The sequence below is a fragment of the Streptopelia decaocto genome, assembly GCF_964273445.1.
Source record: "Streptopelia decaocto genome assembly, chromosome: 7".
NCBI classification, from domain to species: Eukaryota; Metazoa; Chordata; class Aves; order Columbiformes; family Columbidae; genus Streptopelia; species Streptopelia decaocto.
This window is the reverse complement of record NC_138661.1, coordinates 54678671-54967028: the sequence shown is the minus strand read 5'-3', so window position 1 is coordinate 54967028 and position 288358 is coordinate 54678671. Positions and strand designations below refer to the sequence as shown.

At 38.5% G+C, this 288358-nt stretch overlaps 3 protein-coding genes across 15 annotated transcripts in view; 1 reads left to right on the top strand and 2 right to left on the bottom strand.

Moving 5' to 3' along the window:
* The window catches only part of SOX6 (SRY-box transcription factor 6), a 375354-nt gene extending 331858 nt beyond the window's left edge, over positions 1-43496 (bottom strand). For 5 of the 12 annotated variants that reach the window (XM_082059008.1, XM_082059006.1, XM_082059021.1 and 2 more), the window contains exons 1-2: positions 41886-42222; positions 5209-5317 (exon numbers count right to left, since the gene is read on the bottom strand). The gene's annotated coding sequence lies outside the window, so the exon portion shown is untranslated. Of the gene's footprint in view, positions 1-5208; positions 5318-37721; positions 37740-38203; positions 38266-39975; positions 40157-41302; positions 41322-41885; positions 42223-43116 lie in introns of those variants that run through there. The other 7 variants (XM_082059016.1, XM_082059015.1, XM_082059018.1 and 4 more) reach the window with 7 other exon arrangements.
* Positions 43497-82138: 38642 nt separating this feature from the next.
* LOC309443040 (small acidic protein) lies at positions 82139-88632 on the top strand. Of its 2 annotated transcripts, none has more exons than XM_082059550.1 (5): positions 82139-82251; positions 82540-82620; positions 83993-84053; positions 85792-85901; positions 87045-88632. In XM_082059550.1, the coding sequence occupies exons 1-5, from the start codon at positions 82192-82194 to the stop codon at positions 87252-87254; spliced, it is 522 nt and encodes a 173-aa protein (XP_081915676.1). In that variant the 5' UTR covers positions 82139-82191; the 3' UTR covers positions 87255-88632. The 2 variants fall into 2 exon arrangements, with proteins under 2 accessions (XP_081915676.1, XP_081915675.1); XM_082059549.1 differs by having other exon boundaries at positions 85792-85904.
* Positions 88633-99882: 11250 nt separating this feature from the next.
* Positions 99883-256934, bottom strand: PLEKHA7 (pleckstrin homology domain containing A7; the record flags this gene model as incomplete). The annotated part of the gene is made up of 27 exons (XM_082059344.1): positions 99883-100103; positions 103082-103224; positions 104289-104422; positions 106874-107026; positions 110206-110406; positions 110806-110885; positions 111720-111837; positions 112827-113015; positions 113439-113677; positions 114763-114871; positions 117993-118094; positions 119930-120079; positions 121391-121471; positions 121625-121693; positions 126520-126573; positions 128851-128937; positions 130941-131460; positions 136506-136991; positions 139015-139133; positions 146778-146878; positions 147926-147998; positions 149759-149863; positions 156483-156594; positions 164786-164869; positions 256391-256448; positions 256620-256696; positions 256852-256934. 27 exons carry the CDS (start codon positions 256932-256934, stop codon positions 100006-100008), a joined length of 3825 nt encoding a protein of 1274 aa, XP_081915470.1. The 3' UTR covers positions 99883-100005.
* Positions 256935-288358: the final 31424 nt, after the last annotated feature.

The following is a 288358-nucleotide window of genomic DNA, read 5'->3' as shown; positions in this document are numbered from 1 at the left end:
CTAGCATTGCTCAACATCTCTGAGCCTCAGGCTACCCACACCTGCCCTCAGCATGATCCTGACACGCAGCAATGAAAAGCTGATGGCTAGAAGGGTGGCTACTAAGCACTTGGTATATGATATTTCAAAAAAGTAAATGGAATATTGATTAAAAAAAAACAAATAAAACAAACAAAAAAAAAACCACACTCAGAAAGTTGGCATTAACCTGGACAGCAAACGTAAAAATTTCACCAAATTAACTCATCAGCCTGACATATCTCATTACAAGATCTTATCACTGGTTTAACTAAACAAAAGAAAAATATACAAGGAATAACATATTTCTTTAAGAAGTACTTCAAATATGATTCTGTCTTGTGCTAAATGAAGTGGCTATTGCTGTGGAATTTTAGGGTGGTGTTTTCTCAGTTTTCTTTTTAACAGACACCAGAGTGAACATTACAGCAACGTCCATCAGAAATCATTAGAGCACAAGCTATAACTACTCCTTGCCAACTATAAAGTATGCAGGCTGTTTTCTTTTTTGTTGTGTTTGTTTGTTTGTTTGTTGGGGGAGTTTTTATTTGGTTTTTTTGGGTTTTGTTTTGTAAAATTTTCTGGTTCCTCTATTTTACTTTAACTAGACATACTTTGTTTCTTCAAGCTAGAAACTCCTCTTTTTCCAGGTCACCCTTCCCTCTTTTTATGGCATATGGACCTGGTGGAATGCAGTGCAAAGTAATCAAGTATATGTAAAATTATAAGAAAACTTTCTGGGAAATCAAGGAAAAAGAAAATGTTTGAAATTTTAGCAAATGCCACTCTCAAGAACTAAAATAATATTCATAGATGACCTTCCCTACTTAACAAAGTTTTTAATCTTTATGCTTCCCTTCTTTAAAAAAACTGTAAAGTGTTATCATTCAAATAATAATGTTTATAATTTCAGTTATTTTTATTGCTGGCTACTCCTTGCTTATGAATAACTTAATCCACTTTCTTTCCAACTAATGGCATTAGGGTGATACTGCACGTCACAGCTGTCCAAGATCCCAGTGTTCTCAGTGCTGTGCAAATTGCCATAACGAGTCTTAAAAGTGTGCAGTTCTAAGAGGATAAGCATTTTGAAGATATCAGCAGACACACTATTCAGTGTGAATAAATATGATCCCTCAAAGAAATATATCAAACCCTAGGATCCACCCTGAACTCACAGAAAGGCACAGCTATTTTTAGAATACAAGGTTAAAACCACTCTGTACTTGTGTTGTAGAACAACAATGACTTTAAGGGGTCTAGGATTAGATCTTTATTCTGTCACCCCAAAGATCTAATGAATCTCATAGAAATTCTCAGGACTTTGCTGAATTATCAATACCCGAGAAGTCAGACACTACTATTTTTAATCACCACAAGAATATATTGTGCATCTACATAATGTTTCCAGATGAAATTTTAAGGTACAAGAAAATAAATATTTTAAAATACTACAGAGTATTATGGAGTAGATCCCCTGTAAAGAGTGCTAACATAAAGTTTGCAGAACTTTCAAACCATAATTTGAGGATCTAGGAGGGAGATCAAGCAACAAAATTTTCTAATCCTGACACCCTGTACTGGGTTTTTTTTGTGCAATTAGCAACACCTTAATAGCAAGTCACTTCCTTGAAAATCAGAGAATAAGATTCTAGTCAACAAGATCATAGTCAGCAGAATCCCTGTCTAGACCATGTAAAAATAGTACTAAAATATTTAAAAAGTTATAAAAATAAAAAAAATACATTACTCTTAGAAGTCAGATGAATCCTCTCTGTAAGCATGCCGACTCTGATTTTACAATGAACTAATCACAACTTGCTTAAGTGCATGTACAAAAATTAGAAGAGATAATTATGTAAAAAATGTACAAAGTGGCTCAATGCCAACAAGAGAGTCTCCCATCGGCCATATATGATACCTCTCCCTACCTGGAGAAGCAGCTGTGTTCTACAGCAAGTCCCAACAATCTTTAAAACCTGGCTTCTGGAGACACAAGAAGAGGGTCTAAAAACATAACATTTTAGGCTCTTCTGTTTTTATTCACTGTTACATAGCAATATAAGAAGCAGGATTCTTTCATTTTATAAAACTCAAGCTTCACAGCAGTTCACAGTTCCATGACTCCAATCCTACACAAGCCAAAGTGAAGACCAGACTTGGCCTCATTATCTCAAGTATGCCTCATCCAAGGTGCATTTCAACAAGCTGACCCGACAATCACACTACAGTCAATGGTGAAACTTTCAATGATTTCAATGACAATAACAACTAGAGTTACAGACAAAGGTGATGCTGTTCTCAGGTAAAAAATGGAGGCAAATACTAACATCACTAGGTTCTCTAACATCACCAGGATTTAGCAAATGTATCATACAAATGCAAGAAAAAAATACAAAGAACACTTCATTCACATATATACAAAGTCCTCTATTATTACGGCACACAAATTGCTGTGTTACTAGGGCTGGCTGGAAGGTATTAAAATTAAAAGTCAAATTTTAACATTGGAATATCAATGCTTCAAATTTGTATGGACTTATCAAATCAAGGAACATTGCCTGAGTTATAAAACATGTTGTGTGACCTGTTACTTAGTTTTTTAGTTTCTCTACTCTCTGAAAGTTGCTTGTCCAAATTCTTCCAATGGGAAAATCTTCTAAGAGAACAGATCACTCTTGAGCTGTCTCAGACTACGTATGGAAAATAAATATCATTGTTATACACTTGAACCCAAAACGCAGGATATGTTCATATCATAGGAGAATTACACATTAACAATACACTGTGAAAACTGAGCATGCTGGGGGGAAAATAAATAAATAAATAATAAAAAAAATCAAGCTACTTGAACAAAACCAGTATTGTTCATAATATAGTTTTTCCACTTTGGAAACATAATTTGGCATCTTCTCTATTAGGCCCAAGTATTTTGAGCTTCAGATACTCCTACAGAGAAGCTAACTAAGTTTTATTCAGCTACACGCAAAGAAATACATGGTTCTTTCTTTTCTATGTCTGAAAATAACTTGTCCACTCTGATAAAAGTATGCTGCTAGAGACACTGGTAATTAAGCCTTCAGAGTTTGCCATCCATTAAAACTTGGTGATCCCACCCAAAGCGCTTCATCATCAGAACCATCTGGTGTTCTTTCTGCACAATTACCAAAATACAGAACATATTTTGACTTGGCACTTGCATTTGGTAGACACTTTAGTCATTTTATAAGCAACAAGACAGCATCTTGCCAAAGCACGGCCTCAAAAGGAAACTTAAACATACCAGAATCTGACTTCTATCCTAGGAAGTCCTACCAGAACAGAAAGAAAGAACATCTTCACCTTTAGCTAATGTACTCACCTTCACATACAAGATACCTCTTACTAGGTTTGTTACTCTGTGTTTCCTCTGTATGCTGATGATTCGGAGCATTATCTAACAGATTACGGGTAAAGTGAATTGCCTCTAGTTTGGGACTGTTTATTTTATGATGCCTGGCTCTGAAATCAAACTAATGACCCACCAGAAATTAAACTCTTGGAAGTAAGAGGAACCCAAGACATTTCACTGTAGTAGAAGAACAATGTCAAGAATATTTCACATCAGACTCTCCCACCATATTTTTTTCAGTGCCTGCACATACAGTAATTATATGAGCACAGTTCTAAATGGAGGAGAGTCTGAAAAACAAAGGGAGAAGACAAGAATATGAACTACTCTTGAATGATACTAGGCTTCTTTTTGGTTCTTAGTTTTCAAGTTCCAGATAAAATAAAACATGATGTGAACAATGGACATACTTCCCACAGGATTAATAAGTCTCGCTTGCAGATTGCCTTTAATTCACTTATTTCTATCATTTCTGACAGTAAAATTTGTGGCAAAAGGTGGAAACTTCTGTGCAGTAACGATGTTATTCTCAGCTTTCTCAAGACAGTACGGATAGCACGAAAAAATCAGGGAGCTCAACTGAAGTGATAATTCTCAAACGTAGACATTTCCTTTACTTTGGGAAATGCTAAGGATAGGTTTACATTTAATGTCTCTCACCTACAACCATCCCATATTCAAGGACACTTTTTTTTTTAATAGCACAGCATAGAAAATATATCCCAAGTGACAACCACAAGCTTCACAACAAACAAATACGCTGCTGCACTCTGTATGGCATGGAAAGCTTTAAACTACCACAATAGTATATAAACCAGAAAACAGACATTTTCAAATCAAAATGATCCTACCAGGACATGAATTTGCACCCATCAAAATTTTCACAGATATTAATTGGACTGACACAGTGAAAGAATAACAAATTAGCTAACTATAGACATGGAGAACTGAACAAAATTTTACCAAAAAAAAATATTAGGAAAGACCTATAAGAAATTTGGATGGAAATTAAAGAAGTTATTATTACAAGTAACTTGCAACATTTTGGAAAAAAAAAAAGAAGTCTAATGAATTTATAATAATAAGATGCAAATAAGAGAGGGATAAAATATGTAATGACACAAAAACATATCTGCACAATAGTAAAAGGGAGTGGAACTAATGAAAGTGGGAAATTAGAAACAGTTAATTTAGTGAAGAGATCTACGAGTGCATATGGCAATCTGAGGAATCACAAACATGTTAATCCTTATTAGACAAGCCGTCAGACAGATTAAATGTAACATATGAGCAAGTAAATAAACATTTGACTACATAGAGTGTCATTCTCATTGGGTGACACTCCAAGGAGTGTATATCTCATAAGTTGGCAAAAACAAACCGCACATTACACCCTTGTTTTTATACAAAATCTCAGAGCAGGCTTCCTAACATCAGAGATTTAAAAAACAAACATAGTTTATTTACTTCCTGTAGTTTCTTTTTCCTTTAATTTTAGCATGGCTAACAACATTGTAGCAAGTAGCAAATTGTTATCAAGTCATATCCTCATCTTTTTTGAACAACAGCATGACTTTCTTAAGTTTCTACCAACAAGTTAAATGAACAAGAGCATTTACTTTCAGGAAGGGTAATCAGATTACTGTCACCTTACAAAAGCATTATGGGGTTTCCCGGTTATTTCAACTACTATCATCACAGAGCCATGTAACAACCACAATGTGAGGATAATACACCATCCCCAAAAGGAACAATCAAATCAAAATGCATTAAATTATGAGAGAAATCATTCAACTTACACCTTAGAATCTTGAGCAAGTGCTATAACATCAGAAAAACTTTCACAGGGAAAGATGTTGGTGCTTTCAGGCCAGTGGGATTAATATTTTGGTTTAAGTTTCACAGCATCTAGAAAAGGGCAAACACAATGGAGCAGATTCACTAACGTGTTACTTCATATTAATTCATGTTAACTTCACTGAAGCAGTGAAGTCTCATTTGCTATGAGACAAAGTAATTAGGTCTTACATCTACATTAAAAAAGAAGTATCTTAACATCCCCATCTCACTTTACAAAAACAAAAAACAAGAAAACAGAAAACAAACGTATATGATAGGTCGTTGCTTTACCTTTTCTAATAAAACTAGCAGTTTACTGTTTATAAAAAGTGATACATTCTGGCATATTTTTGATGCAAATTCTGTACAAGCAATGACATGACCTAGCAGCAGATCCAAATGCCTTGAGCACATTAAGACCGAGTTGCCAGCTCTGAAAAGCAAACAGTTTTTGCAAATCGTAGGAGCTAGTCACGAGCCCAGTGCATTGTTCTTTCTATAATTGTGCTCTAATGAAAGTGAGAAGAAGCTGGTGGATATAAACAGAGCAAGACATTGTCTGGCCTTATTGTTACCTCCCCAAATGAGAAGATGACCCAGCAGAGATTCACCAAGTCCTCCCCATGCATAAATATATGCATTTCTATATGTTTTGGCCTTCACAACTGTGAATCAGAAACCAGGATCAGCCCAGAAATAACTGTACTCTGCTTTTCACAGAAACATAATTTTCTTCTTATGCTTTGCTATAGTTATATATCTTGTAATGTTATTCTTGTCACATTCTAAAAATCTGCATCACTTTTTTGCTTCAGGATGAATTCTGCTTTCAGCTGCAGAGTAGGAGTCCCCACAGAAGCCCCGGTGGTTGCACACTGGTGTATCAGGAACAACAGAACTCACACTTCAAGTTAATTATATCCTATGTATTATAACGTACTTTTCTAGTAGTATAATACACAGTTTATGTTCTGATTTAAGAATTAAAAACTAATCATACGTAAAATTAGTCCATTCAAGAAATAACTGCCAAATAAGTTGGAATTAGAGCTGTATATGAACCATTCGATGATTGCACTCGCATCAGTGAACTGGAAAAGCTCAATAAGCCAGCAAGGCTTACGTACAGAAGCTGACACTCCAAAAGTGTCCACAATCCCCTCTTCTTAAAACAATTAAAACAATCCTGCCAGTTAATGGCAAGGAACAGCAAAGGAGCAAAGAATAAAAAGGAAGGAAATTATAAGAGTATAGCCCAGAAGGATAATTTTTTTCAGGGTCTGGTCAAAAATTTCTCCATTCTGTTTAATTCTGAATGTATCTGAAGTTCTTCCTTGTCTAATAATTAATTATATAAAATCATATGAGATAAGATAACATCTTTTCCAAACCTCAAGTAAAAAAAAAAGCTGAAGTCTGCCAATAACAAAACATGTTTATTCTATTCTGTGTTTCTCAACTTCCGGTGCACTTGTTGGGAAGCACTTCTGCCACTGTTTGGCTGCAAAACATCTGTATTGAACTAAATATGCTGGTTTTCACTGAACTCAGTCTAAATATTTTCCTGGAATTTAGAACTGCAAGTCAGTCACATGATAAACTAATCTAGAATATCATCAATTGATCCAGATATGATCAGATTACAGCCAGCCATACTAGTCTTAGCAAATTATTGTGTTGCTCATGCTCTGGCATCAGCAGTCTTTATTTCTCTAGGTACTTGGCTGCCAGCTAGACTGAAATTTTCATCAATTCTTTTGATGAACGGAAGATATAAAAGCTAAGCTATGTCATCTATGACAGACCAACAGCTTTTGGGGGTATCATTTTAGTGAACAGACTATATAACTTCAAATTCTAAAACATGTTTATATACATATATTTACTTTCACACCTAGCCAGATACACACAAAACACTCCTGAATTGAGAGATATTCCAGAAAAATTAGAACATGATTGTTTGTCTTTCTTCAACTTTTAAAAACCTATGGTAATCTATAAGTTCAGTCTCTTTTTTTCTCCCATTTTTTTTTCTCCCCCCTTTTTATGAACAGATATCCTGCCACACTAATATATATTTGGCCAGACTACTGCATTCAAAACTGCACTTTGACTTTTGGGTGCTTTTTTTAATACAGAACAAACATGACCAGAAGAAAATGACTGTGAAAAGGCAGAAGACAATGCAGAGAAGCAGGGACACAGGGAATCCTGAATACGCAAGAGAAAGAGATAGCCAAGTCTTTCAAGGAGAAGAAAGCTGAAATAAGAATGTACGCAGCTGTACCAAACTGCAGCACGTATTTAAAAGTATGTAAAGTAAATCCACTCTTAAAGTAGCCACTCATTTTGCAAGACTCCACCTTGAGATGACCTTGAATTTCCTAAAGATGTTGCTGAAAACTGGTTCTACAGAGTCTCAAGTTTAACCCTAAAAACAAAAGCACGCACAACTACTGTTGCATTGGAAGTGTTGACATGTCATACCTTATGAGCTGTTGGAAATATACAGAACAAAATCCTTGAGCTTGCAAGCTAGCTAATAAGGAACAATCAACCAATTGTAAATTAATTAAATAATGCAATTTTAACATAGCTTTAAAGAGAGAAAAATCTAACCTATTATAAAGAGAGAAAGAAGTCTATCTGGCATTAAAGAAAACAGCTGGGTTATGTAAGAGGCCTAAGAAATAGCAACAGTAGCATATTTGGCCTGTTTCAGGCCCTTAGCAAAGGTTTTCACCCTCTTAAAAAAAGGAATAGAAATGCACAAATTGAGGCAGACATAGAATATATGAAATGTATCTTTTCACACATGCACATATATCGAATACAATATCTAAATATCTGATTAATTGTGAAGGAAACAGGATAGGATATTTAACAAATCAGACAAACTGACATCTTATTGAAAGACTGCATTCTTACTGGAAATCTGGACTAGCCAGATGCTGCCGCATAAACGGATTAGCTGTTTGTGTCTGCTACCCCATTTGAGGTAGTCTGGAGGAGTAGCAGGGTTTGTAGGGCCACAGACCTGACTAGAGGCCATCACTGAGGACCTATAGCTTCGGTAGCTAGCAAAGCCATACAGCTTCTATACGGGCTGCAAGAAACAGTTGAGACATACCCCAGTACATCCTCTGATTCTGTTCCTGCCATGAATGCCATGGAAATTCATTTGCACAGTTCCTGGCAAGCCTACTCCTATTTGCAAAGCAAATCCGTACCAGCGCTGCTGCTAGGGAGAGCGAGAATATGTGCGGGTGAATAATTTGCCTCTCCATCCTTAAATGCGCTCAATTAGCCTTGCACAAGTGATGTACCTGAATGAACTACTCACCAAAACCGAGTGGCCTAAACAGCGAGCTAATAGCCTCAGCTGTATGCAAAAGTGGATGACAAGTACCTACACATGTGGAAAATGCGTCAGAACTCTAAACTAAACTTTTCACAAGGTATCCCTGATTTTGTCTAGTCTTAACCTACATCTGTACCACAACGGTCTTTTAATGTATAATTTGTTAAAGACTTCTGGAATGCCTTTATTTAACACAGCACATTGTGAGTACTCAAATAACCAGAAAAAAAGTGTTTTCACAGTAAAAGAATAGTAATATATGGCCAGGTGACGGCTCAAATCAAAACACTGATCCTTATTCTTTCAGTGCCGACAACATGAAAGATTAAATTGCTGATAGCACTCAAATACAGTACTGTTTTATTTTCATTCTTAAAGTATGTAGGATTTCTCCACCATAAAAATTGCAAATAGAACACATGTGAATTATGAAGGTCCTTCCTTTTTAAACAAATTTAGAAAATGTAATCATCCTTCACAGGTGAGATATTCTGTTTATTCTATGGAGAATCATTTCAGTCTAAATTAAACTCTTCAAATGGTTTTGATGATTACTGCAATAAGGACACAACAGGGAAAAGATCTGGGAAGAGAAAAACGTGTTAGATGAATGGCTGATGGAAATATTTATAGTATATGAAAACTACTGTGTTGTTTTTTTTTTTTTTTAACCAAATATCATTATTATTTTTCCAAAGCATAAAAAATAATGCTGCTTATCTGTCCTAAGTGAAAATGCCAACCCATACTCTCTTTTTTAATTATCTTCAGCATGGACTGAGTACTTCAAAAATAAATAAAATATATAGGTCTTTTCAGCATTCAAAAAAAAACCACTAGTGGTACAAAGACACCTTCTAGATACCAGACTGTTAGAAAACCCTCCACATTCACCATTTAAAAATGAAGCCTTTTTGGGTGTCTTGACCTTGAATAACCAGAAAGCAGAGTGAAAATGGCTTGTCTGTTAAAAATTTAAGACATAAAACCTGCCACAGATTGCTTAGAATCTAAGCAACTGAGAATCTAAATTAGATTTTGATAAGACAAGTACTAACAAAAAGCAGAGAGGTTAAAAGCACAATATGAACCTCTGGCATTTTCTGTTTTCTTTCTGATCCTAACCTCAAGCCTCACAGACAGAAAGAACATAACCAAAAATGCTCATCGAAAATTTGTGGAAAGGATGGTTTCATATGTTGCCTTCTTCCAAGCTGTCTTGAAATTCATACTTATTTAACAGCGTGATTAAGAACACTACAGCCAGCAGTCATGGAAAATTTTAATATAAAGTCACGGAACTAAACTTTACTGGAAAACAGGTGCAAGATATCCTACTACAGATTTTGGTTTCTTGTAGTATGACATGCCTGCCAGTTCATAACTTAAATTATCTTAACACTAAATACTTTTTAAGAGAAATCTCAACAGAATAACCAGGAATACAGAAATCCAGGTGACTTTAAAACAGGTGTGTGAGGCACTCTACAAGTTCTCTCTTCAACCTATAACTTCCTCATCCCAGCACTAGCATTTTTTATTTCCAAGGAATATTCAGAGATCCCTTGCATACTGCTTAAGGTAAACTATAGTTAAACTCTGTTTATCAAGTGTCTTCTGTAAGAATCATTTGTCTTTCTTAATGACATTTGCTTTCCATAGCGATGTAACCCTGGAGGCTTTCTTGTACATACCAAGCAGTCAACAAATGTGCTGAAGAAGAGGGAGAAGACCAAGACAGGCTCATTTCACCTCCCTGGATGATGTTCCCGTGGAGACTTTCTACAAAAGATAATGCAGTTCCAGGCTGCACCATTTAGCCTCCTCTGCAATGAAGAAGTCTGACTAAAACCAAAATGTTCCTGCTAGTGTAGTGAAATGGGCACACTGACATATATCAAACCCAGACATTCAGGGTTTCCACATGGCAATGCTCAGTCTGCTACGAGTCCCAAGAACTTTGCCGGGTTTACGGATAAAATTTGAGGTTTACTGTTCAGTGCGGTCCCTGTCCTCTTCATTACAGTATGACAATGGGGAATACAAGCTATGAGCCAGCTGGCAGACTCAAAGCAGAAGAGCTGCACTGCATCTTAGGGTTAGACCCTTGAGACAATAGAAGGAACTGAGGATAAGGACCTGGGACATTGCTCTTGCTAATGGGTCAGTTTGTAGTATGGAGCTTCTGGAAGATGAGGCATCCAATCTACATAAGGGTCATAGGTCTAAAGTTACCATTGTACATAACTAGGCAATAAGAAGCTTATTATGTGCCTGATTGAGTACCTCCTAATTAAGGGTCTGTTCCAAAGCCTGTTTAAGTCAATAGGAACCTTTCTATTGACTTCAAAGGGGCTTTTGATCAAGCCCTGCCTACTTAGTAGGATACCTCTCTCCCCATGTCATAACTTTGCAGTTGTCATCAGGAGGCACTCAAGCTGACAGTCTTATGGCTTAGCCGCAAAGGTGCTGGTGAGAGGACACTTTCATTTAAGGACATTTGACCGCGTTTTGTAACTCCAGCCAAGTGCTGATCTTCAGTACTTGGGACATCTACTTGGTCAGAAGAGAAAAAATTCATTGATGTGACTTGAGAGAAAGGGTAGTTAGTACTGAGAAATTTCTTGTGTTAACTGGCTCTAATTTTTGTTGATGCTTGTACAACAACATAGACTATTGGCACAGAATACAGAATGTTCACACATATTTTTCAATCCAAACAAGAGAAATGGAGGAATGACAAAGTTTTCTCTAATACACATAATACATTATTTATATACTTCCCTGACCATTAGGCAGTATGCCATAATAATCATTTATGCAGTTACATATTTCTGCATACATATTAATTCTGAAAATGCATACTGTGTGGCCACACTGTAACTTGTCACTGACAGACATTGTGGAAATGCCCCTTATTTCATGGATCATTGATCCAATGTGTAAATCCTTCTTAGCTTGCAAGCCATTGACCAGATAAACCATAAGGGCTCCGAAGGGAAAGAGCCTTTCTGGTCTGTCGAGCAAATTCAGCAGTAGCACATGTACTTCAAATCCATGTGCAAAAACCTCTTTGAAATTAGGGTCCTGATCCTGCAAATCCTTATGCCCATAACCTATAAGTCATCCCAATACAAGTCTAACGCGTTTGTCAGGCACCTCTAGAAAAACAACATTGCACTATTCATATTAAATGTTTGTTTCCAGAATCAAGACCTAAACACAATTGGAAGAATGTCTAGAAATATTTCAGCCTTTTAAGATTTTCCACTCACAATAAATAAATAGCATGTACTATATGAAACAGAAAAGAAATTGTATTTTTTTAAATAAATAACTGGGGAAACTTGCATCTATATATACTGATTTTTTTAATTTGTGTACTCTTCTAACTCTCAAAACAGCTAATTTGAGTTTCCCACCACCTTTGATGCTTTTAAAAACCAAAGATTTAAAGCCAGTTCTGCAAATTTACAGCTATGATTCAGCAGCTGCAGGTCTTTTAAAATTTATCTCCTAGTAATACAGACAATGCTTTTACAATAATATTTTTACTTTTAAGCATTTTGTTAAATAACCTATATTTTCCTTAATTTCAGATCCGAGGCAAATACAAATTCAAACTACAGAAACACAAATGTTATTTTCTGTGGTGCTGGCATACTGTTATTTTCCAGATCACCCTAACATGAGGTAACTATTATCGATTGTGAAAGCACAACAGGTGGGTCACATGAAAGGTCACATTAGTTCTGTTCACAGGGCCAAACAGAAGGTTTTCATTATCCTTAATAAAAACAGAAGCAAGTAATAAAATATATCATTGGAATAACATATCTCTCCATTCATATGCAATAACCTCATACATTAGATCCTACCATTTCAAAATACTGCTGTTGGCTCCAGCACCATGATTATTTTTGCGGTTGCTACTTATAAAAATAATACTATAAATCATCGTTTGACTTGCAAATTTCCACACTGTTCTTTTGAACTGCTTTTCGAAATGTTTTTCTGGACAAACCTCCTCAAAGCATGAGTTCACTTAGAAATATTAAGCACTTTAAATGGTCAATAAGGCGGCAAAGATTTTTAGTAATTCCTGTCATTAGTGTAATAGCAAATCATGGTACCTAGAAGTAGTTATGCACCTTGTTCAAATCCTGATTGTAAATTAAAGTAGAGTCATAACTCAGACATGGTGTAAAAAAGTCAAACCATATTAGATCCTTTCCCAACAGTCTTCAGGACAAACTGGTTGACGAGCTCCATTCTGCCTGCAACTCACAGGTATGTGCACATACACACACGAGTGCTCCCATCAGTGCACCAGTATGGACAACAAAGGTTTATAGTTTAAAGTCAACATGACATATTCTTGCAACTACTGAAAGCATATTTATTTTTGCCACTTAGCTTTCTCACGTCTATCATCCATCTTAAATACATTTCAATACAAATTTTAAAAGGCCTGTATTTAAAAGAACATCAGTCTCTTTTAACAGTTATTTCAGACAAGATGGTTAATATTTTCTTTTTCTTTCCAGAGAAATACATTTTAAATTTACATTTTACTTGTATTTTTTTTCTAAATGATGCATAAATATTTCTAGGCTGAATGATAATCAGTAAATTGGCTTTTTTCCCCAGCTGTTTTTTAACTAGACCATTCTCCAATGCCTTCTTTTGCTGCTGTGCATCCCCATCTCAGGATGGACATACTTGAATATCACGTAGAACCGAAAGCAAAAAGTAGAAAATAAATTTGCATTTTCTTAAAACACAATTTCCCAAAATAACATGGGCTATAGACATCAGTGGCAAAGTCCAGTGCCTTCTCATTGATATAGCAGCAAAGAGAAGGCCTGATCTTGAAAGCAGTAACTTGTTATCAGAAAGCAACATGTTTTGTTGAAAGCAGCAAGTGTATGGAACAATGTACAGCTATCTGCAAATGCAAAATACACTGGCTAGAATTACTTTTGAGTTCAGTTCCAAAAAGAACGAGCTGCTTATCAGTCTGTCACTTAACTGTGCAAAGCTCATCTTGGGGCATGTTGTGTCTGCAGAGTGCGCTGTGTTCTGGGGGCCTCGCTCCCCGCAGCCCCCGTTCCCCCAGGTTTTTGGACGGCACATCTTTCCGGAGCCGCACCTATTGCCATTTTGGACAGACTAGTTTGTCATGTGATTCTTTAAGAGGTTTAAAAATCTTTCTCACAATTTGAAAATACTAAGCTGCGACTTCACACTTTTTCACACCTTACTCCTCCCCCTTCACAGCTTGATGTGCTAATGTTAAAAATCCTAGAACATAAATCAGTAAGTATATTTCTATGTTGGGTGAGGGAAGGGTGAGCAGGATCTCAAGTGTTTTAGGTCAGGAAAAATGTCCCCTCATTTACAGTCTATCTGATACAGACACACACTGTGTGGTATTCTCCAGTTTACAGGGTATGCCAAAATCTTTATCTATAAAGTTCTAAAGTAAAAGTAGTGGCAGGTAAATAATTCAGATATGAAAAAAATGCATCTTGAAAGCATAGTTTGACCAAACAGAATGTGTTTCATTCTCTTTCTGCTTAAGCTAAAAATGCCAAGGAGTTATTGAAATTACTCCTCTCGATTTAGATAACCAAATTTGTATTTCACTTTTTGCTTACATTTGTGTGTGCACTGTATTGAAAACAGTCTTCAAAAAGAAATATAATTTTTTTTAAAATCCTCTAATTTTCTCTGTGAACTTTAGAATAAATTAGTACTCTTTGACAAATTATCTCAAACCACAGTCATAAGGTGGTAAAAAGGTTTTTTGCGTCCCATATCCCAGGGAAGGGTAAAGCTAAATGAACATAATCTAAAACATGGTATGTACCTGACATTTTGTAAAGAAAGCCTAGTGTAAAAAATAAAAATAAAAATATTAGAGGAAAATTTTCAATGTCAATAACGTGATTTATATGATTTACAAAAGGTCAGCCATTTCTGGACAATCTTTTGAAAGATTTACAATATTTACAATTCAGCTATTTCTACATCTTTGGTATTAGCACACTAATTGAATATTTAGTTTCTTCAGTGCTCATATCAAAGCACTATCTACATTACAATTAAAATAGGGGACCTACATACAAATGGCTTATAATCAGATACAATACCATCGGCACTTTTGACTGTTCCTCAGCAAATCCATGAGTAATCAGAGTTGTTGTAAGTGTAGGGTGAATTAAAGATAATGCTATGATAAACCTGGCACCTATGGTAGCTCTTCCTGAAACATAACTGGTAAAGCAGCTGAAACAGGAGCACCTAAAGCAAGACTCCAAAATTCCTATTGTAGCCACCAAGATAAAGATGGCTTGATTTTGAGAGGTGTTTGGCAAACATCTCTTCCTCTCTGATTCTAAAGGCAAGCACCTTTCAGAAGCCAACTACATCCACTTTGAAGGCTCATCATGAATCAGAACTTTCATAAAATTATAGAATAGTTTGGGTTAGAAGCGACCTTCAAGAGTCATGTAGTCCAAGCTCTCTGCAATGAGCAGGGACACCTTCAACTAGAGCAGGTTGCTCAGAGCCCTGTCCAGCCTGGCCTGGAACATTTCCAGGGATAGGGCATCTACCATACCTCTGGGAAATGTGTTCCAGTGTTTACCACCCTCATTGTAAAAATTTCTTCTTCATATCCAGCCTGAATCTCCTCTCTTTTTACCCCATGTCCTATCGCTACAGGCCCTGCTAAAATAAAAATCTGTCCCCATCTTTCTTATAGGTCCCTTTTAAGTACTGAAAGGCCACAATAAGTTCTCCCCAGAGCTTTCTCTTCTCCAGGCTGAACAACCTCAACTCTCTCAGCCTGTTCTCATAGCAGAGCTGTTCCAGCCCTCTGATCATTTTCGTGTCCCTCCCCTGGCCCCTCTCCAACAGGTCCGTGTCTTTCCTGCACTGAGGGCTCCAGAGCTGGATGCAGGACTCCAGGTGGGGTCTGACCAGAGCGGAGTAGAGGGGCAGAATCACCTCCCTTGACCTGTTGGCCAAGTTCCTTTTGATGCAGCCCAAGATACAGCTGGCCTTCAGAGCTGCAAGGGCACATTGCTGCCTCATGTCTGGTCTTTCATCCATCAGTACCCCCAAGTCCTTCTCCTCAGGGCTGCTCTCAATCCCTTCATCCCCCAGCCTGTATCGATACCAGGGGTTGCTTCGACTCAGGTGCAGGACCTTGCATTTGGCCTTGTTGCATTTGCAGTATGTGACTGAATTTTCACCCGAGACCTTCGCTGATCAATACATATCATGGCAGACTCATTTCTGCCACTCATCCCAATGTCCATATTTTCAATCAGGAGTTTACACATCCCTGTACTTAGCATGTTTCTGATCTGATGCTAATTGTTTTTCTTGGCTCAGCTTTGAAATAAGCTGCTGTCTAACAACAAACCTAGCATTTCCTGCAGTATCACACACACGCACAAGTTTAACGTATATGTACTATGCACCCCTTTCTAAGGAGAAAGACCAACTCCCTCCAAAAATACATGAAAACAGATGTCAGACACCTGTTACATTCAGTCCTTTTGTAATTTATAAGATACACACTGAAGTGCTTCTGTATTATTCCAATTTGTCTGTCCCACTTCACAGTGAGAGCTACAGGTACAAATAGATGGTTTCACAAATAAACGTTATTTTTCACCTAACAAAAGAACTGGCAGTTTGGACTAAAATTTCCAAAAGGTCATGAAAATCTGGAAGAAAGCCAATGCATTCTGCATTCAAAATTGCAAAGCCCATCTCACAAATGCATCCTCCTCCATCTCACTTGTGTTGTTCTTAGTTCTCAACCACATTTCTTCAATAGTAACAAAAGCATATGCTAGCACAACAACTTTGGCTGGCTGGAAGAGCCATCTATGAACAATGAGACCAAATCAGAGGCTTAGCCTTTGGATTTTACTTGTATCATTAATCTGTAGTGTCTATAGCCTTAATAGCATTCATATAGTATTAATTAATTCCACTAATTCAGGTAGCATACCCATTGACTTGAGAAAATTCCAGACTTGGGTCAGTGTAAGAAATTATTTCACATCCTGTGGATGATGAAAAAAAGGAAGCAAAAACCTTTGTACCTACCGAATTGAGCTGTTGTGATCTCAAATCAGTTGTTCTGCACGTACGGATATAATGACAGGAAAAAAAGTAATTATAATTAGGTGTCTATTTTGATTTTTCTCTTCATAGTATCCGTACTGAATGTCATTTGATTTTAACAAACTGTAAAGTCATTTCAGGCAGGCACTGTATATCCTTGCAGTTACTGGTCTACCCGAAGCCTAGTTTATTTCAACAAAATTTTCATATGCAAGCATTTAAACATTTTTAAGGTTTAAAAAAAAAAAAAAAAAAAAAAAACCACTTAAACAGCATGGTGATAATGCAGAAAGGTAAAACAAAAAAATCACTGATCTGACCAATGCATTAAACAACTATTTTTGAGGGATGGAAACAGGAAAATCTCTCTCAAAAAAAGAGGGAAAAAAAGAAAAAACAGAAATCAGTGAGACTCAGCTCAATTAACGGGCAGATTTTGTAACTGGAACTATACTACAGTTGAGTCATGAGCCCAAAAAAAAGTCTTATTTGGTACTCCGTAATGTGCCTAAGGGTCTGTAACATATAAGGAGGACATTCATGAGGATCGAGTCCTTCATTTCCAACAGATGTCTTTATTGAAATCAAATTTCTGCTACTAATATGCCCAGTTTGCTACTCATACTTTCCCAGAAATTTTCACTAACATCGGCTTCATTGGTAGCAATAAAAATACTCTCACACTCTATAACTACCAATAAACTGATAAATCCATATCAGAGAATATTCACACCACATCACTTCAGATATCTAGTGTAAATGGCTAAATTAGATGCTAGGGCTTTCCATACATTCCCAGAATCATAAAAGCAATGCGAATAGGAGACCCTCTCTCTCTACTCACTGCATAAAAGAGCCTGGAGTTAGATAAATTGTGCATATTACACAGAGAACATTTTCATTTGTAAGACAATTAAGCTTCTCTAGGAAAAATAAAATTATCTCAGGTAAAATAAATTGAATATTTCTATAAAAGAAAATCCAGAACATAAGCACAGAGCTCAGGACATGTCTAAGAATTGCACTTTGACACAATTTAGCGTTGGAAGTTTCAGTAAGTTTTAAATGCAGATTCTCATCTTAGGATGTTCAGATTATTACTGAAGATTCATCAGTAAGATTCACTTAGGTAGAGGAAATTAATTCAATACTGATGAAACAGATTGTGATAATAAATCCATCAACCTAAGGACTATTTTCCCAGAGAGAGCAGTAAAAGTCCAAGTACTTCACGGAACGCCCAAAAATTTACTAAAGATTATAATAAAAAGATATTTCAGAACTGCAGTGATAATGAAGAAACACTTATACGAATAGTCGTGGAATATTTTAGTAACTTCCATTTGTTACAGTAGCAAAAATGGAAAGAAAAAAAAAAATTGCTTCTTTAACAATAATTTTGCGATAGTATCCAAATAGTAACAAAGTAGTATTCCGTCTTATCGGAAATAAAAACTACTTTCAATTTCATATGCACACAAAATGCTCTTATTTGTAATCTGTACCAGGCTTTCTGCCAGTTATGTCAAGAAGTCAGCCTGAAACTTTCTGAGCTAGTAGCTCCAAAGCCGGTACTGGAGCTTCTTCAGTTGTCCAAATCACATTCAACACTTCTGTATCTCTGCATCCTTCACAAGATGACAAAACTATACCACAGTAACATGGGTTATCTGTAACTAATCCTTCTTTATGTAGATCTGAAAATGAAGATGACAGCATTACCTTCATATCAAGACCAATCATCAATGCCACCAGTTCATAAGTAGACGCTGTTCATACAAAACTGTTTCAGAAACACAGAAGTTGCAAGGTTCATTTAAAAAAAATGCTAATATGGCAAGATGTAAACTTATTTCCTATTTCCCTGCTCTGTTTGCTGAAGTTAAAGAATTGGCTTCTGCTTGGTTCTGTACACTATTGTCATCCATTCTTAAAATACATAATGTCAGATGATTTCCTAATCCATGAGAGACTTCCAGACCAGCAATGCTGTGTCTTAGAGTGCTGAAGTTGCATTTATTGAAAAGTAAAGGATTTCCAGCCTAGTTTTGCCTTCCACCCCACCTTCAGTCTGATATCACCTTCCTTTGTTTTTCCAGATCAACCAAAACACTTCTTAAATGCTGTGCCTCATTTTCTTTTACAAGCAGTTTCCAAGAGGCACTGGCATCGAATGAGCTGTGAAACTACACTGAAGAAAGACTTGGACCAAAAAATCTTAGCAACTGGATGTTCATTGTCTGTTGACCTCACAGCAAGTAAGTTTCTACCTTACGTTTCCTGAATGACCAAATCTACTTAGATTAGAAACACTGAGCAGAAAAGTACAATCATCCTTTTTAAGTTTGCATCCTATAATGGTCTCTTTACCAAAGACAGATTATCTGAACGACGTGTTTCCTTCTGCATTTGCCTGGCCTAATCTAACAAAGAAAACAAAGCTGGCGTAGTAAGTCTTTTCTCTCTCCCTGACCAAATGCTGCTTATCCCAGTCCAAGAGGAAAAGCAGTTAGACTAACCCTAACCTACTTTTCTCTACTACTTTTGCACATGGGCACCAATTAAAATAGTGAATCCATGAGTTAAATAGGAGGTCTCTCATTCAACATTAATGACAACCCCCCACCACACATTGCCTAAAAGTTAAAATGCATCTGTTTAAAAAAAAAAAAAATTACTTTTCATTACCAGCAAGCATGTTAATTGTGGTAAAATGAACAATACTAAAATTGTTTGAAAATGGAATTAAATTTAATGACATTCACAAACAAACCTCTTTTAGAAAGTAACAACAGTTTTTTGAACATTAAAGAGAAGCTCATTATATCAAGACAACTCCAATGTAAAAGGCAACCCGACTTCAATCACGGCATATCTGCATGTTAATGAACTTGCTGTGTGCAGCAGGGACTGAACAGAGTAAGTAATGTGAAGACTGTCTTAAAGCATACAGTACACTTGAAAAAAAAAACACGCCACCTTTAATCAATGAAACACCTTTTCATTCGTGCCTTAATAGCAACTGAAATGATTTCAAATGTAACACAAAGGGAAGATGATACTTAGTAAAGGTTTCTTTAAGACATAACATTTCTTGCACATTCTTTCAGCATTCACATGCTGTCAGCATCACTGTGGCAAAGACTTTCAAGTTTCAGCAGACAGATACCGCCTAGTACAAAGTCTTTGTCATAATAATTTCATTGCAGCCCCCTGATCAAACATCTAGACAAATCTGAGACTGAAAAGTGAGAGCTAACCAGTGACCTTTGATTAGAACCACAAGCACCAGGTTTAATAAAATGCCTCATTCATTGCCTTCCACTGCCAACAAGGAAGGTGTGTTTGAGCCTGAAAAATGTAGTCAATATACCATTTACACCCATATAATGATTCCTATTATTCATGGTTAGAATTTGTGACTGCAGCAAGTGAAACATAGACATCTTAAAATAGCTAAATGAAAACACACTGACAACATTCTACCTTTAAAATATATTCAGGAGCCTGCCTCTGCCTTTCTGTTGCCTGCTGCTGGCTTTCATGTCTTGCTGATCGTATTGTAATAGGGCTGGCCTTTTTCCCCAAAAAAACCTTCATTTACACAATGTTTGGTTTGTTACTGTTTCTTAAAATCTATGACTGTTGGCAAAGTCCAGTTTTAAGGGCCTTTAAATTTATACTTCATTTAAGTAACAGTGCCCCATTCAAACATACATTTCTAAAGCTGCCTTTTTGTATATTATACATGAATATTTATGTATTGAGTTTTGAAAATTCAACTGGAGCTAAATATCCTATCGAACTTTGAAGGAAGGTTGTAAAAAGACTTTGCAAACTTGAGCAGTTGTTCGACACACATTTTTGCTTTAAAATATCCAAGTTGCTGGTCTCTATCACAGAGGTTCAAGGAAATACAATTAAAATCCATTTCACATATTTGTGCTTTAGCATATCAGGCAAGAGGACAGAAACGGGGTCTTATCACATTTATTTCCCACTTGAAAAGCGAAAGTCTTAAGCAGGGTAATAAATATTCAAATGACTTTGCACCACTGAGCTACCATATCAAGCTAATGATCTGTAGTCTGGAGCTCTATAAAAAGAAAGCTTACTGCCTGCCGTCACCTAGAGGTGTTGCTGTAAACACTGTGGGGGGATATTCTCTTCTCAGTGTGTGTGCGCGTAACTACACTTAATGTTGTTTTCAAGACAGAATATATTGCTGAGTCGTAAAACAGAAAGACAGGATGAAACAAACGCAGAAAAATGCAAGGCCAAAATGAATTAAAAGAAAGTTTCTGGAGATTTAACTTACTTCTTCAGTGTGCTATGAAGGAGTGTGTTTGCATTTCAGGCCTCACTTGCACAGCCACAAGTAAGAGAGATACAGATGTTCAGTCACACATATGGTGGGAGCTCATGGCTGGTTAACTAAGAGCAAGATGGGTGAACTCGGCAGCCTGCCGGAGCCTGTTGTAATCTTGAAGTCACTGCAAGAAAACTACTGATGCTCTGAAGTGGTACGGGCCACTGCGTAAGAGAGCAGTCCCTTTCAGGCAGGAAGAAAGCAGGAATAAATAGCATGTTTGTCATGAACAGTCTGCATCCTCACTAGAGCATGGATCAAGCAGACATATGCTCCATCAAAAGCCATGGAGAAAAGGCAGCTCCAAGTACAGAAAGAACTATTTCTAACTGCGTATGTAATAGTATAAAAAGTCTTATATTTATTACAAAATATTGCATTAAAAAAAGAGAGATGGCCTGCAATTTAAGCATAGGCCTGGAAAGGAGCCATATCTTCCAAGTTCGAATTCTGGCTAGGACCCAAACCATCTTGAAACCTTCCTGCTTCAGTTTCCCAACTGGAAAAGTGAGAATAAACATACTTGCCTACAGTATTTCTCTCTCAAGAGTGAAGGACTAATTAAACACAGCATACTAGTATCTCTTCTAAATAGAAGCTTCAATGTCTTTTATCATCTCTAAACAAACATAAAAGACAAATAGCAATTGTGCATCTTCTCCCTTACATACATTTATTTTCTAACCTGCAAGAGAGCTTAGACATGGTTAGGTAGGTGATTTAGAGAAAAAGAGAGACATAGAGTCAAAAGTAAAGCTCCTCCAAGGTCCACATTTACTTTCTTCTGAGCCTCAATCTTACAAAAGCACTAACCTTCTTCTAAACCAGGAGGAACATGCCTGTCATCAGAAATCCTCAGGTATCTCTCATCAAAGCCAGCATGGCTGTAAATGACAAGTAACCTGGAACTAGATAGCAAGGGAGGGTGAAAAAATTTGTCTCTCTCCCACACAGTAACATAAGCCAAGCTTTTTTCTATCTCTGCTTTTTGTTCTTATAGATTGCACAGCAAGCCCTGCTGGCCCAAAGATGGCCGGTCGTGCCTTATTGTGTAACGTATATAGCAAGTAGTACCTTGCCAGTTCTTTGGGCTTTAAATCAGTTGGAAGAGGCCAAGTTACATTTGGTTATAAAAACAATATATTATCAGATACTGACTTCTGATCTATCACAACTCCTTCAGGGCTGAACGACTCAAGTTTACTCAGAAGCCATTCAAAGACCTGAATCAGCCACAGTTTCTCCCATACCAGGATACAGCTAAAGTTCCCATTCAGCCTCAGTTTTGGAAAACTGTGTACACGGGATTTCACAACTTCCTTCCAGGACCTGCCTACAGTATCTCCAGTGTCTCTGACATCTCCAAAAATGGGAAGTGGCTGTTCTCCATGGACTTTTCATTTCTGGCAAACAGCTCTGAAACAGAACAGAAAGGAGTCCAGACTCTGAACACAAGTGAGAATGTTCAATAAGAATGAGAAGCTAAGATAGCTGAGACTTCTGTAGAATCTAAATAACCATTTTGACCAAAAAAAAATTAAAAAAAAAAAATACTCTTGTTGTGTTTCATTTGAAGGAGAAGAATATCTCTCCATTATGACATTAATTGTAATTCTTAAGGTTTGCTCATCTTCCAAAGGATACTCCTGAGCTGTCCAAGCACACAAGCCTAGCTTATGCACAAAATACATGCAAATACTTTGCAAGTAGAGATTCAGGTTCACAGTATTTTATTTTGTTTATCCAACACCTGAATGAAAATACAGGGTGTTTCAAAAAGATGGACCCAATTTCCAAGCAGTATATTTCCCATATGAGTCCATCTTCTTGAAACACCCTGTATAACAGAGGTTTAACATCCTGATTCATTATGTATTTACCAACGCAAAACTGAATGGCTGAGAGAATAAACTTTACCATCTTCTACTGATGCATTCCTGATTGTCTCTTCTTGCATGTTTAGGTATAAACACAAAGACAACTTCTCAGAAGTGTTATAAGTATAGTGGAGTCTAACCAAAAGCCTGGAAAATCTAGAGCTATCTGTCTGAAGCTGCCAAGGAATACTGTCTATGCCTGTACACACCACACTCCTAATGACTTGGTAGTTCTCATTTTCATTCTACAAGAGGAAAAGGTAGCAACAGACTATCAGAAGGTTAGATTTCCTAGTTTTTGTTATATAGGATCTGTGCATCCATGGATTTTAAACATATTTTAGATTTATAACATAATTAGTCTTTGTTTCCTCTAGATAACTAAAAAATTGCTTAATGTACATTCACGTGCTATGCATTTTTTCAACTTTTTGCTTGCAGACAACTAAATATAATTTCTGCTGTAATACAATATATATTATAATAATACTAGTACTCGTTTCTCTCCTGGAATTGCCTGGCCTTTACATGAACACTGCCAACAAAATTCAGCAAACCACACTGCTAAGCATTAGTCCTAAGTTAAGTGGTAACATGATCTATTTAGTGGCACACTTATCAAGTCAGTTCTACTGCTGTTTATTTGAATAGAAATTGAAATATTAGCTGTTCAACAAACTCCAGGCATTCTATGAAGGAAATTGAGAGGACTCTAGACCTTCCTAAAATGAGAGAATTTTTGACAAGTTCTCCCTAAACAGTTTCTTATTCTGAAGCACAGTAACATCTCTAATAGTAAAAACAAACTAACAAACTAACAAAGCCGCAAAAAGAAAAAATGTAACCAGGATAGACACAGTGCAGATAAACTGCTAAGCATCATTACTTGAATGTGACAGTCTCCAGGATTACAGGCTAAATGAAAGGATCCTCTGTCCAAAATAGCAAAATAGTCTAATGGATTCCTGACAGTACCCATTGTTGCCTAAATACTGTTTAAAAACACAGTTTTACATTATACCTTTTAAATCAGGAAAGAAAGGAAAAGAAAACTACCTACAATGTCACACTCTTGAGGGCAGTAGAACTATTGATCAATAAATACTTTAGATACCATTACTAACCTGATTTTGTCATGTATCATTGTAATCACTTAAAAAATTCTCTGCAAGAGCCAGGTCCACTAGTCACATTTTTCATTCTTTATATATTCTTTAAATGTTGTGATTTGAGATTATAGAGCTAGAGGATAATTTTGTATTCCACTGTTGCCACCTGTCAGTGAGTTTTTCCTAAGGGTAGTGCCACTATTCCCAGAGCTTCACACATCAGTGTAAAGGGCTGAGTTTTCATTCTGAACTAGCTGCCTCTGAGTGTTCAGCCATAAAGATTTTGATTTGCTGATAGGTGTGTTGCAACGCAAGAAAACCAAAGGAGAAGTCAAGCAATGTTATCTAAATAAACTAAAATGCTTGTGCATGATCAAAGCTACCATACAGCTCGTTTGGGTCAATTAGCATAGCATAAAAAGCATATTCTACTGCAATATAAACTTCAGAATTGACCCTGCAAGCTTTTAGTGAACAGAACAGCCCCAAAATAACCAAATGATCTGTTTATCTGAGCAAGGACCTCAGAATCATACCTCTTATTCCTGGCTATGCTTTAAAAAAAAAAAAAAAAAAACCCACTACAAAGAAAGAGGTACATTCTTTATGTAATTTTTCTCATGCCTGAAAGTATTAAGTATCTAGCACAAATTATGCTGGTGTCTTATTTATGACTAAACAGCATTGTTCAACTTCTTAGTTTTTTGGGGTTTTTTACTAGAAAAGTATTACTCTATTGTAGACATTTTTAATAGATGATTCACTTGCTTGATACTAAATGGAACAAATGCCTTAGTAACATAATCAAAAATATGCAGACATGTGTTTCCAAAATTAATTTTGATATTTCCTGTCACTGAACTTGCCTCATCAGAGCATAATAGTAATTTTATAGTTGCAGCAATGCTGATTTCACCACATAGGAATCTACAGGAACATTTCAAGTTGCGCATGTTCAAGATTTTTTTTTTTGTCCTGAACAGCTACACAGCCAGTTAGTTTCAAATTCCTACCATCTCCCCTTTAAGACGGGCGGAAACTGGATTCAGAATTTCCAAAGAGCGATAGTTGAACTTGCGATCTATACACAGTTACAGTTTGTCTCTTACAAAAAGATCCAAGTCTCAGAAATCACTATTAGGCTTTTGCTTGCCATTTAGATTTCTTTCTTACTATTTAAAATGTGTATCTTGATCCTTTTAAATAGTTAGGCAATCAGTAAAGAAAGAATTTGGGCTATTACAATTGTTGTTCAAGGATTAATTTCTACAAGCACTGCAGGGGCCATACTGAATACTTGTTTTATAAAAAGTCCTCTTCCTCCTGTTCCACACAACATTTTTCAGAAAATAAGCAGTTGCACAAAAATGTTAACATATGGCAGTATTTTTGGAACTGTTGTAGAAATTAAAGGCAATAAAAATTGCCCTGGACAAGAAAGGATAAATAGGCCAAACCAAATAATTATTCTCGCAGCTTTCTTTAACCACTAACTCCATTTTATATGCAGTTTCCGATCTCTCATATTAAATCTGATCATATATATTTAATTCCATTCTTAAAAATTTCAGTAGACAACTTCAGTGCTAACCTACAACTGCCCTGTCAGAAAATCTTTGATGTCACAGCATAATAGCTCCTGAAAGAACAGCACTAATACTTAATGTAACATGAAACCAGGGCCCTGCAGTGGGGCTGTCTGCTGTCAGGAACAAACAGTTTCACTGCTGTTCCCCAGAAGTGACAAGATTGAGAACTAACAGGGCAGCACCTCCTCAGTGCTGCAGGAGACCTGTGCACCAGAGTCACTCGCAAATCCCATTTCATCATTTTAAATATATCACCATTATTAAAAAAATAAAATAAAATAAATTAAAAAAAAAAAAGCCCAGCATTGCAGCCACAGTTCAACTGAGATGTTCTCTTCATCTGTTGTAAATACAACCCTTCTGATGTGAAGATGAATTATTCCTATGCTGCAAATTATAAAACAGGAATCTGTGTTTATGTGGAATTTCTTTACATTTCATGCTTGTACATAAAGATACTTGTGTTGCCTGATGTATCCTAAATTCTTTTCCAGAATTTTTTATTCTGGTTGCTATGACCTTTGGAGCTCCTCTGTTTCTAGCTGAAATTTTAAGATTAAAAGCATTGCTAGATGGCCTTCAGCAGAAAACATAAGATACCTTTCTCTGTTGCTAACACAGGTGATTACAGGCCCGCCTGTAAACCTATTATCAGATTTAAACTAATGAAAACCACCACGTCTGACAGAAAGCATCGGAAAGATCAGATTCTAAAACCCTACGTGGCCTCTGTTCTGGATTGTACCGAACGTCAGTTGCTCGGTGCCTCTTTCAATGGAATCAGAGGCTCTCACATGAGGCATTTTATAAGATACTCACAGAATCAGGCCCCACATGTCTTCACTTTGCGCTCCGTATTTTTACTTCTTTCAAAACATTTTTAAGATTTGCATGTAACACTGCTTTAGGTCAAAATATATTATCATACATGTGAGTAGCAAGCTCCCATGGAAATGAGCTCCATTGCTGGATTTATTTTCTCTCTTGGAAAGCTGACTAGTCTATTTTATAAACTCGCAATAGCTATATTTTTAAAGTTTATAAAACCTGGCCTCTGGCTAACTTGTAAACATAGGATATATTATCCTTTTGTTTGTAAAGCTTAATCCTACAACTGTCAAGCTGAATAAATCTTTAGAATAATAGTAAAAATACAAAAACATATCCAGTTGTCATTAACAGAAAACTGAACTCAGATTGAGATAAAAATGTCAGTGGCAGAATTTTTGATATGTTTGGTAGTATACACAGAACTGGGAACTTTTTTATAATTCAAATGTCTCAAAAGCATCCTTGTGCTATCTAATTTTAAAATTCACTAAGTGATAAATGGTTTTTACAAGTATTAATATCTATGCATCACCATCCTCCTTCAATGAATCATCAGTAGCTGGAAAAAAAAAAAAAAAAAAGAAGAAAAAAAAAAAGTGGTTTAATCATGTAGGACCTTACTGACAATTGGAAATTAGATTCTTCTTGTGGATTCAGAGCATATGTCCATATGCCAGTATTAAAAGTATCTGCTTGTATATTTGGAATTCTTAGCATTTGTTCCCAGAACATACTCAAATACGATAACTGTGGTACAAACACTGAGTTAGAAACATTCTTTGCACCTTGTAGTCTAAGTAGATTACACAAGAGGAAAGAAGGGTACCCTGAGTAAAGTAACATGTTTGTAATCACGGTCTGTGGCAGCATCAAAAAAAACAGATAATCCGAAGTTCTCCTACCTCCCTGTTCAGTACCCTAAGCACTGGCACCCACCGCTCCCTGAGCTACACCAGAGCCGTACATTGTTCCTCCTCTTACAAATGCAACTGGAAATACTTGAGAAGCCACTGCTCTCCCTGCTAGAACTTACTGTCCCTCCACCTAGACATTACATGGTTTGAGCTGTGGTTTCAACTAACTCCCTTTGCCACACAGCGACACTACATTTCAAGCATTCACACAGGCATTTACTGCACCTCAGCTGAGAGGCAGGAAAGAGGAGCTAAACGTATTATTTCTTCTGTCCCTCCAGCTAGACGTGCAACAACATGCCTGTCTACACTCTAATCTAGGCTATATATACACTTTACCTCAGCTATTTTAAAGATGAAGCATAAAAAGAAAGACAAACAGTCAAGATTTAAGCTAGCACTTAGCTATACCCCTATTCCATCTTGTTGGGAGCAAGCAAAAACTCTTACAGAGACAACGAAATTCTCTTTCCTCACTGGTTTGAAAAGACCAGGTTTGTTCCTGCTGAGGAAAAACTTCATCCGTTAACTTTGTCTGAGGCACCAAGGATTTTCCTGAGTTTCTTTGTTTTTTTTTAAATTCAGTTTGTTCAGTTGATCCTTTATGATGCTTGGTCTTGAATTTATGGAGAATAAAGGACAAATATGTAGGTAAAAATTTAAAATATAATTGGGAATAATCATACAATAACAGAAGAATATTCTCTAGCTTCTGTAATTCTGACACCACTGAGGTAGTGCCAAGATTATGCTTTGTATTATAGCAGAACAGGTGAGAAGCGGAAGAAAACAATTAGAACCATTACCTTACGTGGCCAAGATATTTTGAGTGAAGACCAAATTTGAGTGAAGACAGAAGTGCATAAAGATCTCAGTTCAGATAGAGCTCACTGCTAATTATTGCCTGAAGAACACTCTTTTAGAATCAGAAAAAAAGCTGGTAGAAAGTAGAGAGAATTTGGAAACAGAAAAGGTCATTATAAACAAATACAATTTATCTTTAGAACTTGATATACATTTGTAGACAGGCATTATTAATTTCTGCAGGTAAAGAACAGAGTTCTAAACAAGGGAAGAAATAAAATCTGGGTTAAATGATGGTCTCTTGATCAAAATTCTTAGTACTTTCACATTAAACACAAGTTGATTATAAAGAACATATTTATGTAGCATCAGTAATTCCATAAAATTCCCTCTAGAGGTTACGCATAACCTTCTAGACAAAACAAGCCCCAGAAGTTTTTAATCTTGACCATGCTGTGGGGTGACCGTTAAACAAAGGAGCAGGTCAGTGAGGAAATTCATAAGCCAAAAAAATATATAAACCACCACTAGCAAATAAGGATTCAGTCCTCCAAAGTGCTAAGCACGTTGGCTCCAATCCAACAAAGTGCTTAACTACATGCTGAATTTTAAGCACATACATAGTCTCATTCCCACTGAAATTATTCACAGGCTTTAAAGCTCGGCATGTGCTTATATTGCCTATTGAACTAGTACCAGAGCACCTGGTATCTTCCAGGACTTGAACCCTGAGAGTTATCAGCTGGACCTGAAAGAGCTCAAACAAATGAATTTTCTACCTGCCTTGGCCAATGACTCTGAACTTCATTGTAAAGATGTGAACCATCCAGACAAGTAGAAGAATGAGGACTTAGCAGCCATTCCTGTGGTCTATTGCATCTTCTTTTGGTTTTGGTGTCCACAAAAAAAAAAAATCCCCTTAGGCGTAAAAAAACGACCAAAGCCCATCGGCTCCTCTTACTGAGAAAAAACATGTGCTGCTGAGTTCAGTTGTAAGAATCATCATTGCCTGAATTATTGGGAGTAAATGCCAACTATCCAATTCATCATTGATATTTATTTTAATATAAAAATTGTGATAAGAGGCAAACTGCTCTTCACACATCTGATCGTATGCATCATGGCTCCAACACCAGCGAACAGGCAGGCTGTGGCTCTCACTGACTTCTGGCAAATAAGAGCCTCTTACCCAGCGATTGCCTATACCACAGCTCTGGAATTCACCACTGAAGCCCAAGCATGACCTATGAAAACCGGTGTGACACCAAGCGTGCTTTCAGACAAGCAAAACGGCAGAAGAGCAGAATGCAAATAAATTAATTTCTCACATCAAACAAGTAATGGCTAATGTTAAACAGCCTTTTATCTGTGTGCAAAAGGGGCTGGTTGTTTTATGTTCTGCCTTCTTTTCTTTTTCAGGGCCCTATTCATTGCAAAAAGAGATGATATACCAAATATTTTTAAACACAAGTAAAGGCATTTTGTTATAATCCAAAATTTAAAAGCCTAATAAGATACTGACACATTCATCAAGTGAGAATTTGCACAGAAAAACTTAAAGGGAATAGGAAGAACCAGATATACCTTCACGTCTGAAACAAGATTCAAAACAAATCGTGAAAGACTATTTTGTGTAGTGGCTGCTGTGCCTCATTTGGACAACTATATTACACCGTGGCATAGAAATTAAATAGTGAACATGCATAACCAGTAATGAAGTGACCCTAAAATTATCAGACAGTGGACTGCCACAATCTAGCAGCTTTAACTAGACAGAACACTGTTATGGAGAGCCCTGATCTGCAGCTTTGACTGAAAAAAACTGACATGCACCAGGGCATATTTTTACATGCTCAAGAATTCTAATCAAGCCACAGCAACGGATAATCCTACTAACCTTGGACACCCTTGGGAGAGACGTTGAGAATATATGGATCCTTCCCTGGAAGTTTCAGTGGCTCAACGCCTTTTATGATAAAGCTTCATATTTATTGTATTTTTGGACTGCCTCCCTATTTGTTATTTCTATAACACAACTACCAGGCCAGCCTTTATCTGTTATATAAACAGGGTGCAGTGGGCCCAGCTCAGACTAACATGCACAACTGCAGGACATGGTCTAGGTTCTTCTAAAACAAACACCTATCACGGGAACTCCAAAAAACCTCTCACTAAAAGTACAAGAACTGCACAACTTTCCAGAAAGCTGAGAACACAGGAAAACTATTTTTCCCTTTTATATAACACAATATTCCCCGTTCTATACATCCCAGTTATCAACAGCTGTTCAGTCTTTACTCCCACTCTAAGCTCAATTAATATCTCATTTGATTGAGAATGACAGAAATGCTGATTTTGATATCTCATCCTCAGTTCCTTGCAAAGTGGAAGAGTATAGATGAAGGAGGACAATAACATCATTAAATATGCCTTGAAAGTCTGCGTCCACTAATGCTGTTCTGTCCCCACACATCCTGTTTTTTTTCAGTCTCTTTGCTTCTCACCCTATCCCCTTTCTTCTTTTTTTCCCCTCTTGTTTCTGCTCATTCAAGTGTTCTCCCTCCCTTGCCATCCACAGAAACAGACTCCTTCAGGTTCTAAAGCATCTATTTCATTCCTGTTTTGCTCTTAGTGATGAAGGTTTGAGACTAGCTAACAAGATCAAAAAGCTACCCCTATTCCACTCACAAATACTTTAAAGACATAAAACACAATTTCATTCCACATTCAGACCACAAATTGGTGTGCAAGTGTATTGGTATTACTAATTTATACTTATCATTCAGAATCTGTAAACCTTTCAACAACATTTGCTATCAATCACTTGCCAGAAGGATCAGCAAAACACAAAAATGTTTAAGATTCATGCTAAATATTCATGAGCTGTTGATAGATATAATATTTATGTACACATACAAGACTTGCTGAAAAATACAAAAATGACCGAACTCAAACCTTCCCCAGAAGCCTACATTTTCTTAGCAGTACAGATAACTTGTGTCCTAGAGTATCTGTTGTGGACATGGTGAGGAGTAACAGAAAAGGAATATGGAGTTGTCTCAAATACAGTAAGCACTAAAGAGGACTTCTTTGGCCACTATATGTTATCTTCTTAAAAAGACAGCATTACACCATCTATATATAGAAGTCTTAATAATTTAAATGCATCAAGCTATTACCAAATACTCTCTGACTACAAACAGTCTCTATACCATTTCAGTTACTATTGAGTTCAAGACATTCACTTTTCCCTCCCATTTTTGTCCTTTCATATCCCTTCCCCTCATCTTCCTCTCCCTTTGTTTTTTCATCCCTTCTTTTCTCCCACACATTTTCAAGAAAGTCCAATTCAGCAGTGTGGCATCAGCAGAGACCAGTGACAGCTGCTGTTCCAGCTACAACAGTGAGTGGATTTTAAAAAATCAAGGGACAGCTTTAAAGTTTGGGAGAGCTGTTTAAATTGAATATGTAATAACGCTACTGAGGATTTGGACTTCGGCTACACTCAATAGGGGTGCTTCATTACCTACTTGTGGGAATGCCACTTGTCTGTGATGAGGTCACAGCCTCCTGGTGATAAATTCCATATCTGCTGTTTAGCCCGGTCAGCTGAAAACAAACCAGCAGATACCATGCTGATTTGCATCTAGTTACTGTTGATACTAAAGAGACAATATGGGAAAGACAGGAAGTATCATGTGGGAGCCACGCTTAAACAGCACGAGGGAAAATGAGCGTTCACCTTCTCTATCTAATCATCCCATGTTGAATTACCGAAACAGAAAGACTTCCACAAGAGGAACACAGTAATCAAAAACTATTTGGGGCTGGATTTGTCTGTTACTGGTTCGTTTGTTATCCTAAGCATTTTTGTGCCATTTTGACTGGGGGGAAAAAAAAATTTAAAAATCCATCAGAAGTTGAATCAGTAACAGCTTATGCCTTTAAGTTTACACTTCAGTAAGAAATCACTCTTACATACAATTCAGCAAAACAATTTCCTCCTGTTCCTTTTGCTTTTGGTCATGTTATACAATATATTCACATCGTGAAAAACTGAATTCAACCTGTCCAAGGGAGGACTTCATAAACTAGAAACTCCAGCTAATCCTCAGTAATTACTCTTTGGGTCCCTCAACTACCTTCCCTCCTATCCACATTTTCTTTTTCCCTGAAAAGAATGTATATAAACACTCACAGCATTCAAAGCCTTTCACTTTTACACCATCATCTTGACTTTGTGTCTGTAATTTGATCTCATTCCACCACGGAGTGTTGTGCAATGGTGTTTTCAAATCAACTGTTAGTGGATACACGCATTCACCCCATCAAACACATGGCAGTATATCTGCACTACAATGCACACCAGTGTATCTCCACTGCCACCACTAGCAGAGTTTTTGTTACATTGTTAAAATCAGTGTTACAGACTTAATCATTATTGTTTAGAGGCAATAGTGGAGATTAAAATAATAAGGAGAGTTTTCACTGACTGAGGGAAAAAAAGGAATCACAAGGAAAGTCTGTTTCCATGAGCAAGGAAAGAAAACTTTTTTGGCTTTCACCAAAGGCTCACTTAACTTCTTGAATACTCAGCAGACATGGTCCCTTGAAGCCTAGGCTGAGCATTGTGGGTGAGCAGAGACACACCTGAACTGACTCCACCACACCTATATGAGTTCATACAAAGAGGCAGCGAAGGGTGAAAAGTTGGAGGGGTTGTTGCACCTAGTGGGGACTGCCTGAAAATTGTCATCCCTCAGGGGCATCATGCATGTGGTGCAGAAGACTGAAGGCATGACAACGCTTAAGCGAACATATCCCTAACCTATGTAAGTCATTCTTGAAGAACAAAGGGAGCCTGTGAATTATTTACCTGTAGCAAAAATATAGATTTGAAGCAGGAAGGCTAACTGCATTTGCTCTCCAAGTCCAAAGTAGCCAGATGCCAAAATGGCCAATATTAGCACATTCTTCCACCTGAAGACAGCAAAGTGATTGCCCACTCAGTACTTTAAAACTAGGCAGATCTTCTAGCATAGGAACATTCTTTTTTTTTTTCCTCTGGCAGGTATGCTAACAGATCTGTAACTTGGGGTATTCTAGGAGTGATCAAAATACATAAATAACACCACTAAGAAAAGTACAAAAGATATGCTGTACTACAGCTCAGCAGAAATGAGAATAAGTTTTATCTTTCTCCTTTGCCTAGAACATTAGGTGGCAATAGCTTGCTTTCTTGATCTCTTCTGTTTCACATTTTTCCACATCACTACGCTTGTCTAAACTTACTCCTCACAGCCGATGTAGCCGCCATCCCACCCCAACACCAGTTAACTACTTTCTAGCTCATGAAATCAAGATGCAAAACTGATCATATCTAACTTGTTTTGAAACAAATGAAAATATTCTGTTGTTACTTTCAAAGAGAAATACCATGGGTACCATTATTTCTACGTGGAACAAACAGGTAGTATAATGGCAACTAAAGCCTATAGAAGGCAACCAGAAAACATGAAAGGGTTTTCCTGTAATTCATCTTTGACCTTTTGGGCAAGCAATGAGAGCAGATATAGATGGCAGAATGTAAGAACGCATGCGTGTAAACCCAAAGTGAATACAAAATCTCAACTGTAGGCACTACCATACGAAAAACACTACTAAAAATATGTTGAATCATGCCTACTTACGTACATTAAAAAAATCAGGGTGCACATCTATGTACACTTACACTAAAGTTTGAATAAAGTACATTCTTACTGTAGTGGCCTACATGAATCCCTCAGCAGAAGAAAAATGTGAAAGGGTCTGCAGGAAGATAATTTGCCCTCAGCAGACCAGGTGTGACCGAAAGAAAAACAAAACCAAAACAAAACAAGCAAATGAAAAAAGGAAAATGCACAGCCACAGCCTCCACAGTTAAAACAAGTCAGCAGTCAGAATCCCCACATGCTGCATATACTGTACCAGAAGACCCACTAAAAGATTAGGTATGGAAAGCCAGTTGTTCCAATATATAGTTTACATGAAATGAATTCCTGTTAATATCATCCTAAAGACATAAGCAACATCATGTAGATGAAACTGATTCCACCCTAAGTAAAACCAAGTTATATTCTACAGTGAATCCAATACAAACAGGGCCTTCAGATGCAACGTCCCTTCCAGCACAGTCACAGAAAGGTCTTTCCATGGAATCCAGAAGGAACTGCATCATGTCCTAAGGAATGCACTTGTGGTTATTGTAAAATGGCACCCTTCCACTTAAGTAAACGGAGTTATACTGGCTTATGCCAGTTGAAAATCTGTCAAATATCAAACTATATAAAAATATTCCTCTAAAATTGGTCAGCATTCAAATACCGTATCTATTAAATCCTTTAAAATGTTAATTCTAATAATAATAAGCCGGTCAAGCACATGGCACCCCTCTTATCCAGAAAACTCCCAAAACGTGATTCATTATCTAGTTCCGCCTATTACTTCAATAGCTGCATTTGGTACTTCTGAGGTAAAACGCTGCAAGTGTCCTTAGCATGCTGCTCTGCCACACGGAGGAAAGGAAGTGAGGATTAACTAAGCCAGTTAAAACTGTAAGGAGAATGTAGATGGGCAACTACATCCTATCTTAGCTGGAATTAGGCCATGACATTGAGGTTAACCCCCCTACTTGTGCAAAAATACCATGGCTTTTTACTAACCACAAATGGTCAGGAACTCAGTTTAACAAGCCCATCCACAACAATAATACAGATGTAAAAAGCACACAGAACAATCTCTGAAAGCGTGGTATTCTAGCTCAAAGTGCTCACGTATGCATACATCAATTGTAATCCAAAACTAGACAAAATGAAGAGAGATTGCAAGATTGATGTTATATAATACTTTCACAGTACAACCACCTGTTTAAAGATGAAAACTTCCTAAAAGCTTCCCCTCAATAGTTTTGGAGCGTTAATGGGTAGAGCCTCCGTAGAACAGGATCTATGAGTAATGAGGAAAGTTGCAGCACTCATTGCCTCCTCCACACTGGGACACTGACCAACACAGTTTATGAAGTAAACAATTCAACAGCAGCTCTTCCAGAGCAGCTCCTCACCAGGGTGACACACTCAGGAATTAAAGTCACATTTATTCCAGAAAAGAGTATCCAGATAGGGAGCACCCCGCAGTATTTTATGTCAATTTTCCCACATCAGCAAGTCCTTGGAGTAATGTATTAATTTCCCTTATGTTGTATAACAGTTAGTTGGAATTAGTAAATACATATTGTTTCATTAAAAATATTATGTTCCAGCACATGCATTTAATTTGCCATAAAGTATGGTATGTAAGAAATCACACCATCTTCAATAAATCTAAAAAGATATTAGCATTTTTGTTTCTAATAAAAGATATTTCAAGCAAGTAGTAAAATTTCAGTGGTATATGGAAGGGGTCTTAGAGAAACACACAAAAAAATACGACTATAAACAAGCCATCATTCTGGTAAGAGGAAATACAAACAACCAGAGTAAAAATAGTTGATGCACAAAAGCCATAATGAGGGGGTTGCTCAAAAAATAACTTCTACTTTGAATGGTTTGGATGAAATACAAATTATCCACAGAAAAGTGTGGACTGGCATAAATGTTTGTACAAAATTATAAGTATATTTCTAGAAGTATGCAAGAGACAACCGCCTGCATGCTGCACAAGGTCCCAACAACGCTCTGCGTAAGTACTAGTGCACAGAGTCCAAACCACTGCATTTTAATTACTATGCAGCCTCAGATATATTGCCTTTGATATGGAAATGTTCTTGTTCTCTCATCTTCACATACGGTCTCATGCACAGAAATCTTTATCTGATTCATAAAAAATAAACTAGAATCCAATCTCAACACCTGACCTCAGTGCTTAGAAGTTTTTTACTAAGCATGGTGTCACTATAAAAAGAATGGGTAATATTGGTGTAAAGTTAGATATTTGGAGCAATGATATGAAGGATTTGCAGTTAGGAATCAAATCAATACCGCATCTCTGAGGTTTTAGACTTTCCCGTTGCCTTATGTCAGTCTAGCAGTGACTGGAGAAACAATGGACTGTACACCTTTCTGTCTAGCTCAAGAAGAAAGAAAAAAATATTTAAATGACATCCTGTCTTACCACCGATAGAAAAGATGCAACTTAGCCACTTGCTGTATGAAACAAGTTCTGAAATCTAATAAATCACTAACATCAAACTTTCCAGGTTTAAAAAAAAAAAATTATATAATATTTTTGTGCATATTTTAAAGGTATGCACTACAAAGTTCACATTTTAAGAAGTAAATGTTTCCCAAGCTTTATCAAACAGGTAAAATAAACATAAAGAATACTTAAAATATAAACCCAGTACTTTTCTGTATCCTACAGTAATATGCTGCCTGTAAGAAGGGTCAAAAATTTTACTTTGACAAATTCTACCAGTTACTCAGAAAAAAAATTAAACATTCAGACAAATTTAGATAATTCTCCTGGCTCTATAGAATGACATTCTATTTTTATAAAGAATATGATCTGTGTAACCTCTCTATAGAAGATAATGACCCATCTGTAAATCATTTTGTTGCAGGTTATCTGGTTTTTATCACTTCTAGTACCTGTCTGTGCCTGATATGATACCCTTAAACACATTAACTTGATGGAATGTTTTGCCTGACTTCAAAAAAAACACCGATTGATAGATATTTATTCTCCACTAAAAATAAATGACTCTGATTAACCTAGTTTACCAATGTATCTAATTTTATATTACTCTTTCCAATTCACAAGACTCAAGAAATATTTGATTAAACTGATTTCCAAGCAATGATTTTCAAACTTGGGATACTGTTCTCTCTCTTTTTAATTTAAGGAGACAAACCAGTAAACATAAAACTGATAGGAGTATTTTAAAATATACAAGAGGAGGAAAGAAATGTCTATGTACTGATTCTTGTTTCTTTAAGAGAAAATCCATTTTTCAGGTTCCTGTTGTACTAATTGAAAGAGAATTATTTAAAACTTCACTGAATAGTTGAATATACGATGGGTATGTGTAGCAGTTTCACCAGTGCCAAAGAACTCTAGACTTTCCGAAAGACAGTAAACTAAAAAATTGGCAAGAAATCTCTTACAATGATGTCACAAATATTTGTTGTTGCCACAGAATAATGTTTTAAAAGAACACCTACTTCTGTGCTGAAAAGGCTTTGGGAACATGTAATTATCCAGTTTTATCACTGTAGAAATCGGCTGCTTTCCAGCAAATATGTCTATCACATCTCTTCCTTCTGCACAGAGCTGCATCTAAGTGCATATACACGTATTTCATATAGACATCACACCGGCCCAGTACACAACCTTACTAATGACAGGATTTTAACACGTGTTGTTTTCACAATATGTCATGGCCTGTAATGATACATCAATAAAATTAAAAAAAAAAAAAAAATCTGCATAGCTCACATAAAATAAAAGGAAATTCCGTTTCTGTGGTTTGATATCAAGTCCCCTAAAGTGCCCATTCTTGCTGTTCTACCTAAGGAAAAAATAGAAAACGGTGTAAATAAAAATTGCACAAAAACACACTGAAGGAGACTAGTAGAAATAGGCTTACTAAGGCACAAACTTGAAACGTGCACCTTTGTGTTTTGCTGCTGCTTGAAGAATAAGCTATATGTGAGCTACCGAATGCATCATAAAGCAGTACTTCTCTCGCAGGTTCTGACATCATGCAGAAATGTTTCAAAGCTCTGTCTCTGTGATTTACTATATTAACTGAAATGTTGTAAAAATATGTCGCTATATCACTTCAGTTGACATAGCTTATATATACACAAACACCCCTATTTACATAACTTATAAAACGTTAGTCATTACACACAACCTCTGCCAAAACAGCCCGCTGATCTTTTAAGTCACACTATGGAAAAAGAAATATACATCACCTCATTGTGTGGGGTATAAAGAAAAGAGCATCACGGCTTCTCTTTCCTAAGTAATTTTTGTTCTGTGAAATAAATAAATAATTAAATAAACAAAAGCCTTTTAAGTGTGATCTATGCACTTTTAAGTGAGAAATCAAATCAAACCAAGTGTAAAACATTAATGGATATGCTTCCTGAAGTGATATCTCCCAAGGTGATTTCAGTGTTTAGCAGATATAAGGTCATGACTAAAGAAACTTTCTAACATCCACTGAGAAAAAATATATTTGTTTTTTCTATCATCATGCAAAGCTCTGGCCCTTATTACCACAAGATATTCCAAGGCCTCTAAGAACTGCAGACATATATGGATACTTTCAACTAAAAATATGATCAAAGATGCAAAAAACATGTCCAAAGTGATTTTTTTTCCCCCATAGAGCAAAAGACTTTCAGCTGGAAGTGACCACTAACAATTGTTGGCCATATATATGAAAACCCACTGGCCAGGGAACAAGCACTGGCAGTTCCCACTTGTGAACAAAACCAAACTGACAAGTGAAGGCAACTAACTTCGGATGTCAGTTATTATCTTCTACAAATCAGGCACTAGTGGCCTTACGAAGGAAACTGATGGGCTCCACTTTGTTTCTCTTCTCGGTTTCACCAGTGTGTAAACTGGTGGAGGAAGGAAAAAATGAAGCAGAGTTACCTAAGTTGAGCTGAGAATCAGTTGTAAGTGCAGGGACAGCTAGCCATCTGTCTCTCTTCCTTTACCCTGTGTGTTATACACATGACACTAGTCTGCACCCTGCGATCTAGCAGAGAAGGGCACTAAGTGAGCTATGAAGCAACCCAGCTAAGTCTCCCAGCAGTACTGAAACAGCGTTCTGAACTGCAAGAAAGGGAGAGAAAATAATGCATTTAGCAGAGGGTGCGAGATTGCAGACCAAAGGGCCTCTTACATTCTCATCGCTGAATGAATTAAAGTTCTAGTGGAAGAGGACGGAGAAATCAGAATGAGCGAAACAAAAAGTGTGACAGGAGAAACGGAGCCAGCAGCCGTAAATCCGGGGACAAGGCGGGCAGCCGCCAACAGCCAGAGCCTGCGGCCCGGCGGCCCTGGGAGGCGCGGGGTCCCCCGGCGGCGGCCGCTCCTTCCCCGCGGGGCTCCGGCTGCCCCCGCCCGCCACGGGGGCGGGAGCCCTTCCACAAGCCGGCGGGGAGGGAGCTGGCGCGGGCGGAGGGGGCCGGGGCGCTGCGCCGGCCAGCCCGGGGGCAACCGGTCACTCGCTTCGGCCCCACGGCGCGGCCAGGGGGGCGCGGGGGCCGAAGCCGCCGCCGGGCCCCCACCCGCCTACCCCTCCCCCGGCCGCGGGAGTCCGGCGGCGGCCTGGGGAGCGGCGCTCGGAGCGATGCCCGGGGCTCACCTTCCCCTCCCCCCGGAGAAGTGCGCTTCAAAATGGTTTTGCAGGCGAGGTTGGCCTGGCTGCGCTTGGTGCATTGATTCCAAGTGCAGTGCCTGGGTTGGTTTCCGTATATTCTTTGGCTTTTAATAGCTAGCTGAGGGAAAAAAGAAAGCATTATTGTTTTCTTTCTTTCCTTCTCTCATTGCCTATTCTAAATTTGACTCCAAAGTTTAAGCAGTTGAATTGGCTAATTCTGAATACAGTCTATTGAGAGACCAGACACAGCAGTATATCCCTGTATAGCAATAGATACAATGTGCTGAATTGGCAGTCTAATTATAAATGTGGCATTTGGACCTCCTTTCAGACCCAGTGCCACCTTACCTTATGAGGGAACTTCAACTACAGCAACTGTTCAAAACAAAATGCCATTACAGGATCAGCTTCACCCAACACTGGAATCAGCCAGGGGATTGTTTTACAAACAGCCTTTCTCACTTAACACAAGAATGTATTATAAGGAAAAGTTATGGACAGTGCAGAGTCTGAAGAAAACGCGTATGTAGTTTCTGCCAGGTGTCGAGCTACTTCAAACTGCAGCATACTCCAAATGACCTCATTATTTTCTTTTAAATGTACTCACTATAAATAGATTATTTCTTAGTTTTACTAGAATGAGCTGCTAGGTACGCTTGCTGTTTATATTCTGAGTGTAGCATGCATGTAATGTTGTGAGCACAGAAACACGCAAAATATCCTGGCTCAAAACAAAAACCTGCAATAAGATCTTGCCAAAGAATCATGGTGTGCTGAAAAGAAAGTTTTTTAAAGCTTCTTTTCCAGGGAAATATCTGTATATGATTGCAGACTACATGCACATATCTCACATTCATTCTTATTATTTACTTTATGGTATAATGGCTTAATTAAATGAGTGGGCACAAGCACGTCAATAAAACAAGTCAAGTCAAGTCGAAGTCTCAAAACAGGTTTCAAAATTACTCCATTACACGAAAACAGAAAGGGAAATTCGTTAATTTTTGGACCTCAAACCCCATTTAGGGACTGGATAAAACTGTTCTTCTGCCCTCACCATCAGCACTGAAAATGGAAATACCAGAAATGTGTAGATGAAGGTAAAAGAAAACAGTATGAACAAAGTACTGCTCGTGTGCCGAAGGCTATTTAAATTAGCTTAATAAACATATACCTTATCTACAAACAGCAGGCAAAGATATATTACTTTATCACGGAAAGTTTCACCGTCTATGTTTTTGGGAAACACCCCTAGGACAGAGCTAATCTGTCGTCCCCAGGCTCCCACCAGGCTGACTTTCTCTCCAGTCCCCCCCAGCCCCCCGCCACTCAGACACAACAGTAATTGATTTTCACGTTGCCACTTTCACTCCTTCCCCTCCTTAAAAAAATAATTATATATATATATATATGTGTGTGTGTATATATATATATATATATGTACACGATCCCCCCCGGTGAAACGGTCCGCAGAAAGCAAAGACAGCAATCAAATCGATATGATCAGTGGCTCTGATTGACCTCAAGGCCCTGCTCTGCTGAAGCCCGCAGCCCCTGCTGCAAGGCGGGTTAACTGCTCCGCGCTGCTCAGCGCCACTCGGAAAGGCAGCTGGGAAGCTCTCTCGGCAGAGGAGCAACTCTGGCAGCTCAATTATTAATGCACGCGTGGAAGTACCTGCTCACATCACGCCTATACGTTCTCTCTCACGTATCTACACACAGCCACGCTCACGCAGGGGCGACCCCCGCCGCCGGTACACGCGTGTACGCATCACACGAGCGGGCTCGGCGGCAGAGCCGGTGCCCGCTCCTCCCCGGAGCAGGGCAAACCGCAGAGGCACCCTCATTAGCTCCCACTGATGATTCCTTTCAGGATCATGAATGGAACAATTGTCAAAAACTGCGGGAAAAAAAAACAAGCCCCAAGACTATTATATACAGACACAGCTTGTGTGCGCGCATGTGACATTTGCAGACAACCCAGATTTGTTCATAAACTCTTCAGCATTATCCGAGATAAAACATTAAATTGCTTATACGGTTAAAGAGTCTTCTTATCCCCAATCAAAAAACAATCAGCTTCGAAGGTAGTGAAAGCCAGGAAAAGAACAAGCTCTCCACCAGACACACCTTGCCTCACTCGTACCCTACAGCACCGTCTGTAAACAGCTGCGATAGCTTGTTGCAGCTGCCACTATTTTATTTTAAAATAATAACAATAATAACAATAGTAAGCGAAATACTTCCTGAAAACTTACTTCGCATTTAGTTTAGGCACTATTCTTTTTTTCAGCTCGCAAAGGAAGCCGTTTTGTCCAGGTTAGGTATTGTCTACTTATGGATCAGCCTCTGGCTAAGGGTTTATTTTAATTTATGGCTTATGCATTCTTTTAAGGTCGATTTGCATGACCTCCGGCAAAGAGCTAAGGCAGCAAGAAATCCCAAGTCGAACGTTGCCACAAAGCGGCACACATCTCCCCTTGCCCGGGTGCAAACAGAGCTCTCTGATGATGGACTGCTTTCTTCCCCCCTCCTTGTGTATCACAAATTAGGGTGCGATATCCATTTTAAAGTTTTCGGTATAACTTTATCCAAACCCTCTGCCCGGAGAGATAAGGCGCCGCCGCAGAACTCAAATCCCTGAGGCAGCGCCCCCGTGCGGCCACAGCCAGCACGGCCACCGGCAGCCTTGTGCCGCGCTCCGGGGCCAGTGCTCGCCTGTGGCGAACTCCAGAGCAGTTGCCCACCTCAAACTTAACGGGCAACTGAAAAGCACCACAAAAGTCCCTTCGCCTGTCTCCATCCCGTGTCTCGTGGGGTCACCCGTGAAGACAAACCCACGCGAGCACTTCGGAGTAATGACAGCAGCGCGCTGCTCTCAAAGATTTATTTCGGATTTTATTTTTCCTCTCTCCCTCTCTCTTTCTCCCTCTCGTGTTAGCTCCTTACGTACAATATCTTCCCAGCACCATGTGTTCGCCTGCCGTGGGTGATCTTAAAATACAACGCTGATCTGTCACTACATTTTTAAATAAACTCTACTCGGGAAGGATGAGAAAGTGTTGTGATTGCAAGGTACTGGGGTCCCTTAACGTCTCGGAAACCTCGGGATTCAAACAGCCCCGGAAACTCGCACGGGCACGAGACTATAACTACTTTTCCCTAAAGAAAAAAAAACAAAACAACACAACAACAACACCCTCGTGGTACAAAAGTAAATAATCGTGCAAGGGGAGGCGGGGGGAAGGGCTGAATTCAGCAATGTTAAAAGCTAAACAACAGATCTACCTCCGGACGCTGCTGCTTCACTCAATTGCAACTAACAACCCATTAAAGACAGCGCAGAGGGAACCGGATTCTCTCCTGCAAAGCGACATAAAGCCAGCGAAAACCCATTAAACCACCACCACCACCACCAAGCCACGCAGCACTACACACCACAGCAAACAACAGGTATACAACACAATAGGGCTTTTTTTTCCTGGTTACCTCCTCGGGATCCAGTGTGGCACAAAGCACTGGGAGAGCCTCCTTTTTTTTTTTTTTTGCAACGCGCTTCGGTAATTTTCATTAAAAAAAAAAAAAAAAAGAAAATTAAAAAAAAAAAGAAAAAAAGGGGGGGGAGGAGGAGGTGAAAGAGGAGAGAGAAAGAGGAATAAATGAGTGGTAATTCAGTAAAATAAAATAAAATAAATGAACTAGAGTCTGCTGGTGTTTCTCCGGGCCATGGATGTGCAGGATCCCGATCGTTAGAAGTTTGCGGATGGGTTGCCTGGAGATTTGGTTACAATCAGGTTCATTATTATTATTTTTTTTTCCTCCTGAAACAAGTGAAGGCGATGGTTACTGCTGTCAATCTTGGCAATCAATGTGAGCGGCCATGTCGTAAGTATTCAAAGCATTTCCCGTCGTGCAACATCAGAAAGTGAGTGGCCAGGGCATTGATCTGAGGAAGGCAAAAGGAGGCAGGGCTCCCCCGCCCAGACAGCACAGGCAAGATGAGACAACACAGAGAGAGAGAGGGGAAGAGAGAGAGAGGGAGACTGAGAGCGAGCGAGAGGGGAAAGCAACAACTACGGAGAAAGTGAGCACAAAACAGAAAGTGAAATCACCCTGGGCTGCCAGCCGCATCCCCGCGCAGCTATCACCACTCACATTGCTATTAGACACATGAAACCCTAAACCTCTCTCCTCTAATGACCACTGATTGCCCGGAGTGGTGAGGAAAGGTACTAGAAAGTTACCGGGGAGGGGGTGCGAGGGCGGGGAGGGAGGGGCGGGCGGGGGCCGGAAAAGGAGGAGGGGGAGAGGGGGGGTCCCGGGAGAGCCAGTTCGCCGGGCCGGGGCTGTGTGGGGGGAGCGGCGTGTTACACGCCGGCCCTCCCCCGCTCGGTACGGCGCTTCCCGAGGAGTGCGTGGGGAGACACACACCAAAAAAGTCCTACCGGGCTCCTGCTCACAAATTAAAAAAAAAAAAAAGAGGTGGTAAAGCAAGAGACACGATCTGCAGGGCACGGGAAGGACTGGTGGGGAAGCGTGGACGAGCACTCAGCAAGCGCTTACTGACAGTTGATAAATGGGGCTCTGAGGAGCCCGATCCCACAGCCCCGTCTGGGTAAAAAACAGATGAAAAGTAAAGTATAAATTACAGAAGAGATGGGAGTCCAGCTACAGGGACGCGGGGGAGAGGAAGGCGAGAGGAGGAAGCAGAAAGCACTCAAAGTCCACAAACTATTTAGTGATGCGTTCCACAGAAAGGTAAAACGTGAGTACAGTTAAAAGGGAAAGACAGGTATGACCGGAGAAGAAAAACTCAATTAGGACGGACTCGAGCTGAAGCTGGGATTCTCGTGGCGACGACGAGAGCTTTTAGCAGCAGCAATATATAAATATATCTCTCTCTGACTACCAAAAGGCAACAGATAACTTGAATATCAGCTTGAATACCAATTTAGGAACTCAGGCTCCCTTGAAAGTGCTAATTGAGAAGGGGGGGGGGGATCTGGGAGAAAGAAGAGAAAACTTTAAGGAGCTGAGGAGAAAATCAACCAGTGGCACAGAGTACTGCAAAACCAAGCAAGTCTCTCTGCTGTATTTTTACATTCCAAAGGTAAACATAAAAGAGTCTTTCAAACTGTCAGGGGCCCGCAGATCAGGTGGGCAAACAGCGCTGCAAAGCTAACGTCTCCCTCTTTTGATATTATTCACACCTAGGCTAAACTGTTGTTAAGATGGGAGTGCGGAAAGCAACCTCAAGCCCACAAAATGAGAGAGAGAGAGAAGTTGTTGATTCATCTCTGTATTTTTGGCACCTTCTCCCCATTTTCCAGAAGGCGCCTGGAACAGTTAGTAACAGAGAAACTTTTTAATTTTAAAATAGCTTCATAACTTGTAGAGGCCAAAAAGACGAGGAGAAAGCCTGATTTCGCTTTCCTCCTCTCTCAAGTAGGAATTTGCGGAATAAGTTAGACCCAGAAGCATACTCAGCCCCACTGCGAATGAACCTCGCTTCATAAGGATGTGATGAAAATCGAGCATTAACGTGATGGCACAGGACTGATCTTATCTGGCTCTATTTCATTTTGTTAACAGGCTGTAAAACTCAACACGCTACTGGAATCGCGCACATTGCATCCTCTACCTTGCTATCCGAGGTCCTATCGTCCCTCTCGAGTCGAGCCCAGGGAAAATGAGTTTTAAGTCAGAACCTTTTGGAATAGCGGACCTATTATAGACAGTATTTTTGGCAATTCCACTACAATAAAAAAAGCAATCAGTCCTGTTCGGCAAGCAGCAAACACCTTGAAACAGAACTTTAGAATTATCTAACAAAGCTTTATCATCAAATTAGCTGTCTGAGGGCACAGCTGCTAATTTCCATGCATTATCTCAATTTTAATAAAAGACTTAAAAAATGAAATTCGGAAACGAGGTAAATTGTAAATACTGAGTTTGTATTCACCTGCGTTCAGTTCATTCACAGTGTTCACCTTGCTGCAGTTATCTGGGCTATGGATTTAGCAACAGGAAATAGCTGCCTTTCCAGATATTGCTATGTTCTTTTTAATCTTTAATTTCAAAAATTCCCGTGATTGGTCACTAGTACTTGCCTTGCAATAGATTTAAACCTGCTGCAAGTAAAGGAAACACCTTGACTTTTCGCATAACTAGTAGATTTGGCGCGCAAAATTTAAAAAAAAAAAAAAAAAAAAAAAACCACTCCGTAAGAAAAGAGATATAATCACAATACAAGGACGAACCATCCTGCCCGAGTTTGCAGCCTCATCAATTTGTTACTGGAAGGTGTTTTTTTTTTTCTTTCAAGAAACAAGCAGGGAAGAAAAAAAAAACCCAAGACCTCCACTCTTCAAATATAGCGTCCTCCTTATTCAATACGAGGGACAAGAGATAATGAAGGCATCAGATCAATCTAACCGCCCACCTAGCCCCAAATCGGGAGAGCATCTCGCTGCACTCCCGAAGATCCTGTGCAGAGAGGGACACTTGGCTGGGGCAGGACGCGCAGGGATGCGGCCGCGTTCCCAGCCAGAGCGCAAGCCCCGCTTTGCAGCTTGTTGCTTCCCCTGTGTGATCAGTGAAGTTACAGATGGAAAACGCAGTGCCAGAGCTACAACTTCTCCGCGGCAGAGAGGACTCCTTGGGCATTGTATGCAAATGTGCGTGTGTGCGCGCTGCACAGGAACAATTGTGGTTCCCGCTTTGTTTGCATAAGTGAACACCCGCCGTGTAGATACGTATACACATGCCGAGAAACAAGAAAACGCTTTTACTTTTAGCGTTACCATACGTTTAGGGATCGCGTTTGAAATTACTTCCCTTGCTTTTGCTTCATGAAGGCTAAAAGCAGCCGGAGCAGCCGGCGCAGGCAGATGTTGAGGAGGGATGCTGAACTGCTGCGGGTCCTTGCACAGGGAAGGGATCGGAGGCGCTCAGTTCAAGTCGGGGCACTTACCTGTTCACAGCTGTCACTGCATTTTGCGGCGGCTCTCATTAAATAAGTTGAAGTAAAGCGATATTCAACAAGGGAAGCAACCTGTCTGTTAAGTTTTACATGCCGCATGTTTAAGATGATGAGCAAACCTACAACTCCTGCAGAGTTGGTGGAACAGTCTCGGAAGTTTTCATTCGAAGGGCAAGAAATTCCACCTGAAAAGTCATTCACCCAATACTAAACTCCCCTCTTTCCCCAACTAATGCCGGGCAATTAACAGGCATAATTATAAATTCCCTCTACTGACACTCTCCGACAATTAAGACTTTTTATAGGCTTGTTAAAGATGCTCAGATAAACTTTTGCAAAATAATCAACAGCATCTGAGAGAAAGCTAAAGGAAAAGAAGTTAAAGCCTGATCATCCAACTATGAGAAAGTTTTGTTAAGAGTGGATAGAAGCGTATTACTGCATGTTTCTTCATAAGCAAACCTATCAGCTGATATGAGTTCGCCTAGAACAAGAACCTCTGGCGATCTCCTCAAAATTTAGAGAATGCTTGCATTTTATAACGCTCAAAGCTAAAGATTTGACTGGAAACCCAAACTCTGAATTCCTTATAGCGTCATCTGCCAACACAATGTATTGTCCTGGCGGAAAGAGGATCAAGCAGATTTTAATTTCATTTGAAACTGTGCATCATCTTGATAGGGAAGCAAAAAGCCGCAGCAACAATCTCCCCACTCCACCCCCTACCCCCCCCACCCCCCCGTTCCAAAAGAAAAAAAAGGGGGGGGGGGGACACACGACTGAAAAAAACACATAAACTTTTACAAAGAAAATAAAAGCAAGTTTGACATGAAAACCCCTTCCTGTCTCGGAAAGTTCATTTTAAAGGTCCCCTCTGTAAATCTAAAGTGCAAACACCAGGCTAAGGTAGTGAGTGGCTGGAATTTGCATGCTGATAAGAGAAGGCTGTTGTACTTACAGTGACAGAGGGCAGGCTGCGGAAGAAAAGCTGTTTGTGTTAGCCTGAGAGTCACCCAGGGCTGCAATGAGAGGAGAAGAGAGGAGTGGGAGTGCCAAGCTGGATACACCTTCACCGCATCTCATCACATCTGCCAGCCTCTCTCTCCCTCTCTCTTTCATTTCCACATTCCCTTTGTTCCTGAAAAAAAAAAAAAAAATCTACACGTCACATCAGTCCCCAGATGCAGTCTACACCAAAGAAAAAAAAATGAATAATTCAATCAAACTGTGCATAGTCTCTAAGGCAATAAATCTATTGCACTTAAAGAAACGAAGGGTAATTACCGCTATAGAATTAGAATAAGGCCAGAGTGCGCAGGGATCCCAGGGTCTGTAAACTCCACGGTCAAATAAAGTTTCATTTATTTAATCCTTTGACAACCCCAATGTAAACTCAAGGGGAGGATCGGAACTTACTCCGGTTGGGTTTGAGAATGCTTGAAGTGAATGTTATAAAAGGAGAGCGCCCGTGATCTGTAACAAACACAATGCAAGGAAGTAGAAGTGTTTCACCGCATCACCTCCAGGGTCCGTTCCCCCCTCCCTAATGAAGAGCAGACCACACTCCCACTTCCACCGGCTTCTGCTGCTCTCTGCAAGTGCATCGGGAATCGCTGGCAGCCGGCAGCCGCCTTACCTGCTCCTGGTTGCCAAGAAAGCCTGAGAAAAAACTCAGGGTAGCCGGCAATTTTGTTCCACGCTCTGGCGGAAAAAAGCCATGGGGGATTTGCACCGGCACGGATTGACTCGAAACGCTGCCCCTGACTTGTGGACGTGTGCTGGGCTCAGTTTGGAGACTGCCTGCGGGGGCGGGGGTAGCACGCCGGGGAGCCGATCCCGGCTGAGCAGCGCTGCTGGAGCCCCGCGACAGAGCGGCCGAGGTAGAATGGAGGAGGGCCACGCTTTGCCCTCTCCTACATCTAACGTTGCTCTCTCGGCTCGGAGGTAAGATGACTCTATATTGTGTTTATTCTCTCCGGGTAACTCGGGTCCCAGGGGCACGCTTCTGTATTAAGGAGGGCGGCGGCTCAGGGCTGTGTCTCGGATCGTTATACTCAAATCAAGCGGGAGTTTAACGTCGGCATCTGCTGCTTTACACTTTCAATTACATTCTTTGTAAACTTCTCCTGGGGGGCTGGGGGAGGAGAGAGACAAGGGGGGGAAGGAAACAACCCCAGGTGAGGCCGTGCTGTTCAGATGTCACAGACTCTCGCTCTAATTGAGCCGGGCTTTGTGCCGGCCGGGAAGATTAAAACACCTTCCACTGACGCGGAGCATCGCGCAACTCCTGTATTTGAACCACTTTCATAGACAGTTTTGATTTATCCAAAACATTAACGGAACTGTTATTCTAATAAAGGTAAACTAGAAAACACACTTGCCTCTCCGCTCACTTGGGCTTTGTTTATGTGCTTAAAACGCCACCGTGAGGCGAGTGCAAATAAAGCAGCGAAAGCAACCTCCTGCCAAGGAGCTCTCGGATTAGCACTTTGCAAAGCAAAACAAACAGCGTTAGAAGCAGCGCGAAAGTCATCGCAGAACCGGCGGGCGCGGGGCCGGTGGCTCCGCCGCGGGAGCGCCTCCCGGCAGCCTGCCCGCCCGGGGCAGCATATGCACGCTCGCTTTCGCCCGCTATCCCGAGCGAGAGGCGGAAGGGTAGAATTTAGGGAGACGGGGATACACAAAGAGAAAACCCAACAGTGTTTTCCCTAACCATCTGCCCGGAGTCCCTCTTCTTTCTCTGCCTTCCCGCCCCCGCCGGTCCCGCTCCCTGCGAAGCGCCCGGCCGCCCCACTCGAAGGCAGAGTCCCCTCGGAGCATACGCCGGGGAGTATCCTGGTCCTCTGCCCATATTCCTTCTATCTCCTTCTCCTGGCCAGTTACACTGACCAGGCTTTCCTGGAGGATTTTGCTTCTGCAGTCTTTTAGGTGATTTCAAGTCAAGAGGCTGGGTTTATAGTTTATAATCTACATTCGATTTTTTTTTGTTTGTTGTAATGGAAAAAAAGAAAAAAAGCCTAGGCTGTTATGATCCATGAACCCTGCGGTGACACTACTAAAAGTTGTGGGTAACACTCAGCATAGTGAGTTTCTTGGGCATGCTCCGGGCACAAGAAAACTATAGGAATGGATCAGCTTTAGGAGACAGATCCTGTTTTATAGGGGCACAATGCATCACAATACATTGCAGGGCCTAGCCCTACTCCCACAAAAAGCCTTAAACCAGGAAGGGGTTCTCTCCTGGGATGCCAGCAGCTGGTGGGATTGATGCTCTCCCCAAGCCACGAAAAAGCACTCATCACTCCGGTGCATCCTGGCAAAGCACTAACTGCACCGCTGAAGTTGAAGTCACCAAACTCTCGACTACAAGCTGCACTGGCAGAGTAAGCTCTGCAAATGAATCATGAGAAAAGGCAATTACATTCAGTTTTGATTAGAAATCACATTAAGATTGAATACCTGACACTTGGCAGGTATAGAGTAAAAAAAGAAAAGCAGTAGTATGACTGTGGAAGGTGCAAACATTTCCACTGAAATGCATTCTGCTCCTCCTACTCTGGGTATTTCACCTAACAGCTGGATTTGCGTACTTGTCATCTTAATTATTTTTCTACTCCCATCTCTGTATAATTGACTGACCATAAAACACCATTAACATATTAAAAAGCAGTTCAAGATGAGCAATGATTTAAAATGTACTTTTTCAGAAGGAACCCAAAGCCACACAAGAGATGCTTACAGCCATCACCACAGACATACGAAGGCATCTCCTCCTGCAACATACACCTGTGTGGCCGCACATATTATATCGATACTCCCAGCTTCAGCTGGGAATAGCTGAGCACATCGTGTGAATGAGGAAGGATGGAAAAATACACTGGCTTATCTATATCTGCACGCACATTTGAGGAGCTAGGAGGGGACACATGCTAGAAGGGCCCCTTGCAGCCCGCAGCAGTACTATTTTATATTACAGCCCAGAGTAAATCATAGGTCAGTGATATAAACGTGAAGGTTGCTGCTTATTTTTCCCTAGAATCTCAGTCACAGAAAAACCTTTGCTAAACATGATTACTGCAAACCCCTATGAACAATTGTAAGGGTTTATCAGCACACCACAGTGATTTTCTTTTTTCACTGGCAATGTCCCATTTTGACAGCACCTGCTGGAATTCAACAGAGCATGTACAGACCTTATATTATAACACTGTATTTATTCCATCAGTTTATTTTTGTTTCATACCCCTCTTAAAAAAACAAAATCCCGACAAAAAAGCACAATTTTTAAAGTTCCCGACTCAACTATCGTGCTACAAACAAGACACTATGTTAAAAAAAAAAAAAAAATAGAATCTAAAAAAACCCTGAAGGCTAGAATAAACATACAGACCTGAGGACTGGCCCACATTGCAAATAAATGCATTGCCACAAAGCCACATATATGTGCCACATGAACAGAAATAAAAGGAATCCTCAAGATTGTCCAATGATTTTGTATTTTATATTATTACAGCTGTGCACTTATGAACTGCCTTTGGTTTAAGATGTTCCTGTGGATTTGTGATAATATGGCCTAATCTTATAGGCTCGTGTCATTGTCAATTGTTTCACTCAGAAGCTCAAGTCCCATGCATGTACAGTGCATGCTTCTTATTAAGAGGATCAAAACGATGATGCTGGAAAGGATAAGCCATTTAGAAAATGTCAAGACAAAAGCTGCAAATGTCTACAAAGAAATTTTGGGGTACAGTGTTGTTTTGGACTGTCCCATTTTGCCCGGAGCTTATAAATATCACGGCATATTGAAGGGGTAGTATGGCTGTCTCCTCCCTTTGATCACCTCTTGGAACACTTTACATTTTCTAACCAAAATATGCAGTAGTAACTTCTTGCAACAAAGTTGACTAAGAAGCAAATCACTGTATAAATCTTTCAAAGCATGTTTAAATATAGCTTACTAAACTGGGAACATTGGGTAGAAACTGCTGAAAGCATTCAGACTGTTAAAAACTAATAGCGACACAATCTCAACGTACTTGAACATTCAATTATATGAAACCTTTTTCCACCATAATATCAAATTTAAGACTGAAGTAAAGTAAATGTGATTTGACTGCTTTGGAATCTTCCTAAGACAAATGACTGAAAGATCACGTTGTTTTATTTCCTATTTGAATCAATGACCAATAAGTCTTATACACAAGAATCATGTATTTTGAATATAAACCACACTTTTAAAATACGTGCAAGTTAGACAGTATAAAATAACTATGTTTTGAGAGCAAAACACACTATTTTTTAAGTCATTGCAATTTATATAATTGTGAAGTAACTTGAATAAGGCATCTTACAGTGGTCCTAGAATTTTTACTCAAGTAAAACACTCATTGATTCCAATGTGAGTGTTGCCTGAGTAATAGAGTTCCCTGTCAAACTGTTAAGATCAGCTAACTTCTAAAAGCCTGCAGATTGATGGAATAGTGTGATTATGCGAAAGGTATGTATTTAATATGGAAAAAAAAATCAGGTTACTAGGCAAAGCTTTTTAGCATTTACAATAAAATAAGGCAGTAATATAAGTATGTGTTTTAAGGGGGTTTATAATTCTGTGCGTGGTCAGGCAGACATGCTTGTGACTTTATTTGTGTAAGTTATGTCAGTGAATCAGTACTCTCATGTCACAAGCATTTGAGGTTTAGCATCTAGGACAATAGAAACAGGAATAAATTGGCTTTAAATATTCCACTAACAAAACCAGACTATTTGCAAATCAATTGCAGTGGATTACATTGTAAGAGTTATTTTGGAATGTTGTTGTTAACAGTTTGTGAGTGGTGATATACATTTTCTTTGTTTTGATTGAATAAGCTCTTCAACATTATGTAGCAGAGTTAGATTTTTAAAATGTTCTCATAAAAATTAGAAATCCCTTACAAAAAGTCAACTTCAAACAAACGAAAAACATTAACATAAACCTTTTTCTTATTTTGAAAATTAAGTCTTGAAAGCTTAATTCTAATGAGAATATTAAGTAAATAAATGTTAACTCTACTCAGTGGTATTAGCATAGTTGAAATTGTAGTTTATAAATTTTTGAGAGCATCAGCATCATGATATGGTTGTCATAGAAACTGCAACAATATGTAATTTCAATTAATTTTACATGCAGTGATGCTGAGGTCCATATAACAATTCTTTTAATAAGTTCTAGAAGTAAATATTCAAAAGCAGGAATAAAAATATGAATAGGCAACAGTACCCTTCAATTGTTATTTAACTAACAAAAGAGGGAGAAATCTAAATTATTTTAAAACTGTAACTGAGCTGGATAAACTAGACTTTGACTTCCAAAACACTGAAATTAAAAGACGAAAGCTACAGAAACATTCAAACTCTAACTCAAAAAAGTATCTTTTCCCATTGAAGCAAATTTGGCAAAATCTGGGGAAAAAAAAATCCTGTTAAAGAAATATAAAACATAAAATACTTTCAAATCATGAATGTTTCTTTTGTGTGTGCAAGAAGCAAAAGTCAAATGTTACAAATCCAGGACCATAATACAAGACTAAAGAAAAGCTTTAAAGGTAGGAAATGTAACATGAATAGATTTATTTTTCCTGTATAATGCAGCTACTGTGTGTTATGAATGCTACCTTAAGTAAATCATTGCCAGACACACTCAACTGACATTAATGACTTGATTATTAGAACAGAAAAGCTAACCAAAATAACGGCAGTGTTTTGTAGTTTGTTTTTTTTTTTTTTTAAAGTAATAATTATATTGTAACAGCATAAAATGTATTTACTTATTTTTGCTGTTATAGGACAGTATGAACATATACTCTTGGTTTCTTATTGCATGTGTATGATACAATAACTAGTCTGATAGTTTACACATGAAAGAAAATACTCAGAAGATCCTAACGATTTTAAAAAATGTGGATTTTCAACACATTTGACACCATAATCAATAATTGCATAGTATATTTTGTTTACATTTCCTGAGTGGCCACAAAGACTAGAAGATGCAAGACCTTTCAAACTGAGACCTGAAACACGCTGTTTGTAAGTAAATAAAAACTATCAATATTAAAACCAAACAAAAAAAAGGGAAAAATAAAAATAAACCTCACAGCCTAGAGAAGCTATCTGCAGTGAGAAAGGAAAAGCATCTAGTGCTATCCTTTCTGATAGGATTAAGGAATGCTACAAAAGAAGCATTTAAATCTCTAGTTTTCCCTGACAATTAACAATGAAAAGCAGATGTTTACAAAGCTATTTTACATGCTCGTTTATAAGATGCTAAAAGATGGTTTGTGGATGGTAAGAAGGAAGAGCTGGATAACTGCTTGTCTGGTGTATATTTAAAAGCATTTTCATTGGCTCAGTTATTGTTAATAATGAAAGAAACACTTTGTGCTGCATGGCTGTGACTATAGAAAACTGCCGTCATAAAGTCCTCAACAAACTCTTAAGATGCAATTTACAAAGATAATAATAACACAGAATTATTTCACTTCTCTGAATGCTACACATTTGCATACCAGGACTGTGTACAATATACTCATAATGCACATTCATAACAACAAGGACTTCTTAACATTGCAACAGCACAAGATTTGTGCATTAAAAATCTACAGTTCCAAGTTTTCCTTTTCGGTGGGAAACCATTTGTTAGTACAAACCAGATGCTCTGCATCTACACAGGGTAAGCCCACATTCAGTTCTACACCTTTATTGAATGGGATCATAGCAAGAAAATTATGAAATACCGCAAGGTAGCAACAATAGTAATAAATTCCCTCTCATGTAGAAACACAGCAAATTAACTTTTCACACAAATTTGAGAAATCTGGTCTACAACTGTGAGTCAGGAGATGTGGGTTCTATTCCTGGCTGTGGTACAAACCTACAGAGTGTTTTTGAACAAGTCACTCACACCAAGTCACTTGAGTTTAAAAAAAAAAATCAATCAAAGAATGCATGCATCAAGCTCAATTTAGACAGATCCATATCTGCTTCTATGGGATGCGTGCAAATGTAGGCATACGTCTCTGAAAAGCTGGGGCCTACCCTTTTTGGACTTTTCATCTTCTTGTTCTATTTCTCTACATGGAGAGAGATTGTTGGGAGACTTAATTCATAAAAGACTCCTCACATATCAATTATATTTATGCATAACAAGATTACCATTAGAAGTCCCAGCCCTGCAAAGACTCATATGCACGTTTCACTTCACACATTTGTAGTAGTCCAATTTACTCTAATAGAATTATTCACTCTGTATAATTCTAGGCATATAAACTTCTGCAGTATCAGGAACTAAGTTAATGGAATAGATAATGTGTTAAAATACTCATACAAGTTAGTAATGAGGTTCAGGATTCACATTCTTAAGGTCCCAAGTCATATTCAATAAAATTATTTTTAAAATACTGCTATTATAACATTCTGGTACAAGTAAGAAGATGCATACCCAACTTGACATTAAAAAAAAGTTGCTGTCTTATCATAACTACATTTTTAAAACAAATAAAAACCTCTTTGTGAAATGCAAAATAATTCTAAAAACTTCAGTTCTAGTCATAAAAGAAAGTCATAAATCTCCTGTGTGTTGCCACCATCCAAGCTGCTTTTGGTTTTTACCTCAGACACTGTATAAATTCTAATTTCTGTTAATGCTTACGCTACTCCTGCTATTCAGTTGTGAACAAATATATTACACTGAAGTATAAAAATATTAAATTCATATTAGTTAGACAGGTTTCATGTCTTCAAAGGGCTCTTCCACAACTCTGACTTCTCATCCACAGACTATTCTCTTGGAGTAAAATTACACTACATAATGATATGCAAAGTAGGTCAAGTTTCCAACTTGCAGCTATGGCCATACTCAACTTCACCCGAATGGATACTGTTCACATGGTTAAAACTAAACACGCATATAAATGTTTATAGAATTGGGGCTGAAAGTAGCAAACAGTCTTCCTGATTTGGATGGATTTTTACCATAACACAAACTATTTACACAGAAATCTAACAGCAAGGCATAATTGAAAATATTTTGTATACCTTTCAAAAAACACCATGGCAAAAATACCTTCCGAGCAGCTGCTGCTGGTAAAGCAGATAGGGACAAAAGAAGGAAAGAACTTCCCTCTCAGTTTGTCACAGCCTGCACTGGTATTGCAGTGCTGCCAAGTACCAAACCAGCTGACACAATGCAGCTCACAACTGCCTGGTTTTTCTAGTACCACGTTCCTCAGCCCACACACAAAAAGGTATCCTGCCTTCGCCTTCCCTTCTTCCCACAGAAATTATACTCCTGGCTGGGTCCTCGAATGCTGGCCTGCAACAACCACGGAGGAGGTGACACAATTTACTTCTGTCTCAGTATTGTGCCGTTATTTTAATTTGATGACATTTTAATAATATGGAATGGTTAGCTTTCTCAGACTACCATCTGAAATGTCTGTGACTAAGGTTTCTGTTCTGTGGGTTTTTCTTTTTTTTTTTTTTTTTATTTATTTTTTTCTTCTTTTCTGTTTTGAACACATTTTTCAATTCGCTTCCTAATTTATGCAATAGCAAGGGATGCCCAAGGTGAACATTATAAGTTTTTGTCTTTTTTAAAATTAGCTTAGGAAATGTTCACAGTGTCCAGGAAAGGAGCCCATGCTCACGGAAGTTGGAATTAAAAAGAAAAATAGGCGGAGTAAAAGGAGAGCACTTCAGAATAAATATGGTCACACACTCCCCAAGTCCCCAACTCTTATGGTCAGCAAGTAATTATTTCTTTAGTATGGTAATTTTCCACTTAAGCACTGAAACCTAAACCTATATTGTAAGGCAGTACTCAAGCAGTCATAGCTTCTGCCTTTGCTTTTTCCTGTCCTTTATAGAACTCAGAGCTGCAAAGAAAATTTGCCATGTTACAGTTTTTAACGTACAGAAGTGGGGGAGTTCATTGTGGAATTAGCAATGTATTAGATTTGAATGCACGCATCTACTGTAGCTACACATGATGGACCTTTTATAAAATATTCTCCGTAATCATTGTGTTCAGCACAGGTAGCGACTCCTAGAAAACAAAACAAAATGCTTTGACATAATTTCTAAGGTTTTGGATCAAAGGAGGTGAAAAAAGGATTTGTTGAGGCCTATTTGATTAGAGACCGAGGTAAGAAAAGGCTAAAATCTGTGCTTTAAATATAGTACACCATACCGGATCCTTTTTCAACTCTAAAAAACCCGATCCTCTCCTATACAGTATTTGGCACACTTGTTTTCTAAGAGTGCGATCCAAACTTTTCAAAGCCCTTCCATGAGGAACTTGTTTCTTTTTGCTAAAAAAAATTAATGTAAGATACAAATCCTTTGATTTACAGAGAAGCTTTATTTTGTGGAGAATATTAAGGGATTTTACTGTTTATATTTTCACATTAATATACATTATTTATCTCCACAGGGTGGCAAAAAAGAGAAAATTGCAAAGACTTACTGGGTGGCAGGAAGTGGGATTCACTATAATCAACAGCAGCAGGGGACTCTTTGAGGTTGTGTTGCAAGATATATTCAAGATTTTAGCAGAAAGAAAATAATTGCATTTAATATTGTGCTGGTGGGAAATAACATATGTTCAATCTTTTGCAGCTTTTATACTTACATTCAGATATAGACTCTTGCCCTTTAGATGCAGAGGTACTACTCCTTAAGATCTGGATACTTTTTTTTCTTCTAAAGTAGACTTCTGCAGAAAATATCCTATTACTAGCCAGCTAGAGCTTTATGCTACTCATAAATGTTACTTCAAAAATTTACTAAGGTTTCATGAACATACTCACTGGACAAAATAAACAGCTCTATGTTCAATAAGTAAGCTATTGCCAAAACATAATTAAGCTTCCAGCGTTATTTTATTTTAGATTTTTTAAATGAAAAACTCAAAAATTATATTCTCCCTCAGATGTTTGCTTAAAATTTCATTCTGGGTCAAATCAGTACAGTTCTTATAAATTCAGAACTTCTTTCAAATGGATGTAGTTCTGTCTGTGTAAAGAGTAACTAGTAAGTTGATGAAATAATTGAAGTTAGTTAATACAAAAGAGAAAGCTGCCAGTCACATAAAGATTTGCCACAGTTAAAGGGGATGAAAATCTGTGCATATGATAAACTGATGTTGAGGCTCAATCATAGATCTCATAAGTTCAGGAAATTAAACGTAACTAACTGGTTAGTCTGAGCTATTATAATTGTGTAGAATTGCTTTATAATCAGATACATACATACAGAAAGGTATCACCACAGCAAGTTTCAATATTGCCCTGTTCTGCCCATGAATATCTGAAGTAGAAGAGACAAAGTGGCCACTGGAGGAGTCTGTCCCTTTCTCCAGACTTAAAAAGGACCTCTAGAAACAATTAATTTAAGCTAGATACCTATATTTTAATGACTAAAGCAAGTGAGATGAATTCTATCTTGCACAACTATTGCAACCCTTGTCTAGTCTTTTGTCATTCTGCTGCTTTGTGTTACTTCAGAATGGGAATCTTGGTGCAGACCATCTTCTGCAGAAAATGGTAAAGGAACAGTGATTATTTACACTATATGCAGATCTGCATATTCCTCCCCTATTAGTTTAGCTGCACACTTCAGGGAAGCAAATGAAATTATTTTTCAATGAAAATCTGCTAAAGCCCTACTTTTAATAATCCCATTGTTTTCTTAATTTTCTGTGTAAGTACAAATGGTAATACATTTATATATACAAAAGCACATAATAAAATTCTGCAATACAAAAGACGCCAGATCTGGGTTTTGTATTGACATAGACTTACAAGTGCCTGCAAAAAGACATAAACTGGGAGTTGTGTGTTGGAGGAGGCGGTAGAGGAAAACCATCTTCCATTCAGTAACATCTCTCTTAAAAGTCATATTGAGTCTAAACATACTGGTTTCATTTGTAAAATGTAATACATGTACTTCACAAGCTGAAATTTCATGGTTACTTTACATGGCTTAATGGCTGGCATCACAGAATTTATTTTTTTTACTCTATCCTCACTTCCAGCAGTAACACTAAGTTACAAAGGTGAGTGAATGGGTGCTGGTATGGAGATCATGCCAACTTAGAGAGAGAGACTGGAACCGTACCCTGCAGGTGGGATCGTACAGCAATGAATGCTCAGGTTGACAGAGCTTTGCCTCCCATCCTTCCTTCCTTTCTCTAACAACTAAGCATTTCTATTCTTTCCCTTGCATCAGCAATAACACCCACAGAAGTGTGCAGGAGCCAACTTGTCTGGAAGCTAACCCCACAAAAGTAGAAAAAATAAGAACAACCAAACAAAAAAACTTTTCAGCCAGATCTACTCCAATGAGCAATTCACAGAATGATCAGAAAAGAGCTAGTGCCAGCACAGCGCAGAAGGTGGAAACACAGAGCCAGAGGCAACAGAGGAAAGGACAAGGCAGCCCAAACTTATATCAACTCCAGCTGTGATGGACCCAGAGCCGGAGCCAGCCTGACCGCTTCCAAGCTTTCTCTAAAACCTCTGAACTTTCTTTGAAAACACTATGATAGAATAAGTAAGTATATAGAGTTGAAATTACCAAAATGCCAAAGAAATAAAATCAGGACACTTACTCATACACTGAATGAGACAAGACACATCAAAAAACCCCATGGTCTTAAAGCTACCTAGCATAGTTTTCTGTAGAAGATACCAGGCAAGGACAAATCATTCCTGCCTGGAGTACTGGAGCTATATAGACCACACTTTTGAGTAAATTTCTACTTTCTAAGCATTCATTGTGTAGTTTTTGGCTGGCAGGAAGACATTAGCAGTGGCTTCAGAAAGCATTGCTCATAGTTTACAGGACTCCATATCATCATCATCATAAAACACATTATTCTAAATACTATTTCTTGCAATGCAGTCATCATGGAGATGGGAATGTAAGGTAGAGACAGCTCAAAAAGGATTGGAAAAGGCTGAAACAAAAAAAAATTGGAGCTAGCTTTTGGAAAATTAATAGTGCAGAAGGCTGGACTTCTTTTCTCTATGCAAATATCTAAATTCTGCCATCCCACATCCACAAAAACATGATTTTTTTTGTTACTTGAGAATATGTATATTTTAAGAACAAACAGATTTACCCTAGCTACTATGTAGACATGATTAAGTGCTGGAAAAATGAATTTAAAAGAAAGGAGAAAAAAATCTTTATTCAAGTAAAAATAAAATAAAACCCAAAAAGATTTCTAATATTAGAGTCACACTGTAGATAAAAGAAACAAAGTCTAATATGTTGACTACAGTAGCAATATTAAGAATAAAATATTAAGAAAAAAATCTCTGTAAAAGAGCTTAAAGCTTTGGAATTGGCAGACAAATCTGAAGGGAAGTTATAAATGATTGGCATCTTAATTCCTGAAAGAGAGTAGGCTATTTGTAAGTAACTTTGATTAGATCAGTAAGCCAGCTACATGGAGACTGACTCAGACCACTGAGATCTTTTATTAGTTTATGTATGCAAAATACATAAATAAATAGATATTAGTTGGTAGGTTTAGATTTCCTAGCCATACCCTGTATGGGAGGGAGGATAAAAAACTGTCACTGATTTAAGGGAAAAAAATCTAAGAAAATATTAGAAAGTTTGATATTGACCACCTGACTTGCAAAGAAGGCCCAGAATGAAGGATTCTAAGAGACAACAAAGTGACATATGGACTGTGAAACCTCTGTTCCCACAAATACACATTGACTAGCAGACAGGTCTTTGAATCTAGCTCAGATAAACCAGTATTTACAGATAGTTTTGTGCTCCCACTGTTGTATTATCTTCCTGTACTGAATTACAAATATTTTAGGGTCCTCTGCTGATAACTTAGGAAATCGGTATAAATTATATGAGGACACGAAAAGATTTCCAAAAGTTAAGTGGGATGGACAAGGTATGCCAAAGGTTAACAGAAGCATTTGAACACATGATGGGATAAAAATGCCTGTTTCTGGAAGACAGCAGTGGAGACCAGCATGGAAAGAGTGTGAACAATACTTCAAGGGCAAAATGCTGGAAAGCAGCTATCAAAGGAATTTAAAGGACAGAAAAGGGATCAGAAGTAAATCACATGCTAAGGTATAGTTTCTGTCTTCTTGAGCAAGCAGTAGGTGTCCTGGAAAGGGAAAGATATCTGGCAACAGGAAGAACAGGATGGCAGCTCTCAGACTGGAAAAAGGAAACATGGGCTTTGACGATACAACCGTGAAAGAACCTGTAAATCCCATGTCTTTCTGGTCTACATAATTTATATGGATTTTGTAGCAGTCCCCAAAACTGAGTTCTCATTAGTCAAGTAGATCAAGTCAATTGAATTCAAACTGTGTGTAGAAGTACAGCTCAAGGATTCAACTACACTTAGTGTCTTCACTTAATTATTCAACATCTGAATGTATTTACTTAGGGAATTTGTCACAGAGACACAACAGTCTTTAAAACAAACAAACCAACAAACAAAACCAACAGCATCAACAAAACAAGCACAGTTTCATCTTAACAGCAGAAAGACAGTAAAACTCATGAAAAAAAAAAACATAAGGACCACAGAATGTCTACATTATTTTAACCTAGAAACTACAACTATTGTCTAAGGCAGTCATCACAGAGTGGAGTGCACAGATTTTAAGTCATAGTCTTTTTAATCAGTATGTGTTGGTCTACAACTGTGTACCTTTGAGTGAAGCCTGAAACTGCTGTCTGCTTCAGAGCAGAAGATTCAGGCAATGTTTTGCAATTACTGTATACTGTATATCAGAGGATTGTTCAATCCAACATGCTACCTCACAGTCCTACCATCACAATAAATTATGATATGCTTACAGAAAACATTAACACAGTTATGAAGTAACAACCTTTACTTACTAGATCACATATAGTATTTCAAAACAACAAAATTTTTTTTTACCTAAAATTTAAAAGATTGCTACTGGGGGGGGAGATCACTGGTCTCCTTTTGTAATGAGTTCATGATACCAAATGTCTTCTTCAATGGATGTTGGTCACTGGGAGAATTTGTGGGCAACTAGTGATCTTTTAAAATCTGCTGGATTGTCGCTCACTTCCTGTAACACCCTAATAAATATGTCCTTTCCTGATATTAGAAGTTTTGGTGCCAAAAAAGGGCAATTAATAAAAAAAAATCACAGTGAATTTAAGGTTTGCAAATGCATATCAGTGCAGCAAGTATAAATTGCGATATGAAAACTGTAAAGAAGATAATCAGCATGCCAAGACACTAGAAATAAAGGTTGGTTTTTTTTAATATATACAAAAAAAAAACCCAACCAACCAAACAAACTCCCTTCCCTCAGATGGAAGTCACGTTCTACCCAAAATCTTAGCTCTCTCTTGTGGAAAGATATATAAAAGGTTACATCCCTAGATGACAAAGAGAAACCCAAACAAATTCCTCCATCCTCATTTGTCACCAGGATTACAAATCAACTAATTACAATGCAAAATAATGAAGTAGGTTGCTTATAGGCAATGTGTAAACTTAAAACTGTTCTGCACTGAAGGTTCATTTTTTTCATGCATGCTGCCCTGTACTAGGCATAAAATCCTTTTCCTGCACAACCACTAGAAGTACTTTTGAGTATACACATACTCTGCTCATTTCTCAGGAATTATAAATGTGAACATTGGAAGTTGATGATTCTTAATTTAAATATACATAGCTACAGACTGTCTTTTGGTGTCTTACAATTTTAAAGTAATTTAAAAAATACAGTAGTTGCCTATTTACATGTTGAAAAGTTGTACTTTAAAATGGAAACATTTATGGTTCCAATCTGCTACTAATAACATACAAAAATAACAGATATACAGAATTCCAGAAGGCACTGTACTTTATAATATTAGCCTTTACCAAGAAAAACATTTTCAAGTAATTTTTCTGAACAGAAGTTTACGAACTAAAGTTGGAAAGGTGGTCTATAAATCGAGTAAACAATTTCACTATCCATTACTTTCTCCCTTGCTTCCAAGTATCTATTGCACACAGAGACTTCACTAAAGGGAATTGCAAAAAAAGTTATACAATACCTATCTTTCATGTCGCAGCTTTAATTTACAATATATTATCACACTCTTCCAAATCAGTGATCAGTAGCTTTAAGCTTAAAATTGTTTATCTTTTTTCACCAACAAAAAATATAAAGTACTTTAAAAATGGTTCTTTTAATAATGTTGTGAATATTAGTTTCATTAACAACAAAGTGAAATTAATTATATTGCTGTCCAAGAGCAACAAAGTTACAAACAACAAAACTGCCATCAAAAATAAAAAATAGCCTTTGCCTGTGTGTTAATCTCATTATGTGTCTAAAAGATTTTGTTATTCTCTATTCAATTGCTCAACAGTTCAACATTCAGAATACATTTTTATGGTCCCAACACAGTAAATTTAGTCACTTGAACTGTGTTATAAAATCATTGAAGACTAGAAACCACATCCCACAACTGCATCCTATTCTACCAGGCACTACTCATACAGACAGAAGATATACAGTAAAAGGCAGATTCTGTCCTAAATAGTCTGAAGTTTAACAGACAAGAGAAACAGAGGGTGCAAGGAAAGAATGTAATGCCTAAACAAAAGTATGGGATGTGGAATAAAGAGACAGTAAGAAAATGGCTCATGGTCACAAAGACAGACCATGGTAGAGATAGAAATTACACCAGATCTCACATTGTCCTCTAACACAAAATAATTCCTGTCTGCATACATATGGCTTTGCTTGCCTTTATGCAGGTTTTGGGCCTTATTAAAACCACAGTGAGATAAACAAGATATTTAGGACCTTTACTCACTTCTTCATCCTAAATTCTCATCATTAATGGGCTAAGCTGGAAGTCTCAAGCATCACCTGTCAAGACGACCACACGAACTTGTCTCTTACTTGACATCTTAAAATGGGATCACATAATTATGACATGGGAAATTAACTGCTAGCATTAATCCTATGTTCTCATTGCATTCCTAATTCTTAGTTCACACATTCACCTAACAAGAAATACATAGCATACAATATACATAATGCCACTGCATTGTAATATTAGTATTAAAGCATACACACATTTGCATTCTTAACCAGTTATATACATGTATGTATATATGTATATCCATATGCACAGAGACACAGGAAGACAAATACATATATAGTATATAGACACATAGATACATATGCTTCCTGCAGAAATCAAAATATTTTGAAAGAAGGAAAAAATACCTTGCTTGACCACAGTTACTATCTGTTAGTGAGCTGTTAATTCAGGCTTTTCTTAGGAAAAGGCACGGTCATGAGTTTTACTATGGATGTTTTTTTAAAGCAAAAACTTTGTTCAGCAGTTTTCCAGTAACACAAACCAAGAATTTTCCTTCTACCACAATAATAGATATATATTTTTAAGTGTCTTAACATTTATAATTTCAAAAAGAATACCTGCATAAGTAAAAATAATTAACAGTACTCTAACACTAATGAGTGAAATTAGTAGTACCTGTTAAAAAGAGTTAACAGGCTCCAGCAGAGCAAAAAAAACAAGCTGGGTTCTTCATGGTTTTCTGCCACACCTCTTCCTATGTCGGACTGTGCAATGCTCTCTTTCATTTTCTGTTTCTCTAATCCTAATCCTTGCCTCCGTGACAGAAGCAACTAGTTTTGTGGCAGTCAAAGCAAAACTGATCAGTAGTACAGATGTATTCTCAGAGAAGGTCAAAACACTCATGGAAATAAAGAAATCAAACGCCACTCCAAGATCCAGCACTGTGCTTTAACACAACTTCAGATAAAGCTTCCCTCCTCACATCCGTGTTGTAATCTTTGACCAACATCTCTGTTCTGCTTCAAATGTGCACAGGTATCAGCATTACAGTCATCAAATTGCTACTAAGGCCAGGTATTCACAAACTGATAGCTGAAAATCATGGTAATACTGTTTAGCAGACTTGCTAAAGAAGATAAGCTATGTATTTGGTTGAGCTCTATATAGTACTAGAGCCACTGAAGCCCTGAAGGAATTCTGCAGCACTGTACCTACTTTCTCTGACAGGTAAATTCAGAAAAATCTTTCAACCAAAGGTAAGATTTTATTTTAGATATAACCTATCCTTATTCTTCTGCTGTATTTCTGCAGGTATATTTGCCCACTATTGTAATTTATCTATCACCAAATTATATGTGTTGTTCCCTGTTTTCTCAAGCAGAGATTTTGTTGTTGTCGTTGTTGTTGTTGCTGTTGCCTAAGGGCACCATCCAGAATAATAAACAGTCCCAAATAAGTTCCCTTTACACAGCCTTGGAGAAGCTAAAAATTTACCTGCTAAAGCCTGATCACAAGTGAAATGTGCTTGAACTTTGTCAGTCCTTAAACCAGAAAGCTTTCATTTATCCTGACATAAACATGATCAAATCTATGTTTAATTTTTTTTTTTTTTAAAGTCCCATCACTGTAAAACAGAATTAAGTGTCCTGTTTCTTGGTAGTGCTCAAGGAGAGCACTCTGAATGTTGATTTAAAAACAGAAAGCATGTATATAAAATAAAATGCACAGATTTGTCAAACACAAGGAATATTATAACAGCAGATCCGGTGTTGTTCCTTTTTTACTTTCCTGATTTGGATTAACTAGATTGGTGCCACTGATAAGTGTCTTTGCTACTGCATTTGACATGAAAACTAATAGAAGACTATCTTTAGGAATATTACTAATGTAAGCATCCTTCTAGAAGTATATTACACAGGCTTTTTTCAATATGCAAAACATTTTTCTTCTAAATATCAAGTAGATAATAGACATTCGTTATCTAAATTCCCTTTTAAAAGTCCAGGTCCCCCACAATTCAGGCCACCAATAGTGAACAGAGAGTTTAAACTGTTAAAATAATTGACAGGACACTGCAGACTCCAAAAGGCTTTCTTGAATGGATGTCTCCTAAATCAAATATTATAGCTTTTCCCTGAGTTTATAACATGTGAGATACAGTCCAATGGCTTGTTCATTACAGTCTTTTTCTATGCCTTCTGGTTTTTGGTTGGTTGGTTGGTTTTGTTTGGGTTTTGTTTGCTTGGCTGGTTTGGGTTTTTTGTCTTTAGTACATATTTGGATCTATTCCCTTTCTTAAATGTCAGAATATAAGGTAAGAGCTTATCCAATAAATACTTTTCCAAATGTCCTAAAAAATGCTACATAGCTCGCAAAACACTTAACTAAATGGCTACTGCATTGAAGTGTTCAGCATCTTTAACACTCTTCACAGCAAAACAAATTTGCTTAAACAGTTTAAAATGCAGAGATCAGCCTATATTGGTACATCTCAAACACAACTACTTAAGCAGCATGCTTAAGGTTTTCAGACTCACTAAGAATAGATTACTGAAAGATATCATCTTTTTGGAAGAGTGGCATTGCCCATCAGGAAATATTTTTCAACTCCCAACACATAAAGCAGCTGTATTGCATCTTTAAAAGTAATTGCATGCACGTTTAAAAAACAATAAAACAAATCTTGTAATATCCCATCAAGTGCTGCCAGTACACCATATCCAGTGCACCTACAGAGAAACAAGAGATACAGAACGAAGACTTGATTTACCCCATGCACGAAGAATGTCTGTAGCATAGCTGCAAGGAAAGCTCTGACCTCTTGAGTCCTTTTGCCTTAACCACTCGACCAACATAAACACCCCCCTGCTCCTTAATAATTATTTCCCAATAAATAAACATAGCATACTTGCAAAACTGTAGCACAGATAGACTGAAACAACTCTTCAGCTGCTTATACTTACAGATATAAACAGTACGCAGTTCATAATCCACCTGGAGTTTTCAGGAGGTTTTGATGTCAATGCTCTTCAAACACATTCTCTAAAAAGTTGAGTCTATAATCCCTCAATATGTGTCAGATAAAGGATTTATTATTGATTTGAGGTCAGGATTTCAGCATAGTGTAACTCATGCAAACTTAAGGCTTTTTATGTTGTTTTTTTCCTTTGTCTGGCTACTCCCTTTTCACTTTTAAACATGCAATCTGTGATCCATGAGTCTTAGGAAAAGATCCAAAACTGTTTTCCTTGTATTTTAGTACATCCAGATAAAACCATGCTAGAAGGTTATCATTGATGCCTTGTTTGCTCATGCTATACACACAATCTATTATATGTAATCCCTGGATGTTCTGAAGAATCATTGCTAAAATTAAAGAAACTTTGTTTAAACTTAAAGTTTCAGTGAGTGAAAGACATCTGCTAATAGAAGAAAAGCTTAGAAATACTGCAAGAATCTGCACTTCCTTACTGTTACTACTTTTGCAAACTAGCTACAACAAAATCATGCTAGATAACCTCAACAAATTGGTTCAGGTGCCTAAGATTAACATTCACAGTGCTTTCCTGGGGCATATCTTGCCCTCCTTAACACATACAGAGTCACATCATTAACTCATTAAGTTTATTTAAAAATTGTTCTCCCTATTTGTGTGATAGGCTGCAACAGTCTGTTTTGTAAACTAAGCAAGTTTATTCTTGGTCTGTGTTCACGCAATGCTTAAGATTCATCTGTATACAAAAGTTACACTTAATTACACTGATTTAATTTAAACATCTCAAGCCCTGTACTGTGATGAGATCATAAGGTTGTTCTCTACATGTGAAGTTCCTCTTGTTAGGGAAGATGGGCATGGCCCTTCTAAAATGTTACAGTTGCATCCACACCCAGGTTACACCTGCACAACTATTTCAATAAAACATAATGCGTAGCCAAAGTACTTATACTGCTCTAGAACCCATGTTTAGAACAGAACCCACATCTGAAAGAGCTGATGGTCCTTAGAAACTTTGGTAAGACGTTCCATTAGGAATTACAATAATCTTATTTTTGATGTGTACTATTTTAGAGCTGATGGAAAGTTCCAGATATAACAATCAGACTCTACCAAAAGAGAAAATGGCATGAGTACTGGCAGAACCAGCTTCCTGAGTTTCCGTGGCATTCCAATAGCTGAGAAGATGTTTCAATTTTCATAGCAAACAATCACTAACTTTGGATGCTTTTAAACAGAATTCAGGATGTATTTGTATTTGTTGCCTAGAAAACTGGAAGACTGGAGATGCAAGGTCACCTGAGCCAACAAATCCTAGTAAACATTTGAAATTTCAGAAACTGTTGAAAATGTCCCAGAATTTCTTTCAATTTAGGAAGAGATTTTTTAGCATTTTGCAAAATATAATGGGTCTTTGCTACGTGGTAGCACTGGCAGTGAACTATAAAACCAATGTAAAACATTAATAATTTGAGATTTTCTTAATGAAAATATCTAATAAGAAATTTTAATCATTGATGACATTGCTATTTTTATAATTGAGCAGGAATCTCCATTCTAGGGCACAAAGAACAGAGGAAAGATAAAATTTAGGTATTAGAAAGCCCTAGAATATGTAGTTTCATTAATGGAATTTCAACAGATAAAAATGGTTTCAATGAACAAATTGCTCTGTAAGCAATGGAAACATTCACAGTGTGGCTACCAGTTGATTTGTGCTGTGTCACGCTCATGAGTCCAACCACAATAATTGCCATTTGCTGCATGTATGTTCCGTGGCCTCTCCCTTCATTTTCTCCTGACCACGGGTAACTCCACGAGCTCTGGTTCCCTTTGGGTTTCACAGGGAATGCAGCTGGGTGTTCGGCTGGGAGCTGGGCAAGACTCAGCACATGATTCATACAGAAACGAAGACAAGTTGCCTGGTCGGCTGTAGATACTGCTGCATTCACTCTGCAGTTGTAGCTGCACACAGGAACACTTTGGATCACCCTCTCTATCTATCTCTATCACCAGTTTCTTGGAAGCTCGTGAAAACTTGAAAATGTTCAGACCCTGCCCTACCGCCAAATTCTATTGAAAACAGCCAACATTTTCTGGGATACAGACTGGCAGAGACATGGCAGGTGTGTCACTATCAGAAATGAGATTGAAATACACTTGATAATGAACTTTTTTTCTTTTTTTTTTTTTTTTCCCCTGGAGGTAAGTGGTTGTCCTTTTCTGCTCCCAGATTCCTAAACTTTGTCCCTCTATTGTCTAATACAAGAGGTCTCACATTGCACAGTCACAATAGATGATAGCTGAATGCTGTATCCACAGACTTGTTAAATTCCACCATCATCAATATTTCTAAGTAATCCTCTACTTCAATAGCATAAAAACATTGTTAACTACATGAATATAAAGACAGAAACATTTTAAATGCTATCAGACTATAAAAGCAGTTTGTTATAGACTCTTGGAATACTGGGCAACAGGTTATGGAATATCCTATATGAGTTTTCTATTTTGGATAAATAACATTGTTTGCATATGGAAATTTTCAGGTATATTATTTCCTCACAAAATGCCTGTAGATTCAGAGAGACAAAAACACATCAAAGTGTAAAAGGTATATATGCAAATACAGAGTGCATGCAAAAGATTGTGTACTGTTATTCATGTATTATATACAGAGTATATATGCATATTCATGTATGACTTGAATACCTTATGAAATTCAGTGTAAGATAATGAAAATACAAATAGACTTACAGATGAGCATTTAGGCTTCTCACTCTAATTTCTGCTATCTACTGTAAAGCAAAAATAGTCTGAAATGGCCAAACCTGTCTTCAACACATATATACCTTTTTAAACTAAATATGTGAACGTTACACATGGTCTAAAAACTTTCATGTTATAAATCACTTCGGAAATAACGATGGATTTATAACTCCCTCTCAACAGTGCAGACAAGTGCTGCTCTAATCCAAACCACTGGGATCAGGCAGTTTGCTCGATACACCCTCACTCAGGCTCATTGTGATCCACATAAGCACCAGTTCTGAAAGTTATTAGCAAGGCATAAAGTATTTGAAACTGTAGGATATTTACTATTGTTCACATTTAAAATCTCCTTTTGAATATTTTGTAACTTTCTGAAGTTTTATTAAGGAACATTTATTGGTTATTAAACCATTCCCCAACCTGTTGCTCTACAGAACAACGCTGAATGCTCTTAAAGGCTTGGGTGGCCTAACAGAGTCTGTGGCTGTTCTCGGACTTCACTCACTAGATATATTTACCTTACTTCTACCATTTCATATGGAATTATTTGTCGGTTTCAGTGCCATTCCTTCCTGTGAGCCAGCACTTAAATTTTATTTAATTTTTATCTTTCAGATCCATTTTGCCTCTTCAAGGGATAAAGAAATTGAGGAACTAACTCCAAGTGTAACTTCATATGACTTACATCTCTTCATGAGAATCCTCTAGATTAGCAGGCACATTTTGAAAAGCACAATGATAGTTTCCTTTGTATAGTTGTCTCTCTTCAGATCTCACAAATAATCACCAAGAAAATTCTTAACTAATATGGAATTTCTGCTTAGATGGTCACAAATTAACCAGAGAAGGGTGTGTGTTAGTTTAAACAAATTACTCACATTTTCCATTTTTGGTCTATGGCATAAGAAATTAGATAGTTAATTTTAAATGCAAAACTTTGTACAGCGTGCAAATCATGTCTGTATGTCAAAGTAAAATAACAAACCTAATGAGGAATGTTAAAAAAGCAAGACCCATTAGTTTAAAGATACATGGAATCAGCCAAAGATGACAAACATGCATAAAATTCAAAACATGATGGAAAAGGGAACAGGCACTGAACCACATAAATCAGTGTTTTGAATTCTATTTCTCTGTGGGTATAATTGTACCTTAGTTTCTTATAATGATTTATTGAGGTAAATAGTCTGTATGGTTTAACAGCTACAGCTTCAAAGTGTCAGGCACAGACTCTCCTTTATTCATGAGGCAGCTGAGTATTGGGATGTGAATTAGCTTCTGTATTCTGGGACTTGGCAAAGTTTGTTTTTAAGGTCCTTATAAAGGATTCATGTTGATGCAGCTATTCAAATGTGAAAAACACTGTGCTGCAATGGATGAAATAGAAAAGCTTTACAGTAATTCTGGAGGTTAAAAAAGTAAAAACACTGAAATAAACCATTCAGAATTACCTTCAGCAAAAGAAAGGAATGGCATAGAGTTAATTCTAATACATGATATCATTTTGAGGAACATGAAAAAACTAATTTCTTGATGAAGTACAAAAGTGTGATGGGATTCCAGAATTTACTTTTAAGTTAAAATAAAGTGTGAAAAAGAAATGGTAGAAGTTTAAGCTGTGATATTCACATTTTGGGTTGATTGCCAAACCACACGTTCTATTGCTCTCAGACCAGGATAAACCAACCATTAACTAATCAAAAGAATCATCATCCATGAAAGATATGATGGCATTTTAACAGTTCTTAATCTATTAATAAGAAATAATAATTTGCAAAATATATTCCCTCTTCTGTTTATATTCATAGAGCCATTCTTAGCAGAAATTATATGTAGGCTCCCATGGAGTAGAAACCCTATGAAAGCCATGAAAATGCACTAAGCTTCCTTATGTACTGTGCCAAGATATTCAGCAGGAACTTTGGTCGTTGCCAAGAAACACGTGTGCCTCAGATACAGAAGCTCTGCATGTACCGGTATTTCAACATTCCTGGAGAGAAATGTGACCCCTTGATGCATACACTGGTTTGCTGGCATGCTTGCATTCCTCCCCATCTGTCAGAGTGGCATTCTGCCTTCCTACAAGGTGGGATGCCAGTTTTGGAGCACAGGTGCCAACCAAATATAGGTTCAGACTAGTACTCTGCAAAATGTGGCAAATGACATTTCACCTGCAAGATCATTCTACCTCTGACTCATGCCAAATTAGGATTGCATGCTTCATTAGCAAAGGGGGTCATCAGCTGAAAATCATAGGCAGCACCAGAAATACTGGTTTTCCGTATAAAATCTCCTAGCTGAGAGTTTTCAGCACTAAGGTTTAATTTACAATACACCAAATTTTCCTAACATTGCAGACATACAGCCCTTGTGAGAAAGCTGCGACAGACCATGGACAGAGATCTGTTGAATTCATCCTCCTAGACTAATATCTCACAAATTCCAAGATTCTTAAACAGGGCAAATAAATAAACAGTGGGGGAAGGCATAAGTAAAGATTTGTGTTACCTATAAGGGGTTTGCTAACACAAAGAAAACCACCTTTACTATGACTGTCAAAAAAAACAAACCAAAACCACTTGTGCTCATATTATTCTAAAATTCTTAAATTACAATTTAAAATGTTATTCTTAAAATTGACACATGATATAAAAAATTCTTAGCTTTTAGTGTAAGAATTTATGTACATGTGGAAGCCCACTAGTCATGAACAATCATTATACAAAAACCATCCAACATACAATGAAAACACGGGATAATATTAAATGGTGTTTCAATATCCTCGGAATAAAATATATTTTGAACTCTTTCATTAATGAATGTACTCCACAGTAAATTAATCTAACAAGAAAAGTTAAATATTCAGTTGATCAATAAACAGAATAACTGCAAAGTAATGTTGGTTTTCTTTCTGAAGGACCATAGCCTACTTTATTTATAAATGTACAAAACAAAAATGAAGCATCACTAGTCTAAAAGTTATCTGCTTTCAGGAAACAATTCACTATCCCTTCTCTGGTAATTTACAGTGATTTCTGTAGTTTATTTATGCCAGGATGCACCTGATATGTCATCAGCTTTAGCTGATTTTACTAAACTTACTGCCCCAAAATGAGGGTGATATTATGCATAATTCTGCATTATTTAGGCTATTCAGAAGGCATGCTACTGCTATTCCCAAATGACAAACTCAAAGCTGTTCATTCTTACTAGCACAAAATTATAACTCAAAATGTTGAATTCTATAATTATAATTCAATACATTAAGATGCAGAGTCCTGCATCTGAGATGGAATAACCCCATGCAATAGTACAGGCCGGGGGCCAGTTGGCTAGAAAGCATATTTGAAGAAAAAAAGTAGAGGTCCCTGGGGACAACAAGCTGATCATGAGCCAGCAGAGTGCCCTGGCAGCAAAGGCGGCCAACAGCGTCCTGGGCTGTTTCAACAGGAGCATTGCCGGCAGATTGAGGGACCTGATAATGTCCCTCTTTCTGGGACTTGTGAGACTGCATCAGGAGCAATGTCTCCAGCTCTGGTCTTCCCAGTACAAGACAGCTACTGAAACAGTGGAGCAAGTTGATCAGACTCACCAAGACAACTCAGAGGCTGCAGCATTGATATACAAGAAGTTGAGAGAGCTGAGTTTGCACAGCCTGGAGAACAGCAGGTGAAGGTGAGAGCTTATTGCTGCCTCCAACTGCCTATGAAGAGGGAGCAGGGAAGATGGAACAAGGCTCCTCGCAGTGCTGCGCAGTGACATGACAAGAGGCGATGGACACAAGCTGAAATATGGGAAATTCCAATTCAATATAAAGAAAAAAAATCACCTTGATGGTAGTAAAACACTGGGCCAGGTTGCCAAAAATCTATGTGGCATCACCATCCTTGAAGATACTCCAGCTTGACTGGAGGTGGCTCTGTGCAACGTGGTGTAACTGGACTTGCATAGAGCAAGAAGTAGGGATAGATGATCCCTGGTGGTCCTTGCCAATCTACGTAATATACATGGCATGATTTTGTATGATACACATACTAGTTTTAACAGTGCCATATACAGGAACATTTATGACTATCACACTCCAGGCACTCACTAAACTATTTATCGACAGCATACAGCCTTACATTTGCTTTTCTCAGCTTTTCATTCAAGCAAAGGCTTCAGCCTTTTGTACAGAACTTACTTCCAGTAAATTAACAGCATTATACATGGTATTTATTCTATGCCTTCCCACTTTGGATCCCAAATGCTTTAGAAATGATGCATTACTTAAAACAGAAAAAGGCACCTGTTATGCACCCAGAAAAAGAAGGAAGGTGGAGTAAAGTCAGTAGAAAGGCATATTTGCCTTCCTGGCACACTCTGCCGGTATGTCACAGCCACTGTCCTAATGTGAAGGACACTGTCCTGCCACTAGGCAGGATACCACAATTCCATGACAGTCTCAGACCTATCATAAATATCATGATATTAAGAGGACATAATCTTTCATGCCTAGGTTAATTTATTTAAAATTTATTATCTCAGACTATTAAAAATATCCTGATGCTTGGGCTGCAAATTTCTAAGCTTAAAGTCAAAATGTAAATCAATTACTGCCGTACTGCACCTGCAACTTAATGTCATTTATTACAAGAGGATGAATACCAAAATGGTAAAGTCAACTTCAGTATCAACAGAGTGCACAGTAGGTTCTTGGCAAAGTTGCCGGATAGTTTAGAGTTTGTTAATACAGTGTGTAGCTTGAAAAGATCACTACATTAATTTTAAAGACCTGATATAAGACACAAGATGTTGGTGGTGAACAGGTAAAAGAGTGTAATGAATTTCCATTTTATTTTTGCATTTATTGCAGTCTCTCAAAGCCAACAGGCTGTGACTGATGCACAATTAATAATTCATGAGCCTAGTACATGGACAAAGCAAATACGCATTTCTATGTGCTTTTGCACAGTAAAGATCTTCCAGTAGCTAAAATGAGCAAAAATCAGCATTGCCAAGGAGACATGCTGCCTGCGTTTTAAGTAACACAACTCACCAGAACACATACAAACTGGCTGCAGGTGGATCTGATTAGTCTCCCTATAGGCTCCTGTAAATAAGAGGGGTAATGAATTATCACACATTTGGAACACATACTATCAGGACACAAAGCAATGACAATGTTTTTGCAGGAGGAAAAATCTTTCTGATGTGGTGGCAGCAGACAGTATTGTGATACAGCTCTATCTTGGAGATATAGATATTGTCAGAAAAGACAAATCTTCAGCAGTCTTTAAAGTGTATTTGGACAGTGGGTGCATATGAAAATTCTGAGTGCTCCACTGATGATGAAAGTTAAGCAGAAACATTTATTTTCAAAAAGGGCTCTGACTTGGGAGCTATGCAGGTATATCAGAGTTTTAACATGCCCGTTTCTTTCACATCTTTAAAATCTCTTTCACAGCATTTTGAAGCAAGTGAAAACCAGCAGTATATAGATAGCTGGTGTTATTTGTTATTCCTTCCCACTGACCACTTCCATAAATGTTACCTGAAGTCCCTAGAGAGGAGCAACTACTACAATCGTATAGGGCTAGGAAGGAGAACACACAGAGCCACTCTTTTTCGCATATCAATTACATTTCCTTCTAATTTCTCTTTGGCCATACAGTAAAAGACTCAATGGTGTGAGGAACAGGAAAACTTATATTAAGAGACAAATTCTGTATGCAAACAGTTTTCAACTGACTTCAGAGACTTTGGCTTTCACAGCACCACATGACTCAAAAAAAAGGACAATGTTAATTCCATTCAACCTTTTTCAGTAAAGTGTTAGTCACCGAAATATTCTAATGAGTGGTTTGTCCACACCATTTTCAAATTATCTGATAAATTAAATTCCCTAAGGGATGCAGATAGAAATGTTAGATTCCCTTTTCCTTAAAGTGTTCTGCTTTGCTACAGATGGATGAAACAGAAGATATACCAAAGGAAAGAACTACTGAGTTTTTGTTCTAAACAAACACAATTCATTTTGATAATACTGAAGATGTAGTCTCATCTTTCAGACTCACAGTAGAATAATTGAATTTGGCAGATACTTTCTGTGAAATGTCTTGTCTTTATTGGTGCTTTTAGGTGTTAGCAAGCACAAAAGAAAAGAAGGAAAATAAGTGAGATATATAAAGCTATATCTTCGTTGCAATAAAAATGATTTTTACTCAGGTACAATATTCTAGCACTGTACCATGTACTGTGGTAAATGAAGAGGCCTAGTCAGTCTAACACAATGTAAAATCTTAGAGGAAGCAAAGCGCTATATTTCCTTATTTTGACGTAGCTGGTTCACATCAGCTCCAAATAAGTGATATATGGTTGGCCTTGACTGGCTACACTGGTAGAAAAACTACCTGGGTCCTGTCTCCACCAGGACAGTACCTAGAGAAAGGTGTCCTAACATACTTTTTATGATGTTAAAAAAATGGGGATTTAAAAAAAATCTTTGTATTGAGGACAAAGCCTAATACATGCAACAGTACTGGAAGTCTGCACAGTGCTAGGTTCAGGGACATCATTACTCCTTTCTTTGTTTCCTTCATTCATTAAACTGGGGCAACAATTCTTTTCTCTGTGGTACTGAATAATGGCCTGTTCTGCTAGCCCAGAAATAAAAGTAACTGAGGATAGTCTTTGTTTTGATGTGCTGCCTGTCTTGTTTACGATAGAAACTATTTTGTTTTTAGAAAGGAAGTGTTCTAAGAAAAGCTTTTATAACAGGTTCAGAAATATAAAAGCCATTTCAGGGTGAGGACATCTCTATCCTTTATTTTGTTAGTCCTTGAAAGGGCTTTTTAAATGTTAACAGCTATGACTGCCTTCCCTCAACTGATGCTCCTTTCTCAGCAATCCTTCTGTCGACATCTCTTTGTTTGCTCTTAGCTTGTCTCTCCTTCTTCCCAACCCCTTAAAATAAAACTTAGCAAGAACTTGGAATTGAACTTTCGACAGGCATTGGGCCACTAACACACACTGAATAAGTATGTTGCATAAGTCAGATTAAAATTAAAAATTTTCCCCACCACCAGTGATACACAGAGTATTTTCCACTCTCCTCTATGGCAACCTCTATATATTGTAGTGACAACTACTAAGGAAAGACGATCAGAAAACAGGAAGCATTCTCAGCTTTAAATATGCTGAAATAGATGAAACAGTTTTGAAATGCTAGGGTAATGTCCTGTATCCATTTAAAAAAGAATAAAGCTTTCTGCCTAAATCAAATTTAATTTAAACTGTGCACTTAAAGTAGCTATATGTGTTCATACATACTTTTTATTATTATTTCAAGCTAAAAGAAATCAGTAATTTCCTTGTTAAGCTTTCCTACAGGCAGATATTGGCAGCATTCCTTCTCTCACAGTGATAGCTATTTTGAGTATCAAAAGTTCATTAGTAACAATTAAAAATTCTACAGCACTTGAGACGAGGTTGATCCTATTTTATATGCGAATGTCAGCATATTATAAATTACAGTAGCCCAATTACACTATAGCTAATATTTAGCACTTATACATTGCTTTCAACACACACTGTGCAACCCTTAATTAATTCCTAATGCTGGCATGCAGATATATTATCCTAATTTCACAGATAAAACAGAAAGGTGAGATAATTTGCCAAAGGTTACTTAGTCTTGGGTGGAGCCAGGACTATAACTGGGGAAGATTCATTTCTGAATCTATGGCTTCCAAGCCAGAGCTGTCCAATATCTTGGTCACCATGTAATAATTACTGCAGCATAGTTGGTCACCACACGGCAAAGATATCCTTAGCACATTACACAATGAAAACATTATTTTGTCTGTCAGACCTAGTTCTACCTCTACCCAGAGAGCTAAAAAAAAAAAAATTGAAGATTCTACAGAAGGTTCTTCAAACATGAAACTGCTTCTGTGAGATCAGGTTAAGCCTCAGCTTTCCCATATCTAATTTTTCTAAGCTGTTGTCTGCTTGAATGTTTCTATAATACAGATTGCTGAGGTTCAAAACTTGGAAATGAGACTGGGCTGGAAAATCTTCATTAAGGTAGTTTTTCTGGTGAAATACAGTAAACCTGGTGTTCACCTAGTCTCCACCTCCAAAGATGGTTGCCACCCACAGACTGGAGCCCACTACAGAAACAGTAATATATCGAAAAGTCTAAGACAGAGTATAATTGTACATGACAGTGAACAATTTTGTTACTTTTTTCATCATTTCACCTTATCTCACCATATTGTATCTCTCTGTTCATTTCCAACAAGAAAGCTCAACATTCCTACCTCTTGTGCTCTAGCTATACTGATAGTCATTTAATTGCGGTCTGACTTCTGCATCATAGCCAGTTTCTGCTTCATGAAAAAATCTCACCTCCTGTGAATTGAATGTTAATTTCCGGACTGTCTCTTCAGAGAGACTATGTCAAAGAAGTGTGAAAAACTCACACAAATATTGCCCAGGATCCCTCCCTACTCTTTTGTTTACACTCTAAAACAGTCTCACAGATTGAAGAAAACAAGTTTCTTCTTAGAAACCCAGTGTCTTGTTCTCCTGCAAATCATTATATTTCTCAGTTGTTCAAAAGAATACAGCAAATATAACATTGAACCCTAGTGTGACAGGATTTTCAGAACTCCTTTATTATCATTTACCAGTGTTACTGGAATTATATAAAGCTTATGAGTTGCACATCCTCTGAATTGTCTATACTATCTCCATGAAGATAAGTGAAACATAATCAGTCTGCTACTGAGAGAATCCATATTTTTGTTAGCAGTCAGATCATTCAATTTTTAAGTTACCCTATAGTAGACGAATGCCACTGAATGCCAGAGATGTATTTGTTTATTAAAGTACCTCTCTTCTGCAAAACCAGAGCATTTTTATCCCAAGTGAGCAATAAACTAAGGAAAAAAAAATTGTAACAGCCTCTCACTAAAATATAACCAGTACATCATTACTCAAAATGTAAACAAAAACAAAATTACCAAACCATTAGTCAGTCATATAAACATTAGTACATTTCAGTTGTCCTGAAAAAGACTTGAATTTAACAGTAAGCCACAACTAAGTCCCAATTACAATAGCTGATTTAGAGTTCAACACTCTCATTTTCTTGCACTTCTTTTTTTCCAACTGCAAACTTTCTCACTTTGTCCCATAATGAAATCGTAGTCATGAAGCTAAAATTTCACACTTGTTTTTATTAAGGAACAGGTCTTTAGGCATAGTAGTACAGAAACTGTAACAGAAGTTTAACTTAAAAATGGAAAAGGTACAATTTCACTGGTATTAGATGACCACAATTCCTATTAAGTTAACAGACTAAAAATGCTGGTAGATACTACTCCAGAAACATGAGATATTAATTTAGAAAGTGATATTATTTTAACATGTTTTGCATTTTTCTCCTCTTCTGTTAGAAATAATATTTTAAATACCGAAATTTAAATTAATCCACCATTCCAGTCATTTTATATATTTAAACACATTAAAATGAGGTTAAAGTTGTAAATATACTATTCTCTCATATTAATGCTCCCTTCTGCTCTTTATCATTGTAAAAAAATAACTACAGAAGTCATAGAAACCAGGTGCAACAGGTGTGCCTTTCTATTTGATTTTGCGCACTCAAGCAGTGCAATATACGTGAGCATGAATTTAAAAATCACTGCCCTAGTGCTGTTTTCTATAAATAATCAATGAAATTAACTATATTCTACATATATCTTTACCTCTAGAATCTACCTACCCAGGAGTGGAAGGGCTATATGAGCACACCTCTACATTATTAGATCTGCTGAAGTTTTGCACTCCACCTTCCAGAAGATTTTCTGATCAACTCTTCTATCACTATGTTTCAGTCCTACAAAAGAACGATGAGTAATCTCTGAATAAGAAGGCTCAGGGAAAATGTTTAAAAGTAGCAAAATGACTGAAGAGCTTAATTGCCATACACACAAAAAACATTATAATGACGCAGTTTTAGCTCTGTAGGGAGAAAATTCATAAAGACAAACTTAGGTAGGAGCAGTTCATCCCCCCAGCACAAAGATTCCTCTCAAAGGCTTTTCAGAGCAGAAGCCCAACAGGAAATTTTTATTCACCACAGGGAAAGCACAGGAAAACTACATTCAGAAAACTGAAGGTGGACACTGCAGGATCTTCCCAAAACTGTTTGAAATGTGGACCCAGCTCTGACCAGAAGTCAGATCACCTCATCTGAAAGCGAGTTAATGGAACCAGACTCATTACCATTGGCCACCCCAAGCTGCTTCAGCGTAAGGACAAGTCACTTGCAAGGAACTGGACACCCTTCCTTTATGAGATGTGTTGTACATCAGCATCTTTAGACTGTGTGTGTTATAGGAGCTGTGTGCTATGTTTTCAATGTTAAGTTTGCCCCTAATCGCTCTTTGCAGAGTGCGGCCCTCTACCTTGTCCTTCCGTCCCTCTAACCTTCCAAATCCAGACATTACCTTGATGGAACACAGAGCTAGACAGGTAGGTGAATAGACATATTGGCTCAAATTCAAAATGTTTACCTGTTATAGTGACAGGAACAATAAAAACGAGAATAAAAATTTGTGATTAGAAGAAAATAAGCCAACAAACCACTAAAGCAGCTTAGATCACTGCAAGTTAAAAGAAAGTTCCGATTCAAGCCAACTATTGAGAAGAACTGAAGACCTGGGGCATATTCTGACGACGTATACGGTATGTGCAAAGCACACAAGATTGAGGAAACAAGTACACGTAGTTTATGGGTACTGCTAGAGATGAAAAGTCCATGGCTAAAATAACTGCATTTATGCACACGTACATGAGCGTGCAGACTGACAACCACTCAAAAAAGATGTGATTAAGACACTGCTGTGGTTTAACACCAGCTGTCAACTAGGAGGAACCATGCAGCCGCTTGTTCCCTCCTCCCACAAGTGGGATGGCAGAGAAAATCAAAAGCGGAAAAAAAAATGTAGGTTGAGATAAGAACAGTTTAATAGGACAGCAAAGGAGAAGAAAGTAACAACAACAACAATAATAATTATAATAATAGAATAGTAATAGAATACATAAAACAAGTGATGCACAATGCAATTGCTCACTGCCCATGACACCAAGAGCCCATCCGTTCACAAAGAGTCATAGCTGCTCCCAGCCAGCTCTAGTTTATATACTGAGCACGATGTCATTTGGTAAGGAATACCCCTTTGGCCAGCTCAGGTCAGCTGTCCCGGCTTTGCTCCCTCACAGCTTCTTGTGCCCCTGGCAGAGCATGGGAAGCTAAAAAGTCCTTGGCTACCTGGCAACAACCAAAACATCAGTGTATTACCAAAAATCTTCTCACATTAAATCCAAAGCACATCACTACACCAGCTACTAGAAAGAAAATTAGCTCTATCCCAGCCAAATCCAGGACAGACACTAACTTAGCTGTTTGACTAAACAAGAAAACTGTGATTATTTGTTTAAAATCAGTTGTTAGGGAGGTATCAGTAAGACTACATATGATTACATGTGCTCATACCAGTTTTATCTTGAGTAGTTTACCTCATTTTAATTTAAAAAAAAATCCCTAAGCACCAACTTTAACCTTAACTAGCCAAGTTTAAGCAACCATATGAATTGGCACACACCATTTGCACATTTCAGCATATGCACCTTAACCTCCCGGTATTGGTTGGACTGCTACAACTTTGTGATGGGGATAAAGTCACTATGTAATTGAGGAATTAAAAGAGAAGGGCTTTTCTTAACATTAAGGTGAGAAGACCTAAAGATGTGACTGTGCATCTTCCCATCCAATAAATCTAAGCAAAACCTCTAGATTAACACTCAGTGGCATCCCATTCAAATTAAGCTAACTCTGAAGCAGACATACGTGAGAAAAATGCTAACTTCGGCGTAATTAATTTTGTATACGGCATGTATGTGGAGGGGATGGGACCGCAGGAACAACAGTAATGGCAAATAGCCGGAGGAACTGAAGGCTTCACAGGAAACACCCGTAGCTCCACACCCAGGATTCCACACAGGTCACAACCTGCCATTCCCCACACGAGGTGGCAGTACCGGTCGGCGGGAGAGGAACCCCCGCGTTCCTGAGGTGCGGCGCTAAGGAGGGGTCTCGGGTCGGGCTGGAGCCGGCACAACACAGAAGGCAGCCGGTGGCTGGAGGGAACCCAGAGCAGCGGGAAAGGCGCCTCAAGCCCGCCCGTCCCTCCAGCGCCGGGACACGAGGGAAGCGGCGGGAACCGCGCGCGGTGTCCTCGCGACTGCGGCCGCTACCTGAGGCGCGCGGGGCTCGGGAGGCGCTGCCGCCGCCTGCAGGCGACCGTTACCCAGCCTGAGGCGCCGGCCAGCGGCGGCTCGCACGCCTGACTGCGGCCAGAGCTCGCCTGCCCTCAGCGGGGATTACCTCCGAGCCAGCCGCCACCCGGCCGCGCTCGCACGACGACACAAGCGCGGCCCCGGGGCCAGGAGCCCCTTAGTCCCCGTCCCCCAGCAGCATTTCGCGCCTGACGCCACAGCGAGGCGAAGCCCCGGTGACCGGCGGCGACGCCTCCACAGCCCCCGACACGACACCGAGCCAAGCCGCAGCGACCCAGCGCTGCGCGCGAGCGACACCACCTCCCAACCAACGGCTGCGCCCGCGCGCCACTGCCGCGCCCCGCCTCCTTCCAGGGGCCGTGCGCCCCTGCCAATCAGCGAGCAGAGCCGGCCCCGCCGCGGAGGCTTGTGGGACGGGTAGTCCGCGCCTGCTCGCGCCGCGCCACCAAGGGCTGGGCGGGAACTACTAGTCCCGGCGTGCCCCGCGGCAGAGCCCGCGCGGTGACCGCCGCGGGCGGGGCGGGGCTCGGGCAGGAAGGCGGCACAGCGGCTCGGTCACTGCGCCGCGGCGATGAGCTCGGGCCGGGATTCCCAGGGCCACCACGGCCTCAAGCGAGCGGCCTCTCCCGATGTAAATGGGCGCGGGGCCTGGGGCTGCCGCGCGGCGGGAGGGGGGCAGGATGTGGCCGGGCGGGAGGCCGCGGTCAGGCCTCGGTGCGGCGGCCGAGTCCCGCGCGGGACACAGGCAAGGCCGCGGCCTTCTCGGCCTTCTCGGCCGCCCCCTTTCTGGCGCTGTCGGCCGCCCGGGGGGCGGAGGCGCCGCGGGGGCTGCGGCGGGGGATGAGGGGCTGCGGCGGGGGATGAGGGGCTGCTCGGGGCCCGCCCCCCGGGCTGGCGCAGTCAGCGTGTGCTCCCGCAGGGCTCCAGCAGCTGGGAGTCGGCGGACCTGGGCAACGAGGAACGGAAGCAGAAGTTCCTGCGGCTGATGGGCGCTGGGAAGGTGAGGCCGCCCCGTCCCCCCACCACCCCCGCGGGGACACGGGGACCCGGGCGGGAGGAGCGTCCCCCCGCACTGCCCGCGGCGGCGACGCGGGGTTTGCTGTCGCGGTGAAACGGAACCTCCCAGAAGGAGGTTTGCTGCAGGCCGCGGCGCTCGCCCAGGAAAAAGGCGCCATGCAAAGGCCGTTTCGCTTTGGGACTCTCCTTTAAGGAGGATTCGGTTTTCACGGCTGCAGTTGTGTCAGCAGCGGTAACACGAAACATCCGTCTGAAATTGTCAGGTCTCTGCTCTGCAGCTGCCTCCCATCCCACACCTTTACGCTTTCAGACGAAATAATATTATTGTAGACACTTCTGAGAGAGTCTTTGTTACAAACTAACAAACCTTTGCACTAAGTCTGTAAAAGTCTAATTGGAAAAAAAAAAAAATTTAAATGGTAGCTGATAGACTAAATCAGCAAAAGAATAAACATAATTAAATAATCTAGGAAATATTTTTAAAGAGAAGAATGCTCTAAACCAATATTTATACTATGCTTTGTGTAAAAAATGCTGCAGAATTAGTAAAATGTAATTGTGCTTTTTCCATGTACAAAATGTTTTAATATTGCAATTCTACTTACCTTCAAGAAAAATAATTTCACTTGTACTAGCTTGTTTGGTTGAATACAGTATTTTTGTAAGCAAAAATATTTTAGTGTGTTAAAGAGGTTAAAGTTCATGCTCCCTGGTGGATAGAAATACAATACCCTATTAAAACATCCCACTATCACTGACCTTAATGTCTACTTGGATACTTAATGCTGCTTTCCATGTAATGCCAGTCCTTGCCTATAGGAAGATATTTACTAATGAGCAACTACTGAACCAATATATTAATGAGCACTGTGAAGGTCTTACCCGATCCTATGACCAGTCTAAAAGTGGGATCATCATAAGATGCGCAGACTGAACTGTTGTGTAGTGGCAGAGAGAGAGACCCAAAGGGTAAATTGTCAGAAACTAAATTCACACTTGTCCAGCACTGTATTGTTCTCCTGCCTGATGATTACCGTTCCTCCTTGTTTAGTTGACATGCTTGCATGGCTTGTCTTCATCTTTGGAGTGGCAAGAATCAGACTGAAACAGAAACAGCTTTGGGATGTGGAAGAGCAAAGAGTACCTAGTTGTTGGGGTTTCTTTTTCAGAAAATTCAACGACACAAAGGTGAAACAAGTTCATCAACAGACAGCAGTTGTTAGCTAGTAAGAGTTACGGTTTCATGGTTGGTTGGTGAGGTTTGACAGCAAACCTTTTCCATTTGCGATTTCCAGAATGTTGGCAGAGCTGTCAGTGGACCCTAAAGCTCCAAAACAAACTACCTTTTCTTTTAGAAAGAACATACTGGCCGCCTTGTTATCGGAGACCACAGATCAACCTCCCACTTCAGGACAGGTCAGTTGATCCAAGAGCTGATACAAAGTTGGAAATCAAACACTTATTTAGGAAGATCCCAGTATTTTGAGCTTTGTAGATGTTGCAGAGAGGGATTTTAGGTTTCATGGCTGAAGTTGAAGACAGGTCAGGCTGCAGAGTTGCAGAAGTTCCTAATTTCTCATGTTAGATTACTGACAGTAATGACAGTTTCTCTGACTGTACTTGCATTCTGAAGTCCAAGTTCAACAAAGTACTTGACGGTTAGTTACATTTGTGTACAACTGTCCTGGGAATCAGAGCCTGTGAGTCCTCAGTTTTATTTTGCTATCAAAATAAGAAAGTAAAATTGTATTGCTATTGGTACCTAGCAGTATTACATTTTTTACTTGCTGCAAGGTATGGATATCCAAACATCTAAATCATTGTGTATGGAATAGAACAGGGTTGATTACTCCCCTCAACCAGTTGGTTAGCTATGAAATAGAAAGATCTTTGCCTTAAAGCAATGAGGCAGAAGGTGAAAAGATCTGCAGGGTCATCTTGGCAATCAGCAATAATTTGATGTTGTGTAACATATATGACCATGGTAACTTCTTATCAGGCTTGCTCAGGTAGTAAGTCACAGTACATCGAAACCAAGCTGGGCTTGACCGCCTGAGAGGAGCTTTGATAAAGGTGTCTAGAATAGCCACTGTCAGAGTTCCAGAAAACTCTGTTCCCTGGTACGCTCCACTAGTAATTTTTCAGTTGACAAAAAAAATTATCTGTGGACCCAAACACCAAAAGAAGCCTGAGAATTGGGTCCAGGTTCTGCTGTTAGTTTGCTACACCTGAATGTCCTAGAAGGGAGGTGATGCTTCCCCTAAGAGGTCATAAAGAATTAGTACTGCTTTGTTACTAGCAAGAAGTTAAGATGCTGGTTTTTAACAAAAAATCAAAACAGCTGTTTTCTTAACACTTGCTTGTCCAACATACAGTTTTTGTCCTTTTATAATAACATACAGCTCTAACTTCCAAATGAGGAAACATGAGTTTGCAATACAAGCTTTTAATTTTACAGAAACACAAATTAAAAACTAGAGCGTTGTAGGCTTACTGAGAATTAGATTCCTATCTCTCACAAGAACAGAGAATTCTTAACTATTTTAGACCATAGTTTTCCCCAGTAAAAATGACTCTTCATTTACCTATTCAAACAAGTAAGTAAAGGGCCTGTAGAAGCAGCGCTTGAAAATTAGTTTTTCTGCTAATTCCTAAAGATAGAAAAATGTAGAGCTGTAATAACCTCTCTGCTATGAAATAGTTTCAGATACAGCTCTGCAAACAAGAGTGGTAGTGTTGCCCCAGCTTCTGTTGATATATGTTAATTATGGTTTAATCATAGTAATCACGTGTTATGGAGTGAAGGTCAGAAACTTTCTCCTTGCTGTGACATGTTGCAGTATTGGCAGGAGGCACAGAGAAATCAAACCGTTTACATTTACCTTGTTTAGTAGAACGTACACCACGCATGGTACAACTCTGAATGCTTCACGTCTTAGGATCTTGCTGTCCCACCTTTGTATCAAAGCAGCTTTTCTTGCAAACTTGATATAATTGCTTATAAATCTGATGGTTTGTATGCAATAATCCAGTAGTTTAAGATGGCTAAACTTTTTCTCATATATAGTGATAAACTTTGAAAATGCGACTTCATGTAATTTGATGTCTTTGTTAATTTGAATGAACCATAACCAAAGTACACTGGACAATGCAGGGGAAGAAGACAAGAAAATGAATGAAGAGCTGGAGTCTCAGTACCAACAAAGCATGGACAGCACCATGTCTGGACGAAACCGGCGCCATTGTGGACTTGGTTTCAGTGAGGTAGTAAGTTGTTTATTTCCATAATGATTTGGCTTTCTCGTCACTAGGACAAGATGATACACAAATGCTGGCAAAATTCTGCAGTTTGGGTTAAAGGACAAACTTCACTGCAGGCACTTGACTGCTATTTTGTACACCATGGTGGCCACTTAAGTGTCTGGAAGCAAGTGGTGCTTCTCATTGTTCTGAAAAGTGATATGACATGCCTAATGCTCCCTAGTAGTCAAGACAGATATTTTTAATCAGGGTGTTGCCAAGGAGTACATGAGGTGGCAGAATAACCACCTGCATTGTTGCTGGCTTCTTGTTGCAATGAGGCACATACCTCTCTATGATCCTGAAAAGCGAATGGCTGTAGAGAGGTCAGCCAAGGGAAATTTGCCGTACAGAGTCCTCCAGAGAGCTCACACATAACTGGTCTTGTACAAGGAACTGCATAGGAATGAGCAGGAAGATAAGTGTGACAAAACCCAACAGAATTAGGTTATTAGGAATATGTTTTCATCTACCAATGGAAAGGTGCAATACTACATCTTCTGCTAACTCTTAGCACCAATTACTGCATAAAAACATAGCTGGTGTTCCCAGAGTGAGTAAACCAACCTGTGTGTGCAGTGCTGGGAATTCTTACTCTTACAGACATGGAGGTTTTGCTTTTTAGTAAAATTCCATTTTGGGATTGTTCTTGTTAGCAGTATCGTTGGATTACTTCAGCAGTCCTCATGCTGCAGTGTGCTAAACTTACTTTCAAAGATTAGTCATGAGTATGAATTCATTATGTTTCACTCAGTGACAAAGTGTCATGATTGATATACTGTGTACACCAAGGTAAGGAATTACTAAACTGATGTGACCTGAAACTTTTCAAGCTCATATAAGTGTCTTTAGGATTTCTGCTGTAACTAGATAAGAATGTTGCTGAGGAAGCCATGGATGTCACGGTTGGTATGGTGAACCACTTCAGTGGAGTTGCTTTCTGTCGAATTGTATCGTAGAGACCTGTGTCTAGCAACATAGCCCATTTGAGTATTAAAATGAAAGGAGCAAACATTCTCACTGGGAAATTTTCAAAGCTGCATTAAAAACCTGCAGTGGAGTTGCCAGGAAATAACGGTTTATCTGTCTCATAATCTGAACTTGTAGTTTCAGGACAGTGAAGAACACGAAGAGGCAGCGGGACACTCCTCTGAGGAGAGTTCAGAGGACTCTGAAAGTGGCTCTGAGTCAGAGCAAGAGGAGTCTGCAGAGGAGCTACAAGCTGCTGAAAAACATGATGAAGCTGACGTTCCAGAAAACAAAAAAGAAGCAAAAAGCAACTATAAAATGATGTTTGTTAAAGCCAGTGGTTCATAACTGCAGATGTAACAGCTTTGTATTTAAAGTACAGTAAGCCTTATTGTTACAGTGCAAAGTGGAGGACTGCTACAGCACAAATCTTTGTATTATGATTTTAAAAAGACCCTGTTAGATGACAACAAGTAGTATTTGCTTTCAGTTGCCATGGATAACATTTTTATGGGCACAGTGATATTACTGGTTTTTGTAAAGTGTATAAAATACAGGATGGAGAAATAAATTCTTTTTGTTCCTGCCCAATCTGTAGAATGTTATCTAAACTATCCCTTTCCTTATTCCATGCCAGATTAGGAAACTTCATGTTTGTGTTTTCTTTAGTTAGTGCCCCAGTCTTGAATTTTTAACTATTAAGATTACATGTGAGTTGCTGGATGTTGCATTAGTTGTAAAGTACCGATATCAGCACTATTCTGTGATGTACTAGAGCTTTAAACAATGATTTTGTCTATAGATGCTAGTGTTGACAGGGCTGAGAGGAGAAATCACTCACTTTTGTGACTGTTAACCACTGTATCCATCTGAAGTCCTACAGCAGTTGAATGGGAGAAGATGTTTTAGAAACACATAATACAAGAGAAGGCTCTGTTTGCTGCTTTGGCTTTATGAGGGGGATAAGCTGTAGTTCTTCATACCTTTAACAGCAGAAAAGAGTGATTTTTTTGAATTATTGACTCTTGGTTGTAGCACTGAACTATTATTAAAAAGAATGCCTCCTGAAGAAACCAGATTACTTTAAAAGAGAAAATATACTTTGATAATGAAAAGGATATACAAATCATTTAGCTTTTTTAAATATAGAATCCAGAGCTAAGTATGTAAGCCCTTCTTCCTTTTCTCCCTGTACCTGCACTTGGAGCTCTCCGTGAACTCTCACAAAAAGTTTGTACCACTCGAGTAAAGTTGATGCGCTTAAAGAGTCAGGAGTTGCAATAACTCCTTCAAGCAAGAATTCTACACATGCATTCCTCTGCAAACTTATAGTTTATTGGATTTGAGTAATTAATAAAATATCAGAACATTTTAGACTTTGTTTCTTCTCAGTACATCAGACAGATGAGCTGCCTCTCCTTGCTGGGAGAGCAGAACATCTGATCTGTACCTCTGGTACAGCCTCACGCTGCCACAACAGTGTTTCAAGAAACGCTCCAGATGCTTGTGGAGAATGTTCCATTTCTGTATACGATTTATGACATGCAGACAACATTTGCAAGCCGGTTGGCTTACATGAAAGCAGTAGTATGTACGATCATTGTATAGGTTTATTGAACGTAAACATTGCAGCATCAGTTATTGGGGGAGGACTTGGAATAAGTTACATTATGGAAAAATAAAAGTAATATGATTGTAAATAAAAGCTGAGTGAAGATTTTTTTAAGCTGTTTTACTATACTTGCATTTAGTACAAGAAAACTCATTCTGTTTTAAGAACAATTTTACAACAGCTACTAATGGTCAGTGATTTGTACTTTATTTGTACGGATTTTTTTTGTTTTCCCATACCACAAGGTTCTAAATACACAGACAAAGATTACAGTTGATTGTACATGGTGAAGAAAGAAAACCTCACACCATGACTTAGGAAAGCTGCTCTATCTCTAGGGAGAGCTTGACGCCCTCCCCAGATAGCTGATTAACTTTCCTAATGGTTACCAGAGGGTTTTTTTTAATCTATTTAGACACTCAAGCTACACTAAAACAAGCATTTCACTGTTAAATTCTTCTAGATGTGGCTGCTGGTTGTTTATTGCCTCAAGTGCAATTACAAAATTAAGGTGTACATGCACAATGCTCTATATACACTCACCTCTGCCTTCCCTGTCCAGTGCTGACCCTCTCGCTGCTCTCACCACTTTCCTGGGCAGTTGCTCAGCACCAAACGGGGACTCGCTTTCAGCAGGTGATGGGATCCGCTGCTGTGGAAGCCCCCGGGCGGGCAGAGCCCTGCTGCTTTCCCACTCCCCTCAAAGGGCACAGTAGAACCTCACCTGAGAGCTTTTCTTCATGCTGCAACCAACCTGGAGACCCAGGGAAGGCAGGTCCAGCTGGCAGGTCCTGCGGGGTCTCTGCCGACACAACAGGCTGCCTCAACAAACACGCCCGGCATCCTCTGCCACTCCGCTCTACCCCAAACTGATTACAGCCTCCTGCCTCGGAAAACAGATTTGGCTGTCAGTTCCAAAGAGAAATAACCAAACTATCCTGGTAGCAGAAAATAATCTTACCAGAAAACAATCAAAACAACTTGGATTGCTCAAAGTACAACATGTAATATTGTGAACAGCTGATGAGGTTTGGTGCAGGTAATTTCTGATTCTGACCTAACACTCATCTGCTCAAAACAGGAAGTTTTACACAACCATGTCTGTTTCTGTGTAACATTTATAAACATATTACCTACTTGCAGATTTATCTACAAAGCAGCCTGTCCAGGAAGCTTCTCCGTGTATACTGAGAAAGGCTGATTTAGTTCAGTGTAAGTTCTACAGCAAAGGTTTTAATTCAGGAGTCAGTTTTAACAACATTTGGTGTAACAGCATCAGCAATAGTGGCATGGATAGTAGCAGAACGGTTTCAGCTCTCATTGGAGGCACAGAACACAGAGTCACAGAATGGTTTGTGTTGGAAGAGACCTTAAAGATCATCTAGTTCCAACCCCTGCCATGGGCAGGGACACCTTCCTCTAGACCAGGCTGCTCAAAGCCCCATCCAGCCTGGCCATGAACACTTCCACAGATGGGGCATCCACAGCTTCCCTGGGCAGCCTGTTCCAGTGTCTCACCACCCTCATGGTGAAGAAAAATATGAAAAACACTTTGAAAAAAAGAAATGTAGAAAAACAAACATGAGAAGGAAAGGTTGGTGTCTTGGCTCACTCTAGCCAGATCTTTGCTTTTTCAGACTGGTATGGAAGGAGCTCCCTGAGATGACAGCAGAACACATAAGGAGACACTGAATCATAAGGAGGGCAAACAAGATTTGGCCACTGAAATTCCTCAGCTCAAATCAGCATTTGACTTTGGGAGACTGAAAACATTGAACAGGCCAAAAGCCCCGGTGTGCCTGTTCCCCTGCCATTTGCCCTGGAACAGGGAACCCCTCCAGATGAGTCCCATCACAGCCCCACTGCCCACAGGGTCCTGCAGTCACAAAAGAGGATGCTTCTCATCCAGGTTAACAGGGATTGTCAACATCGTACAGGAATTCTTCCAGGCCAAGGAATCCAGATCTATAAGTTGCCCTGTAACTTTGTGCAACTGCTTTACAGTTTACTCTCCTTTCTTCCTGAAGAGGAGGCTGACAACTTGATTCCTGAAAGCACAATTTATAGGCCAGCTTCAAAGCTATAGGTCCTTCTAAGGCTCCGGTTGGGGAATTCACATCAAAGAAGACGTGCACATGTTGTTCTGATGCCAGAGAGGACGGTTGGTAGAAATCTCTGTGGATTTACTACAGTCCCCAGAACAGGGATTAAATTATGCACTGAAGCTGCCTCTGTAAACTGCAGGAGACAAAGAGAATAAGTGGCAGAGCAATATCTCATAATCAAAGCCTGGCACAGTTACTTGCATCAGTCTCCTGGAAGCTGTCGGGGGATTAAGAGAAGGGACATGTGTCAAGGTACTGTCACCGAAGGGACAAAGCAGAAGTCGGTTTTGTTTGCTTTTAAAACTGCCACCTCAACTGCACCTTTCCTGAGCAAAATATCCAAGTAGTACAGAGGTGTACGGCATCACAATGCGTAGATGAAAGCTACTTTAGTTTTTGCACAGCATTAAAGAAATGAAATGCTTAGTGATTTAATCTAATTTGATTTGGTTTCGATGTGTAGGTGCAGAATGAGATCACACTGGCAGTTTGTGCTTTTATCTATCCAAATTGAGTACTGTTTATGGTGTCCATAGCTCGGGATGATCGAGTTGAGAAAACAAAAAATAGAAATTAACATACATCAGAAGAGGGTTTTGTATCATCGATCAAGTAATATGGGGGGGAGGGGGGGCCTCATATTAAAAAAACTTCCTTGCTTTCAACTTTTTTTACAACTACCCACCTTGACCTGCAGAGAAATTCTCTCAAACCGTTACCATGTTCTTAATACAAATATATCAAGCTATGTTGAAGGCTGCAGAAAGGTTTGATAATCTGAACTGGCTCCTTTTCACCCTCATATTTATTGCTAAAGCTTTAAAACAAATGCAGGTGAAGCTTTTGATTGGTTGCAGGCAAGTGTCCTTCTTCCCATTACACCCACTCAAGTCTAGTGATTGTGATCTGTTTGTAAGGATGTAGTAACAGAACACCTCTCTCCAAAACATTTGTTTGTTTGGTCAAAAAGACTTATTCTTAACGTAAGAAATTTATACTAGACACAAAAAAGATAACACGTTTCCTCAGTAGACAACTGATGAAGCCACTACCCAGATCCTAAATAAAATCTGCATATCAAATCATTTGCCAGGTCACTTTTCAGTTGGATTCGGGGAAGACAACTGTAGAGTCCTCAGGCACGGGGCAGGCTGGGAGGAAGGCAGGCTGTGAGGAAGGCTGAGGAAGGCTGTGAGGAGGGCTGTGAGGAAGGCAGGGGACACAGCTGCACTCACGAGATGTCGCGCTCTCTTCCCCCGGAGCGTCTCATCCAGGCTGGGACTTGGGAAGCGAGCAGAGCAGCCAGTTCCAGCACTTGTCTCAGCAGCGGTCGCTCAGCTTCGCCGATTCTGTGCCTTAGCGCCGAGTGAACAGAGAACGGGATCAACATGTGCGCGTGTGTCCGCATTCACACCCCCAACACATACACACAGACACTCGACAGCCGTGTTGGGCAGAAGACGAAATCCTGTTCCACACTGGGAGAACGTGTGCTCAAAGGCGCAGTGTGCAAGAAGCAGAGCAGAGACACAGAAGAAGTGTCTAACGTGAACTAAGCCGTCAGAAAAGCCAACAAAACAGACAATACAAGAGACAAATAGAATTAGCAGTGACTTCTCTGATGTCAGTCTCCTCCCCCAGAGCGGTACAACTAATTTTAACCAGAAGTCACCAGCCACTTGTTTCTTTAGGGTTACATCTTGCATAAGCCATCAGCCAGGGTTTCAAAAAACCTCCCGTGTCTCAAGAGAGGAATCAGATAAACCATGTTAAGGCTTCTCTCAGTTCTGGCTCTAGAGATAAAATCAAGGCAGCCCAAACCCCCAGACAACGTCATAGAACTGAGGCTGCAGCAGCCACACACCACAAAATCATAGAGTGGGTAGGGTTGGAAGGGACCTCCAGAGATCATCTGGTCCAACCCACCTGCTAAAGTAGGTTCACCTGGAGCAGATCATACAGAAATATGTTCAGGTGGGTTTTGAGTGTCCCCAGAGCAGGAGACTCCACAAGCTCTCTGGGCAGCCTGTTCCAGGGCTCTGGCATCCTCGAAGTAAAGTTGTTTTTCCTCCTATTCAGAAGGAACCTCCTGTGCTTCAGTCTGTGCCCACTGCCCCTCATCCTGTCACTGGGCACCACTGAAAGGAGTCTGGTCCCATCCTCTTGACACGCACCCTCAAGCACAGCACTGCAGTGCAAGCAGCACTCAGCTCATCCTGAGCGGGCTCTGTGAGCGGGAGGACCAACCTTCTCCAGCCCTGGCTCTGGGACAAGCTGATTCTACAGGCAAAGGGAGAGTTTCACTCACACCAGCCATCTGTAACTGCAGTTTGGCTGAAAACACAGTGCATCAGAGGGCAATAGAAAAGACAACGGTCCTGTTAGCAGAACACTAAATCATCAGTGATTCTCTCCTTCACCCACTGCAACCAACACTACTCTCTTCTTTTTTTGTACTCACATTCTCACCTGCCAGCTATTCCTTATTCTTACCTCCTCCTTTACAATTTAGGCTGAGTTCCTTTGTTAAAGCATTTTGCGTCCATTCAAGTCCATGTATTCCAGCTCCTTCAATCTTTACTCTCGCTTCTGACCACTGAGCTGTTCTCCACTCTCACCTGCAGCCTCTTACTTATTTTTGTTTACAGATGCATCCCTGCCATTATTTCCTACAAACTCACCTTCATGTTTTTAACCTCTTCCTTCCTGTAGCGCTTTCTTATGCTGTAGCGCCTGGTAAAAGGCTTTTAGCTGGCAACAAGAAAACAGCATTGTCCTTTAAGCTTAGATCTTGTAACACTATTTTCATCATTAACTGCTCCAAAGAGGTGCCTAATTCTGTTTGCATTTTCTTTGGAGACTTTTATAGTGTCTGTAAGGCAACCAGGAGCACTGACAAGTAAATATCAAGAAAACAGCACACAAATGCAATACCTTCTGGTTTTATTTACTTTTATAATTAGCGCTCCAAGTTATTCTGCCATCTCCCAGTAATTTCACGGTAGGCTTTATAATTTTACCTTCTTCTTAGGTTTACCTGTAGTTTAACATTCAAAGTACAGTTGTTGCACAGAATACCTCAACAGGCTTGTATTAAAAATGCTCTTTAAAATTCCAAAGCTTTGAACTAAAGAAATATCTCCAGAAGTTTTCATGGAAAGTTCATCTCGGTTGGTTCAATTCAGCTACAGTTAGATGCACCTTTTCAAATAATGGAAAAAAAAATGTAAAAGGGTCAGACCCAATCAATACCGTTGTTCAAACAGAATTTCAGGCACTGTGATGTGTGTATTTTTTGTGCTCTTTCTTTGTACTGCTCCACTATGAAGAAAGGTTGCTCTTGCTAGTAGAGCAATAAAAGTCTTAGCCTTTTGAATACAGCCAACTAACCAATGAGAATGTTTACTAGGTGAGGAAAATACAGCATTTTTTCATGTTTTTCTTGTGCATGGCTTTGTTCTTTTTATAACTGTGCCATACATAGGCACACACGCGGCACAAGCCAACACTTTAAAACACCCAAAGACGGACTTAAATCAGAGGAGTAACATCAGATCATGCCTTCTATATTTTCTAAGTTTTGACACTAAGTAAATCTGGTCTTTCCTTCATAAAACATCCACGAGTTAATTGCTAAGACACATGGGAAATATGCGGTTTTACAGAGGGGAACTGACACTGATATAAAATACACACACATACATTTGAAGATCCGGAAATCAGATGAGCGAGTGGTGCAGGTGGAAAAACAGTGGTGTGAACAATAGAACACGTGGGGAGTGCTCTGCTTTCCCAAAACACCACCCCCCGCTCCAAAGGGGTCCCTGAGGTTGCCTCACTGGACCTGGGGCAATACAACAGCAGCACACAAGTTCAGTAGCATCTTTCTGTAGCTTTTAGTTCCACACAAGAGCAACTTTCCAGAACAGAATCTCTTAACGCAGTCACTTTATGAAAAGCCCTTCTAGCCAGGGTTTGTTTCCGATTGTTGCACAGCAGTCTGGATGCCTCCAACTACTGCTGCTGTCCAGCCCTTCAACATAGTGCCACGAGGACGGAGCCAGGCTCTTCTCGGTGGCAAACAATGATAGGACAAGGGGTAATGGGATCAAGCTGGAACACAAGAGGTTCCACTTAAATTTGAGAAGAAGCTTCTTCTCAGTGAGGGTGACAGACACTGGAACAGGCTGCCCAGGGGGGTTGTGGAGTCTCCTTCTCTGGAGACATTCAAAACCCACCTGGACATGTTCCTGTGCGACCACACCCAGGCGTTCCTGCTCCAGCAGGGGGATTGGACTGGATGATCTTTTGAGGTCCCTTCCAATCCCAAACATACCGTGATACTGTGATAAACAGCTTTATATCCACATACAAAGACAAGCAAACGCTCTATAGCTCTACAGGATTTCCTAGCAGCCCGGCAATACATACAAACTCAACATAACAGTAGTGAAAAATGGGAGGGTGTTATGCAAGTTCAAGAAGGTGAACACAGTGCTACTTAGGAGTATCAGGCTGTGCTTTTATAAATGCAGCTGTGCATTAAAATTTTAATAACTTTAGTTGAAGAAACTGAAACCAAATGTCTAAGGGAGGGCAGTCTGAATAATTTTTGCTTGGTATAACATTACAAAACACTAATTAGAAAACAGCGCCTTCAAAAGAAGAACTGATACTGCTTTTCTAATGAGTTTCTGTTTCTTTAATTATAATTAATCCCAAATGCTTAAGCTGCTTAATAAGCAGAGAGCAAAAAAGAAAAAGCCCTTTTCTGACCAAAATTATATTGATCTAAAGTAGACATTTTATTGCTAGTCTTAATATTAGAGAGCAGTATGTAACACCTACAAAACAGGATTTTTATTAAAAGAAATGGAACTGCAAAAGGAAATCGACACAAACCAGACACTATATGCATATGCAAATTAGCCCTAATTATTTAAAAACTACATCTATTCCTGAAAAAAACCCACCAACATGGTCACCGGAGAACAGCATTTCACATATTCAATAAAAAGTCTAGGAAGGAAAAAAAAATGTTGATAGTTTTTTTCCCAAATACAGGTTTAACTATGGACACCGACCAAAATCTTCAGATTAGATTTGTTAAGCACATTGATTGTGTAGCTATTTAGGGTAAACTCCTTCTCTTTCGTGCAAGCTTGAATGAGCAGATTCTGTGTGTGTGATCAGAGGAAAGAGAACTGACAGCCGCATGAGCCGCAGAGCCCAAGGGCCCAGCCCCTTCCCGCCCTGCCCGGGGCGGCAGCGGAGGCCGCGGGTCCCAGGGCTGGGCCCTTCGCCCGCCAGTTTCGGCCACAACCTCTCCCCTCCTTTGTAACAAAGCCTCTGGAGAAAGAGCGCAGCTTCACTGACCCACAAAACCTGCGGTCAAAGGCTCCTTTGTGCGCTGAGAAACAGGACGAGCACGTCACGAGCAGCTCAGCTCCCAATTTCCCCCGCGTGCATCGGGAGGTCGAGCACTCCCATTCTCAAATACCCGCTCTCGAGTTCGCAGAGTCAACGCTAACCACAGAAATATTTCTAACTGCTTCTTTACATTTTGTGCTAGCGATTAAGTTTCAAAAGAATCAAGCGTTTCCAGCGGTCTCCATCACGCTGGTGTCACCTGAGGGAACGTTCTGGTGTCGGTCACGGCTGGTTCACTGCTACTGAAACCTGCTACACCCCATGCCCGCCGACCCGCACCTGGCACCCCGCTCACCGCCAGCGCACGGCTCACTGTGCGGTGCCTCCGGGGTCCGCTTCTTTCTGTTCAAATTACTTTTGATACTTAATTTCACCAGAAACTAAAGGGCTAAGAATATGTCAGACAAACACACGTATCCACGAGATAGACAGGACACTATTGTAGACATCGTGTTTAGGGGAGAACCATGAAAAATCCTCCCGTTAAAGAATAAAGAATAAATCAAATGCTAAGGAACATTTCTAAAAGAAAAATAGGCAGGCTTGGCGTAGGGGGAACCTGATCCAAATCCCAGCGAAACAAGCGCAAAACTGGGGAACTTCAATGGGATTTGAACCAAAGATCAAAATGTGATCACAGTACAAACGACTCTGGATTTTCAACCATATGGACACTGATAAGAGAACAGACAAGACAGAAGCTATAGGAGGCAGTTATGTTAATATTTTAATAGATACCATTTTCCAAACTGTTACATTGTATTTAAATTAATGTTTTCTTGCAAAATATTCATTTATGCTTTCAAAACTTTTTATAAAGGCAAAAATAAATCATTATTTTGGCAAAGGTTTTGAAGTTGATACTGGCAGTATTGAGGTAAAATAGATTGCATTAGCTAAATACATACTTTTAGGAATATTTCTGAGTATAGTGTTAATATATGATTTGTTTTAAAGTCTGAAACTTGAAGTTCAATCAATTTCAAGGGTTTTGTAGCTATTACTTGAATACAACAAATAAACAAGTTACTGTTGTCACAAAATACTGCAGAAGTAGTTCTCAGTAATCTCTCATCCAGAGCTGAACTCAACTAATAATTACATAATATTGGGAAATTATTTCATGTCTTGCATTCAATGTGTATACATTTTTTTTCAAGTAAAGTAGTTGCAGCAATTCATTTAATCTCATTTTCTCCTATGTCACTACTTCGCCCTTTGCCCTATAAGTAAAACACTGAACTTCAAAGTTTGGCAAAGTTAAGTTCCATGTGAACATACACAGGGAATTATCAGGTGCCACATTACATTAGTTTTACTGTTTCCAGGATAAATACTAGTCAATGCATCATAACATAATGTTTATTAAAAAAAAAAATCAAAAGAAGACGACATATTTACTAGTAAAATGACACATGCTATTATATTTTATTGCTTAGTTCACGTATTTTCATTAAAAGTTTTCTTCTTCCGCATCTCAACTTTCAAAAAATAGGATTTGTTAGCTGGTTGTTACTGAGGGGCAGCACTACTGTCAAGAGCAACCTAACATACTGTGTATTGATACCAGCACATTAATCATGTGGAACCAAAAAAGGAAACGGGAGTTAAAACTGGCTTTCCTTATGGCTTTTGTGGAAAATTTCAGCTAAACAGTGGTTACTGATATTTAGAAATTCAAGCTAGTAGTTCCTTGAAATGTATTATTTAACAGGCAAAAGGGTGGGTTATTAACTATACAAAAATACTCAATCCAAAACACCCTTTTGGCAAACCTCTCACTTGTGATAGCTCTACCCATACCCTAGGAATGTTCTTCTAGTTTTGTTCAAATTTACATTTTTTCATGAAACTTTACATTGTGCATCTGAGCCTGAGGGGGAAGTAACAGCATCTTTTAACATCTGTGCAAGTCGTTTCTCTTAAAATGAATTCAGCCCTTGATTGAAAAAAAAAAATTAAAATATAATGTTCTAAAAATACATTGTCAGTATTTTACAGAGTTTATTAAAAGTGCCATTTATTCGTATAAAAAGTCTGAACTAAACTGAAGTCAAAATAAAATTATCTGCAATTCTCTTCATTTTCATAGAAAATCCCCCTATTATTCTCTGAATGTATTTCCAGAAGAACATGTCATCAGCCGGCCAGCACCTTCACAGACAGCTGCTAACGAATTATCCTCCTCTTCCACGCGGCATCTCTAGGTGGGATTCGCTTTGAGTCTTATGTCAGTGTTCGCTTACTGCTTTGGCTAGCGTGAAGTAAAATAAAACATGGTTAAACATTAAAGTGAGTACACTACTGTCCAGCAGTAAGCACTTTCTGGAAACAGTTTTTTATTCAAGCCTTCTGCAGTTTGGCAGAATGAACGATTCATATAGACACATTAAATGAACAATTGTCTCATGATGCCACTGAGCTCATGCTCAAACTGCCTGTTGCTGGTTATTGCAATTATTTTCTTGATAATCTTCCTGAAGAAAGTGTAGGTTTATTTTTATATATATGCAGTTACATATATATACACATACATACATATATGTATAATTATATGGACATGTGATAGATACATGTTTTTAAGTCAATCTGGAATGGCAGAATGGCTGGGGTAGGACGGCACCTCTGAGGGTCATCTGGTCCAAGCCCCCTGCTCAAGTCAGCTACCCTGGGACATTATGGTTATTTTTCAGGGTTCTTGAGGCCACACCAGGGTATGTTACTCGTATGCAAAGCCCTCATGTGACAGTGACAATCAACCAGTATATCCATGGATATAATGGTAGAGCCAAGTGTATTCAGACACAGCAAAGATGGTGGAATCTCATTCTCAGAAAGATAAACTGAACCTGGAAAACCAAACAGCTGTTTCCATCAAGCTCTGTAGGGGCTCCTAACGTCTACACCCCTTTCTTCATGTAAATCTGCCATCTTTCACAGGCCTTATAGAAGGCGAGTCACTGCCCATTTGGGTCTTTCTGGTATGTGCGCTTTTTTTCCCCCCCCCACAGGTATTTGACTCAGATTAGTGACAATGAAAACAAAGGTATCACAAGATTAACACTATTTGAGGTATGTAAGGTATTCACCCAAATCAACCCTCTTTCCTACTTCATCTGCGTTTTACATGTTTGTCCAATATCAGGCAATAAAATCAGGCCAAAGGAAATAAGAAAGGTGAGAATGATTTCAAGGGGAACTATGGAAGCATAGGGAGTGTCTTCGCTAGGGACAAGTTTTCCTGTTTCAAACAGAGAAAACTCTGACAATGATCCTGGGAAGAGATGATACACATTTCTTTATAAGGCCAATGAAACTATGATAATTTTAATACTTGCAGTGGCAAAATAACTTAGACACAAAAATAAAGTCTTCTATTAACACAATTCAATGAGAAACATCAAAGGCGAGAAAAAGTGAAACATGATATTGTAGAATTAATTAGTTATAAAGGGCCAAATTTTCAGCTCACCTCAATTAAGACTCGGCTGATGGTTCATGTGTAAGATACCAGCCTGTAAACGAACCCCCTGCTTATACAACTTTGTTGGCACTTTGGATTCTCTTGCACAGCAACTGCGTATGTTGTGCGCAAACAAAACCGCCTCGCACCCCTATGGCAGCCACCGCAGTGCCAGCACTGGCCAAACCGCTGCTGAAAATCTGGCCCCATGCTAATGACAGCAGAGGTGACTCTTCCCTTCACCACAGTAAGATTACAGAAGCATCTTATCCGTAGAGCGCCAGCAGTTATCTGAAGACTTTTAGCCCACATGTTAGCTCATTAGAAGCAATATTTGCAAGAATAAAAGGTTTCTGAAAAAAACAGATGCATGCGTTCATCTGGATCTAGTTTAGGTTTAGTAAAAATGCTAAAATTCAGCAAGCCACAGCGAAGGTACAATGGCAAATCAGACATGCCGAGAGCAGTTAGTTCTTACTTTTAAGGTGTTTAAACAAATGTGTAGTGAAATCCATTGCTTAAGGGGGAGTGAGGTGGCTGTGGTACAGAAGGTGAGGGTGCTTTAGGTGGATAAGTCAACTGCTGAGCTAGAAGGGATCACATACAGGAATTAGGCTGCACAATCAAACACTCATTTTACAACAGAGCCACCTTCATTTTCTAACACATGAATAGGAAACCCAATTAGTAACGCAATGAGGTGTTACACTATTTTAGTTACGTGGAACACAATTTAAACAACTACATTTCTACCTGCTGGGTTTTTCTATTAGTTGCATAAATTACACTAATAAACATTCCTGTTTTGATGACAATATGGACAGTTGATCTCAAGATGAATTTTCGTTGGAACATTTTAAGGTACACACCACTGATACACCTTAATCCAGCCCTGCTTTTAAAACGGCAGTTCTGAAATAGAACCTATATTTACTAATATGATTTCAAGATATCACTGAGCTTTATACAGGTTTTCAACATTTCTTGTTATATGCCAATGAGCAGAAACAAAAATAATATATAGAAAAATCAACCCCCAAAATTACATATGCATGTAACAATTTGCTTAGTACGGTGCATGATTTAGTAAATACATTTTCAGACCTCACCTTGAAACTTCAGGATAAAGAATGCAACAATGAAAACTATTCTTGTTTATAAACCAGAGTAATGGTATTAGAAGACAATAATCATAAAACTAAAGAGATTAAAACTCAGTCTTAAATCCTGCTTTTACCTTTTGGAGGGCCAAAGGTAGAACTATTTCTAAACACGCAATTTAAGAAATGACTTCTTGATACTCCTACACTCGATTTTAATCTTTCAGATTCTTGGCATGATTCCAATTTCGAAGGCTGATATCTTACTAGGAATAGAGAAATTCTAAAATGCTATTTTACAAGGATTAGATAACTGCATAATTTATTTTAAAATACATTTATATTATCATAGCATCTTAACTGCTTCCCTCCCTCCCCCGCCCCAATGGGAAAACTTAAGCTTCAGTCTTTTTCATAAGCAAATTTTTTAAAAAATTCTAGTAATTTAGTTTTGAATTTGCAGATATGGTCTGCAACAAGGAACAAACGACAAATCATACTTTAAAAGTTAAACTAGAAAAATAAAAATGTTGAAGAATCTGTGAAATTATAATAAATGAGAATGCACAATCAGCTGTGCAAAGCATCAAATTATTTTCTTTTTAATCACTTTAGATCATCAGAAAATGGGCCATAACTAAGAAACCTGCATCTTTTCTATGGTTTGTATATTTTCTATCAAAACCAAATTAGGTTGGCTTTTTTTTCAGAATTCCTTGAAAGGTGTTTTGTTTTTAAAGGAGTACGTAATAATTGAAATCAAGGCAAGACACGTTACAAGAAGTATTTGAGATACAAACGTTGCAAAGGAAACTGCATGGACATAAAGGTTTGGACTTCCTTAAAGAATCAAGTCCTTGGCTACTATTTGAGGTTTTTTCAAGTGTCTGAGAGAAAAGAGTTAACTACCATACCCCACAAAGAAAATTAAATTAAAAAATCATCTTGCAACTGACTGCAAGTTTTTTAAGCAGCATTTAAACACTTCAGTGCCGATACACATTTTAATTCCCTCTTTGGGGAGAACTAAAGAATTAGGAAGCCACGTGAAGGCTGTGTAGCATGGCAGGCACTCTGCTCTCCTTGTACTGACAAGATGGAATCATTTCAAGTATGGGTTGCATTCACCTTGGTTAATCTTAGCTTCGGTGCCACCTTTTCCCAGAAGAATCCAGAACTCACGTGGCAAAACACTGTGTTGGTTCCTACCTCCTGAAACACCGAGTCCCTCTCCGTAACCAAAGCGTGTGAGTCCCTGTGACAAGGACCTGACTACCAGAAGTGGGACCAGACTGTCTGCAGAGAAGCCGTTTGGATGCACAGATGCCTGAAGGTCCAAAAGGTTATTCCTGAAATGCTTCCAAGATTTTCCAATTCTAGGTGCTTTTTTGTTTGTCAATCATTTTATTCCTTCGGTCAATCATTTTATCCCTTCCAGTCAGTTAAATTACCCACAGAACCACTCCAAAGTCTCAAGATTCAGATCTTGAAAATGTATTCCATCCCCTTAAAATCACATTCCCCTCAGGTTTAGCTGCCACTGCCTCTGTGAGTATCCAGCCACATTCAATCAACAGTCTGTTACTATAGATGCATGTTACGCATCTGGATATTGGAATAATCTGTCTTTAATGGGAAGGACTTAAGGGCTTCTGTGGCAAGTGCCATCAACTTCAGATGAGAAATGTGCATATTTTTTCTCCATCGTAGTTGAAGTTTTCATTATTTCCATTCTCCACTGGAACAGTGAACTGCGCCAGTTATAAATGGCCAGTCAATCCTCACTAGAATAGCTGCTACATGTATTACTGTGTGATACAAATCTCTTGACATTTCAACTATAAAGCAATCAAGAGTGAAATTATCACTTTTAGTAACATTTTGCAAAAGATCTATTAATTTCCAGGCATCAAGCAGAATTTGTGCACGGCTGTCTTGCTCTGACCTCTGATCTTGGTCACCAGATGGAAACATGCCAATACCCATTTCACAATGTCCTTTCAGCCTGTTGTCATACAGCTCAAGCTGCAAATCATCACACTCTCATCTCAATCACTGGATCAGGGAATCTTCTGCTTAAAAAAAATTAAAAATCCCTTTGTCTTGATTTTTTTTGAAGTCATAGATCAATCAACTTCTTAAAAATTAATATAGAAATACCTCATTTAATATAATGACACGTAACTAATTGAAAATGTTATTTTTTTACTACTACTAGTAAGAGTAAGTTTCCAAGCTCTGAACTTCCTGATCCTACTATTTTGTCCCCTTCACCTTGTCCATGGGAGGCCAAATACTCAACGCAAATCTTTAGTTTCTCTAAATTTGTTATCTATACACACTTTTTGCTATTTTGCATATGAATGACTAAAACCCTCTCTTATACCAGGAGTTCAGCACCAACCCCCCCCAATTTTAGAGGCTGGTAAGAACTAGCTGTTATTTTGTAAATAACTAAGTATTACCTGCTACCTCCTTGCTCCTCTGAGAGGCTTCAGAAGCCAAAGCGTATGATATGGTAATGATGCGCTCCTGCTCTTGCAGCTGTGAATCTAAATCAACCGAGTTGTGTTTGTCCTGGGCAACAGTAGGCTGGAGATTGTGCATACTAGTGGGAAAGCGCAAAACAACATTAACATTTGCAAACATAAAGAAGAATCCACCATGCAGATGAGAACAAGCCTGAATTCACACAACAGTTTTCAGATCTCGTCTATCAGCCTCTATATTTTATCAATGATCTTTTAAAGAGAGCTAGATATAGTATGTAAATGACTATAGCATACAAAGACAAATGATGCACACATTACACATTCAGTCACAACATCTGCATAGCTTTAAGTACATCTGAAAGTCCTTTGTTGTAAATATCCTGTTTACGTGAAGGCACTATCAAATACGGGAGCATGGGCACACTGGCAAGGCAGTTCAATGTAACCTGGTTTCAGCATTAGCAAGACAGCTGTTGTAAATATGTTGTAAATATGCAGCTGTTGTAAATATGTTTCCCAGGTGAGTCTGAAACAAGCGGTCTTCAGAGGGCCCACACAACCCATTAGTTACTGGGGGTCTCTGAAAGGTCAGTGAGTCTCCAAGAGGATGGAGAGAATTCACTTCTCACTGGGCTGGAAGACCTTCCATGCCCAGAGGAAAAGGCATATAACCTGCTCGTCCTCAGGCATGGCCTCTTTAATTGTCTTCCAAAGAGACAGAAGATACTTGAGGTACTCAAATGCTTGAAACCGAATGTTTCAGGTGACTCTACATTACCTGTAACTAGCCAAAAGTGTTCTCTCAGCATGCCAGCTCTCTGGAGACAACAGAAATTTGTTCTCACTCTGACTTTTCTTCTGGCTTTGGCCAGACCTTCCTCCTCACTCTTATCTACAAATTGCTTGGTAAGGACTCACTACTATTTTACGATGCTCTGAACAAGAAAATGGACATACACAAAATCAGTCATTATCTCTTCTCCCTGGTTTTAGAAAGGAGCTTTAAGTATACTACATAAATTCTGTGTGCATTTTCTAAAAGCCACAAAGTACACTTAGATAATTCAACAGGAATCAGACTGTTGTATGAGGTTAGTTCCCAGTGTTTAACACCAGCCCCTATACATGATTTGGAAAATACAAAACAAAACCAAGCCCACAAGAACCAACCAAACCTGACCTTGATTTAGTAAGAATATTCTTTATCTTCTCTGCTTTACGCTGCCTTGCTGCCAGTTCTTCTGTAGAAAGAGGCTCTTCTGGCTCCAGTTCAACATAGCGTTCTGGAATTGCAACCTTCTCAGGTTTTGACAACTGTGGAAAGCAAGCATCAAGTTTTTAATAACAACGACTTCAAAAAAAATGAGATACATTCTCCTCAATAGGAGAACACAGAGGAAAGAATAAAGCATGGGTTTTCATAGTCAATACATGTACCTGATGCTAAACACTCCCTCTGGATATGAGCTGATGCCCTTTTAACAGTGTCTTTCCCCTCTGATTCATTTTACTTTAGAAGAGAGATCGAACAAATATTAAAGCGGATTACAAAAGAAATCAGAATCAACAGGGAACCTTTCTTCAGCTCAGGCTTAGAGCCCAAAGTCAGACACTGCCCAAAGCTGTTACAGTAGAAAAAAGCAACCACTACAAGACTGACTGGAAAATGTGAGATTTTAATGCCATGATATTTATGTCATGCCAGCAAGAACTTCCAACAACTGAAAGGAAATACCACCTGAAGTTTTAACCTAGAGCACCATTCCTTTGAGAATGCATAATCTTCTGTGAGCAGCAGAGAAAAAAACAAACCAAACCAACAACAAACCCACAGAAAACAAAACCAAACAAAACCCCAGCAGTTTGTAATAAACTCAAGAAATTCTTAACTATAAAATCTGAAATCATAGGTGTTCAAAAGTTATCAAGGGAACTGACCCAAAATACCCTAACATTGTGCAATTGTAACAATATGTTGCATATACATAATTCTGTAGATTGAAAATTTTAATATGATTGCACAAAAGCAAGCAATATATTTTTGTTAGATCAGTTTCTCTGTGGGAAATTTTTTCTCCACAGAGGAGATCTACATCACCCAATAAAAATTCAGTTTATAAATGGACTTTAAAAACCAATGCTGCTTATACAGAACAGGCTGCTTTTGAAAAGCACAAACAAAGGATGTGTGAATAAATACAAATAAGTTAAGGGTAACTGTTTTTTCTTCTCCTCTTTATATTTTTGTTAAAACACTCAAGAGGCAATGAGTTTTCAAAACTCAGAGTTTTAAATAAAAATAATCCTAAATTTTTCACCAATGAACTTAGTCCACACTAATTCACAGGCAATCATAAGCCCAAAGCATACAATACGGTCACTGGCACTCAGAACCACATTCAAATCACAACCTCAAATTTTTATAGTTCTCAGTAAACCCAAGGCCAATGCTTCCTGAAAAACCTTCATTTTCCACTATACTACTTTACCTTCAAATCCAACTCCACTCTATAGCTCTGCAGCTATATACATATATATATATTTTTTTTTTTTAAATATATATCTCCATACTACAACTAATTTAGATCACCTCATCCTGTCACTTCCAGAGTAACAAACTCAGTTGTCGGGTGAACAGCAGATTTATTTGCCTTAAAGATACAAGTGAGTACATCATCTTATGAGGCACAGAAGTATCTCAGCTACAGAAGTGCTTGCCAGGTGAAAAAGATGGGTATCTGAAACAGAAAAGGCCAACCTGGGTAACCTGAGAAAGAAGCTTTACATTCAGAGCTTCAGACACTCTGAAGCAGGACAGAAATGCCTCTAAGCAAGAATGTTTCCTGCCCTAGGACTGGGGTACTGGTCTGGAGATATGAAGTGATTGGCGTAGCCCTGGAGGCCTTCTGGAAAAAAAAATTAATAGCAGAGTGCAACAAGGAAAGGCAATACAATGAAAATATTTTCTGTTTCTGAAGTTTACAAGAGCACTGCGTTTTCTGTAGAAAATATACAAAGATTAATTGAAAGATACATTCATTCACAAAGATCAACAGATTCAACGTCACATAAAACAATACCAGCTTTCAGAAGAGTAGAGGTGCTTACTAGTTTAATTATCACTAATAATTTTACTGATTTTCCATCCACCATGGCATTTTACACAATGCACAGTTCCACTTGCTACATTCTTTCCTTTCCACCAGATGGCTCAATCACATTTCAAACAAATTTACTCAGTTAGTAGAGCTGAAAAAAAGATTTAGGGCCCAAAACACCAACTGAGTAATTTGAAAAGCTGACAGGAAAGTGTTTTCTGCTCTGACCAGGATAAAGCAGTGCTCCCTCTTCTCTACTAGGGTTTGCCAGTCAAAATGAAGAGTAGGGTAGCTCTGGGGAACTAACTTCTGCTTCACTGCTGTTTCTTATTTTCAAATACACTTGATGTTGTCTTCTCATCTTTTTTTTTTTCCAATTTATATTACATTGCCTCACTTAATCACTTTTTCCTCTATAAAGTCTGAGATGTATATTTCAAACAGTAAAGCCAGCTCTTCCATTTCTTCTCTAAACACTAAACACTAAAACACAATACAAACATGAAACATAAAGAAATTCTAAGTTCCAGGCCATAAATTTACAGTATCCGAAAGAATCATTTTGGCTCAAACTTCCAGCTAACTTTTGAAAGAAAAGAATTCACTACCTAAAACTTAAAAAGGTTATTATTTTGAGGCACAGGAGACAAAAAATGATGAGTGTTACCTCTCTGCTGATATCAAAATCATAGTCTTGAGGCTCCAGGTCTGTCTCTGTCACTGCTACCGCCTGAACTTTTAACCATTCATTTTCATTCTTGTCTTCTCCACGAATTGCTCTCTCAAGTAACTGCAAATCAAATTCTTGCTCCCGTTTCCACTGGTAATAGATACAAAACAATTACCAGAATTCAACCATACAAATTAATAATGAATAATGTACATTACTACTGCTGCAAATGCTATCTTGCTGACAGAATCTACAGAGCAAACCCCTTTACTGACAAGAAAAAATAAAATGCAACTGTATTTCTTGGACATACGGTTGGGAGATTTGATCACTATCTGTGCTGTAGGGATTCTGGAGTATTATTTAATTTTGCAGGAAATGTTCAGGAGTATTACATTCTAACAAATCATCACAATTTCACATATCCTGATTAACATGGAACTAGCTACACACAAACATCTTTGGAAGCACAGATGCTAATACAGGTGAATCTATGTGCTGGCAGACTAGTCCCAGGCGATCTAATGGGGCAGGACTGTCTGATTTTGAATGACTACACAAAAAGGATATTTCTATTGCAGGTTGAGAATTGCAATTTGAATATTTTACGTATCTTTCTAGAGTAATGCCTAGTTATTAAAGATGATAATATTTTACGTACTAGCATTAACTTGTGTTGAATTAAAAATATAATAATTTAGTAACTTGTAAGCTCTTCTGACTCTAGCAAAAGCAGTATATAGCCACCTGCAAAGATAAAAAGCTTTTCACATTCTGTCTTTAAAAGGTAAATATTTAGCAACAGCAAATGCAGAACATATTTAAATTAAGCAGCATAATTTTAGAGTTCTCCAATCATTTCATAGTAGCTCCTTGGCAACTACATACAACACAGCTGCATAAAAACGTGTGCTTAAGAACACTAGCAACGCTTTTTTGTTCAAAAAATTAAGGTCAGTTGCAGCATAATTCCATCCAGCAAATCTCAGAAACTTGACTATACAGAGTTGAAACACAATATTAAAAGTAGTGGGAAAGAATCATTTCAGCTGTACAAGACCCTCAAGATCATCAAGTCCAACCATAAGCTGACTCTAGCACTAAACCATGTCTCTAAGAACCTCGTCTATATGCCTTTTAAACAGAAGGGAAAAAAAGAAAAACACCAACAAAAAAATTCTCCTCAAGCATTTGAGGGTATCAACAGGGGAACATGCCCAAAATATCTCTAGCATTTCTGTTACAGATACTTGGATTGTTTTGGTTGAAGTTTGAACTCCATATGAAGTCCTTAGACTTCATTATGCAACTTGCATTAATGAATCTAATTGAAACCTATTCATGCACAAGCTCTCAGTATTCACTCAGAAGACAGATATCTTCCACATATATTTTAAAAAGTTAAAAGGGAATTATATTTCAAAATTTAAGATGTTTCTTTACAGAATTCAAAAGAGAAAAAAATGTTTTCTCATACAAGTACTCCAAACTCATCCTTCTACTCATATTCAAACCAGGCCTGATTGACATAGTATATTTTAAATACATAGAATCATTTCCAAGTTATTATGTACTGGTAAGAAAAACATCAAACCATTCTTACGAAGCAGTATTTTTATTGGCTTTGATGTTGCAACTTTTACATGAAAAAGGCATCGTATATAACAAGTGAATTCATGTCCTGTGATCAGTACTTAAAATGTCATACTACATTTGAGAGCTGACCGACTAAAAATTAGAGTTACACAAACAATATATGTTTAAAGCAAATGTTACACACTGAGCAGCACTTCAATTATACATTTAACTGTTTGCCATTTTGGCTGCTAAATAATTGTAATGCTGTAATTAATTGTGCTATCAAACATGCCTTTTGTGTATTGAAGCCCTATAGGTACAAGAGATGACTTCTACAAAACATTCCTAGGGCTGAAAGATTCTATTTTAACTCTTTACAGCAAGAAGAAGACCAAGATGGCACCCAGATTTCTAGACAAAATGTCTGCCGCCAATGTTAATAAGAAGTGTTATGAAAATGTTTAAATTCAACTTGTGTATGCTATGTGAGTCAGGAAACATAAGCAGCTCAGATTTAGTTCTTCTAATTAAAATATGAAAATAACAGCGATGCTATAGTTCTACGCTTCCCAAATATTATGCACTATCTCGAATAGATTTGTGATTGCAAAACAGAAGACAAAATAGATGAATGTCTCCAAGTAGTGCACTCGTATTCACTGAGAAAGTAAATGCAAATAACTGGCTGTAAATTAGTGCTACTAAACAGTGGGAATGAAAGGCTGAATATTATAGGGTTTTTTTAATGCTAGCAATTGACACACATGTACTAAATGCAATTAAGCCTGGTAAAAATTGAGTAGTCCAGTTAGAAATTTTAAAATAACTACAAAATTCTGCAAATTAAAGACAAGCAAACAAAAAAAAGAGGCATTAGGGGTATGATGAGTGACGAATCTAAAAGCAAGAGATCTTGTGCAATGAATTAGGTAAAACAAAGTGATCGTTCTAAAGCTCTAGTGGACCAAATAAAAAAATAAATTAAAAGACCACAGCATAAGTGCAATTACAGTACAATCTTGGTTTAGCACCAAGTGAGCGACTGGGTAACTTCACCAATTAGAATTGCTTTGGTTAGTATCCAAAACGTATCATTACAAACTTATAATCTGTACAGCATTTAATCTCAGAACGCAACAAAAGTCCTTTTCTTCAGCAGCTTGAATTTGAGCCTTATTAGAATATTCTACATTTTGAGCTTTAAAGAAGAATTTGTAGCAATTAAAACATGCTAGCTCTTACATAAATATCTAATCAGCATGATTAGATTTTAAAACTGATTATCTATTTATCATCTCTTTAAAAAAACATCACCTTGGTCTGGTATTACCACGACTATATTGCAGTCTAATTTTTGAATTAAAAAGAAAAACACCCATGCTGAGTAAGAACATTCTAAAAGGCCCATTCCATTATGAAGCAGTTTTAAAACTGTACAAGCTCCTTACACTTTTTAAATACAACTCTAATACAAATGACCACCTCTCTGAAATCACTCCAATATACTCACATCTCCACTCAGCACACTAACCGCCGACCAACTTACCTGCCAAACCTGCTACATATACGTAACTACTAGTAAAAAAAGATCATCTGTTGCTCATACTCTCTGAACTCATTTTATACTGTATAACACTTATTTAATTAGACTAGAAGCATCACACACACTCAAGTGAAAGTGCTTGCTAGGAAAAAAAAAAAAAATCCAAAGGTATTTTTAGTATAGTCCTTTTAAGGCATATCTAACATACTGAGCCTATGTCTGCAGAAATGGGCCTGATGAAAGACCGAGATGAAACAGACTGCCTTTCTCCTTGGCTAAGAGTTCTCTGGCGTTCACGAACTAATGCTTTCTGATGTCGCTTCATTCTTTCTAGTTGTTCCTCCGCACTCATCTTGCCTCTTTGGTGGTCTCCAGAGTATAAACGTTCCAAGGCACTCTTTGGTCTCTCCTGTAGAAGTCACAAGGCACAGAAAACATACGTTGTAATTAATACTTTATAAGAAGTATACAAAAAATTAACTGTTTCGCCTACCTTATCACTAAATTAACATGACTTTGTTCTATTATTTTCCATGATTTTGCATACTTCAACTCTTTATTTTCTATTAGTACTGCTGATTTTTGGTACAAGACCTTGTTTTATAAATCAATTTCAAATGCAGTAAGTTGCCTGTCTGCTTCCTGATTCATTTAAGTGAGTGAAAAATCGCAGATTTTATTGGATCACAGGCGCTGGGTCCTCTGACATGCTACCACAATCCCACTTCCTGCTATGCAAAATATATTCTGGGCTTCAATATTTTGAACGGTTGAGACATTTGCCTTCTGATGTTCATTTAAAACTTACCTTGGACCTATCCCTTCGAAGTGTTGCATATGATGCAATGGTAGAAGATTGATGCAATCTGGAAGTTGATCCAGATAAACCTTTACAAGGAAGAAGAGAATGCTTTAAAACCAAATGACAGAATAAAATGAAGACAAGTGTCAGATATTTTCTTAAATTATGACGCTTTTCCTGTGATATTCTGGATGCTTTTTCAGCTCATGTTTCATATTTTGCAGTTCAGAAGATCAGGAGGGGCGTGAAATCTCATTTCAGCCAAAAGTAATGTGTTTCAGGTCACTATTGATCAAAATTCAGAAGTATCTACAATAATTTAGAAGGTTATATTAAATGAGCTATGGGGTGAACTCAGAAGTACAACAGTAGGTAGGCTGTACAAGTATAATCTATGAAGAAAAATCAAACCTTAACATTCCCAGTTAGAAAGGAAAGAAAAAAACAAGAGAAATGCTAAGAAATTAAATGCTCTTCCCCAAGTATCTTCTCTATCGTCATTTGTGAAACAGTTCCAGGACTGAAGTACAGCAGGGATGGAGTGTCAAGGGGCACTGTATTCTTATTATTTATTGCTTTTATTTCAATAGCAATATGTTTAAAAAGAATAGTTAAATTTGTAAAAGATCACACAGAAATCATGAGGAAAAATAACTCTAAATAATAGGAGACATTCTAACAGCTCATTTCATGTTTTGCTATGGGTTTTTTTTAAGCATTATATATTAGGTTGCTTTGCAAAAGGCTGGTTGTCTGAAACAGTACCATTAAAATGCACAAAATATCTAGACTTTCACAGCATTGTGTAGTTAATCTAAAAGAATTAAAATAATAATAATCTGATAATAAAGACCATGTCCAGAAAATCCTAGGAGAGAAAAGCTCCTGCGCAGACCATACTGATAAAAATCCTGGCTTACCACGGGTAGGTAATGTCTGGTATCCACTGTCAGAGCTTATTAAACCGTTGGAAGGTTGGCTGAGGTCACCGCCTATTGTTGCTAGTTCTGGTTCACTCATGTATGAACGCAGTTCCACCTATATGGAAAAACACTCATCAGCTCAAACAAAGTCACAGACAGCAAGTCGTCTTAAAATAAATCCTAAAACTTTGTTTCTGGATAACTAAATCTGTCCACACCATTATTATAAGTCATAAATCTCTCTCTGCCACTACCACCTCTCTGCCACGAGCTCTCTCTCTTTATTACAAGACCTAGAAGTTCAAGTGGGGCAGCTGACACACCTAAGGGACAGGATGCCATTCAGAGGGACCCGGACAAGCTCAGGAAGTGTGCCCATGTGAACCTCATGAGGTTCAACAAGGCCAAGTGCAAGGTCCTGCACCTGGGTCAGGGCAACCCTTGGTATGAAGACAGGTTGGCCAATGAAAGGATGCGGAGAAGGACTTGGGGGCACTGGTGGATGAAAGATTGGAGGGAGGTGATTCTGCCCAGCTGCTCTGCTCTGGTGACACCCCACCTGAGTCCTGCATTCAGCTCTGGAGCCCTCAGTACAGGAAAGACATGGACCTGTTGGAGAGGGTCCAGAAGAGGGACATGAAAATAATCAGAGGGATGGAACAGTTCTATGAGGCCAGGCTGAGAGAGTTGGCATTGTTCAGCCTGGAGAACAGAAGGCCCTTAGGAGACATTATTTTGGCCTTGCAGTACTTAAAAAGAGCCTATAAGAAAAATGGGGATGGATAGGCCAAGGGGTAATGCTTTTAAATTAAAGGAGGGGAGATTCAGGCTGGACATGAGGAAGAAATTTTTTACAATGAAGGTGGTGAAACACCGGCAGTTTGCCCAGAGCGGTGGTAGATTCCCCAGCCCTGGAGACATTCAAGGCCAGGCTGGTCAGGGCTCTGAACAACCTGCTCTAGTTGAAGATGTACCTGCTCATTGCAGGGGAAGGTCCCTTCCAACCCAAACTATTCTGTGATTCTAATCTATATTTTTACAGACAGTATCTTTTATTATAAATTCACATTTAAAGTGCAGGTGTATAGATGTATGAGTGCTCACCCTATAATCTCCATTTACATACTGTCCAAGTTCTCGATCTCTTTTTCTTTCATCTGACTGACGCTTCAGGCCACGCACTGATGTGTGTCTGATGACAGTGGCTTCTCTTGGGAGAGGTGGGACAGCTGGTGGCTGATCATCAGGACTGTACAAGTGAGGGAGAGGAGGTCTGGGCGGTGCTTCGTCTTCCTGGTAACAGGAAAGTACAGCTATTTGGAAAACAGCCTAAGAATAGTTTGACATAACGTAATGAACTTTCAGTCAGTTTATGTGAGTTATTTGTGACTTCTTCAGCATGCTCTCCTCTGTCCACACCAGGAGCTTGAGGCTTAAAAACCAAACGAGACCCAGGAAAGCAAGCAACTAATCAACCACAAAGCATCACCAAGGAAGGCTCTGCACTGGTATGTTCTGAAACAGCATAAGGCTACTGTACATAAAGCTCCAGGTTATGCATATATATTCCCCTGTAAGTGCTATTGCTCAGTTTCGATACAGTGTTTCCCTGTTGTGCCCCTACACTGTGTGCACTTTGTAACTGTGAAACTTTCACCATTTCTGCCAGAAGTAAAGGTAAACATCGTGAATGAATCTCTCAGAAGCAGTACTTACAACCTTTGGGTTTAGCTTAATTGGTGACTGAAGAGGTGGCTCAATTTTCTTCAGCTGCTGTGCTTGGTGCTGTGCTCTGGCCTGGAAATAAGGCTGTGGATACAGCCGAACCTCCAGCGAGGATTTAACCGGGCTGGGTGGAGGGCTTTGCGGAACTGAAAGCTTGCTCTCCGTAGTTGTGAGGGAAGCTGGTAAGGAAGGCACTGAGGACTGAGAAAATGAAGGCACTATTTTTCTCTCTAGGGGAGAAATATGCAAATGTGTTAGGTGTTGTTTCTTATCAATAATATTCATAAGAATAGCAATTCACATCTTTAGACTTCATAAAACAGCCCTAATACTCTGCACATTGCTTTGAACACAAACGGGTGGTTTTCTTGGGCATAAAAATGTTTGATTGTTACATTATAGCAGGGGTGGAAAACATTTTCTTGATGAGGATCAAGCAAGCCTTTTAGGCCAAAAATAAAAACACACATTTTAATACCATCCAGTAAAATTCCTCAGAGAGGCCAGTGGGAGGGAAGGAAGGAACAGCTCAAGGATCATATGAAATCAGTTCACAGGCTGTATCTGGCTCCGTGCCACAGATTCCTTAAGAGGCCTATAGATCTAGAAAAGGCTGAGTACTCACAGCCATACCTTAAATAAAATAAGATTTCACCACCTCAGAACTATTTTATCTCTGTATGTAAAAGGTAAGCAAAGATACTTTAAATATAAAGTGAATTTACAGGAGGCGTTAACAGTCTCTTGCTATCCCAATGCCTTAGGTCTTTTTCTTTGAAACATAATAAAGCAACTGAACTGCAGACCACACACACTTTCCCTTCCTCTTTTCCATAGCTCATGCGGTTGCTCTGCCCACCAAACACCTGCCTCAAAGGGAGCGGGGAAGGCAACTGCAGCAAGGGCAGCTGGGCGGCATCCCAGTTAAAAACAAACAACAAAGCAGAGAATACCATAGGAAGAGTTCCTGGACAGAATGCAGAATAGATGCTATGTTGGCATGAATCTGGCACATGACAGAAACCCTTTCTGCAACTCACAGAACTTAGCCCATTATTATTGTTCCCTTTTTTTATGGCTTGTTACATTTTGGTGCCATCAGTATGTGAAAACAAACAACAACAAAAAAACCTTTCTGCCATCTCAACCAAAGAAACATCAAGTTAATGTGCTCAATCAGAGATTTCTGATGCCACCCATAGCAGAATGAACTGGATTTTCTGCAGTAGAACAAACTTCTAGACTATTTGCATAGACGCAAGGATTCACCTGCATTTGTATATTTTTTTTCATGTATTAATTAGGTTCTCTTTACCTGGATTCTTGATAGAGTCTACTATGGTTTTGTAGTTGGCTTTATTTGCACTCAGTCCAGCTGTAACATCTTCAATTCTCCACAAGTCTTTTTGTATTTGTGTTTTCTCCTGATGTTTGCAGTAAAAGAAAAAGAAAAATCAATTACATCTAGTTTTTAATTTATTATGGGCTTATCCCTTTGATATCAAAACCTAATCAATGTTTCAGAACTTACATGAAAACTTCGGAGTCTACAAAGGAAGACTGGGGAGACACATCTACATTTTTCTTTACAATATTATTCAGGGGACAAAAAACAGTTTAATGTTCTTCATATAATGAGCTTGCAGAACCTTTTCAACTGAACTTTGTTCTTAAATCCTATACTTACACATTTAAGACTGCTAAGGCAGCCTTACGAAACTCATCTGAGTGTATTTAGGGGGGATGCCCAATATTGAAAAAAAGAAAAAAGAAATAGTAGTCTCCCTGAATACTGCTGTGAATTTCCTAATAGCTTTTAATGGATGAAATATAAACCCAAAGCTAACTCAGAAGGGCTGACAAATTTAATTCCTTCTTATATTTGGGTTGTCAGGCCTACAGGACATGATGTATTATAGGTTGAAACAATATATTGTTGCTGTTCCAGGACGCAGTCTCATCTTGTATTCTGTTTGCTTTAGCAAGGCACTCCAAGGAGGAGAGAGAGCGCGGCTTTGGCTACAGTCTGGACTCGGGCTTTGATAGTATCTTGCAGCCAGAGGCCTTGGCTACTGAAGCACCACCTCAGTCAGATGTTCACCGCAATTGTCATAAATAGCCATTCTCATCTGCTTAATCAAAGCCTGGTAATTCTGCCTTCAAAAATGGTTATTAAGAAAAAACTTAATATTGTTTTCCTCTTGGAAGAAGAAAGCAGAAGGCAGTGAAACATCTTAGTTAAGAATTGCTTACAAACCGCTCAAGAAGCCTAGATATCCATCACCTGCCATGAGCTGCAAGATAACCACTAATTAATCCTATAAGCTTGAAAGAGAAAAACTTCAGCAAAAGCTCTTCTACCTCACAGAGCTAAGGAAGGCATATAAATTGCTTTCCACTTTCTGTCTTAGATCAGAAAATATGTTCAGCCAGGTTATAGATCAGCAAACAGGGTGCCAAGAACACAAACATTGAAATGATGGAGAACGTTATTTGCCTGTAGTAAACTCACTCAATAGATGGGACATATCTTGAAAGACTGTCAGGATACAAACTATAAATTTGCATGTCTCATTTCATTTTTCTGAGATTCATCATACTACAAGGAACCAAATGATGGATTTACAATAATCAAGCCTCAGAACTGGCTAAAAGAAAAAAAAAAAAAAAAGCACCAAAAATCCTGCTTCTGAAACCACTCAGAAAATGTTCGATCCGTAATGTACAAAAGCTGTGAGATCTTTTAATATTATTTCTTCCCATTAGTTTAATATTACTGTGAAGAGAATACTTTAGATCCAAAATGGACTAGATCGAAAATATAAGCAGACGCATTTATTTTTAAATTATGAAAGCCAAGATTGCTGTTTATGAAAGGGTATAAATATACTTTATGGGCAAGCATGAAAAGGTAACTTGGAGAGATAAATCAATTTCCTAACTTCCTTCACACAGAAACATAAATTTGAATGATTTATAAAACCAGAGCAGAAACACTTACCAAGTAAAAAGTTATCACTGACAAAACATCACATCTCAGTTAATTTCAGCATGCCCAGATCCCCTCAACTCTTAAGCAAAAGACAATGAGGCTACACTCTTAAAAGCAAGATTTACTCTGACCAAGCTGCTTGAAACATTTGGGTTTTAACCTCTTAATTAATGCTACATAGAAACAACATCAGCTGTTTCCTACAGCAACTTGAGCCTGCAAATTTACTGAATTTTTAATAATATTCCATGAAGACTCCATTTTTTTAAATACCGCGTGTATTAATTTAGTGCTCTTGGAAAATACTAGATAAACAATCTCGAGCCTACATACTCCTGGGAAGAGATCAAAAAGATGAACTATTATGGTTACTTCAAGTGATACTTGTTTGAAGGAATATATAATAGTTTTAAGAACACACAGTACTTCCTGGAAAAAATCAGCTCCCCTTTATATCTCCAAAATAGGTATGCAGAACCATTTTTTAAAATCTCAGCCAAAGACAAATGTACGTATGGATACATATATACATTTATATATGTAAGTATACGCACACAAAACACATAACATGTATGTTTGTGCGTGCGCATGTGTTTTTTTTTTATAATTATGCATGTATGTGACATGAGATGACAATAAAACCGAGTTAACGTTTTATCTGTGCAAACCGCATTCGCTTCTATATGTATTGCTAAATCACATGCCACACATCCAGTATGCTCAATGCACAAATGGAAATTGTTTCCTGAAGTACTTTCACAAAGTATATTTTGTTTAAACCTGTAATTTCCCTTTGTTAACCAAAATAACTTCATATAGGGATGATTTTATTCTAAAACACCCCTGGGACTTTTTGAAGAAATGTATTCTACAGTTGAGCTCAACTACACATACACACACACAAATATCTGGACTGCATTCCTTGCTTTAAGAATAAAATCACCAGTCTTAAGCAGGTACGTAGAAATAATCAGGTATGCGACAACCAGTTCAGCAAACAGAATAACTTGGCTTGTAACAAAGCTTCTTTGTAAGATTCGAAACTGAATAACTGATTTAAAACCGAGATGCCTTTCAATTACTGATGGCTGTTAAACACTTATTCCATTTCACAAAACAATCTGCAGGGATAAATCTTCCATAAATAGAAGAACATGACAAAGAACAGGTAATGACAATAACGAGACAGTGACTGATGTTCTTGAAAATGGATAAAGAAGCCAACAATGTCAGATCAAATAAATGGGAGACTAAGAAGTCCTGCATAGTCTTATAAATTAAATACGTTATCAATGTCAAGATGTCAGCACGTAATAAAAACATAATAAAATAATGACAAATTTGCATAGACAACTTATGAGAAACTATTACATGCTACAGGATAGCTAGTTGCTGCACAGCCACGCTGTTACCATGTCTGAACTCTGCAAACTAAGCTACAAGACAGCTGGATAGAGTGCAAAAGTTGTGGAGAATTTCTACTTTGAGATGATAGCTTTCAGGTTTACATAAAACCATCTCATAAGTAAACCAGCGTCAGGAAATGGACTCACCTGAGATACCAATGAACTATTCATCTGTTCCTGTAAGGCTTTTTTCAGCTGGTTCACATCCTTTTCTAATTTCAGATATTCATTCCAAGCATTTTCCATTTCCTGTTAACAGAGGGAATACTCTAATAAAGTGTTACAATAAACTTTGAATCACTCTATCCATTCTCTAATTAAGCACAAAAGTGTTTTTAAGATGGTGGTATTCCACTATAAAAATAAGCAAAAAAATCCATTTTGGAGTCTACATTTTTGCTTAGAGTTGATGATAAACTTCAAAATGCTTTATAGCTTGCAATATCAAGTCAAGAATCCCTAATTAAAGAATTCTGGCCATCTTCCTCACACAAAACCATTTCTTAGGCATAAAACTGGCATTTCATAGAATCTGAATGATGACTAATATGCTATGAAGGAATCGAGTCTATTCCATTTCCTTTTACCTTACTCCTCCATTTAAAACAAGTTTATAATTAAAATCCAAATAGTCACCTAAACCAGAACTCATGTTTTGAAACACAAAGCACGATGTTCTTTAAAAGTTCTACTGATCGTGTTATAATGTCATTAGAAGTGAAAAAAATAAGCAGAGACCTGGAAAATAACACTGTCCCATCACCCTTTCTTTACTTAGATTATCTCCAGCATCCATGACACCACCGTCTGCCTTCTGACCAAGAAGTGAGAAAAATCAAATATCTGGAACATTTTTATGTAAAGAATGATGAAGCAGGCTTTTCCTCTGAAGTCTACAAAAGAGATCACTTGGGAGTTGAAGGGAAGAAATAACGAAGGTCTACAAAACCAAAAATGGCATGGAGAGCGGTAATGACTGACTGCTCCCAATCCTTTCTTATACAAGAGCAAGGGTCTACCACATGAAACATGTGCAAGTCAGGCTCAAAACAAATACAAGGAATAGTTGTCCACACAGTGGGGAAAGATCTATGTCATAACTTGCCAAATTATGTTTAGGATGCAAAAGGTTCACAAGATTTAATAGAAGACTGTACAGGTTCTTGGAAATGAGATCTACTGAGGATTACTAAATAGACAAATAGAAAATGTCAACCTCAGGAATTCCCTGAGCAGAAAATAATTAGAAGCTGGATTGGTTATGACAGGACACACTGCCCACCTCTGCTGTCTTCACTCTTCCCTAAGCATCTGCTTATGCCCACTGCTGAAGCCAGAACCCTGGGCCAGGAGCCTCAGACTGGACCAGTACAACCATTCCTACAATCGCCTGCTATTTATGCTATTTATGAATGTAATCTGTGAAAGTCATACATTTTCTACAGGCACAAAATACAGCATGTATGTATATTTAAATAATACTGGCATTTTAACAACCACATCCTACTACAGGAAAGGTGTTCGTGCAGTTCTAGGAACAAAATTATGAAGAGCTGCTCACATATTCATCAAAAGGCAGGAATAATATAGTAAGTACACAACACCCAGGTTCAATATACTCTTTCATGGTCGATTCCTAGAAATATTTTTATTATTAAGAATGCAACATTAAATTGCATTTTAATTTTATTAAGTCATAATATCAACAGTAAATATTTACCAAAATATCAACAGTGTTTCTCAATTCCTTTTCCCCTGGAAAAATATCATTAAATCACATTAATATTTTCAAAGAATTAGCTGAAAGATTTGCAATGTAAGCCCCACGTATAAATGAAAAAGGTATAAAAAAATTTTCTAAGCTTTTTTTCTGGAGTGGGGGGGCATGGAGGGGTGAAGGGATGGGAAGTGGGCAATGAAAAGGAAAGTTGGAGAGACTAAGTTTTGTTGTTCTGGTTTAGTATCCTGTACTTTAACCAAATCAGTTCAGAACAGGACTTAACTCCCCTATCCAACTAATTATACAGTTTTACTCTAACTGGAATTCTAATTACGGTTTTCTTGAAACAACCAAAACCACATACCGTTGAAACTTTGGATATTTCAGCCCGAATATGTATGAGATCCTCTTGCAAAAGTCTCTGCTGGTAAGAAATTTTTTCTGCATGTTGCGGTTGGTCTTTGTACTGTTCCATCTGCCTGTGTAAAACCTCCAAAACAGACTCCAGCTGATCCTAACAAAGAAGATGGTGGTAAGCTTGCAACATTTACATGGAATTTTATGGATCTACATGTGGGAAAACAGAAGTTGTTTTCCACCTCCCCACCTCGGCACTTCCTATAAGCCACTAGAGGTTCAAATCGGCCTCCTGTTGTGGAGACTAAGATGTAAACGAAAAAGTGCAAGAGCCTTAATTAACTATTATAATCAAAATTAACTGATATTTTCTATTAAATCTTTCCATTCAGTAGCCAGAACTGTGGAAAATGCAAATGAATGAGAGGGAAATTCTTCTATTTACAGTCTGTACAAAACTCTAAATTAGAGCTTCAGAAAAATTCCTACTAAGCCGTATAGAATTGTGACAGCCCTACCGCAGCACAGCATTAGCTGTTTATTCAAGGATAGGTTCTTATTCACTAATATAGTTGAATTAGCCATGCAAGGGGTTAAAATATTGCCCAAAACACTAAGTAGGCCTGATTCATTCAGTCAGGAATACACAACGCAATCATTTTTGCACAGTAGCTCTGAAGGATCCACCTGGACAGCACTTTCATTTTAGAACAGATGTTTTTCTGAACCACCTTGATTTATTGACAGCCGTGCCTTGTAGGCAGTGAAGCCGATAATAGGCAAGGAAAGACAAGGGAAGGGAAACCATTTTGTTATCGTTTACTATTTTAATTCTGAATTGAATGGGCACAGACAAAAGGAGGTAGGTTCCAACTACAAACTTATCACAGAAGATATTCCAGCATTTCAGTCAGAACCCTCAGAAATAAGTTCACAGTACTATATATAAACCAGCACGGGTTTCTGAAATTACTATAGAAATACTCCCTCCCTTCTCTTGCTCCTCCTTCTAAAAACAAACAAACACACACACACACAAACAAAAACCCACCACACCACACAGGTTACAGTGAGAGCTCAATATGCTAGCACACTGCTATATATGCAAACAAAGTTTGTGTAGGTGGGAAGAACCGCAAATGGAACATGACTCTGCCTGCCACCACATACATATTAAGACACAAAGTAAGACTACACAGAAAAGTGCACGTACCCCAATTTATAATAAATGCCAGAAAATTAAGTGCATGTGCTTTTCAAATATTCATTTTCAAAATAATGTTTTCTGAAAGTGGGTATGTAGTCCTAAGACAAAAAACCTTTTCTTTACCTAAGTTTACACACATGTCCAAAGAAAACTATGATACGAGCAGCATCCAGTAATTAGATTTTTTGTTTGTAGTTCCATATTTTATGATTACATTAAAGTTGTTATTTTATTTTATAAACTCCTCCTTAATTTGCTTACTTTATTTTCCTTAAGGGCTCTTATTTTGTCCTCCAAGTCCTGTAGAATTCTATCCTGCTCACAGAATATGCTTAGCTTGACCTGAAAATGAAATAATATAAAGATATAATGTTAAATTTTTAAAGCCAAGCAGAAAGAGCACAATACCACAAAGAGCATAATGCGAACATGTAACAGTACAATATAAATAGGCAAACCAAGGCATGAGGTTCTGAAGTGGTATTTGATACTCACATCAATATCACTTTCTGCAATCTTGACAGGTTTTGTACTTCGTTCTTTTAACGTGTCACGCCCTGTCACCTAAGAGGAATAGGTTTCAAAGATCTGAGAAATTTGTTGCAAACTAAAACCTAATTAAGCTTCAGCAATGAAAAGTTTTGTTAAACACTCATGGTTATTAACAAAGATGAATACAATTTTGGACCTAAGTCTTCAAATATGGCTTTAGTTTTTAAAAAATGTTAGCAAAAAGGACTACTAGTTATATTAGGCTATTTAATAACTTACAGTAGCTTGAAGTTCTGTACAAAACAGCATAATCGCACTTGTCTCTGGTCACAAAGGTTCTGTTCTTGCAAAACCTAATAGTTTTAACAGCTCAGTTTCAATAGCTTTCTTAAAGCCAAAGGATTTGAATGGTTTCTTTAAATGGGCAGTGGTAAGAATAACAGCATTAATTAATGACTGAAAATATTATGTTTTGGCAACTATTCTTTCTACAAAGGATAGTCTCTTCCATAGTATAGCGTGAATTTTATTAGACTGCTATAGAAGTGCTATAGTGGAATTAAATGTAATTAATCTATTTTGACATATTTGTAACATCCCAAATCTCTCATTCCATAAATCACTGGTTTCATATTCAATTTCTGGTGAGAAGATTTTCTTCTCACATAACAGTTTTTAAATCAGTACAGAAACTATATTTTATTGTACTTCCAACCCTCACAGCAATCTTAACATGAAGGCATATCTATCTCTGTTGAATCGTTTATTATTTCCACAGTCTACATGGGACCCTTTTTGTGAATAAATGAAGTTAGGAAAACGGCAATATAATTCAGCTCATTAATCACCTAGTTTTTAAATTCCTTAAAATCTAAAGACTTCATATTACTACATTAGAACACTTTTAAAAATTCCTTAAAGGAAATACTATCTTAATAAACAAACACCTGGTGTTTAGAAGTATAGTACCCATGTACAATATATTTTATTCATATACAGGCAAGAGTTTATGAAGAAAAATTCACCTAAATATTGCCTTTAATAGTGTAAGAACAGAAGTTTTAATGTAAGAGCAGAAGTTGTTGGCTTTTTTTTGGGGGGTAGAAGGGGTAGTTTGCTTTTTTACTGGCACTGACTGGCAATCTCCAGACTTGAAGCTACTTAGTTTACTTATTAACCTAATAGGCACCTACAGGATCACGCTAGCTTTCTGAAAGTAATTACATTTTACTGTAAGTGTAAATAAATTTGTGATACAACCTTAGTTTTTCATTTAACATACTACATGTAGATAGCTAACTTCATATCATATTTTCTAATAACAAAGCAGGATTAAGACAGAAGAGTACGGTCATCATTTATGTTTACTGTCTTCTCCAATGGCAGATTCCATTCAAAGACTTATCATGAGCTTTCATGTGGTAAAATGCTACTTCCCCACCATCAAAATCAAAAGCATTTACTGCTTCCCAAAACTTATATTTTTTTATATTTTCAACAGTAATGTATTTTATATTAAAAAATGCTTTATTTCAAAACTATTAATGGAACTGTTAAAATACTAAATCATATGTATAACTAATTAAATATAAGCATAAATACTAGCATGTTAAAGTAACAATTCTGCATATTTAATTACCTGCCTAAGAGAGTGCAAAAGCCTTTTTCAAAGCAATGGAACTAACATAACAGCCAGAGTCTACCGATTTGGGGAATAGTTTAAATCATGTAACCAGAACCGTAAAGAATTTGTTAACTATGAAGCAGTGAACATGAGAACACAATGAAGATTTAGCATGCTTTCACATTGTGAAAATTACACATAGGAGTCACTACTTGATACAATCATTTTCAAAACATGATAAAATGAAATCACACTGAGGTCAGCCATAATATTGCATACAAATAGAAAAAAAAAAAAAGGAAAGGAAAAACAAAATCTTACAGAAAGCTTTACTGTTTACTATAAGACACCTGTAGAAGCCAGAACATGTAAACATTGACTGCTGTTTTCAAAAGCAATGGGATGAGCACATTTCAGCTGCAAGCAGTCTTACATGTATACTGGATAGTAACCCTTGTGCTGAGTTCTTCAGCACTTTGTATATCATGTTGATCAGAGGTCCATTATTTTCTATCTGTTTCAAACAAAAGTTTAGCAATAGCTTGTTACAGATGTCAAAACTAAAAAACCCAAGCCTTACAACCCAAGACTCCGTAAGCAGCAGTCATCACATGCTCTTATGTCACACCAATCCTTGATGTTTATAGTCTATACAATCTGTCAGTACCGAAGCTACAACCAGACATCTGTTTTATTACATTGTGGGTAGACTGTTCATCCAACCGTAAGACTTTTTTACTTTTGCAAAACACACATACACATACAAACACACAACACAAAAGATTTGCTCAGACTTGCCCAACTGCAGTTTCAAGAGTGCTGGGAATTACAGTAAGATATTTTCTGTTATCTAATACGTAGTAATGCTTGCACCAAAGCTCTGTATTGATAATTTCAGCAACCTAGTTAAAACCTCAGTGAAAAAAGTTATAATCTAAAGGCAATAGTGCTGAAGGAAACACAATACATGATATTCGGCAAGTTCAAAATTATCAATAATTGTTCCTCATACTTTTTATTTTTTTAAATAGACTACTATAAAAGGATAAGAGCAAGAGGGGACAAAACAGGAGTACTGACAAATTACTAAACACTGTGTAACCAGTGACTGATCAGTTTCAATACTATGGCACACATTAGGCAGTTAATTGCTTGATCCCTATTCCATGTTGAAAAGTGATATTTCAAAACCTCTAGGAAGAGATATCTTCAGATATAATGGATTTAGTGAAAAAAGCTTAACTCCAGTTCTAAAATCTTCAGTCCTATTTGAAATCGGTTAATCTGAGCTGCCCTAACTCAAAGTCCAATGAAGTCAAAAGAGAGACTTGAATTAAAAGGCTTTCTGTCTAAGCCTCCAGTGTATTAAATGCAAGCTACTACATATATGAACAGTGAATTGCTCATATTCCACCATTACCAAATTAATATGTAATTTGCTTAGTTTCTTTCAGCACTCTACTCATACTGCAAAACAAGGCATCTCCTCAAGAATTTATATTTAGTGGCAAATACAAACTTAACCAATACAAAGACACCTCCTCAAGTTTCACATGGTCTCCTCCAATCTCTCGGCTACCTGACCTGAATTTTTACATTTCCAGACCGCTACTGAAAGAAAGTTATTAAGAAATGCTGATTTTGAAAAATCAGACCTTTCTTATAGAAACACACTTGACATTTTGACTGCCAAGATTTTTAAAAGGGAACAAACGCTAACATTAAGTTTCTTTTCACCGCAAGATCAGGAGCCCCCATGCATTTCTCTTTCTGGCTGCTTTCCCCAGGTGCTACCCAGGCTGCAGGAGGCACAAGAGCAGCTCCTGGGACAATAAACAGCCTTCATGTCCTGCACCACAACAAATCAATCCGGATGGAATCCATTAAAAAGTTGCAACCCACCCTAATGATTTTGCTAAGCACATCTCATTTTCAGAGGCTTAAACTGTGGCCGCTTTTAACTGTAAGAATGGCTTTGTTTTAGAATGGACAAAACGGTGTTTTTGTTACTAATTTCTCAGACTGTAGGACCTTTTAAATTGAAATTTGTCACAAAATTCAGCTGACTGCTTAGGATGCAGTTACATTTGCGAAAGCCATGAACAAACGAAGAACAAGGCTTAAAGTGAAATGTGTCCAAGCAACTTTAAATTCATATATTAATTATTACAACCATTTACATATTTGATCATCTAGATTATGTATACCACATGCATTGTGTGATAAATATTCTGGTTTTAAATATATATTATACTACACATATGCGTAATATGTATTACTAACATTTTCCATTGATATATTTGGTTATATATTCAGCCATTAAAACAGCAGATAAAACTGAAATATGCACACTAATAAGTTCAGTCAGCTCATTAATTGCACATATGCAAAGCCCCATGGCAAACAATAGGGTAACAAGGTGTCAGGTTTCACTCCACCTTGATTTTCAGAAACATCATATGATTTATATATGGTGAGACATCCTACACACCATGTAAAGTGGTAGACTGCTTTACTAAGCAAAATTATTATACGTTTTTCTTTTGTTTTGGTTGGTTGGTTTTTGTTGCTGTTCTTTTTTTCCCTCAAAACCTGATATTAATGAGTCTAGATTTACTTTCGAATTGCCAGCTATCAGATGTATCAGATACAGAAGTAATTTAGATGCTTTGTTGCTCAATTTTGGCTGCTTTTTTTTTAAAAAGGAAGTATCATGTAACACTTGGGCAGATTCTGTCTACAAATGGATGCATGAATTGGTGCATTTGAAATCTCTTAGCTTTAATAATAGGAAAACAACAACAGGTGATAATTAGCCATCACATTTTCACAAGAGAGCAAGACATCAATATGGCATATTATAAAAACAAGGAAAGATGTCAGCTCAAGAAGATTTAAAGGCAAAAAGTTGGATTAAAAGAACACCTTAACTTAGAGGAGTTGACTTCATATTGGTTCTAATGCTACAGGAGTCAAACATTTTGAATCAAGTTTTTATACGATTTCACTAAACACACATAATATCATCCATCTGCAGTACCAGTAACACAAGTTCTTCCTACCAACTGAAGCAACTACATTTTCTGAGTTTGCAATTTAATTGTATAGTCACTACTATAAAAACACTCACTATTCTAAGCACAATAGTGATGGCAAAAGACACAGTTCCCATTTCTGACCAGAAGGTGATTTGAAACCTGCAGGTACAAAGATGATACACAAAAGACTATTGGGGTAAAAAAAAAAATTGACGCAGACTCCTATAGAATCTTACCTTTAGATCCAAATACTCCAAATCCTTTTTCAACTGAATATAAGTGTCATCCGCCTTCATGTAAGTACATAGGGAAAAAAGAATGCAATGTATTTGAATGTTTGAAACAAGCTTAGAATACTTTAATTGGTTATACACAAGAAAAGGGATGAAAGAGGAAACAAAATAACAGAATAGGAAGTACACAAAAAGCACACTTGCTCCACCAGCATATTGCTATTTACAGCTGCACAATGGGCAAAATATTTCCTAATAATATTATTACCTCATGCCCTCCCTCCAAAGATATAGATTTGATTTTTTCACCTCTAATGAGACACATAACTACCCAAAATAATAGATTTTCAAAGGTTATTTTTTCAAGAACACTTTCTGCTGACTATCTCCTCACTGAAGCAGTCATGGTGGTGTTCTCCAGCACAACAGGTCTCTTTAGGAGAAGAGGCTTGTACCTAACTGAATGTCAATTGTAACTAGAAGCCATTATATAATAAATCATCATAATACTTTCAATTACATTTCATACACATTTTAAGATATGAATTCCTTTATCCAGGGCAAGTATGAAATAAGTTTTGTGAACAAAATACTGAAAAATATCTCACTTATATGATTAGAGAATTCATTTTGACTTTTAAGTAAGAGCATTCGACTTGATCCTTAATTTTCATTGGCTCACCTGTAATTGCTGTAAGCTTAATTTTAAAGTTATGTTAATCTAGCAACATCATCATTACAGTTGCTTCAATAAAAGCATGCACACAAGTCATAACAAAGTTATTCATCTGCTTTTCAAAAGAGGTATGCAATACACAACAAAAGAAAGCTCAACTGTTGCAAAAGTTATCAGCCAATATGCCCTCAAATTCCTAGAACTTTATTGCTATTTTGACAGGATTTTATATACTGCCTACAGTAAAGTTCAGAATAAAAGAAAAACAACTATACCTTTTCTCAAGTTTTGAGCCATTGAGAATGTGTAGTTAAAAAAGAAAAGAAACACCTTTTATGCAATAAAAATCAACAGATCACATTTGCATTTCTTTAGAGGTGTTTACTGACAATTGTCTGACCAGCAGAAACTCTGCCCATTTTGGAGAAATCCCTGTTACTATCGCCCATCTCAGTGCGATTGTTCTGTAGGTGAGGTGAGTCAGGAAAAGAACCTTTTCCAAATTCAAAAAAAGTTTCTTTAGTTTTGGGCCAATATAAAACCTTCACCAGTTCCAAGAAGAGTCACCACGTTTTATGCGCAGACAGCTCCATTTCTGAGGCTCTACCATGAACCCAAGAGCTCTGTAAGCACACTGCACTTTGATCTCACTTTTACAAGTTTCATACAGCAGTGCAATCAAGAGCACTGTTGATGACCCAAGATGCCCTTGAGCTTTAACGAACCAACGTTCACCTGCAGAACCGACACAGTTACAAGCTCATACGAATGTACAAATTGGCTGATGAATTTCAATTTGCAGGTGATGCAGCATGTGGCACAGGGAGCCAATCCCACCATGAAAGCAGCACAAAGAAATGGTTTTGCTTTAGAATGAACTTCTCTAACATTGTAAACCACATTTCTGAAGACGCAGCATTTTCAGAAATAGTACAATGAGGGAGTACACATGACACTTTGAAACATGTATACTGGTGCCCTATAACTTAAAACGCTCATCTTTTATAGCATATACAACAGCAAAGAAAAACTGCAAACAACCTGGGGACTGCAGAATACCAAAGAATGGGCAGGAAAGCACAGACTCAAGCATGCCACTCATGAAGCGTCTGCAGAGTCACAAAATGTCATACAGCACGATGAGCCAAGCAGCAGCTGACCTGATAGGTGGAATTAGTTGGCAAGTGCTGCAGTAATTGTGCGATTGTGTAATTTCGTATACTAGCCAACTTAGCCTGATGTCTCCTTAATCGAATGAGAAGCAATGTTAGCTCTTCAGGCTGCAGGTATTTAGACACATTGTAAAGAGGAAATTAGCAGTCTTCAGGGAGAGTAATCGTAATTACATTTTTCACCTCACTGCCCAGAAAGCAGTTACTTGACATGATTAGGTAATTGTTTAATTAACTCTGCATTTGGTCAAATAAACACAATAAAAATTGAATCCTGCAATAACAGACAGCTCACTCCTGTTCACTTGCAGGTGACAGCAAAATTCCTACAGGCTTTATTGGGAGCTGGTTAAGATTAAGTTCTCATTCATGTTATTTATGTTTCAGCTAATAAAAATACAACTACTATGGAATGAGCAGGGTTATAAAATTTAACGCCACCACTATTATGACACAAAAGGAGAAGTAACGGTTCTCTCAACTTACCGATTTGCCGTGCAAACTGGGTGCGCTCACGGTATGTGTCATGTAACCCATAGCAGGCATAGAGCGTCGATCAATGTGAGTTGAGCTCTGCAAGAAGCCACAGCCAGAACTGTAAGGACTGTCTGTAGTGAGAGGTATGTTGTACATCAGGACAAACTCAGGAGATGTGCACCTCTGCTACAGATTTTCTATTTGAATTCACAGCATGCTTGGATGAAGGTGACATCATGGGACAGCCAGATCCTTTGATGTTTAAGTAAAACTAATGAATGAACAAACGCAAATATAGTGCCTGTGATGCTGGGCAAATCATCAGATTCTGGCAGCACAAGGTGCTTCAGTAGAATATGCAAAGTGGTTTCCAGCAAATAAAAATAAAAAGTATTCATAAAGTTTCCCTCCACCTAATGTCTCCCAGAGAAAGGCTGTTTGGCTCATGCCCTTCAACAGTAGCTTGTACTCCATACAGTACCAACCATTAATGTTCTCTTTCAGCCAGAGAACACTAAGCTACTGACATGAGTGACACCTTGTGGCAATGGGCTCCATTAATACCAGGTTTTATTAAATAATCATACTTGTTCTGCCCCTTTCTGCTTATAACATGAAAACCTACTACACATCCATTCTTTCCTCTTAATGCCAAACTTCTTTGGCTTTCTTCAAGTTAGACTAAATATCTCATGATCTATTTTTATTCCTGTCTCCGAATTTAACTGAATCCTGTTTTGTTCTTTTTTTTTTTTTTCCTCCTTTAAGTGTAAATGCATTCGAAGGAGGGAGAAGTATCGCAGATTTATTTAGACATATACATTTAAATGTAAAATAACGCCATGTGCCTACGTATAAACATGAGTATTTTTCTTTAGAAACTTCTACAAAAGTTTTACAGAAGTTTTACATATGAGGAAAATTGTCTTTCTCTATATTGGTAAAACCAATATGAAATTAAGAGTTTTATTTTATGAGTAAAAATTTATGCAGCTACATTGCACAGGAATAGACTGCTGTACACTCCTTCATAAGGAATATAATGCTCCTTCAGCTTATAGAGAAACCAATGTCTGGTATAATACAATCAGGAGTTTAAAAAATATTAATTTTCAGTGCTGCACATCACTGGACTATTTAATCATCTGACATAATATAAACCTATAAATGCTGAAAGACATCCGACAGCTATACTGCATATACACTAGGAAGAAAATCTTAACTGTGCATGAAGCTGGCATGCAACCTAGCGTCATGGTCCTGAACTTTGCAAATTCTTTGCAAATGCTGGCCCCATCAGAGCCCATGGTTGAGGTCAAAGAATGAGGTGAATATAAAGGCTTTAATTTCCACTTATTCCAGTGCAAGAGCTACCAAGACAAGTACATTCTACCTTGATTCAACCCTGAATTGCCCTAATTTGCTTAGGGAAGGAGAGCCACGTGGAGTACCAACCAGGGAAACCTCTGTTACCTCTGGATAAGAGGCTACAACAGTGCCTACAAAAAATCCACACTGAAATTCTGCAGAAGGTTGAAGTTTCGGACCAACAGTATTTGAATTTGATTAGGCTGATGTTAATGGCTCTGCAAAGAGCTTTAACTATCAAATGCACAAAAAGTTACTATGATTTTAGCCATAACTAAAACCAGAATCAGTTACAAGACTAACTACACGAGCTACTAATATGTAGAGAAAGCAGACACAGCAAACAGCGAAAACTACAAGCATAAGTAAATAATTAAGGAAGAGTTCATCCTGCTTAGTCTTGTATTCTTGCCTGCCTACTCTATACATTAAAATACTACAATTTGTATATTTTATACATATAAACATATACCTTCCAGTGTTTGAACAAAAAATATTCCAAATCAATGTGACGTGCCAGCAACTTTCCTTTCCTAATCAACCAAAAGTCATAAATCTGGAAAGATCAGAAAGCTAGGAGTTTAATGAGAAAATTATTCATTGTATTAACTCTTAGAACTTGCACAATCTTTCATACAAAAGGAAAGATTCAATGCAAATTACTAAGTTACATTACCAATGTGTGATACCACATTTAGAACAGTATGAAATCAGTTATGGTGTATACAAACCTTTACAGCATGATTTCGTATCTTCCTGGGTGATCCAGCAAAAGGAACATCTACAGTCTGTCTCTCATCAGGCGGTTTAACTGTAAGCCTTTCTGCAGGAGTATGCGGTCTCCTTGGGAGAAAGCTTTTTGGAGGCCCAGGTGGAGGAATATCAGATGGAGAGGGCGGAACAGATATTGATCGTGGAACATCTAATGAACTTTTTGACTTACCACGATCAATAACATCTGAAGAACCTACATAAAGTGGGGCAGTGGGGCTGCCATGTTTGAATTGCTGTCTCTGCTGCCACTCATATAGCTGCCAAACAGTTCCGTCCTTATTTGCTTTCCTCTCCTCCTGGGACATCTTCAAGTGGCTGACACGATCTTGCGCATATTTGTAGTCGCTCGGCAAATTGCGGTTGGGTGGTGGTGGGGAGCTCCCTGAAGGCTGCCTGGTATTCTTTGGCAAAGTGTGATAGTTCTCAGGAAAAGGTAGATTGGGACCCTGACGTGTGAGAGTCTGATCAGAAGTGAGACTGTAAAGGAGAGGAAAAAAACCAAACAGGGTAAAGTTTAGCATACATTGATGAGTGGCAGTGATTAAAAAGAAATCTCTGATGACATTACATAGAAGCTACAAGACACAAGAGTCATTTAAGAAGAATTTACAGAAATCTTTATAAAGTAATATTAATGAAATCTACCCTGTACAAAAACATGACACTGTATTGCTGCAAAGATGTAAATAGTGTAAATACAGGCTGTTACTTTTGTGTCTAGTCTAGGATGACCTACTAGAAATAAACTTACAGGATAGCTGTGTTATGCACTTAGACCAAAAAGAATGCCAAGAACGTGAAGAAATGAATTATTGTTACATATAAAGAGCAAATCAGTAAATTAAAATATTTTTTACCGAAAGCTTGCTCACCACTAGATGGTGCAGTTTACGAACAAGAAATGCAGGCTCGTTCTAAAAAAACCCTTGAAGTGCAAGAAGAAATCTCAACCACAGAATAAGTACTTCGGATCATTTTTGTTCATGTGAAGGAAGAAAAAAACAAACCAAAACAAACCGCAAAACCACAAAGGCAAGAAACTGCTCCAAGTCCCCATGTCTGTATGATGGACTTTAATCTGAACTAATGCTACTGGATCTACTGTTTTAAGCAACACAAGGCTTTTTGCAACAGAACTCATTGACAAACTAGAATACAAAAGGAGGCATGACATCCAGGCTTTAGTATTGCATCCATAATGCACTTAAACTGTAGAAATTAAAACTTTCAGTAGACAGAGAGTTAAGACAGAATTGGCAAAAGCTTTGACAAAGTGCAGTCAACTCCCTCTCCTACTTTGAAGTCAAAAATCTTTCCATAGCCTCATCCATAAGAACCTGCCTGTCTAATTTCTGATTCCCCAGTTAAACATCTGGGGGTGTTTTACTTGCTATCATTTGCCCAATGATTCAGGCTCTCCAAAGAGAAAACCGTTCTGCTAGACTTGCTACAGAGTAACAATACAAACAATAAATACAAACAACAAAAAAAAACACGCAAATAAAGAAATTCGGAGCATGCTCATCACTCTACTCAGTAGGCTCCACTCTCTGCATGAATGTGAGACCTAATGGTGTGGGAACTACAGGAATTCCACAGGAAAGAATGGGCAGGATGGATCAAGAATATCTTTGTTCAGCATCCAAGAATAACAGAAGCAAGGGGAAAAGTGTTGCTACCAGTAACTGCTGCTCAGTAGTCACCCCTGTCTACTTCTAACTGCAGGATTTGGCACTGTTGGGCTGTCTTGAAATATGGATACCCTTGAGAAGATGTATGATTCCTCATGTCAGAAACCAGAATAACTGCCCTGTGCTGTATGGAGGATAACAAATCCATAAAAGCTCTGCTCTCTCATACCACAGAACCTTGATGTGCTCTCAGATTTCACAATAAAGGTTAAAGCAGGCAGATAGCATGAGCAGAGGCAACTAAAAGATCAGTATTTCATGGTCAAGTAACCTCTTTTATTTCTCTAGCTCATTATATCACATGTATTCTGTATGTTCTGTACTGTACTGCCAATTCTTTCCACATGAAAACCAAAGTGGTTGGTAGATGTGTCTTCTCTCAACAAGAACGAGAACTGAGAACATGTGGAGCAGATAGTGTTTCAAAAGGACAGCTGAGACAGGCATGAAGCTGGGACAGATTTCTCTGTGGAAAAAAGGGGAACGGGGCTTGGCCACTCCTATACTCCAACTTAGCAGAGCCCTCAGGAATGGATCAGCAAACTATCGAACGTTGCATACCATCTATGCATGGTGATTTTCTAATTGGACATGAAAGGATAAAGTATGGAGATCAGCAGGAATTAATGGGAGTCAAAGTCCTCAGTGCTAGCAGCTTTAGGAGCAAAAGCAGTCTGAAAACAAAGACCCCCAAAGTCCCCATGAGTTATGGGGCCAGGGGGAGCAAAATCTTGCCTTTCCTCTAGAAGAGGATGCATTTGTCTGAGAGGAACCACAGACTGTTTAGATGAAAGCAGTGCTCTGCTTAGCTGGGAAGTGCTGGCTTCATGCAATACTTCAGCCTGCTAGTAAAAAGAACAAAGTTGCATGTGCATTACGCTGCCCAGGGGAAATCACATTCAAAGCTGAACTTCAGAGGCAAATGCTTACATACAGATGGATTGCAATTTCTCGGTATATTAAAACACGCTTTAAGCTGTTGGCGTCTCCATCACACAAGGTTCCAGACTCTTAAAAATAACTTACATTATATAAAATAAGCGTTAAAATGACTGAACAGATTCTATAACAGGGACAGAACAATGTCCCAAATTACTCGAATTGGTCCACAATGGACTCTGGGCAGGGATCAAGAGTACAAACGAGCAAAAGTAGCTGTACTCAAGAATCTCCTCTTGAATGATGAGGTATAACTAACATTAAAAGAAAAGCAGACATTGGAGAGTGAAAAAGAAATGGACTGATGCCATATTATATGATGATGTGCCACGAAAATCATTCCGGATTTGCAGTGGGAAGGAACCACACAGAAAATTTTGTACAAAAAGAAGACAAATGTTTAAAAGAAAACAAATACAATTATTGGAAACACAATTCTTATTCATGGGCATGCAGAGAAGCTAAAAAATTTCTTCTTTAAGCAAATCAGGAAGGAATAGAAAGTTCTGAACAACCAGAAATATTTAACACTGTATTTGCAAGGAAAGAAAATCCTCAACACATTTGGTTTGGAAATATTAAGCATACATTTCTCAGATTTAGATGGGGTCTCTTTTAGTGCAAATAAACTGCTCAAAATAGCAGATTCTTAGCAATTATGCATCCACTATGTGTATCCAGGCACTGGAATCAGATCAAAGACTAGTAATTTCTGGGCAGCTGCTGTTTGATGGTCCTGACCTTTAATTACTTAAACCCAAAATCTCCTCAAAGCCTTCTTTCAAATCTCCTTCCAATTCTCTCAAAGGCTGGCATGAACCCCCTTCAAGCAGGTAGTCCCCTTTGCTGAGAACAGAGAGGGGTTAGATGACAGTTCATTGTCTAAGAGAAATGAATCTCCAAAGTGAGAGCTAACATGTACTAGTGAGCAAACAGTTCTGAGTGCTTTATAAAATGGGGGTGTAAAATATCTATTTCAAAGATCTAGATATCTATAAAAGGTGCAATCCCTGCAAATAATTATACAAGAGAGTTCTTTCTTGTCACAATCAACTTGCTGGCCCACACACTTACTAAAATCAAAATGGAATGTCAATCAAATTATCATCTCCATCTTGAATTTCTGTATCTCGAAATCAAGAAGACATTTGATGATTAATATGCCACTTCTACCCATCAGTTAAATGCACTCCAACAACTGAGCAGGTTGCGAGAAGGGGCCATTTAAAAGATCAATCCATTAATCTTCAGGAAGGTAACGTGCAATATATTCTGAACGCAGAGAATGTAACGGCATTTATCAGGGAAAGACAAAGAAAAGAAGGTCAACTGAGCTAAAATAGAACTTAAAGTTCTTAAAATAAGAAGAAAATTACTCCATATCCACTTAAAAAGTTCGATTTTGGCTGCATCACTGCAGTTGGCTCTTGCGAAGTTTCACCCAGTACTTAACAGCTCCAGCTGAGGTTTAACTAGAACAAAAACTGTCACCCACAACAGTGCTATCTTAACACTACACCTGATACACACTTAAAGTTGATTTACTGGAAAGAGCAATTAGGAGGAAAACAGTGCTTATTTAGCTGTCAGTCAAGCCTCTTCAATGCCTATACTTCTGGTGTGGAAAACATCAACAGACATTTATTAAGCACTAGCTAATTAGTTCAATAGTTTTCTGTATTATTTTAGACTAATAGATCCGTGCATGCAAGAAGAAATAACACACCAACTACTTTTCTTCATTACTCATATTCTCTCGGGAAGCACTAATTGATATACAAGCAAAAAAGATGCAAGTAAACTGACTCTAGCAGCCTAGAAGAATGTTAAATAAAATCAAAAAGTATGAAAACTTCTGTAAGGGTAATTCCAAAGATAAGAGAGTAGAACAATGGACTTCCAAACAGAATTAGCAAGTCCTAAATTTCTTACTGGATCCAAAAAAGACAAATATTTGCTCCAAAAACACTAAAAAAATGCCTCAAATGTTTTCTCCCTCCTAAGAACTACATGCTAATGTCCCTTATTGTTCTATACTATAATTAGATTTTAGCAAATTTATAAGGCACTCAAGTCAGTAGGTTACATTTCAGTAGGTTATATTTCAAAAATCCTCACATGCAGCACAGAGCCCTAGTGTCTTTATGGCCACTTGACACAAGGTGACATCCTGAACATCACTTCATTTTTTCAACTGGTTCCTGACTGCACACTTTGAAAGTAAAGCAATTATGAGATTTTCAAATTACAAAAGCATTCCAGTGTGCATTCCAACTCTTTAGGTAATTTCCAGGGACTGAAAAGGGAAAAGAGAATCCTGGAGACCATGGGAACATCCTAGGACTTCTTCATTAATTACATGAATATATGGAGACCTTTCAATTTCTGACGCACACAGTGCAGTGACCTGAGTAGGGCAGTGAATGGATGTTTGAAACAGGAACAGAAAGGAGGTTAAAAAAAAAAAAAAAACACAACAGCATTCTTTACTTGTAAGTGGAAAAGAAATCATTATCTATAATTTATATTGTGTAGTTGTCGATAAATAAGAAGTAACTGAGGGCTGCACTTCACTTTCTGGCTCTTCAATTGTCGCAAATTTTAAGAAGCTTTGAGCATCCACAATGATTAAAACCAGTAAAAAAATAGCACTCTGGTCTCACTTTTTCTATTTGCAATATAGTGACAACATTAAAAGGATTTGATTAGCCAATCCTGTATTGACATTCCCATGAGATAACCACCCGAAAAATACCATTATGCACTAGAGAGAAAAGTAAGCTTTGTTATATATTGTCTCTGTAAAATATCATTCTCAGTTGCATATTACTAATATCTTTCTTTAAGAAAATGCCACTTGGCAGCCTATTTACAGACGGGCCTACTACTAACCTTCGTGTATCTCCTTTTTGGACTTTTACCCAGTGCTCCACTTGAGCCATGTTACTTTTTCTCTGCATCTGTTTATCTGGATTTGTTCTGGGAACAAACCCTCTTTTATAGGAGCTGGTACCATTCTGCTCCACTAGGCCAGCACTCATACTTAATGAACTAGGAAGCGTTCCATTCTTCTCAGCTGGCTGAGGCTGAGCTACTTGGGACCTTGGTGCATTCGTTAAGCCTGGAAATAATGAATCAGCTTCTGTTAACGCATGCTTAGCCTTTCCCTTCTTAGTTTCCAGAGTTTCTTTTCTGTGAACATGACGCTGCTCTTCCTCTTTTTCTTTTCTTATCTCTTCACGCTTATCATATCCAAGCATCTCAGCTGATTTTTGATAACTTTCTTTTGCATCCGTAATCTCTGCCTTCACACACTCTTTACAGGCATCCACATGATTGACCTGAGGAACAGCTTGCTGATCCACTTTTTCAGTTTCTCTGAAAAGAAGATACATGTCAGTAATGAACACCGCTTAATTGTCAAAAGTTGATGTGGTCTTGTTACTACTTTAGAAGGAATACCCAGAAAAGCACCTTCACCAGGCTGTGATTAATTTGAAACGTTAAGACAGATACACTCAGCAAAACTCAAGTTGTTATCCCAGTTAGGCGAAAGTTACCTTTACAGTCCTATTAAGGAAGCAGAAATAATTTATACGCATCTGTAAAAATGACTGAAAATAATAATATTGTAGGACATAAGTATTCAACTTGCATAGTATTATGTATGAACAGCTGTAAAAAAGGAAGTTTTCCTAACCTAGGAAACATTGAAAGCCAAACAACCAAAACCAAACTGCCAACTGCTCATTTCAAAGTCAAAAAAGCCTTTCACATTGCTGTAGATGCCTTAGGGACTAGTCATTTCTGGTCAAGAGGACAGAACAATATCTACATTTGAGTCAGTACTATTATTGCCCACAGAATCCCTAACCTGGGGCCTATTCCTGAAAAGAAAAAAAAAAAAAAGAATTTTAAAAAAATCTCCATTGCTCCTAGTACATGCTGCAATGCACACTAGTTTGCTTACTTACCTTATTACCTAAATATTTCAAAAATTCCGTACCAGAAATCTTGATATTAAACTTACAACACAAGAAAACATCTAAGGATCCTGAAAGTTTTATGTTGCTTTTCACATATAACGTACTTCATTTACAATTTTCTTGATATTCTTATAATGAAAAGCTTCTCAACAATAATTTTTCTCTAATAATTCAGTGGAGCATCATTGATCTCAGAGTAGCACCTCAACTTCTGTGAAAATAAGTTCAGTTTCTTTAAAGCTTTATGGAAAGTGAATTTTTAGTAAGGGCCATGACAATTGTTTTCACTTCAGTCTACTTAGTGTCTCAAAACAGTCTACTACAAGAAAGGACACTAGATCAATACTTAAAACACGCCAGACTTCTCCAATGTTTCTCTCAATTATTCCTATCTTTATAAAGAAGACAAAGAAATAAAAAAAAAAAACAGGTAACACATTACATGTTATTTGTAATTTAATTTAAATCCAGAAAAATCTTAACACAAAATCAATAGGATGCAAAGGTCTGGAAGAGATTTTGATCCTTTGTTTGTATTTGATTTGCCAAAAGCAAGCAATAGTGTGAGATACTCTGAGAAACTGCACCACGACACACTAACCCTCACGGCCCCAAAGGGTTAAAAGCAGAGCTGTCTCTCAGTACACAGCCTTCTTTCACATGGAGTTGTAGGGAAAGAATCACATTCCAAAGTCAAAATATCAAGAATGTTAGATCGATTTTAAGAAAAGGGAAAAACTGGAAGCACATGATGGCACAGCTGAATTCGTTTGCCTCTAGCACTAATTAAGAACAATGGGACAATGGACAACCTCCTTTTATAACAGTGCTTTTTTTTCTACACCAGGAAAACCATGACAAACACTTAAAAGTACTAAAGGCCACCAACATGAAAAAAATAGTTAATACCTGCATAGCACAGTTCATATCTGTAACTCTAAATGTGATTTACCCATCTTTTACATTCTTTTCCCTCTTAAGAGCATTTTCATGTTACTTCTAAACACTAATTTGAAACAACTCCTTCCTCTTCTGTCTTTTCTGGTTCACTCATGTCTCCTCCAGGCTGCCAACTGGCTGTTGCAGGGGTATGAATTTGCTCACAAAATCTGTAATTTTTTAACTGAAATTCCCTAAAAAAATTACATATGTACAGAAATTAATCCATGTCACTAAATGTGGACACACAATTTGTGAGTAGACACAAATACTGAACATCAGCTTTTCTTAACTGATGTTAGTTAACTGTTAGTTAAAAATAATAATTTCTTTTAAATGGGAAGGAGTTTCATGCACGCATTTACAAATATCACTTTCATAAATCACCACCAATCTGATTTTTTTATATACATACATTTATATATATATAAAATATATATATTAAAAAAAACCTAACAGTTTTGTATTGAACTTGCCTCTTCAGTGAAGAGCGTGTTTGCATAAGAGCAGCTTGGTTCATAGCCCGGATCCAGCCATTCATGTCCTCTTGGGTATCTGCACTGAAGTAGTACGTCCGCATCCCTGAATGCTCTGCCTGAGAGCCAATAACAGAATTCTTATTATAAATATATGCCCGCATACCTGTATGAACAGCCTGTCGGGGGGGAAGAAAAGAAAAAAGAAGTCAGACAGCCCTGTAACTTTCCCTGATATCTTTAAATAACCTTCCAGATTCTTTGACTTTTTCTTGAATTTTGGATACAATTATTACACTGCCACAATGGGCTGCAATGCAAAAAACTCAAATAGCACTGAGTGATTTTTACTGAAATTCTTCTACCCCTTTCTCACACTATTAAGCTATAAGTGCAGCACTTCTTTTTTTCAGAGTAGGAAATTTCAGCTTTTCATTTTCTCTTAACAGGTATATTTAATTTGCCATAAATACGATACAAAACAAATTAAAGAATTCTCACTGAGACATACGTAAGCAAGCCAATTTTACCAGCTCATTTAATAAAGCAATTTAATCAGACAGAACACAGACAAAAACCTTACCATTCAAGCAATTAAACTGCATACTTAAGAACTGATTATTATGCACGTTAAGATCTTTTGGTTAAAGTGTGCACTTGAACCTTTCTATATTAGCCACAAAATCACAAGACTTACTGATAAAGTTAGTAATCCTGATGAATTTATCAAAGCACATAAAATATTGACAAGTATTTCTGCACACCAAAACACTCCATGAAAGTCCACTGCAAACTAGAGGTATTTGGAAATTCTTCTATAAATATATTCAATACTCAAATGTATTAAATATGGAAGGTCTTTGCTAACTCCAGGCTACTTGAATTTAATCAAATCTCATCCACATTCGTGTAAGCAATAGTGTAGATATTACTAAGCCGTATCAGTCTCGAAACACTTCACTGTATTTCCTTAAAGTTACTTTACAGATGTGCTTTAGTTTAGCACGGAGAGATTAATCTCCTTACGTTCCAAAAAGCTGGAGACAGTATAACAGGTTTGAAAGCTCTCGTAATGATATTAAAACAAAATTAGTAATTTAAATTGGTTTTTATGAAACTAAACCTGTTGTCATATATGAAAGCATGAAACACTGCTGAAACTGGGCTTTTTTTAATGAAAAAAATTATCTCAACTTTTCCATTTGGCTACATCTTATTTTAAAGGTTAAACATACTTCACAAATCTTCCCTAAATAAGTGGTCTTTTTATTTTGATGAAATCATCTCCCTCTCATTATTCCAAATAAAAAAACCACACCAGTCTACAATCACAAAAGGCTTCAGAAACACAGCAACTGTTTAGCCCAAACCCATCCTATTTAATCCAGTGTGGCCATCTCTACATGTTATAATTTCAGTTGTTTACCGTGAATTTCCCAAATTACCATAATCTTAGAGACTCATATGAAAAACTCTGAAGAGCAAAATAGTTGCTTCCTCTTGCAGTGCTTTAAGTTGTGTGGAGAATTTACTCCCTTTCCATTGCAGCCTGTTCTTATAAATGTGCAAAATGCGGTCTTTCGCTTCAGTGCCTCAAATAAGGAAACCTCTATTTGTTCTGAGCACTGTAGGAGCAGGCCCAGCCTGCCATCCCCAGCCTGCCATTCTCACCCATGGTGGAGAGCTGAGACCGCAGCAAAACAGCCAGCAAAAGAAGGAGAAGGAAAAAAGAAGAAAGGGTGACAGAGAGAAGTCCCAGACTCTCTCCTGCTCGAAAGGGTTTGCTTCCCTCCAGCGTTGGCCATTAAGGGAATACAAGGTAGTTTCCTCTCCCTTTCAATCATTAGCTACCCATCCTAACACAGGAAAACAGGACTGTCGTGCATGAAACAGCAGCTCTGATCAATTACGTATTGAGGAAATATAGGATTTTTTAAAAAATGTTTTCCTTGTTGAGGTGTTTGGGTTTGGGTTTTCTTTGTTATTTGAGGGGTTTTTTTTTTTCCTTCATTTTGAGAGCACTACAAATGGTCAAAACAAATATGATTTAGAAGCATTTAATTCATTGCAATTTATGGTTAGCATCCAGTGCAAGAAGAGACCAAAAACTGGCAGCTCCAGATGTAAAAGGAAAACGTGATTTTAATCTAGACCTTATGAGTACAGGGATCCTTCACAGACCATGCTGAGCCCCTAGAAGATGCTGGAATTCAGACATGAAGCAACTCCTGCAGAAACCAACTGCAGAGATGGAGTACCACATCAATAAATGGATTTAACAGCTGAATGTCTTAATTGACCTGTAAGTCCTGATCAGCATAACCCGTTTGCCTTTCAGGTTCTCTTTCAGCGGTGCATGATGAACACAGCTAAAAGCATCACCTAAGAGGCTGCAGGTGAAAACGCATAAAAATGCGAAGTATGTTGTACCATTCTCCCTTGAGAGAGTGAAGCTATCACAGCCATAAACATTCATGGTTTCAGAAGGGATAATGGAGATGGTGTGTTATTATCAACAAACACGACATTCTAGAGTTCGTAATATATAAAACTGGTTAAAGGAAAATTAAAATATATTTCAGTTATTTATTAGTAGTGTGCCATATATGCAAGAAAGCCACTTTGTGCGAATGTCCTGTAGCTGTCACTGCTAGCAGACACAGAAGCTAGTGAATCTTTTTGCTTTTTTTTAAAGCAATAGCTATTAGGACGATTACAGCATACTAAAAAGCCTAAAACACAGCACATGCGCACGTGTACACCATACACACAACAGGGAAAAAATAATACCGGTACCTATTCATGCATTCAGATGCCTTAATGTGGACAGATTGAGAAGAAAAGCAGTCTCTCTCCCATAATGCACAGAAGGAGAAATGGACAGTAAACCCCAAGAGCATACCAATAGGACAAGACAAGGACAAAAAGTTAAACAAGTTAAAATCATGAAAAGATTCATGTTTCCAAAGAAAATACTTAACAAAAGACTATACTAGAAATAACTAATGCCTAGAGCTATTATGTTCACCTCCAATAATTCAACATTTCTAGAAGAGAAAAAGACATGCTTCCTAGGACAGAGGGATGGGGAGGGGAACAGTTTTCTAATAATTGTAACCTTTCAAAGTTAGTCCTCTTAATAAGCTCTAAAATGCAGGAAATTCTCTCTTCTCCTGAAGTTCAACATTTATGAAGCACTTACAAGCAAAATTAGAAATAATAGTCTGCGTCTTAACTATAAACACAACAGCAGCACACTACAATCTAACTCATCTTCCACCCTCAAATAGTATTTTCTTCGGAACTTCTAGAAGTTAGAACCTTCTCTCCTCCAAATTCTAAAATGGCACCTCTTAAATTTATAACCCTTGGCATTTCTTCATGTGACTCCTCAGACTCAGAGAAGCAATATGGGAGCCTGAGGTAGCAACGATGATCTAGAGAACATAAAGTAACAAACTGCCAATCATTTTTAGGAAAATCAGTGAGACCAAAGAAACAGGTAAGACATGTGCCCTGGTCCTAGCAGACCTAAGCAATGAACAGATACTTCCTTTAATAAGTCTTACAAGTGTCAATAATGAAAAGATGCTTAAAAACAAGCTGCAGTAGCATCTTTTGGAAGTAACCATTTGCCTGGCTTCCTAGGCTCTGAAAGCCCTCATGCTGAAAGAATGAAAAAATCTAAAAGGTAGCATCAAAATAAAAAGGAGTAATTTGCATCTCCAATGCTACTTCCTATCTCTTAAAGAAACATCAGAGCATCCTTTCTTGACTTTATTTGGATGCAAGATATGCACATAAATACGAATATATACTTGCATACATTGTCGTTGCATGAAGTTCTGTTGTTTTCTTTAAAGCAAATGTTGGTAGGCCTTCCAAGTTTCTCAATTTGTATTACTATGAAATTTATATAGACAAATGTACATTCGGTATTCTCATCTATTTTAACCCATATACGATCAATTAAAAATAGTTTTCATGATTGAGGACAATGACGTTTATAAAGAGACTGCAATGACATTAAGTTTCATAAATTGATACTGTTCACGTTTAAAAACGTTGTATTTCTAAAAAGTACAATCAATTATCTGTTAATCAAAGGGACTAATTTCAACTATATATTAATGTTGTGCAAACTTTTTCAGATTAAAATTTATTCGTTGGATTTGTGCCTCCTCCCATTTGTATCAGCAAGAAATGACTATTACAAAACACAGCAACTAGATTAAGTATCTTTAAGACGTTAGCTGCCAAACTACCTATGCTGTAAGGATCCTGAGTTTTAAAAGGTTCTCACAAAGCTTAATGGCAGTAGTTCACAGCTAGTCACAGCACTTCGCTTGGGACAAATAAACAATGTGAAAAATTCATCAAGTAAATACTTAAACCGGTGTTTCTAAACAAAACAATTTAACATACATACTGCTACACTTCAAAGTAGGTCTCTGAATGCATTTGAACAGCCTGTATGCAGTTCTGAAGGCCTGTAATTGTTAAACACTCGGGCACAAAAGCTTAAAGCTGGGCCTTAGGAGATGATGAAAGGAAAAGAATGTTGAGAACTCCATTGGTGTACATTTTAACACTTAGCAGGGTTTAATATATATCCTAGTGAGCACGTATTTTACAAACCTTCTTCTAACTAAATCATATATCGTATTTGCTAAGTAAATTTCCTCCCTTTAGTTTTACAAATCAAAATGTTGATTTTTTCACTGTTAGACTGCTTCCTTAGCTTCAAAAACTCGTTGTTACTTAAAACAGTAATTTAAAATGGGAGCCAATACCTCTGTTGCAACGGGCCCAATGTAAAAAGTAACACAACACATTCTCCCACTCATTCAGGAGTTGAATGCAAAAAAAGTCCTATATTTATTTTGGGCTTAATCTGCTTCTGTTTTCTATTTCTGACTGCACTAAGTCGTGAGACAGAATGTCCGTCCATGCTCTGGATATCAAAGTGTACTGAAGAGATTAGATAAAGGTAATGGCTGGTGAGTCACAGAATGCCGGCACAGCCGTGCTCCTGCTGCCGTGTGCCCACAGCCATCTCTGTGACAACTGAACTTGAGTTTTGGATGGGGTCCATGTGACAGGAATCTTACAAAATCCTCCTCCTGCCCTAGGAGTTGGTTCTAAATAAAATGAAACTGCAGCATCAAATCTGAAGCCAATCAAAAACACCTAAAGCAGAATGAAGATTGGCCCGACGAACTAATACAACAGATATATGTTGTGGATTTTTTATATGGATTTTTAGTATAAAGTTTATATTCCTATCAACTCCCTATTTCTATATCAGCTTCTGTCACAGGGGTGTAATTTAGGGTTCTGCCTCTTAGTAATGGTCCTCTGTTGAAAGTCTCAGGTTAGTGGCTCGTGCTGATTTTCAGAAAAACGAATCAGACTGAAGACTTGGTAGATCTCATATAAGTATGATAACCTGAAATGAACAGAAGTAGCCTGCAATTGCTTCCGAAAACGTTTAACTGTGATCACAATCACGGATTCTACTCCACAGGGAAGGAGAGGCACAACTTGGCAGTGGTAACTTGCTCGGAGCTTTCCTATAGAACATACTGGTTGGAAACTATGGGTCTCCACACACTAGGGGTTTTGTTCCCCCCATATCACTGATAGTGTTAAACTAGTTAACATTCCTAGCATATATTCGATTAATATTTACAAACACATTTTCAATAAACTAAAAAGCAGATTATTTTTTTTAAACCTAAAGCAACTCGATTCTATCATGACTGTCTTTATCTCCTTCCCCAGTCTGCACTAATAGTTATCCAAGTAGAAGCCTACAAGTCCATTGGGTGGTCCTCTTTCAGTGTATGCTTCTTCCTAGGAAAAGTCTCTAGAAGAGAAGGGCTTGATGAATTACACTCATTAAATATTGGAGTGGAAATGTTTTCCTTAAACAAAGGTTCCTTTGTAGCTTGTCCTGCTATCTCATGTTCAACGCATTTGAAAAAGTACAATAAACATTTCCACAAAGTGCACTGGGTCTTTTTTTAAACAAATTCTCCAAGTTAATATTTGTTTAATAAATTTCAAACTATTATCCACTTGAAAATAGAACCCAAAGCAACAAAAGGCCATCTACAAATTTAAAACACCCCAAAAATCAAAATGCAAGAGAAACTCTAAGTTGAGCACGTTTTTCGTAATTTCAGCACGGAAAAGATTTTAACAGAAAGTTTCCTCCTAGCTCACCTGAAGTACACCTGACCTAAACCTCATTTATATATTTTTTTGAGTACATAACTCATTTGCTTGACAGAAAAACAGGTTCTGCTCTAAGTACAGATAGAATTTAATTCCACAATTGTCCTGGTTTTGCTAAAAAACAAGTTTCTCTTTCAGTGAATTTTGCCTGTCAGCTAAAGCCTTCATATTAACTGCATTTTCCTGGAGAACCAGACCCATGTTTTGGTAAACCTAGCAATGGAATGCAAACATATTGATAAGCATGGATGGACATCTCGCGAGAGGGGCGACAAGAAACAAGTGACTAAGAAACTGACCAACTGTGTATAACATTCCATTCACGTGAATACTTCATATAAAAGTGGGAGATCACGAGGATCTCGTCCCTTTTCCCTTTTCCCTTCTGCTTATGGCCGACCTTAGGAGAGGATCTCGCTGGTTGTCCCTGAGAACTGAGGCCTAGTGAGAGACTGAATCCATCTCCACTTGGCTGCAGAGTCTAATCCTGGACTTTGGTGGCCGGCTCTGCAGTTGCTGAGACTTTCAAGATTGGTTTTGTATATTTTGTATTATTTTCTCTATTCTTATTAGTAGCATTAGTAAAACATCTTTAATTTTTCCAACTCTCTTCTCTCTGTCCTTCTTTCCCTCCCGATCGCCTGTCCTGAGTGGGAAGGGGGAGAGGGAGGGGCAAAAAGGGGGAAGTGGGGGGGAGAGGAGGTTAACAATACATCTGCCAGGGTTTTATTGTCACCCCGCAATCTTAACCCTCGACAACAATGTACACTGAGTTTTCTCAACGTTGCCTTAGTGCTGCAGCTCAGACAATCAATTGGACTCAGGTTTCTCCACTGTTAAGAAGGAATGTATGTTTGATTTTATTTTTATAGGTTTTTATAGCAAAGAACGGAACAGTAAATTACACTTTTTTTTTTTTTAAAAAAAGAAAAAACACAACAGCAACATCAAACTATATCAGAGTATTTTTTCTTTAAAAAATTCCATGTCACTTCAGGTGATTATTGCTCCCTCCCATAAAAAGAGAAAACAATTGGTTTCTCTTTTTCCTCTTGAAATGAGGAAATTATACATCAAAAGCTACAGTATTGTAATTTTCTAACTGTGAGAACCGAGCTGATTATTTTCTTTAACAAAGAACACAACAAAACCCAAAGTGCACCAGTCAGCCACTCTGAGATCTAGTACTCGATAAAGAAAAAATGACATCTTTTCTTTCAACTTGTAAACAGTAGTGGAACAACTTATCAATACCAATTTCTCATTTTAGAAATGGGATCTTCACTCACAAACACATTATTAGGCTCTAAAGACACATACAAACTAACAGACATACAAGTGTCAATTTATAAGCAACAAAACGTGCTATGCCACATTTGAACAGGTAGTCAAGAAACCTGTCCACATTTAGAAAAACATAAGAAATACAATAGAAAGGCAGATGATGTTTCTGTTTACAACATTTTTTCTAATGCAAATAAATATTTAAAAATATGATTAGCAAATAAGCTTGGTAACTGTACCTTAAAAGAAAATTTGCGATTTATGCGATCTTCAGGTCCAACTGGAGATATTACGTAACTAGGCAATGGAATGCTACCCAAAACAGATTCTTCTCTGCTGTCTGTTGAATGAAAAAAATAGAATCTAATTCACTGCACTTTTCAGTGCGGTACCAATACATCCTCCTTTATGGACACACAGACAACTAGCAGAGCAGTTCAGACTGGATATACGGAAAAGAATTTCCCCCATGAGGACAGAGCAGCAGCAAACCAGGCTGACCAGGGAGGCTGTGCCATCTCCATCCTTGGAGGTTTTCAATGCCTGACTGGACTAAGCCCTGAGCAATCTGTGCTGTCGTCTTTCCTGACCCTGCTTTCACTGGGGGGGACAGGGGGATGGGGGGATAGAGTCTGAATTTTTCAAGTTCAAACAGAAGAATAGGCTTTGGGAATAAAGCTTATTGCGACAAATGAACTCAAACAGGCTGCATAACACGATGGACATTCTATTTAACATTCTAAATCTAGGCTACTTGCTACAATTAGGAAAACTCTGTAACTGCTGGCTCTAAAGCGATCAGCGGCAGAAATGCAGCACCTAGAAACTGGAATTCAAGTTACACATTCTGTAATGCTTTTTAAAAATTGTAACACACTGCACAATATTCAAAGCTTCAAAATTAACTTAGGCTGAACTAGGAATGGTGTGGTATTACAAAAGATCACATCTAACTATTTATGGTAGAAATACTGGATTCGGAAGTTCGGACTCTTACATTGTCTCTTAGATTGAAGCTGCATCAATGCCCTGGTCTGGCCATGGTACGTTCTCAAAAAATCAGCTGTCCAAGCACAAGCAAGTAGGTAACACAATGCAGAGATGGTATAAATCTTAAACTGGTATTGCCATCAAATGTTTTGCAACATAAACCTTGGCATATATCAAAGATAAGTATTGTGAGAAAAGATCGTAGAGCATCCCCTTGTTCCCTAACTCTAGCCTGAAATTCGCTGCACATTAAAGACATATGGATAAGTAATTGTTTTACAATGCACGTTCTCAGAATACCTCACCATATATGAAGAGTTCAATTCCTCATGTTTGCAATGTGATTTGAACAGGTGAACCGTGACAGATTAACTCAAAAGAGCTAGTATCTACTCACCTTTGTAGTAAAACAAGCAATAATCAGCAAGCACAAACCATCTTCTTTTCCATAATCGCATTCCAGAGCTATCCTGAAATGCAAGAAATTTGATAAACTTTTTATTTAAGGAAAGTTAACAGCTTATTATACAATGTTGTACCAGTGAGTAGTTTACCAGAAGTTTGCCAAAATATGGTATTAATTGCAAAAACAAGTGGTTTATATTTTAGCAAAATATTATGTATGAAGAAAGACAAGAGGCAAAACATCCAGTTATAAAATAATCAGGGTAAAATATTCAAACTGCTAATTTTCATTAAGTAATTACACTCGCATTCCAAATAGCATTCAGATTAACCTTATACACAGCCAATGCATATTTTATCTAGACAGATTTATCTTGTAATAAAGAAACAAAGCAGGCATCTTGGATGGCACAAATTCCAACAAGGAATGCTTGTAGAACAAGATGAAAATCACTACACAGCTGTGAAGTACAACCTCACATTTCAGACAATGATCCCCTATAATTCTAGAGTCAATTTCCCATATGTCATTCATGCCTACAATGTAATTTAATCAAATGTTCCTGGGGAAATAAAACAGGGTGCAAAATGTGCAAATTTTAATGAACTATAATAAAATATGCCTGTAGAAATATAAATCTGTATCTCTCTATACAATATATATCACAGTGTCAAAATGAGTAATATTTACATTGAAATTAATTTTAGAAGCTTGTAAAATTGCCAGACTGTAACCTAAGCAAGTCCAACTTATTGAGCTGAGGTAGGCTTTGATGTGACCAGCAGGAGAAAGTATCTTCTGGCTTTAAGTGCTTCCAAGTAGAGGAAAGGGGACAGAAGGAAACAGCTAGTGGAACGCTGTATATACTATTTCCCTTCTTTCTGCAGTCATATTAAGCAGGCAAGGACTTCCTTCCCTTTCTTTCTTCATGCTTCAATGCTGTCAACACATACTGTGTCTGAGTTCTGATTATATCCTGAAAACTAATGGAATTGGGTAGTAGATGTCACCAGAGCTGATGGCAGAACGCAGCCCTCCATAGAGGAGGAAGCAGATGGCTGGCAGTAATTTCACCATCCTGTTTATGTAGAATCGTAACTGTAAGCCTTAGACTTAGACTAGCTGCTGGATCTCTGGTGCTAATCAGATGGACGCTGACTGCCAAATTAGAAGCAAGGAAGTATTCTCATATAACAAATAGCTTCATTTACTTTTTGCACTCAGGATGTGTTTCTGTCAGCTTAAGAGTTCAAGACGCAGCAGCTGTAAAATTCTGTTTTCTGGATGAAATCCTATAATTCAGCCATTGCTTGGACAGTGGTCTTGGTGACAGTGATGTATGGTGAATGGGTTCCTGTCTCCCTTCATTTTGTCCCTAACACTTCTAGAGAACAAAAGGCATATGAGTTGGAATTAAGCCTTTGATCAGGGCATAAGCAAAGAGATGGAATAAGGACTTCACAGTCATCCTTGGGTTTATAGTGTGTTCTGCGGGAGACTGAGATCAGCATGGCAGCAAGCCAGCAGGATAAACCAAGGCAAATAAACAGATTTAAAGAATTGAGTGACAGCCTCAACATTTAACCATGGTGGCAATGTCCATTTATCATTGCTTCCACTTCTGAAACAATGCCATAGGTAAAACTTGTTTTTCACACTTGTTGAGCAAAAATCCCTCATTACAGAAGCTTGTGGGAGTACCCAACACTGCCTTGCATTGCCAACATGCAAACTTCTGGTTTTATTAGTTACCTAGAAGGCATTTACGTCTACTTGATGACTGTTTTGAAGTACATGAACAGAAACAGATTATTAAATGCATACCTGCTTGTGCAGCCAACCTCTTACTATAACAGGAACGTTGGGATTCCTTCTGATAGCTTGTTCCCTCTTTCCAAAGCTATGAACTTTGTTTCCAGCCTTCACAACCTGTAAAGAAGTATAATGCAGCAATGGTTTTTAAACTGTACTGAGATTCACTTCATGTTAGAAATAACCTCACTGAATAAACTCATACTTCATTACCCATTAACAAAGAATTTATAGCATTTTCAAGGGCAAGTAAATAGGCAATGATATTTCCAACACAGTAAAGTCAATCTCCCACTTCCATCAACACATCAGTGCCAGGACAGTCTGCCAACTCGCAGCTGAAAACCAGCCCTGGTGACTTAAGCCTGAAAGGCAGAACTGCTGCAGTTTTAGTGTGCTTGGGAAGGATCTGAGTGCACTACAAGAGCTGCATGCAAGTCACTCTGCAACACTGTACAAGTCTCTTACACGCAGAGGACTTTGTGCACGTGAATCCTACTCTTGCTCTTCAGTGTTTGTGGGGGTGTGTTTTTCTTTTTTTTGTTTTCTTTCCTGTTTAAAATCAAATAACCTTGATAGCTTGAACTTCGACCCTGCAAACAAAAGGAGGAGACAGAGTGACACTGCTGAGGAAGAGACCTAGACAGCAGTAAGTACTAACAGAAATCGCAAGGACTAGGGAATCATTTGTGTTTTACTGCACCCTCCATTTTGACTCACATAGGCAAAATTATTCCAAAAAACAAAAAAGGAAAGCTTATCAGCCTGTGAAAGAGAGAGTGAGAATCTCTGGATCTGCTTGTTCTTATCCAATCTCAGCGCAGTTTGCTACTGCAATTGCTTTAGCAACCTGAGGTGCCCAAACCACCCTTATAGTTGCTCCCAACTTCTCCAAGGAAAGAGCTGCCCAGATTCACTGCCTCCTTCCTACAACACCTCCTTTGTTTGAATCTTCTCTCAGCTGGTCAGGGTACTGATGCTCTATCAGCTGCAGAGAAACAGCAGCTCTGGAAATGAGTACATCTGTCATACACAAGGGACAACACCATGAAAATGCGTCAGCATACCGCTTTTGCAAGTCAGGCGACATCTGGACTAGAAGACAGCACATATAACAACATAAAATGAATTCTGTTAATTTTGAGGCCAGGTTTTACCTGTCCACACTAAATGTCACATATTTCAGTAGGCATAAGCATACATCTTAATGCAGGATTAAGATAATAGCAATAATCAGGAAAACATAAAAATCCACTTTTTCTTTGGTACCATAGCATATAAAGCAGCAATGCAGATTGATGACCTTTGAGGTGATAGCAAAGGGCAGAGTTTACTAAGCAGTTTCTCCGAGGTCTGTTTACCAGGAAGCAGCACGCTGCTTTCAGCCCTGCTCAGAAGTCAGGTGAGCTGCATGTCACAGTTGTTTCTAATGTGTTCAGAAGAATGCCAAGTCTGGGCTCTTCCCTAGGAGGGACACCTCACCTGGCACCTCTGTGAGGGTCTGCACAAGACCCAACCCAGCACAAACCCAACAGGGCAGGCCGCAAACAGCAAGAGCTTTCTGAGCAGATGTAGCCGCCACTCCGCTGGCAATAACCAGCTCACGTCACCGTACCAGGCAGGTGAGGATGGTGTCACCATACCAGGCAGGTGAGGATGGTGTCACCATACCAGGCAGGTGAGGATGGTGTCACCGGGATCTCGCAGCCCATTTCTTCACCATATCTGCGCTAAGAGGCTGCAGAGCGGCAGCCCTGTGCAAACACGGTGTGTCAGTTATGACCACATCTCCCTCGCTACTCACTCACAAGCGGCAAGTCTGAGACTAAAGGAAGAAATAACATTACATATTTTGTGTTTGCTACTGAAAAATATTCCAAAAGATAACTTGTGAACCTGTGTTCAAATATCAATTTAAATGAACACATAAAGATGCATCATGAGGACAGACGAGCTCTGGATGATCATCTGAGCATCAGGCCAAGCCATATATACTTTCTCTTAAGAAAAATGAGAAGTAATCAATTCACTCAAGATTTTAAAAAAATGTTGGCAAATGTTACATGCAACAGCTACATTACAAGGACAATGACAAATAATCAGGCTCAAACCTTTTCAGGCTCTGAAAGTCAAAAATCTATGCTTTGCACCTGAATATAGAAATCAATTTACAAGATGTACAGAATTTAGTTTCCTAATTTTTCTTTCTTTGATTTATCCTAGGGACGGTGGAAGAATAGAGGTACAGTTAAAGTATAGCTGATCTAGCCCAACAACTGGGTTTAATTTTTTTTTTTTTTTTTTATCAGATCCCCTGTCAATGATCAAACACTTTGATTCTCTGACCTTATTTAATTAAAAAAAAAAACAGACCAAATAGAAAAGTCATCCTTGGACTTGGTAAAAAGACCAAAAAATTTCTATTATACAGAAGGGGGAAAAGTTTTCCTAAGGCTGTGTATTCTATATCAATAAAATACCAATAACAGAAACAAAAAAAATAATTTAATGGTGCTTTCGTAGTTAAAATTTTCATTTAATCTGCAGTATCAATCATCTCTGTTCTGGAATAAAACAAAGCATAATAGATACCGAATGTCACCACTTGCTTCCACGGGCTGGAATAAAGAAATAGTTTAAAAGAAAAGGTATATTTTTAAAAACTATTTGTACTGCAGTAGTCTTTTCCTAACTTAAAATATTCTGATATCATTGTCGTATGTTGAAAAATGCAGTTGCAGCTGCAATGGCCAGTGCAGCTGCCCATGTCTCTGAAGACAAAGAAGTCGCTTTTGACTTCAGTGCATTTGTTACACTGTTTTGTTTGTGAATAACTCATAAGATTTTGCAAAAAAATCCAAAATGTCAAGAGCCAAAATTTTCCAATTCATTTTCATCACGGTGTCATCTTTTTCCTCACAGTAGCTTCCAGCTGAGGAGGAAAATTGGTAACTTAATTATAAAATGCAATTATGTTTTTATCTAAAACTGGACAGTCACCAAAAATGTAAACTGACTTTCACTTGGAACAGATTTTCTAAATAGCAAAGGGGAAGACAGTAACTTGGCAAAAATATGTGTACGTATACAACACAGAAGAGAACACATAACTTTCAACCTACATGGAATTAAAAACCAAAACAAACAAACAAAAAAAAACCCAGCCCACAGAAACCCCACGTGTTTAATTCTATGTCATAAACTCTTCTATTCAAAGAAATCTCAATGTTTCACTAACGAATTAACCCATGAAACCTTTCAGTATCCCTAAGAAAATTAGACAAAATCCTTATTTTTCAGAGAGGAAAAATTGAAACTCTCAGAAATTCCTGTTCTTCCTATTGAGCACTCATCTGCAGTTGCCCTGAACCAAACCCTGTGTCCTGCACTCCAGCTCCAGCCAGTCCCGCTGAGCTGGCACTGTCACACACCTGTCACCATTGCCTGTTTCTCTCAACTGCTAGACATGTTCTTTATTTTCTTGTAATCCTCACCAGTTCATCTTGGAAAAATACCAGCAACTATCAGTGTCACCAACAATTCAATTGCTTCTCCATCCAAAACACATTCACAGACCGTAGATAGCAATAAATACATTACAGCACGATTCTTTACGCCTTCAGCTTGGCCAAAGTACCTTGTAGTACAGGAACATTTACAAGCTTCCGTTCACATCATCACGTGCTTTAACAGACTAAATTCCAAAGTACCTTACTCTCAAACTGAAACAGTCTTTATTCCTCCATATCCTTCATTTGTAATCAATATAAATGGCTTTTAATATGGTTAATAATGGAACTGAATTGGCTATGAACAAGCAGATCTTTGGGACAGAGAACTATTGTGGTTTATCAGTGTTCCCTTTTGCTTTTTATTCCCACAACTCTATACTCCTCACATTTCAAAAGGAAGGGTAGGCTGCGTTGCTCTAAATCTTCAGATGATTTCTTCCGACAGTGCCAGCAACGAAATGGTGGGGCCCGCCCCAAGAATCTATTTGCATTTCTGCAACACCACCCACCTCTGGTGTCTTACAAAAGGAAACCTTATATATATATATGCACATCAGTGCACAATGACATTTTGGTCCTTATATATATATATATATATATATATATATATGCACATCAGTGCACAATGACATTTTGGTAAGCATAAGTCTAATTTTAGCTTTTTTCTTCTTTTCAACACGCTGCTCTTTTTGTACACTCTACAACTGACGTTGGTTAGAACACGTGAAATTCTCTTTCCAAACAACTACTTTTTACTTCAGAATTTACTTCCAATTCAACAAACAAGCCAGAAGTCTTCATCTCTTTCATCTTGAACTGATAATGACAAATCTGCTGCAGAGTTGGCAGCTTACCTTCCTCCTCTGCCCCAAATGTAGCAATACTTGTCCACTTTCTGCAGAAGAATCAAGTGAAAAGCCACGTACCTGCACTTTCTGTTTCGTAGTATTTCAATGAGCATAGCTCTATCCAAAAAACAATTTGAATTTGGCCAGGATTCCAACATGATACCTACACTGTTCTGTGATTGTATTTACAGCACAAAATTATGAAAACATTTCAAAAAATATAATAATTTGCTATGGGTAGCTAGAGATCTTTGCAATGTCAAACAGAACATGTATTTGGCTTCATGATTGTGTGTCAAGCCTATGTCTGAGAACTTACTCTTTGAAAGAATGACTATGGAATTCATGGAACAAAACATCTAGAAACAGATGAAAGAATATTAAAATCTACTTTCAACATGCCGAAAGTCAATTTCAAAATGGAAGTTATTCACTTCACAACCTTTGTCCTCATTGCTAGTTCGCTTGAATTGAATTTGTGTTAGGCTGCGAAGGAATTCGACAGAACTTCTGACCCTAGAGAATGAGAGGAGCGATTTCAAGCCTGGAAACACAAGCAGTGATGAAACAAAGCATATATAAGAAAGATGTTGGCTCTCTTTCTTAACAAAAACTTCAGTAAAGTATTTACTGAGGGCCCACAGCAGGATGGATCTCATACAAACAATCTTGGTGGAGAAGAAAATACAGGCAAGCCCTCTACAAGAGCTCTATCCAAAGTCTAAAGCTGTCATGTATTAAAAAAATGCCCCACCTGGGAGTCTGCCAGAAGCATGAGTGGCCACACTTACACTGGACTGCAAACAAAATAGAAGCAGAGACCAAAAATAGATAAACTGAAGCTTGGGGAGGTGATTCTGGATGTTCTCCAAGCTGTGATGGAAAAAGCAACACCCTCACCTTTAGCTGTGTGCCTCTCACATCTCCAGTGAACTCACCTCTAGCACATGGGTGGCCCTGTAAGTTGTACCCAGTCACCACTTTTGATCTCAGTGTTTTGCAAAGCCTGATTAGATCAGAGCAAACTCGTGACAAAGGGAAGCAGCAGGAGCAGGTGACAGAGGACACACGCTTCTTGGCAGAAGTGTGATCCTGGGTAAGTTAAAGCCAACTGTGTCACTGGAGAAATCCCCAGCTCAAAGGAGAGTATCAAGTCCCTATTAAATTTGCTGGTTTTAAGAGTGAAAAATGAGCCTTCTGCCTCTAATGTTTGCTTTAAAAAAAATCAGAACAAGGAAGGTAAATGCAGTAAACACAAATGCTCAAGCACTTTGGTAAATTTGATTGTTAAAATGTCAAAAAGAAATGCATCACGTAATGCAAGTAACCTCCTAAGTTTACTGTTTTCAGGGATAAACTCATCTGGCACTTTAAAGATAAAAGTATTCTTGAGATTTGATACATGACAATCTTTGTGTCGGTCCAATGACCTATACACTTTGCATCTAAAAAAATAATGTAAAAATTTTTTTTAACTTTTCATGAAATTGTGTTTATCTTCTCCAATATTCACTCAAGCATACAAAAACATTAGAAAACAATGTGAAGTGATTTCAACTCAACAAAATATCTTTGCAACTAATTTGGTAAAGTCTTCTTCAATTCAATTACTTCACAGGTTTCACACTTTTGCATTTAAAAAAAGAAAACTTGAGAAGTCTAAAAACTGCAGGCAAATTTAAGAAATCTATCTTAACCCTGCTAATTCTTCCAGGTTTTGGTTGTTTTTTTTTTTTTGCTTCTTTTTACCCACACCCCTCCCATTCTCACCGTACTGGAATTTATTGTAAGGTCAAAGAAGCATTTAAATAGTTGGAGATACTTCAGGTACAGCACTTCATTATATTTTGTGCAATAATAAACATAGGCCCTTCGTCAATGTCAAATAATAGATTTTTCTATCATTAAGCATTCTGTGTGTAAATTTGGCATCTACACTGTTTGTGCACTCCAGTGGTGGCAAAAAAGGACCTAAGTTGTTAGTAAGAGGAGGAACAGAAGTAAGCTTTGATGGAAAAGCAAGAGCTGTAAACTACAGATCCTGGTATTCTGCAGCACTTTTTGCCATATACACTGAACTATCAAAAGACTTGCTGGAATACTAGTGTTACATATACTTACTTCCATTCTTACGAAGCCTCTCTTATGTGTCACAACGATCACTATTTTTCAATCTACTATCGTGTGGGTATACAGTGCTCCAGTGCTGTAAAAAGGTTTTTGCTTGGGTAGAAGACATTACCTCTTCTTTGAGGCACGTTATTAGACTTCTAGGCTAAACCCATGGCCCTGTTAAAATCAGCATTAAAAGAGTATTGGATTTAAAGCGAGTGAAATTCTAATCATCAAACTCAAACAACAGCCTCTTTCCTTTACCTTAGAGACAGGTTTTGTATCAACAGCAGATGTAGTTACCGCAGTGGACGTTTCACTGACCATGCTTGAAGGTCTTTGGTTTATTTGTTGCTTGGACATAGATGAATTCTGTCTAGAAAACAAACAAAAACAGATAATCTAAAGCACATTGTTTCAAACAGTCAGCTTTGCCCTTTTATGTATAAGACTCACAGTAAGCAAATTAATGTCAGCGTAGTCAAACATTTCCCATGCATCTGCAACGTCCTTTGCACCATCCCTGTTATTGCGATTTCAGGTAAGATGCTGCCAGAGACATCTGATGATTGGTACTTGCCAACATATCGGGAGAAAGAAACCTGCCAAATTGTCTGCAAATCCAACAGACAACCAAGCCATAACAAAGAGCACTCGGGGAAGATAAGGACAACGCAGAGAAACTAAATTGTGCCCAATTTAGAGGCTTGGCTGCAAACATGTGGGAGAGCCAGTGCTGGGGAGGGAACCACTGGAGTCAGCACTTCGCAATAACAGGCTTCTTATTTAAAATCAAAGTGAGACTAGTCTACTGTGAGATCTTTCACTAACTTAATGTGAGATCTTTGAATCTGCCCAAAATATGATTCATACTACAATATTAATTATTAAAATACCTTTTAAGTGAAATGGTGCAATTCCTGGCAGATATTGTTAGAAATAGATAACTTCTGAGTCATACTAAGATTCAAGAAATCTTGATAACTAGCTCAGATGCAGATACCCATTTAAAGAATAAGTGAGATCAATCCTTCCGTAAGAACCTGTTTAACAAGTAAGAATTCAGTACAGTTGCCCAGATGAAGAAATGAGAGGATAAACGGAAGTGCAAAATATTGTGGAATCCCATATGCAGGTTGTGAAGAGAGGCCTCAGCAGCCACGCTCGACACCAACTTGTGAATCAAACCCACAGGCAGTATTTAAAAAAAAAATCATTAACAACATTGTTTAGCAAATTATATTTTAGGAACAATTAGCAATGCAACCATATTGGAACAGAAAATACGAAGCAAACTAGTAACAACCTACGATTTTCTTTTTCCCATCTCAATAAGTCACCAAAGCCATTTATTTAAAAAAACAAAAGACAAGATACACAAGTCACACCAAACATTACCACTGCTACTACTGAAATTCAATCCAATTCTAAACTCAACAGAGGACAGAGTAATTCTGAGCAGTCATCACTCTTAAGAACAGAAAAGAATTTGTGATTGTAGTAGCTCAACGCAAGGTTTAACTGAGGATAAGGTGTTTGCCACTATTGCTCTTCCTCAGCTACAACCTGAACAATTATTACCTGTCCAAAAGCTTTTATAGTTGATTTGGTATCAGGGAAAGTACATTTTTCCATTTGGAACATACAATTTCAATTAAACTTGCATGGAAGTAACAGAAATTTGATCCCATTTGCTTTATGTCTTGATTATCTGGAAGAAATCCCTTCTTTCTAGCTTTTTGTGTAAATTCATGTCCAATATATGAAAACAAACTATGGCAAGTCCCTAAAATCCCTGGCCAGCCTTTAATGCATGAGAGTTTCATCACATCAGTTGGAGCCACTTTGCCTCATCTCTTATGGACCAGGTATCCTACTTCAGCATTTAATCAGCTTTAGGAATAGCCAGTTTCAGCAAAGAGCAGATTAAGATACTTCCTGTATATAACGCTGCCCAACCAAGCTATTTCTGTTCATCAGCCGGTCTCATTATCTGCTTTTGACTCTCTGCTCACTTGTTCCCCTTCCACTCAAAATTTCAAAACAGGTAGAAATGCAGACTTACAATGTGCCTCCACTTAACTTGCAAAAGCATCTTACTTGCCTTTTCCTAATATTTACTTATCAAAAAGGTTCAATTTCCCTGCTCGAGGCAACTAAACAGCGAGTAGGCATTTCAAGGAGGGAGGCATGCTCAAAGACATGACTATCTCCTACACTGACTCCCCAACAGGAATCTGAAGCATTAGATTTGGTATCATTAAGAAGGCCACTAGAAATTAGTCACAAGTATGAAAATAAAACACATCCAAGGAAAATGTTTGGCTTTAGAAGACACAGACTTTCTCTTCATCCCTTGAGGTTTAGATTCTCCACAATGTCCACACCACAAACTATTGAGTTCTAAACTATAGGACAGTCACACAATACACATTATTTTCCAGATACTCACTGAGGTGAGGATAGGGGAAAGGAGGAGGTAGAGGTAAGAGAACACATAACATACATACTCAGAAAATCTGTAGGCTTTCCAAACTAGAGATAATCTGATTAAATTAGGTTTCTTCATTCTATAGAATAGCTGTTTCACAGAGAACTAACTTCTTCAGGAAAGACAAAAGTGAAAAAAAAATACATTAGGAATTAACAAATAGGAATTAATTTTTCCAATAAAAACATTAATATGGCAATTGAAATAACCCCAGGGAAATAGCTTTAATCTACAAAGCATGGTTGACAAACTCAGATTAAACAGATCTTCACTATTCCACAAGATACTGTTTCACAGCTGGTTAAACACACTGCAGTGAAAAAAAAATGAAAAAACTAAAGAGGATGATAAGCTTCAAACCTTTAACAAGACCATCACTATCAGAAAATTATAATGCAATACAGAACAATAAATCCATAATTCCTAAGAATTTGTAATTCGGCCATTTAGCGATTTCTCTTCCACTTGCTACTGAAAACTATCACTGCCAATAAACCAAGCTTTCCTTTTCTAATAGTACCAATGATACCAACCAATAACAAAGTTCAACTGGGAAAAGAAAAAATTCACAAGAACAAAAATCTGGGGGTTTTTAACTTGTGAGGTTGTTGCCATGTGGAAGAATACTCATTGTCAGTAAAAGAGACCGTAAGTCCACCAAAAGAGAAAATACATTCTTAAAAAAATGCCTTTGGCAGCAAACACTGGTGATTCAAACTTCTTGTACCTGAGATGTAACAGAAAACACCAAACAACACTGTAAATTAATTTAAGTACTCATACATAGTGTGTCAAAGATAAAACAGATTTGCGTGAAATAAGACCATAAGGAAACTCAATTATTCAAGTCTCTTACTAGCTAATTAATATTCTCAATGTTTTAAAAGCAAATATGAACATGCAGAATTACCTGAAACATCCCAGCATGTTAATGGAGTTAATGCTGTCCTAATAGTGTTTACAGATTCATCTTTAAAAACAATTGACTACAGCATTAACTGTGCATTCAGAAACATTAATTCAAATCGAGACGTTTGATAACATCTGTTATTCAAGACACTCCATTCTGTCTTCCCAGTGTTGTGTTGTGTCTGTTTTCAGGACGGTTTCCTTACTGCCTCCCCAGGTGTGTCTACACAGGCGAAATTGCAGTATGTACATTCAGAGCCCTAGTGGCTTATAAATTTTTTTATAATATGTGAAAATAACCCTTAATATAGTATCTCCTGTCAAGCAGCTCCCCACTCTTCTTACATAGTGCTAGTATGTCTACAGAAAACCCATTTACCAGCTAAAAGAATTACATGGTCAATACACAGTTTATTAAAAAAACCCCAACACTGAACAACACAAAAAAATTATTACACCAGTAGCCCATATTGAAAATACAATACTTACGAGAGAACACACTCCTTTTCTCTAAAGGATCATAAAGATTAGTCAACTTAAAGATCCACATTCATACCAGCAACTTTGAAAGTTCATTTTGTTGAAACCAAATATATGACACAAGAACATCATGTCAATCTAGTTTTAATACTAATAAATGTCCTATTCAAGTAGATAAAAATCAACTGTCCTAGTATTTCTATACATGCAAACATGGCAGATGTTTATTTTGGGACTGTTTTGGTTTCCTCCTTTCTCTCCACCTGATATTTTTGCTGCTATAGTAACCAAACGCAATAGACAAAATAAGATGGCTTTCTCTCCCCAGAGGTGATACGTGGCTTTGCGGTTGCACAAAAAACAGGCAAAAGAGAGGGTAACACTCATTGGATTAAGCTCCAAACATATAAAGACATTTTATACATTTCTACATTTAAAGTAAAAAAAAAAAAAAATATAAGACTGCAACACAACACAAACTACTACCTTCTCATTTGCAAACGTAATACTATCACAAATACATTGTAGAACTTATAACACAAAACTACTGGTGTTTAGCAACAGATGCAATTAAATAGACAGCTGTCAGTTATTTGAAGAATAGTTATTTAAAGAAAGGTAAGACAGGAGAAATCTAAACATTATGTACATCTATCCTAAGTAATTCTGTCGTAGATTTTTCAGAGAAATACGCGTATAATTATATGGTTAAACTAAATCTAACACGTGTCCAGCAGCCTTAACCTTAACACACTTTTCCACTGGTTACTTAGGAAAGGTCCCATTGGGGATTAAGGGTTCATTAAAAACATGAAAGTAAAGGATAGAAATTAAGATATCATTGTTAAATGGAGAGATGCTACCAGAGGGACTTCCCATAAAACCAAGGTGTTCAAACTATTTAGTGGTAATCCTGAAAACCGTGAGGTGACAGAGGACAAAAATTAATCTGGACAAAAACTGAAATGCTGACAAGAACAGACAGAAAAATAAACTTCAGATATGAGCAACCATGGGATAAGAAGCCAAACTGCATTCAGTGTCGACAACAGACAACTAATTCAAAGGAGGCAGAAATTAAAAATATCTCTGCAGCTTTTATCACGCAAAACAACACTGGCAATCTGAGAGAAGGATATTTTTTAATCTTAGCAGAATGACCAGCAGCAAAGTATGTTAAGAATTATTAGGAAAGGATTAGAGAAGAAAAAGTATAATTACATTATTATTTAAAAAAAAAAAATGGACTCACACACTGCATTCACCTATAATCACTCCATCAGATAAAAGACAAATCTAAGCCTCATGCTGAAAAGCAAACACTCAGGCAGGGCCAGTGACAGGTACAGAACACATGTCCCACACACTGAGTGACCAAAGCTTCTAAGCTGGGAAAACAGATTGAGACACAGGGATTTGACAGTAGTCTCAGCTAATAAGGAATAAGTCTCAGGAAATAAGGAATTATCACTGCTTCTCAAAAAAAAATATATCTGACTAAGAACACCTTTAGGAAGAAGGAATAGCATAAGGATCATAAGGTAATGTATAATAATTTAAAAGTTCCAGGTTCCAGGCACCAGTCTGTTTTTATCCTCCAGTTACAATGGAGTTGAGGAAATCAGATTTTGGCTTCAAAAGCAAAATTGATGTGATATTGTTTAAAAGGGGAACTGCTTTGGGAAAAGACAGTGAAATACAGTCTCAGCCTTCTACAGAAAGTATCCAGATCTCAGATCAAATGAGACAGGGTGTCTGGTTCATAACTGACTCATAATCAAGCCAGGATTTATTGACATCATTTTCCAAAACTTCTTTTCAAATCTCCTTGCCAGAACATTGCTTCCTGGATGAGAAATGGCCAGAGCAGTCTGTACATTCATCATTTCTAGATTACCGTAAATTACTTTTCTGATATTAAATGTGTCCTTTTAATAGATAGATTTGTTGTAGCCTGAACCAGTTTGTGCTTACTTCTCCCCACCAGCTCCCAGTTAACATCTGGTGACAACTCCTGGCTTTGGCCCTAATCTTAAATTAAAATCAACCCATAAGTAATAAATCACATCACAACTGCAATAAAGAACAAATTGCCATTTATTAAACCCTTAGGAGTGCTACTATTCCAGACAGGATCCTTCAGCTATCAAAAAAATACTGTTGGTCAAAAGGATCCCATGATGGAAAGTTTCCACAGACCATGCAAATCCAGAGAGTGTCTTTCTGACTGCATCCTGTTTGCGAGTCATTTCATCACCAGGTACAATCTACAAACAGATAAAATCTACAACACTGATTCCAAACACCACCAACTCCATACAAATCCCTGATGCTGAGGGAGAAGAACTGAAACCACTACATAGCCCCATTACAATTCCTAGGCCTACAGACAGGGAGGTGCTCACATCTCCTTTGGTTTCAGCAGAGACACCCACGTATGTCAAGTGTCATCTGACAAGAACTCAGGTATGACTGTGATGAATACCACCCAGGTAAGACCTCCACTGTCATACAGAAGCAGTGCAGAACTAAGGAAACCAGAATATCCCACACACCTGAAAATTAGTTCTTTAAAGTAATTTGAACCAATATATTAAAACCACCTGATTTTTAAAAACACTCTGTATGTACTTCAGGTCAATAATAAAGCTCGCAAAGGCTGTTTCCTGAGTAGTCACTACAAACATATACTCCTCTCTGTATTCCTCCAGCCATTCTCCCTTCTTTTACAATAAAAACCACCTATCTCTATTAATTCTACTACGTTGTAAAATCTTTCTCCCTGCTTTTGATACCATCTATCTCAGTTCTACAAACAGAAGTCTAGAGATGACAAGTTATGGTGGTTCATCTGATTGCCCTCCAAATAAACACCCTCATTTCTCTTCCAAAAGAGTTTCTAACATACACAAAAGATCACTAAAACTATGTGCCACCAGCAAGTTGTTCTTTCAGTTCTGCTCTTAATATTTTACCTGCTACTACAATTAAAAGACCAGAAATCGTCCAGGGTAGTGTGACTAACCGAGGGAGGCACTCCAGGGAGTTCTGGCCAAACACCTATTTTCCCTTACACATGTGCAAATTTTCTTTATATATAATTTGATCAAACCTTTACAACAGATGAAATTAAAAAATCAATTAACAGATGAAAGTTGGAACACAGATGCACAGTGGCTATTGTCTATACTGTCTTTGAGATTTTCTCCATTGCAAGACACCTGTTCTCGCTAAATGACTTGGAGCAGCTTGTTCACACACTTGGATTGAGCCAAGACCTTCCTGAGCAGCAAGCCACCACATACCACGTAGCCTGAGGTGACTTCCAGCTTTGTTGCCATCCAACAGGCTTTGTACCCAATCACAAGGTCTCTCCCACACACTGCAAAATACGTTCGACCTTCTACTTCATGCTGGTTCTCAGCAGAGGCCTTCTCACAGGGATTGGCCCTTGGATGTGCTTTGGGCTTGGGGGAGAGCAGCTATTCGGTTATATTGGGGGGTCTTTATTGCTATTGTTGTTTTCTTTGGTTGGTTTGTTGTTTAAACCATAAGAAGCACTTCTCAGGGCTGTACCAGAAACTCTGAGCAGAGGGCTGTTCAGTCATGCTCTACTTCTCCTTTCCTCTCCATGTCCACAACAGAAGACATGGCCAGAAAAGCCTCAGTCTCCTGGGAGTCTTGCACGGCCCTTTTGTGGGCTTCATTCTTCTTAATGCTATACTGCTTTAAATGAACTGTAAAGCAAATTCAATGTCACATAATTTGACACAGTGTTCAGAATGGTGGTAGCCATACCAGCCACCACAGCATGGTGTCCAGCCTCTGTGATGCATGAAGGGCTTGAGGCTGCACAAACAGTGTTGGAAGAGTAGGCTGGAAAAGGAAAAGCTATCTGGTGATGTCCCATTCTTCTCCTCTGAAGTGGTTTTGGAAGTGATGTAGAACTTTCCCCTAGACTCTGCCTAGGGAAGATACCCAGTCATCCCATGGCAGTGGGGATTCCAGGAGCAACCAAACATGCAGCAATGACAACAGGACCAGTTAAACCCTACAGTGAAACAGGGAGTGATCCAAACCAAAGACATGCCCCGATAGACCAGTTTGAACATATGCATTTCTTCTTTTCTTTTCTTTTTTTTAAAATCAGACAATTAGGAAAAAAATATGATGGAAACTAATATCTATGATTCTCCTTCTCTAGGATAAACTGAAGAATGCCTAATCAAAACTTTTTTAATAAATACCAGCCCAAGACAGGGAACACAGACAATCTAAAACATAAGAAAACCAAGGAATTACAATGGAAACTATAATATTCTGTGTATTTCAACTTCAGTAAAAATCTTCCAGTTTGCTTTAAAGACATTTTACATTTATGTCCTGTATATTTTATATTTATATAGGGCTAAAGCATTATTATTTAAGTATCCTATTTATATTGCCTTTTGTTTATTTTGGGGTTTGTTTATTTTTAAAGACCTTCTAAAGATTTTTCTCTCAAGGCCTAATACAGAACAGTGCTAGAATCAAAACCATAATATCACAATGAGAAGTAAATTTTTAAGCATAAACCATCTCTATGACATTTTTGCTACAACAGCAGAAAAACTGTCAAACTACTAAACTACTGTAGGTAAACATGTTACTGGTTTAGATCTCTTGACATGGGTATAAAACTACTTACTCTTCTCGCAAAATAAATTCAATATTTTCTGGAGAAACCTGTCCTGTCACAGGATGTCTAAATGATGTGGTCTGCTGATTATGGCTGAAAGGAGAAAAAAAAAAGGGAAAAAAAAGAAAAAATAAATTAATATTGCTAATCTCAGAAAAATATATCTATTATCTCTAAAAGGCAGAACTGTTTATATTGATCATTCACTGCTGCTACTCCAGAAATGAAACATATTTCCTATGTACTTCTCAAGCAATAAATGTTTTCAGCTTCTCCCTGAATTCTTGTTGACTTTGCCAATGGCACAATGTACCATTTAATTATTAAACAGGTTAATGTTTTAAAAGTAAACTAGTTGCAATGCTTAGTTAGGGAGATGGACTTGGATTTATGATTATTTACATCTCTTATCAGATTATTTAAACAAAACATAGAAATTACACAACATAAAGTACTGATTTGTATTTCCATAAGATTCATAGAACAGAACCAATACAATCCTTTAAAATGTTGCTGGAGAATGTTTTACACAATTTGTAATATTTAATGAGATCACAGAAAGAGATTTTGTGAAGTCATTTGTTGCATGTGCTTTTTTTTCCTCTCGTATGGTATTTCTACAATGATTTTTCTTTACACCTCCATGCAGAGCATCATATATAACCTTAGCTGTTCAGTTACATAGCCTATCTAAACCAACATAATTTAGTATTTAATCTGAGTTGAATTAAAATTGGGATTTTTCTATCAACATTCCCCTCAAAGTACTATGTAGATGTTTTGCTACCCTCTGTGAAATACTGATATCCATTAAAGACTATTAAAGACTATTTTATGTGTAACTGTACTCATACAATGCAAAAATATGGCGTGAAGAAAGGTTATTTCAAGATAAACTATTAGTCTTCCCTCCTCCTCGAAGCAGATAATTTGAATTAATTGTATAGAAAACACAAGACAATTTCTAAAGAGTCTCATATCTAGTAAGCCCCTTATTCTGTAGCCCTGTCCAAAGAAGCAATATATAAAAATCATAAATCTTAAAGAAACAAGAAAATGAAGATCTTATTGCAGGTCTTGTCTAAGATGCTGTTAGGAAGCCTTAGAATGAGAGAGAGTAATGAACCAAGAGCTCACTTATTTATGGTTTTTTATGGAATTTTAATGGGTTTAGTTAATATTTAGTTAATATTTATGGGTTTAGTTAATATTTAGGTAAACCTCATCCAAAACTAGAACTCCCATCAAATGTAGCAAAATGTTAACACACTGTGGGTATATTCAGGAAAACAAACAAAAAAGGCCATTAAATAAATCATAACTCAAAGAGCCAAAAATGAACACTTCCTTTTTTTTGCTGTTTTAAAGAAGATTTGGGGGTTTTCCTCCCATAATGCCCAGCTATTTCAGGTCTTCCAGATTTAACTCAATTGCCCAGCACATAGCAGGATTTTTCCCCAGAAACAGAATAAGGCATAAAGAAATATTTCAGAGTTTCGAAGTAATGAAATACCAAAGAGGTAACAGCCTTTCTGTAAAGAACAGCTAAAAAATCTAACAGCTCGTTACCCATAACATTCAAATGTAAATAGCTCAGGACATGTCTTGATTAAAACAAACACACACCGCACACAAACCCCAAAACAAAACAAATTTAAAAAACCCCATAAACAAAAACATACCAGCAGGAGGAAAGGGAAAAACAAGCAGACAAACAAACAAAGCCACTACACATGCAAGCAAAAAAAACCCACACAACCAAAACCATAAACTGCTAAGTCCCACTTGGACCGTGAACAGCAGAGGATGTTTTCTGTGTTATAAACTTTTCACCCCTTTCCAATATGCCTTGCTACAGAAAGTCATACACAAGGGACCAACACAACGAGCACTTTCAGTGGTAAGCTGAAAGCTGCGACAACTTGTGTTACACTAAAAGGACTTTTTTCAGCCACTCCTATTACAAAACTGTGAACAACATATTAGGCCATCAACCAGCCCAGGGCCCCAGCAACAGCATTCACTGCTCAGCCTGGTGAGAACTGGCCTCTGCTCCAGAGGGGAATTAATGAAATAAGTACTTTGGTAGTTTCAGCTTTCCCACAAAATCAGAAATCAGGAGAATGTATTTCCAGTAAGCCTGCAGTGATAACATCTACAAAGCAACCATGATCCTTTTCTCACAAAAGGACTGAGGAGTATTGTTTCCTGAAGAAGCACTTTTTTTGTGTGTTTATATTCCAAGATTGAGTATACGTCCAAAGAAAGGACTAGGAACTTGCAGATGTCAAAGAAAATAATAAGGAAATTATAACAGTAACAATTAAACTGCATTTTGTCACACAGTTCAAATAGTTTGAAGCTAAAAGTCTTTTCTTTCAAATCAGGAATGAAGCAATCTGTTTTAACCTTTGATACTTAGGCTAGAACTACTAGCAAAATGCAAATACATAGTTAGCTTTAAAATTGAAAGCACATTGTCAGCTTTATTCTCCAGAGGCAGAAGAACTGTCAGCAAGTTCTCATCTGCAGGCTTTTAGTCATTAATAACTCACTCGACGATTAAGACTAAGAAAAAGGACTCTATTCCAGAAGTGTTCTAGGGTTATTTAGGAAATTAAGTTAGTCATTATACTATACTAGCACTTTTACAAATGTTTTATCCTTTCCCATGAAATAAATTCACCAGGTCGTCAGAAGATTAATTAGTCCTCTTGTTGTAATGAAAGAGCAAGTCCATTACTAAAAGACTAAGTATTACTTGCTAATAATAAAAATTTCAGCTGGAAAGTACACACTTCCTAAATATCTGAGCAATTGCATTTTAGGAGAAGTTTTGCACTTCGAATAGTAAGAGCAGAGAAAGAGTTCTGTTAGCACATAAAATGCAGATGGTAATTTCACAGACAAGTAAAAGACACAAACCTAAAACTTTATGCAAATCTGCAGCTTCAATACTTAGTACTTGACTGGGAAGAAAGGAAACCACTGCCACTAACAATTAGTTTTACAGAACACAGTAGTTTATTTGAATTTGAAAAGTGAGAGTTTAAATGTTTTGCCTCATAGGACTCATTAAGAATAAGCAATACTGTTCAAAACAACCAATACAACAGATGGCTAATGCCTTGCAACAAGGAATTACATAGCAGGGAGATTTTTGCCCACAATGAGAGCAGTCAGACATTGGCAGAGGTTGCCTAGCAAGGCTGTGGAATCTTCATCCTTGAAAACATCCGAAATGTGGCTGGATGAGGCCCTGAGCAACCGAATCAAACTTTTTGAGATGGTTCCAGCTTTGAAGCTGTCCTGGCTCTGAACAGGAGGGGCTGGATCTGGTGGGGTCCAGAAGTTCCTTCCAACCTAAATTATTCTGCTCTGTCACTCTCTGCTGCTCTCTCCTACTTTCTCTGCAAATGTGATGTAATTCTTACAATCCCTTTGAAGCTTTCCCAGTATTCAAACTGATGTATTCCAATAATATTAGTAGTTCCTTATTTTGATCAGAGCAAAAAAAAAATTGCAACATTCGATTTTTAGATTTAGATCACAATGGTTTGTTGTTTTTTTTTTTATGTCCTCTAAAGATTTGCTTAATGGTAATATATGTTTACACAACTATGATAACAGTGAGAGTCATCTAGTCACTTGTTGCAGTGTTAAGTTATCCTTCCTTTCCAAGCACAGACCAAGAGCAGACATGGCACAGCTGTTTTCCAGACAGACCAGCTCACCAAGCCTTTGGGCAGTGATTACCTGTATTTCTTCCAAACAGCAACTGCTGAATGCACTTCTGTTGTCCAGAAAACTACCTCATATAACAGGCACAATAAACGAGCCTTAATAAAAGGTCACAATACGCCGCTCCACTTTCATGCCTCCTTTATTCTTTATATATGGCTTAATACACCCAACAAAAGTGGGAAATGCTTATGATGCTTCATCATGTGAATTCTGAACACAGTGGAACTTTTATTAGTACAATGCCACACATCTGAAATGCCAAGATGACTTTTCCAGTAATGTTACGGATTTTCTGTATGATAAATTACAGCATTTTTCCTAACAGTCGCCTTTTAAGAGTTTTGTATTATTCTGATTTTGTATAATTGCTAATCAAGAGAACCATGGAACCAAAGCAAGTATGAAAACATGAAGAACCCACACAAAAATTCCATTCATTATCATCTACCACTACCATCTTTATTATTAATAAATTACACTACAGACTACTAAAAGTAATTCTGAATTCCAAAGTTATAGAACACTTTTTTCCAAGGCTTGTGTTGATTTGTAATATTTAAGACTCAGACTTTTCCTAACAGAATCACAATTCAAACACTGGGTCTTTGAAACTACATACAGCAACAAAAATTCTACCAGTTCACAGCACATGGACCCAATATTTACAAACGTAAGAATCAATAGTCACCCATTGTCTTAAGACCAATGGACTACAGCGGTTGAGAAAGATTCAAGACCTTCGAGATGTCGGCAATTTTAATACACCTGGCTACCACTAGCCCCCATGTGAGAGGGTGCTGCTTGAGCATCTCACGTAGCTTCAAAGTTGGCCCTGGGTTCAGGGCTGGTGGCTGGAACCTGAGAACTTCACGCATTGGATGTTGCTTATGATCCTAGTGGGTGGGTGGGTGAAGGTGCAGACAGACAGACACCTACAGCCTTTGACAGCACCTTACTGCTCGCCATCAGATTGCAGCCTAAAACATTTCTCAGGTATTGATTAAGCAAGTCTGCAAATTTAACATTGCCTATCACTTGTTTGCACTAGCCTAACCTATAGTGTGATGAAATTTAACTGACTTAAACACAGGAAAACCACACAATTACAATCCAGTCTCCAATCCTACAGTATAACGGACACAGGCAGGCACTTCTGCCTGCATGGATCCTTTTGCAGAACTCATAATTAAACTTACTTCATCTATTTTCATTTTTTTCCCCTTTTAATTCATTTTGTATTCAAGCCAAAGCCAAATTTTAATAATTAACTTCTGGACATGACTGATGCTGATGACTTTCCATTTGAAGTCAAGCAAGTCTATAGATTGCTTCTAGAGAAATTTAAATGCCCAGGCAGATGAACCTTCAAATGTGCGAATTAACTACTGATTGAGTCTACATCACATTAACAAGAAATTTATAAGTTGCAAGAAAAATTCATGGTGTCATTGGACAGAGTGTTCAATAAATTATTCCGGGCCGTTTCTACAGCATTTATCTTCCATCTAGACTCCTTTACGCTTACGTGCAAGACTAGATAAGCATTAACATCTTTCTGTAGAACTCCCCAAATGGTGGAGATAGTTACGGGGGAGCACCCACACTTCTATGGGAGTTAGTGGTGTGGGTGCAGTCGACACAAGAACTCACGCAGTGAAGAACTGCTGTTCAGACAGTGAGTTGTCGCTCCAAACAGGAGAATGTGCTTGTATCTAGCCAGGCAAATAGCCAGGAACAGTTTGCTTTATTTCATAATGTATTTTTGAAATACATCAATAGCTTCAAAATAGCATCAGCATTACCTTCTGAGCATTTTTCAGATATTAGCTTTTAGAATTGGTTAGAAAGAGTATCATAGCATAGTCCAACAAAATCAGTGCCATCACAGTTCTGCAAATAATATTATTGGAACAAAATGCAGTGTAACATAGATGTAATTTGGAAGAATTAGGAACAATACCAATTAATTGTATTACAAAAGCAATAGTGCCCACTACAAGCTGGACGCACACAAAACCCCATCTTTTCAAGATCCCGAACGTTACCCACAGTTTAAAATTAATAAGGTCCCCCCTTAGTCTCCTCTTCTCCAAACTAAAAAGAGCCAGCTCCCTCAGTCTTTCTTCATAAGGGAGATGCTCCACTCCCTTAATCATCCGTGCTTTCCTGATGTGGCCCTAAGATTCCCCCTCCGCCTCCAAAAGGGAGGAGAAGTAAATAGGTTGACATTGTTTGGTAGTAAAATGTCTCCTTAGAGTAATTGTAAAATCCTTGCTCCACTGTAATTAGTGTCCAGAAGACCTTGCTAAGGTCAAAATTTCACTCCTGTATACAGTTAAATTAGCATCTTAACCTATACAATTACATCAGAATTAACTTGGAACTTCGCTATCTAACAAAAACAAACTTGACTTTCAGTGACAAGAAAATGTCACTAACATGACAATGTGAACAGCAGACTCAATCGATTGTACATTCCTTACAGATACCACATGAATATCTATGCTAGAACTTGAAAGCTTGAAATGAAAATATTAGGTCCTATAATTAAACACACGTAGTCGTGATATATATACACACATATATCTGTATGCATACTTATCTACAAGTATACACCTATATGTATGTATATCTGGTGTATATCTATACACACCTCTCTAATTTTCAATGCTAGCACAGATATTTCTGCAATGATACAAATAAACTCTAGCTCCTATAGGATTAAGTGATTGGGACAAATGGTCCCAACAGTCCAATTAGATGCAGAAACTCCAAAGACAGATGCTCATGTAGAAAGCAAGTATATTTTTTAAATCAAAGATTTTGGAAAGCATGGAGGTGTTTGTTGTTTTGGTTTGGGTTTGTTTGTTTTTTCACTGGACATCATTGACACCACAGGAAAGCAGCAACTTTTTTCACTACTCGATTCTCTCCTATGCGTAAAACATATTTGCTCCATAGCCCTTCACACAAAAGAAAACTACATAGGTCTATTGTAACCATATTACAGTAGCAGTGTTGCAGAATAGTTACACATGAAATGCTGATATAAACCAATCCTGCCACAAGAAAACAACATGTAGAGAGTGACACGTCGTATTATCTATTTCTTCTGCATCTGATACACAAACTAAATTAATGAATTCATTCTCTAATTAAAAAGAAAGTGGTGATATCACTAAGTAATATGATTAAAACTCCCTGGATAAATGTAGCATACCCTTAAATCCCAACGTCAGCCACTATTTAAAGACTACAATGAGGAAGATGTCCAGCAAGCATTCCCATATAAGCATGCTATTTTGGAAAAAGTATTTGAGGAAAGCTTTACACAAAAATATTATATATGTCCATTTTTAAGCCGTAACAAAACTGGTTAAAATATTAATATGCACAGCATCTAAATTTACCAGTGGAGGCTGAAAACCCTCACCAGTCCTATTTGAGTACATTTTACTTTGATGAAAAGACTTAGACAAGAATCGGCACAACAATCCACATTGTTCTAAATATGAAAGCAAATACAAGTTTTCCAGTAGCCAGCTTTCATCTTAGTAGCAAGCCATAAAGTATAGAAAGCTGAAACAATTTAATATAACAGCTACAAAGCCTGAATAAAACAGTTTTCAAAAACTCTACTCCTCTGACATGTAAGACATACAACCTCAAAACATTTACTTCATTGGCTTTTTAAAGTTGAAGACAGATTTAAACTTCTTAAGGAAAATGCACTTCTGATATATTATTATTGAATTTAATGCATAATATGAAAAAGTGGTTGTCAGAGAACAATCCTGGAGACTGAAACCTTGCTGGGCTGCTGCATGTGCCCTCAGACAACATGGAAACATACTGCCCTTTTCCCCTTTCCATAAGATCAAAACACTATCTGCAACCCACACCATGGGAATGAAGTTCTAATCAAATACTGTTTTCTTAGAAAATCACAAGTGTCTGGAACAGAATGAAAGAGTTAAAGCTGGTATCACAGAATTACAGAATGTTAGGGATTGGAAGGGACCTCAAGAGATCATCTAGTCCAATCACCCTGCTGGAGCAGGAACACCTAGATGAGGTTACACAGGAACGTGTCCAGGTGGGTCTTGAATGTCTCCAGCGTAGGAGACTCCACAACCCCCCTGGGCAGCCTGTTCCAGTGTCTGTCACCCTCACTGAGAAGAAGTTTCTTCTCAAATTTAAGTGGAACCTCTTGTGTTCCAGTTTGAACCCACTACCCCTTGTCCTATCCTTGGTTGTCACTGAGAAGAGCCTGGCTCCATCCTCGTGACACTCACCCTTTACATATTTATAAACATTAATGAGGTCACCCCTCAGTCTCCTCCAAGCTAAAGAGCCCCAGCTCCCTCAGCCTTTCCTCATAAGGGAGATGCTCCACTCCCTTAATCATCTTTGTTGCCCTGCACTGGACTCTTTCCAGCAGTTCCCTGTCCTTCTGGAACTGAGGGGCCCAGAACTGGACACAATATTCCAGGTGTGGTCTCACCTTGGCAGAACAGAGGGGAAGGAGAACCTCTCTGGATCTACTAACCACCCCCATCAAGTTCTCTCAGGGCTACAGTCTAGAATACTGCATCCCATTTTGGACCTCCTCATACAGGAAAGACATCAAGAAACAAAAGGGAATTCAGTGGAGGGGCACCAAGATGGTCAGGAGCACCTGCTCTGTGAGGAGAGGCTACGGGAGCCAGCCTGGGTCAGCCTGGGGAAACGAGACCCTCAGGGTGACCACCCAGCAGCCTCCGGCGTGCAGGTGAGCAAGAAAGCTCTTCACAGCCATGCATGATGGGAGGCCAAGAGAGACCAGGCATCAACTGAAATGAGAGCTTCACACTGCATGTAGGAGAAGCTTTTCTACCTTGGGAATACAAAGATTTATGATGATATAGTGCTGAACAGGCTGCCCAGAGAGGTCTCCATCCTTGAAGGTTTTCAACACCAGAGTGGGGGAAAACCTGAGCAACCTGCTCTGACCTCACCACTGACCTTCCTCTGAGCAGGAATCTGCACTAGAAACCTCAGGTCTCACCCAAACCAAATTGCTCTAAAATCCTTATGTTGGTTATAGTTCTTATTTCTACCACAAAGCACAACAAAAATCAACCAAAACCCAGAACAACCAAAAAAGTTTTGCAGGACAGATCTGGCTAACAGAATAATATAAAAGCTCCACATCATTTAGGAAGAAAATCTCAAAACAGCATTAAAACCTGGCTTCTTCCTTCAACCTTCATTAACACCGTTAACTTATTCACCAAATAATTAAATCCAAAGTCCATTCACATTCTACTAAGAATATTCCATGAAATAAAAGAATTTACACAGCCTAAGTTCCTGTGGTTCTGTGCTTTTTATCTAACAGGACACACGTTCTACCTAAAGCCTGTCCTATAGTTAAGGCCATTCAAACCATGCCTGGGTCTGTCTCAGTCCCTGTCTAGCCCCATCTGTGTCATCTACTGCTTCACAACACTGACAGGGTACTGACCATAATCCTACAAACCTCATCTCCTTCAGACACCAGCCTAAAGCATAAACAAGGATATTATCATCATATTCACTGAAGTACCATCTAATATGAAGAAACCACAATTCCCACAGCGCATACCTATTATTGTGGGTTGGCTGTTCCTGTTTACTGGCATATATGTTAATAGAAGTTCCTTCATTAGCAACAAACTGTTCCAGCCTCTCTTGTGGTTAATGCTGAAACACTTCAAACTCTATTCATACAGAGCTTGAGCCAAAAATAAAAAATTACAGCTACCAAGTTCTTTCCTTTGGTTTATGTTATTCTTGGATGTTTTGAAGGAGTCCCTCCTTCCCTGATCTCATTCAACTCACTGTGTTGGATAAAATACAATGTATCACCTCCCAATTTGTTTCTAAAATTCCAATTTTTTTCTAAAATGTTTTTTCCTATCAAATATTAAGCACAAAATGGACTACAGTACTCTCGAAAGGCACGTTACATCAAGCTTCTACTTGAGAGAAGACCAGTAATTCAATATCATCTTGCTGAGAGCAACAAGTATAAATTAAAGTTTATCAGACCAACTTTTCAGAGCTTTGATTTACACGCCTACTGGTTGCTTTCCTTTCTAAAGAAGCCCGGCATCTACAGCACTGAAATACTGACACATACAAAAGCCATGACATTTGCATCATCTCACTGAATGCTACTGTAAGTCACACACAAATCCATCCCAACCCAGAGCTGAATTTCCACTCCACAGTCAAAACAGAAGGCCCAGGGGGCAGCAGAACCTCACCATCCCTGGCAGAGCTTCATGGCAGCCCGGCCCTGTGGCCACAAGGGCTGCACGGCACCCAAGGGCACTGCACTGCCAAAGGGACGGTCCCTACCGCTTAGGAAAAAACCCCAACACCTTATAACTGCCACTTCCATTGAATAAAACTTCAAAGATTACAGAAAGGGGTTATTTGCACTGTCAAATGCTAGTATTTCTTAAAAGAAAAAAAATCACATTCATCAATACAGTATTATGAGCTAATGTGTATTAATCACACTCTCTCATACCTCATATAAAATAGTTCTGGTGCCAAAGCTGTAAAGCAGATAAAAATTTACTACAATGTTATTTACCCAAACATTTCCATCATACAAGTGACCCCACTGTGTAGTGAGAAACCCACAATGATTTATAGTCTAAACTAATTCCAGATTGGAACTGGAAAACAGACATGGAAGATTCTCTTTTTAGACTATGTACAGAGTTTACAGATTATCTAGAAATGTATTTTCAGTTCAACAAAAAGCTCTTCAGCATAAAAAAAGGGGGATTTATAGCTAAATCAGTTCTTGATGACTTCAGTCAAACTTGCCCAAAGAAATAACGACGAGCCAACTCGTCTTTATGGAGATGTACAAATACTCAGCAGCCCCAAGTCAGACAAGCAGAGAAGCTCCCAAGACACTTCCAAACAATCACAGAAATACTGGTGTACAATTAATTTAAATGACTCTCTTTGGCATTCATAGAACAGAAAACATGCAAAAATATACATAACACTGCTAGACAAGTTTATACAACCAAACAGCAACAAAACCCACATTAAGATATTAAAAATTTCAACACTGTAATAAACAATTTTAATCACTAAAACTTCTCTGCTTTTAATACTCATTATTTTACTTAGTGGAGAAACCCAAGCAAATTGTTTTGAAAATTAACTTTTTTGGTGTAATGCTAGAATTTTCATTGCTAAACATAAACCAATGAATTCATTCTGCAGAAAGAAGGCAATTATTTTCAGTCATGCAGTGTCTCCTCCCCAAGCCCCAAACCAATCACTATGTAATCAAAGCATGTCAAGTCACAATATAACCTATAACAATGGGTTAATAGCATTATTTATGCCAATAATGTAAATTGTTAAGTGTATTGAATGTCTAAGTATGTGAACCAAACATAAACCAAATTTAAGAAAACTCTCATATAATCACATCCTGTGTTTAATTTCCTGAATCAACAAATTGCACTATCCATGAAAATCTGAGACTAGAATATTAAACCAGAATACAATCAGACTGCTAGGAGAAGAGTGGCACTGAAAACAACCCAGCCATGGAAGAAACATTTGCATTTTCTTAATGTCACTTAGTAATCACATCAACAGTGCCCAAATAGCCAGTTCAGAAAAAGCCTGAAGTACACAACTGATGGCAATAAGAAGATCTAGTAGCTAAAGAAAATAGTACAAGGAATGTATAAAGAAACACATTTTCACTCTTTCCATCTCAGAAATAGCTTTAGCTAGCAAACACGGTTTTTAAACTACTTTTTTAGTTTTCTATGAAGTGGCTCAGAGGTTTCATTTCTATCAGCAAACATCAATATGCATTATTGGATAACATGCAGTCATCTGGGGACAGCATGCATCTTCTTCAAAATCAGCTCTGAATTAGACTCTCTGTGAAACCACATGATCCCATTGGGAAAGATGAAAACCTCCTTAAACACATGAAGCATGCTATTATTTTTCAAAGTAACTGGAAGGATAAAGCAACTACCACCTTTCATAATAAGCCTGGAAGTCAACAGCCAAATATAACAGACAAATTACCAACAGCCAAAACAGATTAAACCAGACTCCTTAACTTGGGTTCAGAGAACAAGGGTGCAGCAGAATCCAGCCAAAAGACAGCTCTTCATACATGACTATATATAGTGGAGCTATCAGCAGCATTCCTCCTGCACCACTTGAGCAGCGCATTACAGCTGCTTTGTCTGGCTCTTGTCCTGTAGCTCTGCACTGAAACCCCCACCAGAGCACCCCATTCTCACCAACATGAAGCCAGTGCAGATAACACCTCCAAGAGTACAACAGCACGGCTGCTGCTTTATCATTAGGGCTTTCACAGCCCATACAGCTCCACAGCACAGCTCACACAGCTGAATATCACAGAAATGTGCCCTTAAATAAGACTTTGGCTAGAGGACCAACCATGAGAAAGAATGAAAAGGCCTCTCACCTTTGTAATGCAAGGACTAGTTCTCTGCCATCTCCCCGATCTGGCGAGCGAGCTGGGAGGACATGGTTCACTTTCTCACCTCAAACCACTACCATTTGCCACTGTCAGGAACGCGGCCAGAGCAGAGCACGAGTTCTCCTCAGAGAGCACCCTGGTTCTCATGTCTCACCGCTCGGCTGGATCCCTCCGGTCGGCCGGCGCGCAGCAAGGGCAATGCTGAACCCAAACCCGGCAGTCAGTGAGCTCACCTTGCTGCCGAGGCTTGGGGTGAGGCTGGGGAGAGCCGGCAGGGTTAAAGATTGAAAGAAATTCCAAAAACTTCTGCAGGTCCTGCATTAAGTCCTTCCAATGTTGAGCCAGTCTCTATCAAGCATGTGACTGAAACTTGGCAGCTACGAGGGTGAAGTAACTTCACATGAAATAATATTTGTTCTTCGGGTAATTATTTAACAATACATACAATGACAGGCTGCTTTTGAGAAACGTGCATCTTCCACTTACAGAAAATTTTGTAATCTCTTGAAGATGTAGGCATTACATAGTCCTTCACTATTCAGAGAATTAGAGGGTTTTTTCCCTTTCAGATGCAGCAAGATCAAAAATAGAGTACTCCAAAGCACATGAGCTAGCAGAGCCAGACTAAAAGCTAGACACTCCAGAGAAGTTCAGACCAGCACTACAATAAAAACAGTTTTATTCAATGCTAATTTTTAAAATGCAAAAAAACCTAAGTGCCACATGATGAGTATTATAAGCATATATATTTGATCAAGAGGATTACAAGCAGCACAATACCTTTTCAGACTTTCAGTGCTCCAGCTGAATTTTAATTTAGTAATTATAGAAAATGCACAGTGTTTTAAAAATGTTTATATTAATGTATAATCTAGCAATTTAATTATTTGCAAAAGAAGATGCAGTTGTTTCAGGGTTTTTTTTGGTGTCTTTGTTTTATTCTTGTTTTATATATTGACTATTCTGTAAAATTAAACCACCACCACACATCAACATCACAAGTGTTTTCTCAAGAACTCTTGGGATCTTGCCGTCCTCTCCATTACAGCAATTGAAACCAAAGCTAAGATTTGTTTCTACCTTCTTGGACACTGTGCAACACTACATTAAAATCTTCACTTTTAACTTCATAAAACGTACTTAAATTTGCCTTTTAATTTGTAAAACTGTAAAATATATTAACTAACCTGGTTTCCTACGTAGTTACAAAGAGTAACATAATTTGACCGCACAGCTACTCACTCAGTCCCTCATTTTTCCACATGAATTCTGCGTGCTTGTGAAAAAGCTGGAGCTTGTAGCAGTGACCTCCAACAAAAGGGAAAAAATCTCCAGACCTGCTGTTTGGAAGCTGGTTCGCTGTGACTGCTACATTCGCCTTCTCTGGGTCTTTATATGATTACAGGAATTCAAAACTTCCAAATAGGAAACGTCTCCTCTTAGAGAACAAACTCTGGGCAAACTCTGTATTATTTCCTCCTGCGGACTTGTTATGTTCAGCATATAGAAGCTTCATTTCAGATTAATCTCTATTTTAATTTCTCCCAGTCAGCTATTGGAATGAATCAAGGTCACAAGTCATTACAATTAACATTTGCTGCCAGTACTTGTTTAATGCTAATAGAGCAACCAACAAATTACGCTTATTCCTAAAACGTATCTTAACAGACATGGCAATTACAATACATAAAAAAAAAAAAATCTGTAAGCAGCACAGAAAATAATAAGATGACAGAGTGACTGATTTTTGCCAAATAAGTCATCAGTGACTCACAGAGAGATTCTGCTTCGAGGGTTTTGCATTTTAAAGTTGAAACAATTTGAATTGAGTGATGACATTTCAGGTATTTCAGATACTGGATCAGGACTTGAAGTGTCTCTTTGCAGAGAAATGGGGTTCTCCCACAAGAAAAGAGAAAGAAGTGGCTAAATTTGTAAAACCTGAAGTACAGTAAGTTTTCCACATCATTAACAGATAAAAAAAGTTTGAGGTTTTGGCACTACTACATGGGGATTTGGGAGATGAGGATTCAGATTTTGGCTCTGAAGCAGATTTCTTGTATGACCTTGTTGAGTAATCTTATTTTTGTAAAATCATCGTTTTATTAACATTCAAGACTTTCAAAAGAGAGAAAGGGTGCCTACCAACTCAGAGCCTTAACCTCATTTGCAGCTTTCAGGGTGCTACTGCAGTGCATACAAGCAAAGCCATTCATTTTCAATAGCAGAAAGGACTACCCCGACCTTCTCAAAGAATTCCAGCAAACCTGGGGGGAACAACAAGATGAAATTTCTGAATCTAGCTAAACAAGACACATTGTTGCCTTCCAAGTTTGTTTACAGATTTACAGAAAATCTCTTTAAGTGCATGGAAGTTTGTTCTTTAAAATATTTACATCCAACATAAAATCACCTTTATTCTGAAAACAACATTTTGGCTACATCAATTATTCTTTGCACTTCAAGTACTAAGTGTATGGATATGGGAAGAAGAAGGTTGCTTTTTTACACTGGTACACTTTTTCACAGTTGTGAGGTGAAACACTGTAAAACAGGGCACAATTCTGTTCAAGCTTAATGCATAATAATACCAAGAAAGCAAGTTTATCAAAATTATTTCACAAGATTAAATTGCCAGTGCCGTTCTTCAAAACTGAAGCAATGTCATCTGAAAACTTGCATATCCAAATATAAGTCTCCAAAACTAAATTCACTCTGAGATGAATTTTTCTATACTACTTAATCAAAATCTTTCTGCTCAATTACTTATATCCTAGTTGCTACCAAGTTAATTCACCCAGGTACAACTTACATATAACTGAACTGAAACATCGAGTTCAGCCTAACATGCCCCCCAGAATGCTTCTGTGATACCACATACTGTTGTCTTATTACAGTTCTGTGAAAACTATCTAAGAATCTAAATCTAAACACTAGTGAAGCTAATACAACAGTTTAGATTCCAGAAGTGATGAGCGGCAATATTCACTTCTCTCAAAGCACACTAGAAAGACATAACTACACTGTAACACAAATTACTGTCAAATCAGAATAAAAGAAGGGAAAACGCCCTGTTTCTGAATAAGAACCTCTCTAGAAAAATAAATTAATTATTTTTTCTTTTATGCCACACACTTTCTTTCGTATCTAACATTCTGGGACTTTCATGTTATACACCATAAGTTTTAATACCTCTGAATTTAACCATTCTCAGACAGCTCACAAATTCTGCAAATACCATGTGCATATTCTACATTCTTCTGATGTGAACATGTTGCCGAGTAAGACACAGTATTCTTAAGATATTAAGAAAAACCAGCCCAAACTTCTTGGCACCTTGAAATGTCTGGTCCTACATACCTGTTTGCACTCTCAACTATTTCTGTTGATATGAATGTAAATTTTGTCAGCATGAGAACCAGAAAACAGAAATGAAAGCTATTTTGTTGATATATCAGAAAATGACAATTGAGAGTTACTATGGGAAAAAAAAAACACTAGAGTTCTACCATGAAATAGTATTTTAGGGACAGAAACCCAAAGGTCTAAATATTTTTGTTTTAAGTAACATGATCTAAAGGAAATAAACAATGCTGAAGTTCCAATACTAATTTTTCTGATTAGTCAGCATGCCCTACAGGGAAGGACAACAAAAATAAGAAAAGAAAGGAGAACAAACAAACAAAAAATTCCACCACACATTCCTACTTCCACAGGGAAACTGAAGAGCACTTACTCTCTAACGGCTATTTTACTGAAAATATTTCACTGTTACTTGTTATCAGTAATAGTGTTAGAGAACTTGCCATCAACTGAGGAAACCCAAAATCTGCACTAGCAGGACCCACCTGAACTACACTAGTGCTCAGTACTGGGGCCAGTTCTGTTTAATATCTTCATGATCTGGACAAAGGGATGAAGTGCGCCCTCAGCAAGTTTGCAGACGACACCAAGTTGGGTGGGACTGTTGATCTGGAGAGCAGAAAGGCTCTACAGAAGGATTTGGACCTGCTGGATCATTGGGCTGAGGCCAGTTGTATGAGGTTCAACAAGGCCAAGTGCCAGGTTCTGCACTTGGGTCACAACAACCCCAGGCAGTGCTACATGCTGGGGGAAAAGTGGCTGGAAAGCTGCCTGACGGTAAAGGACCTGGGGATGCTGGTCCACAGCAGCTGAATAAGAGCCATTGGAGTTCCCAGGTGGCCAAAAAGGCCAACAGCATCCTGGCTTGTATTAGGAACAGTGTGGCCAGCAGGACTAGGGCAGTGATTGCCCCCCTGTACTTGGCACTGGTTAAGCCACACCTCAAATTCTGTGTTCAGTTTTGGGTCCCTCACTACAACAAAGACATTGAAGTGCTGGAGGGAGTTCAGAGAAGGGCAACAAAGCTGGTGAGGGGCCTGGAGCACAAGTCTGATGAGGAGCGGCTGACAGAACTGGGGCTGTTTAGCCTGGAGAAAAGGAGGCTGAGGGGAAACCATATCACTGTTTGTAACTACCTGAAAGGAGGTTGGAGCATGGAGGGGGTGGTCTCTTCTCCCAAGTGGCAAGTGATAGGATGAGAGAAAACAGCCTCAGGTTGCACCAGGGGAGGTTTAGATTGGATATAAGGGAAAATTCTTCACTAAAAGGGTTGTCAGACATTGGAACAGGCTGCCCAGGGAAGTGGTGGAGTCACCATCCCTGGAGGTGTTTAAAAGATGTGTAGATGAGGATCTTAGGGACATGATTTAGTGTCAGTGTTAGGTTATAGTTGGACTCTATGATCTTGAGGGTCTCTTCCAACCAAAATGACTCTATGATTAATATCTAGCTGCAACAGAAGAGATCACACAGGTACTTTGCTGCCAATGGTGACGCCAACTCTCTGCATTTGATATTGAAGAGTCATTAGAGGAAACGAAAGGAAATAACCTTGACAGTAGGACCAAGAATCCTGTTATGTTTCTTAACACTATTCCCTGGAAGTTTATATGAATGAAGAAAAAAAGACAGGTGTACCGTTTTTCTTAAATGGTCTTATCCTACCCACAAAACCACAAGTATAAGGACCATGGTCCCATTTTAAAGATATTTCTGGCTACAGTTGAGAGCAGATTCTTGAGGAAAAAAAAAAATCCATACACATGACATGTAACACCAACTATTTTTGGAAGCAGGGAACCTTCATCTAGTGCCATGTGGTACGTATTGAAAACATATGCAACATGCCAGCTTTTTAACTGCTTACCAACAGAAGAGAAAAAGAAACACTTAAAGATTCCACAAAATCATTAATAAGACAATCAACAAATAAAGGGAATTGCCAAACTTTTTCAAGGGCTATCCTTTAAGTTGCATTAACTTACCCAATCTGACCTCATCACACGCTTGTGGAATTGATACACCAATGTATTTGGTAGAAAAGGTAAAGAGAGCACTTAAAATATCAGAACTACTTATGATCTCTATTGTCACCTTGCGTAATTATTAAAAAGTTATTGTAAATCACAAATTACCTCAAACCATAAGATAATTACAGCATTACATGGCTCCAGCACCAGTGCAGCTCCACAATCAGTGGACCACAGTTTTCATAAGCTAGAGGTCACACATTTAATTTCTTTTCATCTGGATTCTATTAAAATTGCATTCACTCAAAATAATGGGATGCACATGTAGGAAATAATATCACTCCAATCTAATTAGCACAGAATCATGGAATAGCTTGTGTTGGAAGGGACCTTAAAGATATCTAGTTCCAACCCCCCTGCCACGGGCTGGGACACCCTTCCTCTAGACCAGGTTGCTCAAAGCCCCATCCAGCCTGGCCCTGAACACTTCCAGGGATGGGGGCATCCACAACTTCTCGGGGCAGCCTGTTCCAGTGCCTCACGACCCTCTTAGTGAATAATTCCTTCCTTATATCTAATCTAAATCTACCCTCTTTCAGTTTAAAACCACTACCTCATCCTGTCACTACACTCCCTGATAAAGAGACGCTCCTCATCTTTCTTGGTGGCCAACTTTAAGGCCTGAAAGACTGGTATAAGCTGTCTCTCAAGCCTTCTTTTCTCTGGGCTCATCAACTCCAAGTCTCTCAGACGGACCTCACAGGAGAGGTGTTCCATCCCTCTGATCATCTTCGTGGCCTCCTCTGGACCCACTCCAACAGGTCCATGTATTTCTTATGATGGGGGCCTCAGACCTGAACACAGGACTCCAGGCGGGGCCTCATCAGGGAGGGCAGAGTTTGAAAATCACTTCTCTCGATCTGCTAACCGCAATTCACCCACTGAAATTTCACGGTTCATTTAAAATGTACTTTGACCAGTTTTCACTTAACATAGATTGTCTGCATATATTCTCATCAATGACAGCTGTATTCTAGATTGCTCAAGATTTCCTATACTTGATAAAAGTATCCAAGCATCACGTATAGTTCATAAACCAAGTGTTCCACAAATTCTTCTCACAACATTTTCGAGGCATCTGGAGATTTTAAATTTTCTCTGCTCTTTGTGTTATGCTGTCTTGCAGTGGGAACAGCTGAGTAAACACCCAAGAGTGACAACACAGGAGCAATAAGGAAGAGTACATGCAAGGAGCCAAGGGAAGGGTATGTACAGGGTTGCAAAATGTCAAATGCCCACAACAAAAGGAACTCTACGCAGTTGCCATTAAGGAATTAAAAAAAGGGTTCATGAGCGTTCTCTTTTTACTACAGGAAAATTACCATTAGAACTCAGAAACCAACTACCGCTTAAAGCCACCATATGAGGGACTTGACTAGCAAGAAATTGTACGTCCTCCAGTATGCAAGCGGCATTGCAATACACACAGCTCAGGTCACCGGCTTTTCACAGGACTTTCCCTTAGATTAACCAAATTCCAGCAACTAAAGTCATATATGCACTACAGGGATTTTCCTTCCTCCCTAATCCTCTACAACTGAGAGGTTCTCTTCTGTTCCTTGAGTTCCCAACTGTTCCCTGGGGCTGGAAGTACAGGTAATTCCAGCTCTTCAAAGAAATATCCTGTCCTCTTCTCCACACAATAACTAACGTATAACCATATTTATTATAACATCATAACCATATATGCAGTATTCATATATAATTATACAACTTTTACAATCAAGATTCATAAATTCAAGAATGAAAACCTAAGTATTAACTGACCTATGAGATACTAAATGGAACAGACTTTTTAAAATGCAGATATTCAGAATGCTGAATGTGGGGCATTAGCAGCAGCAGTTGTTTCTACAAATTAAATCTCAATGGTATCAATTAGCAGATTTCTCAGGAAATCATTAAAATGGGATTCTCAGTTGAGTCTTCACAACACTGCTTCTACTGCAACCTCTGTAACAGAACAGACTCTTGAAAAACTTTTCATCTTATATTTTGTCAGAGCCTGTATTTACAGTATTATTTTGTAAATGAGAAGTTTCAGACACTCCTATCTCCATATATTATAACAATGCTGCAAACATACTGGTCCAGGCTCTCCCACCCCCAGTGTCTCTCACCTATTCACCTCCAAGCAAGATTTTCCCTTTGCACTACTTCTAGCCCAACCAGTCTGTCATAACATTGCGGTCACTATAGAAATCCTCAATTAGAAGCAGAAAGACAAGACTGTAGAGAAATCTTATCTTCCAAAAAACAGCTGAAGTGTAAGACCCATCCATCTCGACCTTAAGCATAATTTCCACAAACTTTCCACACTCTTCATTCATAGAAACCTATCGGGCATCTGCAACAAGCTGGCACCAAACTGTAGAGAGAGGAACAGAATGTAAAGCCTTTGAGTTACAGAATACCATTGCTCTAGCTCACTTTCTTATTCTGTTTTCTTCATGTCGACCAGGAATATAATTTTAGATATTTACCTGTTATCATTCACAAACATTTTCTTGTTACTAAAAGATCAGAATGACCGAAGACGGAAAACTGTACTATGACATATCTATTTCCATTGTAGAGATTCTAAAAAAAAAATGTTAAGAGCTAATGCTTCTAAAAGCATGAACAACATTTGTTACAACTAAACCTATATAATTTACTTAAACATCCTCAAAAACCTGAATTATAGCATGTAACACTTCCTGATCATAAATTAAGAATTACTACAATGCAGGCAGCAAAGTACAGATTAGGATAGAACTTGTAAAATGCCAGTTTTTCTTGGCTTTTGTCCATCTACTATTTTGTAGTTAAATGCTAAGCACATTATTTTAACTGGTAAGAAGCGGTTTTCCTACAGAGGACTGAGGAAGGAAGTTGGGTTATAGGCCCTTATTAGCATTTTCCAATGTGAAATATGGTTATTTTTAAACAAAAGTTATGATCATATCATTTGCTGACTGGATCACAAAACAATTTTGCTTCATATTGCTTATATTTACCACATTAAAAAAAAAACAAAACAAAAAACCTTTGTTTTGAAATACTTGTGTTCACTTTTCTTTAAATGACAAATGTCTGTGCACATTCTCTTCTTTTCTGTATCCAGTGCAAGACTGGAATCACCTGTTCTAATTTCTGAACCAGTACTCTGTACATTATTTGAATTATAATGCCTAGAAATGTCATCCCACTCATGTAACTTACTTAGCTTAATGTAAACTAATTATAATGGACACTATGACTATAGTACCAGGAGCAATTTTGCTAGTAAGAAAATAAAACACACACGTACACAACATCGTTTAAAACAAACAAACAAATGTTTAAATGATTAACCGGAAAGCGTATTAGCTGCAAGTTCCAAGGAACAGCAAGACTTCCACAACAGTGCATAGCTGAGACCTATGGTATTGCCTGAAAGACTAAATTACAGCACAGACACTATTGAAATTACAACAGACAAACAGATCAGTAAAAACAAGACCTGAAAAACCTGGAGATGCCATTTAACTACTACAATACAAACACTGATTAAAGACATGCTTTAATTTACAAACACTTCAAATGTGACAACTTACATCTCTCAGTGTTTGCACAATTAAGATCAATGGACACTAAGCAGTAGGTCTGCTTTGGTCCACCTGTAAAGGATTCTTATGAACCTTTTGGTAGAATGACGTCTTCAGAGTCAATACTTGTGAGATGAGTTAAAACAGAAAGGTAATCTTGGAAAGTGTATGTCTACTTATAAAACAATGAGATTTAAAGCTTATTATACAGCGCAGTAAAAAAAACACTTCGGTGTTCTTGATGTAATGTATTCAACCTCATTTTTAAACAGTGCTTTTCATGTAAGAATATGTTCTAAACTACTGAGCTCATGAAGTTATGAACCAGAAGCAAACAGAAAAATACTTTGAACATCCTTAGTTCGCTTATTCCTTAGAAAACAAAACTGAAACCTGTCAGGGTCTACCCAGCATAGAATGGCAGTTCAGATCTAAAATACTTCATCAACTCCGAGAAAAATCTGACCAACCTGGGTCAAATTCACAGTTATGGAGAAAATTTCATTGCATAGTCTCAAAAGAGTTTTCCTCCACAAGCACATTAGTCTTTCAGCTCTCCAGTTGTGGCAGTGACAGTCTGCGGAAAGTAAAGTTAACAAAGTTTCCTAACTACTATACAGCCAAAACCAAAATGAAAATTACTCCCCTTTACTATTGCTTTTCACCAAGAACAAAAATAAAATAAACAAATACATTTACTGATACGTTTACTTGTACTTTTAATTTTTTTAAAAGTGCGCACAGGTGCATATTTGAGGTTTTCATTCTGAGGCTCCAGACAAATCACAAGTTAGGCAGACTTCCCAAAGATTAAAATTCTTGAAATTCACACAGTTGATCTCTCTCATGTTTAGGAACAGCATGTAGGTTTTGATTACAATGTGCCTTTAAGCATAAAGGTATCGAAGCAAACAAATCTAAGAAGCGCTATAATGGATAGAATGAAACAGTTAAAATCCAAGAGAAACCTTCAGTTCAGCTTATGATCAGTAAGTTGCTATAAATTAATTCATGTTTACCAGTGGTAAGAACACTAACTTGGGCAGCCAGGTTAACAAACCGTAATGATCTTAAGGAATCCTTATTCCACGAGCATTTCAAGGAATCTTGAAATAAACTGATGGCAATATACTACCTACATTTAAAGTAAAAGCTAAATTTAAAATATTTTTCTTAAAATGTCTCTTAGAACTTAAGAAAGCATCTTAGAGTTGAAAAACAGGTATGTGGTAACAAGGAGACATATAACTGGATTCCTGTTGTACACAGTGTTTTGACACAAACACACTTTAGCGCAGTACTACCTAATGCAAATCAGAGTTTACAAACACCCTTATATCTTGTAAACCTTACTTCCCTCTTCATTCTTGAAATCATGGAATTGACAAGGATAAAAGTACCGTGGAGACTGTAAAATCAAGAATACAGAACTTGCCATGCTAAGTGTGTCACTTCCACTATTCAGAAATGGGATTCACAGCAATGTTTTAGGCTCTGAAAAGCAACTCTAACTTTAAAGTGACTTTCCCAATATAGTCTTCCAAATATGAATTTATAAAACTTTTGTACATGTAAGAAAAATCCTATCCTTTCCACAAATGATCCATTAAAACATATCACTTGAAACACATTACAAATCATCAAAATGCAGTAAATACAAAACTATATATACAGAGGGTACACGCATGCATACAACATGCATCTTCTATGGTGAAATGCATGCACACCTCTGCCGTGAGAGTAGTGGAGAACAATTCAGTATACAGACTGCAGGGTGCTGTGAACTCTGACCAACTGAATCCGTTAGCAGTTCTGTGAATTTGGCCCTTATCATCAGAGCAGGGCAAGAAAAAGCAAGTACTAGTGATACTTCACATGGCTCTTAAAATGAACCATCTGAAACAGTCACCTAGACACCACTTTTTCATACAAAAACATCAGGTTAAAAAAAAATGATGATTTGAAAGCCGGGTAAAGAAACCCTATTCGGTCCTGAAATCCTCTCTGAAACATTGTAAATGTTCATAATGGAGCTCTCAGTAGCAATTACTCACTTTGAAGCTGTCACTCAACTGTCACCATGACAACAACAAAACCTTTTCACGCCTAGAGACAACAATGGGAATTTTTAATTACTGCCATTCACTCTCCTGACAGATTGAGCAAAACAAAATTCTACTCTCTAAAAAAAATTAGAACACCAATTTCAGATTTCAATAATAGTCTTTTTTTTCCCACAAGCATTCTGCTCTTTATAATTTCACATACACACACATTTAGATTTGACATTTGCTATTTACCAAACACTTTGGTGAATATGAATTTTAGGACAGCTGGCAGAATTCTCTCCACGTCAATGCAAACTAAGGTTTGTAAGCCACCTCAGTAGGAAATCTAAAATGTCTATAAGGGACTGACTTGTCCAAGTATCAGACTAGAGGCAAAGCTGTGGACAAGGCATCTCATCTTTTCCAATTGTTCCAATAGCATGAAAGATTCTAGTATTGGGGGAAAATAAAGACTATTCTTCTAAGTACTGTTGTGGGGTTTTATAAAAATAATATTCTAGATATTTGTTTTGGAAAAACCATGATGTTTTGGATCCTGCAGATTCTTAAACATCAACCCCTGACTTGACAGGGCTATTCATTAATCACATTGTGCATAAACAATCCTGCAGATTAGAAAATATTTTCAGCTCCCTGATAAAAATACACAAGGGGATGAAAAGAGGAGCACTTAGTGGTAATTTTTCTGCATGCTACCGCAAAACACAAACTACAGGAGTTATTTTGTGTAACTGCATAGCAATACTTTAACAAGCTGGCAAAAAGATATCCTCATACTTTACCACTTTTTGTAGCTGTTTATATAATGTAGCCTATCATCAGGCAATAATATTTGAAGTACATTTGGAATATCAAGTTAGATCACGCAACAAAGAAAAAGAAATTACTTCTTGGCCTAAATCCACCATGACATGTCCTATCTGGAAAAGTGTTTTTTAAAATAAAGTATGATGCAAGAACATATAAATGAAGATAAAAACGCAAAATGGCAGAAAAACTAGTATTTATACAGGATTCAGAGTAATTACGTTGCTTAGAAATTGTATAATATACAAATAAGTGATATATGAATCAATAGGAAATGTAGTTAGATTGTGTAGGCAAAAAAACTACTTTTTCTTTTGATATTAAAGACATTTGTTTACCTTACAAGAAAAAAAAATTGACCACTAGGCATGTAAATTTAGATTATGCAAATAAATTCCTACAGAATATATGCCATCCTAATCAGTAAAGTGTTGGGATTCTTTCTCCCACGTTTTTTTGATCAAGCATACCTACTTGAAGTAACAGTTGCATTCATACAGATTCTTAAGTATTCATAGATGCCAAAAAGCCACTCTATTATACACCGATGCTTACGTTTACAGAGACAAAAGTGTGTGTAATCTTCACAGAATATGTGAATGTGACATTTTAAATTCCTTGCTTGAGCAAATGAAACAAGTTAACAACAACAGTTGTTTACAAAAAAACAATGACAAAGATGAAGAGATGAATGAGAATTAATTCCAGTTCCCCAGGACACAAACATTTTAAGCAGAGGCTACAGCCAACGTGATGAACTGCAATGTGAAGGTCGAAACAAAGCAACAGAAGAAAAACAGAAAGGAACAAAGAAAAGTTACTTTGTCTGATATAACAGGATGTCCTGAATAGGAAATACAAATTCAATCTAGAAAAGCACTTCTGGTGAAACAAATATTCAGCAAGGACACTTGGAAAGTATCAATACTGAAAGGTTTCAAGTTCAATGAAAAACATGTTCAACACAGTGAGAAAGAGTAAGTTTTTATTGATCAGTAAGATCTTCAAATCAATGAGAAGACAGTGTTGCATGGAGAATCCTGATCTAACTATTAATCTCTTGAAAGTAAGAGAGATGACAGGAAACTCAAAGTTTTGAGAAGCAGCATGAAATTCAGCATTTGAAGACTTAAAAGTCTGAGCCAAACACATAGTTTCACCAACACCACAAATACTCAGCAAGCCCAATCAAAAGCACGGAAAGCGCAGCACTGAAGCAAAGCTCTTCACAAGTATTGCAGAAGCCTCAGGTTTGTCTAGAGAGAACATCCCCAGAACCTGTTTGCGGGAAGTGAGCTAAACCACAGCTAAGTCATTCGAAGAACACAGATGGGGAAAAAAAAAGAACAGTACATGTCAAATAGTCCACAACTGCTCCATATAGTACATAAAAAAAAACTTCTCATCTCAGTGTTTAATTTCCTATGCAGCTGAATGGTTTGGTTTCTTATTTTTTCTAAAGCAAGGGCATCATTTCTATTGTCATTGGAATTAATTAAGGCACTCAATCAAGCAGCAAAGGACAAAAAGTAGTTGACTATTCTCAGAAAATATGTACATATTTTTCTACAAAACAAAGTGTCCTTCTATGAAGAGTTAGTGTTGAATTACTCATTACTGCAAGGGCAAGAAGTGGCAGAGAGTCAAAGCCCTTTATTTCTGCATATTGTTCCAAATAATGACCAAGCAATGCTGAGTGCTGATTGCCTTTCTAAAATGCACCATTTAGCAACAGCAGACTTATTCACACAGCTTACCAAGTTCTACAGCAGAATGCTCTATATCAGCAGAAAATAAGAAAATCTGGCATCTCTATTGACTAGAAAAATCAACTAAATGAAAATCTATAGCATTAATAACCTGTATTTACTTTGTTTAAACCAACCCACTATAAATGTTAATGGTCAAAACCTGTAAGGGTTTTGTCACTAACACTGATTTACGTCAAATGTCTTACAGGGACCAAAGGAATCCGGGGGACTAATGGAATTATTTATATCAATATCTTGAATCCAGACTGGGTTGGTAAAGACAGCAAATCACTAAGATGCAGAGCCTGAATAGAGGTTTTTATGAAATATTAATGTAATCAATCCTTATCACAAAAGCCTGAAGTGATATCAATTGCCAGTATCACTTCAGAAAGCAAAGTCTTTTTAAGAAGTGTCAGAACTAGCTATTTGTCTTACAGCTGATCACTCAGAGCTGTGCTTATTATGAATGAAGAGACGTGCAAGTTACTTGTGTTATGATATACCTCATCTGCTAAAATGCAGCAGATTTCACTTCAACAATGGATAAGATTTTCTAAAGAAGGAAAATAAAAAGATCAGTATTCAAGATGAGTGATCCACATTGTGGTAGTGGTTTTAGAGTTATATCTTTAGATATAACCATTAAAATTGTAATAAAAATAACAAGATTTATACATGCCCTTATATCTCAAAGTTGTATTTTCCTTTTGGTACTAAAATTTGTTCCTGCGTTACTTAAGGCTTAACCAGTATTACAAGTCAGGTGAGAAACAAGTGATCTTGGCTCCATGGAGATTTACTATACCTTTCAATAACTGAAAATGAAGATTCCTGAAAATCATATCCAAAATAGAGGAATAAATTTTCATCCTGCCAACTACCTATTTATTAGCTTAAATCATTCTAAACATTTTGCTGGCTATCTTTAGCACTTTGACTTGCACCTTAATAATTCTACTTAAAGGGCTAAAAAGAATTATTCTGTTACTGCAGTCTTTGGCTTTGTTCTGGGAAACAGACCTCACCTATTAGCAATATCTAATTACACCTGTGCTTTACAACACTTTTATGTTAGATTCTTTATATTTTAAAGTTTATTGGTAAAATTATAAAGTGATGGAAGCCAGTATCAACTATCAACATGCACTCATAATATTAAACATAAAAAAAAAGGGCCAGTAAGTAATTCTGATTTTATTTCTTTAATTATAAAGCCCTCATATTTGGCAATTCATCAAATCCTATAAATACTGCAATTTGTACTACGCACAGAAGCATTTAACTTCTGCTGTATCAGAACACTAGTGTCACTAGTTGAAAGGAGCAGTAACTCAGAAATAACAGCTTCCAGATGCCAGTAATATTAATCATATTAAGCAGACTACCTACTTCTAGCCCAAGGGCTACTGAAATAATTTCAATCATTATTTTGTTCTCCTGACAGATCTTAAACATAAAGAACTTCCAAATTCCCAAACATCAATATATATGTTATATAAGGCAAGTAGTATATTAGAAGAAAAATTTAAATACTAGATTATAAAGGGTGTGAAATTTCAGCATGTGTTACAGTTTTAGAGAAAGCAAGTTCCCAGCTAAAATTATAACCACCTCTATCAAAATAGAAAATAGTAAAATGGTACAGGTTGTGTTGTATACTTAGTATTCTAATCTTTAAAGTTCTTCACTTGTTTAGACCACAAAATCATTTGCCTCAGAAGAGCATTCAGACAGACTATCTGCTGCACGGCCTCTCCAGTAAAAGTCCTTTCGGTTCTACATTCACGATAAACCACAGCTAAAAATCTTTTGTTCTTTGCTAATCAAACAAAAGAAACTCTCAGTGAGAGGTCCTAGTGATTACTCAGTGACTGCACATACATTTACTGCCAGATTAGATTCCCGTGTGAAATTGTGCACTAGCGCCAAAACTCGGTGATCCAAACAGGCAGTAAACAGACTGTAGCTTCTTTGAAACATACTTGCGGGCATTGGTTCTTTGCAAAATAGAAGTGTGTCACAAAAATAAGACCATTTTCATGAGAAGAATAAATAAAGAAAAAAAAAAAACATTTAATCCTAAAAAGAGCAACAAATTAGCAAATTGGACAGGATGCCTGATGGCATGATGGTAGAGAAACAACCTTAATTTCTTCTTTAAGTTACTGTTTCTGCTCTCGCTATTTCGGCAGCATTTTTCCAAAAGAGTGTAAGAGGATGCCTACTTAAGCAAACACCAAATTACCAAGCACATCTGACCCAAGTAATAGAATTCTGTGGGTTTTTTTTGTGAAAATATTAATTGAAGTCCAAGCAGCAGCTTTACAGTTGTCTGATATGAAGACTGTGAAGTCACCTCTGTCCTAGCGACATCTGCTATTTCTTCCTTCTGCCCTCTCTTTACTGCTGAAGAAAACTTCCCAGCTTCTGTGTATGTGAGAATTCTCCATCCAAGAACACAGCGACATGTGCCACTGAGCTCATCATGACTGGAGCCCTGTCACCACCACTCAGAGTCCAGAATGAAGCAACAGCTGAAAGGAAGCAACAGATGCCAACCTCAAACAAATTATGATGATTTAAGCTCAAAAGGATGGTCTCAGTACTGAGTACCTCAGGTTGTTGGCATAGCTCTGACTTCCAAGTTTTAAAGACACAAACTGTTGCTTGTATGTCAGAAGGCTGACAGCAGTGCAAGGGCCCGGTAAAAGCAACCTGTACATTCAAACCACTGTTTGCAGGTTTACATGGGACAATCAATGCTGTATGAGTTTATGAATTTGCTCTAAAGTGTTTTTTCTTCTCACTGGCCAGAAAGGGAATGGTTGAATTACTCAGATGGTTGAATTACATTTCTAAACTTGAACCACAAAAGCTTGCACAATACATGGTGCCTTCAGCTGGGCTCCAGTGAAGGCTGCCAGCATTTCATCAGATTTCTGTGAAGTATATAAACATTTACGGCTTGGATCCAAGACGCATGTCCTAACACCTACAGATCTCCACTTCAAAATCAGTGCACTTAACAATGATCAGCAGATTAACAACGATCACTCCACCAAAAAAGTTCTGGCTAGTATTCAAACTGTACTTCATATGCCATCCATGATGCAATGAGACACTGAATAAACTGTCAAGAAAAACCAACAGCACAAGGATATTCACAACTGTAAAAACAACCAATGAAGAGGTAACAGTTTAAAAATAACAGAGCAAAGAATGGATTAATGTATTGGGACACAACTACTTAACAGAACTAACTAGGCAACAGCATTGCTTCAAAGAACCTAATCCCAAACACTTATAGTAGTTCCTAACCCCTCTAGTTCTGAAGTAGAAAAGAACAGATGCTGCAACTTATTACATATCTGTAATGCTTCCAGTGTCTACATAATACAAAATCCAAAGATTATGGGAGTACGCTTGTAAACTTTAATAAACCACACTCTACCCAAGTTTAAGGTGCATCTAGAAAGATTAGAGAATACTTTAGAAGTATGCTAACACTAATGCATATTAAAATAAACTACACAGGAAGTTTCTTTCAAATCAATGCAGTAAGTAGACTATGCAAACTTCCAAAGTACAAACGTTCAATAGCTTAGCTGTTAGGAAAATCTAGGTTTTAAAACATTTAAAATTATGACATTCAAGCAACTGAAGTTTTCAGAACATCTTGTGCTTAAAATAAGGGGCTTATCTTTAGGAGCTGTTAGCATCTCAAATACAGCAAATCATGACCCAGCAGGGTGCGAGTGGGCAGAAAAGAATATAGAGGGAAAGCACAATAGAGGGAAATCAAGGCCTATGGTGCACAGCAATAGAAAAGTTTACATTAGCAAATCCACTGAAGATTTCCCTACTGTTTTCAGCACATGGAAATACGGTAGAACTGGCAGACAGCAGCAATAAATACAGTGAAGGAGCATAAAAGACTTAGCTGGCATTAATAGATCAGTGTTGCTTTTCCACAATTGGAACAATTCTGAATCGTGAACTGAGATTTTAGTATACAAATTGACACAGGGCACAAACTCAATATTCTGCATTTTATCCATCTATGGCAACACAGAGCAGGGAGAAAATAAACCTGCCTGCAAGGTTTCCACATGAATAGCCAGAAGTGGAACAGAAACTTGATTGCATCTTTCCCCATCCAAAAGCTTTATCAACACTTGCTACTTTTCTACAGACATCACAGAACAGCTCACAAAAGCTGGAGTTAAACAGAAGTATCTTGTGGACATACCTGAAAATTATTCTAAGTAAAATCCAGTTGACCTGCAAGACAATATACATACATGTCTCTAATCCATACAGACATGCTGACTTTTCATTAGCGTGAACAATTTAAAACAAAGAAACTCTTGTGAACAATATTTCTAGATCTCTGACATCACCTGGAACACACCTTCCCTCACATCACATCAACAGAAGACAAAAGCACTTCATTTAAAAGACTTCAATTAAAAGACTCCATGATTATGGGTAATGCTCCAACTTTGTCTTGTATTTCCCTTCAGGCATCTTTTAGAGCAATGGAAAAGGCAGAAGGGCTCTAGAAAATCAAAGAGAAACACTCCAGCTTTTACCTGAAAGGGAACAGGAGGGGAGGAAAAATCAGTAAAAGCCAGAATAGGCTGAGAAAAACCAGACAATTAAGTTTTCAGAACAGCAATAATGGAATAACTACTCTTATACACCAAGAGTTACAAATTCTGTACACCAGGACATATTTAAAATCTAGAAATCTTACCTAGTCAACAGCAGACAAGCACAGAATAAATCATTGTTACTACAGCCACATTTGAATAGACTTTAACAGAGGGAGCAAACTGGTAAGAAACCAGAGTGGGGACAGAGCTAATGACATGTCTTAAAGCAAGAAAGACAAGCTTGAACTTGATGCAGTTTAACAGGAGAGCCAAGAAACGGATTTTTTAAACAGATGATGTAGTTAAAGCAGGAGGTAAAACATGGATAACTTGCAGGGGAAGAGTAGGATAAGTGCTACAGATCTCCAAGTGCAGGCACAATTGGAATTTGGGAGTAAAAGGAAACAGCAAAGATTCTGTCCTGCTTCAGAAGAAGGCAGTAGCCACAGGGAAGACAGAAGTAACGTCACTAAAGTCATAGCAAGTAAAACTTAATAGTACAACATCCAAGAGCTTCCAATTGAAAGACTAATGCACAGTGCCTGAAAATTACACGGGTTTTAATTTCATTGTGTTTGTCACTTGGGGCAAGTTGTCCCTGAGACAGCCATGCTGGGGAAGCAGCGTGGTTACAGAGTGCCCTGGCACCCTCCCCACCTGAACTCATCGTCTCAGCCATGACAACCTTCTCCACTGTCATTGTTTGTCTTCTGCAGCTGATTATCCCTTACCTAAAGTTATGAGGAAATGAAACTTCTTACAGGAGCTGAAAACCTCATGTAAATTCTGAAAAGGCTCGCACATCAGCATCATCTGCATTGCAGTCATCTCAGCAGCACACAGAGGCACTAATACGTCAACAGGACTGACCATCTGTTTCAAATAAGTGACTGTAAGATGGCTCTCCTCAGCTAGTGAGAAAGAAGTAGTCTATTTTTTGCAAAAAAAAATTCTAAAAATGGAATATATAAGTATCTATTTATGAAGTACTCAAATTTATGCTCATTTTCTGCAGAAAGATGTCCTTCAAATGAATTGCAGGACTCATGAAACTGGATTAACAATGTAATAAATCATACAACTGCCAAAATAACAGCATAAAAAGTGAGACTAAATATAACCTACATCTTATCTGAATAGATACAATCTATATTTAACAATTTGTTAAATTCAAATATTAGCTGACAGGTATTCAAATTTAAACATAAATCACTATATGGCTTATAATTATCTTATAGTTAATTGTCTTATAAATACCTTTTACGCTCCTGCAACGTTCTCATTCCTGATTTAATAAGTTTTGAATTTGCTTAAAGAAGCAGCATGTAAATATATGCCTTATAGTGCTTCTGCCAGTGCTTCAACTTTTCTTCTCCAAACCCAATCATAACAAGTTCCTAGTTTACATTTCTCAAATTATCAACTAAATAATACACAAACCAGGACCATTTCTAGGACCACCCTTAAAACTGCAGGATTTATTACAAGTCAATGTTTCTTTTACATATACTAGAAAGAACAATATTTCTCTGTAGGCTCAATTTCTAAAACACAAAGTTAGTTTCCATATTTAATTTCAAAACTAATGTATTAAGAGCATAAACTCTCTGTGTTATAGGAAGGTTCTTTGATGTACATTTTGCTGCATAACCCAGATCCCCAAACACACCAGGTAGATCTCAGAAAACCTCTAGACACAACTCTGTAAGGACTTGACAAGGATCCAAGAGGTATCCAGGTAGCTTCAGCTCTAAGAGAAGCAATCACAGTGTAAATCTTGGGAAGTACACTACAGAACCAAGAGCCGTGATAATTCGTTAACTTAATTCCATAAGTAGATTGATCTACTGAGGTAGAAATGGTAATGGAAATAAGAACTGAACAGAATTCTGAACAACCATCATTATTCAGGAAACCAAGTTTGTGTATATTAATATCAACAGAGCAATTTTTTTTTGGTGCACACATAAGCACAAACTTCTCTCAACCAACAGAAACAATGCACAACATTTAGAAAATACAGAAACAAGCTGCCATTTCATGCCGAAATCCTCCAAATAATGGAAGTACAAAAGATTTTACATCTGAATCTCTAGTTACGCCCAACATTTTCCTTTTTTATAAATAATGAAGAATATGTTAGAAAATAGCTGTTAAGAAAACAGTAACAAAGAACTTGTTGTAACTGGTTCTGCTAAGCCAAATACCCATGTCATTAGAACTACAATTACGTTTCTGTGCATAAGAGCCTGAAATACCAGATATCACAAAATAAACAAAAAGAAATATTCAAAGTTTCAGTCAGAATTAATTAGAAAAGTGATCCACATCACAGCTATTGCTTTGCATCATACGCAGTTGATACTTTCGTTTCCTTTTAAGGACACTTAATAGGTAACATTCTCATAGCGCTCGCATTTTTCCCCTCACAGTTTCCTCTTTTCTGACAGAATGATTTATAATGAATCGTTGCAATCGGCCATGCATTCATCTGATTACACCCTTACCATGAAGTGTAACATGAGCCACGCCAGGAATGTGGAATGAGACCTGAGGATCCAGAAGGTAACGTGGGTTAAGGAAGCCAGAAGTGACACGCACACCTCAAGACGGCAATACCCAATACAACTCAACAAGGGTGAAACTCGGCGCGTTCCACTGCCAATCTTTCACAAAGTTGTTGGTGCTCAGTTCAGCGCTGGAACAGCATCAAGACACCAGCAGTTTCACAGCTGGTTCTATAGATCACAAGGGAGCCACGTGTAGGATTGTGCTGATCTACTGGCCACTTGCAAGGATCTGAGGCTTTCCATTTCCAGTTCAAATAAGACAGAATAGGAGAGTTAGTTTGTTTGGGGTTTTGTTGGTTGTTTTTTTGTTTGGTTGTTGTTTTTAAGTGAATAAACTAAAGCAGAGAAAAAGGGGTGGGGAGGGAGAAGTAGGAGATAAGGCAGAGCAAAGAGACTTTCCCACACCAGAGGCATTTTGTGAGAACAGCATTCTTACCCAGCTCCACTTCTCCATGCAAGCAACCAAGGAAAATCACACAGGAACCACAACACCAGCCCACTCCTCCATCAACATCTCTCACTCACGATTCTGTGCTTGGATCTTCTGGACGAAACTTTGAGATGGTGATCTTGTAACCTGCCTCGTCTTTACGCTTTCCTATCATATTGTCTTCCCAGAGAGCAGCCCGTACTTAAGATTTATTCCCTGCAAGCAAAACTCTTTTTTCAAGTTCAATCTTGCTTAATGAGTTACTTTTTATTATGTCAAGCTTTTTAATGCGTTGTTTGTTCTGTCAAGCCCAAATAACTGCTGACATTCTAATCATGAGGCCCCTCGGAAAAAAAAAAGGGGGGGGGGGGGAATGTTTTGCTTAAAAGCAATATCTACAAGCAATTATACAATGTTCAAACCATTTTAAATAAAAATAGCCTGCTCACATTTTAAACATTGCAGAAGATAAAACATATAAAACCGTCTTCTTCAGATTTTGATAATTCTCTCTCTTAAATCAGAATTTAATATATTCCTTTTTAGACATCAAGGAGATAGCTAGTAATAGCATCAGCTTTCTTCACTGGTGCTTCCGAAGTCTCAAAGAAGGAATTATCCATCTAAAAAGGAGAGCCCAACCTCCCTCTACATTTTATTGTAGGCATATATAAAAAACAAATTCTGTGGGGAAACAGCTTCTAAAGCAAGCTTGAATTTAGCATGCTATGTTATTAGATATATTTTGTAGATTTTGACAAAAATCTTGCCCTCCTCTTTCTCCTCCTCATCTCTCTGCAGGGGAAAGTGAACAGCTCCAAACCAACAAAGAACAAAACAAATACAGGAAGTTTTGCTCAACTGATTTAGTTATTCCAAGACAAGTGCACCTGTAAATCCCTGACATACACACACATACTGCTGAATCTTCAGAACAGCAACATTAAATAGTTACCCAGGACTTGGATTAACACTACCAAACAAGTAAATACTTTAATTTTTATTATTATTATTATTATTCTTGATTGCTATTTGCCTGACCTCATTATTTCTTGAAGATTTTAGTGTAACTAAATTTGTTGGATTATGCTACAAAGAAAAATCAGTCATTTTTTCATTTCTTTGAAAGCACTCACTTTCTCCTAACACTTTATAACATGGAGGTGATCAAGAATTATTCCTCTACCTAAAATACAGCAAGTTTGGTTTGTTTTTTTTTTTTAATTTAAGAAATGGATGCTAATTGAAGACCAACGTTTGAAGTGGGCAGTGGCTCCCTCGTCAAAGGAAAAGCAGCAGCTTAATGCTGCAAGATTTCTTCCCTTTCCACAGTTCAGCACTGTCAGTTTGTATCAATTATAACAGTTTATTTACAATATTGCTACCACCAGATGGAATCTGCATTACTACATTTGGAATCAACTGTGCAGATGCAATACACTCATCTTGAATTCACAAAGTTACAAGTTTTCACTCTCCCTCACTGGATAGCTTTTTTTTTTCCCCCTTTTCTTTTTTAGCAGATGGAAGTATTATAGCACACACGATTCCCAGGAAGTCTTGATAGCCTTTTGTTGTGAACAGGGTTTCCATCAACCTCCCTAGAGGATAAAATTCCAGTGTTCCAAAGGGCTGCAGAAGGCTTTGTTATTGGGTAGGGCAAAGGACTACAACAGCCCTGATAAACCCTAAAAACCATTTTGTGACTTCAAATGCAGCTACTGAAAACTACAAGATCCTTCAACTATGCAGAACACCCCTGTCTTGACCCGTCTGCATCTGTGTCAGAAACAAGAAGATTCTTTCTAGAGACGAGTCTTCTTATGAAGAGTGTCACAGTGCACCGGCAGCACCCCAACTGCACTACAGAGCCACCAGCAGCCGTTCCACAGCTGAGACAGGGTATTGTATTTGTATTACCTCACATTTCTGTGTGAAGAAAGACATGTAACTCCTCCTACTCAAAACAAGTCCTCCTACTCAAAACTGGTTTTGAACGTGTATTTTTAAAGCAAACATAAAAACAATCACCGTTTCTAAAAACGGCCACAATCTGCTAATATCCCAGTGTAGCTGAGAGCTCTGTCCTCTCTTGTCAAACATGGCCAGGACACCAGATCTGTTCTTTTTGCCAAAGGAAAATTCATGAGGCTACCCACCTTCTCCTCTAGTAGCCTAAAGCAATGAGAAATAGCAAATGTTCTTACAAAAAAGGTCTCTTACCATACTAGTCTAACTGGTAAAAAGACATGAGCACAGCCTTTGCAAGCTCTGCCAGAGAAAACTTTGTTTTTAATCTCTACTGATTAAGCTAATGAAAATCAAAGCGTTAAAAGCATATTTTCAAAAACTATCTTTTGAACATACTTCATTCTGCACTATATATGGAAGAAAACTGATATTACAATATTAATTAGGTGAAAAAATGCAAGCTATTTGGCAAATGCCATTCTAGCTGCTGTAACTTGGCACATAGATTTACTTGCATGCTTTGGCTACCATTTAAAGTTTAACCACCAATACTAATTTTACATTTGCTGCTACTTATCTTAAAGTACAAGGATCACAGATGGTGATATTTTCTTTGAATTTCTGTAATAAATACCAAATCTGTAAAAACCAAAGATGATAAATTACTTGAGGAAGTGTTTTTTTTTTTAATCACATGGAGTATTTTCTACAACTAATATCTAGATTAGATCTTTTCTCTTGCACCATAAAAGAAACAAGAAATTTGTTATCAATCTCAATATAAATTCAATTAATCTGTAAATTTTGTCTGAGTATGGAAATGCTCCCAAGAAATTCCAATTCTGCAATGGATGGACACCAAAAACTAGTTACATCTCAAAAACAGTCCCCAAGATGAACTCCTGATTTAAGGAATTCCATAATTCACAGCCAACCAAGAGATCATGCCACCCTGAGTTTCAGACTGTATCTTGGTCTTTTCCAAGATAAACTATAAACAACATCCCAAGCAACTTTAAAACAAAACAAACCAAAAAACAAACCATAAATGAACAAAATGCTGATTGCACACTATTCTAGAACAGGCTATCATCAATACTTCAGACCACGTTTTCACAAAAATGTCATACCAAAACTATTACTCCTTATGTGTAATGGAAAACACAATCCATTCAAAACACCATGCAATTCCAATGATAACTCTAATCTCTGAAAGTTAATCTTGTCTACACAAAAGGCAAAGTTTCCTGAAGACAGAGCTCTTCCAGAACTCTGTTCAAGGCTTTTATGCCATCCCAGTTGCAAGCCACATTGGATTAAGGTCTCTGCCACCACACAAACTTAGCATAATGTGTACTAACCCTCCCCACTCCATAGAGATTACAAACCACTTACGATAAAAAGTAGTCTCACTTCCTATTTATTTTACCGGAAAATGTCCACTCACTAGAATATGACAACTCGAGTAGAATTAAAAATCATAATTCAGTCCTATCTCTGTAATCTATATTACACCCCAGACAGAGACAGATGTACATTACTATTCTGAAGAAAACTCTGCAGAGGACAAGCTCTAGAAGGACTTCAGGAATAATTTTTACACAGCTGGAGCTGCCAAGTTATCAGTGGTTATAGACAATGTAAAGAATTTCTCTTCACAGGTACTGGAACAAAAGCAGAGTCACAAAGTCAGAATGACTTAGTGATAAAAGGCAGTAAGTCCACTCAGTTCTACATACATAAAACAGGATTTAACAATCTCAGTTGCATATCACAGAAACTACTTATGTTATCTGAAAATCATTAAACACAGGCTTCACTAAAATGCATAATAACTATTTAAAAACATTTAATAAACAGAGAAAAAATAATTTAAAAATAAAATGCAGTTAAACAACAGGGATCCGAAAGTTCAAGAATTTCAATCTATATCTTCTCACAGCAGAAAGATGAGGATTTGGAACTCACCCACAAAACCTTCATTCTGTCCAGAAGGTCACTCTGGAAACCAGGGAACTGGATGGCAGGCTCTAGTCATTTTGATCTCAAGGAACAGGAGTGAAAAGGTGTGTGTTTGACTAAGCACCTAACATACTTTTGGGCTGAGAAGGTTTTTACGTCAGCTGCCATTTACTGAATTTCTGTTGTCTTTAATATCCAGCTTATTCATGCCTAGTATAATAAAAAAGGCCAGAAAAAGGGAGAAGGGCTACTAGACTTCAGTATCCTCCAAAGTTAGGCCAAAGGACAACACCCACGAGCAATCACTGTGGTTGACCTCTAAATGGCTAACTCTGGTTTCAATAAAACCCTACTGGTATCTTCAACCAGGCAGCCTAGTAATGCTACAGAGACATATATATGCAAGTAAGTGCAGGAATTTATATCAAGAAACACAAAGTGCTTAAATGAACTACCACTTTTGTTTCTCTTCACAAATTACTATCACTGCAGCCTTACAAAACTAACCTTTCCCATTGGGTGCTGCAGTTTATGAATATTGTTCTCTGGATATGAATATGTTAATAATTAACTTATTCTGTTATCCTACTCTTCAAATGCATTACAGAAAGATGAGTAATAGCACAAAACTCCTGTTCCAACCCTCATTTTCCCCTCCCTCTGTTACTGTTGCAGCATGAAAGGCAGAGACTTCGGATTTAGACACAATAAACAGAGATTACATTCCTTTACTAAGGTGTGCCAGAAACCTGAGATCTTTCAGCTAAGGAAGTATTGTAACACATTCCCTCTAATTATTATGCAATATTACAGTCTTTCACAGCAGGAACAGTAATTTCATGGTTGGAATCCAATCCATTCACTAGAAAACTGTTATACAGCACTCTCAGAAGGAAGGATTTTTAATAAAACAGGACTGTTGAGTCAAACCGATAAAACAAGAAGCAGCTTTATCACGACATTAGCATTTATCACCTTTCCACACGTACATTTTTTGTGAATTGTCTTAAAATAATGACAGTAAGTACTTTTGTTTATTTACCTTATGCACTTCCGCATGAAAAGACTTTAAATTATTCACATTTCTAGAAATCAGTATATTTTCCATTTCTCAACACCATAGATATCTGCTAAATGACTGATAGATAAATGACTGAAAGATCTAAATAGATAACTCACTTAAAAAATCCCCAGGGTTAAAACTTCATTTTTCCAGTTAGAAAACCTCTCAAAATGTTCATTATGTTTGGAAACAAAAAAAATATTTGCTTTAACTAAATGCAAACCCAATTATGAAGTCAGGCACATAGCATTCTAAAACAGTACTTCTGTTCTTCAGCTTCTTAATTCTTTGATTTCCTAAGTTTTTTCAGAGAACAAGGAAATGGAAACAGAAAATCTGTTAACATAAGCATCATGCTACAGCTCTATATGCAAGTGTATTAGAAGATAAAACTTAAATCACTATATACCTGCATGGCACCTGGAAGAATGGATATCCCGGTAGAGGAACAGAGTTTGAAAATCCAGACTGACTCGACATTGCCTTCAGGTATTGTATCCACTTAAGTCGCTTCTATATTCCATATGTTAATTCCTCACCAAAAAAAACAGGTACGTATGTATCCATCTGTACATTTGTTTCAAGCTAACTAAAGAGAAAGCAAGTGCATATTCCAAGGTCTTGAAGATTCTGCCTGCATTTCAAACTGCTTCCTCAACAGTGAAATTCCTAAAAGCCAACACCCTCCTGACATCACATACTACAAAATCATAAACATGCCATCGCTTCAGTGAAGCAAGGACAGCGTGTCGTTTTTGACTCAACGTAAAATCCTGCACCACACTCCTCTTGAAAACACAGCGTCTTTGAGGCTGGCGCAAGGCAGAAAGACCTGCTGCCTCCAACAGCAGCTCTGCTCTGGCAGCCGGCCAGCAGCCAGCACAACTTATTGCCAATGCCGCAAATCCCTCCTATCGGCTAATGAACATCCAGACTGCAGGTGAAACACGATTTGAGCCCTTGACAACCATTTCCTTGAAAATGCACGAGATCCGTGACCTTGAACTCAGTGACAAAAATTTATTTTAGAAATTTCAGTTAGATGCATAGTATTGTTTTATAAGCAGCAGCAGATTGCGTTGCACATTACAGTAGTATGAAAAAAACATACTGAGTTTTCCCCTGCTGAAAAAGAATCCTATCATGCTACACTCTCAGCTGTGGGAAAGCAGGAGGGAAGGACAGGAGGTGGAATCTTAAACCACATCATTTAAGCTACCGAATACAAAAATAAAATTATGTGCATTCATTCCTGTAGTATTTTACTACAGCTTAAATCAAAGAAATACCTAAAGCAAGATTTATGTTGATATACAGTACAATGGTAGGTTGCATGCAAGTGTATTTGGGCATGTCTGCCTCAGGAGAGGAAATGACAACTGGAAAGCAGGAAGACGTGTGAGTTGACACAGTATAGCCCAGCGGCATGACTAATGTCAAATAGACTTAAATTATTATCTACCTACACTACTCTTAGAGTAAAGAAGGTGTACAGTGCCCTCACATGAATACTTGCTTAGTTTAAGCAAAATATTAAATAAAACAGATTCTAAAATTACTTTGTTATCTGTGCTAGCTGCACTGGAAGACACTGCAATGTTGAATTTAATAACTCTAGCCCATTACGTACTACATAATCTTGTATTATTTTTGGAAAAAGACTGAATTGGTTTCACCAGGTTTATCACAACTTTATAAGCAACATCTCAGTCATCAGGAAAGTGGTACAAAAGTTTGCCACTATTCTAGATACCTTTTAAAGCCTGACTGAAAAGAATGGAACCTCGTTCTTCTACCTTAAATGTATCTTATAGCATAAAACTAAATCTGATCTCAGTGAAATACTTAGTTTCTTTTTCATATTAACTGTTCTTATAATGTTTTAACAGCACTGTGATATTTCATATTGCATAACTATTACTTGTCAAGGTGTAAAAAAAGGGTGGTTCATTTGCAAAACTTTTCAAATGGAGATAAAACAGTAGGGGGAAAAAAAAGACCAAAATTATCACACATTTCAGAATAAGGGCTTGGTCCTCAAAAAAATGAGAATGCTTATTAATTAGCTCTGCACACTGTCACACATGGAGCTCAGCCAAGTAATTGACTGTTCCCAACAGCTACAACTTGTGGAATCACACGTCACTGTATGCAATAAATGCAATGCACACACAGAATAACACACAGATACCACAGGTCACTGCGTACAGCACCAGTTTCTGAAGTCCTATAAAAATGCCAGGATAACACAAAAAGAGCACAGTTTGCCTAGAGAGAAGTTTTTGTTCTTTTCTATGAAAAAACATACAAGCTTCTGGGCATGTCACTTTGCAGTGAAGAAAAAGCTTGAAAAGCCAATTCAAGTACAAATGTTATTGTGGCATCAGGTGAATTTTTACAGAGACTTGAAAAAGCAGCTTTTATAAACATAATCTCTCTCATCTCTAGCATGGAGCATTAAATCCAAACCCCACAGCTCCCAAAAACCACACAGGTAACAGCAAAAAGAAAAAGTTGTGTGCACGTGAGAGGAAAACTCTACCAGGTGTGCTGTGCAAGTCACGGTTCCTTGGTGCCTCACTGGGGCTGCTGGGGTAGGTGCTGTCAGCCTTTGTCCCTGTAGCCACAGCTGCACTGGGCCAGGAACGTCACTCTGCCACTCTGCTGGGTTGGACCCCATGGGTCACCTTGTGTGCATGGCCCTAAAGCACTTACATTTCTATCCTATGTATTTACTCTTGTTTTTACTTGGTGTCTCCTTGACACCGATAATCACGGCATTAACACATTTCTCCAGTAATTCTTATCTCAGAAAAATTCTTCTTAGTCCCAACCAGGATTTAGGGTGTTTCCATTTGATTTGCCAGCTGAAAAGAAAGTTAGTGTCAAGTCAGCAGATTACAGGCTTATAAACCAGGAGTCATAGAGGCTGCCAGTGGCTCATCATGCCATTTTGCAAAAATCACTTATTACCCTAATGCCTAGCTTATCCACATTATAAGGAAAATACTGGCTGACAGCAAAGGAATGATGCAAAGTTAATTACAAAAAAAAAAAAAAAAAAAAATAAGTATTGAAATCCTCTGATTAAAGATTTATGAAGGAAAAAAACAGCTGTAGCATTTGAGGGAAAAGATGTGTGGGAATATTCAGAATAAAGCTTTCTTTTTGTCTCCTGCTCCCAGCTCTAACACGACAGAAGTATTATTGCTCTGAAATTTCAATTTAAATATAAAAGGCATTTAAATTTTAAAATGTGGTGGAAACTACACAGTTTTTAAATGGGTGGACAGCATTACATATCATTTAAATATGAGGATAAGTGAGATGACAATAGGCAGACAAAAACTGAACTTGAGGTGAACTTGAGAGAAGCAGAATCCTTCACTGGTACACATCATGCCACCTCAGTGATTTGGAAACAGGAAAGGAAACTGTGGCACAAGAGGGTGAAAGGGAGAAGAGAAAATCTGGTAAGGGCCAAAGAGAAAGCCTCCACGACGACACCCAACATTTACCAAGTGTCCCTTTAATTTCTTTCCACATACAGGATTGATTACAATATAGAACAACTTCTGACTTGTCAAACACCACCTCCAGTAAAAGAGACAAGTGGGTTTTGTGCAGTCACGTTTGTTTGAATTTTACTTTGGTGTTTCAGGGCCAACAAACTCACTTAGTAATAACCACATTAGTATTCCTTGGCATAGCATGTCATGTAGTACTCATTACTTTCCTGTAACAAAATTAAACAAAGAAAATAAGTTTGAGGCACAAATACTGTGCGTTCCAGAATCTACGGTGACCTTAATACTGAAGTAAGGGACCTGTCAGGCGTTACAGCATTTAATGCTGCTAGTTGAAAAGGCATGCAATACTTAACTGAGGTAGATCTGCACTTCAAGGAAGAATCTTTCTGCACTAAGAAAATTCCTGCACTGAAGAAGAAATAGGGTGGTAAAGACTGGCCCAGGTTGCCCAGAGAGGTGGTAGATGCCCCATCCCTGGAGACATTCAAGGCCAGGCTGGACGGGGCTCTGAGCAACCAGTCACTAGTGGTGTCCCCCAGGGGTCAGTGTTGGGTCCAGTCCTGTTTAACATCTTTATTGATGATTTAGATGAGGGGGATTGAGACCATCATCAGCAAATTTGCTGATGACACCAAGTTGGGAGGGAATGTCAACCTGCTGGAACGCAGGAGGGCTCTGCAGTGGGATCTGGATAGGCTGGAAAAATGGGCTGAAGTTCAACAAGGCCGAGTGCCGGGTCCTGCACTTTGGCCACAACAACCTCCTGCAGCGCTACAGGCTGGGCACAGAGTGGCTGGAGAGCAGTCAGACAGAAAGGGACCTGGGGGTACTAATTGACAGGAAGCTCAACATGAGCCAACAGCGTGGCCAGGTGGCCAAGAAGGCCAATGGTATCCTGTCCTGTATCAAAAATAGTGTGGTCAGCAGGACAAGGGAAGTGACCCTTCCCCTGTACTCTGCATTGGTGAGGCCACACCTGGAGTATTGTGTTCAGTTCTGGGCCCCTCAGTTCAGGAAAGATATTGAAGTACTGGAGCGGGTCCAGAGAAGAGCAACAAGACTGGTGAAGGGACTTGAGCACAAGACCTATGGGGAGAGGCTGAGGGAGCTGGGGTTGTTTAGTCTGGAGAAGAGGTGGCTTAGAGGTGACCTCATCACTCTCTATAACTACCTGAAGGGAAGTTATAGCCAGGTGGGGATTGGTCTCTTCTCCCGGGCAGTTAGCAATAGGACAAGGGGGCATGGGCTTAAACTCTGCCAGGGGAAATTTAGGCTGGATATTAGAAAGAAATTCTTTACAGAGAAGGTGGTCAGGCATTGGAATGGCCTGCCCAGGGAGGTGGTGGACTCAGCATCCCTGGAGGTTTTTAAACTGACACTGGACATGGCACTTAATGCCATGATCTAGTAAATGGACTGAAGTTGGACCAAGGGTTGGACTTGATGATCTCTGAGGTCTTTTCCAACCCAGTCGATTCTGTGATTCTGTGATCTAGTTGGAGATATCCCTGCTCATTGCAGGGGAGTTGGACTGGATGACCTTTAAAGGTCCCTTCCAACCCAAACTATTCTACATTTCTATGATTCAAAAAGCAGGGACAGGCTGAAAGACTGGAGAAGAGCAAGCTCATGACCACTTTCAGGTATTTCGAACAAGTAGCGTCCTTGGTAAACTAATGGAAAATTAGTTTAAATCTAAAAGGCAGACTGAAGGAGGAACAGAAGTAACCACATTACTGGAATCTAGATCAACTTCATCAAGTCTAGAGGTAAAAGCAGAAACATTGTCGACAGTTATTTGATGCTATATCTAAATGCATCTAAAATGCTTAGTATTCATAACAACACAATTAAGTGCCATGCAGAAACTATTGTAACATCAATACCATCAATCAGTAATTTACTCCCATACAAAGTGTTCTATTTGATATTTTCCCTGAAAATATTATATAGGGGAAAATTATTACATGATGTTTGAAAATATCAGTATTACTTACAAGGAAAATATTACCAAGATACTCAATATAATGAGTAGTACTTAGAAGACATAATAGAAAGTCTTCTTTTTCCCCTCTCTGTAGAAAACACAAGAATAGGGAACAAAACCACTGAAGAATAATGGCAAATTTGAAGCTGAAGCAGGACACTATCACTGAAAACCCAAAACTGATCCAGAGTTATAGACTAACCGGGTACTTATATAGGGAAAACCAAAACCAACACCAACAGAAGTTATAACAGAAAAGCACTGGAAAGAGGATTTGAAAACAACACCAGAACTTGGGAGAAAACATCCATGTGAGAAAGCATTATCTCACCCAGCTGAAGGATAACCTTCGCTCTTTTCTGAGGCAGACTAGTGGGTTCAATGATTATGCAAAATCTCTGCTGCCCTCCTGAACCTGTTGATCAAACAAAAGAACTAAGATTTTTTTTTAGTCTCATTTCCTAAGAAAACTCAAGTGATCACTGTCACATAAGCAGATTAGTTCTTTTCAGGTGGGCTACCTAAGGAAAAATAAAGTGAGTAACCTCTGAAAGAAAACAGACAGCACATGAAGATGTTTGTATTCTGACTTCAATTAAACTGGGTTCTCCAAAGCCAAAACTACATCTACCTCCTCCCCCTCCCCTACCTCACCTTCCAGTCTTCAAAATTTCCCATTTACCTGCCGTCCTAATACGTGGTTGCTCTCTTCACCTTTCGGTAGCTTTCAATTTCTCCAGCCCCTCTTTCCCTGCTGCTGTTCAGGCAGCTTTCTTACCATTTACATGGCACTAGGTGGGTAGGCCTATTACAAGCTTGTTCAGCTTAGCCATCTGTAGGCTAGATAAATGGCCTGCCGTCTGCTACCCATCCTCACCCTCCATCATCTTTATATCATTCCCAGTAATATCTGTAAAAAGAAGCAAACATCCCAAACGGCAAGCAAGAGTTGATTAAACAACTAAGACTTTCACACTCCACAAAGACAGTGAAGTTTCCCATCCATATTCTGTCACGGCCTGAAATACACCTGGTCATACTGACACAAAACTCATTCAAAAGTCAAGATTCTCAAGAAAAGCCAGACTCTCCGCTTAGTTTCTCAAGCTTGTCTGTTTCTTATGTATTTTTAGAAGGGAACACTGAGTGTAAAGCTCTCCTCTCAAACTGAATACTCATGATAAAAAAATACTCATGATAAAAAAATAAGTGAAATCTCCTTTGGAAGGAGTTTTAAATTTGCAGTTGGGTCCCATGTTAGTCATTCAGAGGCTGGACAGGTCAGGTGAAAAAGTACAGGAGTCGGGGTGAAGGTGTGTGGGGTGGTGTGTGATATCTACTTAAACTTCCCCTGGTATCCAGGTGTGAGATATGAACTCCACTGGCTATTACCCAACACCAGAAACAACACCCAGGTTTTAAGACTATTCAGGCACTATGCAATCCTCCATCCTCTGTCCTCATAAGTCTGTCTTTGTTCCTCTCAACCCACCATCACAGCTGGAGCTCAGCACCCTCCGCACAACAGAGGCACTGCCCAACAGAGCCCACCCTGGGATGAAATCAGAGCACAGAAATGTAAAACCTACCCATTCTAGATCACTCTTTCCTTCATTTTAGGGAAGCCTGTCAGAGGCAAAATGCTTGCATTCTTCCTTGCATACACTTTAAAGAGAGAAAAATCTCTTCCCAAACCTAATTTTCCAGATATGAAAACATGTCACAATTATACAGGACCTGGTTTTCAGCTGCTTCTGCAACACTCAAGTTGCAAAAAGGTTCCTTTGAAGCAACTTGCGTACCATGTGAAATTCTTGAGAAAGGCATCTTTTGCAAGACAAAATGCCAATGCAGTCCTCTCTGTGACCATGTAGGTTGGTAAGAGTGATGGAACTCCATAAAGTAGAAATGAGGGCCTTGAAGCATAAAGTGTCTGAAATTTAAGGAATTTATTTCCATTAAGGATTTGTCCTTCAAGGACTAGAGAAATAAAAGCAACTGCAAGATATGGCACTAGGTTTTGCTTTAGGTACAGACACATTTCTGCATCCAGAAGCTTAATTTTAAGATGCTACATACGAAAACAATTGTTTCATTCCATGCTCCTCTTCAGAAACAAAGAAGTCCCACAGAGACACCAGCAGCACTGGCTTAAAACTCACTGTCCTGAAGACAGACACCTGCTTCCATGGGTTCTGAACTTCATTCCAGGAATTGGTCATTAAAAACGTACAATAAAAAGCTAAATACTACTTGACAAAATGAACGTCCAAAGAGATTGGATTTGGAAGAATTCCACAATGAATACTTTATTAGGTAGATTTTTAAAAAGTAATAAGTCTGGAGTACGACTTTCTGTCAGAATCTAAAGCTAGATTTTAAAAGTCCCTACACCTGAAACAAAGCCTAGACCTTACTCAAAACATGTAAGAATGCACAATGGAGTTACTAGAACTGATATGTCTCCTTGCTATATTAGTCCTTCCAACATTCTTATTTGAATTAAGAAGCAGTATTTTTGTCTTTGTTCTAATCTTGAGGGGGAAAAAAAAAAAAAAAAAAAGGAAAAGTTATTAAATTCTCATCTAAACAAAATCATCATATTTTTAGCCCAAACATAAAACTGCTCTTAGCTACTTTACTACTAGACAGGTTGTAAAGATGCTCAAATGTCCAACACCAGGGCTCTGACCTGCAAGGCAATCTAAACAGCATTACCCAAAAGCCATTCCAGCTACAAGCAGTTACAGTGCAGCCCATGCAGCCTCTACTGACCTGATAGATTCCAATTCTGTATCAAGTAGAAAAGCACAGCTTAAGTACTGATCACACATGGCCATTAGCACCTGAAAGTACATCTTCCTGGTCTTTGTGCCCAAAGCAGAGGTGGCACACCTGCCTCTCTTGTCTCTTCCACTCTTCTTGGTATTTGCCACTCCCCACGTGTAAGTAGCTTAAGGCTCCATTCCTTCTACTCTCCTCTGGCTGCTCAAGAGCCAGGATCCTTCTTCAGGCTTCACATATTAATATTGCCATCATCCCTCCACCGTACTGTCCCATGGCACCTACAGGCACCAGATTTCAGCACGTTATTCCATAACAATGACCAATGCAGAATGACTGGAAGGCCACGTGGAAGTATGTACCAGCAGCAACTCAGGCCTGTTCAGAAAAGAACCCTTTATAGCAAAGTATCTGTTCAGGGAGTGAGCTAGAACAATGGTGTTTACTACTACACCTCATAGCAAACAGAAGTCTGCTGTTGTGTGTAAAACCTGTGTCACTGAAGAGCCAAAACAGCAGCTCTCATGTCCGGAAACAATCACCACCCATGTAACCCCTGTGCAATACTGTGTTCCACACTGCAGCTTCCCTGCTCCTCACACGTCACACCTTCAGAGATTTTTAAACAAAAACCAAAACTCTGTTTCTGTTTTCACTTACAGCACTTACTTGTTATGGTTTTATTCTGAACATAGAAGGCTGGATGGGTAACTAAGCAATCATGAACAAAAACCTTAAGCTCATAGACCAAAATAAGCCATTTAGTGAGCCTGGAGCCATAACAGTCAAACTTCACTTGATGTAATTATTTCACTTATTCGATACCTTAGGTAACTTTTACCACCAGCTGTTTCAACAGTCAGACAAGAATTCTCAATGGGTCTCCCAAGTATTGTGTGATAGCAAATAAGGGAACAAAGCATCCACTAGAATTGAGATTAATAAACTGCAATTTTGGTCTAGATGTCAGATAAGCAATTCATGCTTCTTTACTGTTTAGCCATTGTTCAGGCAGAGGCAAAACAACTCTTCATTGTGGCCAAAGGTTCTCAATTGATTCATCAGCAACTGAACACAGCTGGCATTCTGCCTGTCAGAGACAACCCTGGCCTGTTGAACTAGAGCAGTAAATCCTCCTGCCTGTGAACCTAAAATTGCAATGAAATTGCTATGTAACCAGGTATTATGTTCTCAGGCAGGTCATTCTGCCCTACAGATGGCTAAATTTGCAGAATGAGCAAGAAAAATTCTTGTCAACAACAAAACACCATGATGTCTGCTGGAGCAGAAGAGGAATACCTGGGCTGTAAATTAACCTATGTGCTAACAGTCATGAAATATACAAAGCCTTTGACCATGGCATAGACAAAGTGGAAGTACCCTCTTTAGGACCTTGCCTTTCTCTCCAACTCCAATTCCTACTGAAACCATTAGCCACAAGCAACCTGCAACTGGAAACAAACTTCCAGGATTCACCCGATCACTACCAGCAGTCAGAAGTACACAGATGTTAGTTGTTCTGTACCTGTGCATATACACAGTCTGCACTATGTATCTTCGAATTCTAATCTACGTAATCTTTGGGGGATGATTTCATCCTCCACCAGCAGGTTCACTCTGTGCCACCCTCATGACACAAAGTAAACATATCACCTGGCCACACAGTCACGCTTATTACCAGCAATCCATCACCTGCCAATAGATGGGGAGAGGCAAACTGCTGTTGCTAGAAAGCAAGAGGTTCACAGGCCACAGCACAGGCTGCGGCAGAGACATTAACAATACAGCATTTCATCCCCAGAGTCTGGTTGGCCTGACACTGCTCTCACACTGCCTTTGGAAGGAGGTGGCTAAAAAGGACTAAACACCTTCCATCAGCTTTACAGGATACACAAATTCTAAGGGCTGCCACTTGCAATGCACTGAGGAAGCCCAGGCTGGGTACACCAGTCTGGTGGAGAAAGGTGGCAGGTTCATGTGCCTGAAATCCAGGGCTAGCAGAACTGTAAGGCTGTGACTTCACACTAGCAGCAGCACTGGCCAGATAGAAAACTCTGAACTCTGAAACAAAGCAAGCAGCACCCCCCCACCCCAGGAAGAAAGAAAGAAACAAACAAACAAGTAAAACAAAACAAAAAAACACTAAAGAAGCCCAAACCAGAATCCCACCTGGGGGGGACTTGTCTATACAAGACCTGTCTATACAAGAGTTTTCCAAACCGTTCTACAGAGCAAAGATTTTTAAGACCTGTACGAGGCATTGACCGTCTTCAAAGACCATTTGGGAGTGTTCACTCCATTTCCTGCTTACTGCATTTGTAAACACAAGAGTATAAATCTCATGTGTTGTAGAACCAGCAGGTATTCTACATTTCAGTTCAAAGAAAATCAGAGAATCAAATTACATTCTCTCGCTCTATGAAATAATTCCATATTCATAAATCTGAAATAACTCTTCTTAACAACAACAAAAAAAGGCATTCATGAAGACAGGACAGTATTATGTAAAAAATTACACAGAGCCTGAAATAGGATTAAGCTACTTTATCCTACTTAAAAATGAATTATACTGGATAGAGACAAATATTTACTGCCAAGTGCCATAAAAATGCTGAACAGAAAACTAACCAAAATGATGGAATAAATTTAAAAAAAAAAAAAGAGTCAGCCAAATAAACTTTAAAGGAATTAACTTTTGCTAAAAACAAACAGGAAATCCAGTATTTCACTGAGTATGGATGCATGCAAATTAAAGTTATTTAATAAAAACAGTCACTACAAACATATGTGGAAGCCAGAATGCTGATAAGTAATTTTTTAAATTATTTTGAATTTAGAAGGCAGGCTTCCCTCTACTGTGACCCAAATAGACCTTCATTTACTGGAGCTACCAGAATGTAGTAAGTTTCTGTCTCCAACAGACACCAACTCATTAATACAAACTAAGCAATGCCTATTTAATGGCATCCAAGCTTCAGCTTGCTGGCCCTTGACGAAGCTCCAGAGTGAATAACATACAACTCATAGGACTGCAAATAAGGAAGGCTGAGGTCTATGCTTGATATTTAGAATAAAAAAGAAAAAGTCTTCTAAATAAGAGGACTGTCATACAGAGTCCTTTTAACTCACATTTTAGGTTAACAGCCCTCAGGAATTCTTATCCATAAGAATAATATATTCAAAATTCTTAAGAGCAAATAAACTGTAACTTCCATGCCTTGTAAATTGTGCAAATCCACATATCAGATTATAGAAAAGCATTACAATTGGAGACAAATGAAACACTGTCATTTCAGTTTAAAGTTGGAAATTTGTATAATTTGATGTTCCTCAAAAGAGCATGAGTAAAAAGAAATTGTAGAGTGTACAAACTTCTGTGGTCAGGGTGATAAATGAACCCACTTCCAAAATAAGCTTTCCTAATTAAGGCTTCTAAACCAGAGCTGGCTTGCATTCATTTAATATCACTGCTACAAGTAATCTGAAATATTCTTGATAAAATATTTTTAGTATCGACTCCAGCATATTAAAAACCAGTTGAAGGTCATTATGAGGATGAAAAAAAAATAAAGTTCAGAACCAGGAAAGATAACAAATTCATCACTAAACCGACATAAAATATTTTGAGAATTCCATAACTACATTGGTTCAAGATTAATTCTTTGTTTATAACTATCACCTTACTTAGGTTGTTTCTCTTTTTAATGCTCAGGTTATTGTATCTCTGAGTCCTTGGATAACATCTACTGATTTGCCCCACAGGCACAACCTGGACTACGAAAAGCTGGGTGAGTGTTTTTTAGTTAAAAGACAGAAACATCATATACACAGTTTTAATCAAGTTTATACTATCCCAGCCTCCCTGAAGAAATGTTTAATATGCTTAATTAGACAGATGGCACTTTTTATTATACTTCTATTTGTTCACTGCACTTAAGAAATTTGATTTGCATAGGAAAACTTTAGTTTGCTAGGTCAGTTCATGTGGCACTAAATGACATTTCTGCACTACAAACTAAAGAGAAATCTAAACTATTCTCTGAAATGTGAATACTTCATACTAGTCTTTTTAAACAGTTAACTGTTAAAACTCTTCATTCTTGTACTGGTGTAAGAAACTATTTTATTTAATTATGGCACATCCTTTAGCGTGTCACTTTAATCTCAGAATAAAACAATGCTAAAGAATCATTTATATGCCATTACATTCTTTTGATTTCCATTATCATACAGAATCTTGAAATGGAAGAAATTACACTTAACCATGAAATGATCCAACATACAACACAGACCTGAATCACAGTCACAGTGTTACGAACTGAACGGACTGCACAGAATTCTAACATAACAATGAGACTTATGGAAATACAAAAAAAAATTAAATCTCTGAAAGCTTAGGAATGGCAGCGTGCAAGGTAACGCGCCACATGCTTTTCAAGGGCATGGGATGCATTTCTATGCAAAACAGAGCAGAGAAGTAGGTTAAAACGTACGTGGACTTACACATACAAATAAAAATCACTAATTATATTTTGATTAATCTTCTGAAGCCATTGAAATGAAATGATTCATGTTTATAACCCCTGACTAACATCAGGTGCTTTACCAAAAAAGAAGAGCTTTTTTCCCCCCTTCATCCCCTAAGAACAAGGATAAAAATAAGGATACAGATACAAACCTGGACAATAATACCTATCACTCGCCATTGTAAGACACAGCCAGATATTTTCCTAAGGCATGATTTCATTCACAAGTGAGCTTTTTGATTGCTAGAGAAATTTCATTACTTCAGAAGGCATTACAAATATTTCCACTCTTCATCTCTCATAATAAAATATGTTTACATACTTTGGAAATAATGCAAATATTTATTCTCTTTGATAAGAATTAATCATCAGTTTGAAGGCAAAGTTCACAATGACCAAGAAACAATCCTATCCTTCTCATCAGGATCTTTCACAAACCTGGAATGTAAGTACGGAGAGAGACTCAGTGTTAACAGTATGTGCCAGGAATATCCAACATTCACTGCCCTAACTATTTAAGATAACAGTACTCAACTTTCAGGCAGGTTATTCCAATCACAAAGCAAACTTTGAAAAACAAGGCACTAAATAAACACTGTGATTTAAAGTTACAGAATGGAAAACTCAGAAAGCTTAGGAAGACATCAGTACAAAATCCTAATATTACTTCAGGCATTTAGTACATGAAACACGGGAAAAATACAGCATTTTTAATGAACCATTACAACCTTTTTGCAAGGACTGAACACCAATACATACCAAAGATAATACTTTTTCACAGCAGAGTTTACAGACCGTCAGCTTCAGCCAGTCATTAACTGCTCTCATGATTAAGCCCGAAGCATTCATAAGCGTTCAAAAGTGAAGCAGAGTCATTAAAAAGGACCACGTCTGCCCTCTCCCCATTTGCTGAAAAAAAATCATTAACACCTTCACTCGTGTCCTTTCTGCCAAGGGAAAGAAAGGAAGGGGTGGGAAGAAGCTAGAGCAGAAGACTGCCTACTTCATTGCCATCATTTCCTCCCAACCAGTCAGCCACATGTACAAATAGCACTAGAGCTAGTCTCTAAATCAATTTCAGTGTTTCAGACTGGCTTAAGAGACACAAACCACGATTAGCTCCTTTTATGTAACTGGTGTAAGTTTGAGCATTTAATGTTAGCTGATTTTACAGTGCTGTTAAAACCACTCACTCCTGGAGACGCCCCAGCATGATTGCAAGCACTTAGCGCCATCATTCTTTCATGTTTCAAGATAAAGGCACTAAATTTAAATACCAAAGATCAGGAAACTATAAGTTTGATATTGTATCCCAGATAATTCCTAAAATAAGGAAACTGATGTTTTAATAGAGTTGCATTATTGTAATTAGCTCTCAACAAGAGTCCCTGGCCACACAACTTCTGTGGCTCAGATGACAGCAGCTTTGCATAATTACGTTTCCAGACAATCACCTTCTGGGTTTCTTCCCATTATCTTGACATATAACACCAAATAAGATATAACCTTTCAGGATAATCAATTACTCAAAGCAAAGCAGATACAGTTATTTCAAGCATGATATTCATGGAAGTTCTTATGATGTTGGAGCACTTTTGGGATGAGTGGATTAAATCTGTTAAGTTCTTCCTCAGAGGTACAAATTAAAAATCTCTGCAGTTTCATGAGATATTAGATTTATTTTAAAAGCCCTGACATATTCCATGAATGCTACTTCAAAGTAACTGAATTTTCTAGAATTATTATGCTTTATTTTAAAACTGCCTTCAAAATACTGCCTATCACAAAATGACTTCTGGTCCAATCACTTTAATAAGTTTAAAACATTTCTGTGAAAAATTTCCACACAAACCAATCAGAATACTTGCTGTAGGTGCTCTTGTTAATTTAATTTTGTCTCAACAATATGCTGTGTTAAAACAATTATCTAACATGTTATGCTAATTTAAGTAGGTCACACTGTTTCTATTAGATTTGCCTTAAAGCTCTTCCTAATTAATCCAGTTGCAAGAGAAGTGTTTGCCTTATTTTATCTAAAATGTTGTTCATTTAAAATTATATATTAGGCAACCCGCAGCTTTTGAGAGACTCAACACATTCTCTGCCATTTATACCAAAATATAGAAAATGTATTTTCTATTAATTTTGTTATACTGCAGATACACAGAGAGCCCTTTGTGAAAATACTATTTACAACCACATGACTGAAATGCTTTCTGTATTTGGGAGGAGAAGGGGGCTAAGAGGGGTGTTATTTATCATGAAGCTGCTACGACTTAACTCTCATCATTGAAATGCTCTTCACCATTATCTGTATTTGTACTACAGCTGTGCTCAGAAGAGCAATACGCAAGGCATGACACCAGAGGTCCATCTTTATCGCTTAAGCATAATTTAATTATATTTACATATAGTAGTCATTTTAAAAATGTTATGACAAATGAAATGCAATGCAAATAAAAGCCCAAAGTAGCATGCTCTTTATATTAAGGGATATAACTTTAAAAATATAATAAAGCAATAAAACTTAAAACTGTACGCCTTCTGTGTCATTTCCAGTTCACCGAACATATGTGTTAGAAATTAAAATAAAAGCTTAAGAAAAAGTTTACTCATCACCACAGGATCAAAAACTTCAACGTTTGAAAATACTCCCATTACTCCTTATTTACCTTATAAATAAGATATGAAAATATATGCAAAGAAGTGGTTCTAGGAGTAAATGCTATACAAGTGTCTGCATTAAAACCTAACAGAAGATGAGATCAAGCAAGTAAGTGACAATCCATCCTAACTCAACATTTGCTTTTCATTACTTCACATTTAATTGCAAGTGCTCAAAAGGTTTAAAAAATAATGCTGATCTCTGCTTACTACAAAATAATTTAAGCTGGAATCATTAATAGCAGACAACAGTAACTTCTTCTTGCTTTGAAATAATGTTTACATGATGTTCCATCAGCAAACATGTCCCAGACAGTACTTCCTAGGGGTACATCCAAACCCAAAACAAGCACATACAAGGTTTAGAGCAACATGAGAAAGAAGCTGTTGTATTCCAGCTGCACCGAGCTGACAAACATTCACTCTTCTACTTTATACAAATGGGACAGTAATTATTCCTATAGCCTGATACCAGTTCCCACATGTTCATTCCCACAAACTACATGGGGTGGAAGGGGATGAATTTCTTCCTGCGGTGCTGCATGTAATTGCCAAAATCCCAGTGTCCCATCCTTCTGAGCACTTTTCAGAACTTGCCAGAAATGCCTTCTCCATATTGAACTACCAGTACAATAAATTCTTACAACCTCTGTGTGCAAGGAATATTTTTGCCTATAGAAATCAACACATCTGCTAAGTAATGTTTTTTAGACTGCTCTGTCCTGTTTTTTTTGGATATTCGAGCAACTGCTTCTCTTCCCAGATTTTCCCAGTTCTCTCTATCACAAGTTCACCAACCTAGTGGCTCATTTTTCTCCTCCATGTGATCTCCCAATACTTCAGCTACTGTTTCTGGCCTTCTGAATTTAGGAACTGTGTATAACATGAAATCTTCAGGCACGTGGAAATCAGATTTTATTATTATTTTTATTATATACATGCCCAAGAAATTCTGGCCATTCCTAATGGAGGTATTTCTTCTCAACCTGTTTCAAGTTTAATATTGGCTTAATGGAAAATGCTAGGTTTCGTATCTCTACCACTCATTCAAACATCAGAATTATCTCATTACCAAGAAGTACACAGCTTTTTACATGCTGATTTTAAATCCTAAAAGGGAATAGTTGATAAATACGCTAAAAATGCAAAAATAAACAGGATCACCTCTTTTCCCCCAGCATTTAGATTGAACAAGCTGAAGATCTCAAACTTGCTTCACAGTTACTCTTATACCTAAACAGTTTTCTCACTTAAAAAAGCAGGAAGGGGAAACAGATTAGCCTTTACACTAACAATGACAAGAGAAATATTAAGCATAAAATGAGGTAGAATTTTCAAATTTCCAAATAAGTTAATAGAAGGAAACCTTAAACTCCAGGATCTATGTTACTGATGTCCTTTAAAAAGAAAGGAGGTCGCACAAGATGCCTGTGATGATTTGTGGACCTGTTCCCCGGATTTGTTACATCATCTAAAACAGAATAAATCCAAAGAAGTATCAATTTGCTAAACAGCATTTCTGCATATAGAAATATTTTGAAGCCATGTGAAGACTGAAGAGTTTTCATAAAGTTTAAGCTTTTGGCACAGAAAAGCAATTTTGTAAGAAGCTCAAATTAAAATGGCTCTAGAAGTACTTAAAAGCACAAGAAAAACTCCAGTGGGCCTCTCTAGACCAAGAAAACATTCCCCGTCATGCGTGACATGTTTGGTACTAATAAAGAAATTACAGCTGGAATACCAGAGACTGTGTGAAAGTGCTACTAAGACCACATGTGATACTTAAAATTCTGATTTTTTTCCTGATTTAATATCCTAAAATGTCAAAGCCATTCCCAGTTTACTTGTGTTCCAACAGATTAATTTTGCCATCTAAGATAGAGAAAAGCACTGCAATTCCATTTCAGAAACTTCAAAGTGTTTGTTCAGCTTAAACATACATCATAAACTTCAAATCATAAACGATGTGTTATTCTACAACATTTTTCCTTCTGCATTGCAGACTAAAAACAGTGTAAGGATCTAGAAGACTACAGAAGATGTCCTGTGGTTTAATTCAAAATGTCAGAAGTATACTGCAGGCTTCACTGGATTTCTTAAAAAAAAAAAAAAAAATCTTCCAAAGTGGAAAACCCCAAACACCAGACCTACCCAGATTCATTTTACATTCCACCTTATTTCCAAATGCTTGTGCTTGAAGGATTTTTAAAGTTTTATTATTTTTTAACTAATTTAATTATCCAAAATATGCTATTAATTCTGTAGGCATACGACAGAAAATTTTAAGGGAACTTCAACAGTCTTAACTTAGAATTGTTTAAATGATTAACAAGTACCACAGTGTAGAAGCAGCTACTTGTAATAAATATCCTCATGATGGCAGCATAAACCATTCTGATGAAGTGCTAAATGACAATACATATTATTACTCATACAGAACAGTAAGATCTGAACTGCTCTAGAGTGTTCGCTACTTTTAATTTTCTCCCTCTTCTTATTGCCATTTCTTCAGTCCTTTACAGTCTTATTTAGTCCCTAGAATTCCATAGTAGTATTACTCTACTTCACACACATAGATTTATCAAGAAAGAAGAGGTACCACCCTACAGAGTATTTTGACAAGTGATATTTAATTTTATGCATCTACGCCACACGCTCTATTATATTTTCTATCATTTGTATATTCTATGTTGAAAATTCAAGAATTGTCACTGCACAATCTATGCGCTTGCATGAATCACTAAGTTGAGGCTTCAAATCAAGATCTATGAAGTTCTTCTGAAGGATGATCTTCCATCAAATTGTTTGCCTTTAACATTTCTGCATTACAAAGACGACAATGCCATGATTTCAAAGATCCCATTATTTTCTCGGAAGTAACAGTAATTTCAAAACTAGCCAGAAGGATTCTGAAATTCTTGCATTTAATCTTACCGACCTTCCACAGTATATACGTTACAAAGATTTATAGCCAGTTGTATAAGGTATGAAATCCCTTGAGTTCAAAATCTGCATAGATTTCAGCTTATAAATTGTTTACATCATTTAAGTCTGTGTTGATTAAAAAGAGATTTGAGATTTAAAATATGACCATGCTTGGAAAGACTTTGTTTAATTATCACTAGTGCAATTCACTCTCTTCAGGCTACACAGCAAGCGAGGCATTGCTGAGGCTACTACCTCCAAAAGCTCAGCAACCTCACACTTCAGAAGGCCAGACAATGCCCCCCTTGGATTTGCCACTAATCAGTACACGTAGTTGTTTCTTAATGCAGTTATATCAAAATAAACCATGCAGGAGAGTATAAAGTAACGCAGGTTAGGAAGAATTACACTGGCTGATCCAAGGGGACAGTAAACTCCTTCAAGAGAAATGACAGAGAAGTAACAATGAGTGAACACCTCAATCGCCTGCTCAGCTGCAAGTTTCATGTGTGTCTACAGCCTTTCCAAGAGCACTAAGCCCCAACTTGTTTCTCTCTTAGAACACCTACACAGAGTTGAAACATCAGAAGTACACCTTCATTTATTTTATCTTCTTATTACTGACTAGCTGTGCTTAAATATACCTAAAAACCTTACCAATTTGTAATTTTACACCATCTCTGATTAATTACCAAGTGCTTAAAGGAAGCAATCTTGAGACTACACCAAACTGAAGGCAAACTGCTACTCATCCTATTTCTAGATGTTAACAAAGACTGAAAGAACAAACATTCAGAAGGAAAAGAAAAAGAAAAAAAAAAAAACCAGTCTGTCTTAGATAAAATAGAAGCTAGAAGAAACACAAATTAAAATTTCTAAGCCATGAAATGCAGAATGGATGTATTTGTTCTGTGAATTTAACTTGCAGCACATGTTGCAATACTACAGCCTGTGTGACTTGGGTGTTCACATGACTTGGCATTCCTGGGCAGCACAAGCAAACGTGCTCGCACACCGACGTGACAGCCAAAAGCAGCAGTGAAGGGGTTTTTGGTTGTAGTTCAGCATGTCCTATCAGCATTTCATATCTTGGCAGTTTTATCTCCACCATGGTAAGGAGGGTGGTTAACACCGATTTTCTCAAATCAGATTCAGATTACACTGACTGAAAAGATGGACCGTATCCTAATTTGAGGGTTTACAATAAGAAAATTAAAACAAACCAGCAACGTTGTTTTTAAGCAGTATACTCACTGCATAGCAAACAGACATTTACCGCATCAAAGTAGCTTTATAATGAAAGCCCATCTCCCAAACATTTATGGTTTCTAACAGATTATTATTCCTCCAGAAACCTCCCATTTTCTTCTCCACACACCCCTCCAGTACACTTCTTTTGGCCAAGACAGAAGCAGAGCTTTACAACATTTCCTCTGCTAAGAGGATTTTTCAAATAAGCAAAGACCAGGAACAGCTGGAGCTTCCGAAGAGGATTGCCTCATTACCAGTAGCAATAAACAGAAAAGATCAAGCCAAGGCAAAAGCAAAGATCTCCATGTAAAAGAAAAGTTACCAGGTTTAAAAATCACAGCCTAAAATCAAGACTCTGCTGCTGGTACGTCCATTTGTGTGTATGATTATATAACAACAGCAATGTAATAACAGGAGTCCTATATAAATTTACGGCTTTTTGTTTCTTTAAGTAATGTTAGTTTAACTCTGGAAACATGATGAGGTCAATTGAGTTATGTGAAAGAACAAACTAGATGGAATTGGAAACCATGACTTCTACCGTTTTCAGCAAGGCACTTCTTCAAACATACAATGAAATATTCATGGCCATATTGTGACAGGAGAGCCTACAACCAAATTAAATAAGCAAGAGGGATTGTATGACAGGCTGTCAATTAAAAAAAGAACAAGAAATACAATAAAAAGTGTATCTGGCAAGACAAACTTTCACTCCTAAATTATGTTTTCCTCCAGTCTTGTCTCTCATTGTTAGAGACTAGCAGAAAATATTAATTTTTATAGAGATGTAACTGTGCAATAAATATACCATGTAGAATTTTTTTTTCTATTATCAGATAAAGGGTTTCATATGTAGGAGATAATTAGTCAAACACAAGTTAAAATAAAATGAAGTTTTAAAAAGCAAGGGAAAGATAATTAGTCAAACACAAGTTAAAATAAAATGAAGTTTTAAAAAGCAAGGGAAACAGAACATTCAAAATTAGTTCCAAAGCATGATCTAACAACTGAAAGTAGAGAAATGCAGAGACAATGCATCACAGATATCCAACGGTATGGGTAAGACGGGTAAGCAGGAGGTACCCCAGCATGAGCCATCATTGGACTATGGCAGGGAAAAAGACAAAATTCAATGCCAGGATATATCATGACAGGTGTTTCCAGAATAGACAAGGAAACATTTTAAGCACTTGTAATTGCTTCAGCAAGACTTTCTCAAGAGTGTCATGCACCATTCTAGACAATCCAGATTTAAAAAGCATCAAATAGATGCACGTAGGAGGACTTTCTGTATCGGGGGAAGAGATCAGGACACATCACATCATTTGACAAGCTAGGGCACAACTGCTTCATAAAACGTAGAACAAGGCAGAGAAACCTGAGCTGAAGCAAGCCAAGCTAGTGTCTGAACCAGACTGACTGATGATGGAACACTATGAGACACCTGATAGCCCAGCACATCATGCTGCGGATATCACCACACTGCTGCTGGCTGAAAACTGATGCCTCTGACTTGCCCTGTGGTTTGCAGGTACATGAGCCAGGCTTCGTGTTCAATCCACTGCATGGTGCAGACATGCGTTAACGTGTAGCTTATTCGACCCTTTATTTTGTAGGGTGTAGTACTGCTCTGTTTAAAAACAAACAAACCAACCAGTAATACAAATACCAGAGAACAGAAAGTTGCCTTCATCAAACAGTAATGGCAGGAGACCAACAGATACCAGATTTACAGTAGTTAAATACAAGTCAGAACTTAAAACAGAGTTCCCAAAATGTCTTTATTTTTAACACAATCTGATAGGTATGGGGCGGGGTAGGGAACCAAAAAAAAAAACCACCAAACAAATAAATGTAAAAAGCATGAGGCCAACTGGCTAGAAAACAGGTTTGTACAAATGGGCCTATAGTCCTGGTAAAGAAGTTGAACACAACTTATTTATTACACAGTTTTCATTCTAGCTCTTGACCTCTCCACTACATTACAACAGTGAAATGCATAAAACAAACAAAGAGACAGAATCTACACCAAGAGATTATTACGCACCTTTAAGTTTTCTAGAACATGCAATACCAGGAAAGCATGGGAAAGGAACAGAGCCCTTCTCTCAAAACCACAAACTAGCATATCACAATGAGGTAGCTTGATGATAAGGATGCGCTCTTGCAGAAAAGCACAGATGGAGAAAAACAATTAGAGAAGCTTTGATATACTTTGCCGACTGGAAGTCAGCTCCTGTGCTCCTTCAGCTGCGCTTCCCCAGAAGACTAACACACTGCCAGCAGTTTCAGGAAGCCAAGTGTTCACATTCAGAATGAAGATGAAGCAAAGACAGAAATGGAAAAGTAAAAATACACTATTGACCTTCATTACCTATCTGAGAGAAGCACAAACACTGAGTTCTTTGATGTATGAAGACTTAAGTTATGCCTACTTTCAAAATCTATGATGTTCCTCTAAAACAGGCTTGGATAAGATTTTTTTAAATTACATTTTATTTCAGGATTGATGTTCTCCCAATGTCTCAGGAGTGCTCATTAACCCTAGATAAAACCATACACCATTGTATTTTACAGATTCATCAATAAATTGTCTTGGCTTAAACCTGCAGTCTTTAAAACATACTTCTCAACATCAATTTCTATACTCCTCCTGACTGCCATTTCTAAAGATAGATTTTGTCTAGATTTTATTATCTCCTTTGCTTCTGGGATTTTCTTAAATTCTTTGTGAACTCTTTTTGTAATATTGAAAATTCTAGCCCCTCATCAAAATAGAAACATGTAAAATACTTGTCATCTTGCATTAATTACAATCTAATATTTCCAGTGAGGAAGAAATGCAGAGAACAGAGTGCATGACAGGCAGATCCTTAGGAAATCCATCAGTCCTATTAAAAAGTTTTTATTTTTACAAGAGACAGTATTCTATTATTTGGAAAACCTCACAGCTGATACACTGGAGATTAAATTTGTAATTATCTCTCACTGATTATATGCCATAATCACCACCACATTCTATCCATACAGTTTCTTTCTGGATATAAAGTTACCGTTACCAATCTCCCTCTCCCAAAGCCACACACACTTTGTCAAATACAACTGTTAGGGCTTGAGAAATATTTTGGTAAGGTTTGTTATCATAACAAAAAAAAGACACAAAAACCAACTCACAGTTCCTATGGTCTTTGTTCAATTTCATTAAGAAATAGACAAAGGGCAACATCCAAATTCACCACCTCAAGTTAGAAATATGAGTTTGTTTTGCCATCTCTGGAAACTATTTTGCAGCTATTGAATAGCCGCAAAGATCAATAAATCCAATAACAAGCTTCCTTCCTAGACCTTTGCAAATGACACCATATTAGCATAAAAAGCAGACAGTAAAAGACTGCAGATTAGCTGCAGTTTTCAACATGACTACATAAACATTTGAAGAACAATAAGCAATTCATCTTACTTATTTGAATTAATAATTTCGATTTGCTCATCAGGTAATCCTTCTGCTTTCTGGGATACACAGAAACATGCCTCCTGTAATTTGGTTTAAGCCACAAATACTTGGAGAACACTCTCCGGCAGCACAATCCCATTCTCTACCTTGGCTGAACTGTAGGAACGGCATGCCATCTTGCAGGAAGGGCTCCCATTGCATACGTCTTTACAATTAAGCTGGTCTTTCTCAAAGCTGTTCAGCAACATTTTGTTAAATGTCACACCAAGTGCATTCCATGAGATGGAATGTACGTGGTGTCCCTGCAGAAACCACAACCTCCCACCACAGCTGTAGATTTGAATGTTCTTTTGTACTCCTTGTTTGGAAAAAAGGACAAAAATACCAAATATTTTACAGAAGTAACTCTCCATGCACCAAAACAATGGCTTGGCATTTTGCAAAGTTCTTTAAAAGGATATTTACTCAGTTTCCCAATCTCAAAGAGTAGCAAAACAAACCAAGAGCCAAGCACCATCATCACATCTCCCCAGGAAGGTCTGTGTACCATAAATATGTATCAGAACAGAACAGTTATCTAGCCTGGGTATCTACGTATTCTTATATAACACTCACACTCCACAAATGGTACTTTAAAGCTTAAACTATGTTAAAAGCAGACATGTCTGTATTCAAAACTCCACAAGACATTCACTGTCTATAAGCATTGGTAAAGTCCCCATTTTCAAAAACAAAAGCTTAACGCTCTTCCAATAAAACTTAAACCTAGATGTCATTTAGCAAATTGTTAATTTTTCCTATCTCTGTAAAAGGATTTTTGACATAGTAACTTAATTTCAAAGTTGACATGAAATTCGAGGTAAGATTTCACAGGTGAAACTATTTAATTTTAATTACACGTTGTTTTTATTTAACTGGAGCTATTTGAGTTCTGCTCAGTGGTGCGACAGGCAAAAAAAGTAAAGGTCAGGAAAGAGGTATTTAAGAAAATTAGTGGTTTTAAAAAAAGGGTAAAATAAAATTAATTACTTCAGATTGGAAGAGTACAAACCAAACTCTTTAAGGACAAATGTCACATCCCAAGGAATGACTAGTCTCTTGGGAGGTCTAAATCTCTAAGATATGTGCTACTTAATTCTCATCTGCCATGTGGTGATTTTCTAAAGACCGCAAGTAAGATCCCACCGCTATTGAAAGGAACAGTCCCACCTCCTGCCTTCCCAATGCTCCCCTGCACCAGCACCAGTGAAGGGCAAGTTATTCAGCTGAAATCAGGCTCCCATCAGATGTGTTTTTCAGGCACATCAAGGAACTGAGCCTGAGCATCAGGCTGCTAACCAGGTGTTCAGGACTGCTCAGGAAAGGGCTGCAAAGGAAAGACACAGTGGAAATGTTGGCATCACTGCCACTAGCAGCTCATTTTTAGATTAATTTAAGCCTCTCACAAAACTTATTAGCTAGTCAATTTGTGTTGTTCTCACCCACAACAATCAAGATAGGACTTCACATCTTTTTCTTCTAATGAAAGTGAAGAAGCTGAATTAATTGGCCTCTAACTCAGCCACACAGTATTCCAAAAGCGACCAAAATCAGCAAGCCTTAGGTTAGACCGAGAGCAGTAAAAGCGTGTAATTTACTTTTTTTGTTCTTTGCTTCTACAGAAATGCTCAGAAACAGACGCATATTCATTCCTTTGACTCTTCCACTCCCACATACTGGATTTAAGTAGCCCACTGTCTGCTGGCAACAACTATTTCAATAAAGCACATAATATCCCCCTAATAAAAACAGTAACCTAAGAAAGACATTTGAAGCAACAAGAAACTTTTAGGGAACCATTTAAAACTTATCAGAATATGCAATACATATGTCTACGATGGCATGAGTGGATTGGACTTGCAAAATGGTAGCAGACAGAAGACAGAAGTACAAAACTACCTAAGGCCAGTTGTTTTCAAAAGTCTTGGTTCTTCTCCCGATACATTTTCTAATCTGAGAAAGGTCAACAAAGACATCTATTGAAGTGAAAAAAAAAAATGGAGAAGAGCTTTTTAATAATATAACTTTCTAAATAGGTACTACAGTACCCTTAATGCTTTATTCATGGATTTTCTGACTTCAATCTCTCTAGTTCTTTGTCTGACCGTATTTTGTTAGCTGTTTGGAATTTGAAATCTCACAACAGCTATTGTCACAAATGACAAGCAAAACTAAGGACTTTGTTGAACAGCTTAATTGTATGCAGCCAGAATACATTTTAGAGCCAAACTGAACATTGCAAACAAGCAAGATATCCGAATCTGTGTTGAGACTCTATTTAGAATCAAAACTTTGATTAATCCCAGAAAGCATCTCAAATAAATAAGACAAACCCAGGAAATGTTACAACACATACGCAACTATTCTCTTTAAAATAATAACATGAATTTAAAAAAAAAAAACAACCAACACTACTGTTTTCTTTTATAAAGACTTTTTATTCCATCAGTCCCAGACCAGTAAGAAGCTGAAAACACTGCTTAGCAGGGAAAAAGTTCTCTCTGGATCCAAATTGACAAGCCCCAAAACTGACAAGTAGATATTGATTTTAGGATTTTTACTGAAAACATTTCAGAAGGAGAAGTTCTTTACCCAGAACAGCTACAGAGGTAAGCAACTTTTCTAGTTCTGTACTGAAAGACCTACCATCAACCAGGGACTGGCTGCACTAGTTGGCAGAAAGCAGCTGCAGCTAGTGACCACCTAGGACACAACATGGGATTTACTTCTTATATCTCTGAACAGCAACAGCTGAGCCATCATTGCATTGCATTTCACAGTAAAAAGAAAGGGAATTTGGGGGAATAATTCATCTGACCTATTTAAATGTGAACTTTACGACAGATAGATAGATAGATGAAGTTGCCCTAGAAATGCCTTTGTTTTGCCACCTATAAATGAACCTGAAAGTGCCATCCTAGTTACAGATACCTACAGCTGGACAAAAAGTAAATCTGTGTGTGATTTCTAGCTAAAGCCTTCAAGACCATAACAAATACACAAGATACGCATGAAAGCACCAAAGAAAAGCCATGGGTGAGCACATCACACCACAGATTTGGTTGAACTTGCTAACTGAGAAATCATATAATAACTGAGTCCCCACAAGACCAAGGGTGGTTTGATGGAAGGCACAACTTTCAGAATAGAGACATTTGGTTTTACCCACTTATCCTTTGGCAGCTGCGATTTCATGGTCATATCAGGACACACAGCTCCTGCACACCGTTGGCACAATCGCTCTTTTCACTCTTAGGAGGTAGGAAACCCCATAAGAATACTGAGATCACGTTTGCAGCGTTCTCTAGAAACTCTCTACTGTAAAAATGCAGAGCAGCCCTAAAACACAGCCTCAGGGACTAAAACTGTGTAAGCAATGAAAGATGCTAAAAAGCAGAACTAAAACTATACTTCTACTAAAGTAACATTCAACAACTAAGAAGCATGGTTAAAACTGATCCTACTTAATTCTTCATGAACATTTCGCCTTTTTATGTTTAAATACACTGAAGTACAATTTAAAAGCATTTAAATTATTTGAGATAGCTATATTTATGAACTCTAGTGTAAAAATACGTCTCGGTGTAAAATTTGGTAATGGATAGGACAAAAAAATGGGATTAATCTTCTCAATTTACATTTTTAAATATAACTGTATTATCTGACTTCATACACATGTACACATGTATTTATATACATATTATATAAAGGGTGTTTCAAAAAAATGGACACAACTTGAAATCACTGTGTATCTGTAACCAGGAACTACCCCTGAATGAAACTCTTCCCACTTGAAAAGATGGGGCAGAGACTTTCAAACCGTTACCGTGAGATGCCTCTCCCAGCGCACAAACAGCCCCCAGCCTCCGTCATTGCAAGATGGAGAATGAAATTGGGTTCACCTTTTTAAAACACCCTATTTATTTATGGATATAAGTATTCTGCCAATTCTTCTCTTTCTTCTCAGACTGTACTGAAAAGATGTATAAGCTAAAATATTAATTACCAAAGTAACTGATAAGGTCAATAGCTATTGTTCTTCAGCCAAGATCAGCATACTGTTGAATACAGACAAATCACATAGTATTTATTCTGATAGGCAAACAACTACACAACATTCAATGAATACCTGGAAGTTTCTCTCTCCTAAAACTTGCATGTATAGTACAAAGGGAAAAAAAAGTATATACACATCTGTATCACAGTATGTTTGGGATTGGAAGGGACCTCAAAAGATCATCTAGTCCAATCCCCCTGCTGGAGCAGGAACGCCTAGGTGAGGTCGCACAGGAACATGTCCAGGCGGGTTTTGAATGTCTCCAGAGAAGGAGACTCCACAACCTCCCTGGGCAGCCTGTTCCAGTGTCTGTCACCCTCACTGAGAAGAAGTTTCTTCTCAAATTGAAGTGGAACCTCTTGTGTTCCAGCTTGATCCCATTACCCCTTGTCCTACCATTGTTTGCCACCAAGAAGAGCCTGGCTCCATCCTCGTGACACTCACCCTTTATATATTTATAAACATTAATAAGGTCACCCCTCAGTCTCCTCTTCTCCAAACTAAAGAGCCCCAGCTCCCTCAGCCTTTCTTCATAAGGGAGGTGCTCCACTCCCTTAATTATCTTTGTTGCCCTGCGCTGGACTCTCTCCAGCAGTTCCCTGTCCTTCTGGAACTGAGGGGCCCAGAACTGGACACAATATTCCAGATGTGGTCTCACCAGGGCGGAGGGGAAGGAGGACCTCTCCCGATCTACTAACCACCCCCCTTCTAATACACCCCAGGATGCCATTGGCCTTCCTGGCCACAAGGGCCCAGTGCTGGCTCATGGTCATCCTGTTGTCCACCAGGACCCCCAGGTCCCTTTCCCCTACACTGCTCTCTAATATGTAATTTCCCAACCTATACTGGAATCTGTGTATATGTATACACACACATGCACACAAAACGCTGTTCAGGAAGTGTTACGGCAGCATATTTTGCAAAAAAGGAAAAAAAAAAATCATGCCAGGGAAAAGGTTTACAGAAATAAAGTTTACAGAAATAGGAATAAGAGATACTGAAAAGAATAACTTTTAGACTAGAGCCTTCAGGATCAGCTTATGTCAGAAATATCCAAGAACATACAGGAAGTGGACACCATTAGAACTGATCTATGCCAAATCTGAAACTCATTTAAATAGTTAAATTGGTATCACAAGGAAGTCTAGCCAAGAAACACTTATCCATTTCCTAAGGCAGGACTGCAACTTGTGCTAGATCAGCAGGGAGTACAGTAGTCATGTATAGCGCAACTCCAATTTGGAAAGGATTTTAAAAAGGCAGGCATTACACACTGTGTAACTTCCAAATACACATGCGAAGAGTACACTAAATTATTATTTGACTGTTTGATTCTGTCTGTAACAACATCAACTAGAATATTTAAAGTTTTTAAAGTTAAATATTTAACTAGTTTGGAATAACATTGTTTAAAACATTATTAATTTAAAAAAAATGGGGGTAAGAGGGAAGAGTCTGAAGATAGTGGGACAAAACAAACAAACCAACCAAAAAACAGAGAATAATGAATACTCTTCCTGATAAAAGAAAAAAATCTTAGCCTATGTACTTCCCACTTTCATTTTTTTTTTTCCAACACAGAGATTCATACAAAGATACAATAAGCATGAATAAAAACTCCCCAAAGCTTAGTTAAAAACACAAAAATATTGTTCCTTAGACAGTTCCCCAGACACCTTTCTGTCCCTTACTCCTCTTATTGCAGATCTTTACAAAAGTCCAGAACTGTACTGGCAACCACAGGCTTTACTACAATGTCCTTATAGCCTGAAAGCTTAACTCATTATCAAAGTGTTTGGCTATATTAAAGCACCATATGTTCTCTATAAATTGTGTTTCCTCTATAAAAATATCCTGGTTTAAAATGCAGAACTCTGACAGCCAAACTTTCCCAGTTTTAATATATTCCCTAGCATAGTTGAGAAAAAGTTAAACTGCAGGAGAAATGTATGTCAAGAATGTAACAACACACAAAAATGAACCTAAAACAAGCCCAGGTTTTATGAGAGTGTAACAACATTTATTTTCAAGCTTTTTTCTATAGACTCATTTGAGTGACCCGTTACTTAGCATTCTTTATTTTCTATCCATTAAAATTTCACTTATGAATACTTCTCACAACTGTCAGCACACTTGAAAAGCTATTGATAAAAGCTCATCTAAAACGACAATATAGAGACAGATACTCTGGGTTTACCTCTGAGGACAGAAACAGCTCCTGGAAAAAGTCAAGGCACAAGATTTAAAGATGACAGAATAAAGCCTTCACTTATCATTCAGGGGATCATCTAAGTAAGCTAATTTATTAGTGTGCAAGTAAACATTTGGCTCTTCAAGGTTTTCCTCCATTTCCCATGCAATTTTTGCCTCCTGTCTTGACATATATTTGCTAACACACACTATTTATAAGTAATTTGGTAGAAAACCCATCACAATGGATGACGTACAATCTGGCAAAGCATCATATGCAAGGAGGACTCACAGGAGGGGAGGGCGGTGGGATCTCAAAAGTGTAGTTTGAAATTCAGCACCTTGGTTACAAGCAAACTATGAGGCTTCAAACTGTCAACTTTGACTTTTACTTAGAGATGAGCACTTCAGCAATCATTTTAGAAGAGCGAGGGTCACACCCGTACCTACAGAACTAATAGGAAAAGTGCTATAGAACATCCTATTCCTTTACATTGTAACATTTTCCTGTGTGTTTCCTTCCATATGTAGACTCAGTCAACACTGTTCCGACTTACTGATACTTTTTCCACCTTTACTATAATAGATTCTCAGCTTTCTTGTCCTGGAGGGCTACTCGACGCTGGCCACAAACCAAACCACTGTTTACACATTCCTACATTTCTTCTGCGTGGCTGCCGAACACAGTATCTCCACTACTTTTTCAGCTGATTACAGCTCAGATAACTGAATGGAACTTATGAGGCACACATAATGAGAGTTAATTATATTCACATGATGCAACTGCATTTATGGTTGCACAAAATCTCAGCTACTGTATCAATTACACAGACCTAGCACATCCTTGCGTACAAAGCAACAAGTACACTACAATGACATTAAAAGAGGTAAGACAGGACAAACATGCCCACCAGTACTACTCTAAAGCATGCTAATCTAAACCATGGCAAGACTGTTTACCTAAGTCTTCTACATAAAAGTAAATGCATGTATACAAAATCAATATACCGTCCTGCTACGAAGTTTTACTCTAGGATCTAATTACAAAAGGTACACACATGGCTACTTTATTCTTCGGAAATAAACAATAATAACTATTATCATACTTAGAGTAGTTTAGCTCCATAAATTTGATCTTTTTAAATATTGACAGAAGTCCAACCATAGTAAAATTCAAATTTGTGAACACACAATCTACCTTTAATTTCATTATTTAGCTTAAAACCAAAAGGCCTAGACAAATGCCTCAAAATGGATCACAAGTTTGAACATTAACTGCTAAAGAAATTAATTTTCTGAAAAGGTACACTCAAGGTCACCAGCTGAATCATCACCAAATGAAGTTTATATTCATAAACCAATCCAGGCATCACCTGATATATTTCAAGATTCCCCCCGTCCCCCCAATAATAATAATGAAACAGGCCAGTGAACATAACTGCCCCCATCTATAACACTGGGCATGTATTAGTGTATATACAGTACTGACACCTTATTTTGTGCCAAGTACAATGTGGAGATGGCAGGGGGTGGAAACCACCACAAAACAAAAACAACGTGCGAAGTAGAAGGAAAAACAACTTTTAACAACTTGATTACTTTCCTATTTGTTAAATATACAAGCTGTCATTAATTGTTCTGGTTTTGTTCTATTACTTTAAGTGCAGAAATTACAAGCCAGACACATATTTAAGGAATATAAGCAAAGATACTTAATTCCAGTCAAATGGATATTTTCTCCAGGTTAAATAAAACTGTTCTCCCTTTCATTCTCCTTTAAAAACCCTGGATCATCACACATAGAGGATTTTACAAAAGTATGATGCCTTTGGTGGAAAACTCTCCACACCAAACAATGTGTCTGCAATAGAACAGCAGCACATGACATATTCAGAAGCACTGCAAGTAAGAGCATGTACATCATCGCCAAATTAACGTTCCCAGGATTTAGTCCTGGCTTTAAACCACAAAGTAGACATGCTCTAGTTATATCCTGTAATGCTATATTGTTTGTTTTGATAACTACTGCAATTTTTCCACACCAAGTGATACAGCAATCACAGAAACAAAGTGGGAATTAATGTTGACTCATTTATAGACCAGTATATAGCTGAGTAAACTCCTAACAGTTTCTTAGAAAAGCTCATGTCCAAATACTACATGTTTAAGAACAGTCACATTCTGTATACATCTCTCCACTAGTCCTTTCCCTCTTCTCTTATCAATTACAAAAATTTCTTACGCAGCAGATAAACACGCCATTCACTGTTCTAATAGTTCAAAAATGTAAAAAGCATGTGCAATTTAAAATGCTTCAGACAACTGTTTTTCTAAATAAGATAGTGTTAAATTAGAAAATTATTATGAAAAATATCCAGCCTATAAGGTACTATCTATTCAGTAATCAATCACCTTAGCTGAAGATACTCTTTCCCAAAGCCATTCTGAAGGCATCAGAAGTTAACAATAGTACTCGAAACCTGCCATTTACATTATACACATGAACAAAAGCCATCATTGTCTTGTCCAAATAAGGCTGACTGCAAATACTTTACAACAGACCTTTTATTGTACTATCCAAAAGCTTTACCAATTTGAAGTAACAATGAAGTTTTAATAGAACTTCCCTGGAATCTACTGCTTGATTTGTTGGATAAGTCTCCACTGGAAATATTTACTACTAGCAGCATCTTTGCAAAACCTTACCATGCAAAACATGACTTCTGACGAGACATTTCATGTCTTATTTTCCACAAATCCAGTGTAGTTTTTTCCTCATGTGTATGGATCCAAGTTCTGCAGTTCTATGCTAATGCAAATGTAAAGTTCTGTCATTTCTACACGTGCATGTGTGGGAAGAGGGAGTGTACGTTTGTTTTTAAATACAGCTAGCACAACTTGTTATACTTCTCAGACTCTAGATTTAGAACAGAAAGCTTTTTGAAAAGTGTTTTGTTGGCAGTATGAGTTCCAAGTCATGTATATATCTGCAGGCAAGTACATCTGTTGCATAGCTGTATCTCTTTGGACTTCCACCAGCTTCCCCTGCAGTTTAACACAAATTTATAGCAGAATTTACAGAGGCAAACAGAGATTTCTTGAGTAATCCAAGCCAAGCCTCAATTAAGACTTTCAAAACAATAATTACTTGGTGCCGATTATGACAGTACTTCTTATACAAACACACTTTAAGAATCCAAGAAGGGCTAGCCAAAGACTGCAAATACTTAGCCTTTATTCATTTTTATTCAACAGTCTCTCTAAAAGCACGTATAAACCCAAAGCTCCAGCAGCATTCTACATTTTTTATTATTGCCCCAAACACTGTGAAAAGAATAGAGCTTTACAGAATCACACAGAATCACACAGAATGTTAGGGATTGGAAGGGACCTCAAAAGATCAACTAGTCCAATCCCCCTGCCAGAGCAGGAACACCCAGATGAGGTTACACAGGAAGGCATCCAGGTGGGTTTTGAATGTCTCCAGAACAGGAGACTCCACAACCCCCCTGGGCAGCCTGTTCCAGTGTCTGTCACCCTCACTGAGAAGATGTTTCTTCTCAAATTTAAGTGGAACCTTTTGTGTTCCAGTTTGAACCCATTACCCCTTGTCCTTCCGCATTTCTATGCAAAAACAAGCTAAAAAGGCTTAAAAATAGAAATAGGTTAAATGTTTTTAATCACCATCCTAGCATCAACAAACTCTTTAGAACGACAAAACACGGTTCCTTAAGGGTAAACAATACAAGTTACCAGCACATGCACTTTCTCATTGCAAAAATGTCACAGCCTCAAAACAAAGTTGTTAGAAGACACAGGTGCACTGCAGAATCCAGTTTAGAAAAAATCTGTTAAGGTTATCTTTCCTTCAGCATATATTCAGTTTGCTATTTCTTCTTTCCAAGCACATGCATTACAACGTTTTCACATACCTGTTTTTTAAAAAAGCCAATAAATATTCTGAAAAAGAAAAAAAAAAAAAGGCAAAAAAAAAGCAATGAAGTAATCTGATTACTGGAAAACAAGCCACAAAAACTGGCACGTCATATACAAAAGCATAAACATCAGGAAAAATATACAGCACAATTAAAAAAAAAAAAAAATTCCCAACAGAAAACTCTCTTGGCAGAAGAATTAATGTTTTTCGTAATATCTATGTCTAATCTAACTGAACATTATTATAAATAAGCATCCACAATATTTAACTGATGTACAAACATCATTGATGCCACCATACCCCTCCACATGAAGTATTCAGAAGGCTTCAACCATCCTTGGAGGAATCATGCAGAGATGCTGCAGAGCTAAATAACAAAAGCACAGTTGTCTGCTTTCCTGACGCAGAGCAGATCACTGACTTTTAAAGGCAAAATTTCAGTACCATTTTGATTTATGAATTGGAGCATTTTAGAATGGTAACAAGACAGCAAAAAATGCCAAGTGACTTAAGTAAATAAAGCTAAATGTATTTCCATAATTTAAGCTTTTATGTACAGAGACCTGATATCACCTTTGTGGCTAATAATGCATGGACTGGTAATTAAAGAAGTAAGTTGGTTTGGGTTTGTTTTGCTTTGTTTTCTTGGCTTTTTTTGTGTTTTGTTTTGGTTTCAATGCAAATTTGGTGGAGCACAAATTACATTCAAGCAATTTTGCCAAATTTTGCTGCAGATAGAATTTTTGTGTCAAGTTTCCAAATTCTCAATGTTTTTTTTCTAGTACTTGCTAATGTCTTCATCCTAAATTTGGCCCACCAACCTGAGAGCACAAGCACTGGTTCACAAGACTTAAATTGCCACATTTAAAACAAACAAACAAATTAAATCCTACCACAATTATGTTTTCCATTCAGTGACATCGGAAAGCCATTGAAGATTAGAGCTGGCATAATAAACCAGACCTGCCAGAACAATTTATCTGGCTTATGTGCTGTTCCTTACAGCCACATTCCTGAAGAATGCTCAAAACCAGACATATTTCAATTTGGATAAACTCTTCTGGCATTCTGTTCATGCAACTCTCTTTTTTGAGTAGAGCCGCCTTATCACACAACAGGTTTAAGAATCACGATAAGCAAGCGAAGTGCTTGCGTGTCTCCTCTCACCTGAGGAGAGCACAGGCTGGAGGTCATCTCTGGGTTCTCAAGAAGGACACTCACAGGTTACAGGCACACGATGAAGCAGCCTCCTGCAGACGTCCTTATGCACAACAAGGAGGCAACCCACGTAGGTCTTCCAGGGCTTACTGAACCTAACTGTGGTTCATCCCACTACAAAGGGTGGGCACCTCTGAATTCAACAGCAAGTCAAACTTCATATGCACTTTTTTCCCTCCAATTTACAATATTACTGATCTTCGGTGATAAAATGCAAACATGTTAGCATGACAATATCTTGCATTATTTAAAGTATTTTATGTTGCTGCATATATAATATATTGCCTCTAGTTTTATTAGTCTGGTATTCCACAAAAACAAAACACCACACTGTTCTTACAATCACAGCTTTCCACACTGAACCACATTAGTTTAAGTTACGGGTCCTAAAAGGAAAACAGTTCTAGCATCATCTTTTCGTCAATGTCCAGTTTAATTCCTTGTAATCAAGACCAGGCAGATCATTTAAATAAACTTCACCAAACACAAAGTTCTGAATCTAAAACAATTCTACCTCAAATTCTCAGGCTTTATTACAAAAATCATTCAACAACTCCATGTTAACTACGAAAACAAAGATCTCAAAATGTTCTTTCTTACTAATAAAACTGAGGACCTTAGAAAAAAGGCGCATTATTTCAATTCTGTTTTTCAAGATGAATTCATCCGAAGTGAGGCACTTAAAAGCACGTTTATCCCTTAATAGTTGCAAAGTTGGCACCAAAAATGCCCTCTCGTGGCACTGCAGAACCCTGCAGAGCCTGCTCTCAGTTCTTCCAATTTAAATTTTAAAACAAGCATATATTACTCAGGACTTATTTTGAAAGTAATATGAGATAGGAAAGCGTGTAATAGGGTAAAACTAAAGCTGCGAACATTGTTCGGAGTTTGAATGAATGCCTGAACTCAGCTTCTCAATGTGGTTCTTTCATTTTCCTTTTTTTGAGCGTTAGTTGTAAACAGTGAGAACACTGCTCCCTCCTGTAAATCTAAGCATAACCAAATTCCTGAGGAAAGCTGTTCTGGGAACAGAGCGCTACCTCTCTTGCAGATTCCTGGAAGGAGAATCTTTGTGCTGTTTGAAATCTTTTATTCAAGAAGCATGTGTGTAAAAACAACTTCACTGGGAGAGTACCCATGCACTCGCACATCTACAACAGGCAACAACTTCCAAGGCTGACTCACTCTCAAGCCCACAGACTACTAATTCTTGGAGGTAACAATGAATTTAGGAGGAACAGTCAACAGACAACTACACTCCACAGACAACTACTCAGCAGATTTGTTTTCCCATGAAGCAAAGCTAGCACTCTACAAATTTTTCTGTTAAGAAATGTGACTGTGACAGCTTTAATTCCTTTATTTGAAAGCGGCATCTTTCACACAGGTTTTATTCTTGCTGCTTTTTAACTCTTAGCCTGCCAAAATGACATTGACGTAGCGATCAATTTGAAAGCAAACCAAAAAACACTACGAAAAGCCTTTCAGCTGAAGCCAAACCTCACCAGACACTGAACTCCTAATGCCCAGTGAGGAGGGGAAAGACTCTCCCATCTTGCCTCGACAATGCAGCCGAGTTAAGAGCACATTCTTTAACAGATCTCTCTCGGTTGCATTTTCCCACCCGGTGGCAATCCGGGCTGCTCGGCAGCCTGCCAGACTATTCATGAGGACTGTCACTACCAGCTTGTTTCCCTCCTCCTGTGTAAACAGTCTGCTGTCAAAGGTGTTACTCTGCTTCTTCAAAACACCACTCAAGTAGGCAACAATTGTTTGTAAGCACCGGAATACCGTATTTCAGCCACCACTTCATCTGCAACAGCCCAGAACACGGTCATAGTTCACTAATCTCTGCTCACGACAAGCTCTTGGCCTGAGCTGGTGGAGGCAGAACACAGAACGGCTCAGCGGAATAGAGCAGCAAGGAGGCAAGTTTGAAAGTGTTAACTCCGAGAAGAAAGAGGAAAAAAATACAATAAATATATATACATATATATTGGGTCAAAAAGGAAGTTATTCAACCAATATTTTTACCTTAAAACAAACAAACAAAGTCCAATAACAATTCCCTCATGACCTATTCGAAACCCTCAATCAAGCCCGAAAATTCAGTTGGAATATGCAGACAACCTTAGAAAATAACGAAACATTTTAATTATTTGAGTATCTGAGACTCTCCCTTTCAGACAGAAAATATCCATGTTTGCTTTATGCAAAGGCACATTCAAAGTTTTCAACTGAAGTTTCAAATTATGAGGTTTTTTAAAATTCTTGTATAAAACCAATGTCTTTTAAAACAAAGTTATCACTTAATCACTATGTCATTTCATCACTAAGAATGCACATGTAAACTTAAAATCCTTTTTTGACCAGTGTCACTCAGGTTTTCCTCAAAACTTGGTCTGTATGTAGCAGAGATACAAGTGAAGTCAGATGCACACACTGGGGCCTTGCTCTATCTTGTATTTTTGTAGCAATCTGGGCGCCCCAAATGACTGAATACTTTACTCGATGGTCATGGAAAAGCAGATTCCTTGGGACAAAGCCCTGTTAGCCACGCTGCAAAGCTACTCAATTCAGAAACCACACAGGATTATGGCAAGACAGTTTATCAACCCAGCATGACAACATGGGAAAAATCAACAGGATTTGAGATATTTTTGATTGTTTCACTCATGCAGCATTTCCAGTAAAGATTCTCAAAGAGAAGAGAATCAAGAGTCATTAAGCTGCATTCTTCAAGGTGTTACAGTCCAGCAGCCCTTTTCTTGTCAAGTACAACCAAGTTTTTCATCCCTTTCAAAACCAATAAATCAGTATTTCCATCCAGAGTTATCCTAGCTTCTATTTTCTACATCCTTGCCTTGCTACCTAAAAGGAAAAGTTTTAACAACCAAACACTGAGTAAAACCAAGCCATAGGAAGATCTACAAAACCAGCTATGTTGTCAAGATCCCAACATATCAAAGCTGCAGTCTTTCATTTAGTTGTATAGAGTTCTCCTCCATTGCTTGCAGAATATAAGAAAAACATGCATGTGTGTACACACCCATATAAAAGGAGGAGTATGGGTTAAGAAGAAGAGAAAAAGAAATCACTGAGTTTCCTTATTACCTGAGAGTAGCTATTAAGCCACACCTAAGACTGGAACAGAGAAGTCTCCCATCAGTAATACGCAGCCTTGCACGGCTTCCTCTTCAACCAGCCTTCTTCAGGCATACCCCAACAAAAATTCCTCTCTCCATTCAACAGCCCAGATCACTAACCTGCTCTGGCCCAGGATGTCTGCAGCTCTCTTAACCTCTCTGTCTTCCAATCCTGGAGGGAAATTCTCAGTCTCTGTACCCACCCATCTTGATTCAGCAGCAGCCCACCCATTCAGGCAGACAGCACCATTTCCCAGCCCTTACAGGAAATAACTCCTCACACTCCTTGCGCAGTTCAAAGTTAAGAAGGTCTGTCATTTACAATTTCACTGCAGTGTATGCATGTTTTAACAAACACTATTGATTACGCAGGTCACAAGTATCTCGGTGTTCTTGAAGCTAGGAGCACCTTCCCATCAGTTACAGTATCTACACCATCTAGTACCAGTTGCGTACACAAGGCAAGTATTCAGCCGTCTATTGTAGGTCCCTTAGCTGTTTGCAGCTACTCTGAGCAATTAAGACAACATACTATACAGAATATCCTTATACAAATCAACTTTTCAAAGGCAGCTGTGACATTTAAGATAAGCTTATTTAGCAGGCAACCTAAGGAGAAGCCTATACTTATGGAAAAAAAAAATACACATTATAATTAAGTGCATACTAAGCAGTAGCCTATTTGAGTTGATTGATCTGCCTTTGTTCCAAGCACTCAAACTGTTGCTTTCTAAAATAGAGCGTCTTTAAAACCTGTTTTTGTTATAGTCTCGTTTCAGTGTATTTCCAGAGAAGCATTACCCAACTATAAACCTGTTTTTCATGCCCTGTAGAAACTGTTTTCAACACCAGGGGGGAGGGAGGGAAGGTATCAACCTAAGAGCTACAGAGCTTTAAAGGACATTCCTGTCCTATTTCAGATTAAGAACAAACGCCTTCCTCTAATTGTTAGACCTGCTGACAAGAAAGTAGCCATCCTGATGATGAGCCACCTTAAAAAAAAATATAATAAAAAAGCTTCACTGTAAGAGTTACCCTACTCTATTTGAATATGGAGTTAGGGCAGAGTCCTCATCCAATCAATGGTAAAGGTCCATGCTCTAAAAATGAAGGGAAATTAACAGAACAATATCTACAAGATATAAGTTTACTGCAAATCTCTGACTGACCTTTTAACAGCTGAAACAGCATAAATTCCAGGAAAAACATAGATAGAATTGCACCTGCCGTCTTCTAAAGCTTTTGAAAGAGATACAACTACTTTTTTCCTAGCATCAAGAAAAACACCAATCCAGATATATTTCCTCAAACCCATTTGTCACAATAAGTAGTGTATTTATAATATTGTCTTATGAAGATGGCAAGTGCTCACCTCTCAGAAGATGTATTTGTCCAGCATGAGATACAAAACCAGCTTCCACCAGCCTTTGACCTGCTTGAGCTTCAAGAATACTTTTTGCAGGGGGAGGGGAGAAGTTATTAGCTACATCATTATAAATGTATTTTAACATAAATGCATTTTGACACAAATGGATTAACTAGATGGAATAATTTCACTGTCCAGATCTTCCAAAACTAGAGATCTGTATCTTTCTTAAAGAATGGAAGCCATCATAAAAGCAATTGCTATCTTAGATGGAATGACACAAAGAAAATTTTTACACAGTAATATATATATATTTTTTTTTACATATAGCATTTAAAATTCCAGGGGTTTGTGTTTGGTTGTGTCCTAATAGCAGAAGAAACGTAACCGCTTGCTTTTAAGACCTTGATGCAAGACCATATCAGGAGCGTTTCAAAAATGTATGCATACATGATTATTTCAACACAACAATGCCTCACAAGTCTTTTTTATCGTGTTGAAAACTCCACAGTTTAACATAATCCTTGTTTATTTAACTTGCCCATAACACATGATGATAGAGTAATTCTTGCACCTCTAAACTTCTTGCAAATGTTTGTTTAATCCTTTAGCTTCTGGGCAGGCTCAGAGAAAAGATTTCCTTCTCTTATTCAGCTAATTAACAGCTATGTCAGAAGCTGAGCGAAACTACCAGGAACGCACTTAAGCTCCTTTTTCCTTTTACAATTTAGAAGCCATTAGCAATGGAAAAACAAATTTACATGGTTCTAGATTAAAACCAGCTCGAAAACCTAAAATGAAATCAAGACTTTTCTATTGTAAATTATGTGAAGCACTCAAAAATCTTTCATGAAATTAAAAAAACAAAACAAAACAAACATTTTTATCACATACTAATAAGAGAAATTTTATTTTAGCTCACTTCAGAAGTGAAAAGCAAGTGGGAGCCACGTATTTACTGCTACACTTTAAGTCGCTTTATGACCTCTACTTCAGATCACCAAACACTCATTTCTGGAAACACTGGTGTGCCATGAAAGGATTTCTTATAGCAAATCCAGAAAAATCCAAAACATTACACAATCAACTACAAGTAAGTAAAACTAGTTCAGCTGTTAAGCAGAGTACATTTCATAGATAGAAGTAATTTTGTTTATGAAGACAGGAGTTCCAACTAACGCTAACTTCTGCTGACTCTCTAACTTCCCTGCAAAAAGCCATTTCTTTGATTATTAGACAGAAATTGTTTATGTCTACGTCACATATAGCTAAAAGCTTCCAGGAAGGTGGTGGTTTTTTCTCGCAATTATCTATTCCTATATGGCAGGTTCAGATGTTTCCTAAACATTTTTCATAGCTCTTGAACCAGAGCTCAACCTAAAGAAAGCCACAACACAAGTGAGAAACAAGCACACTCCCTTCAAATCAGCTGAAAACTTCGGGGCTCTCCTAATCTCACTCTGAATCTTCACATGGGCACTCCTCACAGACCACAGCACTCTGAATTCATACCTTCTTCAGATTTCTACTCACCCCCCAGTAGACAAGTCTTACATTGCAGTTGAGCATTTTCACTACAAACTTCGGTAGACAAAATAAATGGAAAGTCAAGTTAATTGACATGGAAGCTGCTGAGTTGAATAAAACACAAACATGAATAATACAGTAGAATTTGAAATGTATTTGCAGAGGTCAACAATCGCTCAGATTTCTGTACTACTGCAGAACCAACAAAGCTTGTGACAAAATACTTAAGAACTTTGTTAAATCAATTGAACACATAATCATTCTCAATTTATTTTATATTTTCATCTACATGCTTTACAAATGTCAAAATTTACCAAGAACAGCATTCTCAGCATGTTTTTCTAACTCAGTTTCACCCAAAACCACTGCAGAGAACCCATAGAAGGTACAAAAAAAGTTTGTTCTCATCAATGGAATTCCTGAAAGTTAAACTGAAAGGAAAAAAAGTTAATTTATTATTAACATTCTGGGGTAAACAAAAATTGTTGATGCTGAACTCTCTTCTTACGCTGACTCCACCTGCATTATCTCATTTGGATTATCACAGTTTATCCACCTCATTTATAGAATTTATTGTGCTTCTAATCAGAAATAAACCAACTGAAATTTTCTTTCTAAAGGAAACAAAAACAAAATTCATTAACAGGCTGTTATCTATAAAAATTCACTTTTTTTCTATTCCACAAAAAAAGAAGTGTAACAGGCCTGTTTACAACGTACCTCATCACAGAAATAGCTGTATGACAGCCTGAACATAAATTCACGTCTTCTCATCTCCCTACACAAACAAAACTCTCTTCTATACACCTATAATTCAAAAATTCTTGTAGCGTTACTATTCACATTACTTAAAAATACAACCTGCAGCTACTTCTTTTTAAGATTTCAGGCAACACTTAATCTGACTTCCACAAACCACAGTTTACTTGAGCTTCTGCTGTCTGCCTACCACAGTGACACAGGCACAGCATGCTGGTCATCAGAGACACCCCTTCCCTTAATTTGTCAGCTGTAGTTCCCCTATTAGATCCATCAAGGAAGATGAGCTGTAAAAAACTGAATTCCTGTAGCTCCATTCTCTCTGACTGCTATTTTTCTTGTGAGGGACAAGAAAAGTCACATTATCCATACACAGAAGTTTCAATTTTCCTCCTTCCTGCTCTCTTTAGTCCATCTTATTTATCAGTACCATCTATTTGCATCTAGTTTAATGTAATGTGTCGTGGTTTAACCCCAGACAGCAACTAAGCACCATGCAGCTGCTCGCTCACGCCCCCACAGTGGGAAAGGGGAGAGAATCAGAAGGATAAAAGTGAGAAGACTTATGGGTTGAGATCAAGGCAGTTTAATAGGTAAAACAAAAGCCGTGCATGCAAGCAAAGCAAACCAAGGAATTCATTCACTACTTCCCATCAGCATGCACATGTTCAGCCATCTCCAGGAAAGCTGGGCTCCACCACATGTAATGGTTACTTGGGAAGATGAAATGCCATCACTCTGAACATGTCCCCCACCTCACCTTCTACCCCCAAAATATATACCAAGCATGACACCATACGGTGTGGAATATCCCTTTGGCCACTTTGGGTCAGCTGTCCCAGCTGTGCCCCCTCCCAGCTTCTTGTGCACCTGGCACAGTGTGAGAAACTGAAAAGTCCTTGACTCCTTAGCAACAGGTGTTGGTCTCTTCTCCCAAGTAACAAACAACAGGACAAAAGGAAATAGCCTCAAGTTACTCCAGGGGAGGTTTAGATTGTATATTGGGAAAAAACTTCATGGAAGGGGTTGTCAGGCACTGGAACTGGCTGCCCAGGGAAGCAGTTGAGTCACCATCCATGGTGGTGTTCAAAAGACATATAGATGTGACGCTTCAGGACGTGGTTTGGTGGTGGGCTTGGCAGTGCAAGGTTAACAGTTGGACTCAATGGCCTTAAAGAGTCTTTTCTGACCTAAATGACTCTACAATTCGTTACTGTAGTCAGTATACAGGAGTGAATGTTTCCTTGCAGAGCAGAATTCCATCAAGTATAAGGGGTATTTAAATCTCATACAAAACTTGAAAATATTTCTACTGAAATTTGCTGGATCACCTGGCAAAACCAGTAATATGGTTGCAGCATTTCAAATTACTCAGTAAGGGAGAGGGCAACTACCAGAGTTTAAAAATCCATATCATTTGTAAATCTCTAAGCAAGGACTACTCTGCATCAATATGACAGCTACCGTATAGCAAATAGCAGGTAGTATGTTTTAATGCCTTAATTATGTATTTCCATATCTTGTGTTTAATGTTGACACTGGATGTTCTGGGTTAGTAAAGTTTACTTCAGGAATAACTGCAATTTATGTTTCTACCCGTGTTGGATTTTAATCTTTCAACTGCAATAAAAATGCAAAAGCAAAACCTGAATGTCATGCCTAACAAGCACATACTGATTGCCCAGCAGTCACATGCCACACACGGAAATATACTGAAAGTCATAAAGCGTGTGCTGTTTTACTTCATTATCATAGACCTCAGTAATTTCTATTTTCCTTCCTCTGTTCTGTTGTTTCAGTATTTCCTTTGTCAATTCAATATTCTCCAAAAGCATGGAAATGTAACTCTCAAGATTGTTTATCTGGAGATTTAGCTGTCATCCTCCTCCTCAAACAAGTTACCAGTAAGAGGAGAAAAAACAGCCAGTGACACTGAAGAGTATTACACTAACACCTTGATGAAGATTTATCACTTCACATTTCAACTGAAAAGACTAAATACACTGTTAAATAAGTCTATCAAAGCCCAACTTGATAGCTCTAATCTGTTTATTAAAAGGATTCTATATAACGATTTCACATGGGTAAAAATATGCCATTTGGGTGTTTCTTTTTGTTGTTGTTCCATTGTTGTTTTTAATATAAATGAGCTGAAACGGCAACTCACTACATAGCTAACTGGAAGACCAAAAGGAAAGAGGTCAGGCTATCTAAAATTGAATACTGGGAGTAATACCATACACAGCGTTGAAGGAATAAATCTTATTGCTATCTGAAATAGTTTTACGTTTTCAAGTATTTCTGTGCTAAAAAAGTAAAGCACAAATGAAGCGTTTAAAGAACAGCATCAACTATTTGCAAGGAAGGAAATAAAAACAATTTTTCAAGTCACTTGACAAGATTATTGTCTTAACTGGAAAGCAAGCAATGACTTTACATTAAAAAATGGCATGTTCACAAATGACTCTTTTTAAATTTAGAACAAAAAAAATGATGGCTGATACCCTGAGATGGTAGCAATATCAAATGTGTGATAACTGCCATCTAAGAAAAATGGTTTTCAAGATTTTTGCAGCTAACTTTTATTAATTTAATTTTAATTTAGTCCAGGCAATTCAACACAGTGTTGAGCCACCACGTCCCCTGTGGAACAACCATCCACCTCCAGATTTTGTCAGTCTTATCTCACCATGCAAACAGCTAATGTTATAACTACTGATCTTCAGAAAAACGTAATGAAAATATTACTGATTCTGCTTCACCAACCAGTGAAAATTACATATAGTGAACCACAGCAATTAGCATAGTTCTGTCTGCAGATGCATTTAAACATTCTCCTGAAATAGATCTAACAGATTTATTATTCCAGGTGTTAGGATAAGCCTCATTTCTTTTCCTTTGATCCAAAGTAGAATTGAACTCAAGCACTAAGAGGTTAACCTGCCAAGCACACATTTAAAACACCTCAAAATTGGCTTAAAGAGACACCTACTTGAAGGAAAAAAAATACATTTACCTTTTTGCCCTCTGATTTACACTGCTTGATAAACAAATGCTGCCTCTACTTTCTCATTGCTCTCTGTTATATTAATACCAGTATCTCAGGTTAATAAAAATGAGACTTCCACCAAGAAAAAGGACAGGCAAATAAGTACAAAAAGCAAAGAACCAAGTAAACATGACAGTTGCTGCTCAAGCATTTGCTAGTTCAAAAATGACTGTGAAACTATGACACTTTGAAATAAATATGCAGCTCACAAAAAGCCAGTAACTACATTTTTTCAGATGAAATCAAGTAGGAAATTAACAGCAGCTTTTCTGCTTAGTCATGTTTGACAATCACAGTCTATACAGAGCTCTTGGAAAAAAACTACATGCATGTTGCAGAACCAATATGTATTATCAAACTGCTCAGCACTCTGCTCTTAGTTCAGGATTATTTGGCCTCGAGGAAGTAAATAAAAATATAATAAAAATTCTCACTTGACAAAGAATTGTAAATTAAATCCAGTATTACTTAAATGCTTCAATTCAGCAGTGTATCCAAATCTCATTTTTAAAGTTTTAGTGGTTTTGGTTGTAGTTTTTACTAAACTAAAGATAAAACTTTAAAGATACAGATAGGCAATAGGAAAAGAAGGTTCTAAACAAAACTTCAGGAAGAAAAGCACATACCTACTATGTATTGGTAACAAGCCCTTGCACCTGTCTAGACAAGTTAGCGATGTTGTTGCCAAGCTCCATGTGGCAGACAATCAAAAAGAAAAGGGTTGGGCACTTAACCAGATTCTTCTTGGATTTTAATAGCTTTAATTACAAATCTGCTTTTAAATTAAAAGTTTTGCTTCTAAGGACAATATCTCAGAGCAGACCTTGTAAAACCATCTAATAATGCAGCAGGAAAAGACAATTAAACTACAAATAAAATGAGGTTTTAGCCCCATCTTTTACTGTTATCCAAGACAAGGTCATTAAAAAAAAAAGGCACATCTAGGAGGCATAGACAAAACAAATTAGATTTAACAGTAAATGGGAATGTATAGTCATACTGGATAGAATCGGATGCGATATTAAGTAAATGTGACACCACATTATTCAAGTTGGTCTTTGCAAAGATGCTGCACTACAGTACTAAAGCAGTACACTTAATCTGTACCAATGAATGTAAATATTTGAGATGATGGCAAACTTTGATCTGTAGAGAGATGAAAACTCATTTTAGTATAATCCATCTGCAGCAAACAGAATGATGGGAAAATGCAGAGCATAGAACCCAGGAGAAAACCCTGCAACCACGTAATCCACAGTATGTGCTTCTCTCTTTACCAAAGCACTTGCTAAGATTGTTTAGTATTGCCAGACTCGCCCAGAAAAGGTACTTTTTTGTTTCCTAAAATTATAAATACAAAAAATATCTTGCACTATACATTTGCCTGCAGATGGGTAATCCTCTTAACTAGGCCTAATTGTTAGACAGTTTAATGGCTACTGAGAGATTGAAGAAGCCACCTTCTTCAACAAAATGTGTAGTATTAATATCAAGATTCTGCTGTCCCAAATATTTGTGATTCTCGCTTCTCTGGTAGATAATAGGTAAAAAATAAAACAAAATTAAAAGTGTTGAATGGGTTATCTATTTCCTTATCTGTGTGGCAGACATATTGCATACTTCTAAAAGCAGTCTGAAATGTACCACAGGATTAGGAAAACTATTTTTAAGGCCACAGCAATACCTACCTGATACAACTGTATTTATTTTTTTAGACAGACTTTCACAGATATTGAAACCCTCACTGCAAGGTGCAGCTTCCTAAAACACACACATGCTCCCCTGAACACGCATTCAATGAACACAGAAGTGGACACTACTTCAGGAAAGAAGTTGAATGAACAAAGTTTTTCTGACAGATTCATGTCAAAGAAGCTAGAATGTATACTGAACAAAATGTGGATTCCAGCAGCTCTGGAGAATCCGTTTGTACCCTTGTTTCTGAGCTACAACACAAGTTGTATAACCCTAACCAGAACAAAAGAATGTTCCTCTGTTCCCCACACAACTTTGAATTTCAGAAGTGTTCAACACTCAAAAAACACCTGAAGTTAATACAAACTATACTTTAAGTGTATGTTATCCTTGTTGGCCCCTCAAGTAGTCAAAATTCAGTTTTCCAACAGTTGTATATTTTGGAAGAAAGGCAAACAAAGACTGACAAACCAAGCTAAGTACTTTTTGGTGCAGCCTTGCTTTAAAAACAAACAAAACCCAGCACCTCCCCTTGTGCACTCCTCCCTCCCCCAGGAATGCATACGACGTTCCTCTTCATTCATATCCGTCACTGAATCAAACTGCACATGGCATTGTCCTTACGCATAGCTCCACATTTGCTCTTCCAGAGGGCACTCGGCAGTGCGGGCAGCATGACCAGGCCCTTCTCCCGCTTTCTGAGAGCTGAACTACAAAGTACTTCTTTTGCTGACTGCAATCGGCAGCAATCTCTGCCCAAGTACAAATTTATCAGCATTCACTTCACTCTTATGAGTGATCTCTCACTTTCACTTCCATCAAAAAAGGACATTTAATTGTTTCCCCAATCTGAATGAAACATAGCTACTGTCTCTACCCAGTGGGTCCGACATTCCTAGCTCACTTCTGTTCACAATCCAGTAGAATAAAATTTATAAAACAGGCTGTCGGATCAAGCCCCAAGCTGGAGAACAAAGGATGAAAAGAGAGACACGGAGAAACTTATACACACAGTACTGTTTACTTTTACTGTGTATAGTTCTCTTTTCCTCCCACGGCACAAATGGAACACTTTCCTACAATAAATTTTAAAATAATAATTAAAAGCCCCAACACAGACTGACCCCCACCCTGGCAGCTTCTCTCTTGCTGCCTAATTCCCTGCAGCAAACCAGCAGGGGCCGCCCAAGACCGTCTAACGCTTCTGCAGACCTGCAGGACACCAACGGCTCCACTGCCCCCGAATTCCACCACAGAAGCCCGTTCTAGGATTTTCCTTCCGCTTCTCAATTTCATATGCATTTTTCCACCCATACGAAGTACCTCAATGAAGTCTAGTCCCCTCAAGGGCAGCTCCTGACTGAATTCTAGTCACAACCTACAGATTGCTGCATATGGTGCCTCTCAAGATTTATCCAAACCACAGCTTTACCCATTGCTGTCTGGGTTTCTTTCCCTAAAAGTTTCTCTGTGACACTTTATAGCACACAAACTCCTTTCATTTTGCCAGAGACTATCCTCAAATTTGCTAGTGATGGTGTAAACATCTTCATTTTTGGTTAGTGAAGTTCTCATGCGGTTCCAGCCACATAATTTTTACTTTACTTCAGTAACTCCACGCAACTCACGCAACAATGACAGAGTAAAGTACTTCATAGGCCACCTCACACGTGGATTTCATTTCAGTTTGTATACTCCCTCATTCACTAATTAAGACCTTTTACCTAAGCATGAGTTCAAGAACCTCAAAAGACATAATCTTTATTGAAGATTCATTAAGAGGGACATCACTACTCTTTAATCAGTATTTAGGTGCTCCAGTATCTTTTGCTTCTACAGCAATAACCATCACAGAAAACAGCAAGAATAAGAAAGTATATATAGCAGACCATGAAACACATACAGTAAGTCTTGCTCTAGCCCACCTAAACAGCCATAAAAAAAACAGCATATCCGACATCCTACCAGGAGTGGGGAAGACAGGAATTTCTGCAGGGCAAAAGAAACCTGTTGATTAAATTTATTAACGAGATTATAAAACAATCTTATCAAAGAATCAAAAGGACTGAACTCAGTAATGCAGATGGTCTCTTCACCTTCTGGCTTCTGTGATTAAATAATCATTAACTGGGTATCATCTATAGCTCACAGTGGGTGAATCTGAGCTCCTGTGTGGTTTTCAGTGACATGCTATCTGAACGAACCAAAGTTACAAAGGCAGACTTGGTGATCACCATCTTCTGTGTTCTTTGCTCTTCTACTATTTCCAAATACTTGAAACACATACCATGCACATTTCCTACACACAGTAAAAGATAAATGAAATAAAGAATAACAGCTGCAAACAGTTACACACTATGGCTATGAACAATGGCAATTTCATATGAAGTTTCATTTTGTGTACATTCACTGTTACCTGAAGAAGAGGCCAAGTTGGACTAAAAACTGATTTCAGAAATAAGCAAAGGGTTAACTTCAGATATTTAAGTGTTGATTTCCACTTTTTTGTTCTTATTTAGGCTACGATTTGAATGCAATATTACCTTTGAGATGTGCAATATTATTGCAGTGTTCTAAAACAATATCTATAGCAGCAGTACCTTTTTAAACTTACATCAATACAAGCCAGTTATGTATCTAATACTGGAAGAATGGATTGTATTGCATAAATACTCATCACAATCTTTCAAAGCTATAAGAAGGTAACAAAGCATTCCACACTTTCAAAGCTTTCCACCTTCCTTAAGTCTTTTGGATTATCAAAAAAAATAAGCAAATGGAAACAGAAGCCTGAACTATAATGTATACATGCACTGTTTTTCCATCAGTCACTATTTTCCCCACATCATATCTCCTTCCCCAAAATAAGAGTCTGCCAACCACACTTACCACCACGCATCAGAAACCCAACTACCAGAAACAAACCAGAGCAAGCCTTGTCAAGTCCTCATTCAATTCCACACAGGCTCAGCAACAACCACCTTTCTGCAGTGATTCTAACATAAAGCAGTTGCCCAACAAACACAACATATTTCAAAAACATCAGCAATAACAACAAACAAACAGACAGAAGAGTAGCGCAAGCTGTCCTCGGCACTCCAAAATCAGAATATGCAAGATCCAGGATACTTTCAGACAAAGAAACATCCAGTCCTATTATCACTACTAAATCAATATTCCTCTTAAAACAGATCAAAGGTTGGCATACCAAACAAATTAGACACTCCATTTTTTAGGTTAAAAAAAAAAAAAAAGGTCAAATTGCTCACTTTTACACATTTTTGTCAGTGAAAGAAAAGATGAAGTAACATTGATGAAAGAAAGTCTAACAGTTCACAGGCAACAGTAACCAAATCGCAACCTTTCCTAATTGGTACCTATATTGAGTGCAGGTGATTATGCCATGTCTTTGTTTGATTAAGAGTAACAAAGATGGTGAGGCTACATATGTGGAAAGACGTAAAATTGCATGGAGTTATCCCATTTTCTTCTTAGGACAAGCTATTGAAAAATTGCAAATAAGCCACAGAAGAAACAGTGAGATTTTACCAAAACCACCAAATGGAGATCCAGAAAAATCAGCTTATGCATGATTTATTTAACGTTTTATTTAGTGATTTCATGATAGAAGGCAGGGCTGTACCTTTGCCACTATCAAAGAAACCTGGAGAATAATCAAACAGAAAATAATTCAGGAAGATGTGGATATGCATAAATGGGAAGAACTAGAATGTAGCTTCATACATGACTTCCTAATATAGAGTCTTAAAAGTTAAAGCAGCAAAGAAAGATCTGGATGTATCAATTGGCAGCATTCGCATGTGCTGTCAGTGTGGGTGTCTTCCCCAAATAGGCAAACAAACTAAAATGCAGAAAGTTGAGAAATTCTGAAAGCCAAGAAAGCACTTTTGTTGTTTGAGAGGCTCATAAAAGCTCATTCCAGCACACGATTCTGTACAAAGATTACTTCATATTGCAAGAGGTGCAGAGAACTACAGGGTAATCAAACAGGAGAGCCCTTTTTAAAGGACCAAAGAACCCAGTTTATTTAGTTGAGCAAAACAAGACTAAAGGGGATGTGATTTCATACAAACATCTCAAATCAATAACGAAAGAGAAAACAGTCCCCTTAAACTACAGGACAGCTGCTTAGCTATAGAACAGCACTGACACACACAAAAAATCCCACACATTATAAACCAGAGCACATTAATTTTGAAAGCTGCTGTCCATCAGAAGTGGAGTTCTGAAAATTTTCAAAGTCCCAGTACGTGGAAGGGGGAGAAAAGCTTACCTGGTTTTGATATTAAACTCGACCAGCTTATAAACCTTGTTTTACTATACAATGTTACAAGGTTGTCCATAGTATTGAAGTAAAAAAAAAATATTTAATCCTGTGTCAATTTAAGTCAAACATGGCTCACACCCAGCGTTTCATCTAACATTTTGATTACTGCTGCACCAGAAATGAGTTATGTAAGTGGAATTAGCCTATATACTTTTAAATAAAATGTTTGATTGTGTCCCACATTAAATTATTTAGGATAGAAATACTACTTAGTAACCATTTCCTTTCATTAAAGAAATAATACTTAAATAATATTTAAAATAGAAATAAGAGTTACAAGATACATAAAGAAATTGACCAAAGAGGAAAAACTACAATAAGTTGTCTTAATAGTGGAAATCAGCACAAGAGATGAGTGACTTGTAGCATTCCTCCTGACACTCTTCAATAAGTTAGTAGCTAAGGAGTGACAATGTGCTGATGAAATTTCTGTGGATGACACTAAACTGGAAACCATTGCCAGTACAAAAAGGACTGGGCAGCTGTACAGGAGAGCTCATGGGTTTTGTGAGCTGGAATGCCAGAAAATGGAATTTAATAGTACAACATGTGAAATCATGCGTTTAGAGATCTTTTCTGTAAGCTGAGAACTCATCGCGTTGAAGCAACACAGGAGGAACGGACAGGGCAGTGAGGTATGGAAATCCTCATCTAAGGATGCTGATGTTTATGTGAGCCCAAGGGGAGCTCACTATGTTCATGGAAGAAAACCTGAGAAATTCCACTTGGCTAAGAAAGCCTCCGAGCTGGAAACAGAGACGCCAGAGCAGTGCTGGGGGAAGTATCACTGCTGAAGAGGATCCTGCATCAGGTGAAACTTTGGTCTGAAGCAATGCAGCTGAACAGCTTTATGTCAAAAAATTGCTGTTGCTCCTCACAAAACTTCAGTTGGCTAAAGATAGTCAAGTTTATCCAACTGCTGTATAAAATACACACTCCTTTCCATATTTCATTTCCTGCAGCACTTCCAGCCCAAGCTAAAGTATACTATTAGCACAAGTTATGACCACACACAGCTATAATTTAACAGATCAGAAATTAAAAGTTTTGTAATTGCCTGACAAACAAGACATGAATGTGGTCTTCCAAATAGAGCAGCTGGGAAAAGAAACCTAAGCTGTTCTAAAATTGCACTAGTAAGCTCCTGGAAAGAACAGAAAGACAAATAGATGCATTCCTACAAGTTTGTGTTGATGTACCTGTGTAAAAGATCTGTCTACTATACATTTACAGACTGTACAGTTACCTTAGAGTTCCATCAGCCACCTATGTAACCAGAAGAACTCTTATTCCTTCCTTTCAATGCACTGGCCACAGTTACAGGATGGCTGCTCTAAGTGGTATTCAGCTGCTCTCCAATGCCTATCTCCTGTACACGAGTTGAGAGAGCTAAACTGCCCAATCCAGCACTGTAAGGAATTGTCTGGCTCAGTCAAACAGGGACTGACAGCCTTTTTCCTCCTTTGTAGGTAAAAAAAAAAGGGACACTTTAGGATCATCTGGAATTTTATTTAATATTCATCCTACCATGTGAGGTATTTATGATGGCTTCAGTCAATTCCTCCTTCATCTGGCCCAGTATGGTTTTGAAGTTGGATCTTTATTAAAAAGACCTCAGGTTTCTCAAAGGTTTTGGAGCATATCACTCTGCAGGCATTTCAAAACTTGACATCTGTGACACAGCTGTCAGCAGTTATAGGGGACTGTACCTAATGACCTGGGTTAACCATTTCAGTCCTGCACTGAAGCAGTAAAATAGTCTGAGTGTTTTCCAATCCTTTTCTGTTAGTTTCACTGAATTTATCACACATTCAGATTTCCAAAGGAAAATGCTAAGACATCATAAGTGGCATACAGCTGTATATCCAGGGCATACCAAAGTTTTACTGATTTGATTAGAACTCTGCTTTTACAAATGTAAACACTGCTGTAAAAAGCCTTATATAGTAACGTTTGAAATAAATTCTCTTAGTTATCCTCTTTTACTGCAACATGCTTGCATCTCATAGAGTAAAAGAGCCTTAACAGGCAGCACAGACCAAGTTTTTAACTGTTCTCTGAATAAGATACACCACATGAAAGATAGGATGGCCACCACCAGCCCAGGCAAGGGAAGGTCATCTGTTCAGCCCTCTCTCTAGAAAGAAACACTGAAAGCCTTTTGCTTGCAAAACTTCCCAGTGCTACATCCACAGCCACGAGCGACTTAAAATAAATGAAAAAAACAAAACAAAACAAAAACAACATCCACCTTCAACCATGACCGGCGCTCAGCAATGCATGGCTCCACCTGCCACAAAACGCACTTTAAATCCAGGAAGGAGGGAGAGAAACAACACACACACAAGGAAAAAAAAGGACAAAAAAGCCTGAAGAGCCGCCTCCGGGGAAACCTGTTGCTAGACACCGAGAGCGGCAGGCGGGGATCCCGCAGCGGCCGCGCCCGGCAGCCAACTTTCCCCATCCGACACCGCACGGCTCGTCACTTTCCCTCGCGTTGATCATTAATTAAACGGGCGGACGTGCCGGGTCGGGGCCGGCTGGAGGTGGCAGCGGCCCGGCGCCCCCCCCCCGCCTGAGGCGGCCCCGCGGCCGGGCCAGGGCCGCGCCGCCAACGCGCCCCGCGGGGCCGGGCAGTTACTCACTCGATGAAGTAGCTGGCGCCCTCCTCCGAGAACCCCTCCTCCCATCCGCGGGGCAGGTCTGCAAGGGAGGGGGACAGAGGGAAGGAGAAAGAAAGCGGGGAAGGAGGGGTGAGAACTTCGCCCGCCAAGTGCCTCACTGGCCGCGGAGCGGGGGGAGCGAAGCGGCCGTTAACGGTGCGAGGGGCGAGGGCCGGGTGGGGCAGCCTTCCCGCCCCCCCCGGACACCCACCTGAGCGGATCATGTGCCCGGAGTTGACGGGCTCCCCGGTGCGAGGATGCAGCCAAGTGGTGGTGCGGGTCAGGTCGCTGCGGGGGAGAAGCGGAAAACATGCACCTGTTAGAGACTGCGTGCGGCCGCCCGGGCGGGAGGGAGGGAGGCGGGCAGGCAGCGGCGGGAGCGGGGCCACCCTCCACCCCCGCACCCCTTCCCTCGGCGCCCCCGCCCGCCGGCGCCCCCTTACTCGATGAAGAAGACTCGCCCGTCCTTGCAGACGCCGTAGGACCAGTGCTCAGGTAGAGTGTCCCGCCCCACCGCCGCCGCCATGTTCGCGGTGCGCGCAGCCAGCCGGCCGGGGAGGGGGTGCGGGCGGGCGGCCGGCGCTCGGCGCCCAGCGCCCGGCTCTGCTCGGCAGCGCCACCGCGGCCGCCGGAGGCGCGGCGCCTCGGCGCGGGCAAGGGGCGACACCTCCCGCCCGTCAGGAGGCCGGCGCCGACCCCGGGCAGACGGCTGAGGCGGCGGGAGCCTGAGGGGGCGCCGGCCCCTTTGTCCGCCGCGGCCCCGCGCGCTCCCCCGAGTCCCGCGTGGGCCGGCGGCCCCGTCCCCGCGCGGCAGCCGCCGGGGTCACTCCCGAGTCGTAGGACACCGAGCGGGACGCGGCGACGCGGGCTCGGAAGCAAGCGGCGCACCGCGGGGGCCCGAGCGGCTCCGCGGTCTGACAGGGAGGGGTCACGTCCTTGGAGACGATCTCCGTTCAATGAAGAGACCGGATCAATCTCCTGCTCCAGTCCCGGAGTCCCGGCTGCCACCCAGAACGTGACAAAATGAAGGATCAGTACAGGTGTGATTGCACTTGACTTCCACCGTGTCCCGGGATACTCTCAGCAATGGTGGAAGGTGAGGAGAGAAAGGACATAGGGACTTTGAACCTCAGTTTTGAGGGACGGTGGCTGGAAGGTTAAAAGCAGAGTCAGTAGCAGTCAGTTGACAAGTAGAGCTGTCACCAACATTGCAAGGGACCTGTGCCAACCCTATATTCATCAATAACCTAGAAAAGGAGGGAGTGGTAACAAGAGAGCACCTGCCAGGTGAATTTAAGTTGCACATCACTCCCTCCAAGCTCAGACTTGTGACATCAAGTTTTCTACCAGCGCTGGTGCACAGTGAAGCTGCAGCTAAGGACAGAGTTAAGTGCTCCAGGCAAAGCTGCAGTCACTACAGAATATCACAGAATCGTTAGGGTTGGAAGGGACCTCTGGAGATCCTCTAGTCCAACACACCTGCTAAGGCAGGTTCACCTGGAGCAGATCACACAGGAATGCATCCAGGCAGGTCTTGAATGTCTCCAGAGGAGGAGATTCCACAACCTCTCTGGGCAGCCTGTTCCAGGGCTCTGTCACCCTCAAAATAAAGAAGTTTCTCCTCATATTCAGATGGAACCTCCTGTGCTTCAGTCTGTGGCTGTCACCCCTCATCCTGTTGTTGGGCACCACTGAAAGGAGTCTGGTCCCATCCCCTTGACACCCACCCTTGGGATATTTATAAGCATTGATGAGATCCCCTGTCACCCTTTTCCAGGCTGAACAGACCCTCAGTCTCTCCTTGTAAGAAAGATGTTCCAAATCCCTAATCATTGTAGCCCACTGCTGGACTCCCTCTAGTAATTCCTTATCCTTCTGAAACTGGGAGCCCAGAACTGTACTCCAGATGCAGCCTCACCAGGGCAGAGCAGAGGGGGACGATAACCTCCCTTGACCTGCTGGTCATACTCTTCCTAATGCACCCATGGTACTGTTTGCCTTCTTGGCCACAGGGGCACATTGTTGACTCGTGGTCAGCCTGTTGTTGACCAGAACTCCCAGGTCCTCTGCAATGCTGCTCTCCAGCAAGTCCACCCCTAAGCTGTACTGGTGCCTGGGGTTCTGAGTGAGGAGTGACAGCATGTGCCTCCCAGCATCAGCTTGGCAGGGAAGATAATTGCAGCAGAAGAGGGGGCTGAGAAAGCCAAGAGGGGTCAGGGTAGGGAAATCCTTCACCTGCTTCTCTCAACGAGAACAGCAGTGGTAGAGCCAAGCGTGGCTCTATGGGGTTTTGCTGTTCTGATACTGGGGAGAGAGAGAAGGATCAAAGAGCCAGGAAATGGGATGTTTGCTAGCTTGGGGTAGAAGGAAACTATTAAATAAGGGAAAGACAGGCTGCAAAGAGGCATGGGAAAGGGCAGATGGGTAAATGAAAACAGAAGAACTGAAGGTATGGCTATCAGGGAGAAGCCTGCAGTAGGGAGGGTTTAAGAGGGGAGAGTGCTGTGGTACAGGGAAAATAATACATGTATGCTTTTTCTTCTAAATAACTAAAATGCATCATCAGAAGAAAGTAGGGGGCAAGAAAAGCAGCAGCAGTGGGAAAAGAGAGATTTTGCTGTATTTCATAGGAGTTTCAGACAACATGCAGGTATGGTGCATCAAGATGGCATTCTGTGAGGCTCCCTTTTTGGCCACTCTTGGAAAAGATGGCTCCATAGTAGACCAAGCATCATCATTACTGTGGGACATGTCACAGGCTAAATGTTGGAAAGTGGTTTGATTTCAGTTGCATATGAGAAAGCATGGGCTTGAAATCAAGGCAGGGCGGGGGAATGGTGTGGAAGTCTAGCAGAGTCTTGCACCTGCAGAACTATTGCTAACTTCTATTGACTGATTTCCCTGAGATTACACCATCAAAAATTCTTCCTCAATATTGTCATCTTCCAACAATTCACAGAATTTTAGTTTATTCAAAAGCAACAGAGACCATCTTCTAGCCCTTTATGCCAAGTCAGAATTTTGATTAAAACTTTTGTGCTGCTTCTCTTTGAAACCCTAACAATTTGAAGTCATTCTGGTGATGTTGTGATTACATGTGAGTTATCACAGAACCCCCAATAGGTCAGTTCTCATGCAATTACAAAGTAAATCAAATACAAGTTTCTCAGTGTCATTGCATGTTTAGATCTGTGCAGAAGAGATTAATCTGTCCAGAGCAAGAATTTATTTATCTTGATGCTGTGAAGCAAATCTTTCATGCTCTGTCAGCTTGTAACTCCACCACACTTAGGCCACTAGAGCACTGTGGCTAGAGAGGCTTCTCCACTTACAGTGAATAGTAACTAAATTGAATAAACATTATTGTGGTGTGTATTTTGGGTCCTAAAAGCATCTGTACTGGGTCAAACTAAGTGTCTGTTTAGCCTAGTATTCTGTCTCCAATCTCAACAAGAGCAGGTGCCAGAAAGCATGCAAGAGCCAAACAATCATATGCAACTCCCCAGCTTCCTCCCTTCTTCCCTCAACTTGATACTATCTACATCTAGTGCTTGCCTTCAAAAGCTGGGAGCTCAGAAGGCTCTTGAGCAAGATTTTGCTTCCATATATAACTCCTAACCGATCTTTTCTGTGAACCCATCCAGACTAGAGCCCACATAGCTTCTATCATCCAAAACAGCCAGTAACAAAATGTTCCTAATGCTCATCTTACCTGAACCATGTATGAAGAATCACCTCTTTTTGTTTGGAACCCAGCTCCTGTTTCATTGATTCTCCTCAGTTCTTGCAATAAGAGATAATGGTCATGTAGTGCAACCTCCTGCAGGGTCGGTGTTGAATTTAGACCAGGTGGCTCAGGCCTTTGTCCAGGTAGTATCTGAAAATCTCCAAGGATGGGAATTCTACAGCCTCTCTTAGCAACTAGTTCCCATGTTCTTGTAGTGAAAATGCTTTCATTGCATCAAGCTAGAAGCTCCCTGTCTCAATTTATCACCCTTGTCACATGACCAAATCATAAGTTGATGCATCATGGTGCCTGTAGCACCTGTTAATTGCAGATAAATGCATTATTGAAAAAGCATGTAACTTGCAGAGCTCTATTCTAAAATTAAGATCAAGATGAAAACTTACTATAAATTCATAAAAGTTCACAAGCTGACTTGTATTGGGCTGATCAGGAGGTAGGTGTGTGATTTAGAGCCCTGGAGGAAGAATGCCTCCAGGCATCATTCATTAATAAGATTACAAGGTTCTTCTGGTTCCTTTTTTCTTTTTTTTTTCTGCACACAGCTTGTTCTCAGGCTCTGGTTCCAGCCTTCCCTGGCTAGTTTTGACCACTTATTTTCTAATACAGATCATTCATTGCTCTGTGGAGGCACTATGTGGAAGAAAGTATTTGGGGTTAAATAAGGAGTTTCAGGCCACAATATCAGGAACCCAGCCGAAGGAAGCAATATATGCTATTTAACAAGATTAAGGGTCTAATAAAAGCTAATTTGAGTCTCCTTTTGTTGATAACTGGGTAATTCAGGGGGACGTGCTGAGGTCCCTGAGTACTGCAAGTTTGCACCCACATTTGGCAGCTTTATATGAACACGTTAATAGTGTTACTTGCTCTGTCTGCATCCCCTGGGAGCACTTTTTTGGATAAGTGATATATATTTTAAAGTATGCCAAAATCTGTAGCTACGCTTTGCTATTTCCAGAATAAAATAAAACAAATGAACATGAACATCCTTTCTACCTCCTCCCTTTCCTTTCTTTTTAGCCCTTCCCCTTACAACTCAACTTCACCCTGTCAGTGCCAACATCCAAATCTTCTCATTTCCTTTTTTCCCGTGTTTATTACACACACCACCACCCCTGCCCCATTCAGGTCTGCATGTTCCCCTGCACTTTTTCAATGCTTTACGTGCTGTAACTTTTCAGCAAAACATGGAGCAGGAGTCTAGAAATAATACTGGAGGTACTATATAAGAATCTCCAACAAAGAAAAAATGTTGAAGTGTAATTCTGTTGGTCACAATTAGATCCAGTGTCTAGGAGGTTACAGAATCCCAGCTGCATTTTGGGCTGCTGGGTGTTCTAATATTCTATTTCCTATTTTTCTGAGGATGGAATATAATTGAATTTGATGGTCTTAGAGGTCAAAAGCTGCTGCTGTTTCAGAAAATTTAACTGAAGAGAGATACAATGCGTAGAAAAGCCTGTGAGTTATAAGTTTTTCATCATGGCCTGTACATTTTTTAAAGGACAAGCACAACCTATAAAAGGTGTCAGGTCAGACAGAGGCAAAACGTTTGAGAAGCAATGAATCTGAATTATTAAATCACGGTTAGGAAAGCTCTTAAGCCATAATGCAAAATGTGTAATATGCCTTTTAGCATGATTTACCAGCTCTGCTCAGAACAGCTGAAAATTAAAATCACAAAAGGCTTCACAGATTGGTTTGCTAGACAATTTTGGAGCACTTTGCCCAGTCTTTCTCATTACTTGGGTATAGGTTGTGCAACTGAATTGTTCTTCAAGATTGTGCAGTGAGATTCCCACCTGGCAGTGGCAAGTGCTTAAGAGACCAGAAATCAAAACACTGATTCTTATAGACAGAAGAATATGTTAATCAGACAGGAGGGGAAATATGAAAGAGCTCTTGGAGAAATCAGGCAAATGCACATTCCAGGAAAATTTCTGATGCCATTTCTCCAAAACTGCAACATCTTTTCGGATGATGGAGGAATTTCACTAAGGAATAGATATGATGTACTTGTTCAAATTAGAGAAAGCAGCTTTCACTGTTGAAATCTCAAACAGCATGGGAAAAGCCATCTCAAGAGAACAAAATTATTACATATATATATATATATAATGATTAATAGCACTATATATATAATGATTAACAGCACAATAATAGATTCCCTTGTCCCTGGGTAACTCAAGGAGACATGCTGATGTCCCTGATTGCTGCAAGTTTGAACCCACAAAAATGGTAGACTTTGGACACTGCTGGGTAGGGCGTCTTCAAAAGATATTACAGAGGAAAAAGATATTACAGAGAGAAAAAATAATATATGTGATTGATTACCCAATGTCAGTAGCTCAGCGCAGAATAAAAATATTAGTGACATCAACAGGACTCTTCAATAACCTGAAAAACAAAAAATGGCCATGCACAGCTAGAGCCAGATTCATGCTGTGGGATAAAGGAACTGTAAAGAAATAGATCAAACACGCAAATATATATATATATATATATATATTTTTTTTTTTTTAAGTCTGAGGTCCAAAAGTTGTTTACAACAAAACAGGACAAATTGAAACTATTCAACTCAAAGAAATACCAAATATTACCTCACTGGGTAGGGAAAGCAAACAAGATAACAAGGTCATTATTGTATCCTTTCAAAATGAATATATAGTTGTTGGGTTTTAATACATACCAGTCAATTGCAGTCCACGTTAATCCATTTCAGGGTGAGAAGAAATCAGCTTGATTTATGCCAAGATAAATTTGAAGATAGATGCTACGCAGAAAATTTTCCAAATATAATTAGCAGTAAAACAGACTAAGTAGGAATGTTATGGTACTCCCTTCATCACCAATTCCTAAAGGCTGGTCCAGACAAAACTTCTGTCAGGGAGATTCTAAGTATACATATTTTGTCTCGAATCAGCAGCTATGAACAGCCAATCTCACCAGATGCCTTTTAGCCCAGGTTTCTGTGAAAACAGAAGGTGATTCAAAATGTTAAGATTTTTAGAAATAGGTGGCCATCAAGAATTGTCATCGCCTGATATCTACTAAAGAGCACCATTATTGAGTGGCTGTCTAGCTCCCAGAAAGAATACAGAGCAACCATTTGAATTGGAAGATCTCTGTTATTTACAAGAAGAGGAAGGACAATCCCCGATGTAGTTAAGAAAGATAAGCGACTTGCACTACTGATGACATGACTAAAGATAGAGCGCATGCTCTGGTCCGGCTCTGGAATGTTTTCAGTTGAACCGCACAATCCACAGAAGCCAGGAGGGCTGGACACAAGGAAGGGTGGCAGGAGTCACAAGATAAGTACAAAAGTTTGGCAAACCTGCCTGCAAGATATCACCCATTTCCAGCCTAGGTACTTTCCAGGACAGCATTAATACATATTGCTCACGATGCCAAATCTTCAATGGAACAGGGAACATATTGACACCAATAGATTGTGTGTTTTATCTTTTTATGAACTTTGACATTAAATTAAACATGTTTTGCATTTTGTGCACAGGGCAATTTATGCTGTGGGGAAAGCAATGGCTAATTATAGACAAAGATTTTTGGAGCCTGTCCTGGTTTTGTTAAAAAACAAGCTTCTCTTTTAGTGAATTTGCCTGTCAGCTAAAGCTTTCATATTACCTGCATTTTCCTGGAAAACCAGATACGTGTTTTGGTAAACATAGCAATGGAATGCAAACTTATTGATAAGAATGGATGCACATCTCATGAGAGGGGCAATGAGAAACAGGTGACCAAGAAACTGACCAACGGAGTATAACATCCCATTCACATTAATACTTCATATAAAAGTGGGAGATCATGAGGATCTCGTCCCTTTTCCTTATAGCCGACATTAGGAGAGGACCTTGCTAGTCGTCCCTGCGAACTGAGGCCTAGTGACAGACTGAATCCAGTTCTGGTTGGCTGCAGAGTCCAATCCAGGACTTTGGGTGCCGGCCCTGCAGTTGCTGGGACTTTCCAGACTGGTTTTGTATATTTTGTATTATTTTCTCTATTCTTATTAGTAGCATTAGTAAAAACATTTTTAATTTTTCCAACTCTCTTTTCTCTGTCCTTATTTCCCTCCCGATCACCTGTCCTGAGTGGGAAGGGGGGAGAGGGAGGGGCTGAAGGGGGAAAGCGGGGAGAGTGGGTTAACCATACATCTGCCACAGTTTTATTGTCACCCCGCAATTAAAACCTCGACACAGCCTGTTTCCCTTGCCCTAGATTGAAATGTTTCCCTAAATTTCCATGGGACTACTGTCAGGCAATAAAATTCTAGGAGTACCAGAAGATATTATAAATATAGCTCATAAAGTAAGAAAGATTAAATAATGGCAAATCTATTGTTGAGGGAATTCCAAATACGAAAAAAAAAAAAAAAGGAGTTATTCATTTTCCTGACCACTGGAAAGAATATAAACAAGTTCAAATTGTATCCATAGTTCCTCTGAGGAAGATGTGGGACACAGCAGACACTGTACAAGAATAATTTTCAGGCTTACTGTGTCACTATGGAGCAAGATCTGACTGATGGCTGCACACATGGATCAGTTGAGACTGTTACACCGCTGAACAAGACAGATGGGGAAATGACATTGAGAAGGCAACACTCCTGCTGCACAGCAAATCTAAACTTCTCCTTCCAAACCATGCTGAACTCTCCTAGGAGCAAGAAAAATGGTAATTATCTTTAGTTAAAAGCTTTTCTTTTCCAAAGTACTGTCAGTATTTAAAATTGTGTTCATGCTGAAAGTAACTTTTATGGAATTCAGAAGATATCTTCAAAACAATTCTATTTTCCTTGCAAATCTCCTTCATTTTTAAAGCTACCCTACTGATTTACCTTTTAGATGCTAATATCTGAATATATCCAATTACCTTTCACCTGAGCATCCTATTGCCCCAAATATTTATATTTCAGGAATCGTTAAGCCTGTCCCCTGAAATGCCCAAAAATGCATGCAAAAGCAAAAATTAATGAATACATTTCCTAAGAACTATGTCAATTTACAATTTCTGTCACACAAGCTTTTATGATTACTATATTTAACAGTCCTATCGCTTCTTCTCTTCATTTTCTCTCCTTTGCCTTTCACGAAGTCCCAATAATTTACATACCTAACGCCTAGAATCCTTGTGCTAAGATATATTTGGTAATCAGTAATAAAATAACAAATAGTCATAATTTTGCCATAACATGTCTTATCATTCTAAACACAAGTGGCTATAGTTAAATGACTGCACAGCGTTCAAGATATTTGTAGGAGGGAAAAATACAGAAGAAAAATTACATGCCAAAGTCACTTACAGGATCATTTCCAGACATTTAACTAAGATTTTGATAATGAACAGCTGAGGGTCTTTTTCTTACTTTCCTGACAAAGGACACTGTAGGCTGCCAGCACTGAGAAACCCAGTGCTTCAGTCCTTCAACTTTTCTGTACCTGTGACTGTCAACATTTGGTTCGTTTTAATGCAGACAACTGAAGTCAGTTCCACGTTAATGAACACAAATAGGTCCACTGTCATCCTGCAGCTATGGGCACCCGAGTATGAAGAGACGATCCTTCTGTAAGAAATGGGACAAATGGAAAGATGGACATCTCTGACCTTTAAGACTAAAAGCTTTATCATTTTAAATCAGACTGTTGAATTCTCTGAGGTTTCCTCACTATTTGTGCACTTCACTCCTTTCCCCAACGTGAGATACCTCACTTCTATATTCCCACCAAAGCCTTTTTCCCAGCTTTGAGTCCACTATCCTGTGTAATAGCCTGTGACTGGTGGTGTTCTCTTCCAGCACCTCTGGCAACTGTCATTACCATATTGGCCTCTTTTTTTTTTTTGCAACTACATGCCCCGCTCAGGGCAAGTAGAATGTCTCATATTCCCAGTAATCTTCACTAAGACTTTTTTTTTAAAGCAATTAAAGACCCCTGAATTCACTATCTGGTCTCCTTCCGAGGCTTGTTGCTTGTTTGCAAGACCCAAAACTTCACTTTAGAGTCCCCTTGATAACAATCCTCACACAAAACTCCAGACAGGAGTCAGTTTTGGCATCTTCTGCCCTGTCTTTCTGGAGGTGTTATTTTCTCAGCAGGCTTATAACTTACCAAGGTCTCAGCCCTCTTTCTAAATAAGCTTTTGCCAGGCAGAGCAATCTCTTCCCACTGTGGTCTCCCAGTTCCTCTTTCAAAGACTCCTTTGCAGGAGAATCGAAGATTTTGGTTATCTGCTTGTCTCCAGGAGGAGATAAGTGAGGGTTAACTTGCCTCCTTGATTTTTCTGGTAATATGAAGTCTACGTACCTCATCACAGGTTTTCCAATATCCTTCTTCTTTATTGTTTCTTCCAGCTTTCTGTTACAGCCCTAGCAAATGTGCCTTCCTGCCAATCCTCCACACCTGTTTTTGCTTCTTCCTATGCTGGGCTCAGGTCCTTCCATGATTTTCAAGTTTCCTGCTTCACATTTGTATCCCCGCCACTCCTGGCTTCAACAACAATCGGTCAGCTTCCAAAGACAACGTGATAAAGCGTCTATATGTGAGCATGACAGAGCCAGTAGCTATAGTAACAGAAAAGCACACTTTCAACAAAAATAAGGCAAAAGAAAACAATAAATCTGAGAGGTCTCTTTCATCTCGTCATCATGAGGAGTTACATTAGTGGTCAGGGTTAAGGTGACATCCAGCATTTGGAGAGGAGGGCATGGTGTGTGGGGCGATAGGCTGTGGATGTGAATGAGGTAGTGTGGAATGAATCACACTTGGACTTGATGATCTTAGTGATCTTTTCTAACCTAAATGATTCTGTAGTCTTTCCCCCCATCCCCAAATACTGCAAGGTTCCATATATAGCCTCCTACATTTCTTCACCTAGTTTTATCTTCCCCTAGCCCAAAACAGGGTGATATACAAATAAAACTTTCTTTTGTTTGGTTTAAGGAGGAAAATAAATAATTAATAACACAACAAAACTAGAAAGAAAAGATGTTTTTTTTCCTGGAAAAAGAAAAATACATCTGTAAGTTGCAAATCCAGGACAGGCAAAATTTTGCTATCCCAGTTCTGCCTTAATTTCTGACACATGTTCAGCCATAGGACCCTTTTGTGGGCTGTGAAATTAATTTCCACTGTTCCTTTTTTATTGTCTTGTTCTCTTAATAATCTTTCCTTCTTGCAATAAACCATCAGCACAACCGTTGCCTCTCGGTTTGCAAGTCAGTTCAATTTCAAATGCAACAAGGCTGAATAGTTACTCTTATTCCTCAAAAGGTTGGATGGGATGCAGACACATGGCTATTACTTTTGGGTTACAAATTGGTCTTCAGGGCATCACCATCCAAAGACTTCACCCAGGACTGAGGCTGGCATCACATAGCAGGTTCCATTTAAATATGAGAAGAAACTTCTTCACAGTGAGGGTGCCAGGCACTGGAACAGGCTGCCCAGGGAGGTTGTGGAGTCTCCTTCTCTGGAGACATTCAAAACCCACCTGGACACCTTCCTGTGTAACCTCATCTGGGTGTTCCTGCTCTGGCAGGGGGATTGGACTGGATGATCTTTTGAGGTCCCTTCCAATCCCTAACATTCTGTGATTCTGTGATCGCTGCCTGGCTGCAGAGTCCTCTGCCCACGATCTCTAAACCCCAGGGATTCAGGTGGGTCCACAGAGCCATGGAGCCAGCCGTGGGGATGAGAATGAGAGTGGAGCTCCCGCCTCGCGGGGCATGCACGACCAACTCCCGCCGTGCTGCTTCCCACCTCAGGCAGCTCAGGAACTACTGGGGTGCAGATCCCCAGGGAGCCCTGGGAGCAGTTTGGGAGGGTAGCAAGGGTTTGAGAGAGGACATTTTCCCCAGCGCGGTGCTGTGCTCTCCAAACACATCTGTGTAGGTCCCAAAGCAGTGAGGGCACACACTGACACTTCAGACCCAGCTCACTGTTGCACAAACCTGGTGAGCAATCTCTAATAATTAAAAATAGCATAGATAACTTTTAGAACACAGATAGAAAAAGAAGAGCCTTCTGCAAGTTCTTGAGAAGAGACCTTGAATCTGACTGGACTGAGTCAAGGTATTAAAGATGCTTTTTTTAACCCTCATATATTCTTCATTCCTCTAGAGCCTGTGTAGGTGGACTTCCATAGAGAAGACCAAAATAGACGCAGTGTCTCGGCTTACTTTACCACTGAACAGGTCATCAGGGTGCAAAACATTGTTCAGTAATTTAATGCATGTGTACGTGTGTCACACCTTTTCATTCCTGCTTTTTAAAATGTCACTGTTGAAATAGGTGAACAATACAGACTGAATTCATACAAAAAAGATGTCTTGTGAACTTCGTGATTTTACATAAACTAAAAGAAATGAAACCTTCTTCATTTACTGCAGTATTACATTTCAAAAATTATTATTTCTTACCCGAGACTTCCTTTCTTGAGGGAGTAGGAGTATTCCATATATCTTTCAAATATACTAACTTGTTACTATTCATTATAAAACCCACCTGAAAGAGATTTCCTTTTAATCAGTGAAGTAAGTAACCATGCAATTAAGGAGAGAGAATTATGTATTTCAGCAAGTTATATCCTGATATTTATCAAACTGGAATATTGTTATACCCGATTCAATTTTATACTTTAACATCTCTCCAGTGTTATTGATTAATGGTTAAAACTCTCCAAGGTTATTATAAAACACTGTTATAAATAACTTTTCTTATTTAGATACCTAAGGAATGTGATCTCTACAAATGATGAATTATATCCCACTTCTTAAATACAGAGTCCTCTGAAATCTAATTTAAATAGTAGCTAAGCAGATTAAATACAATAAAAAAGGAACAAAAGCAAGGCAGTTTGCAAAATGATAAATTTATGGGTTTTTTTTTCTCAGCACTGTATAGGTTTTCCACAGACTGTTTTGTAGAGTATCATGTTTCTTACTGCCTTATTAGATCATTGTAATCTGGATTTACATATTGATTCGTTCAGTTTCAATGTCAATCATAACATGAAAATTTAATAAAAAACAACTCTAATTGTTCTTCAGAGACTTAGCAATAATTACTCCCATCTCATCTCAGTCAAGGAGACGTCTTTCACATGTTCTTTTTTTCAAGCATAACAATTGTGTGTTTCTTTGGGGCGCCACATACTTTTCAAATCAGTATTTCATTCACTGAGCTGTTGATGGCTGCCTTAACAACATATCACATAGGGGTCACACTTGATAAAATTGGAACTGTATTCTGTCAACAATAATTATGTGGGTGTTTTGCTCATTTCCTGCTGTAGCTGTCCCATGGCAACAGCGTAAGAGCAGTGCACGTAATTTCAATACATAAATGACTCCTTAGATGACATGTTTCTGGCTCAGGTTTGGCAAAGGCATGGTAAAAACAGACTTTTTTGAGAAACTATCACAACTACTTCCATTATATGCAAATGTGTAGGGAATGTGCTAATTCCCGAGTGGCAGGTGCAGTTTTGCTGTAGTAGCAGGAGTGGTGGCCTGAGGCGTTTCCAGAGTTGGGTAACCAGCTAGAATTTTCACTTTGGGCCATTCTCTCCACTTTCTGGTGAAGTTCCCAAGAAATGCCTCAGCCAAAGGTCATTATTCCAATTAACCCTGCTCTTGGGGTTATTGCTGCTAAAGCAAATCTGATAAAATCACGTTCGAAATTTCACTTTTATCAGCATTATGTCCTCCTGGAGTGCTGCAAGAACAGCTGATGGTAGTGATATTGTCACCTAAACTCTAGAAAATAATTTGTTTGGTACATGGCAAATAAACTTTGCAATTTTCAGTTGTTGCTGTTTTGAGAATATTTACTTTTCTAAGATTGGGTGGTTTTTGTTTGTGAATCAAGAAGATTAAAAGGCGTTGTACATACAATTCATAAAGCTGTTACAAGATGAGTTAAGATATTGCAGGCTTTTACCCTCGGCTCTGAGAACAACTAAGTTCTGATGTAATAAGACCTGATGGCAGGATTAAGCGCACCTACAACTCCAGCCATTCAAATATAAGCTTCACTGAGAAAATTAGCAAAAATGATACCATTATGGCTATGTTTTTTCTTAATATGAGCACCCCAACTAAACTTATTTAATTTAAGCTGATGCTAATGTACTGAGAAACATATGGAGGTTATCAAAGTGGATCAGATTCAGGCTGGATTTTTAGAAGAAACCGTTTAATAACCCACCATATGTCCCTGGAAGCATCATTTATTTTGGTTTTAACATTCTAGAGGGACTTTAAGAACAAAATATAGCACTGGCAAAGCGTAAGATATATAGATATACGTAAGATATATGTATTTAAGATATGTCTAGAATAGAATTCAGTGCTCAACAATTTTGAGCTAGGGGAGAGAACCACAGCTCAAAGTAAGGTGACATCTAATGACAAGCTGTATATTAGTACATTGACAAAGCCCAATGTGCCTGGAATCTCATGAGTGAATCTTCTGCAAGCCACATATCAATTGTCTTTTGTATTGTGACATGGAGGTAAAGGAAACCGGGAGTGTTTGCTATCAGCATCTGATTAACCACTGGATTCTAACTCTAGTTTTGGAACAAAGAACGGTTTTATTTGATGCCAACCATTGTCTGCGGCAGTGAAACAGCACAGTTTCCATTAGAGGAGGAAGAATTTTAATTCTGATAAGATGTGGGGATGAAATGTTAACTTAAGACAAATGAATATTCATATAGGAAAGCGAAAATAGGTGTCAAGGACTTGCTGCACTTGAGTCCTTGGCTACATGAAAACTGTACACCATTCGACAAAACAACAGGGTTTCTAATGATTACTTTCCCCGTATAATTTATTCATCTCTTCCAGAGCCGTGTTTGGGGGCCTAATGAGTATTTGTAAAGCTCTGGCTGAAATGCACTCTCTAAATGCAAAACATTACACACCATTTACAATGAACGAAGTGGTGTAGATGACTGGTTCAAAAAAGCCACTAACGCTCATCAACTTGTGCGTTTGAAGGGTGGATTACTGCTCCAGCCGGGAAAGCCCCGGGAACGTCCTGCCCAGCTGAAAGGCCAAGTGTGCTTCCTTCCCACCGAATCCACACCGAAGTGCAGAGAGAAAGGAAAAGTTGTGTAACTTTGTCGCTTCTCTTATTTTCACCCCATTTCACCCTTGTTTTCCCCATATGGGGCAATTATGGATCACATCTCAAAGAACTTACCAGAAAATAAATAAACAAGATGAAGTTTCTGTTTGGAAATGGCTTTTCTTCATTTCTAAAAACACAATAGCTGTCTTACTGACACAGTCCTGTCTATGTCCTGTGAATACAAGCACTTTTATCACTATCACTAGCATCAAGAAGAGATGGAGCACCAGGAGCTCTTTCAGCCCATCTCTACCACCTTGGCCCCCTGTTGAAGTCAGCCATTGTTCCTTGCATGGCCGTGTTTCTCCTTGGAAGTCCAGCCTTCTGAAATACAGATTTCTGAATGTGTATGACACACAATGAACTTCTATCAGCAGAAGTGGCAAACAAGATGATCTCATGTTTCCCTGTGCTATCTGCTTGATGATGTGATTCTCTTGCCCATTGTTGCAGTACCGTTGCATCTGACAAAGATGCTCTATGCCTTTTTAACTAGTTAAATGTCTATTTGAAAAAAAAACGGTAGTTTTCTTAAGCTCTAAATTGTTTTTATTCATTGTATGCCTTGATAGTTGCATTATCACTAACTATAAAACCTATGTAACACTGGTGATGGTGAAGAGCAGTTCCACTAATTCTAGAGACAATCCAAGACTTTATAAGACCAGGTTTCAGTATGAAAAGAGAAACATCAAGCACAATAAAGACTGTGGAATTCATCCCCTGTTAACTAACTGTTGCCCAAACAATTTATTTCTACATTTTGCTTTGCACAATAAATAAGAAGTCAGGAAAGGCAAATCCCTGGCTTTTAACATCTTGTACCTTTCTACATGTTAGTTTGTCTCTCCCCCACATATAAATGGTGACTGCTTCTACAGTGGTTCTTACTTTCCTCATATGTGCCGTCTGCTGCATCTTAGGACACGAGAGCGTACAACTTCTATTATATGCATCAATGCCAACACACCAACAAAAAAATAAAGCTGTCAGTGATTCATGGCAGCCTCCTGGACAGAGAAGGATACAAATTATTATTACATACAATTTATTAAATAGCCAGCTTGGAAGCTAAATGTCATTTTTCCTCATTAGCTGGGCATAGTAAGTAGTTTGGCTGAAGTATAATCTCATAAATGGGGGTCAGTGTGGAGACTGCATTCTGTTGGGAGGGAAAAATAAAAAATAGCAAAATCATTGCCCAGCAGAAACATGACTGGAATTCAAGATTATACCCATTTCCTTAGCAGTACTGTACATGCAGATATTTATAGAAACTAGCATCTATCGGAAAGAGGTATTAAGTTAATTAAAATATCTTGTAGCCTAGGATTACATTTTATTAATTCCTGCTTGCAAGAAGGTCATGTCTAACGATTTCCTCTTGGAGTTACTGATTTTTGCAATTGAACTATTAAAGATTTTTGTTCTTGTTCTACTTGTGAAGATATTCAGATTTTTGCGAATGTGACTGCCAATTCCCTGATCTTTCAGTGTTCCTTTAAGTTTTTGCCCCAATGGTATTCTCTTTTTCTCAAGGGAAAACAGCACAAACATCAGGAATTGTAATTAATTTTGCATCAGTCCAGAATAAAAGCCATGTATCCAGATACCCAGGGTCCTCCAGAATTCCAAATAACCCAGGACAACTGACTGTAACAGCCTGATACTGTTCTCAGTTGCATCATTGCTGCTTTACCACAGCTGTGACAAATATACAATTCCTTGTGAATACTTAATGTTGACTTGCACTATAAATGCATACTAAAGTATGACATTTTACAGAAAATCATGCATGCAGAGTATTCTAGATGAATGAGACATGAACTAAAAAATAACCACCACCTTTACTTTAATTCCTTGGGCAGTGGAACATCCTGACCACTGTTGAGAAAGTGTATTAAAACCTCATCTTTTAAAATATTTTGGAAGCATGCAGAAACTCTGTGGAGAACCTCAGAGTGGTTAGATAGATACGCAGAGACACGATGACATGCAATTCATCTGTTTAAATAAAAGGCAATGGTTTGTCATCAGTCTGTTCAGAATATAGCTGTGTCTAATATTACTAGTAGCAGTGGCACATAACACAGTGCACATTCCACCCTTCTAAGTAATATTAAGTCTCAAACCCTTCTAAGTAATATTAATTAATCACATTACTGACCTGAGTTCACAGAGGGATCAAACCAAAGGGGGTTAACCAGTTAGACACAAGTGGTCAGTGCTGGGGAGGGGGGAAAAAAAAGCCCAAGTTTAGCTGAAGTTCTTTTCATCCTGAGTTAAGTTGATGTGCAGTTTATCTTGTCTGCTGTTCAGACAGCATGATTAGTCTTTCTAAATGTACTATTAGGACAACCAAAGCTACATCCAGTCCTGGAGACGCTAAAGTGCATTCTGAACTTCACATAGATTGAGCCATTTAAGTCAATGATGAGGTTCACCACAGTAACACAAGGTATCCATACAGATGCCTATAGCATCAAGGTTGCACAGTCTTAATTGTCTCCCAACATATGAAAGGACTCTAAGACTTATTTCCATTCTCCTACAAAAAACTGGTGCTCTGCATCTTCCAAAACATTTGGCCATGTCTGGCAGAGGTACCAGGTGCATGGGGGAGGCATTTTGGAACCTCACACCTATTTTGCACACCTTAAGGATTACTCAGTGAAATTCCTCTGTGTATTTTGGGCACCCCTAGCACCTATGGTGATAGAAAGCATCTTGTGGTACCAGCACATGCTGTGGTTCTGTGTCCAGGGTTCATTCTTGTGGCTGCTTTTAAAGGTGCAGCCTCCTCAAACTCAGACACAAGCTTAGCTGTCCCTAGCGATCAATGCAATATTTGTTGGCACAACAAGTGCAAATATTTGTAATGGTGTCTCACAAGGGGTGTCTCCTGATCTCAGAGCAAAGAGCAGGAACATGGTGAAAAGCGAGGAAGGTGCTTTGAGACAGGTAAGGGGGAGCAGAAGGAGAAATGCAGCTCCTCCCCCTAACACAAGGGGGATTCAGACAGATTTTCAACATTCTCTGAATTTTGCTAGTTTTATATGTCCTGAATTTGTTCTACAATTCGAAAATCCTCTTGCTTTGATGATTGCCTACACAGGAATGTCATTGCTAGCACCTGCTTTGGAGCTCCTGCAGGAATGTCTCTCCGTGAAAGTCACTGTCATCTAAAGAGGCAGCAAATCAATGTCGCAAAACTTGATCAGCTTCCTGCTTTCCCATTCCCCGAAGCTATGAGCTCTGAAAGGCGTCTTCAGGGAACAAGAAAAATCAGATGCAAACCAAAGGTCACAGTCAATGGTTTCTAGAAAATTTTGAGCTTAAGCATCTACTAAGCCTTTGTTCACATAAAGAAATATCAATGTAACTAAATTTGTTTAGCAACTTACTTGGTGAAGTGTTATCCTCCTCCTGTGGGGACACGTCTGTTTATTTAAGACAGTCTAAAAAAAACAGTTGTATTGTTTTCACCAGAAGCAAAGTCACACGACTGAGAAGGACCCAGTTACGAGAGCAAAGCAAACTACAGCTGAGGCAAGTGAAGGGCACAGTTACAGCATGTTATCAGCCCCATCTGGCCAATGTGCCCGTGCCAGCAGCACAGCAATGGGGAAAAGATTTGGGGAGCTAAACAGCATCTCCGCTTTACTTGCAAGTGCAAAAAGGGCTGTTATTTCCCCAGGCCCCTTGTTTGGCATTTCTCAGTCCTTGCAGGCCACCTGAGGCACTCAAACGTTTCTCCCTTCGTCCACCTGCCAGTGACCTCCCTCATCCCCTTCCTTCCCACAACCGACCTGAAGTCAGTCCTGCCTTCACGCTTGACCCGCACATTGGAGCAGCTCCCAAAAACAATGCAGTTGCAAAATAGTACAGTTGTTATCTGCAGATAAGGCTCAGTCTGTTCTACAAAGCTTTGATGATACATTATATCAGCTAAGAATGTGAAAAAAAAAATCCACACCTTGTTTTATATGGCTATATTGGCAAACTTACAAAATATTTTGTTGGCTTGCTTTATGGCTTTCAAGAAAGTGGAGAAATAAGCCCAGCAGACACACTTCCCTCTGTCACATGCTGCATCTTCAGTATGGCCTTATGCTATCCTGGCTGTGCCAGCTCAGGCAAACTAATAATACTTACAAGTGTGAGATATGCAGGTTTTATAACAGAATTCCAGTGGGAGTAATTTTAACTGGTTTTACGACAGAACTTGGCAGGTTTAGGACAGAGACCGAATGCTGTTGTACCTGTGATAGCAGTAGGCTGCATGCAATGATCCAAGTGTTCCTATATTTAAAAGTAAAAAGGAAAATGAAAGCACTGAAGTCCAAAAAAAAGCAAGCTGAGGCTCAGGAAGAACAGCAGCAGAAAACAACTAGTCAGCTAGTTACACATTAGCCAACACACGCGCTCCTACGTGGCTTCCAGGATTGCTTTGCTGAAGCTCAGAGAGACAAGTGCATGATCCAGCGGGGCTGGGGCAGTCGCTGCCGTGTAAGGTCTCCTTTCCCACAGAGAATAAGAAAATATTACAAAGCAGGAAAGAAAAAATGAAAAATATTTTTAAAAGCAATGCTTTTCCATCCCCACTCCATTTCCCAGACGCAGAGCAATCTTGGAAAAAGGGGGAGAAGGGAGATAATCTTTTCAGGGATGCCAACGCATCCCCAGTTCCTAGCAGCAGGGAGGCTGGGCAGGCTGGTACTTGTGGTACTGCTGGGACTAGAGACCTTCACGGCCATCAGGGTGCTACAACAAGGTGCCGTGAAAACATGTGCTGAGAGAGCATTCTTACTTGGAAGAGTATATGCTTTTTAAAAAGACAAGATAGACAAAAAGCAAGAAAACAGATGGAAAGTCACTTATCCAAAGGGCGAGTCACCTTTCAGAGGCAAATGCAGGCTCCAGAGTGTACATAAGGCCAGTGCCCTCCCTACAGCTGATTCTTGTGTCTTGCTTCCTTCTGTCTCCAGTTCTTCACACTAAAACCCATTCAGTGGAAGTCCACTTCAACCAGATTTTGGTGGGTACCAGGACAACAGAGAAGTTCGGAACCAAGGAGGAACATGGGGATTGTTCTGCAGAGGGTAAAACATCAGCCCAGCCTTTGTGGGAAGGGGGATCTGGCAGATTCCCAAGAAAGAGTTGCACAATATTTGCTGAGCTCTAACTATATTCCACAGACCTGGAGGTGGAAGAGGGGAGAATAATGGACTCATTCTGAGAAGGAACCATTTCCCACATCCTAAAACTCTGCTTGGAGATTCGGGAAATTCTGCGAAGTCGGAAGAAGTTTCTGACTGTGAAACAAGCAATATTTCTGCTGGTTCCACTGTAAAGCAAACCCACCTCCTTATTGGACTTCTGCAACTTGCCGTATCATTTCTGCTGAAACACATTTCAAATCTCAAGTTGAAAAGAATTAGATCATAGAATCATAGAATCGTTTCAGTTAGAAGGGACTCTCAGGATCATCAAGTCCAACCATAACCTAACTCTAGCACCAAACCATGTCCGTAAGAACCTTGTTTAAACGCCTTTTAAACCCCTCCAGGGATGGTGACCCCACCACTTCCCTGGGCAGCCTGTTCCAATGCCTGACAACCCTTTCCATGAAGAAATTTTTCCTAATATTCAATCTAATCCTCTCCTGGCGCAACTTGAGGCCATTTCCTCTTGTCCTATCACAGATGCAGCTTTTATAGCTGCATTAAGGCCACCTACAATTGCTAGTGTCTCTGAAGTGGGACAACACTATTGTTCTGTGGGTATGATTGAAATTCAGCTATACGAGAGTGGTCACACTGTGGTTTATTTGTGGATTTTGTTTGTGCCTTTTCTGAAATTGCTTTGCAAAACACTTTGATTTACATTTGGTGGCATTTTTCATCTAACAGTTTCATTGACGTAAATATTTAGTATACCCCTGCCAAAAAAAACATGACAGAAAATTAACATGCAAGGCAAACAGCAAAGGACCAATTCAAACCTCCTTGGAATTTCCTTTAGGAATCAAAAGCCACTTGGAGAAAACATTTGCCAGCTCAACAATTCGAAATGTCCTATACACATCTCTCTAATAGCCTCTGTAATAATTGACAGAGCACAACACAGAAGAGATGCCAGCACATCACAAATATGAGGCTGTTGAGAGGATTAAGCGTAATCCTGTCTCACCAATGAATAAAGAAAATAAGAAGCGGAACTGTGTTGTGTTGAATAGCACTGAGTCAAAGATACACTTATGACAAGCTTTGGGGTTTTTTTTTGCTCAACAGAGTTTCACTGAGAAGGTCATGCATGAATTCTGAAAAAAATGGCATTATTACTGAGGAATGCCAGGCAAAGCAGGAAATAATCTTTAATTAATTTGCAAGGAACTTTCATTTGGCAGACACAGTCTGCCAAATAGAGACAGAACAGTAGCTTTCTTATTAAGCTGATAAAATCAACCAAAAGTGAAGAAATCCCATAGTAAAAAGCATTAGAACAATGGATTTTTACTAGCAGATGTAATAGAAATCCACAGGGAATCCTGGCAACACTCACTGGGGTTTTTTGTCCTGAAATCAAAGGTATTTGTGACAGAAATGTAAAGAAAGAATCTTAACATTCTCTGCTTTTCTAGACCGACTCAGTATTTGATCTCAGACAGGCTAAAACACAGGTAGATTCAAACTTATCCATTAATTCTAACAACTCAAAGTACCATACTTTGTTTTTTCTTATCAGTATTATTGTCTTTCTAATTCTATTTCCAATTGCCACCTCCATCTCCCAGCAGCTCCTACAGGTATTGAGAGATATTTTTGTCATTTGTAAAATGCTGGGAGAACTTGAGATAATAGGCACTTCATAAATGTAATGTGTTATTTTAGTGAAACTGGGACAAACTGCTGGTTTCAAACATAATTGGCTACAATGGAAAAACTGGAGCATCCGTAGAAATCTGGGACATGGTACGTGTGAGGTGCTAATATTTATCCTAATGTGGCGGATCTGTCCCTGTTCATAGGAGCTCACCCCTATATTTAGGGGTGTGAGCAAAAGAGCGTTACAAGAGTTTCGTCTGTATTTGAAAATGTTTCCTGGGAACAGGAAGCAATTCAGCAAGTCAGTGTGCTTGTTTTTCACATCCACAAGCCAAAATTTAAATCTAGCTTAAGCCTGAAGGGAAACAAGTTGGGCAATTTCAGCATAATCCCTTCAGAAATGTATTCTCTTCACATGAACACTGCTCGGCACAGTAGCAGCTCTGTGCAGGAGAAGCCTCACACTGAAACATAAGAACTGCTACAGTTTAGGTTAAGAAAGGGAGTCTTTATTGGCAGGCTTTATAATAATAACCTATACAAATTCATAAATAATCTTAGCATATTGACATCCTGTAAAGGAAATGTGGAAAACTTGCCTAGGAGCTGCCCGCATTAATCTTCATTCTATCCTGTACTGGCGTTTTTCCCAGTTTCCTATGCCTGAAGTTCACAATATCTGTTTTTAAAGGAACACACTGACCCTTAGAGAGTCAGCCCAGAAAGCCTGATTTGCTACTAGTTTTAATTTTTACATCCTCTTTCCCTATCACAAGTAGGTTTTGAAGTGCAGCTTCTAATGAGCCAATGGAAAATGCTATTTATGTCAAAAAACTTGGTGTGCAAATCAGATGACTAAAGAATGTGGATTTGTTGCACCACCAGGCCTTATGGAGAGAGAATAATATAAAGGAGCAGTATGCAACGAAGATAAAGTTTATGGTCCAGCTTCACTAACATGTATCAACACTGGCCAACAGCTTTTATCATGGGCTTTAAGCAGTGACCCAGGAACTAGTTGAAGTCACAAGATTGTTTTCAGCCACACTGCAAACTCCTTGCCATGACCAATGGTAATTTTGCCTTCACAAAGTGGATTTGCTGTGGGCGAGAGACTCCTAGCACCTCTTCTGACTGAGAAAGGGAGAGGTGAGGTGAGAGCCAGGCACCTGAGAGCTGCTGCACAGACGTACTTGTACAAAGGTTCCTGGGAAAATGAAGCATTGCATGCTGTGAGGCAAGGGGGTTCAAGGCTTTCTGTACAACATCACTGCTTCACTCAGCAAGGAAACCGTCACAGCAAAACACTTTTCACGTACGCGCAGATCTAGTGGCGAAACAGACTTGGTGTCATCAGAAAACCAACCTCCCTCCCCGTGAAACAAGCTGTCTAGATCACAGCCCAGGTTGCCAGTGTACCTGTTTCACACGTGCACCTCTACCATCACTTTAGGACACCATCAAAGTTCATCCCTCTTCACAACACAACATGCACACACCATCAAAGCTCATTGTACAGGTCTGACTTGTCTGCATCTACGAGAAGTCAAGGGGTCCTGGCACCTGGGTCTGGGGAGGAGGCTACTCTGGGGTAGATGTTCAGATACCACCGAGTATGAAGTCCCCAGCTCTCCCTCTGCTGAAGTCTTCCACCTGTGCAGTGCTGAGCTTTCCACCAGCGTGTGCACCCCTCACAAAGCTTAGTGCGTCACATTTAAAAAGACAGTAGCAGGAGTGGAGTGTCACTGGCTCCTTCAGTAAACGCCGTGGCAGACAGGCAGGCAGACGGCATCTCCTTGAAACCCCCAGCAAAGGGAACAGGGCTTGCCCAAGTGTCCTGTTCAGAAGATGTCATTGTCATGTTCTCTAAGTGAAGAGGCTGTATCACCAAGTCAGAGGAGAAGGCATTTCAAAATCTGGTTCTGGTGTATGTACATAAAACTAGAGAGACAAACAATGGTATGTCTGAGTAATCATACCTGTCCCTATCCCAAAAAGTCTCTCCAAGGTCTTACTTTCTGCTTAACTTTTGGGTTATCTACTTGATTTTGGGTTATCAGGCATCTTCTGAGATGAATACATCATTTCCATACTAATCAGCTCCAAGGTTAGTGAAGGATACTGCCTGCTGTTCTTGGTTATCCAACCCAATTTATTGAAATTACATCTGGCCTACATGAGATGCATTCAGTGTGTTCTCTAACGATTCATGACACTATCCCCTGCAAAAGTCTTAAACAGGAGAACAGACTAGTACTTTCTAATGCTTTTCTAAGCAAAGTTCCCCTGTGGCAAGCCTGTTACCCTATAGCTCCTGCCATATACAGCGTTCAGATTATATGCTGTGCTAATAGAGACGTGACACTAGCAGATATTCTGGGTCAACTTCCATACAATTTCAGCACAGCTACTGCAGGTTTAGTCTAGTAAATCTGAAATAAGAGTTTATCCCTTGCTGATGCTGTGAGGATGCAAGGACAACGTTACATGACCACGTAAATTGAATAAAATGCACCTTTTCTGTACCGGAGATCAAGAATATCTCTGTTTCTAAGATTTTGAAGTTTTCCCTCTGATGCACGAATGTAATTCCCACTGATAACTGTGATGCGATCCGTGCCCCAGTTCCCTTTATCCTGGCACACTGCTCTCAGCAACAGGGGCACAGAGGACAAAGACAACAATAAAAGAGGCATTATTAAGGCAGGTAAAACTTCCCACATGAGTAAGTCTTAAAATATGTATGTTAGATGAATGGAAACAGAAACCATTTGCCTGAGGTTGCCTTTGTTACTTGACTAAAGAGACATCTAGGAAAAAAAGATACTTCCACTGCCTTGGCAAGACACGCAGCCTGTATGCGCTCCCTGAGCACATTCATTCACAGCTTTCCCACATTTTTATACAAACACTATGGTCTACTCTAGCCAAAAGTTTCACCCCCTACGGCTGATGTAATTTGCAGTTTGGCTTTATCCGCTGTGCACAGGAAAGTAAAGATACCACAGCCAGGCTGCTCCTTGCTCCCAACGTCTCTCCGGCTTCTTCTCCCACCCCACCTGGGCTTGGTGTGAAAAGGACGAGCTGCAAGAACAGGTTCAGTGGCCTTTGGTGGAGCACTTTGTGTCCAGGGCACTTGGCAGCAAAGCCCAACATCTGCTTTGTGCCCCCAGGGTTATCACAAAGCAAAGGGGTCACAACCCAGCGTGGATCACTGTATTTTGGGCATTGTTTTGAGACAGGACATTCAACACAGTATTACCAACCCCACATATTCAAACTTGAGTCAGACCCTGAAACCAACAATAATAGTTTAGAAATCTTCTGATTAAAAAAAAAATTAATCTGAGATTCTATGTTTTCTGGGCTTTCTGTTTTCCAAGCTCTAGGTTGGCACTCTTGAGATCCCAACCACCTAGTGAGAACTGGAAACGTTTCATTTTTCAGACACAACCTGGCAGTCTGGCCCAATCTTATGACTTGACATCACTAATAAGTAAATTAAAAAAATAAAAGTATGAAATACATAATAAAGCATGAAAAAACTAGCAATAGCCAGTACAGGTCTATATTACACAAAGCTAACAGCCAAAATTATTCTGTTTTGAATAACTATTCTAACACAGCAGAATGTGAAGTTTAATAAAACCCCTCAGGTTTACATTTTACTGGCAGACAAAAGTGACAAATTCTGGCGGGTGAAAAGCCAGGCAGAGACCTTTACTTTATCTGCCAGCTGCCATTTTTCGGAACAACTTTTTTGTTACTAGAGCACTGAAACTTTGCAGCAGTGAAATTCCAATGTATGGGAACGGCGACCAAGGGCGAAGAGAAACACATAGAGAAGACGCTCATGGAAGAGCTGCCAAATGCACCCAAAGTAGCTTGAGTTTATTTCACTCTACTCTCATCCCAACCATGCAGTAAATACATTTTTAAAAATATTAAAAAAAAAAAAGAAAGAGGAAGGATATCTCATGGTTGAACACTGGCCTGGGGACATCTGAGTTCAGTTCCCAAATATTTCATAAGCTTTCAGACTCAGTTGTCATCCTGAAAATATACAAAGGAAAATAATGTTTCCTTTCTTGCACTCTTGTTCTGTCGTTTTTCTTCATATTGTGGATCTGTCTCTTAATTTATACAAACTACTTAGCGAAAGGAAGCTCTGATCTCAGCAGGAGCCCATAACTGCTGGACGAGCAAATAATAACTGGCGAGAAATCTGAACCAAAAGCCCACCTCAAACCTTTGCCAAAGTTCAGATCCGGATCTGCCTTTAGGAGCAGGAACATTTCTGCTGTAAACAGACTTCTACCTCTGAGCCAGTTGTGAGCAGACATCCCACAGTTCTTATTCTAGAAATCTCTAGCTTTTTAACTAAAATAATTAAAGAAACCTAAATATACAGTAAGGAATAAATCACACTGCCTGCAATTCTACCTTCCCTCCCCTCAAATCCTATGCCTTTTATTCTGAAGCGGACAAATGGCAAAAGCAACAACGAAAGGCTGATTATTAATCTTTGATCCTGAGTCACTTTCTCTTACAGAGCCCTATTCTTCAGCTCAGGAAGCGCGACACAAGAGCACTCCCACCGCCTGATTAAAGGTCCAGGTATGGGGTCACACATGCACAAAGAGAGCTGCAGCGTTTCAGAGAGCAATGTGTATTTAATGTCTGACTAAACGCAAGTACGATAAAGAATGAAATAATGAACATTCCTAATGATTGCCATAACTGTGAAACTGCCACGGAACTGCTTGAGGTAATTGTGGTAAGAAACGGAGTTGCTTTTTAAGAAAGAAATGACCAAATCTGTTTTCCAGAGTGTTAGCCTGGGTGATTACAAAACTGAACTCGCTGAGAATGCCAAATTGTTGGAAAATGGCAGCGTGCCCTTCTCAACAGAAAACAGCCAAATGGACCTACGTTTTACTGGCTCACCCGAAAGCTAAGGAATTAGAATGGAAAAGAATCTGAGTGAGGTAGTTAACAACTGGGGTCTCAGGTTTGTCAGCAAAGAGATGCCTTGCAGAAGGGTCAGAGGTTACACCTGGAGATTTAGAAGATAATGACAAAGTTCAGATAGGCATCAAACCCATCTTGTCCCTCAGAAAGCAAATCATCATTAAATCCAGTTTTGATGAAAACAACTTGGCTTAAGATGCACAATTCATTACTTCCTAGGGAAGACGCTTAGTCCAGCTCTCCCTTTATTTCTTCTCGTCCTATCTGAAAAATAAGAAGAAATATTTTTTTAAATGATATCAAATTCTGAACTTTAGAAAGACTCCACAAACAAACCAGGAGCCCCACGTGATCCCGGCTGACTGAAATAGCAACCCGCCCGCGAGCTCTTACAACCCTTCCCTGTAAAACTGACTTTTATGACAACGACTTTTCTACAAGGGATTTGCAGCTCTTGGAAAAGCACTGAAATTGCCGGTGACAAGAAAATTGTGTCTCTGGGAGAGCAGGCAGCGCGGGGAGGGCGGCAGCTTTGGGAATGGCATCCACGTCCCGCCGCCCCGCGCGGGGCAGGAGCCTCTTTTCACCAGCACAAAGGGGGACGTGTGAGCATGAAATCCAGTTTGAGCACTGCTCACCCCGCATAGCTGGGGCTAAAGGCTGCTTTGGCTTGGCCACCATGAGGAGCTGCACTTTACATTCAAACTGTCAGAGAGTACCTTTTTTTTTTTTCCCCTGTACCATTCATGGGATTTTTATCTTCTAAGTCACCTTAGGAATTCAGCTCAAGAACTTGATTCTCACTATCAATAGAGTTTATAGACTTTCCAAAAGGGAAACAGCTGTAAAGATTATGGGAAGCCTGTAGCTTTACTGCTAACCTACATGTCCCTCAAGATTTCTGCATCCTTGGTCAGATATGAAAAAACAACTTTCTTCTATAAACTCATATTTTACACTCATACATAACACTACCAAATTTTAAAGGCGATAATCAGGAAAGAACTGGCAAAATATTAGGGTGAACTCAACATTTCATATGCATTTTACTAGACCTAACAGCAATTCAGGATGTATTCTGCTCTGTTTATTAACCTATGAGCAACCTTCTAACTAATCTAAACATACAGGCTTAATGTAAACATAAAGGCTTACTCACCTATTCTGCCAACAGGTTTTTTTAGTTTCTTAAAGAAATTTTGATCAGATGGAATACGAAGGAGGAGTTTACAACCATTTAATAACAGTAACTAATAAAATAGCATACACTTTATTTTAAACCTGGACTTAGTCAAAGGGAAGTCCTGAAGTATGCAAATATATTGGCTATTAGATATTATAGGGGCTGCTGTGCTGACAACTATATATGAGCAGAAGACAGAAGATTTTGTGACCTTGTTTCTTCTGCACCATAACCAATGCTGAAACAACCTCTACTTGTGAGGCCTCACGGAAAGCTGTAAATCTATAAAGCTCTGGAAATCCTTGGTCTCATCTTGCTGCATATTAGGCATATATTTCCCATTCAAATTTGACTTACATCAATAAGCAGCCTGACTTCTGATACTGAGGTGCAGTGAGACAGTTCATGTCCTCTGTGACTCAAAGGCCATAGTCAAATACACTGTTTTACAAAAGGAGTGTCAAGGACGCTTGTCAGTATGCTGGGAAAAAGGAACCATCACAGATCATTCAGACACTGTAAAATCCCTGCACTTTTTCTGTAATCATTGCTTAAAATAAGAACTGAATACAGAAATAGCTACCAAAGATTAAGCACAGGTATTTCAGTATGGCAGCTCTGCATTGTGTTATTCTTAAACTTCTTTATTTTTTAGTTTCTAAAATAGCTGCTGCATCCATCTACTGTACTGGAAAATTCAGTAGGGTGAATGGTTCTAAATTTAGGATGCAGGACACTGCAGCTGCGATAGCATTTCGGAAGTGGAAGGCATAGTAGATACATGACATATTTAGATAAGACAACTACTTTTAGTCAAACGAAGCTCAGTTTTGGCTGCTTGAGCAAGTGCACTAATTTGGCTAATCAGTTCAGCTACACATTATTCCAGCTCTCATTCTCACCTACAAGATACTGCAAACTGTGGCCCCCTTCTCTCTGTTTGTATTCTGAAAACTAACAGGCAAAGCAGTAGAAAAGTGATCAGAAACTTGTCACACAGCATTTCTGCTGCCCCTTCCTGAGCACCCAGCTGCAAATATTTGGAGACGGGCCAGCGCCCTGTCCAGTCCGCTGCCCCCTGACATAGTGCAGCCATGCTCTCCCATCACTTGCTCTCACCCAGCTGCTTTTGTTGGTCTCCTCCAAATGGATCAAATTATCTGCTGATCTATTTCTGCTAAGTTCAGCATTTTATGGTACCAAGAGATAATGCACTCTGCTATAGCTCTTCCACTTATTTCAAGCTTCAAATGTTGTTCCATGACTGGATCATTTTTCATCTTCTTTTTTTTTTTTTTTTTTTTTTCTAGCAACATCTCTCCATTTACATCCTTTCCTCCTTTAAACACATCTTGTCTTCAAAGTAATCCACCCTGCTTTATTAGGCCTAGGCCTGGCTTCTGTTGGATCTCATTTTGACACATACTTGCCTTGTCATTTTTAGATAGCAAGTTTTCTGTCACATGGAAACAGATCATTGACAGCACCAAGTGAAGTGGTAGTTTTAAGATCAGACTCTGGGCTTGCAAGTTAGGAACTGTAAGACACATGGCTTAAAAATTTAGTATCAACTCTTGTTGATGGAAAGAGATTTTAAATACATTTCAGTGAAAATGAGTCATTTTAATCAAGATGTGACTACAGTTATTTTCTGTAATATTGAGACAGATTTTCGTTAGGAAGCCGCGCACAAATTAAGGTCCATACTAATCCATACAAATTTTTCCAAAGTTTGTCGGGTTTTTTTGAGGATAAATTGGCAGTAATACGTTTCAAGTAACTGTAGCTCTGGTGTCCAGCCAGGAAATGGTGGAGAGCAGTGAATCTACTGGCACAGTCCTAATTATTTACTATAATTGGGATTTGGGCATCTGCAGCAGAGCTGCAGTTTTGAGCTTCTCCAACAGCATGCAGTTCAGCAGATTTAGACATTTTAAAATGAAGCCAACTCTGGGTGCAAATGAGCCCAATCCAGCACAGAACTTATCCAGTGAGAACTCAGTCTGCAACTCCCCAGAGCTTAGACCCAGCTCTGAAAAGTCTGGAGCAACCTCACCTTCTCGTGCCCTCAGTGGAAGCTGCTTACTGCAGAGCTGAAGAGCTGGCTGGACCATACACAAACATGCACCTGTCGCCAAATGATGCTCTCAGGTATACCAGTGAAACAGCACTGATTTCAGTGGAGTTACACCGGCAAATACGGGCACAAACATCTTTAGATTGTCAGTAGTGTGATGAAATTTATATAAACTCCTTGAAATTTTGCAAAGATTCCACCGTGATATCAATTATGCCTCTAAGAAACTTAAAACTCCATACCTGAAATTAGACACCATTCATTATTTTTATCCCTTAATCCAGAAGGTTTGTTGTACTGTATCTGAATTTCTGTTGCAGTACTTCAGTGTACATTTTGATGGAAGAATGAAGCTACCAGAGGCGCACTCTCTGAGCTTATTACACCAACACTGCTCTCTTGTGGCAGACACTTAAAGTGAAATATTGATATCAGGTGCTCTACATACCACAACTTAGCCATAACACAATCCAGTTGGTAAAGGTATATACAAAGCAAATCACCAGTAAAACTGGATCCTCAGATTTTTTTAATAGATAAAAGAGACAAAAAGCAACAACAGATCATTATATTTGCCTTCTCAGGTATAAAATATTCAGGTGTTCATCCCCATGCCTGTGTCAACACCAAGATTTTGGGCAGAAAGCAATGCTATTGCAATTATCTTTTCCAAGCCATTCTGCTGAGATGCTTTTATCAGACCAAACCTGAGCACCAGTCTATGTATTTTCACCTGCCTTTCAGAAATTAAAATCTCACTCCTCAAAATGAAATATTATTGTTTCTGTCTTTTAACTCCCACAGTTCTCTGATGATTTGAATTTACTGTTCTTTTGTAAGTCAGACAGATCCTCATTTTTTTCCTCAAAGACAGTAAAAATTATTGTTTCCCAGGCATGATTCCTATTAGCAAGCTAGGGAAGATAATTAAATAAACAGCTTCAAGCACTGATTTTCTTGACTTGAAGATTGCCAATGAGCAGGAAGACTCTGGCCAAGTGACTAGAAAGTATACAGATACAAATGGGAAAGAGGTTCCCAGGCTGCAGTTAGATACCTATAGCATCTAAATTGTCCTCAGTTTCTATGGATTTTTGTCTTCATGATCTCTGAGAATATCACTGATGCAGTATCACTGGAGCAATTTGTCTGTAGATAAAGCCAGCAGGTTTGCCACTTTTTCTCTTTGTGCATAAAAATATATATATATATTTAATTCATCGTGACAAGAAAAGAATAAATTGTGCATAGCATGCACAACAGCTGTTAAAAGGGCAAATATCCCTAGAACAGGCATGTACAAGCACACACAGCATAAAAGTCTGACATATGCATATAGGCAATCACAAGGCATTTGTTAAAAACAGACATATAGTGTTAGTGACACTTCACCACAACAGACTCGTGGCACTAAAACAAAACAATACTAAAAGGCCACACTGACATAGCAGAATTAAGACAATCCACAACAGCAAAAAAGTCAGCTAAACGTACGTACTCCAGTGTGATAATTCATTGGATCATTATTGGGGTGTTTTTGGAATACAATTGAAGACATTCATGTATTGATCAGAACTGAGTAGGTGGGATCACTAGTGAAAGCAGGTGTTGGATTTTTACCAAGTAATGGATTGCTCTCCCCATCCTCTGCCTTTGCCTTCCTTGATGCACAATTTGACTTGCAGAACTCAAAGCTGCTTTACATTTCTTAGCGGAAAAGGGAGCCCTCTACGTGCAAATCTCCCACGCCAGCCAACAGGTATTTTGTCACTCCAGGGTGAGACATACTGACTGCTCTGCCAACTTTCACACATTTTACAATCATGCCTTTTCCATAGGAAGGGTTTGTACATGCTGCACCTTTCACAAGCAAGGCAGTTGAGCAGGTCCCCCAGGAAAGCCCCTAGGAAACAAATCTTTCTGTCTGCTCAGCTTTTTTGGAAAGGTCATGACCACCATGTCAATGCTTCTTTATCCTTTGTGAAACTTCT

Excerpts from the sequence above, each read along its gene's own strand:
- LOC309443040 (XM_082059549.1), top strand. The coding sequence starts at position 82,192 with ATGAGCTCGGGCCGGGATTCCCAGGGCCACCACGGCCTCAAGCGAGCG. Across the intron at positions 82,252-82,539 it reads AGCGAGCGGCCTCTCCCGAT|GGCTCCAGCAGCTGGGAGTC; the intron begins GTAAATGGGCGC and ends GTGCTCCCGCAG. Across the intron at positions 84,054-85,791 it reads AACCTCCCACTTCAGGACAG|GGGAAGAAGACAAGAAAATG; the intron begins GTCAGTTGATCC and ends TGGACAATGCAG.